This window comes from Myxine glutinosa, chromosome 7, assembly GCF_964187855.1.
Source record: "Myxine glutinosa chromosome 7, kmMyxGlut1.1, whole genome shotgun sequence".
Taxonomy (NCBI): Eukaryota; Metazoa; Chordata; class Myxini; order Myxiniformes; family Myxinidae; genus Myxine; species Myxine glutinosa.
The window spans coordinates 69,179,151-69,467,508 of NC_136267.1; the positions used below are offsets into that span (position 1 = coordinate 69,179,151).

Sequence of the window (288,358 nt, forward strand, 5' to 3'; positions counted from 1 at the left end):
GCCATAACGACCCTTCCTATTCAGCTGCCCGCTCCGCCTAGTGGAGCCCGGCCGCGGCCGTTCCAAGCGAGGCACAGCGTGGATCGCGTACGGCGGTTCTTTCGAAACCGCCGTGGTTCGGATCCCCGCTGGTCCTCGCGGCACGCGAAGCTGCCCGACGCGCACCGAGGGCCTGATTCGGCTATAAGTCGTTCTAACCTCTAGCCTGGTTACCGTCAACGCTTCACCTGGATTCTTACAAGCATACGCTACCCCTTTCTTGCTCATACATGCAGCTGTTCCCATTCTCCTCGTACCTTTCCTTACACACCTCGGTACACTCATTCCGCTCGCCGACTTGGTCACACACCTGACCACCGAACACTTTGGCACACATTCGTTGGTCGCACACCTCACCAACACACCTCTTCGCACCCCCTCCTCGGGCACTTCCTCTGTGACAATCACAGGTGTGCTCTCATTCGCACACGCACGTGCCTCACCACCAACTCAAATGTGCCTTCCCACACACGCTCTACCATTCCAGGTGTGCATCCTTCCATTCCAGGTGTACATCATCGCTCACCTGTCATAACCAACTCACGCTCCGTTTCACTCTCACTACTCTCACCTCCATTCTTGACCGCGCACTCACCCTTACTCTCGACAGCACACTCTTTCCTCATGCACCTGTCCGTTACACACCTTTCTCGCGCACACCCTCCCGTTACATCCTCTGTAACACTCACCACAGGCGTACACTTCCTCGTTACATCCTCTGTAACACTCACCACAGGTGTACACTCTCTCGTTACATCCTCTGTAACACTCACCACAGGTGTACACTCTCTCGTTACTTCCTCCGTAACACTCACCACACCGCGCTTCCATGTACCCCCTCGCACACGCGCTTCGACCAACTCACTCTTGACGGCACACTCACTCCTCGGCGTGCACTTTTTCCTCACACACCCCATGGTCGGACATTCTCGCACACCTCTTTTTTCGCACACCTGACCTGTCACACACTTCACCAACGGCCTTTCACGAACACCCGGATCCAAACCAATCCCCAAGCCGACTGAAGCTTTCCTCACATCATATACATTGCCACTCACCTCCGTACTTCGTCTCCGCACCTCCTTTGCCACCTGCAAACTCTTTATTTGGTTAGTGAGCATCACATTATGAGTTGAGCACCGACCTTGCACATATTCCATTACCTCCTCCTGGATTTCTCTCTTAGTTTCTGTCCGTCCCTTCTTAATTTCACTCACCTCTTCTTCCACTTCCTCTAGTTTTTGTTTAACCTCTTTTATTTCTCGGTGCGTCTCCTCAAGTTCGTCCTCTAGGGCTACCGTGACCGTCTCTATGTGCATCCTCACCTGCCGATCCTTTGTCTCCATTATCTCTGTCACCTCGTCCACCCTCATTGTCAGTTCCTCCCGTACCATCTGACATTGCCTCTGTGTCGCTATTAATTCGTTTTTAATTTCTTTTTGTGTCGCCTTTAACCCTCCGAGTACTGCAGTGTTCCTTTGAACCTGCTCCACTAACTTAGTTTGTCCCTCTGTCAGCTGTTCCACCTCCTCCGTCAGATCTTCTATTCCCCCTTGTAACTTAGCCGTATTATTTCTCACCTCTTTCTCCATACGCTTCTCCCCTCGCTTTACCTCCTCGCTTAGCCCCGAAACCTCCTCACTTACCCCTCGTCGTATTTCTTCCATCTCTTTTGTAGATGCCACCCTCATCTGTCCCAATTCATCCCTCTGAGCATCCAGTTTGGTTTCTACCCCGATTTTCACCTCCTCTATCTGCTCTCCCATTTGTTTGATTTCTCGGGCGGATTGCTCCCCTATCTCCCGCAATTTGCCTTCCATCCTATTTTCTAACCCCATTAACCCATTTTTCACTCCTTCTATCTGATTCTCCTGGGCAGCCATTCTATTTTCCACCCCCATTAACCCATGTTTCACCCCTTCTATCCCATTGTCTAACCCCTCAAAATTTTTGTCTACCTTCTCACCGGTACCCCTCGCTTCGTCCCTCATTACCCCCATTTGGCCCTCTAATCGCTCACTATCAGCCCTCATACTGTTTTTCAAACCTCCAATTTGGTCTCCCATTTGTCCCATAAGGGCCCCCATCATTCTGTTTTTCCATTTCTTCATTATTCTTGTCCATAAGGGCCTTCATTTGTATAAAAAAAAGGTTCAAATCCACCAACGGCGCTGCTACGGTCGCGGCAAAATTTGGTGCCGCTACACCCACGTGCGTGAGGACGCCACTTTGCGCGTCTGATACTTCCGCAACCACATTGCTATTTTTCTCCTCCTCCCTATCCTCCACATACATTTCCCCGAGGTCCTGGGTCGATTCCACCCTGTCTATCTCTCCCACCGACATCCGATCGCCTTGATTGTCCATGGCGCGATCTCAAAATTCGGGTTTTGCTTTATAAAACAAAATAAATTTCGGCAGCTTGTAATTTTGAGCGCGTTAAGCGCGCTTCGGGTCCGATTTCGGGTCCGATCTCCCTCCTCGACACCAATTGTTACTCTAATAGTACAATTGGTGTTCCAAAATTTGGGCCTAACAAATTTAGTCCCAGGTCCGAATCCAACTCCTCGACACCAATTGTTACAGACGCGGGTTTTAGATGTTATATTGACCGAGCGGTGGTGTATTTAACCGCGTCCGAACAGTTACTCCCCGATTAAAACCCGATTCCACCCGACGTTGACCAGATCGCCCCACAGATATTCAATCGGGAAATCTCTAAAGCGACCGAAAGAGAATGAAAAAGAAGAATAAGAAGAATACGGAGGAAGAACAGATTTTATTATACACACACAAGCAATGGATGGAAGAAGCAGTAACACAGCGAATCGTTAACTTACACTATTCATTTTTACTTAGCCCCAAGACAACGAGTAGGACAGGACGTTCACACTTACACAGGGGATATTGCAGGCAGGTAGGGCTTGAGATGGATTGCTTGAGAGGGAGGCAAGGTCGGGCGGCCGCAGTTCGCAATTCCTCGCGGTTTTGGCGGGAAACCCTCCGTCGTGTATCCGCTGCGGTAGACGTCACGCGCTGGTCCGGCACACCTGCTCCTCTTCTTGGGGTGGAGCCGTCTCCCTCCTTTCAGCGCGTCTCTCCAAAGCTGGTTTCCTTGCCGAGTACCTCTCCTCTTTGGCTTGGAGCGTTTCGCATCTCACCGCTTCTCTTGGTGCAGCCTCGCTGCTCATCTCCCAGGGTCATCTCCTAAAGCAGTCCCTTACAGTCGCTTTTATCACCTCGGGCGAAATCAAGCCGCCGGCTCCGAGGGTACGCCTACCGGGTCGCTCACCGCGGTGTTGATTGGCTGTTAGGGCTGGTTCACTCCTTCCCTCTTATGACGAGGTGGAGACACGCCTTTCTTCCCCAAACCTACCTCGTGGCCAATGGTGGTTTGAAGAAAACCGCCCAAATTGCGGAAGGCAATTGGAAGGGAGGTTTTGGGGAAATTGGAAGGGCCTACGCTTATTTTGTTTGATACAATGCAAAGTCAATCTAGTGGGAAACACATATTTAGCCTACATGGAATAAGGAAATACACTATTTAAAAGATATATCGTGACCTGCGTGTAAGTTTCATGGAATTAACTAGGAGGCCGACTGCGACCATTATTTACATTAACAGGGTGTTACCGTACCTTTTGTAACGTTCACATTGTAACGTTTTCACATTCGTTACACTTCCTCCAAAATTGTTACACTTCTCAAAAACCGTTACACTTCTCAAATTCGTTACACACTTCTCAAAATCGTTACAATATATATATATATATATATATATATATATATATATATATATATATATATATATATACATATATATATATATATATATATATATATACAGCATATATATGTTTTTTCTCCCCCCCCTTTTTTAAGGCCATTTTCCCTGCTAGAGCAGGGGTTAGCCTTGCGGGCCCCATGGCAATCATCATGGTGAAGCGCGGTGCTACGCGCGCTACTTCCTTGCCAAGGAGGAAGCGGACAACGCGGTAAGTCAAAAGAGTCTTTATTGAAAGAGCCCTACTGTAGCACTGGAGTGCTCCTGGCTGCGCACCCGGTGTATATCCCGAGGCCACGCCTACCCCTCGGGCATGGCCGCCGCCCACTTGGTGAGCGGAATGATGCCATCGCGCCAGTGAGCTTTCGTGTCCGCCACATGCGCCCCCCCCAGAATTTCCGCGCACCTGGAGGGCCAGTTTGCGGGGCAAACGGATGACCCGGCCGAAGCGCCCTCTGGCGACTGGCGGCGTCCGGGGTGCAGGGATGCCAGCTGGGATGCCTCCGGCTGCACCCGGGATGGGTGCAGGACCGGGGGGCGCCGTGCCGGCAGGGCTGGGCGGTGCCAGGGGTCCACCCGCAAGGGGGCGGCCCCGACGCGGGGGCTGAGCCACCGGCGGTGGGTGGTCCACGTCGAGGTGGGCCGGCTTGAGGCGATCCACTGAGACGCGGTCGGGAGTACCGCCGATGACCAAGGTGAAATGTTTCACCCCGGTCTCCAGCACGCGGAGAGGCCCGTCGTACGGGGGCCGCAGTGGTGTCCGGTGGGCGTCGTGCCGGACGAAGACGTACTCCGCGGTGCGAAGCTCCGGGGCGACGTGTGTAGGTGGGTGCCCGTGGTGCGCCGTCGGCACCGGGGCGAACTTCCGGGCGGTCTCCTGCAACGCGGAGCGCTCCTGCGCCGCGGACCATGGTGCCCGGCACCCGCAGCGGTTGTCCGAAGACCAACTCCACCGCGGATGTGCGCAGGTCGTCCTTGGGCGCCGTCCGGAGGCACAGCAGGACCCAGGGGAGCCTGTCGACCCAGCCGCCGTCGCTGAGGGTGGCTCGGAGCGCGGCCTTCAACGAGCGCGGCTCGGAGCGCGGTAGAACCGCTCGCACAGGCCTTTGGCCTGGGGGTGGTAGGCCGTGGTTCGGTGCAGCTGGACCCCGAGCCCCCGCGCGACTGCCCCCCAGAGCTCCGAGGTGAACTGGGGGCCGCGGTCGGACGAGATGTCCGAGGGGGCGCCGAACCGGGCGACCCAGGTGGCGATGAACACCTGCGCGACGTCCGCCGCCGTCGTCGCCGCCAAAGGCACGACCTCCGGGCACCGGGTGGTGCGGTCCACCATTGTGAGGACATGGGTGAAACCCCGCGAGGGGGGCAGAGGTCCCACCAGGTTCACGTGAACGTGGTAGAACCTACGTTCCGGCACCGTAAACGGGGCCAATGGGGCCTGGGTGTGTCGGTGCACCTTCACGCGCTGGCACGCGAGGCACGTGCTGGTCCAGCAGCGGACGGCCTTCTGGAGGCCATGCCAGACAAACTTGTCGGCGACCAACCTCTGGGAGGCCTTCGTGCCCGGGTGGGACAGGCCGTGGATGGCATCAAAAACCCGGCGCTGCCAGCCCGCGGGCACGATGGGGCGAGGCCGCCCGAGGGAGACGTCGCACAAGAGGGCCGCACCGTCGAACGGCACCTCGGTGACGCGGAGGCCCGTGACGGCGGTCCGCAAGGCCTGGATGCCGGGGTCGGCGGACTGGTCCGCCGCAATCCGGGCATAGTTGATGCCGAGGTGGACTGCGTGGGCGACGGACCGGGAAAGGCCATCAGCCACCGGGTTGTCCTTCCCCGCGACGTGCCGGATGTCCGTCGTATATTCAGACACGGCCGAGAGGTGACGCTGCTGCCGGGCCGACCACGGCTCGGTGACCTTGCCCATCGCGAAGACCAGTGGCTTGTGGTCGACGAAGGCCGTGAACGCACGGCCCTCGAGCAGATGGCGGAAGTGCCTGACCGCCAGGTGAAGCCCGAGCAACTCGCGGTCGAAGGTACTGTACCGGCGTTCGTGCGGGCGAAGCTGCCGGCTGAAAAACGCCAGCGGTTTCCAAGCGCCACGCACCCATTGCTCGTGCACTACGCCCACTGCGTAGTCCGACGCGTCGGTGGTGAGGGCGATCGGTGCCTCGGGCGTCGGGTGCGCGAGCATGGTGGCGTTAACCAGGGCGAGCTTTGCGCCCGCGAACGCCGTGTCCATCTGCTCGGTCCAGGTAACGTCACCTTTGCCCGGCTTCCCTCGGAGGGCCTTGTGCAGGGGGCGCAGGAGCTGGGCGATGCGGGGCAGGAACCGATGGTAAAAGTTTACCATGCCCAGGAACTCCTGGAGCACCTTGATCGTGCGGGGGTGCGGAAACCCCTTCACCGTCTCCACCTTGGCCGGTAGGGGGACGGCCCCGCTGCGTGGTGACGCGGTGCCCCAAAAAGTCGATGTCGGCGACGCCCAACCGGCACTTGGCGGGGTTCACGATGAGGCCATGCTGGCCCAGGCGTTCGAAGAGCGTGCGGAGATGGTGGAGGTGCTCTTCGCGGGACGCGCTGGCAACGAGGATGTCGTCCAGGTAGACGTACACGAAATCCAAGTCACGCAAGATGCTGTCCATTATTTGCTGGAACGCCTGAGCCGCATTTTTCAACCCGAAGGGCATCCGAAGAAATTCGAAAAGTCCGAATGGCGTGATGACGGCCGTCTTCGGGATGTCCTCCGGCCTGACGGGGACCTGATGGTAGCCACGTATGAGGTCCACCTTCGAAAAGAAGGACATGCCCGCCAACCGGGCGGAGAAGTCCTGAATGTGGGGGACGGTGTAGCGGTCGGGGGTGGTGGCGTCGTTGAGGCGCCGGTAGTCTCCGCACGGTCGCCATCCCCCGCCGGGCTTTGGCACGATGTGGAGCGGCGACGCCCAAGCACTCTCGGAGCGTCGCACGATGCCGAGCCGCTCCAGCGTAGCGAACTCCGCTTTAGCTACCGCGAGCTTCATCGGTTCGAGGCGGCGTGCCCGGGCGTAGACCGGTGGCCCGGCGGTGGGGATGTGATGTTCCACCCCGTGCTTGACGGCCCCCGCCGAGAAGGTGGGCCGCGTGAGGGCTGGGAAGCTGGCGAGGAGGCGGGCGAACTCGTCCGCCGCCGGAAGCGTACAGATCGACCTCGCCGGCACCGAACCTTTCAGCAAGCCGCTCGGTGAGCCACTCGGGGAGCTGCTCGACGAGCTCGGCAGCGCGCAAGCGAGCGTGCTGAACGTTTCAGCCTGGATAAGGCGTCTGTGCTTGACGTCGACCAACAGCCCGTTAGCACACAGGAAGTCCGCGCCGAGCAATGCCATGGGCACGTCGGCAGTGACGAACGACCACCGGAAAACTTGCCCTCCGAACCGCAGGGAGAGGCAACGTTTTCCGTATGTGCGTATGGACGTACCGTTGGCGGCAAGCAGCGCGGGGCCCCGGCCCGCGGTGTGCTTGTCTGATGTACCGGCGGGGATGACGCTCATCCTGCGCTCCTGTGTCGCACAGGTAATGGCGCCCGGACAAGGTGTCCTTGATGAACAGTAGGCTGTTTGACCGGCCGGCGCTCATGGACGCTATCGAGCGCCGGCCCGGGAGTTTCCCGACTTGCCGAATGAGCAGGGCGGGCGACACTGCCGAGCCTCGTGGCCGAACTGGGCGTGGAAAAAACACCAGGTTAGCAGCGGAGGCGGCTGGGACCGCAGAGGCCGCGGTTTTCGCCGCGGCGGCGGTGGTGGGCGGGGCGTGGCGGCGGCCGCGAGGTGTGCATCAGCATCAGCCACGAGGTGTGCATCAGCCTCGGGATGCGCGACGGCCGCGCCAAAACTCGCCTGTGTGTCCAAAGCCGCGAAGAACTTGTCGGCCTCGGCAGCGAGAGCTCGGAGTTCCGTTATCGCGGAACCGGCCAACGCGAGGCGTACTCGTGCCGGCAGCTGGCGTCGAAATAGCGCTAGGAATAGAAAATCCGGGGTTTCGCCGCCCAGCAGCGACATCATATGGTCCATTCGGACCGACGGTCGCGTGTCACCGAGCTCGGGGAGGTCCAGGAGGCGGTCGGCCCGTGCGTCCACCGTGAGGCCGAACGTATCGAGGAGGAGACGCTTGATCGCCTCGTACCTGCCGTCGGCCGGTGGGTTCCTCAGGACAGACACGATGCGGGCGGCCGTGCCGGGCCCGAGGGAGGCGACCACGTGGCAGTACATGGTCTCGTCCACCGTGATGCCTCGAAGTCGGAACTGGGCTTCTGCCTGCAGGAACCATACTTCAGCCTGAGCCTCCCAGAACTCGGGGAGTTTGATCGTAACCGCGTTGGTTGCCATTGCGATGGCGTATTCGGTTGGTCAGCGACGGCTGATCCAACGTCGAGGTCACCAATGAAGCGCGGTGCTACGCGCGCTACTTGCTTGCCAAGGAGGAAGCGGACAATGCGGTAAGTCAAAAGAGTCTTTATTGAAAGAGCCCTACTGTAGCACTGGAGTGCTCCGGGCTGCGCGACCGGTGTATATCCCGAGGCCACGCCTACCCCTCGGGCGTGGCCGCCGCCCACTTGGTGCGCGGAATGATGCCATCACGCCAGTGAGCTTTCGTGTCCGCCACAATGGTTTCCTTTTTGAGGCAATGTTTTTATGGCCGGATGCCCTTCCTGACGCCAACTCTTTAGTCGCCTCTTACGACACGCAGGGACACGGTGTACCTATTCCAAACCGGGGCACACACCGGCATATATATTTATGTATACTGTATATAAATTTGACCAGCCCTCTATCCCGACCACCTCTGGAAATTAATTAATGGTAATTACACACGCATGCACCAACGAACAATAAAGACCTCTGTGTGTAATACAACAGATAGCTACTCTATGAAGGAAGGTTTTGTGGTGTGGAGCTCGATGACAGCCCTACAATAGATTCTTGAATTGTGGAAAAGTGGTCTCGTAGTGCAGAGGTGGACGACTTGGACAGAAATTATCGGCCGAATGACTTTTACAATTATTGTGCCGTAATTTTCTCAGTCATATAGTGCTTGTTATTATCCCGATCTCCATAGTTTGTAAGTTTGACATTGTTTGTCTCTATCATGTGTGGTTTTTATTCCGTTGTCGAGTATTAACAAGACTATTCATGAATATCTGACACACTTTAATTTTAGTGAAGTATATAGATCAGCGTAGATCTTAGCAATTCGATCTGTTGCAATTATCCTGTGATTGTCCAGTGGCTTTTACATTTCTGGATGTATTACCTGAATTGACGCTACATCTCCGGAAATATAGTCAACGTTGTCAGTGTGGTTTTTATACGGAGTACAGACTACAGTGCGCTCCACGCCGTGGCGGAAGCCGGAAGGCGGAAGGACATCGTGTACAGTGCATTTACCGGTGAGACTGAGAGAACAAAAATAATGAAGAGACTTCTTCACAAAAGCGTCGTATTAATCATATAATAAATAAATATAGACATCGCTGTAGTTTATTTCCGTTTGTACTTCCTTCGCAGCATCGTTGTAAAAGTTCCATTAAACCGTTTCTCCGCAATCAGAGACGTATTCAGGACAAGGATGTGCGGTCTGCTTAAACTTTGACACGTGACATGAGGTGGCCCTGTGATGACCCAACGTGTCTGTGCCATAATCTACACAACATTAACTTAATATGTCAACTTACTCTTTCTTATTCTTACAAACGACATCTAATTATACATGCAGGCAGGGAATATAGCCAGAGCACCGGAACACAATAACCTGCCCTTTTCGAGGGTACCTGTCCTTGACATCTTTATATACAACCTATTAAAATGTAGATGGGACAACCGGTTTGATGTCCTCAACAGAAGGATGTCGTGCTCCCAGATGCAGCCCCCGCCCCTCCTGTCAACACTGCATTGGAGACGGGTTGTGGTCTTGTGGACCCACTGTTTGGAGGGGTTATGGGTTTAAGTGTTGAGACCTCTATGAAGAATGGAGCCCAGCTGATGATCCAGGCAGTTGGAAAACAGGTCTCGAACACAAATGACCGAAGGTCTTAATACTTTAGGTGTACAACTATTTTAGCCTTTATTGTTCAATTATAATGATTATATAGTTGTTGTGAGGAACAGTTTTATGGGAAGGGAACAGTGTGTATTGTTTGTGACCCGTGTCCACATACGCTAACTCTTTATTGTTTGTTGTTCTCTATTCAGCAACTTAACAGGATCTGCACAAAACAGACTGTGATGCGAGCCAAGGCGGCTTGCTTTGCGTGCACTATGGTAAGCAAACCCTTTGTTGCATACAATATATCTCAGGCTCCTGTCTTCATCTTTGTCTGTTTGAAAACAGTTGTATTTCAGATATGGAAAAAACTTTTCTCTTTATTTTACAGTCATTCATGTTGGAAAAACAAAACTTGTACCACAATCCCATAAACTGCTTTACAACTTGATGATAACTTGATTATCATAGAGAACATTATTATATAGATATATTGTTGCGGGAGTCACGCCAGCCAATCTGATTTGACGTCCCGAGCCAGATTAAGGGCCTATTTGCTCCTGTACCTAGCTCAATTTTGAATGCCCATGGACAATCGGGCAGCGTGCCGGACTTCTCTCCACACCAAGGACCCAAAATGGAGATGCGAGCGGACTCCTCGCCCAGCAGGAGAGTACATTTAATTGAGCCTTTAATAGTTGGCCAGCCAAGGGACGTAAAAAAAACTTTTGATGGCATGGCTTGTTAAAAGCAGTCATCCATGCTTAATCAACTCTACATGTGATGGGGATAAAGATGTGACCAGATGACATTCTCAGTTTTGACCTTAAAGGTCATTTTTTAGGTCATAAAGGTCACGTGAGGTCAAATAAGTAATATCTGGTTTTTGCAATGTATTTGGGACGAAAACAATTGAGGCCCCAAACGAGGAGAGATTCATAGGCCATTGTACTGGGCTTTTTTCAATCAATTTGCATAATTATAGATACAAAGCATCATGGGAAAATTCAACATGGCTGCCAATTGAGGTATTAAAAAAGTCGCTCTAAAGTAGAGTAATGCAGTGTTTTTTTCTCTAACTTCTATACCATTCAATATTTTAATATGAAACTTCACAACTCTATAGCTCAACACCTGCTTCCATTTCAAATCTGATCTGCATAAGAATCTATGCAAAGGATCATGGGAAATTTAAAGGGCAACAATATAGCATCCTCAGAGATCGTGTTTGTGTTGTTAGTGGTCATTGTCGGTAATACAGAATAGCCATACAGAATATGGCATTCTAATGTTGATCCTTTGGTCAATCGTAATAATAGGTCATTCTAAGAGTCTTTTTGGGATCTTTATGTGTCTGTATGGCAACTGACAGAACAAAAAGACGAAACATCGTTATCACATAGCTGGTCATATCAGATACAAGTTACATTGTCATATTTGCAAATCATCGGGCATATATTTCAATTATTCTAATATTTTTCTGGGAGATCCACATGTTGATGGATTCCCACAAATCTTAAAGCATCGTAGTGAAGGAGCTGCGCTCCAACGCGAGTCGAAAGAATTGACGCGACCAAAGACGGAATTCGTCCGAGTTGCTTTATTGAAACAAAACAGCTCAGGTATTCTGACAAGCCCGTTTATCGGGCAGCAATATATATACACATTTATGCCGGGGCGTTTGCCTGGGAAAACCGAGACCGGGCATGCCCGGGTGTCAAGGGCGAGTCCTGGAAAGGCGAGTCTGGACATGCCCGGGCGTCCTGGACGCGGCCTGGCAAGTCGAGGCTGGGCGTGCCCGAGCGCTCTGGGCGAGCCCTGGAAAGGCGAGAGCGGGCATGCCCGGGAAAGACGAGACCAGGCGTGCCCGGGAGGTTCGGGCGTGCCCGGGAACAGCGAGTCCGGGCATGCCCAGGAGAGGCGCGTCTGGGCCCGTCCGGACGAGCCCGGCATGGCGATCGCGCCCTGGCCGCGTCCTGGCAGGTGCAAGGCAATTGTGTACATTCAGCGGGAACCGCTACAGTAGCATATCTGATTGCCAGAAATAGTGCTTTAACTACAGAATTAAATAATGTAGCTAGAGAAACAAGAATCATCACTCCGTCCCGTCCTCCATCCCTGATATCTCTTCTGAGATCAACTATCGAACTAGAGAATTTACACGAGTCAATCTATTGTCCTGCAGGGTTGCTACAGTCCTCTGCATCACAACCACAAGCAGGAGTGCATCTCAAGTTTTTCATGAAGCAACTACACCTTGCAGAGCCACATTTCGCCTTGCAACCACACGTGATAAATTCCAGACATGCATCTGGTACAGAAGGAAGTCTCTTCCATACAACTTGAAGGGCACCATCGTCAGCTGCTGTCCATGCCTCTGTGCTAACAGGGTCCTGGATCTCCATTAATTCCTTGTCGGCCTGTAGCCAGATTTTCGCCTGGTGATTAACTCTAGTGATATGAAGATATAGAGCATCCTTGGTCGGTGGAAGTTTCTCCAGGTCTTTCTTGCCCTTTGTGAAGAGATTGTATCTAACTTTATCAATGTCCTCCTCGCCAGCTGAACCATACAGCTGGCAGACAAACTTCTCGGTTTCAGTATCTGCCCCACCACGACCGACACCGCTCAGAAGACCAGGCTCTCTTTGAAATAGTTCCCAGCAGGTCTTCTTTCCATATCCAATGAAGGAGGAGGTCGTATCGCAACCTGTCAATGCATGAAATCTGATGATGTTATCTTTCACATTTCGTGGCAAGTTATTGGCGATGAGATGTACTGGGTAGCACTGTCTGCTCTTGGCTGTACCTGAAACCATCCATACCTCTGCGGCCTGATCAGCAAGGAAATGTAGCAGCATCACAAGAACATCGGTATCTTCATAGAAAGTCTTCCTCCTTGATTGGTATTTCAAAGGAACATCTGAACCAGCTTCCTTACATATGCACTCATATCTGCGCCATACATCCATCATGTCATACACATGGCCACGAGACAATCCTGTAATCAACTCGCAACACAAAGTGCCCATACTCTCATCGTGCTCGAGACCTGATGCAGAAGCAACGTGTTTCTGCTTGTTTTGCCTGTCAAACGCTACCCAACATCGGAGGTGATAACAACCCTCAGCTGCTATCAAATCATTGATACCTGCCAGTCTTACGCTCATAACTGGGTCATTCTGGGCCATTTCAATGATACATTCAGATTTCCTCATTGTTGTGACTCTATGGGCCTTCTCGTCATCAGCCTTCTGACAAAACATACATGCTTTCCAGTTAATTGGCGCTTGAGAACTACATCTCTGGATGGGTTCAGTATGTGATGAAGTTGCAGCAACAGGAAGGTTAACAGGACTAACATGCGATTCAAGTCGTTTTTTAAGCCTGGTGATCTGGCTCTCGGACGTAAATGTACTGTAACATGCCTTGCGCCATTTCACTTCTGCAAGAAAATTTGCTTCTGACACAATATCCAATCTATCTAGCACATCTAGATTGTTTGTATCATTATGTTTTCTTCTCTGTGAAGCAACAATGAGAGTTCGGCGTTTTCCTTCGATAGACGCTGTCCGCAGATCGACAGATGTTGCTGTACATTCCTGGCAGAAGAAACAACGTGTGTAGTGCGATTGATTCTGGCTTTTGCGCTTAATCACAGCTACTGGATCCATAATCCTGATCTCTGTTCTGACGAGAAGCTAGTGAAATCTGCAACGAGAAGAGAAAATATCATTGTAAAGACGCTTCCACAAGAACATGTACACAACATTCAATGTTATATAGTAAAACAGAGCAACACAAATCTGTGGCAACACTGTGTGGCCACAACTTTGAATTTCCCATGATCCTTTTCTCGCACGGTCAGGCAAATAGTCTTCTGAATAGCCCAATAGTGTAAGCTACATACTTGATAAGTTTAATGTTCTTGGTTTGGGGAGTTTATGGGTTACAGAAAGACATGGTGTACATTACTCTACACAAGAGACAGGTTTGGCAGCCATTTTGTGGACGCCATATTGAATTTTCCCATGATGCTTTTTACCTATGTGTATGCAAATGACCTTAAAATAAGCCCAATACAATGCGCTATCTAGTGCCAAAGTTTGAACACGCAGGTATATTCCATTCATGAGTTATTGCAAAATTTAGATACATTGTCCTTATATGACCCCACGTGACCTTTGTGACCTCAGAAATGACCTTAAAAGTCAAACTTGAGAATGTCATCCGGGCACTTTCTAATCCCCACGCCATGCAGAGCAGATTGAACATGGATGACTGCTTTTAACACGCCATGCCATCAAAACTTTTTCTAGCGCTCTTTTAGCTAGGTGGCTGGTCCACTATAAAGGACATTCATGCCAACTAGGCACAATCCATCCTGTGGACGCCAGCAACTCGGAACGGCTGTGAGGAGCTCAACGATTAACTGAAACGCAACTCAACTACCACTAGGCACTCAACTCTGGGCACCCTTTTTATGAGCTCAGTCCGACGCCACGCCCAGTGACGTCAACCAGCGTCGCCTGGTCAGCGCTGACTGGTGGAGGTAGCATCCTAACAGCCGCTTCATGCTGCCAGAATGTTCCCGTTGCTGGAATTACGCCTACACACGCGCCTTTCTCAGCCCACATGGCTGCTATTCTTCAAAAGTACACAAAGGACAGATTTACAGTGGTTTTACACATTAAGTGAAGCAGATTTAGACGCAAACTTTGGGAGGGGAGACGACATGCTTTCTATGCAATAATGAACACCAAGTCTTATTACAGGAAGTGTTACCTCACTCTTCTGCTAAAAAGTTCACGAAGGGAAATAACTATTCTAAGCTACACATTTTTCACCCCATGCAACAACATTCTTGTCGTACTAAATTATAAATACCTATTGATCATTCTAATTTTCCATTGGCCTATTTGGCTTTTCAGTGACCTTTGCTTATATGAAGAGTACATACATCGCAAATGAGAAGGCAAATTGAATAATCACCTCTGCCACCGAAGATGGATGAAGGTTATGTTTTCACCCCTGTTTATCTGTCTGTTTGCCTATCTGTGAGCAGGCTGTCTGTCAGTTTGCCTCTCCGTGAGCTGTCTGTCTGTCAGTTTGCCTCTCCGTGAGCTGTCTGTCTGCCTTTTTGCCTATCTGTGAGCAGGCTGTCTGTCAGTTTGCCTATCTGTGAGCAGGCTGTCGGTCTGTTTTCCTCTCTGTGAGCAGGCTGTCTGTCTGTTTGCCTCTCTATGAGCAGGCTGTTTGCCTCTCTGTGAGCAGGCTGTTTTTCAGTTTGCCTCTCTGTGAGCAGGCTGTCTGTCAGTTTGCCTCTCTGTGAGGAGGCTGTGTGTCAGTTTGCCTCTCTGTGAGCAGGCTGTCTGTCTGTTTGCCTTGCTGTGAGCAGGCTGTCTGTTTGCCTCGTTGTGAGCAGGCTGTTTGTCTGTTTGCCTCTCTGTGAGCAGGCTGGTTTGTCTTTTTGCCTCTCTGTGAGCAGGATGTCTCAAAAAGTTATGGACGAATTCGGATGAAACTTGGTGGATAGTTTGGGTGCGTGACTTGATTTTGTGAAGATCTGGATCTGGATACTCGAAATTTTTAATTTTGAATAGTATTTCTTCACCATTGAGATATTGGGCGAAAAACGATACATCGCACGATATCTCAAAAAGATGTGGCATTATGACATGTGGAATTATATGGGTGGATTAGGACAACACTTGTTGGATGAGTTGGGTAGGTGACAGGAACAAGTCGATTAGATTTTGGTTAAGGTCTGGAAGCAGATCCTGCCTATCAGTGGGAGAGAAAACATAAACTGTTCAGCATGTGGTATGCGCTTTATCGAGTGCCGTTCTAGTTGGGTACTGTATTGCAAAATGGTGGTCAGATGTATGTCTGCAGAAATCCAGGAGAGTGTTCTAATAATCATCTCATAATCCAGCAAATGCATACATAACTGGACTCAATCATGAGTTCGGCCTTCGTCATTATTGAGGCGCAGCTGTTCCACTGATGCCTCTGTAGGTCTGTACAAAGATCTAGGGCAATGACACACAATGGCTTACTATTTTCGTGGCATCATTAATGTCCACCACTTTGCCTCTCTGTCTCTCTGTCTCTCTGTTTTGCCAAAAAAGGCCAACCCCCGCCAGCGGGGAAAAATGGCCTCTAAAGGTGGTTCTCATTAATGTCCACCACTGAATGCAGTCTTTTGTTGGTCTCCAATAAGAGCCTGACTGTTTTTATTTATGTGCAGTACCTTTGAGCCTATGAAAGTAATAACGATGCAATGCAAAATGACACTCTGGTTGTCATATATCTCTGCTCAGTATGTAATAGTCTGTTGGATGTCACTCTTTTGCAGTGTCAACTGAGAAGAGGGTTCTGCTACCCTTTTCCAACATATTCCAAGCAATACTACAGCATAAAAACAGGTAACAAGCTTAAAATCGAATTGCTAAGCTTAACTTTCCATTTGAAAAGCTTAACGCCTCATAAATTGTATTTGTTTTGGTTAATAGTGTTTTCAGGCTTCATTATGGGTTTTTCGAATGTGGGTCTTTGGACCCCCATTTACCAAAAAGGTGGCCTCATCAGTCCAGACTTTTGATGACCAGTCTGGTCTACGAATTCAGAAACACTGTGGGAATCAAGGGTGTTTTAGACTACAGTATCAAAAAACATTTATTGGTAATTTTACTGTTTTCATTTTTATACTTAATATTCAAATAGAAAAACCATAGGGAACATTTATGCACCAATATTGATACTTTGACTTCATAGTTTCATATGAAATGAAATAGCTGGAACAACTCCTTTTGTTCATTGGCATGCCCCTCTCCCTCCACCCCCCCCCCCCCCCCAAGTTTCCATGGTGACATCAAATCGACCATTTCATCAAGAGTAAAATTAACAATCTTAATCATAGCTCGGGTCATTCGGATGAAAATTGATGATATTAGAAGTTTGACCTTGAGTTGACCTTTTGACCCTAAATATAGTTGGTCTCCCAATTCAGTGACTCAATATGCAAATGTTGTTCAACTTTCACGGCAATCGGATGAAAAATGACGATTTTAGGAATTGGGCCTGAAGATGACCTTTGACCTCAAAATCAATAGGCTTTTCAGTTGTGGTGACTTCTACAACTTAGTGAAGTTTCATGACGATCGGTTTAGAATTGTGATCTTTAGGTGATTGACAGACAAACAAACAGACAAACAGACAGAATAACAAAGGTGACTAACCAATATACTTGAAAAGTCTTTGATTTTGCAAGTAAATGACCCAGAGCTGCTCACATTCTACAAGGCATATGTGTCCATAGCTCATTTCAGGACATCTCGACGCTTTTCTTTGGCTTTTCTCCTGTTTATGGAACCACCTTCTGGAGACTGTTCTGCCTTTTACCTTCAGGACTTCAAGCAGTTGGTGCATAACCTTGTCATGCCACTCCTACCACCAATCCTTACCTACAATCATTATTATGCTCACTCACCCTTCCTAACCCAACCCTCTACGGTCCTACCTTGGAGGTTGTAGTCTCTCCTTCTTTCTCTTCACCTGTTCGTTCATTCTCTGGCTCATTGTGTACATGAGTAATATCATTACCATATTGTCAGTGCATACCATTCATAACTTGTATGGTGTGTACCATGGTTAGAATACGTACACCGTATCCCTGCGTGTCGTAAGAGGCGACTAAGAGGGTTGACGTCAGGAAGGGCATCCGGCCATAAAAACATTGCCTCAAAAAGAGAACCATGACAATTACAACTACATATGGGCAGGGTACAGCCCGAAGTGGAGATCGGTTTCTGAGGTTTGGGACATGGAATGTAGGGACAATGACAGGGAGATCAGGAGAAGTGGTGGAAGTATTGATCAGAAGAAGAGTGGACATATGTTGTGTGCAAGAGACGAGATGGAAGGGAAGTGGTGTGAGAATGGTGAAGGGTAGGCAGGGACAGAAATACAAGTTTGTGTGGCAAGGGTGCCTGGAGGGCGTGAATGGTGTTGGTGTCCTGTTTTCTGAGGAGTTTGTAGACAGTGTGGTGAGTGTGACTATAGTGAGTGAAAGGTTGATGATGGTGAAAATGATGATTGGAAAGCTCTTGGTGAACGTCATCTCGGGATATGCTCCGCAGGTTGGTCAGAGCGATGAAGAGAAGGACAAGTTCTGGTGTGCGATAGAGAAGCTGATGGAAAACGTGAAAGATGAGGAAGTTGTTGGGCATTGCCTCAAAATTTAGGAGGAGACCTAAATGGACATGTGGGAAGGAGTATGGACGGTTTTGAGGGAGTTCATGGGGGTTACGGATATGGTGTGAGAAATGGAGAAGGTGAAAGGATTTTGGAGTTTGCTGATGGAGCTGATTTGTTGATTTGTAATACTCAGTTCCAGAAAGGGGATAATAAGCTTGTTACATACACATCAGGTGGGTCGACGACAACCGTTGACTACCTGATGGTGCGTAGGCGAGATAGGGGGCACCTCCAGGACACAAAGGTGATCCCGGGGGAGGAGGCTGTTTCACAGCACCACTTGGTTGTCTGTGACATAAGGGTGTGAGGAGAGGTGTGAGGTGAGGAGAGCTTGGCGGGTGAAGTACCAACCGAGAATGAAGGTGTGGAGGTTGAAAGAGGTGACAGTAAGGGAGGCATTAAAAGAGAGGCTGAGTAGGGTAGAGGATGATGTGGTTGAGCTTGAACGTGGTTGGATGTCAATGAAAGATAGTCTGTTGGTAGCCATTGGTGAGGTATGTGGATGGACAAAAGGACCACCGAGGCACTCAGAAACATGGTGGTGGGATGATGAAGTTGGAAAGAGGATTGACGAGAAGAGGAAGAAGTTCAAGGAGTGGCAGAAGGCGAAGGGTACGGGAGCAGAAAAAGCAGAGCATGAAAGTTATAAGGCTGCAAAGAAAGAGGTAGCAAAAGCGCAGGAGGCATGTAGGAAAATGTTCTGAGAACGCTTGGATTCGGAAGAGGGTCAGAGAGCGGTATTCAGGATTGCAAAGCAGATAGCGAAAGAGAGGTGTGATGTGATGGGGGTGAGTTGCTTGAAGGATGAAGTGGGACAAATCGTTGTGGACCCAGATGGAATTAAAGGAAGATGGAAAAGATATATGGAAATGCTGTTGAATACAGAGAATGAATGGGATGGCAACATAGAGATTAACCCAGTTTTAGGACCGGCAGAGAAGATAACTGAGAAGGAAGTTGAGGAAGCGATAAAAGCAATGAAGAGTAGAAAAGCGGGAGGGCCGACGGGAGTTGTGGGAGATATGTTGAAGGCAGCAGGAAGTTGGGGTGTGAAGAGAATGGCAGAGTTCTGTAATCTGGTGGTGAAAGAAGGTCGCATTCCAGTGGATTGGGAACTGAGTACCCTCGTCTCTCTATACAATGGGAAAGGTGACCCTCTGGAGTGTGGCTCGTACCGAGCGATAAAGTTATTGGAGCATGGAATGAAGGTATTGGAAAGGGTGTTGGAGAGGAGGATAAGGAAGAAGGTGAAGATCGACGAAATGCAGTTTGGATTTATGCCAGGAAGAGGAACGACAGACACGCTCTTTATTGTGAGGCAGTTGTAGGAGAAGTGCATGGAGAAGAGGAAGAAGTTGTTTCTTGGGTTTGTTGAGCTGGAGAAAGCATTCGATAGGGTTCCACGCGAAGTATTGACATGGGCATTGAGGAAGTTAGAAGTGGAAGAATGGTTGATCAGAGTTGTGATGGCAATGTACAAAAGAGCGCGCACGCCGCACAGCTGTAAGGACAAAGGACGGGAACAGTGGTGAGTTTGAGGTGAAGGTGGGAGTGCATCAGGGGTCGGTACTAAGTCCACTACGATTTGTAGCTGTGATGGAGGTGCTGGCTCAGAACGTAAAGGAGGGTTTACCGTGGGAGTTGTTGTATGCAGATGATCTGGTGTTGATTGCGGAAAGTATGGATGGACTGAAGGAAAAGATGATCAAGTGGAAGGAATGTATGGAGACAAAAGGTCTGAAGGTGAATATAGGAAAGACGAAGGTGATGGCAAGTGGTGAGGTGGAAAGAACTGGGAAGTGGCCATGTGCTGTGTGCAGGAAGGGTGTCGGAGTGAACTCCATTCAATGTACAATGTGCGCTGAGTGGGTTCATCAAAAATGTAGTGGTCTGGGAGGGTCATTAACCAGTGTGGCAGCTACATTAAAATGTAAGGTGTGCACAGAGGGAGCTGCAGATGAAGGAAATGTTGAGTTGGATCTTGGAGACGGCGTGAAGCTGGAAGGTGTGAAAACATTTTGCTACCTCGGAGACATGCTGAATGGAGAAGGTGGATCAGACTCGGCAACGGTTGCGAGAGTGAGATGTGCATGGAAGAAGTTTCGGGGACTGAGTAGCGTGCTGATGAGGAGGGGAGTGTTGTTGAAGCTGAAGGGAAAGGTGTATGCTGCATGTGTGAGAAGTGTTATGATTTACGGGAGCGAGACATGGGTCATGAATGTAGAGCAGCAACGAAGGCTGGAAAGGGTCTAAATGCGAATGGTTCGGTGGATGCTCGGAGTATCGTTGAGAGAGAGGAAGACAAATGATGAATTGCGAAAGATGATGGGAATAGAGCCTGTGATTGATGCTGTGAAGAGGAACAGGTTGAGATGGTTTGGTCATGTGTTGAGGAAGGATGAAAGTGACTGGTTGAGAAGAGTGATGGAAATGAATGTAGAAGGAAGTAGAGGACAGGGAAGACCGAGGAAGACTTGGCTAAAGATGGTGGAAGAAGAAATGCGGGCAAGGGGGTTAACAAGGAGAAATGCAGAAAATAGGGCAAAATGGAGAAGATTGTCATGGGGACCGCAAGGCTAACCCCCGCTCTAGCAGGGAAAATGGCCTTAAAATGCATGTTGTTGTTGTTGTATACCATTCATAACTTGATCTTCCAGGAGCCTCAATATTGCAGGGAAATAAAAAGGAGTCACCAGTCAGACAAACTTTATCCGAGGCGTTGCTTTTGTAAAGACTACAGAATCATCAAACAGCATTGCTATAGTTGTCCTCGCCAGGGGAGAGGGTATTGCATTTGAGGCCGTTTGTTACTTGGCAGTTTTTTTTGACAAGTATGTTGATCACTCCGGTTTATGTGTTTGTTACTTGCAAAATCGAAGATTTTTGAAGTATATTGGTCGGTTCCATTTGTTATTCTGTCTATTTTCTTTGTCTGTTTCTTTGTCTGTTTCTTTGTCTGTTTCTTTGTCTGTTTCTTTGTCTGTTTCTTTGTCTGTTTCTTTGTCTGTTTCTTTGTCTGTTTCTTTGTCTGTTTCTTTGTCTGTTTCTTTGTCTGTTTCGTTGTCTGTTTCGTTTTCTGTTTCTTTGTCTGTTTCTTTGTCTGTTTCTTTGTCTGTTTCTTTGTCTCTTTCTTTGTCTCTTTCTTTGTCTCTTTCTTTGTCTCTTTCTTTGTCTCTTTCTTTGTCTCTTTCTTTGGCTCTTTCTTTGTCTCTTTCTTTGTCTGTTTCTTTGTCTGTTTCTTTGTCTGTTTCTTTATCTGTTTCCTTGTCTGTTTGTCACCTTTCTACAGGTCACAATTCCAAACAGATTATCACGAAACTTCACCAAGTTGTAGAGGTCGTCACAATTGAGAAGCCAATTGATTTTGAGGTCAAAGGTCATCTGGAGGTCAAATTTGTAAAATCGCCATTTTAAATCCGATTGACTCGAAAGTTGAACAGCATTTGCACATTGTCACTAAATTGAAAAACCAACTATTTGAGAGGTCAAAAGGTCAAAGGTCAACTCAAGGTCAAACTTCAAAAATCATGAATTTTCATCTGAAAACCCATCAATTTTCATCCCATTGAGTTGAAAAGTGAACAGCATTTGTGTATTGCCTCACTGAATTGGGAAACCAACTATTTTTAAGGTCAAAAGGTCAAAGGTCAACTCAAGGTCGAACTTCGAAAATCATCATTTTTCATCTGAAAAATCGTCACTTTTCATCCTATTGACCCGAGCTTTGATCAAGATCGTCAATTTTAATCTTGATGAAATGGACAATTTGCTGTATCAATGGAAATCTTTGGGGGGGGAGGGGGATTTTGCAAGTATTGTGCTCTGCATGACGTCTTCTTGTTTGTGTGTTTGTTTGTCTGTCCGCTCACTTATACTTGCTTACAGGTCACAATTTTAAACCCATCTTCAAAAAACCACCAAATGGAAGAGTTCGTGGTACGACAAAATCCTATGTATTTTTAAGGTCAAAAGGTTAACAAAAGGGCAAAAGGTTAACTTCGGTCAAAAGGTTTACATAGGTCAACCACTTTTTTTCAAATTTCTAAAATCTTCAATTTTCATCCGATTGACTTGAAATTTGAATAGGATTTTCATATCAGCTAACTAAATTCAACCACCAACTATTTTGGAGATCAACATGGGCCAAAATGTCAACATAGGCCAAAAGGTCAACCACTTTTTTAATATTTCTAAAATCCTCAATTTTCATTCGATTGACTTCAAATTTGAATAGGCTTTACATATCGGTGAAATGAATTCAACCACCAACTATTTTTGAGATCAACATAGGCAAAAAGGTCAACATAGGCCAAAGGTCAACCACTTTTTTTCAAATTTCTAAAATCCTCAATTTTCATCCGATTGACTTCAAATTTGAATAGGATTAACATATCAGCTAACTGAATTCAACCACCAACTATTTTGGAGATCAACATGGCATACGCCAAAAGGTCAACAAAGGCCAAAAGGTCAACAACCTTTTCAAATTTCTAAAATCCTCAATTTTCATCCGATTGACTTGAAATTGGAATCGGATTAACATATCAGCTAACTGAATTCAACCACCAACTATTTTGCAGATCAACATAGGTCAAAAGGTCAACATAGGCCTAAAAGTTCAACATAGGCCAAAAGGTCAACATCGGCCAAAAGGTCAACAACCCTTTCAAATTTCTAAAATCCTCAATTTTCATCCAATTGACTTGAAATTTCAATAGCATTTTCATATCAGCGAACTGAGTTCAACCACCAACTATTTTGGAGGTCAACATAGGTCAAAAATGTCAACATAGGCCAAAAGGTCAACCACCTTTTTTTGAATTTCTAAAATCCTCAATTTTCATCCAATTGACTTGAAATCTGAATAGGATTTGCATATTAGCTTACTGAATTCAACCCCCAACTATTTTTGAGGTCAACATAGGCCAAAAGGTCAACATAGGCCAGATTTCTAAAATCCTCAATTTTTATCCGATTACCTTTAAATTTGAATAGGAATTTCATATCTGCTATCTGAATTCAATCACCAACTATTTTTGAGATCAAAATATGCCAAAAGGTAAATATAGGCCTAAGGTCAACCACTTTTCCCACATTTCTAAAAGCCTCAATTTTCATCCGATTGACTTGAAATCTGAATATGATTTGCATATCAGCTTACTGAAACCAACCACCAACTACAGACTTGGCATTTAATATGGAATATTTTTTTTGTGGGGGTGAACTTACTTTTCAAGATGTCTTAGAACCAAAAGTTCATCGTAATTATGTTGAAATTATTCTAGATTTTGTTAATGTGACCTTTAAAAGAAACAAAAACCACATTTGACATTTCGAAACAAATAAATTGATCCTTGAAAGTGATGTAAACTGATATCGAACTCAATTCATGGACAGTACTGTGTTAAACTTCTGTACGTTTTCCAGAAGTATCTCTTTATTTTGAACATTAGGCAAAAAAAATTTCTCACAAAAACAAAAGTTAAATTACGACTGGGATTACGGATAGTAAAATTACAGTTCAGTACTTCGTGTAACCCCCACGAGCATTCAGGAGAGCACGTACACGTTGAGGCATGCTGTTCACGAGATTTGCCAAGGTTTGGACAGGAATCGCTTGCCATGCAGTGACAATAGCCTGCTGCAATTCACGCACAGAGGTCGGCTGCTGGTCCAAGTGGTCGATTTGACGCGTTAATTCTGCCCACAAGTTCTCTATCGGATTCATATCCGGGGACATGGCAGGCCACTCCATATGCTCTACACCACGGTCAGCAAGAAAGTATTGGATCATGCGAGCACGATGAGGCCATGTATTGTCATCTTGGAAGACAAAGTTTCCTCGAAAGGCTGCACGAGCAAATGGAAGCAAGGTTTCTTCCAGAATGGCCCTGTACTTGAACTGGTTCGGGTTTCCATTCAGAACAACCAGGTGTTTTGCCCCCTGCATGAAAAGCAGCCCAAACGGTCACCCCACCACCTCCAGCTTGGACTCTTGGCACTATAAATCTTTGTTGTAGGCTTCATGCACTTGTCTGCACACTCGGACGTGGCCATCTTGACGATAGACCAGAAATCTGGACTCGTCACTGAAGATCACGTGATTCCAGTGTCCTGGCTGCCATTGACGGTGCTCTCGGGCCCACTGCAATCGGCGCTGGCGGTGTTGTCTGGTCAGGCGTGGCTTTCTCAGGGGACGCCTGGCATGATAGCCTGCTTGAACCAGTCGTTGGTTGACTAGCCTTCTGGATACAGGCACATTTGTCAGTTGCTGCCACTCAGCCCTAAGCCGATTAGCTGACTTGGTACGGCCATTGCGGACTAACCGGTGCAGCTGGCGATCATCACTCCTTGTGGTTCTGCCGGGACGTCCTGGCCTTGGTGTTGGAGTAGGGACACCCCTCTGAGCATTTTGTTTCAGGATCTTTGACACCTGATGTTGAGTGATGCCATACTGCCAAGCCATATCACGCTGTTTCATGCTGTAATTTCGTAAAGCCACCACTCCATGACAAACAGCATTGTCGAGTTGACGGACCATCTCCAGAGGAAGCTGCAATAACTTTTGGAGACGTTCAACAGTTGTTTTCCACTAATACAGAACGCAACAACCCTTGTATACCCGACTGTGAAGCCAATCATCAAGGGCACCTGTCCGTACATTTTGCCACGCCACCTGTGATATAATCCTGTTGTTGACTTCTTGCTGCGACAGACAATCAGTGACATGGTTCTTTTAACAAATAAATCACCAAAGTGTAAAAGAAACTCACCAGATTGATATACTGAGTTAAGAAAGTAAACCCAAGTCAAGAAAAAAAATATATTCCATATGAAATGCCAAGTCTGTATTTTTGAAGTCAACATAGGCCAAATTTCTAAAATTGACAATTTTCATCCGATTAACTTAATTTGAAGAAGATTTGCATTTATGGTCACATGATTCAACCACCAATTATTTGTGACGTCAAATGGATGCTCAACCGAGTGCCATGCTACTTTGTTCTCCTTTGCCGAGTGTTGCTCTATGAGTGATATTTCACTTGTCTGTTTGTCTGTCCACACAGAATAAATATGATTTTCTCTGCAACCGTTGGTCCAATTGACAGGAAATTTTCACCATTGGTGCACCTCTACCTGTAGAATATTTTAATGATAATTATGACGTCATAGGTCACGTGTTACGGGCGCCATATTGGAAAAAAACAGAAAACTTTGCACCTCTATCTCCGAAAGCGCTGCATGAAAAAAAATTAGACATGGCTCATTGAAAATAATTCTCCATGGGGTATAACATATGTTAATGATGCTGTCATAGGTGCCTCCATTATGATGACATAATTTGACAAGTACAAAACTTCATCCGATCAAGATGAAGTTCCTTGAGCGTCATCTCGGGATAAATCGGTGGAGAAAACAAAATGATGATGGTCATGTCGTTCGGCCTTAAAACCACTAAAAACACGTCCTAGTGAGGGTCTGCAATCTCTGATTGCTCTTTCTTGTTTAATTTATGGCAATGAAGAATGTGCAATTGTGACTTATGAAGCCCTACAGGCCTACACTATAACCATAATCATCAAAATTGTGACCACTGCAAACTGCCGAGCGCAGAATGCAAAATCACAACAAACTCAAAGGTTTTTATTTTGCTCCAAAAGCGGCAAAAGGATATATCTATTTGCATAAGAAAGCATTTTTTATCTTCTTTTACCGTAATTTGTACCATTGTGAAACATTGCATCAATGATATTGTGAGTTTCATACTTGACAAATGATGGCATTGTTTTCCAGCTTTCTGAGATATTTGTTCAAAAATTATTTTTCTTTCCTTGCAGGGAAGATCAAATCAATTCGCCACCTGCCAAACCTCGACATATCCAGGTCATGCACTTACTGAACTCTGGTAGCCAAGTCAACTTGTAACCTGTCTCTCTTCTATGCCTTGTCTGGTTCTATTATAGCATTATAGCTCATTTTCAACATATCATTTTCATTATTTCAACATAGCATTATGGCTCATTTTCTGTGTTGCAAGAGCCCCAGTTGCCTGTTGCTTTGGTCTAAGCCTAATGATGGGTATTCTGCCTGGTTTTCTTCACTGTGCTCTAAGTAGGTTTGCATAAGTGACTCCAGCATGTTTCTGACAATGCAGAGAAAATGCTCCAATAGTTGAGAGACTAAGTGCGTTTGTCTCTCAGCAGGATCCGCAACATTGGTATAATGGCACACATCGATGCTGGGAAAACTACCACTACAGAGCGTATGTTGTACAACGCTGGGTACACGAGGTCAATGGGAGGTACGTAAGAAGATTTTCAAAATTAAAGATTGGCAGTTTGTTGAAATTGACAGTTTTATTCAGGTATTTGAACATCCACTTATATTGGAATATTGGTTCACGAGTTATCAAACAGAGTGACCAATATATTCGTCATGGGTGTGTGTCTGTCTGTGTGTCTGTGTGTCTGCAGCATAACTACCCGATGATGTCATCCGATCTTAATGAAACTTGGGTGGGAGGTTGATATCATGATCTAGTTGTGTCCTGCCTAGAGTGGGCGTATTGCGCCCATTGTGGGCGGAGCGACGCCCGAAAAAGATGTCTTTTTATGGGGTAATCGAGTTCAAGCTACATCTTCTCCGAGGGAGTTGGTGGAATCTGACAGGGGCTTCGGTATTTGGTTAGGCCAATGTCATGTGTCTAGCCCCACGGAGCTCGATTTTTCATTTTCACCCCAAGGTAAAGCTCTCAAGGTCACAAAATTTAGAAAAGTCGATTTTTGATGGTTTTATTACATTGTTCGCTTCCTGATAGGGTGAAATGTCGTACATGATCTTATATTATCACATACATCATGAAATACAAGTTTTCCAACAAATTTCAGAATCTTCGACCTTTGACCTTTGAAGGTCACAAAGCTCAAAGTTTCAAAGTTGTCGGAATCGAACCGAATTTTCGGTATTGTTTGTCTAACTAACCCCATAACTGATTATACATTACATTATTTTCTATCTCATTTCAAGGTCAGTAACCTTCGTTTTGACATTTCCGGGCCTGGCCTGTCCAGGCCTGTTTCGGTTATAGTCCGTCCTTCGTCATTGAATACCGCTCGCTCGTGAACCATTGTCGTCTCCTGACTTGTTTTATTTTAAACTTATGGTTGTTCAATTTGAATGGAAGTTTTACAGGCCTGATATGCTTGTTTTTTTAATGCTACTTTGTTATTTTTACATTAATTGAGTGAATTGATTGAGCCAACCTCATAGTAAACAAGAGAGTTCATAGAACACGTTACCCCATGCAGTGTTCAATTATATACTTAAATTTCAATAAATTAATGATTTTAAAGAGAGTTTAAAAAAATAATCCAGAAGTGTAGTGCCATTGTAGTATTATACATTACCATATTTAACATGTCCAAGTACTACAAAACTGGAGGGTTTTAAAAGTGCAAAGAACACGATTTGTGTTCTACAGCGTTCAAATATGTAATTCAATTTAAATAAAACAAAGATTGTTAAAGTCATATAAATATATAGATTCCGGAATTTACTGCCGGTTTACCACCGATGACTTAGTGTCTATTGCACCACCCTATCTAACACGTTGCATTCGTTCTTCTTGCCCATTTATGTCCTTTTTGATGTCCTAAATAACAAGTTTCCTGTTTCGAATGATTGTCAATTTTGTTTCACTGCCAGAAAGGCAGACAGAGTAAATGAATTATCTCACTCCTCTGTGTGTATGTGCGATCGGGACGAATTCTGAGACAAAGTACTGTAAAACGGTAGTTTTTTCCGATTTGTGTTCAAAATATAACATTCAATGAAAATAAATTGCTCCTTGATCATTAACTGATGTTTATAGACCAGCGGACGGACGGGCATGCACCAATTGTTTCACAACTCTTTTCGTGTCGTGTGCACAGGGAAATGATATTTCATCTTTCAATGAAATTTCAAAATTTCAATGAAACCCTGGTGTTGGGCTAGCGGCTAGGGTGCCGGCTTAGGATCCAAGGATCCTGGGTTCGAATCCCGGTCGATTGCTGAATTAACGCCAGGGGGTTGACTCAGCCTGTCATCCTTCCGAGGTCGGCTAATTGAGTACCAGTTCACTGGTAATTCCCTGTTTGTCGTTAAAGGCGGCAAAAAGGGTTGGCGTCAGGAAGGGCATCCGGCCGTAAAACATTGCTTCAAAAAGCGGACTGAAAAACAACAACAACCACGGTTCCCGAAAAAGGCCAACCCCCGCTTTGCGGGGAAAAATGGCCTCTAAAGGTGGTTATTTTTATTATTATATAATGAAATCTCGTATTTCACCTTTACTGGCTTAAAAAGAGCGATTTCTGTTGCAGAAAGGCAATCGATATGTATGGTTCTACATTCTTCTTCCCACTCAACTTCCTCCTCACTCTGCCCAATTCCTTCCTTTGTGAATGAATGTCTTTTTTAATCAGTCTTATACTTGTGTGGTCTTCTTTTGTGCAGATGTGGACGATGGTGACACGGTAACAGATTTCATGGCTCAGGAACGAGAGAGAGGCATCACTATACAATCGGCTGCTGTTACGTTTCATTGGCATGATCATCGTATCAACCTCATCGACACCCCAGGTTTGACATCGACAAAACATCTGCTGTTGTTTTTATGCGTTCACTGATGAAGTTGCCGGAGGCATTATGTTTTTGGGTTGTCTGTCTGTCCGTCGGTGCGTCCGTGATAGGATTTCTTTGCTACGATAACTTAAGAACGGCTGAAGAGATATAAGTCAAACTTGATAGAAGTCTGTATAATGATGTAAAGATAAACAATTAGATTTGGGCATCAAGAGGTCAAAGTTAAGAGGTCATGTCAGATAAAAATGTGATACTTGAGAACAGCTGAAGGGATTTGAATCACGTTTTCATGATACAAGTATGTATAATGATGCAATAATGTGAGCGGAGGCATATCGGTCAACGTCATGATGTCATGACATCGAAGAGTGGTGTTCTATTTTATTTTTTTTGCACTAAGAACGTGTACTAGTCAGTGGGTTGGCATGGCATTATATGTATTGATACTGCTTTAATATTTGCCAAATATATTGTTACGGACCGCGGATAAGATGTTGTTTTGCCGAGCGGATGGCACCGCGGCCGAACAGTTACCCCGACTAACCCGATTCCTGGACGTTGGCCGAAATCGCGCCACAGGTATTCAATTTGGAAACCTCTAAAGTGACCGAACGAGAATGAAGAAGAAGAAGGAGTACGGAGGAATAACAGGATTTATTAGTTATTTACACAAGCCAAAGCAAAGAGAGCAGTCAAGGTTATATTCAGAAAATGGAAGGAGCAGAAACACAGTGAAATCATTCGCTTACCTATACAAGCTTAATTAATAAACCCCAGGACAACGTTAAAGACAGACTGATGATCACACTTACACGGGGAAATGCAGGCAGGAAGGAATGGCTTGGAGATGGGTGGCTTTTCGAGGCAAGGAAGGTTCAGCGGGTACTGGGCACGGTCGGGCCAGAAGGCACCGCCGTCAAGAAGCCGAGCCGCGGTCGTTGGTCCCAAACTGCGCGGGCGAAGTTCCTTTCTCCATACTGCTGCCTCGCGCGCTCCTTGCGTTGCCTCGGTCGGTTTTTCCTGCAGCGCGGCACGTCTCACGGCGGCTTGGTCACACCTGCTCATCTCCAGCGCATCTCCTGGACTCAGAACTCATCCCTCCTCTCAGCTCATCTGCTTGGGGAGCGTCCCGCGGCGGGTTATATAGGCCCCGCCCTTCACCCTTTTGCGAACCTCCCCCAAGCGTTCTCTCTCCGCCCTCTCAAGCCAAACCCCTCGTTCTGGGTTGGATGAGCGGGGCCGACCTACTCCTCCCCCTCTATGACGAGGTGGAGACCCGCCTTTCTTCCTCGTCGTTACCTCGTGCGTAATGGAGTCAAATGCAGCAAACTGGACGGCAGATGAAAATGCAGCAAACTGGACGGCAGATGAAAATGCAGCAAACTGGACGGCAGATGAAAATGCAGCAAAGTGCTTAAAGAGCCAATTGCAGCAAAGCGGCAAACCCGGCACTTGGAAGCCGACATGGGGCGTCGGAGGGCCTACTCTTATTTAATTCGGTGCAGCAAACTGGACGGCAGATGAAAATGCAGCAAACTGGACGGCAGATGAAAATGCAGCAAACTGGACGGCAGATGAAAATGCAGCAAAGTGCTTAAAGAGCCAATTGCAGCAAAGCGGCAAACCCGGCACTTGGAAGCCGCCATGGGGCGTCGGAGGGCCTACTCTTATTTAATTCGGTGCAAAGAAGAAGAAGGAGTACGGAGGAATAACAGGATTTATTAGTTATTTACACAAGCCAAAGCAAAATAGAGCAGTCAAGGTTATATTCAGAAAATGGAAGGAGCAGAAACACAGTGAAATCATTCGCTTACCTATACAAGCTTAATTAATAAACCCCAGGACAACGTTAAAGACAGACGGACGATCACACTTACACGGGGAAATGCAGGCAGGAAGGAATGGCTTGGAGATGGGTGGCTTTTCGAGGCAAGGAAGGTTCAGCGGGTACTGGGCACGGTCGGGCTAGAAGGCACCGCCGTCAAGAAGCCGAGCCGCGGTCGTTGGTCCCAAACTGCGCGGGCGAAGTTCCTTTCTCCATACTGCTGCCTCGCGCGCTCCTTGCGTTGCCTCGGTCGGTTTTTCCTGCAGCGCGGCACGTCTCACGGCGGCTTGGTCACACCTGCTCATCTCCAGCGCATCTCCTGGACTCAGAACTCATCCCTCCTCTCAGCTCATCTGCTTGGGGAGCGTCCCGTGGCGGGTTATATAGGCCCCGCCCTTCACCCTTTTGCGAACCTCCCCCAAGCGTTCTCTCTCCGCCCTCTCAAGCCAAACCCCTCGTTCTGGGTTGGATGAGCGGGGCCGACCTACTCCTCCCCCTCTATGACGAGGTGGAGACCTGCCTTTCTTCCTCGTCGTTACCTCGTGCGTAATGGAGTCAAATGCAGCAAACTGGACGGCAGATGAAAATGCAGCAAACTGGACGGCAGATGAAAATGCAGCAAACTGGACGGCAGATGAAAATGCAGCAAAGTGCTTAAAGAGCCAATTGCAGCAAAGCGGCAAACCCGGCACTTGGAAGCCGCCATGGGGCGTCGGAGGGCCTACTCTTATTTAATTCGGTGCAATGAAGAGCCAAACTAGTGGGAAACACATCCTTAGCCTACAGAGAATAAGGGACTAACTATTTAAAAGGATATATCGTGTCCTGTGTGTAGGTTTATGGAATTAACTAAGAGGACGAGCTTCGACCTTTCTTTACATTACGAGGGTCAGTTACACACAACAAAACCACACTTCTCACATTCGTTACACTTTCTCAAAATCGTTACACTTCTCAAAATCGTTACACTTCTCAAATTCGTTACAATATAATTGGTTGCATTTGCTATGCACAATCCAAATTGTTCTGAAGGTATTGGAGTGAGGATTGGCCACACATATTGATCATATATCAGGTTGGTCAAGCAGATGTACCCTCTTCTTAAAGGTAATTAGTGAACTAGATGGTTTTTTTAAATTGATAAACTGATAATGACATCATATTTCACTTTAGAATATCTCTTCCTTTCCACAACCTTAGAATGCAAAAGCTTTATGCTGTTGCTTTCACTTTAATTTAAGCCGACAGCATATTGGATGTCAATCTTGTGTCCTTACCACTTGACCACAATTCATCAATGTACGTGCCATCGTTTGGATCGACGCTAAGCTGGGTGTCCCATCGGCTAGCATTATTTGTTGGATGTTAAACATCTCACGGTGTCTTTCGTGAAGAGGAGGCGAGTTATTGCCAGCAACCCTGGCCAAATTCCAAAATGTTGCTTGAATGTACAGGGCAGTCCAGCCCTTTCTCAGGAATGATGCAACCAGCATGCTTAACTCCAAATTGACCCCTGAGCAAATATGGATTTGCAAGGAACAACTTGGCCAGCACCACTAATTTTTTAGTTATTAAAACTCATCTCCAAAAAGGATGGCTTCTTGAAACTCCTTTTTCAGAGCTTTAATGAGGAAACTAAACTCAAACTTAAAAAATATCACACCCATGTCTGAAGTTTGGGATTTTTAATATGAAATAGGCAAAGCCTAGAAACAAACAAAACCGATTGGAATTTCCCTTTAGAACACTTTAGAATTACCCATTAGAATCCTTAAGAACCCATTATATTTACCCTTTAGAACCGTTTATAATTAAACATGGTAGGTTATAAAGGTTTTTATTCTTCATCTTTGATAGATGGACGGACATAGTCAAATATTGAAGTGGCTTCAACACTTAAAAAAGAGAATTACTCTGATTATTACTGTATCATATATGTTTCACTGCTGCACATCCATTTAGAAAACAGAATTCACCATCAAGTTCAAAATGCAACTTCTTGAATTTTCCAGTAATTTCTGTGAAATGAGCCATGTCTTGCCTTTGTTGGTTTGTGATTGGCTGTAAAACGCACCTGTCATTTCACTGGCTCTATGTATTTTTTTAAATTATGCCCTTTAAATATAGGTCATGTTGATTTCACAATGGAGGTGGAGCGATCTCTTCGTGTTCTGGATGGAGCCGTGACCATCTTTGATGCTTCTGCCGGTGTTGAGGTTTGTTGCAATGACAGTGGTGTTCATTTTGAGCAAGAGCTGTGGTTTTGGCTTAGTTTGTTCTGCATAGCTTGCCTAAAGACCTTTTTAAACATTTTTTCAAATCACAATCTGTCATTTGTTTGTTTTTTATCTTGCCAAAACGAAGTTTTTGCAAGATGTATTAGTCAGCTTGTATGTTTGTTTGTTTTTTTGTTTGTGGTTAATCATTTTTTTTTCACGTTTAGATCACTCTGTAGACCACAGTTATTATTGGAAACTCCTGTAACTTCGCATATCAGAGTCCTATAGAGATACCCTTCAGCACACAAAATTTTGAAGGTCAAGGTCAAAGGTCAAGGTCACTTTGTGGTCAATCATGGAGGTCGACGAAACACTAATTTTTTGAGTAACTTTGATCGGATCGTCTCCAAACTTCATGGGAATCTAGTATATGGTCCGGCGCTCAGCTGATTAGTTTTTGGTGGCGATCGGCCTTGACCTTCATGGTTAGCGCTGGAGGTCGAAAATTATTGACCCCAAGGTCAAATTTTGAAATCGTAGGTACCATATCGAGTAATACCTCATATGAATGCCCTTGATGAGTGCTTCCCAGATCTGTAAACAGTTTGACGCTATGACGTCATTTGATGACGTCATGACGAAAAAACGGAATTTTCACATTTTGGCAAGATACGGTTCACCCTGTGGGTGACATATGTTCATTTTTTTTTTCATTTCTGCACAGCGTACTGGCAATGGCTTTCATAAAATGTAGTTTTTTTTGTTTTGTTTTTTCATTTTTATCTTGCCAAAACGAAGTTTTTGCAAGATGTATTAGTCAGCTTGTATGTTTGTTTGTTTGTTTTTTTGTTTGTGGTTAATCATTTTTTTTTCACGTTTAGATCACTCTGTAGACCACAGTTATTATTGGAAACTCCTGTAACTTCGCATATCAGAGTCCTATAGAGATACCCTTCAGCACACAAAATTTTGAAGGTCAAGGTCAAAGGTCAAGGTCACTTTGTGGTCAATCATGGAGGTCGACGAAACACTAATTTTTTGAGTAACTTTGATCGGATCGTCTCCAAACTTCATGGGAATCTAGTATATGGTCCGGCGCTCAGCTGATTAGTTTTTGGTGGCGATCGGCCTTGACCTTCATGGTTAGCGCTGGAGGTCGAAAATTATTGACCCCAAGGTCAAATTTTGAAATCGTAGGTACCATATCGAGTAATACCTCATATGAATGCCCTTGATGAGTGCTTCCCAGATCTGTAAACAGTTTGACGCTATGACGTCATTTGATGACGTCATGACGAAAAAACGGAATTTTCACATTTTGGCAAGATACGGTTCACCCTGTGGGTGACATATGTTCATTCTTTTTTCAATTCAAATCGACTTTTCCGCTGGCACAATCCGACAATGGCCTTCATAAAGACTCTCTTTCCATTGTACTGTAGGCTGCATTGCTATCTGGGCCATAACCTTTTTTACTATTTGATCTTTTGTCATCAAATTTTCAACAAAGCCTTATTATGAGAATATTGAGAAGGCAAATTAATAATTTGGTCAAAAGGTCAAAAGGTCAACATCACAAAATCGTCAATTTTCATCTAATTGACCTGAAATTTAAAAGATTTGCACATTGGCTCACTCAATATTGGTTCGCCAATCAAAAGCTAGACTCCGATTGTTTTTGTTTGTTTTTTAGATCGAACCATCAATCTTTTTTCTTTTTTGCTGTTTCCGTCATGTTTAGCTACGAAAGAAGTCCAAATACAAAGCAGACGCGGACAGGCTTTGCATTTTCCGATGCTTTCTAGTTGCATCTGTATTAGTGATCATCCAGGCAAGATGATGGTATAGGACATTAGGCGATAGGGTCATTAGGCTGATTCATATGAGATCTCCAATTCTGTTGAGGAATTGTGCTTAGACTGGTGTGAGTTTTGCCCTATAATGCTTTCATCAGGGTTTGCTGTGTGTCGTCATGTCATTGATCTTTACCTCTGCCACCGAAGATGGACGGAGGATATGCTTTCACCCCTGTCTGTATAATTGTATGGGAACAGGATATCTCAAAAAGTTGTGGACGGATTATGACAAGATTTGGTGGACAGGTTGGGTGTGTGACTAGAATGAATTGATTCGGTTTTGGAGAAGATATGGATCTGTATATGGGAATTTATAAGTGACTCTTCACCATTGAGAGAAGGGGTAAAAAACGATATATAGCATGATATTTAAAAATGTTGTGGACGGATTATGACAAAACCTACTGGATGAGTTGGGTAGGTGACAAGAAGAAGCTGATTAGATTTTGGTGTGACAAGGACGAATGGTCTGGATGCAGATCAGACCTATCAGTGGGATACAAAACAAACTATTCAGCCTGGTGGAAGCATGCACTCTACCGAGTGCCATTCTAGTTTCTCTGTGTGCCTTGGCCATCTCTTTCACCTCAACCCGGGTTCCGGTCTGAAGAGGACGCAGGCGTCACATGCTCGCCGCTTCTTCGACTGGACCACTGTCTGTGGCTTGCTTTTTTGGTGGTCGTGCGGATTTTTTGGCCATTGAGTCTGCCCTCCGCATAGTCCCGGCTCTGCTCCCTGCTTCGCCTACCCGGCTCCTTCGTCTGCTCGCTGTTTCCTTGGGCACGCTCTCGTGGGTTGTGTCCTTCGCAGCGGTTTTCCCGCCGTGATCTTGATTTGTAGCGGCGGCGGTTGATTGCCGCTGCATTTCCCACTTTGCCGTGATCAACCTTGGCCTCGTGATCATCTCTTTGCTCCTGTCTGCCCTCTGCTTGGTCCCGACTCTGCTCCTGGCTTCACCTACCTGGCTCCTTCGTTTCCTTGGGCCTGCTCCTGTGGGTTGGGACCATTGTTTCACCTCCTCAACCTTGGCCCCGTCTCGTCTCTCCGCTCCTGCCTGGCATGGCTCTGCGGTACGCCGCCGCAAGGCTCCTTCTGCTCAATACCCGCTCCACCCCATCATGCATCTCTGCCATCAAATCAAATGGACTCCTCCGACGACCCAGGTACATTCACCGTGGCTCCGGTCGTAAGTTTGTATATGTACAATCAGGTCACTCCATCCCCGTCCTCTGGTCGGCTCAGCGCACTCCCACTCATCGTCCCAGCACACCTGGTCACGGCAACGCACAAAATCGCACCTCCTGCCTGCGAACCCTGGCTAAATCACCTGAATTCATCCCTGCTGTTCAAAACAACATCAAGCTCACCCTGTTCAACACCCGGTCCCTCAACAACAAATGCCTCGTCCTCAACGACTACATCCTGGATAACAAACTGGACTTTCTCTGTCTCACCGAAACCTGGCAACAACCTCTGGACTACTACACGCTCAACCTCACCACACCCAATGGATATTCCTACGTCAATAAACCACGCTCGGAGGGCCGAGGTGGTGGAATTGCCGTTATCCACCGTCAAGACATCAGGACCAGCCTCATCCCCATCGCCTCATCCTCATCCTTTGAACACCTGGCTTTTAAACTCTCTGGTCGCACGCAGTCAGTCATGGCTGTCGTCTACCGCCCTCCCAAACCACACCCATTATTCCTGTCTGACCTCTCCTACTTTCTGACCCAGCTATGTTCCCTCTCCCCTCAATCCTCCTCCTTGGTGATTTCAATATCCACATGGACTCCACTGACTCCACAATAACCACTGACTTCACTGATTTACTCACCTGCTTTAACCTCACTCAACATGTCAACTTTCCTACGCATATCCGTGGTCACATTTTGGACCTTGTCTGCTCCACTGGATTAATTTTGCACCATCTCTCTGGCTCCGACCTCACCCTCTCTGACCACTTAGCCATCACTATGACCATCAACATCCCCACCCCAACACCAAGACATTATCGCACTATCGACTTCCGTAAGCTAAACGCTCTTTCACCTACCTCATTCTCATCCACCCTCTCTGAAAAAATGTCCACTTCTCCCTTCATTGACCTCCACACCCCTTCCGACCTCACTGACTACTACAACCACACTCTCTCCTCCTGCCTTGACCAGCTTGCGCCTGTAAAAACCAAAACAGTTTCTTTCACCCATTCTGCTCCCTGGTTTACCCCTGAACTCCGCCTGATGAAAACTCGTGCTCGCCAACTTGAAAGACTCCGCAATAAAACAGGTCTCACAGTTCACTCCCAAGCCTACAAGGACCACCTACAACACTACAAAGATGCCCTCTCCCACGCCCGCTCCGCCTACTACTCTCAAATTATCCACTCTGGCTCCGGGAACCCAAAAGCACTCTTCTCGACAATAAACAAACTCCTCCGCCCCCTGGACACCACCACCCAGTCATTCACAGTAGACAACTGCATCTCCTTCCTTTCTTTCTTCCAACGCAAAATTGACAATATCTACAACAGCTTGACCACCGCCGCACCCGCTCCCCCTCCAACCACCTGCCCCCCCTTATCCTGCCTTCCCCTGTCTCAGTTCTCCCCGGTCTCCCCTACTGACCTCTCTGAACTCCTCATAGGAATGAAAACTGCCACCTGCACTCTTGACCCCATCCCCTCCAGCTTTGTCAAGGCCTCCCTCCCTGCTCTCTCTCCACTTATCATTGCAACAATAAACTCCTCCCTGTCTACAGGCATCGTCCCACCATCCCTCAAAATTGCTGCTGTTACCCCCATTCTAAAAAAACCAGGTCTAAACCCTGACACCCTAAATAACTTCAGACCCATCTCCAACCTACCCTTTCTGTCAAAAGTTTTGGAACGCGCTGTAGCCGCTCAACTCAAACATCACCTCTCTGCCAATAACCTGTATGAAACATTCCAATCCGGATTCCGCTCCAACCACAGTACTGAAACTGCTCTCCTCAAAATCACCAACGACCTTCTCCTCTCCTCTGACGCTGGCATCCTCAACATTCTCGTCCTCCTCGACCTCAGCGCTGCCTTTGACACCATCGATCACACCATCCTCCTCACCCGACTTGAATCCACCTTTAACGTTACCGGCACTGCCCTCTCTTGGATTAAATCATACCTCTCTGACAGACGCCAGTTCATCTCCATCAATAACTGCAAATCCCCCACTGCTCCCCTCCCCCAAGGTGTCCCCCAAGGTTCAGTTATTGGCCCCCTCCTCTTCATCCTTTACCTGTCCCCCCTCGGTCACTTAATCCGCCGTCATGGTCTCCAATTCCACTGCTTCGCCGATGACATCCAGCTTTTCATCTCCACCAAGTCCGTCTCCACCGACACCCACTCTATCCTGACAAACTGCATCTCTGAAATAAAATCCTGGCTTCAAATCAACTTCCTCAAACTTAACTGTGATAAATCTGAAATAATCATCATTGGCCCAAAAACGCTCACAAAATCCACCCATAAATTTGCCCTCAACATCGACGGTATCCCAGTATCCACCTCCCCTCTCATCCGGAATCTTGGCGTCATCTTTGACCAAACCCTCTCCTTCGACAAATACACTAAACAGATCACAAAGACAGCCTTCTTTCACCTGAAAAACATCGCCCGTCTCCGCTCATCCCTCTCCTCCACGGCTGCAGAAACCCTCATCCACGCCTTCATCACCTCCCGTCTGGACTACTGCAATAGCCTCCTCTATGGTTCACCCTCAACAATCACCAATAAACTCCAATACATTCAGAACTCCGCTGCCCGTCTACTCACCCATTCCCGGACCCGTGACCACATCACCCCCGTCCTTTACAAGCTTCACTGGCTCCCCATCTCCCAGAGAATCCAGTACAAAATCCTCCTCTTGACCTACAAAGCCCTCCATAACCTGGCCCCATCCTACCTGGCTGACCTCCTCTCCAGACACACTCCCACCCGCAACCTCCGCTCTGCTGGTACCAACCTCCTGACCCCCCCCCCCCATCCAGACCAAATTCAGATCCTGGGGGGACAGGGCCTTCTCCATCGCTGCTCCCACCCTCTGGAACTCACTACCTCACACCATCAGAGACTCCTCCTCACTCACCACATTCAAAACATCACTAAAGACCCACCTGTTCAGCACTGCATTCAACATTCAACCCACAGCATTTAACCCCTGACTATCTCTTCTTCTTCTCCCTCCTTTTGCTTTAAATATTTCCCTATTGATTCTTGTCTTTTTGCAATTGTTGTTTTCATGTTTTGTTATGCATTATGTTTTGCACTCTGTCAAAGCGCCTTTGGGCTTCATGAAAAGCGCTATACAAAATAAATGAATTATTATTATTATAATAACCCTTAGGTGTTTTGCCAGAGTATGTGAATCACCCTGAACCATCAGAATGGTATTCCTAGATGTCTCATCCTCACTGCCGTCAGACTCTGTCTTCCACTCAGATTTGTCTACTTGTTTCTGTAACCTATCTGCAAGGGCACACATTTCACTCACTGTTATGTCGGCTGAGCACACCAAGCTGGCCTTTACCCTCTGACACACTATCTGGATAGCTGAACTGTTACGTGGTCCTCCCGGTGACTACCTGGTCTCGGTGACCCCCGGACCGTGAGAGGAACTCCGCCAGAAAGATTTATTATGTATGCGCTTTCGTAACGCAATCAATATGAATTCCACCCAAGAAAAACCCCACACCAAGGATCCGGAATAATCAAGGATATATTCCCCGAGCAATCAACCATCAACAATCAGCAATCAATAGTACAAAGATGTAAACTCATCTACATTAACTCTAAGATGGCCATCTTATACATTCCTCACGTGAGCCCCACTCCCGACTCCCTCCGTGGTCAATGTCTCTCACAATGTCTCCGTACTCCTGTAGTTCGATCTCCGCACGTGGGCGGTTGAACGGACCCTTCCTGACGTGCTTTCACCGGGCACGTCCCGTACCGGGAACAACGGCTGCAGCGCGCACCTCCTGGCCAAGCAAAGCGGGTAATGTAAAGCAGGCAAAGCAACACGCGGCTTGCCCAGCGCGCGCGGCCCAAGGTGCGACCCGTACGCGGCCTTGTAGACGGCGAGGCGAACTGTGCCAGCTGTTTGGTTCCGTGCACGAACCCACAGTGACGTGACGTGTCAAAGGGTAGTTACACGTCCCGGTAACTCCTCTCGCCAGATGGGCTTTGAAACGCCGATTCTCTTACGTTGCTCAATCGATACCGCTCGCGTCCGAGCTTGGCGAGGAAGAAAAAGAATCGTCGCGTCTCCAGGACCTCGTGTCTTTTCTTCTTCCGTTTCCGGTCTCCTTTTCCTCAGAAGGGCTCCTGACCCTTTAATCACAACAACCTTTAATCGACTACACATTGATAAGCAAAGCCCGGAATAGTAATTCACATACATTCACATAAATATGTAACACTCCCCCCCTTCAAGAAAGAAAGTTTGAACCCAGCGAAAACTTTCTTTGCCGGCCAACTTGGATAAACAAACCAGATAACTCCCCCCCCCCCCTCCCCCCCAACTCATCAGTTCCCCCCGGGCACAGTCATCACTTAAAAATAAAGCAACAAAATTTCACACGATCCCCTAGATTAATTCCCTCTGGACCAAGCGTCAACCACTTCTAGTTTCTCTTGAATGACGGTTAAGAGGTGGTGACCAAAGCCCCCAAATTTAAACCTCTCTATAGCACTTTTTCGGGAGGCCCAGCGGAATATTCCCTACATGGACGCCTTAAGGAATGTGGAGTTCACGGTTAGTCCGGGGAGGAAAGTTCATTACATGGACGCCTTTAAGAACGTGGAGTTCACGGTTAGTCCGTGCAGGAAAGTTCACTACCTGGACGCCTTTAAGAACGTGGCGTTCACGGTTAGTCCGTGTAGGAGCCCCGGCTCGGCGGCTCCCCCGTATATAGTGCTTCAACTTCTCCAGACTCCTAACCGTTACGGTGGGACCCCTTGTCCCAGCCGTTACCTGACTGGCGGTCTCTTTCTCGGCCAGTGCTCTGACATTCATTCTTTCGGGAGGTGCCGTAACTCTGGGAGCCTCCATAGTAATATCGGCTGCTGCCAACCCCAAAACTACTGCCAAGTTGTCCTCTTCTGTAGACCTCTCGACGCCTACGAAAGGCCTTCCCTACTGTTATGGTCCGACCCTCCAAATCCTTACCATTCCAATTCTTCTCTGCCTCCCTGGCGTCTCTTGTGCTTGCAAACGTGACAAAGCCGAACCCTCTTGACCGTTGCGTTTCCCTGTCTTTTACCACCCGCACTTCCACCAGCGGCCCATATCTGTTGAAGACAGAGGTCAGAACTTCTTCCTCTGTGTTGAAGTTCAGTCCCCCTACAAATAACTTGGAACTTTTGTCGCCATCCCGAGCTGGTGGGGTGTTATTTTCCCTGCTGTGCTCTTTACCAACCCTCGGGTTACCATAAATTTGCCCCCCGGCCAAATCATTCCCGATAATCACAGATACTCCCTCTACAGGAAGCGTGGCTTGTAAACCGACGGTGACCGGTCCTGACACCAAATCGGATTCCAAATGGATGACATGAAGTGGGGCACTAACACAGCCACCGATCCCTTGTAATCGAACACTATCACCAGTTGCGGTACTCTTTGACAATGGCAAAATGCCTTCAAGCATTAAGGATTGATGGGCTCCTGTGTCCCTCAAAACCCTAACCGGTCTTGGGTTAGTCAAGTCTCCCTTGAGTGAGACCAACCCCTCATAAATAAATGGTTGGTAACTCTTCTGTGGGCGATTTCTTACGTTTGCCATCGCATTCGGAGTGGTACGAGTCGGACTCCGCTCTGGGTCTTCCCTTTTCATGAGGTAACAACTGGACATCAAGTGTCCAGGTTTCTTGCAAAAAGCGCAAGTAGGCCCGGAGGAAAAACTCGTGGTCTGCCTCGGCCCCCCCGAAAAATAAGTTTGTCTTGGGCCCGCAGCCCTCTGATTTCGAACAGGTGGGGTATCCGCGTTGTCCCCATAATCCTCTCGAGGCCGCCGCCATGTATTGTCGTTCTCCGCACCTGCTGTTCCACACCTCCCCTGCGGCGATCTAGGCGAGGAGTTAGGTTCGTGGACCCCTATCCGGTGTGTTAAGGCATAATCATCTGCCATGGTGGCTGCGTCCCACAACTTCGGTACTTTCTTTTCCTGCAGGTACACTTTGATGTCCTCGTGGACACACTGTTGAAATTCCTCCACCAGGATCAAGTCACGCAATGTTTCAAAGTCTTTCCCGACTCCTTTTGACTCACACCACCGATCAAACATGTTTTCTTTCACTCTGGCAAACTCCACATGGGTCTCACTCTCCCTCTTCCTGGCATTCCTGATTTTTTGCCGGTAAGCTTCCGGAACCAACTCATAGGCTTTGAGGATGTGCTTCTTCAATACCTCATAATCTGCACATTGGTCCATTGGTAGCGCCGAATAAATCTCTTGAGCTTTTCCCACCAGCACACTTTGCACTAGTATGGTCCAGGCCTCCTCCGGCCAGTTTAACTGTCGAGCCACTTTCTCAAAGTGTGGAAAAAATTTAGCGACTTCCTTTTCACTGAAGGGTGGAACCAGCCTCACATGTCTGCCCACATCCCAGGTGTTCTGGCTAGGTGTCGACCCCGTCAGCAAGGGTGGTCCCTCTCCCCGTTCTCTCATTAACTCCAGCTCCTTGAATTTAATTTCTTGCTGAAGCTCCATGTCACGTTCCTTTAATTCCCTTTCCGCTTTTCTCTCCTCTGCTTTGAGGTCCCTTGCAGCTCTCCTCTCCTCTGCTTTTCTTCCTTCTAACCTTTCCTGGAGTTCTCGTTCCACTCTCCTTTCCTCTGCTAGTTTCTCTTCTCTCCTCTCTTCTGCTTTCCTTTCTTCTTCTGCTCTTTCCTTTTCTGCTTTCCTTTCTTCTTCTGCTCTTTCCTTTTCTGCTTTCCTTTCTTCTTCTGCTAACCTTTCCTGGAGTTCTCGTTCCACTCTCCTTTCCTCTGCTAGTTTCTCTTCTCTCCTCTCTTCTGCTTTCCTTTCCTCTTCTTTTAACCTTTCCTGGAGTTCTCGTTCCCCTCTCCTTTCCTCTGCTTGTTTCTCTTCTCTCCTCTCTTCTGCTTTCCTTTCCTCTTCTTTTAACCTTTCCTGGAGTTCTCGTTCCACTCTCCTTTCCTCTGCTTGTTTCTCTTCTCTCCTCTCTTCTGCTTTCCTTTCTTCTTCTGCTCTTTCCTTTTCTGCTTTCCTTTCTTCTTCTTTGATCCGTTCCTGGCTCCGTAATTGCAACTCCAGTTTCCGGAGCTCAACGTCTTCTGGTTCTTCGGGTAGCCACTGCCAGGCTAACTCGTCCCATGTTCCTAATCCCACCATAGACTGTATCACCGTGGTCTGCAACTCTGCCTTCCTCAAATTAGTTCGGACCTCCAAGTTAAAATGTTTGGCCAATTTCAAGAGGTCCGACTTTAGTAACGCTCGGAACTGTGCCTCACTCGGGGTTACCGCAAAGTTCTGTGCCACAAACGCCATGGTGCCTATTGTTAACACCTGTTAACCTTCACCCAAGACTTTACCCCAATTTCCCCAAAAATTTACCAATTAATACTTAGATAATAAATTTTAATTAATAAAAATATTATTTTATTATTTTATACAATTTTAGATCCCGGACGGGCCCCCAATTCTGTTACGTGGTCCTCCCGGTGACTACCTGGTCTCGGTGACCCCCGGACCGTGAGAGGAACTCCGCCAGAAAGATTTATTATGTATGCGCTTTCGTAACGCAATCAATATGAATTCCAACCAAGAAAAAACCCCACACCAAGGATCCGGAATAATCAAGGATATATTCCCCGAGCAATCAACCATCAACAATCAGCAATCAATAGTACAAAGATGTAAACTCATCTACATTAACTCTAAGATGGCCATCTTATACATTCCTCACGTGAGCCCCACTCCCGACTCCCTCCGTGGTCAATGTCTCTCACAATGTCTCCGTACTCCTGTAGTTCGATCTCCGCACGTGGGCGGTTGAACGGACCCTTCCTGACGTGCTTTCACCGGGCACGTCCCTTACCGGGAACAACGGCTGCAGCGCGCACCTCCTGGCCAAGCAAAGCGGGTAATGTAAAGCAGGCAAAGCAACACGCGGCTTGCCCAGCGCGCGCGGCCCAAGGTGCGACCCGTACGCGGCCTTGTAGACGGCGAGGCGAACTGTGCCAGCTGCTTGGTTCCGTGCACGAACCCACAGTGACGTGACGTGTCAAAGGGTAGTTACACGTCCCGGTAACTCCTCTCGCCAGACGGGCTTTGAAACGCCGATTCTCTTACGTTGCTCAATCGATACCGCTCGCGTCCGAGCTTGGCGAGGAAGAAAAAGAATCGTCGCGTCTCCAGGACCTCGTGTCTTTTCTTCTTCCGTTTCCGGTCTCCTTTTCCTCAGAAGGGCTCCTGACCCTTTAATCACAACAACCTTTAATTGACTACACATTGATAAGCAAAGCCCGGAATAGTAATTCACATACATTCACATAAATATGTAACATAAATATAGCGCTATACAAAATAAATGAATTATTATTATTATTATAACCCTTAGGTGTTTTGCCAGAGTATGTGAATCACCCTGAACCATCAGAATGGTATTCCTAGATGTCTCATCCTCACTGCAGTCAGACTCTGTCTTCCACTCAGATTTGTCTACTTGTTTCTGTAACCTATCTGCAAGGGCACACATTTCACTCACTGTTATGTCTGCTGAGCACACCAAGCTGGCCTTTACCCTCTGACACACTATCTGGATAGCTGAACCATTATGGTCCAACAGTCTCTTGCAAAGTATATAACTTCTATGATATTGCATTCACAATACCTTCCCGTTTCAGAATTTATCCGCATCTGTCACACAGTTGAATTATGTAAATGCTGACCGGTCTTTGAGTAAGGTGCCTGGTACTTCTGATTTGAGTTGTCCAAAGGCCTTGTCAAACTAATCCGTAACATGGATAATTGACTGACGAACATCACTTTGGATCCTTTCTGTTCATGAAACTGTCCATACATGACTTGTGATAGCCAAAATCTGCAGCAGTTATGCCAATTGCAATATTTTAAGTCCTTGAATTTTCACCAATATTGCTTTATCTTGTAGTATTTTTCCAATATATAGCTTCTTCTTTTTTTCTTCTTTTTTCTTTTTGGTTCACGAGTTATCAAACAGAGTGACCACTATATTCGTCATGGGTGTGTGTCTGTGTGTCTGTCTGTCCGCAGCATAACTACCCAATGATATCATCCAATCTTGATGAAACTTGGGGGGGGGGGGGGGGGAGGTTGATAGCATGATCTAGTTGTGGGCGTATTGCGCCCATTGTGGGCGGGCCCACGCCCGAAAAAGATGTCTTTTTAGGGGGTAATCGAGTTAAAGCTGCATCTTCTCCGAGGGAGTTGGTGGAATCTGACAGGGGTTTCGGTATTTGGTTAGGCCAATGTCATGTGTCTAGCCCCACGGAGCTCGATTTTTCATTTTCGCCCCAAGGTCGAGGTCACAAAGTCACGAAATTTAGAAAAGTCGATTTTTGATGGTTTTATTACATTGGTCGCTTCCTGATAGGGTGAAATGTGATACATGATCTTATATTATCACACACATCATGAAATACAAGTTTCCAACAAATTTCAGAATCTTCGCTTTGACCTTTGAAGGTCAGAAAGGTCAAAGTTTCAAAGTTGTCGGAATTGAACCGAATTTTCGGTATTGTGTGGCTAACTGACCTCATAACTGATTATACATTATTTTCTATCTCATTTCAAGGTCAGTAACTTTCGTTTTGACATTTCTGGGCCTGGCCTGTCCGGCCTGTTTAGGTTATTTTTTTTTTTTTTTTTTTTTTTTTTTTTTGTATACAAGATCGAGGCTCGTGAAAGAGCGAAAATTAATCACACAGAAAGACAAACAGACACATAAAACAAATAACATCGGGAGCGGTAGACAAGATGGGGAGAGAGGGGGAAGGACACAAACACAACATTTGAGAGCAGGGACCGAGAGACATGGAGACATCGAGAGATCTGTGGGAGGGAGAGGGCTTTGGGGGGGAGGCATGTGAAGGGGGGAGGCATGTGAAGGGGGGGAGGCATGTGAAGGGGGGGGGGGTGGGAGAGGTATAAACATATGGACACTGCCAGGATTTCCAGGAAATAAGTTGGAATTTCAAACAAGGTGGATCTGGGGTGAATTAGTGGGGGTAGAAAAGATCAAGGTTATGGATGGGGGAAGATAAGAGATGGTGGTGAACAGCTGTTTTAAAGACCTGGAGGGAGGAGAGGGATTGAAGGGAGTGTGGGAGTTTGTTCCACAGGCGGGAGAAAAGAGGAATGAAAGAGTGAAGGTGAGCAGAGAGCCGAGATTTCGGCAGTTTAACCATCAGAGGGTTGCTGGCAGATCTTGTGCGACCTGTAGGAATATTTGGGGGACAGAGCACGGAGAGAGCTGGGGGAGCAAGGCCGGAGAGGAGTTGGTAGAAGACAGAAAGACCACCTACCTGCCTGCGGTGAGTGAGTGAAAGGCCCTCAGAGATAGCTTCATCGCGGGAGATTCCAATGATTTTGAAAGCTTTGGATTCAACAGCGTGAAGCCGAGCCAGGTGTGAGGCAGGAGCACCAGCCCATAGGGGAGAACAGTATTCCATTGAGCTGCGGATGAAAGCCTTGTATGTGGTGAGGAGCTCAGGTGTGCCGAGGAAGGACTTCGCACGACGGAGGATGCCCAGTCGGCGACTGGCTTTGGAGGCCAGCTTGGAAATGTGGTTTTCCCAAGAAAGATCATGGCAGATAGTGAGACCCAAAAGCTTGAGTGACAGAACTTCTTGGAGAGGATTGTTGAGAAAGTAGATGGGAGGGTTGTCCAGTCGATCTTTTCGGAGAGACATAGTAAGAGAGTGAGATTTGGCAGGATTGAAAGACATGTTCCACTTGTTTGACCAGTCTGTGATTTTGTCCAGGTCTTCAGAGAGTGAGGAGGCTGCAGACTGCCTATCTGAGGGAAGAGGAATGGAGCGGCAGAGAGTGGAGTCATCAGCAAAGAGATAGAGAGGATTTTCCAGAGAGTCAGAGAGATCATTGATAAAGACCAGAAAAAGCTCCAGGTTATAATCCGTCCTTTGTCATTGAATACCGCGCGCTCGTGAACCATGTCGTCTCCTGACTTGTGTCTCTTATTATTATGTCTTATTATGTCTCTGCTCAGTTGTCACAATAATCTGTTGCTGTACGCCCTTTGAATCACTTTCTTTGTTGCATATGAAGGAACATCACTTTAAGTATACTACTGATGATCTGTTGTGTTTATCAGACGATCTGCTGTCACTGACTGAAGCCATTTATTCTTCATGGGTTTTTAACCATTTAGATTCCTGCTTTTCCACTTCTGTTTTGTGAGTATAACTACTTTTGCACGTACTATGGCACTTCGTTTTCTTAGCCAGGAAGTCCTCTACCTTGAACAGAAGTCCACAGCCTCTCATATACTTCATCATGCCTTGATTATTCTAAGGCATTTACAAAGGTGGTCACCCCCCTCCTGGTCAGATTATTGAGCTCATCAGAAGAATGAGTCTGACATATGATGCGCAAAGTGAAGATTCTTTTCTGGGGCGATTATAAAAGCATGATCCATTTCCATCATAGTTCTGCATATACAATGCATTCAGAAAGTATTCAGACCCCTTCACTTTTTTCACATTTTGTTATGTTGCAGCCTTATGCTGAAATCGTTTAAATTCATTTTTTCCCTCATCAATCTGCACTCAATACCCCATAATGACAAAGAGAAAACAGGATTTTAGAAAGTTTTGCAAATTTATTAAAAAGAAAAAACTGAAATATCACATTTATGTAAGTATTCAGACCCTTTGCTATGACACTTGAAATTTAGCTCAGGTGCCTCCCATTTCTCTTGATCATCTTTGAGATGTTTCTACATCTTGATTGGAGTCCACCTGTGGTAAATTCAATTGATTGGACATGATTTGGAAAGGCACACACCTGTCTATACAAGGTCTCACAGCTGACAATGCATATCAGAACAAAAACCAAGCCATGAGGTCGAAGGAACTGCCTGCAGAGCTCAGACAGGATTGTGTCGAGGCACAGATCTGGGGAAGCCCCCAAAAATAATTCTGCTGCATTGAAGGTTCCCAAGAGCACAGTGGCCTCCATAATTCTTAAATGGAAGAAGTTTGGAACAACAAGGACTCTTCCTTGAGCTGGCCGGAAGCCTCTCCTCAGTGAAAGACACTTGAAAGCCCACATTGTTTCTCACAGTCTGAGAGTCCTTTAGGTGCTTTTTTGCAAGCTCCAAGTGGGCTTTCATGTCTCTTTCACTGAGGAGAGGCTTCCGTCTGGCCACTCTGCCATAAAGCCCAGATCCGTGGAGTGTTGCAGTGATGGTTGTCCTTCTGGAAGTTTCTCCCATCTCCACACAGGATCTCTGGAGCACAGCCAGAGTGACCATCGGGTTCTTGGTCACCTCTCTTACCGAGGCCCTTCTCCCCCGATTGCTCAGTTTGGCCAGGCGGCCAGCTCTAGGAAGAGTCCTGGTTGTTCCAAACTTCTTCCATTTAAGAATTATGGAGGCCACTGTGCTTTTGGGAACCTTCAATGCATCAGAAATTTTTTGTAGGCTTCCCCAGATCTGTGCCTCGACACAATCCTGTCTCTGAGCTCTGCAGGCAGTTCCTTCGACCTCATGGCTTGGTTTTTGCTCTGATATGCATTGTCAGTTGTGAGATCTTATATAGACAGGTGTGTGCCTTTCCAAATCATGTCCAATCAATTGAATTTACCACAGGTGGACTCAAAGCAAGGTGTAGAAACATCTCAAAGATGATCAAGAGAAATGGGAGGCACTTGAGCTAAATTTCAAGTGTCATAGCAAAGGGTATGAATACTTATGTTAATGTGATATTTCAGTTTTTTATTTTTAATTAATTTGCAAAACTTTCTAAAATCCTGTTTTCTCTTTGTCATTATGGGGTATTGAGTGTAGATTGATGAGGGAAAAAATGAATTTAAACGATTTCAGCATAAGGCTGCAACATAACAAAATGTGAAAAAAGTGAAGGAGTCTGAATACTTTCTGAATGCACTGATGAGTGACGAATTGCACTACAAATAGCTACTGTGGTATTATTGGTTTGATTGATGTCCCTTCACCACCAGTCTCCAGTATCTCTTCACCTAAAAAAGAAAGAAAACCACGCATAAGATAAACGGTTTGGATTGTAAAATCATTCATTATTACAGCAGCATTGAGTACATTTACCAGACAGAATGAATTTATCAGGATATTATTTTAAAGATTTACAGAGGGTTGTATAATCCAACAAAGCCACATCACCAAGTGATTTATATACCCTGAATATGTCCTGTCGACTAATTTCCAGCAGTAAAAACATTTGGCACAATTGTGAAGAAGAAAACAAATGATTAAAATTAGGTATTATTAGTAGAGTACTGTTGTTCCTGAACATTTTGGCATGTTGATTACTCCAATTTGGCAAGCAGTTATAAAATGACAGTTATTTGAAGAACCAAACTGTCCATGTCGAATTTTGCAATTTAAGACATCAGGCACTGGTGCATAGCTGTTACTAAAGTGCTCCTGACTGACTATTGACAAATCCAACATTGCATTTCTTATTCATGGATGAATCTGTGAATGAGAAATTCTCGGCTTGAGGTTGTGGGAGCAAAGGCCTTCAAGATTGTTGGAATCTCCCACGATGACGTTGAGTCGATGAGTCCATAACTTTGCCATTTCAGACAGGTGTGGTGACACCAAACTTTACAGTTGGCACTATGCATTCGGGCAGGTAGCATTCTCCTGGCATCTGCCAAATCCAGATTTGTCCGTCAGACTGCCAGATGGTGAAGTGCGATTTATCGCTCCAGATAATGTGTTTCCACTGCTCCAGAGTCCAATGGTGGCGAGCTTTACACCACTCCAACCAACGCTTGGCATTGCGCATGGTGATCTTAGGCTTGTGTGCGGCTGATTGGCAATGGAAACCGATTTCATGAAGGTCCCGACAAACAGTTGTTGTGTCGACGTTGCTTCCAGAGGCAGTTTGGAACTCGGTAGTGAGTGTTGCAACCGAGGACAAACGATTTTTATGCGCTTCAGCACCCGGTGGTCCCGTTCTGTGAGCTTGTGTGGCCTACCACTTCACGGCTGAGCTGTTGTTGCTCCGAGACGTTTCTACTTCACAATAACAGCACTTACAGTTGACCGGGGCAGCTCTCGCAGGACAGAAATTTGACGAACTGACTTGTTGGAAAGGTGGCATCCTATGACAGTGCCACGTTGAAAGTCACTGAGCTCTTCAGTACGGCCCATTCTACTGCCAATGTTTGTCTATGGAGATTGCATGGCTGTGTGCTTGATTATATATACCTGTCAGCAATGTGTTTGGCTGAAATACCCGAATCCACTAATTAAAAGGGGGTGTCCGCATACTTTTTGTCATGTAGTGTATATATGTATATATAAACTCAACATCAAAATAAACTCATCAAATCTTTAGAAAGACACTCATTGAAATCCTCCACACAAAAATGAAAAATATTTGAACACAGGTAAAGTTCAGCTATCTTTACTAAACACATGTCAATAAACAAGAGGTTGCCTCAATCACAAAAAAGCAAAAAGCATGAACATCACAATGGGTGGTGCAAAACAAGTCACAGCACTGCAACACAAAGGCACGCACCTGAATATAGTCAAAACAAAATGACACAGGAATGGACACAACACTCCGAACAGGAAAGGACAGAATGACAGCAGTCCTCAATATCGTGTGTGTCCTCCCTGAGCTGTGATGCAGGCTGTACACCTTTGATGCATGCTCTGTACCAGGTGTCTGATGCAGTCCTGGGGAAGTCCGTCCCACTCATCCTGCAAGCCTTGAATGAGCATTTGCCGATTGCCAGCCGTTGATCTCCTCGATGCAAGACGTCGACCAAGCTCATCCCATAAATGCTCAATGGGATTGAGGTCAGGGGAATAAGGCATACAAGGCATCACTTCAACACCCTGTTCCTGGAGGAAGTTGGTGGTCAGGCGAGCAGCATGGGGTCGAGCATTGTCCTGCTGGAAAACTGCGATGTCAGGATGAGCCTGGAGAAATGGAAGCAGATGAGGTCTCAAAACATCATTGACATAACGCTGACTAGTGAGATTGCTTTCGATGACGACCAGAGTTCAGAGGTGTCCTGAAACGGGTGGAAATGCCGGCCCATACCGTCACACTGGGTCCTCCCCAACGATTGATCTGGCGAATACAGCATGATGCATACCTTTCCCCACCTCTGCGCCATACCCGTTGATGCCCATCAGCAGCATGGAGGCAAAATCTGGACTCATCGCTGAAAAAGACTGCACTCCACTGTTGCTGTGTCCAGCGAAGATGCTGCAGACACCATCTTAGTCTGTTCCGCCGATGCACTGCGTTCAACACTAGACCTCTGCAAGGACGTCTTGCCACCAGGCCCCGACTTCTCAAGCGACTCCGCACAGTAGCAACCTGCGGTTGTTGTGGCAACCTTTTGTCAGTGCAGCTGTTTGCGTCGCAGGGCGGAAACGATCACGAAGATGCTGCAGCACAATCCAGCGGTCTTGGTTTGGGGTGGTTACCAGTGGTCTTCCTCTTCGTGGACCATCATTCATAGTTCCAGTTTCACCGTAACGCCTGGCCAGGTTAGAAATTGCCGGCTGTGAGCAACCAAGACGTTAGGCAATTATTCGCTGACTTACACCAGCCTCATGCATCTCAATTGCCCTTAAATGTTGTTCAGATGTCAGGCATGGCATCTGAATTTTCTTGTTGTTTTCCCTGTCAGAAGCCTCTAGAGGCTAGAGTGACTATATACAGCAGTAAATTAATATCTTACCACGAGAACTGAAGGATTTCATTATGAGGGTCATTATTTAAAGGGAAAGATCCCTATACAGAACCACACTCAAGCATGCCATTGTTGATCAACCAGGTGATTGAAATGAAGTTCCCGTTACATAATCAGCCATTACAATTGAAGAAACGTGATTGTAAAGCTGCACATTTAAAAAAAATGAAAGTGATAAGTTTCTTTTGATGTTCAGTATATATAATATACATACACACACACACACACACACACACACACACACACACACACACACACACACACACACACACACACAGAGTCGGCGTGTGAGAAAACGATCCCGTAATCTGTGTCGATCGCTGAAATGGACATGTTGATGGATTGTTGGTTGATTTAATGGTTGACGAAATGGATGGTTGCCTACGCGGCGTTGTTGGTTCGCTTAAGATTTTTTTTTGGTTTATTTAACTTTGTCAGGTAAAATGCATCTCGCTGTACGAGATCGGTGACGATGATAGATATACGCATGTCACTTTTCGAGATCAGTGTCGGTGATAGATATACGCATCTCGCTATGCCGTATACGAGATCGGGGCCGGTGTGTGTTACTGTGTGTGTGTGTTACTGTGTTTGTGTGTGTTAGTGTGTGTTAGTGTGTGTGTGTGTGTGTGTGTGTGTGTGTGTGTGTGTGTGTGTGTCTTACTGTGTGTGTGTGTTGTGTGTGTGTGTCTGTGTGTGTTCCTGTACTCTGAGGCAAAATGCTGTCGTGTGCTGCCGACGGGTGCGCAAATAGTGACGAATGAGGACAAACAAAGGCAGGAGTGACTTTCCATTGGTAAGGCTTCAAACACTGTTACTGTGTGTGTTACTGTGTGAGTGTGTTACTATGTGTGTTACCATGTGTGTGTGTGTTACCATGTGTGTGTTACCATGTGTGTGTGTGTGTTACTGTGTGCGTGTGTGTTACTATGTGCGTGTGTGTTACTATGTGCGTGTGTGTTACTGTGTGTGTGTGTTACTGAAACTGAACGAAACTGTCAGCTTAAGGAGCAAAAGAATGTCATTGTCTTGCACTAATGGTTTATTAAATTGCAGAAGCATAGCCTGGTACTTTGTAAGCAGTTTGTGAGTGTAACTTTCATGGGATAGGGTGTCACTCCACTGCATCAGAGTTCACTGGACCTGCGATCTATTTTTAAAATTCGCTCTAGATCATGGACCCAGATTGCGTATATCATATTCCTGTCAGGAAGCGTTGCATGGTTACCTGGCAACACCGGGTAATTTTGCGAGTAAATAAATAGCATATCCTCCAGAGCGCGACATTGCCATGGTGGGGCACCTTCAGCCTTCAGCGCCCGGCAATGCCGCCATGCAGCACATGGAGACGGAATTGAGGAGCAGTGTACAATAATTGATTGATTAATTGATTGATTGTGTAATTAAAATGAATAATAATCTAAAAATAATTAATTTCTTAATCAATTGGCTAATAGCATATCTGCACCACCACTGTTTCATCCGAATGTGTAACTTTTTTGGAAATTAATTAATTAAGTCATCAAATAATTAAATAAATAATTGATTAATCAATAAATCAGTAAATCAAAAATACCATTTACAGACAAATCACTTGGATATTGTCAAGTCCAAATATCAGTTTCCTAGCTCAAAATGTGCCTGAGATATTGCCCAGATGAGAAAGAAAATAAATGAGTACTTCATAAATCGATAATAATTAAGTAATCAATCAATTAATTGATTAATCAAAAAATAAAGAAAACCATTTTTGCCAAAGAACGTGCTCACTATTGTGCCCAAAGTTCAGCTTCCTAGCTCAAAGGATGGCTGAGATATCGCCCGGACAAACAAACAAACAAGAAAACAAATGGAGTGAAAACCGAGTACTCCCTTTTAGCACACGTCATCGCCGGGCCCCCTTCGGTGCCTGACGATGACGTCATGCAGCACCTGGAGATGGAATAGGAAAGGAGCGGTGTACAAAAACACCAGCATCGAACCAGATTGTGCTCCATAGTCCAATCCACAGCAAAATGGAGAATCCCCATTTTTTTTATTTGACACGATTCCAATGAATGTCTTTATCGATCCCAAGAAACAAATGGAGATGGATGATTTAACAACAAATAATGGACCTCGCTAGTTGTTCATAGTTGTTGTTTTTTCCGAACAAATGGTAAAATCCCTTTTTCTCTCTTTCTCTCTCTCCCTCTCTCTCCCTCTCTCCCCCTACCCCTCTCTCTTTAATGTGGTTAAAAGCATTATTTCTATGCTCTTGAGTTGGTGTATATCAACCATTGGTTTAATTGAGAATACTGAAAGTTTGCAGTTTTTGTGAGCTTTAGCTTAGTCTGGTTAACATTAAATTTAAAGCATTGCTTTGAATTATCAGTTTTGAAAGCAGATACCTGTAGTAGTTTTGTTTTGCCTTGTACATCTGCTGCTTCCCATCAGGCACAGACACTGACAGTATGGAGACAGGCAGACAACTATGATATTCCACGGATATGTTTCCTCAACAAAATGGACAAGCCAACTGCGAGGTAAGCAGCTTTATATAATGTAACGCGTGGATTTACTTACTATACTTATCTTTTGCGTGGATTTAACTTTTGTGCTTTTCGCTCTCAAGTCATTTCTGCGAAAGTTAAGTCCAGTGAATAAATATTCCTTGTTGTATCCATTTAAATGGAGACAGTAATCACACTTGATTGGCGAAAGTTACACATCGCAAATACCGCAAAATAAAAAACCCCACAAAAAAAACAGCAAAAAAGAAAAACAACTGTGAAAGATGATTCCCATGAATAATAAGTACTGTAGTGTCAGCCCCTGCGGTTAACACCGCCGGGTGAGGAATAACCGAAACGGTCCTTAATTTCCAAGGCGCGTAACCAAAACTGGCGGTTGGTCCGTCGTGCGCAGGTGAAGGGGCGAGGTGCCTACCTGGGCAAAGCACACGGGTTAATTCCCGAAACCCACAACGAATAAACACACACGACACAGCAAATGAAAGTACCACGGTAATGAATTTAATGAAATAAAGCATGGAAAAATAAAGGTTGATGTAAAATATATCCTATTTTGAGACGTCTCCATTGAGTCACAAATTCAGCACACGGGGAAAAGATAATAAAAATAAAAGATTTTCTTTTATTCGGCTGGTACTCAGCTCTGGTCCAAAATGTGCCTGGGAGCTTGATAGTTGCGGCAGTCTGTGCAGGCACCCCCGTGGAAAAAGCTCCAACAAATGGCGCCGAAACCGCGCAGGCGTGAGCAAGCAGCCAACCAGCCCTTCCTCGCTTCCACCGCCAATCAAGAGGCGGCTCTCTGCTCCCCCGAAAAGCACTGAGTCAAACAACTCCCGCTCCTCCAACTTTGCAAAGGTTCACAGAGTTTCAAAAAGTTCTCGAGACACGAGAAAGTTTGCAGACCGAGATAGCGACCACCCGAGCGACCACCCGAGCTGAAAGCCAGACCGAGATAGAGCTCATAAGACTCTTCTTCTCCCTTTTTGGACCTTCTCGCTCTGACGTCACGCCGTCCAATCACCCGAGCTCCATTGGATTACCCTATCTCTACGACCAATGACGAACTTTGGGGTGTGGCCTTCTGGCTTTTCTTGGTGTGAGCGTCATTAAGGCGTAGCTACTCGCCGATCGGCAATGTCCGGCACTGTCGGCGGTGATGGTGATTTAGTGGACGTTTTGTTGTTGTTGTTGTTGTTGTTGTTGTTGTTGTAAAAGACGTGAGTTTTATGGCCAGCCTTGTTGCAATTTGTAAAAACGTAAGAAAAGGTCACAGGGGGCAATCACATACTGGGAGAAACTAGCCTAAAACCTTACCTAGTTAACAAAACACCACCCCCCGTGTGGTGACATGTAAACAACCTTAAAGCTCCAGTTTCCCTGCTCAAATACATCGAGATGTCTCCTACTCGTACACGGTCCATGCTATACCTATACAATCCCATCTCCACAATGGCATTTCATCCCCTACCCCCACAAACATAATAGTACTTTACAGTATGACCCATATACTAGTAATTCCTTTAATTGATATGAAAGAAACTTTACTGTTGTAGAATGTTACTTGTGCTGTCTGTAACATTAAAGTATGAACTTGCAGTTTCGAATTGTCTGTGGAAAACATCAAAGAAAAACTGGACGTAAAGCCCATAATTTTACAGGTAAGGAATTGTCTAATGGAAATATTTTGTACATACTACTCCATCAGCAACCAATGTCTGACAGGATTTCAAAAAATACATGGGCTAAGGTTCATAGTAGAACTGACATGCACACACAAACACAAACGAGACAAATGCTTAACGCAGCCACTGAGCTTGGGGGAAGTGCCGTCACCACCGTCACTTCCTGGGATACTCTGGATTCCAACGGGATTATAACAACAATGGCGTTGCTTTTTTCACCGTACTCAGCAGGGCATTTCCTCAATAGGAAATTCCTCCCCATGGATGCCAATCGATGGGGATTGTCTGTGCTCTATCCTTTTCAAGCAAAGAAGCAGCACGTACCATTTTTAAAGTCTTTGGAATGACTTGGACCAGTCCAAACCGGATGGGTGTTTTTTAGGAGACACCATCTCCTTACTGGAGGATGGAGCAGAGGTAGCACAATTACCTTTGAGATGTGTAGTCTGGGTTCAAATCTCGGCCCGAGTATAAACTGCTGGATTAGTGCTTCACAGAGAGGGAGTTGCATCACAAATTGTGCCGTCCTTCAAATGCATGTTAATCTGGATGCCACATCCCCTAGCATTAGTTGGTGGACATTATAGATCCCACAGTCATTCTCATAATAGGTGAGTTATCTCCTTCACCCTGCAACTTTTCCCATGGCTGACCTCTCCCCCTTCCCAAGAAAGTGGGATTAATTGTGGCCCTTAAAGAACATGATGAGGAAGTAGTAGTGGTAGTATTAGTAGTAGTGGTGGTAGTAGTAGTAGTAGCAGTAGTTGTTTAGACTCCATTATCAGTGTGTTCATTACCCTGCGCTCGCGAAGCGAAAAGCGGGGTTAAGCATTCGGGTGCGTACGTGTGCCGTATGTGTGCCGTGTCTGCATTTTTAAAATTCATTTTCTCGGCAACCGTTGGTCCGATTGACACGAAATTTTACCATAGGAGTGCCTCTGCCTGTAGAAATATTTTATTCCTAATTATGATGTCAAAGATCACGTGGTATGGACGCCATCTTGGAAAACCGTTACATCTCTATATCTCCCAAACCGCTCCATGGAAAAAATGGAAACGTGGCTCATTGTCAACGGGAATAAGATATGTTGATGATGATTATGACTTAATGACTTATGATTATGACTTTGATAAATATGATAAATAAATTTGATAAATATGATTATGATAAATGATTATGACTTTATGACTTAATCATTATGACTTATGACAATCATTATGACTTAATTATGACTTTGAAGGAGCTCGGGCTCCCACGTCGATCGGAAGAATGGACGCGACAAAAAGCTGGAATTCGTCCGAGTTGCTTTATTCAAACAAAACACTCAGGTACTCTGAAAAGCCCGTTTATCGGGCAGCAATATATATACACACATTATCCCGGAGCGTTTGCCCAGGAAAGGCGAGAGGGGGCGTGGCCGAGCGTCCTGGCTGTGGCCTGGCAAGTTGAGGGCGAGCCTGCCTGGGCATGCCCGGGCGTCCCGACCGAGGCCTGGCAAGTTGAGCGCGGGCCTGCCCGGGCGTCCTGGACGAGCCCGGCATGGTGATCGCTCCGCGTCCTTGATAGGTGCAAGGCGATTGTGAAAACCCAGCGGTAGCCGCTACACACGTCCCCCCAGAATCGACTTGCACCGGCAGGGTCAATTTGAGGGGGGTCCTGATGACCCGGCCGAAGTGACCCCTGGCGGGTCGTGGGGGGGGGGGGGTCCGTTGTGGTGGTGGGCGGTCGAGTAGGGGGCACCGTGGATGGGGGGCGGCCTCGCCGCGGCGGAAGGGCCACCCGTGGTGGTTGGTCGACGTCCACGTGCGCCGGCTTGAGGCGGTCCACCGCAATCCGGTCCGACCTGCCGCCGATGTCGATGACGAACGACTTGTCGTCCCGTCGCAGGACCCGGAAGGGCCCGTCGTACGGCGGCCGGAGTGGCCCCCGATGTGCGTCGTGACACACAAAAACATACTCCGCTGTGCGAAGTGCTGGGGGGATGTAGGACTGGGGGTCACCGTGGTGGGATGTTGGCACGGGGGCAAACCGTCGGGCGGCCTCCTGGAGGTCCGAGCGCTGGTGAGCTGCGGACCAGGGACTGGTAGCGTCGGGCACGAATTCGCCCGGGACGCGTAGCGCTTGGCCGTAGACAAGCTCGGTGGTGGATGCCTGGAGGTCCTCCTTGGGGGCCGTGCGGAGGCCCAAAATGACCCACGGCAGCCGGTCGGCCCAACCGCCGTCTTGAAGGCCGGCCATGAGCGCGGCCTTCATGGAGCGGTGGAATCGCTCGCACAACCCGTTTGCTTGGGGGTGGTAGGCCGTAGTACGGTGGAGCTTGACCCCCAGGTTGCGGGCGACCGCGCCCCACAGCTCAGAGGTGAACTGTGGTCCGCGGTCTGACGAGATGTCCGCCGGTGCACCGAAGCGGGCGACCCAGATGGCGATGAAACCCTGCGCCACGTCGGCGGTGGTGGTGGAGACGAGGGGAACGGCCTCCGGCCACCTGGTGGTCCTGTCCACCATGGTGAGCAGGTCTGTGAACCCCCGTGATGGGGGGAGGGGGCCCACCAGATCCACGTTGACGTGGTCGAAACGTCGTTCGGGCATGGTGAAAGGTGCCAGCGGGGCCTGGGTGTGTCGGTGGACCTTGGCCTGTTGGCAGGCTGTGCAGGTGCTGGTCCAATCGCGGACGTCCCGACGAAGGCCGTGCCAGACGAATCGCGCCGACACCAGCTTCTGGGAAGCTTTCCGGCCCGGGTGGGAAAGGCCGTGGAGGGAGGCGAAGATGCGGCGTTGCCAGGTGACGGGCACGATGGGGCGAGGCTGGCCTTGGGAGACGTCGCAGAGCAGGACAGTGTCCGCGAAGGGGATGTCGGCCAGGCGGAGGCCCGTGTCCGCCGCCCGGAGGGCTTGCACCGTGGTGTCGGTGGTTTGGTCCGCCGCCATAAGCGCGAAGTCCATGCCCATGTGGACCGCGTTCGCGCTGGCCCGGGAAAGACAGTCAGCCACGGCGTTGTTTTTGCCGGCGACGTGCCGGATGTCCGTGGTAAACTCCGACACGGCGGAGAGGTGGTGCTGTTGGCGGGCCGACCACGGCTCCGTGACCTTGGCCATTGCGTAAACCAACGGCTTGTGGTCGACGAACGCCGTGAAAGGTCGGCCCTCCAGGAGGTGGCGGAAATGGAGGACGGCCAGGTGTAGACCGAGGAGCTCACGGTCAAACATGCTGTATTTGAGCTCGTTCGGCCGGAGCTGCCGGCTGAAAAAAGCGAGTGGCTGCCAAACCCCGTTCACCCATTGCTCATGTACGGTGCCCACCGCGTAGTCGGAGGCATCCGTGGTGAGGGCGATGGGAGCGTTTAGCACCGGGTGAGCGAGCAGTGTTGCGTCGGCGAGGGCCCGCTTTGAGCTTTGGAAGGCCGCGTCCATTGCTGTGGACCAGGCGATGTCGTGCTTGGCCGGCTTGCCCCGGAGGGCTTCGTAGAGGGGCTGCATGAGTTGAGCAGCGCGGGGCACGAAGCGGTGATAAAAATTCACCATTCCCAGGATTTCCTACAGGGCCTTTATGGTGCGGGGACGCGGGAACGTGGTGATGGCCTCCACCTTGGTTGGCAGCGGCACGGCCCCGTTCTTGGTGATGTGGTGGCCCAAAAAATCAACGGCCGTCATGCCGAAGTGGCATTTGGCCGGGTTGACGATGAGGCCGTGCTCGCTGAGGCGCCCGAACAGTGTTCGGAGGTGGAGGAGGTGCTCGGCCCGGGACGTGCTGGCGACGAGGATGTCGTCCAGGTAAACGAAAAGGAACGGCAGGTCACGCAGCACGCCGTCCATCAAGCGCTGGAACGCCTGAGCCGCGTTCTTGAGACCGAACGGCATCCGTAAGAATTCGAATAAGCCGAACGGCGTGATGACTGCCGTTTTAGGGACGTCGGCCGCCCTGACAGGTACCTGGTGATATCCCCGTATGAGATCAATTTTCGAAAAAATGACCCGTCCCGCCAGACGGGCGGAGAAGTCTTGGATGTGCGGGATCGGATACCTGTCGGGGGTGGTAGCGTCGTTAAGGCGGCGGTAGTCGCCACATGGGCGCCAGCCACCCCCTGGCTTTGGGACGATGTGTAGTGGCGAAGCCCACGCGCTATCGGAGTGCCGCACGATGCCGAGGTGTTCTAAAGCGTCGAACTCGGCTTTGGCCACGGCGAGCTTGGCTGGGTCGAGGCGGCGGGCTCTGGCGTAGACCGGCGGGCCCGTGGTTGGTATGTGGTGCTCAATCCCATGCCGTACTGCGACGGCTGAAAACGTCGGCCGCGTGAGGGCCGGGAACTCCGTGAGCAGGCGAGCAAACTCGTTCGCCGCCGGGAGGGCGCATGCCAGCTCGGTCGGCGCGGAGCTGCTCAATGTGCATACCAGGGAGCTGAAGGTTTCGGCGTTGATTAAACGACGCCGTTGGACGTCCACCAGCACTACGTGTGCGCAGAGGAAGTCGGCGCCTAGCAGAGCCATGGGCACGTTTGCGGTTACAAACGTCCAAGCAAAGCGTTGGCCGCCGAAGCAGAGGGTGACGTTGCGCGGGCCGAAGGTGCGGATGGCCGATCCGTTGGCCGCAACCAAGGAGGGGCCGCAAACCGCGGACTGCCTGTCCTGGTCAGAGGCGGGTATGACGCTCAGTTGGGCGCCGGTGTCGCACAGGAAGCGCCGTCCGGACGCTTTATCCGTGATGAACAGTAAGTTGCCCGTGTGGCCGGCGCTCATGGCTGGTAATGAACGCCGGCCCGGCCGTTTCCCGGCCTGCCGAAGGTGCATGGGGGTCGGCATGTCCGGGCCTTCTGTCCGAACCTGGCATGATAGTAACACCACGCTTGGTCAGGTGGAGGCCCCGGTCGTCGTGCTGGAGGTGGTCGGCTCGGTGTAGCGGCCGCCAATTGCGTTGGCAGTTCGGTCGTCGACCGTGCCGGGTGCTTGGGCGCCATGGGTGTTGCGTCGAACGGCGGTGGGCCCCAGGTCGCTGCTGCGATGCGCTGGCCTGCGGCGGAGATCTTGTCGGCTTCCCTGGCAAGGGCACGGGGATCCGTGATCGTCGTGGTTGCCAGGGCGAGGCGTACCGGGCTGAACAGCTCCTGGAACAGGAATGCTGGAGAGTGCTCGCCGAGCAGTGAAAGCATGTAGTCCATTCGCTCGGAAGGGCGCGTGTCGCCGAGCTCGGGCAGGTCGAGCAGGCGCCGTGCGCGTTCCGCCGATGGGAGGGCGAAAGCGTCGAGGAGGAGCTTTTTAATCGCGCCGTATTTGTCAGCGGCTGGCGGGCTCTCGAGGAGGCTCAGCGCGCGGGCCGCGGTGGCTGAACCGAGCGCTGCTACCACATGGTGGAAGCGGGTGTCGTCGGCCGTGATGCCTCGCAGGGCGAACAGGGAGTCCGCCTGTGCGAACCAAACCGCCGCGTGAGCCTCCCAGAAGGTAGGCAGTTTAAGGGCCACTGCCGTGTCCATGTCGGTAGGTCACCAATGAAGGAGCTCGGGCTCCCACGTCGATCGGAAGAATGGACGCGACGAAAAGCTGGAATTCGTCCGAGTTGCTATATTCAAACAAAACACTCAGGTACTCTGAAAAGCCCGTTTATCGGGCAGCAATATATATACACACATTATCCCGGAGCGTTTGCCCAGGAAAGGCGAGAGGGGGCGTGGCCGAGCGTCCTGGCTGCGGCCTGGCAAGTTGAGGGCGAGCGCATGCCCGGGCGTCCCGACCGAGGCCTGGCAAGTTGAGCGCAGGCCTGCCCAGGCATCCTGGACGAGCCCGGCATGGTGATCGCTCCGCGTCCTTGATAGGTGCAAGGCGATTGTGAAAACCCAGCGGTAGCCGCTACAACTTCATAATTCGACAAGTACAACGCTTGATCTGATCAGTGTGAAAAAATTTAAATTCCTCTGCAACTGTTAGTCGGAATTTTGTGTATAAATTGGCACGAAATTTTCAGAATATGAACGCGTCCTGTGGCATTTTAAAAATGATAATTATGACGTCATAGGTCACGTGGTACAGGCGCCATCGTGGAAAAATCGAAAAAAAGTTGCACCTGTATATCTCCGAAACAGCTCCATGGAAAAAATTGAAACATGGCTCATTGTCAAGTACTCGCTTGGGGAATAAGATATGTTAATGATGATGTCATCTGCACCTTAATTATGATGCCATAATTCGACAAATACAATGCTTGATTCGATCAGTATGAATTTTTTTCTCTGCAATTCTTGGTCCGATTGACACGAATTTTTCACCATAGAAGCGCCTCCTCCTTTAGAATATTTTAATGATAATCATGACGTCATAGGTCATTTGTTACAGGCACCATCTTGGAAAAACCTAAAAACGTTGCACCTCTATATCTCCAAAACCGCTCTGGAAAAAATTTAACCTTGGCTCATTGTAAATAACTCCATATGGGGTATAGGTGTTGTTAATGATGACGTCATTGGTGCCATAATTATGACATCGTAATTCGACAGGGACAACGCTTAGTCTGATCAGTTTGAAATTGATTGTGCATGATCTATGCAACAATTATATGGGAGAATATAAATTTATGATGTTATCGCTCACGTGGTCTGGCAGCCATACTGAATCAAAAAAAAAAAGTCATCGTCTTGCACTTGAAAAAACAGAAGAGTTGGCTCACACCAAGTTGACTGTGCAGGGCAAGTATTCTAGAAATACCATCTAGTTGATTATTGATTTGATTACTAATAAAAAATGCACTATCAATTGTGCTTCATAATAATTGCTTGGTTTGATTTGACTTTATAATGATGCATATTTGTCATGTTGATTTTCTTTCTCATCCTGTCTAACTTGTTTCATCCACATTTTCTTCAGTACTTTTTTGTGTAGTTCAAAGATAATGGAAGAGGCTGTATTTCCTGAGGCACTAATTTGTAAACTCCTCTTTGCCTCGGACTCAAAATATTTGAAAACTTATCATACTTCTTTAATGTTCAAATAGGCATGTTATAGCACAACCAATGTTCAGCAGGAGATTTTCACTGCATCTCATTAAAAACCACCTTTAGAGGCCATTTTTCCCCGCAAGCGGGGGTTGGCCTTTTTCGGGAACTGTGGTTGTTGTTGTTTTTCGGTCCCCTTTTTGAAGCAATGTTTTACGGCCGGATGCCCTTCCTGACGCCAACCCTTTTTGCCGCCTTTTACAACAAGCAGGGAATTACCAGTGAACTGGTACTCAATTTGCCGACCTCGGAAGGATGACAGGCTGAGTCAACCCCCCTGGCGTTAATTCACCGATTGACCGGGATTCGAACCCAGGATCCTAGGATCCTAAGCCGGCACCCTAGCCGCTAGCCCAACACCAGGGATCTGCATCTCATTAACATGATAATTTCTACATTGCTGTGCAAACGTCTCAGACACATTCAGGATTGACAATATATGAACATTAGGAACATTAACAATTTTCTCAAAGTCTTCCATAGTGTTTTCTACTATGACAACAATGTTGACTGTTAATACAACTTAGTTTGGGTGAGAAGAAACCGAGCTTGTCACTTAACAATTTTTAATTCACATTGATCAGAATCTTTAAAAACTTGTGATCACAATTCAAAGTAAACTATACATGAGCAGCTAATAAGAAGTGTTGTAGTGGCTATTCTATCACATTAACCAATCAAATCTAATTGATGACTCGTTGTCACGTTTTCTCATCATTAGTATCAGGTGTTCCTCTCTACACATCCATAAAGCTAATAGCCCACTTCTCTTACTGCAGAATACATATCTATCAGGATAAACTGTGAGCTTAAAACAAAATTGCTAAAATTTCAGTGAAAGATTGCCATATCATTGTGTTTCTACTTAAAGAAGGAAAAACAATGAGTGAAATAAGTCGCATCACTCGAATTTCAAGGTGTGGTACCTGAAGCACAGTCAACAATTACAGAGACACATCCTCTGTAATTGATAAACTCAGGAATGGAAGACCCAAAAAGCTGCCTAACAAGGATGAGCAATACTTTAAGAAATATCCTTCAGAAATGCACAGCCCTCCGTATTCGCAAGGCTGAAAATCTATGGTACAGGTATCCTTCGATTTATGAAAGTGTAGCGTTCCTGTAGAATGGAATGTAAACCGAAAAAACAAATCAAAAAAAGGTTTCTTCTTTTAAAGGTAAAAAAATAGGGGATGTGTTCCTGACCAAAAAATTCTGCCCTCCCTAACATTTGATTTCATTATAACACAAGGAAAATACTGTTACAAACAAGAAAGAGCAATCGGAGATTGCAGACCCTCGCCAGGACGTATTTTCAGTGGTTTTTAAGGCTTTTGTGTTAAAACAAATATAGTGGCCGAACCACGTGACCAATGACATCGTTGTTTTTTTTCTCCACCAATTTATCCCTAGATGATGCTCAATAAATTTAATCTTGATCGGATGACGTTTTGTACTTGTCGAATTATGACATCATAATGGAGGCACCTATGACATCATCATTAACATATGTTATTCCACATGGAGAGGTCTTTACAATGAGCCATGTATCAATTTTTTCTATGCAGCACTTTCAGAGATATAGAGGTGCAAAGTTTTTTGGTTTTTCCAAAATGGCGGTCATACCACGTGACGTATGACGTCATAATTAACATAAAAAATTATACAGGTGGAGTTGCACCTATGGTGAAAATATCCTGTCAATCGGACCAACAGTTGCAGAGAAAATCATATTTATTCTGTGCGGACAAACAAACAGACAAACAAACAAACAAACGGACTCAAATGCAATACCCTCTCCTCTGGCGAGGGTAATAATACAAACCAAAACCAGAAATAAAAGACACCTGCATTATTAAATCCTACTTAATGCTAAATAAATATGAAATCCTTAACCTTATCAATGTGTATGTACTCACCACGAACGGGCAATGATGGCGGCGAGTTTCTCGCCCTTTTCATTTCGTTTTATTATGTCCACCTACATGTCCAGCGTTATAGCCTGGTGGGAACATTTCACTGGGGCAGCAGTTAAACGCAATTGAGCAAGGCCTATTGCCAGATATCTTGAGGGATGAGCAAGATTACGACTGATTTTTAAATGACGGAGCACTTCACATCGAGTGGGACAAGATGGCAAACAGAGGTAGACTGCTGCTTAGTGCTGTGTGAAATGAGTCACACACATGTACGACAACTGAACGCGTGACTGCGTACAGTGTATACATGGATGTGACGTGGCTCAATAAAGGAGTGAAGTGCTGTTGAAAATTTCATACATAGTGCTTCACTGTACTGTGCAGTATTTTAATTTAGCTTTAGTAAAAATGCAAATGCAAATAAAAAAACATGCCGTAAAAAGTCAGTTTTGTTACAGTGAAAAAAAATGGAAACCGAGCGATCGTAAATCGAAGGATACCTGTGCAGTATATTGAGTGTACCAAGGTACAAACAAATTTTAATCCACTCTGCTATGCCCAGTGGCGTAAGACTTATCGGTCCAAACTTCATCTTCCTGCAAGATAATGATTCCAAAACACTCAGCTGGAATAATGAAAAAGTATTTGCAAAAGAAAGAGGAAGATGACGTCCTTCAATGCATGGGATGGCCCCCCATAGCCCAGATCTCAATATTATGGACGCTATATTAGACTATTTGGACAAAGTAAAAAAGTATCCCAAATACTTGGAAAAAGCATGGAACACCATTCCACAAGAGTTTAGAAGAAAATTATTTTAATGTCCCAAGAAGAATTCCAATGGTTTTGTGGGAGGAGCGTGGAGATACACGCTATTAGTTTAGGGTATATTGTGTGTAAATTTTGTTCTTTGAATATGATTTCCTTTTTCATGAAGGTGTATTTGCATTGAACACAAAGTTTTAGTTTCCTCATGCATCAGAATATGAAAATGCAAAATGTCTAAGCCTTTTGCACAGCAGAATACATTAATATATTTATACATGTAATGAAATGTGGAAGAAGACAAAAAGTGCAAAATGTCCTTGGGGTCCATATAGGGTTATACACCCTGTGTGCTTGTTATAATGTTTCCCTTATTGGTCACTGTTTCTGCATGAATGCAAAGTATCTCACTGAAAAGTTTGAATTTTTATGTAGCTTCCTGTTCATTCTTCTTTTAAGACCTTAATTTAAATTCAAGCTTATTTATGAAGTTAAAATGTTGGTCGTATCTTTACCAACTTAATTTTTGTCATCATTTGGAACTGCCAGGCTGCCTTTACCATCGTGTAGCTGCAGCTAAAATGCCTTTTCGACCTCCCTGCAGCTGCCGATAGGAACCGGAAAAGAGTTCCGTGGTGTGGTTGACCTAGTATCGATGGATGTACTCACCTGGCGAGGGAATGATGGTAGTGTGTATGAACACCAAGATGCCAATGCGGAAATTGTTGGTGATCTGTGGGCAGAGGTACAGAAGGCTCGATCAGCATTAGTGGAACAGGTTTGCTTGCATCCTATCTCATCTCTTCATTCATTTATTTCTTCATTCATTTATAGTGCGCTTGCGGATCAGTTTCTTATTACTAATATTTAATCATCCCCATGCTCATTGAAAAAAATCGCACCTGTGTCTGAAGGAAGCAGTTCATTTTGGCATTTTAAAAATGAAATAGACAAAGCCAAGAAACAAACGAAACCCTTTAAAATTACCCTTTATAACCCCTCAGAATTACCCTTTAGAACCCATGAGAATTACCATTTAGAACCCATTATAATTACCCTTTAGAATCCTTTAGAAATACCCTTTAGAAAAACCCTTTAGAATCACACTTTAGAACCCATTAGAAATACCCTTTAGTGAGAACCCTTTAGAATTCCCCTTTAGAATCATGTAGAATTACCCTTCAGAATTACCCTTTAGAATTACGCTTCAGAATTACACTTTAGAACCCATTAGAAATGCCCTTTAGTTGTAACCCATTAAAATTACCCTTTTTGAATCCGCTAGAATTACACTTTAGAACCCTTTATAATCAAACACGGTGGCTTAGAAATGTTGGTTCACGAGTTATCAAGTGACCACTATATTTGTCATGTGTGGGCGTCTGTCTGTGTGTGTGTCTGTCTGTCCGCAGCATAACTACCTGATGATATCATCCGATCTTTATGAAACTTGGGTGGGAGGTTGATATCATGATCTAGTTGTGTCCTGCATAGAGTGGGCGTATTGCGTCCATTGTGGGCGCTGCCACGTTCGAAAAATGTCTTTTTAGGGGGTAATCGATTTCAAGCTACATCTTCTCTGAGGGGTTTGGTGGAATCTGACAGGGATTTCAATATTTGGTTAGGCCAATGTCATGCGTCTAGCCCTACGGAGCTCGAATTTTCATTTTCGCCCCAAGGTCAAGGTCACAAGGTCACGAAATTTAGAAAAGTCGATTTTTGATGGTTTTATTACATTGTTCGCTTCCTGATGGGATGAAATGTCATACATGATCTTATATTATCACATACATAATGAAATACAAGTTTTCCAACAAATTTTTGAATCCTCGACCTTTGACCTTTGAAGGTCACAAAGGTCAAAGTTTCAAAGTTGTAGGAATCGAACCGAATTTTCAGTATTGTGTAGCTAACTAACCTCATAACTGATTATACATTATTTTCTATGCCTTTTCAAGGTCAGTAGCCTTCGTTTTGACATTTCAAGGTCACAAAGGTCAAATTTTCAAAGTTGTCGGAATCGAACCAAATTTTCGGTATTGTTTAGCTAACTAGTCTCATAACTGATAATACATTCCTATTTATATATTTTCAATGTTGGTTTTGACATTTGTCATTGAATACCGCTCGCTCGTGAACCATCGTCGTCTCCTGACTTGTTCTTCTTAATTTTTGACGGATGGATGGATGTATGGAAGGACATAGCCAAATATTGAGGCGGCTCACCGCTTAAAAACGGAGGGATACTCTACTCGGCTCCGTTTGTCTGCCCTGTCCTGTCTGTCCGTCATGCTATTTCCTGAACGTTTGTGCAGAAATTCACCATTCATAATTAAACTTTGTATATGCAATCAACAACGGAGGACGCATGAAATATGTAACGATGTTTTGGATTTGACTTCCGGTTCATGCCCCAAGGGGGTGGGAACGAGGGATCACAGGGGTCATAACGGGGAAAATAAATTTTGACTTAAAATTTGATATTGGGTCATTCCTAGTGGAATTCTTTGCCATCTTTCACTTTGCTTTATGTATCAGGCGTGGGGATTTGCGGTGGCGCGTCAGCGACTTCACTCTAGTTTATGGTTACTGATGATAGAGGTTGAGGCATGTCCACAATGTCAATGAATTAATTTTGGAACTACCAACACCTTTTCATTTATAAACCGTTTGGGCATAGGAATCTTTATATGCTATAAAAAAAATGATGCTTGTATTCAAGTCGTACATTTTTTATTTAAGTTGTGATCGTAGTGTTAGCCTCCCTTTTTGAAATCCTTTCGACAAACTATCACTGAGTTTTATGGTCTATTCATTTGTGTGCAGCACACGGTTGCTGGTTTGCATCATTGCTTTGAGTGTGGTAGTATCGCTGATACAGTGCTCCCTGTTGAAAAGTGAAAGAATTTTGAATTTGATCAGGATGCAGGTGATAGATAACTCGCATTCTCTTCATGACGAAAATCGTGGGATCTTTACCCCACACTCTCACCCCCACTCCCCATTCTCTCCCCAGCAACTAATGCTAGTAGATGGGACGTCCAGTTTAACTTCCATCCAGGGACGGCACACAAAATAATGAATTGCCTTGGATTTGGAACACCAGGATGACTGTTTGTAGCTGGGTTGGGATTTGGACCCAGGCTTAACTACTCAAAGGTGGGTATGTATACCTCTCGGCTGCCCTGTCAGACCAGTTTGAAGGTTATCATAGTTGATTTGGCAGCTATCATTTCAATCAATCAATTTTTATTTTATGTTTGCAGGTGTATCGTGTGTCTAAGTTTGTCTTTAGTATCTTGTGACTTCTCTTTACAATGTTTGTTCCCCCTACCTCCTTGTACCTTTGTCCTTTCTCCTTCAACAGCTCCCTTGGTGGGTCTTGCTCATCACCTCTGCACAACCACAAAATGTCCAAAATAAAATACAATATACAAGAAACAAATGAAAATTTATTTGTAATGGTTATCTACTGTACCATATGGCAGTTAGCTTCTTATTACCTCCGCCACCAAGGGTGGATGGAGGTTATCTTTTCACCCCTGTCTGTGTGTTTGTCTGTGAACAAGATATCCCAAAAAGTTGTGGATGGATTCGGATGAAATTTGGCAGAGATGTAGTGTATGTGACAAGGACGAAATGATTAGATTTTGGTGAAAATCCGGATTCGGATCCGGCTACTAGAATTTGTTATGTGATTCTTCTGGAGATAGGGCCAAAAACGATACATAACAGGATGTCTCAAAAAGTTGTGGAGGGATGATTTTGATGAAATCTGATTCTGTATTGTGATTTCCTGGTCTACTCTGGGATACAAAACGTAAACTGTTCACCTGGCGGAGGTATGCTCTCGACTGAGTTTAATGTCTGTGTTGAAGATTGTTTTTTCTCGTCATTACTAACATGTTTGTGTCTGATGTGCATCAAGTTTGCAGGCTGCAGTGTTTGCCAGAAGAATTCCCTTCCACTGCATATACACGTCCTCGGCTTTTCTTGTATTAGCACAAGTGTGAACTACTAATCACAGTCTCGTTTACCTTTCTTCTGATTGCATCGTGCCTCTTGTGTTGTTTCTCTCTTCTGGACTTTATTCAGTTCTGACAGTGCTATTCTATATATTCCAGCTTGCTGACATGGATGATGGATTTGCTGAACAAGTCCTAGCAGGTCATGGAGACAAATTAGCTGATGTTTCACCAGACAAAGTGAGGTTTGTTGCCTGCAAGTACTTTGGTCCCATCACAAAATATTTTTACACTGACATGTAGAACAATAACATCATGAGCCATTTAGAAAAAAAGATATATGACATGGGATTTAAACTGACGACTTCCAGAACCAGAAGCTGATATCTGACCAAAGTAAGGTTTGGAGGAAAGACAAGCAATTCATCTTTGGACAGTTGTTTCTAAACTGATGTGATGTCTATTGAAGTCGTTGGTAGATATCAGCCTTTGGAATATTAAGATTTTGTCGGGCAGGACTCAATTTTCAGAGTAATATCAGATACCAGCCTCTGGCTCTCAGACATTCAATTGCTTTTACCAGTGAACGACTGTTCTCGTAGAGGGATTTTGAACTATAGTTTTTTACTCAGGCCTATCAATGAATCTCTTCCGAATGGGCAATAACAACTCTTATTAAGGTAAATGTTTCTTTCATTCCTGTTGTTTTTTACTGGGTCAGGGAAAGGAAGAGAAGGAATTGTGTTTTGAGGAAAGAGGCAGCCTTATTGCTTTGTAATCTTAACAACGTTGAATGTATGAGGGTTTATGGCTTTAATATTTTTAGCTCTGTCACTGAAGGTGGACGGAGGTTATGTTTCACCTGTTTATCTGTCTGTCTGTCTGTTACTTTTGCTGGAGGCATTATGTTTTTGGGTTGTCCGTCCGTCCGTCCGTCTGTACGGGCTAAACCTCGTTTTTCTCAGCAACCATATGTCCGATTGAGACGAAACTTTCAGGGTAGGAGTGACACCCATGCAGAATGTTTTTATGATGATTGTGACGTCATAGGTCATGTGGCATGGCAGTCATCTTGGATTAAAAGCTAATAATGAAAACATTTCTCGGAAACCGCTGAATGGAAAAATTTGAAACTTAGTACATTGTCAAGTACTCCCAATGGGGAACAAAAGCTTGATAATGATGACATCATAGGTGAAGTGGTACACCAGCCAAAAATGTTCCAATCGAATTCCTTATCCTAAAAATCTGAAATTGCATGCACATGCTCTATGACCCATTTGTATTGAAATATTAAATTTATTTCATCATAGGTCACATGGTTTGGCAGACATATTGGATTGAAGGAAAATATTAAATCATTATATCTCTGAAACCGTTCACCCTATCGATGTGAAATTTTACAAACAAGTTCCATAATGGTGTTAAAGTCATGCAGATTTGGTCTTTCATTGTATACTGCCCCTTTAGGTAATGCCTCGTGGTCAATCGTAATGCTCATTGGAAAAACTGAAAGCGTGCTGGGCTTCAATTGGGAGGCCCAAATGAAAAGGTAAAATATCATAAATTGAAGGCTTTTAAAAATTTTAAACGATTCATTTAAACATCCGTTAAATTATATCACATGCAAATCATCAAAATCTAAACAATATCTTTAGAATTTCAATAAAAGCCACATCACTGTTCATATCGGTAAATATTATTCCATCGTGTTTCAAATCGTAATCGCGATCTGTTAGCGTATACACCGCCCAAATAGCTATGTGGAATTCTCTCATGTAGAGATTAAACGTTGTTTGAACTTTGGCAGAGGTCATTATTTGCTTTTAATGTTGTTTATATACGAATGATGTTTATATTGGTTTTGGGTCGTCCTTTCCACATATCTCGTGGGATTGTGAGTTGGAGAGATGGCTGTGATGGCGGGGACGGGGATGGAATTCTCTCAAGCAGGGATTCAACCTGTGTCCTTATAAAAGGTCTTTGTCCGAGGTCACCGAGTCCGATCGGTGCAGCTGTGCAGCGATCGGTGCAGCTGTGCAGGGATTGGTGCAGCCGTTTGTGCGGCACCTGGGAAAACAACGTCGTCACAATGAAAACATCGTCACAATGAACGTTATGCGAACGCGAATGTTATGCGGGAGTCCAAACCTGAGAATGCTGGAGACCAAAGCTGAAATTGGAAAAATTAAATAGCCTATTTTACTCCTGATGGCAGGGAGGGGGTTGGAATTCTCTCAAGCAGGGATTCAACCCGAGTCCTTATGAAAGGTCTTTGTCCGAGGTCACCGAGTCCGATCGGTGCAGCTGTGCAGCGGTTTGTGCGGCACCCGGGAAAATAACATCGTCGCAATGAAAACATCGTCACAATGAACGTTATGCGAACGCGAATGTTATGCGGGAGTCCAAACCTGAGAATGCTGGAGACCAAAGCTGGATTTGGGAAAACTAAATAGTGTTACGTGCTCCTCCCCAAACCCCGGTCACGGTGTACTTCCGAGCCCCGAGAGGAGTCACGGCAGAAAAATGTGTTATTCTGTATGTCAAAGATCAATGGTGAAACCACACCAATTGTTACCAACCAACAAGTATTGTATTAAGATCACACAAGAATAACAGTACAGCAACAATAGTAATCAATTGTACAACCAATATATATTTCCTATGATGGTACCATCAAGTTCGTACAATATAACTCACTGTGCTCGAAGTGAGCAAAAAGAAGAACATTCCCAATGTCTCTTTCCCGGCTTCAAGCCAAAGTTGATTCCGGTTTCAAGCCGAAGTCGATCCCGGCTTCAAGCCAAAGTCGATCCGCTCCAGCGATCGTCAGAACGATGTCTAATCGAGACCAGAATCGTGTTCGGATGACGGTCACAGCCACACGGCCAAAGCTGCACCAACGCGGCCTCAAGGCGACTGGGAAATCCAAAGGCGCCCTCCAGGCGACTGGGAAATCACACCCTCTGGTATGGATGTTTCACGGTTCACAGTCGGCGAACCTCAGATTTACCTTCAAAATCCGCGTTGCACACATACACACACACACACACACACCAGATAAACGTCTGAATGCGGTGAGAACGGCTGAAGCGAAGCAAAGAAACCTTGCTCGACGCACAAAGCGCGCGAGTCAAAATGGCCGACGGCCCGTACTAGAGACGTAACGGCACGACGAGGATTCTCTACGGAATCAATCGCAAAACATGACACGCAGGTGAATCTGTCACAGCGATAACAACTCTGTCACAGGAATCCCTTTCCTGGGAAACCCAAAGTTCACTCGTGACTCTTGCTCGCCAATGTTCGCTCCAGACCGCAAAGCAACTATGCTTCTTGTCCGACTCTCCTCGCTCCGCCCTCTTTTCCCTCTTCCTCTTCTTCGTCGTCGTCCAGCTCCCGATCCGGTTTCCGGTTTCTTTTAACACTAACTTTTTCACCTTTTGAATACAGTTAATACACAATAAACCTTTTGCAAACAATAATAGTACATGGAATCAAAAATGTTTACAGTGGATGAAAACAACAACGGAAGTGACGAATCCGTAACACTTCCCCCCCTCAAGAAAGAAAGTTTGAACATCGTGAAAACTTTCTTTGCAGGCAAAAACTCTTTTAACAAACAAAAGTAAAAGTCACACCCAAATCATTAATTCCTGTGAGCAGCGATAATCAATATTTCCCAAAATAAAGCAACAAAACTTCCAAACAACCTACAGAAATTTCCAAAGTTAGTTCACTCTGGACAAAGCATCAGCAATGACATTGTCCCTGCCCTTTACATGCTCAATTTCCAAGTTGAACTCCTGCAAAACCAAACTCCATCTCATCAACCTCTGGTTTTTATTTTTCATTTTTTGAATGAAGGTTAAGGGGTTGTGATCAAAAATCCAAAGCAAAACAAATCTATAGCACTTTTTAAAGGAGGCCGAGCTGAGAGCCAGGTTTCATGGTGATTGGGTGGGGAGGCCTGGAAGTATTCCCTGCATGGACGCATTTAGGAACGTGGAGTTCACGGGTTAATCCATGTAGGAATCTTGGCTCGGCTGCTCCTGAGCACTCAGTGCTTCCAACTCTTCTCTTGATCATAAAAATCATAATCACAGTTGTAGAGTCGGGTGCGGTAGTCACGTGAGTAACGGTCCTCATCTCGGCTACCACCGTAATAGTCATCCCGTCGAGAGTTGCCAAAACTGCGCTGCTGCTGCTGGGAGCCTCAGTAGTAATGACGCCTGCGGCCGCCACCAAAACTACTACTCCCACCCCGGGAGCTATAGCCACCCCTGAAACTACCTCCACGTTTTCCTCCTCTGTAGCCCCCTCGACGCCCATGGCCTGCCTTCTCTACTGATATGGTCCGACCATCCAAATCCTTGCCATTCAAATCCTTTTCTGCATCTCTGGTGTCCTTTGTGTTTTCAAACGTGACAAAGCCAAACCCTCTCGACTTTTGTGCCTCCCTGTCTTTTATCAGTCGCACTTCCAAGAGTGGTCCATATTTGTCAAAGATAGAGTCCAGAACATCTTCACTTGTGTCAAAGTTCAGTCCACCTACAAAGAGCTTGCCCACATTGCCTCCATCCATGACTTGTGTGTGCTGACACTGAGCTTCAGGGTACTTGACAAGACGTGCCTGTGCAAAGCGTGACATCAGTACCTTCTCCTTCTCTTCAGAGCGCTTCCTACCCATAGCACGAGTCACGGCACAGGATGGAAATATACCCGGAATCTCCTGCTCCAACTGTGCGGTGTTATTTTCCATATTAGGCTTTTCAACAAACATCGGATTACCAGAAACTCAACCACCGGCCAAATCATTCCCGATACCAAAAGAGATTCCCTTTACAGGAAGAGTGGCTTGTAAACCTACGGTGACCGGTCCTGACACCAAATCAGACTTCAAATGGATGACATGAAGTGGAGCTTTAACATAGCCACCAACCCTCTCTAACAGAACACTAACACCAGTTGACGTCTTCTCTGACAATGGCAAAATGCCTTCAAGCATCAAAGATTGATGTGCTCCTGTGTCTCTCAATACCCTAACAGGTCTCTGGTTAGTCAAGTCTCCATCCAGTGACACAAACCCCTCTGAAATAAAAGGTTTGTAACCCTCTTGAACAAGGTCGTTCTGTGATGTCGTTACTTTGGCATGAGAACCTTCACAAGGCACTGTCCTCCAAGGACGATTTCTCGCATTAGCCAATGCATTCGGAGTTGTACTAGTCTGACTCCGCTCCTGATTTTTCCTTTTCAGGGCGTAACATTGGGACATCAAATGCCCAGGTTTCTTGCAAAAAGCGCAAGTTGGCCCAGAGGAAAAAGTCGTGGTCTGCCTCGGGCCCCCCGGAAGATAAGTCTGTCTTGGAACTGTAGTCTTCTGATCCCTAAAAGTCGCGGTATCAGATTTGTCCTCGTAGTCATCTCTCGGCCGCCTCCATGAATATTTGTTCTCCGAACCTGATTTACCATAACTCCCCTGGCTAACTCTCGGCGGGAAGTTAGGTTTGTGGAACCCCATCCTGTGTGTCAAGGCATAGTCATCTGCCACGGTTGCTGCCTCATACAACTCTGGTACTTTCTTTTCATCCAGATGCACTTTAATGTCCACTGGACACTGTTTGAATTCCTCCACCAAGATCAATTGTCGCAACAGTTTGAAGTCTTTCCCAATCCCCTACGAATCACACCACCGATCAAACATGGTTTCCTTCATTCTGGCAAACTCCACATGGGTCTCACTCTCCCTCTTCCTGACATTCCTTAATTTTTGCCGGGAAGCTTCAGGGACCAATTCATAGGCTTTGAGAATGGTTTTCGTCACCATCTCATAATCTGCACATTGGTCAATCGGTAAAGCCGAATAGATATCTTGAGCTTTACCCACCAAAACACTTTGCACTAACATAGTCCAGGACCCCACAGGCCATTTTAGCATTTGAGCCACTTTCTCAAAGTGTAAAAAAAACTTGGCTACCTCTTTTTCATTGAAGGGTGGAACCAGCCTCACATGCCTCCCAACATCCCAAGTGGTCTGACTAGTTGTCAAACTAGCCGGCATGGATACTACTTCTCTCCGTTCTCCCATTATATCCAGCTCCTTGAGTTTAAGTTCCTTCTGATACTCCATGTCACGTTCCTTTAACTCCCTTTCGGCTCTCCTTTCCTCTGCTCTTTCCTCTGCTCTTCTTTCTTCTTCAGCTCTCCTTTTCTCTGCTCTTCTTTCTTCTTCAGCTCTCCTTTCCTCTGCTCTTCTCTCCGAGTTCTCGTTCCTGTTCTGCTCTTCTGTCCTCGAGTTCCTTTTCAGCTCTCCTTTCCTCTGCTCTTCTTTCCTTGAGTTCTCGTTCCTGTTCTGCTCTTTCCTTTTCTGCTTTCCTTTCCTCTGCTTTTAACCTTTCCTGGCTCTGCAGTTGCATCTCCATTTTCCGGAGCTCCACATTTACTTTTTCCTCAGGTAACCAATCCAAGGCTACCTCTTTCCATGTTCCTTGTCCCACCAGAGATTCTACCACCAATGTCTGCATCTCTGCTTTCTTCATATTAACTCGGACCTCCAAGTTAAAATATTTGGCCAATATCAAGAGTTCCGATCTTTTTAACGCTTGAAACTGTGCCTCATAAGGGGAAGCCGCAAACTTTTCTGCGTCAAACACCATGGTGACTATTAGTTAGCACCTGCTAACCTTCACACAAAAAATATCAAATCTTTTGAAAAATTTGGGAATGTTAGAAAAATTCCAAATTTGGGAATTTTGGGAATGTTAGGGAATTCTATCCCGGACGAGTTTTAGGAATTTTGTCAGCAAAGACGAACCCCCAATTTCAATTTGGGCCAATCCCGGACGAGCCCCCAATTTCTGTTACGTGCTCCTCCCCAAACCCCGGTCACGGTGTACCTCCGAGCCCTGAGAGGAGTCACGGCAGAAAAATGTGTTATTCTGTATGTCAAAGATCAATGGTGAAACCACACCAATTGTTACCAACCAACAAGTATTGTATTAAGATCACACAAGAATAACAGTACAACAACAATAGTAATCAATTGTACAACCAATATATATTTTCTATGATGGTACCATCAGGTTTGTACAATATAACTCACTGTGCTCCAAGTGAGTGAAAAGAAGAACATTCCCAATGTCTTTTTCCCGGCTTCAAGCCAAAGTTGATTCCGGTTTCAAGCCGAAGTCGATCCCGGCTTCAAGCCAAAGTCGATCCGCTCCAGCGATTGTCAGAACGATGTCTAATCGAGACCAGAATCCCGTTCGGATGACGGTCACAGCCACACGGCCAAAGCTGCACCAAGGCGCCCTCAAAGCGACTGGGAAATCCAAAGGTGCCCTCCAGGCGACTGGGAAATCACACCCTCGGGTATGGACGTTTCACGGCTCACAGTCGGCGAACCTCTGATTTACCTTCAAAATCCACGTTGCACACACACACACCAGATAAACGTCTGAATGCGGTGAGAACGGCTGAAGCGAAGCAAAGAAACCTTGCTCGACGCACAAAGCGCGTGAGTCAAAATGGCCGACGGCCCTGACTCGAGACATAACGGCACGACGAGGATTCTCTTCGGAATCAATCGCAAAACCTGACACGCAGGTGAATCTGTCACAGCGATAACAACTCTGTCGCAGGAATCCCTTTCCTGGGAAACCCAAAGTTCACTCGTGACTCTTGCTCGCCAATTTTCGCTCCAGACCGCAAAGCAACTATGCTTCTTGTCCGACTCCACTCGCTCCGCCTTCTTTTCCCGCTTCCTCTTCTTCGTCGTCGTCCGGATCCCGATCCGGTTTCCGGTTTCTTTTAACACTAACTTTTTCACCTTTTGAAAACAGTTCATACACAATAAACCTTTTGCAAACAATAATAGTATGTGGAATCAAAAATGTTTACAGTGGATGAAAACCACAACAACGGAAGTGACAAATCCGTAACAATAGCCTATTTTACTCCTGGAGATCCCAGGATTACCCACCCAAAATATCATTGCGTTCGGTTCAGCAGTTTTTACGGTACCTTCGAACGGACGGACAGACAGACAGACAGACAGAGAGACGGACGGACATTTGGTGAATTATAGTAAGATATCATCTAACAGCACTGTTGCATATAGTTTGAAAATGATGATGTGTTACGGATCCGTCACTTCCGCCTTTGTTGTTATTATATACTTGTAGGATTTTTAGTGTCAGGTAATTTTGTTGTTAAGATTTTTTGTATGAAATGGAGATGACTTTAGTAAAAGGTAAAAATAAATGTTTGTGGAGGAAAAAGAAAAATGCGGCAAAGAACCGGAAGGTGGAGGGAGATGAGGAGAACGGCCATGATGGAGATACAGCCGTGAATCGTGTCGAGGCTGCGAGCGGACTTTTTTGACATTGGTCGTGAATGAGTTGAGGCTTTCCGTGAATGGGATTGCCCGCGACATCGTCATATATTGTGAGTGCAATTAAACCTGTGTCTCAGGTTTTATCACCAAGTGTGAGTCATCGTTGGAGAAATCAAGCGCCTCCATTATGGGCCTATACGCCATTTTGTCCTCAAAGAAGAAGAGGCTGTCTGCTTGGTGCATCTTGTTTTGCCGTTGGGATTTCCATATCGACCTCATCGTGTTGATTGCCGTTGGTTTACCTAGCGGCTCAATTCCCATATTGACCTCTCACCTCGTAACTCCTCATCCACAGTCGTGCCAATACTTGCCTATTGATTTGCCGTTCTGCACGTCCTCGATCTCCAACCAGCGTGGGGATCCGTGCATGGACTTTGGGGAATGTTACATTCCAATCACGGTTGGCGTATCGTGAGTTCATTGCTTTTGAGAGCATTGGGGAATGATGGTACCATCATATGTATTGTTCATTTGATGCAAGTGACATTTTCATTGTACTTTCTTTAATAGTGTTATTATTGTGTATGTGAGTTTTTAATACAATTACTTGTTTTGTTCTACAATTGCATTGGTGTGGTTTTACAATGGTTTATTAGAAAACGCAAAATAACAGATCTTTCTGCCGTGTTCCCGCTCCAGACTCTGAGGTGCACCGTAACCGGGGTTTGGGGAGGTAATACGTAACAGATGTCATAGGTCACGTGGTTTGGCAGCCATCTTGGGTAGAGAAACGAACCATGTCTACCCGATCAACACGAAACTTCACAAACGTGATCCCCTACCCATACATATGCAGAGTGATGGCATCTACCCGTTGTGGGACTATGCAGAGGCATATTGGCGACACAGTCGCATTGTTCTAGTTTGACAATTGTGTTGATCACTTTGGTTTAATTGTTTGTCTGTCCGCTCGCCTATAATTGCCTGCAGGTCACAATTTTAAACCGATCTTCAGGAAACATCACCAAATGGTACACTTGGTGGTCCGAAAGAAGCATATTTATTTTTGAGGTCAACATAGGCCAAAGGTAAACAACTTTGTCAAATTAAAAAAATCCTCAATTTTCATACAATTGACATGAAATTTGAAGAGGATTTGCATATCAGATCACGGAATTCAACCACCAACTATGTTTCAGGTCATCATCAGCCAAAAGTTCACCATAGGTCGTAGTTTCTAAAATTGTCATTTTTCATCTAATTGACTTGAAATTTGAACAGGATGTTCATATCAGCTCACTGAATCCAACCACCAATTATTTTTTCGGTCAACATAGGCCAAAAGGTCAATATAGGCCAACTTGCTAAAATTATCAATTTTCATCCATTTCACTTGAAATTTAGAGAGGATTTGCAACTTTGGTCATTGAATTCAACAACCAATTATTTTTGAGGTCAACATATGCCAAAATGTCAACCTAGACCAAATTTCTAAAATTCTCAATTTTCAGCCGATTGACTTGAAACTTGTTTGAACATAATTTTCACATCAACTCACTTATCAACTTGAGAAGGAGGATTTTCCACATCAACTGAATTCCAACCACCAATTTTTTTGAGGTCTAAAGGTCAACATAGGCATCATTTCTAAAATTGAGAGATAGGGCCAAAACCTATATAAGTTATGTCATAATATGTCAATAAAATAACCCGGTGTGTACCCTGGTTAGAATAGGTACACCGTATCCCTGCATGTCATAAGAGGCGACAAAGAGGGTTGGCGTCAGGAAGGGCATCCGGCCATAAAAAACATTGCGTCAAAAAAAGAGAACCATGACAATCACAACTACATATGGGCAGGGTACAGCCTGAAGTGGAGATCGGTTTCTGAGGTTTGGGACATGGAATGTAGGGACAATGACAGGGAGATCAGGAGAAGTGGTGGAAGTATTGGTCAGAAGAAGAGTGGACATATGTTGTGTGCAAGAGACGAGACGGAAGGGAAATGGTGTGAGAATGGTGAAGGGCAGGCAGGGACAGAAATACAAGTTTGTGTGGCAAGGGTGCCCGGAGGGCGTGAATGGTGTTGGTGCCCTGTTTTCTGAAGAGTTTGTAGACAGTGTGGTGAGTGTGACTAGAGTGAGTGATAGGTTGATGATGGTGAAAATGATGATTGGAAAGCTCTTGGAGAACGTCATCTCGGGATATGTTCCGCAGGTTGGTCGGAGCGATGAAGAGAAGGACAAGTTCTGGTGTGCGATAGAGAAGCTGATGGAAAACGTGAAAGATGAGGTAGTTGTTGTGGTAGGAGGAGACCTAAATGGACATGTGGGAAGGCGTATGGACGGTTTTGAGGGAGTTCATGGGGGTTATGGATATGGTGTGAGAAATGGAGAAGGTGAAAGGATTTTGGAGTTTGCTGATGGAGCTGATTTGTTGATTTGTAACACTCAGTTCCAGAAAGGGGATAAGCTTGTTACATGCACGTCAGGTGGGTCGACGACAACCGCTGACTACCTGATGGTGCGTAGGCGAGATAGGGGGCACCTCCGGGACACAAAGGTGATCCCGGGGGAGGAGGCTGTTTCACAGCACCACTTGGTTGTCTGCGACATAAGGGTGAAAGGTGCGAGGAGAGCTCGGCGGGTGAAGTACCAACCGAGAATGAAGGTGTGGAGGTTGGAAGAGGTGACAGTAAGGGAGGCATTAAAAGAGAGGCTGAGTACGGTAGAGGATGATGTGGTTGAGCTTGAACGTGGTTGGATGTCAATGAAAGATAGTGTGTTGGGAGCCGTTGGTGAGGTATGTGGATGGGCAAAAGGACCACCGAGGCACTCGGAAACATGGTGGTGGGATGATGAAGTTGGAAAGAGGATTGACGAGAAGAGGAAGAAGTTCAAGGAGTGGCAGAAGGCGAAGGGTACGGGAGCAGAAAAAGCAGAGCATGAAAGTTGTAAGGCTGCAAAGAAAGAGGTAGCAAAGGCGCAGGAGGCATGTAGGAAAATGTTCGGAGAACGCTTGGATTTGGAAGAGGGTCAGAGAGCGGTATTCAGGATTGCAAAGCAGATAGCGAAAGAGAGGTGTGATGTGATGGGGGTGAGTTGCTTGAAGGATGAAGTGGGACAAATCGTTGTGGACCCAGATGGAATTAAAGGAAGATGGAAAAGATATATGGAAATGCTGTTGAATACAGAGAATGAATGGGATGGCAACATAGAGAGTAACCCAGTTTTAGGACCGGCAGAGAAGATAACTGAGAAGGAAGTTGAGGAAGCGATAAAAGCAATGAAGAGTAGAAAAGCGGGAGGGCCGACCGGAGTTGTGGGAGATATGTTGAAGGCAGCAGGAAGTTGGGGTGTGAAGAGAATGACAGAGATCTGTAATCTAGTGGTGAAAGAAGGCCGCATTCCAGTGGATTGGGAACTGAGTACCCTCGTCCCTCTATACAAGGGGAAAGGTGACCTTCTGGAGTGTGGCTCCTACCGAGCGATAAAGTTATTGGAGCATGGAATGAAGGTATTGGAAAGGGTGTTGGAGAGAAGGATAAGGAAGAAGGTGAAGATCGACGAAATGCAGTTTGGATTTATGCCAGGAAGAGGAACGACAGATGCGCTCTTTATTGTGAGGCAGTTGCAGGAGAAGTACATGGAGAAGAGGAAGAAGTTGTTTCTTGGGTTTGTTGATCTGGAGAAAGCATTCGATAGGGTTCCACGCAAAGTATTGACATGGGCATTGAGGAAGTTAGAAGTGGATGAATGGTTGATCAGAGTAGTGATGGCAATGTACAAAAGAGCGTGCACAGCTGTAAGGACGAAGGACGGGAACAGTGGTGAGTTTGAGGTGAAGGTGGGAGTGCATCAGGGGTCGGTACTAAGTCCACTACTATTTGTAGCTGTGATGGAGGTGCTGGCTCAGAACGTAAAGGAGGGTTTACCATGGGAGTTGTCTGCAGATGATCTGGTGTTGATTGCGGAAAGTATGGATGGACTGAAGGAAAAGATGAACAAGTGGAAGGAATGTATGGAGACAAAAGGTCTGAAGGTGAATATAGGAAAGACGAAGGTGATGGCAAGTGGTAAAGCATGTGGTGAGGTGGAAAGAACTGGGAAGTGGCCATGTGATGTTTGCAGGAAGGGTGTCGGAGTGAACTCCATTCAATGTATAATGTGCGCTGAGTGGGTTCATCAAAAATGTTGTGGTCTGAGAGGTCATTAACCAGTGTGCTAGCTACATTCAAATGTAAGGTGTGCACAGAGGGAGCTGAAGATCGGGGAAATGTTGAGTTGGATCTTGGAGACGGCGTGAAGCTGGAAGGTGTGAAAACATTTTGCTACCTCGGAGACATGCTGAATGGAGAAGGTGGATCAGACACGGCAACGGTTGCTAGAGTGAGATGTGCATGGAAGAAGTTTCGGGAACTGAGTGGCGTGCTGATGAGGAGGGGAGTGTCATTGAAGCTGAAGGGAAAGGTGTATGCTGCATGTGTGAGAAGTGTTATGATTTATGGGAGCAAGACATGGGTCATGAATGTAGAGCAGCAACGAAGGCTGGAAAGGGTGGAAATGCGAATGGTTCGGTGGATGTGCGGAGTATCGTTGAGAGAGAGGAAGACAAATGATGAATTGCGAAAGATGATGGGAATAGAGCCTGTGATTGATGCTGTGAAGAGGAACAGGTTGAGATGGTTTGGTCATGTGTTGAGGAAGGATGAAAGTGACTGGTTGAGAGGAGTGATGGAAATGAATGTAGAAGGAAGTAGAGGACGGGGAAGACCGAGAAAGACTTGGCTAAAGATGGTCGAAGAAGAAATGCGGGCAAGGGGGTTAACAAGGGGAGATGCAGAAAATAGGGCAAAATGGAGAAGATTGTCATGGGGACCGCAAGGCTAACCCCCGCTCTAGCAGGGAAAATGGCCTTAAAATGCATGTTGTGTTGTTGTATAATATGTCAAAAATTTGTGGATGAGTTATGACAAAACTAGGTGGATTTGTGTTGTTTAGGTGAAGAGAACAAGCTGATTCGATTTTGGTTCAGATCCGGCCTATTAATGGGATACAAAACATGAACTGTTCAGCTTTGTGGAGGTATGCGCTCTAGAAAGTGCTGTTCTACTTTGTTCTGTTTTGCCAAGTGTCATTCTGAGTGATTTTTCTTTTGTGTGTTTTGTTTGTTTGCCTGTGAGCAGGATATCTCAAAAAGTTATGGATGGATTCGGCCAACATTTTATGGACATGTTTGGTATGTAACAAGGACAAATTGAGTAGATGTTGGTGAATATCTGGATCCAGATACGGATACTGGTCACTAAAAGTGAATCACTAAAAGTGATTCTTCACGATTGAGATATAGGGCCAAAAACTATACATATCATCCTGTCTCAAAACGTTGCGGACGGATTATGACAAAACTAGGTGGATCATTTGGGTAGGTGACAAGAACAGGCCAGTATGATTTTGGTTAAGATGCAGGTGCAGATCCGGCCTATCGGTGGGATACAAAACGTAAACTGTTCAGGCTGGCGGATGTATGCGCTCTATGGAGTGTTGTTCTATTTTCTGCTGTGACAGTTAGACAGACTTTTAGTTTCATAGCAGTTCTGTACCCAAGCTCAAGGTTAACTCAAGAATTAACTCGCTGCACTGGTGTGTTTCGTATAGTATAATAATTTCCTTATTTGCAAAAATACTTTTTTGGGGGGGTTTTAGGCATGAAATCGCCAGCAACAGATAGGACAGCAAATATTTATAGACAATGAAATCCACTCACCTGATTCAAGATTTCAGACTTTTGCTTCAGAGTGGCATGTTCATGCTGGTACCATAATGTGGAAACAGGAGGTGCAGGCCCTTTGCATGAAGTACATCATGAGCATGTGCAGGCACACCTCGTGCGCATGCTGGAGTCTGAAGCCTTGGCCTAGTATCAGGAGTGCTTATGTCTTCTTTATTTATTAGACATCCTACAGACGTAAATGAACACTCATGCTCTCTGTGCACGTTGCACATCACGTGCAGCAACGTTCACCTCCTTGTGCCTTGTATTTATTGTTATTTGAAAAAAAAAAAACGCTTCTGTACATCACCCTTGAGGCTCAGCTTGCAAGCCACAGTCTACAATTCCAAAAGAAGAAACATAATTACTCTTTTACGTAAAATGGTTTTCGAGTTTGTTTTCTCCTCAAAAATAGACTGTAGTGAACACATTTGTGTTGAAAGATTTGCCTTGAAAACCTACCCTTATGAAGGAAGACATCTGCACACATAACAAACACGCAAACGGACATTGTGTTTTATAGGATAGATGTTATGCTGAGTTTTGTTTGGGTTTTTTCTGCCTTTGTCCAGCCACCGATTTGTAGACATTCTTTATTCTTGCACTTGGTTGGTCTGCTAGTCAAAGCTTCTCTCTTCCTGGCCCTAGCTGCGTGCAGCCGTGCGAAAAGTTACACTTGCCAGAGCAGGAGTCCCGTTGCTTTGCGGCAGTTCCCTGAAGAATTGTGGTGTGCAGCCACTACTCGACGCAGTTGTTGACTTCTTACCTGCACCTAACGAACGACAGCACAACTTTTTGTGAGTTAAGACTGGAAGAGATTTGTAGCATGCTGGTTAAATTCTCCAACATGTACTGGTATATATACATATATATCCCTTTGATGAAATAATACATTGAGTGTAACGCAGCCGCAATATGCCTAGCAGAGGGATAGGGTAGTGTCTGACATAATATGTAATCGGCTGCAAAAGGGAAGAGTTTTTTTTTTCCAGAGAATTGAACAGGTCATTTATCTATATGAGGAACATGACTGGGCCCAAAACACTAGATTAGAATCCATAATCTGTAGGATGTTAGTCATGTTCTCATGGATAGGTACCCTTGTTATGTTGGATGGTTCCTTTGCTCAAAAGGTCTTCACAGTTTTCCTTGTTTATTGACCAACTCATGGGTTTTACAGGCAGTGGTATGGAAATGACCCTGTGGCACTGGCGTTCAAGGTTTGCCATGATCAACAAAGAGGACCTCTCGTGTTCCTGCGCTTGTATGGTGGTGCATTGTCCGCACATTCTTCAATCTTCAACGTTTCACGCAATTGCACGTAAGCTTCTCAACCCCATATAATTAATAAATATTGTATTGTCAAATACATGATGTATGCATTTATACGGTAAAATATGTGAACACCCAAAGTAGCTTTTTTAATGGCTCAAATTAAATGTATAATAACAAAGCCAGTTCACTTTTGGACTATGCATGTTTGTATGTATGAACAGACCATCAATGGACTACTTTCACCCCATTTATTGGACAGCTGGACTGACTCCATCCACAATTGTAACCAGAAAAAAAATATGTCCGCCATTTTGTAAAGGTGACAGTACAGAAAGGCCTCTGGTGACAGCCCATAAGCCAGTGCAATTGGAACGATCTGAGCTATACGTATGACCATGATGTATTATACATGCAAATAAGCAGTGGGTATATTTTTGCTTCATGTACATAACCCGCGTTATTATATATTTTTGGGAGCAATTAAGGCAGCGATCTGTTGCCTATACATCACCCAGATAAACGAATGAACAATTTGTATAATAAATGAAGGTTTTTGTATGTAATTTTGGTTTTAGCCTGAGCTTACGTGGTTGATTAGTGTGAAAATACAGAAGGGTCACCTGTCATAAGCATTATGCATGTTTTTACTTTATGCACAATGCCTTCAGAAAGTATTCACACCCCTTGACTTTTTTCACATTTTGTTGTGTTACAACCTGAATTTAAAATGGATTAAATTGAGATTTTTGTGTCACTGCTCTACACATAATACCCTTCAAGATGTTTTTTTTTTACAAATTAATGAAAAAGGAAAAGCTAAAATGTCTCGAGTCAATAAGTGTTCAACCCCTTTACTGTGCCACTCCAAATTGAGTTCAGGTGCATCCAATTTTTTTTGATCATCCTTGAGATGTTTCTACAACTTGATTGGAGTCCACCTGTGGCCAATTCAATTGATTGAAACACACATTTCTGTATAAGGTCCCACAGTTGACTCGTCCGACCAAACTGAGAAACGAAGCAAGAATGACCTTGGTTATGGAAGTGACCAAGAACCGAATGACCACTCCAAGATAATGACAGAATTACTTGGCTGAGAGGGGATAACCTGCAGGAAGGACAACGGTCTCTGCAGAACTTCATAAATCTAGGCTTTATGGGAGAGTTGCCAGACGAAGCCACTCTTTATAAAAAGGCACATGACACCATGCCTGGAGTTTGCAAACAGGCAAGTGAAACACTGAGAGCATGAAACAAATATTTTGTGGTCTGATGAGACTAAAATTGAACTCTTTGACCTGAATGCAAAGCGCTATGTCTGGCGGAAACTGAGCACAGCTCATCACCCATCTAACACCATCTCTTCCGTGAAGCATGGTGGTGGCAGCATCATGCTATGGGGATGTTTTTCAGTGGCAGGAACTGGGAGACTTAAAAGGATAGAGAGAACAATTAATGCAGCCAAATACAGGCAAATGCTTGAGTAGAACCTGCTTCAGAATGCAAAAGACCTTCAAGTGCAGCGAAGATTTATTTTCCATCAGGGAAATGACTCCAAGCATACAGCCAAAGCAACACTGGAATGGCTTCAGAACAAGAATGTGAATGTCCTTGATTGGCCCAGCCAAAGCCTAGACCTGAATCCCATTGAGAATCTGTGGAAAGACTTGAAGTTTGCCGTTCATCGACGCTCCCTATCCAACTTGATAAGCTTGAGCAAAACCTGCAAGGAAGAAAGGGAGAAACTCCCCAAATCCAGATATGCAAAGCTGAAATACCCATGAATATTGAAGCTGTAATCGCTGCCATTGGAGCTTTTATGAAATATTGACGCATGGGGTTGAATACTTGTGTAAACTAGAACGCCACTCAGTAGAGCGCATACTCCCACCGTGGGTCAAGTTGGAATAGTACGATTTCACAAAAGTTTGAGGGAGTAGTTCAGTGACAACACAAGACAAGACAACACAAGACAGACACTGCACAGATATATATTTAGAATATATAGAAGATAATGTTTAAAAAAACAAGGCAATTTCACTTACATTTTCGGATTCAGCGTTCAATTCTATATAAGTGAGTGTATTTTGAGGCATGTGTGACTTCAAATAAAATTGTAAGCCAGGAAAACGTTCGTTTCATTCCTTAGGGATACAACATGTAAAACTGGTCCAAACGTCAAAACAGAACTCGCTCATTTTAAAAGTCGTACAAGCTAATGCGACCACTCATTCTTCTGGGAAGAATCCCGTGCACATGCTTGTCACACTTATAACTCACCTCAGTCTTTATAAGTTCATCAAATACTGACACCGCGATTGGCATTCCCTGAAGTAAATCAAGTGTTAATATCTCTTCTGAGGTAAAAATAAACAAAAAAAACAACAGTTAAAGCATTATACGTATCAAACGATACATTTTATGAAACGGGGAAACCGAATACACACTTTGGTGGTTTTAAAATGACAGAATATGTCTTTATTAGAAAGAGAAAAAAAGAACCTTGAAGACGACGCTGTTAACAAAATACACCGCTCTAACGCATAACCACGAGTTTAAACTACATTTACAACAAATATGAAAACTATTTTCATATCACAATGTTAAATATAGAATATATAGAAGATAATGTTAAAAAAAAATGAGCCCTATCTTCCAATGGTAAACAATCCTTCAAAAACTTCCTGGATCCGGAATAATATCCTGAGCTTCACCAAAAACGAATCAATTCTTCCTTATCCCAAGGGCAATCATCCCACCAACTTTCATCCAAATCCGTTCAGAACTTTTCCAGATATCTTGTTCACAAACACACAAACACACACACACACACACACACGGACACGATCGAATGCATTACTCCCTGGCGGGAGTAATTAGATATTTCTGCATTTAACTTTCAATAAATTTGTAAAAAAATTCTAAGAACATGTTTTCACTTTGTCATTATGGGGTACATTCTGTAGATCTGTGAAGGCACTGTATGTAAGCCGGGTTGCTTTTATTTTGAGAATTGATAAAAGCAGCGATCTAGTGTCCATACACCACAAAATTAAGGGATGAGCAATATCGGTTTCAGCCCAAGTTTTCAAGGCTGAATCATGTGAAAATACAGAAGGGTCGCCCATCATTTGCATCAGGCATGTTTTCGCTTGATCCGAGTAACGTCACATTTCACAGTAATAGAGTTTGTACGATGTAACCTCTCCTCAGCCTCTCCTCAGTGAAAGACACATGAAAGCCCGCTTGAAGTTTGCAAAAAAGCACCCGAAGGACTCTCAGACTGTGAGAAACAAGATTATGTGGTCTGATGAAACCGAGATTGAACTGTTTGGCTTCCGTCTGGCCACCCTGCCATAAAGCCCAGATCGGTGGAGTGTTGCAGTGATGGTTGTCCTTCTGGAAGTTTCTCCCATCTCCACAGAGGATCTCTGGCGCTCAGCCAGAGTGACCATCAGGTTCTTGGTCACCTCTCTTACCAAGGCCCTTCTCCCCCGATTGCTCAGTTTGGCCGGGCGGCCAGCTCTCGGAAGAGTCCTGGTTGTTCCAAACTTCTTCCATTTAAGAATTATGGAGGCCACTGTGCTCTTGGGAACCTTCAATGCAGCAGGGATTTTTTTGTAGGCTTCCCCAGATCTGTGCCTCGACACAATCCTGTCTCTGAGCTCTGCAGGCAGTTCCTTCGACCTCATGGCTTGGTTTTTGCTATGATATGCATTGTCAGCTGTGAGACCTTATATAGACAGGTGTGTGCCTTTCCAAATCATGTGCAATCAATGGAATTTACCACAGGTGGACTCCAATCAAGGTGTAGAAACATCTCAAAGATGATCAAGAGTAATGGGAGGCACCTGAGCTAAATTTCAAGTGTCATAGCAAAGGGTATGAATACTTATGTAAATGTGATATTTCAGTTTTTTCTTTTTGATAAATTTGCAAAACTTTCTCATAACCTGTTTTCTCTTTGTCATTATGGGGTATTGAGTGCAGATTGATGAGGGAAAAAATGAATTTAAACGATTTCAGTATAAGGCTGCAACATAACAAAATGTGAAAAAAGTGAAGGGGTCTGAATACTTTCTGAATGCACTGTGTGCGTGTGTGTGTGTGTGTGTGTGTGTGTGTGTGTGTGTGTGTGTGTGTGTGTGTGTGTGTGTGTGTGTGTGTGTGTGTGTGTGTGTGTGTGTGTGTATGTGTATATAATTTTATATTGTGGATTGAAAACCAAATTATAAAGTGTGTTGAGTGTTTTTCATTTGGTGATTACTCCATGTATATTTACAGCACACCATGATAGCTAGCCCGCAGTGTGCCAATCCAAATGATTCACAATAATTTTCGTCACATTTATTCCCAAGCTCCAACACTTTTATTTTGTACTTCACCTATTTCATTATGATGTTCCAGGGAGAGATTGAGCCGTTTGCTGTTGGGATTCGCTGACCAGCACGTTGAGATCCCGCAAGTGACGGCCGGAAATATCGCTATCGCTGTTGGTTTGAAGAAGGTGAGTCTCCATAAGCCCTAAAAAAATCCAAATGAAGATCATTTGCTGCACATTCTGTCCTGTTTCATTGCACTGTCCTTTTGTATCACTCTCTATTCCTTGAATGTGTTGAAAGTTGCTTTTTTTTTCTTCTTTTTTTTCAGAAGTGATACAAGGGTCATTCATGGTGGTGCTTGTACATCTCTTGCATGCAGGGCAATACACATGAGGAGACATTCGTGTGATTTAATATTAATTACAGGGATATTATTAGATGAGAGACAAATCAACAAAGTATATGGGATTTGAATCTGGGATCCCAGCGTCATGAGTAATGTGCTCAGGTGGTAATGCCAAACAAAACCAGGCAATGCAGACATGAAGGGCGCGGGAGAGCGAGCCGAGAAAGCTCGTCCCTAGCGTCCGTCACCCCCCATGTCACCTACCCTACCCTTGCCCTTACCCGTATTTACACAATTTACTGAGGAGTCCTCAGCATACGAATGTGGCCAACGAGTGTGTGAAGAGGTAATTTGAGAAAATAGATAAATGTAACAACATCAGAGAAGGCAAAGCAATGAAGGGGCAATTAAAGGGGAAAAGGTTTGAAACAGCAACAATCAAGGGGGATTGAAAGGAAGCTGTAAGTATGAGGAATTTCGGATGGCAATTGAGGTCAGACATTCTGTCATATTTGCGTATGTGATAGGTAGATAGCCCCAAGTAGATAGTTCTGTAATTCTCATTCTGAGCCTCCAATGGGAAACAACTGTGAGTACTGAAACAAAATGATCTTGAGAGTTCATAGAACATGATTGCCCACACTGTGTTTAAGTACAGTATATACTTCAATTTTAATAAAGTAAGGGTTTTCAAAGATCGTTAAAAAGTGTAGAAGCTTAGTGCAACTCAAGTAGACTTGTACATCACCCTTGTACACTTATAAGATGATGTTGAGTTGCAGTTGAGGAGATGGCAGCTTTATTGGTAACCATAGAACGCAGCATCAATCAGCATTGAACGTAGCCACATCAGGGTGGCATCTTCTTCACCCTGATAGTGTACTCTCTCACATGCCATGCCCCATCATGCTATATGTCAATATATACAGTCATGTGAAAAAGTAAGTACACCCCATGTAAAGTTTTGACTTTTTCAACATATTTCAAAATACAGCTATTTGATCTTCATTTCAACAATATTGATAGATAAAGGTGATATAATATAACAAATACCATGACACATTTACATTTTGTTGTCCATTGTATAATTTAAATAAACATAAATGCAAATTTTGCATGTGGAAAAAGTAAGTACACCCTTGGCTCTAATAGGTGGTATTGCCCCCTTTGGCAGAAACAACCTCAAGTAGGGGTTTCTTATAACTGTCTACCAGTCTCTAACATCGACTGGGAGAAATTTTTGCCCACTCCTCCATGCAGAATTCTTTCAGCTGTGCGATGTTTGAGGGGTTTCTTGCATGCACAGCTCGTTTCAAATCCCCCCACAACATCTCGATGGGATTTCGATCCGGGCTTTGACTTGGCCATTCCAGAACCCTCCAATTCTTTCTTTTCAGCCATTCCTTGGTGGATTTACTGGTATGTTTAGGGTCGTTTTCATGTTGCAAGGTCCACCTTCGGTTGAGCTTCAACATTCTGACAGATGGCCTCACATTATCCTCAAGCACCCTCTGGTACAATGAAGAATTCATAGTGGATTATATGATGGTGAGCTGCCCAGGCCCTGATGCAGCAAAGCTGCCCCAAACCATAATATTTCCACCACCATGCTTTACAGTTGGTATCAGGTTCTTGTGGTCAAATGCTGTCTTTGGTTTTCGCCAAACATGTCTTCTGGTACTGTGGCCAAATAGCTCTACCTTTGACTCATCTGTCCAGAGCACATTGTTCCAGAGGTGCTGGGGCTTGCCTACGTGTTCATTGGCAAACTTTAGTCTTGCCCTGATGTTCTTTCTGGACAGCAAAAGTTTCCTCCTGGCACGCCTCCCATGTAGATCAAATTTGTGCAGCCTCTTTCTAATGGTAGACTCGTGCACTTTGACATCAACAGTGGCAAGAGCTACCTGTAGGTCCCGTGATGACATTCTGGGGTTCTTAGAGACTTCTTTCAGCATCTTTCGGTCTGCTCTCGGGCTGAACTTGCTGGGGCGGCCAGGCCTGAACAAGTTGGCAGTTGTTTGGAATCATCTCCACTTGTCGATGATCTTCCCATCAGTCGAATGATTGATTTCAAATTGTTTGGAGATCTTTTTAAATCCCTTCCCAGACTCGTAGGCATCTATAACCTTCTTTCTGACGGCCTCAGAGAGCTCTTTTGATCTGGGCATGGTGATGCCGCACACTTCAACAACAAAGAGCAAACCAAACTAAATGTCTGAGGTTTAATTAAGACAGGTTCCTCCAAGATCCTCTCTAATGATGTTCTAAGCATTTGCACCTGAGCTGGTGCACCTGATTCTAATTTTAGGTATTTGAAGTAGTGATAAATGTAGGGGTGTACTTACTTTTTCCACATGCGAAATTTGCATTTATGTTTATTTAAATTATACAATGGACGACAAAATGTAAATGTTTCATGATATTTGTTATATTATGTCACCTTTATCTATCAATATTGTTGAAATGAAGATCATATTGCTGTATGTTGAAATATGTTGAAAAAGTCAAAACTTTACATGGGGTGTACTTACTTTTTCACATGACTGTATATATATATATATATATATATATATATATATATATATATATATATATATATATATGTATATTGTTACATGCTCCTGCCCGACCCGCTGGTCACGGTGTACCTCCGAGCCCCGAGAGGAGTCACGGCAGAAAAATGTGTTATTCTGTATGTCAAAGATCAAGGGAGAAGCCACCCCAATTGTTACTCACAAACAAATATTGTATTAAGATCACACAAGAATAACAGTACAACAATAATAGTATTCAAAAGTACAATCAATATGTCCTATGATGGTACCATCAGTTTTGTAATATGTAACTCACTGTGCTCCAAGTGAGTGAAACACGAACATTCCCCAATGTCTCTTATTCCCAGCTTCGAGACGAAATTGATTCGCTCCAGCGATCGCCAGAACGAGGTCCAATCGAGACCAGAATCCCGTGCGGATGGCAAATACAGTCACACAGCCGAAGCTGCACAAAGGCGCCCTCAAGGCACCTGGGAAATCCAAAGGCGCCCTACAGGCAACTGAGAGATCACACCCTCGGGTATCGATTAATTAACCTTCAAAAAGCCACGTCACACACACGCCCCAGATCGACGTCTGAATGCGGTGGAGATGGTCGAAAAGAGACGAAACTGCGTGCGAAGCACAAGTCCTGTGCGAGTCAAAATGGCCGACGGCCTGGTCTCGTGGCGCACGGCACGGCGATGATTCTCTCCTGAATCGATCGCAAAACCTGACACGCAGGTTGACCGGTCACAGCGATGACAACTCTGTCGTAGGAATCCCTTTCCCGGAAACCCGAAAGTTCGCTAGTGACTCTGGCTCGCCAACGTTCGCTCCAGACCAAGCAGCCGCTATGCTTCTTGTCCGACCTCTCTTGCTCCGCCCTCTTTTCTCTCTTCGTCCTCCGGTTCCCGATCCAGTTTCCTGTTTCTTTTAACATCAACGTTTTTACCTTTTGAAAACAGCTCATGGACAATAAACCTTTTGAAAGCAATAATAGTATATGGAATCAGAAATATTTACAGTGGATGCAAACCACCACAACGGAAGTGATGAAGCCATAACTATAACTACATATATACAGACTTGGCATTTAATATGGAATATTTTTTTTGTGCGGGTGAACTTACTTTTCAAGTTGACTTAGAACCAAAAGTTCATTGGAATTATGTTGAAATTATTCTAGATTTTGTTAATGTGACCTTTAAAAGAAACAAAAACCACATTTGACATTTCAAAGCAAATAAATTGATCCTTGAAAGTGATGTAAACTAATATCGAACTCAATTCACGGACAGTACAGTGTTAAACTTCTGTACGTTTTCCAGAAGTATTTCTTTATTTTGCACATTAGCCAAAAAATTTTTTAACAAAAACAAAAGTTAAATTACAACTGGGATTACGGACGGTAAAATTACAGTTCAGTACTTCGTGTAACCCCCACGAGCATTCAGAAGAGCACGTACACGTTGAGGCATGCTGTTCACGAGATTTGCCAAGGTTTGGACAGGAATCGCTTGCCATGCAGTGACAATAGCCTGCTGCAATTCACGCACAGAGGCAGGCTGCTGATCCAAGTTGTCGATTTGACGCGTTAATTCTGCCCACAAGTTCTCTATCGGATTCATATCCGAGGACATGGCAGGCCACTCCATATGCTCTACACCAGTACACCACAGTCAGCAAGAAAGTGTTGGATCATGCGAGCACGATGAGGCCATGCATTGTCATCTTGGAAGACAAATTTCCTCGAAAGGCTACACGAGCCAGACCAGAAATCAAGACTCGTCACTGAAGATCACGTGATTCCAGTGTCCTGGCTGCCATTGACGGTGCTCTCTGGCCCACTGCAATCGGCGCTGGCAGTGTTGTCTTGTCAGGCGTGGCTTTCTCAAGGGATGCCTGGCACGATAGCCTGCATGAACCATTCGTTGGTTGACTAGCCTTCTGGATACAGGCACATTTGTCAGTTGCTGCCACTCAGCCCTAAGCCGATTAGCTGACTTGGTACGGCCATTGCGGACTAACCGGTGCAGCTGCCGATCATCCCTCCTTGTGGTTCTGCGGGGACGTCCTGGCCTCGATATTGGAGGAGGGACACCCCTCTGAGCATTTCGTTTCGGGATCTTTGACACCTGACCTTAAGTGATGCCATACTGCCAAGCAATAGCACACTGTTTCATGCCGGAATTTCGTAAAGCCACCACTCCATGACAAACAGCATTGTCGAGTTGACGGACCATCTCCAGAGGAAGCGGCAATAACTTTTGTAGACGTGCAGCTGCAGCAGTTGTTTTCCACTAATACAGAACGCAACAACCCTCATATACCCGATTGTGAAGCCAATCATCAAATGTACCTGTCAGTACATTTTGTCACGCCACCTGTGATATAATCCTGTTATTGACTTCTTGCTGCGACAGACAATCAGTGACATGGTTCCTTTAACAAAGTAATCACCGAAGCGTAAAAGAAACTCACCAGATTGATATTCTGATTTCAGAAAGGACACCCAAGTCAAAAAAAAAAAAATATTCCATATTAAATGCCAAGTCTGTATATATATATTGTTACGTGGTCCTCCCGGTGACTACCTGGTCTCGGTGACCCCCCGGACTGTGAGAGGAACCCCGCCAGAAAGATATATGATTTATACGCTTTCGTAATGCAATCAATATGAATTCCAGTCAATAAGAAACCCCACACCAAGGATCCGGATTAATCAATAATATATTCCCAATCAATCAACAATATTACTAAGATGGCCATCTCATATATTTCCCCCCTTGACCCCACTCACTGCACCCTCAATGGTCACTGTCCCTCACAATGTCTCTGGGCCCCTCCAGACCAAGGGGAAGGTCGACTTCTCCGCACACGGGCGGTTGAACGGACCCCTGGCTGACGTGCTCCAAACGTGCACGTCCCGTACCGGGAACGGCTGCTGCAGCGGACACCTCCTCGGGACGCCACCGGGGTCGGAGCCCGTGATCGCGGCCTCTGGGCTGTGAACGGCTCGCAAAGCGCGCGAGGCCTAAGGTGCGACCCGTACACGCACTCGTAGGCGTCGAGGCGAACCGTGCCGGACGCTTGGTTCCTTCCAGGAACCCACGGCAACCTGACACGTAACAGGCAATCACCCCGCGCAGGTAACTCCTCTCGCCAGACGGGCTTTTCAAACGCAGCGTTCCAAAGCAGATAAAGATCGACTCGGCTCGCGTCGGAGCTGGTCGAGGATCAAGATGGCCGCTTCTCTCCCGACCTTGTCTTTTTTCTTCCTCCGGTTCACCATCCCGTTTCCGGTCTCCTGTTATCAGGAGCGCTTCTAACCATTTAACCACAACAACCTTTAATAGAATAAACATTAATAAGCAATGACCTGAATAGTAATTCACATAAATCCGGAATCCGTAACACTCCCCCCCCTTCAAGAAAGAAAGTTTGAACCCAGCGAAAACTTTCTTTGCAGGCCAACTTTGATAAACAAACAAGATAACTCACACCCCAAATCATCAGTTCCCCTGGGCACAATTATCACATCTCAAAAAACAAAGCAACAAAATTTCACAAAACCCCCAGAGATTCCAAAGGTAACTCATTCTGGACCAAGCGTCAACACTTCTAGTTTCTCTTGAATGCCGGTTAAGGGTTGGTGACCAAAACCCCAAAGTTAAACAACTCGATAGCACTTTTTCGGGAGGCCAAGCTGAGTATACACTACATGGACGCCTTAAGGAATGTGGAGTTCACGGTTAGTCCGGGGAGGAAAGTTCATTACATGGACGCCTTTAAGAACGTGGACTTCACGGTTAATCCGTGCAGGAAAGTTCACTACCTGGACGCCTTTAAGAACGTGGAGTTCGCGGTTAGTCCGTGTAGGAGCCCAGGCGCGGCGGCTCCGCCGTATATAGTGCTTCAACTTCTCCGGACTCCTAACAGTTACGGTGGGACCACTTGACCCAGTAGTCACCTGACTGGCGGTCTCCGTCTCGGCCAGTGCTCTGACAATCATTCTTTCGGGGGATGCCGTAACTCTGGGAGCCTCCATCATAATATCGGCTGCTGCCAACACCAAAACTACCGCCAAGGTGTCCTCTTCTGTAGACCTCTCGACGCCTACGAAATGCCTTCCCTACTGTTATGGTCTGACCCTCCAAATCCTTACCATTCCAATTCTTCTCTGCCTCTCTGGCGTCTTTTGTGGTTGCAAACGTGACAAAGCCGAACCCTCTTGACTGTTGCGTTTCCCTGTCTTTTATCAACCGCATTTCCACCAGCGGCCCATATCTGTTGAAGACAGAGGTCAGAACTTCTTCCTCTGTTTCGAAGTTCAGTCCCCCTACAAATAACTTGGTACTTTTGTCGCCCTCCCGAGCTGGTGTGGTGTTATTTTCCCTGCTGGGCTCTTTACCAACCCTCGGGTTACCATAAACTTGACCCCCGGCCAAATCACTCCCGATAACCACAGATACTCCCTCTACAGGAAGCGTGGCTTGTAAACCGACGGTGACCGGTCCTGACACCAAATCGGATTCCAAATGGATGACATGAAGTGGGGCACTAACACAGCCACCGATCCCTTGTAACCGAACACTATCACCAGTTGCTGTACTCTTTGACAATGGCAAAATGCCTTCAAGCATTAAGGATTGATGGGCTCCTGTGTCCCTCAATACCCTAACAGGTCTTGGGTTAGTCAAGTCTCCCTCTAGTGAGACAAACCCCTCATAAATAAATGGTTGGTAACTCTTCTGTGGGCGATTTCTTACGTTTGCCATCGCATTCGGAGTTGTACTAGTCGGACTCCGCTCTGGGTTGTCCCTTTTCATGAGGTAACAACTGGACATCAAGTGTCCAGGTTTTTTGCAAAAGGCGTAAGTAGGCCCGGAGGAAAAACTCGTGGTCTGCCTTGGGGCCCCCCGGGAAATAAGTTTGTCTTGGGCCCGTAGCCCCCTGATTTCGAACAGTTGGGGTATCAGAGTTGTCCCCATAATCCTCTCGAGGCTGCCGCCATGTATTGTCGTTCTCCGCACCGGGTGTTCCATAACTCCCCTGCTGAAGTCTAGGCAAGGAGTTAGGTTTGTGGACCCCTATCCGGTGTGTTAAGGCATAATCATCTGCCATGATGGCTGCGTCCCACAACTTTGGTACTTTCTGTTCCTGCAGGTACACTTTGATGTCCTCGTGGACACACTGTTGAAATTCCTCCACCAGGATCAAGTCACGCAATGCTTCGAAGTCTTTCCCGACTCCTTTTGACTCACACCACCGATCAAACATGTTTTCTTTCACTCTGGCAAACTCCACATGGGTCTCACTCTCCCTCTTCCTGGCATTCCTGAATTTTTGCCGGTAAGCTTCAGGAACCAACTCATAGGCTTTGAGAATGTGCTTCTTCAAAACCTCATAATCTGCACATTGGTCCATTGGTAGCGCCGAATAAATATCTTGAGCTTTACCCACCAGCACACTTTGCACTAGTATGGTCCAGGCCTCCTCCGGCCAGTTTAACTGTCGAGCCACTTTCTCAAAGTGTGGAAAAAATTTAGCGACTTCCTTTTCACTGAAGGGTGGAACCAGCCTCACATGTCTGCCCACATCCCAGGTGTTCTGGCTAGTTGTCGGCCCAGTCAGCAAGGGTGGTACCTCTCCCCGTTCTCTCATTAACTCCAGCTCCTTGAATTTAATTTCCTGCTGAAGTGTCATGTCACGTTCCTTTAATTCCCTTTCGGCTTTTCTCTCCTCTGCTTCGAGTTCCCTTGCAGCTCTCCTCTCCTCTGCTTTTCTCCCTTCTAACCTTTCCTGGAGTTCTTGTTCCACTCTCCTTTCCTCTGCTTGTTTCTCTTCTCTCCTCTCTTCTGCTTTCCTTTCTTCTTCTGATCTTTCCTTTTCTGCTTTCCTTTCTTCTTCTGATCTTTCCTTTGCTGCTTTCCTTTCTTCTTCTGATCTTTCCTTTTCTGCTTTCCTTTCTTCTTCTTTGATCCGTTCCTGGCTCCGCAATTGCAACTCCAGTTTACGGAGCTCAACGTCTTCTGGTTCTTCGGGTAGCCACTCCCAGGCTAACTCGTCCCATGTTCCTAATCCCACCATAGACTGTATTACCGTGGTCTGCAACTCTGCCTTCCTCAAATTAGTTCGGACCTCCAAGTTAAAATGTTTGGCCAATTTCAAGAGGTCCGATTTTAGTAACGCTCGGAACTGTGCCTCACTCGGGGTTACCGCAAAGTTCTGTGCCACAAACGCCATGGTGACTATCGTTAACACCTGTTAACCTTCACCCAAGACTTTACCACAATTTCCCAAAAATTTACCAATTAATACTTAATTAATAAATTTTAATTAATAAAAATATTATTTTATTATTTTATACAATTTTATATCCCGGAATTCAATTGGACGAGCCCCCAATTCTGTTACGTGGTCCTCCCGGTGACTACCTGGTCTCGGTGACCCCCCGGACCGTGAGAGGAACCCCGCCAGAAAGATATATGATTTATACGCTTTCGTAACGCAATCAATATGAATTCCAGTCAATAAGAAACCCCACACCAAGGATCCGGATTAATCAATAATATATTCCCAATCAATCAACAACAATCAGCAATCAATCAACAATATTACTAAGATGGCCATCTCATATATTTCCCCCCTTGACCCCATTCACTGCACCCTCAATGGTCACTGTCCCTCACAATGTCTCTGGGCCCCTCCAGACCAAGGGGAAGGTTGACTTCTCCGCACAGGGGCGGTTGAACGGACCCCTGGCTGACGTGCTCCAAACGTGCACGTCCCGTACCGGGAACGGCTGCTGCAGCGGACACCTCCTCGGGACGCCACCGGGGTCGGAGCCTGTGATCGCGGCCTCTGGGCTGTGAACGGCTCGCAAAGCGCGCGAGGCCAAAGGTGCGACCCGTACACGCACTCGTAGGCGTCGAGGCGAACCGTGCTGGACGCTTGGTTCCTTCCAGGAACCCACGGCAACCTGACACGTAACAGGCAATCACCCCGCGCAGGTAACTCCTCTCGCCAGACGGGCTTTTCAAACGCAGCGTTCCAAAGCAGATAAAGATCGACTCGACTCGCGTCGGAGCTGGTCGAGGATCAAGATGGCCGCTTCTCTCCCGACCTTGGCTTTTTTCTTCTTCCGGTTCACCATCCCGTTTCCGGTCTCCTGTTATCAGGAGCGCTTCTAACCATTTAACCACAACAACCTTTAATAGAATAAACATTAATAAGCAATGACCTGAATAGTAATTCACATAAATCCGGAATCCGTAACAATATATATATATATATATATATATATATATATATATATATATATATATATATATATATATATATTGTTGCGGATATGGGATTTGGCCTCCATCCATATCCGCTTGTAAATATTCCCCTATTTCCCCAATACTTCCCAACTATCCCCAATCCCCCATTCCCTAGTCCCATTTTCTGTAAACAACACTCTGTAGACCCGACCTCCCCCTTTTTCCCCCATTAAATGTCGCATCCAGGTCCACCGCCTCTCACGTAGACAACTATAGGACATCTTGCTAGTTATTCTTAGTCTATGTCAGTTAAGGACTCGTTTCCATTAATTCTGACTCTTCGTTGCACCAGAATGTGATTGTATGGCACCGTTAGAAAGTTTAGGACCTCCCAATACCTCCCCGCAGCTCTTCCTCATGGTACAACAACAACAACAACAACAGCGGCGGCGGCGCGGGGAGTGTGCGTCCTCACTCCGGCTTGGTTAGCCGCCATTGAACATGTGCTCCGACGGGGTTACCACGCAGGGGCTCGCTGTCAGCTCCTCGTCAAGGGCGGAGCCCTGTAACCCCCGCACCCAATAGAAGCGGCGGACCGATTCCATCTGGGGCGGAGCTAACGAGCCGAGGGCGTGTCACTCCCCGCTGGGCATGCGCAGGGAGAGGGAGGTGACGTCAGATGCGCCTCAGCTTGGAGAGAAAAGGACGCCACCTCCGAGCGCGACAATAGCTCCCCGCATCTCTGGACCGGACCGGGTCGATTCTGCCCCTGAGCCAAGGTGCACCTTGTGCTATCGACTGCCTGCCCTTCCTTGCCATCAATCCCTGTGTAAGTCAGTCTTGTCCCGTTTGTCTGTGGTCTGTCGGGGATAAGATAAGACTGTGTCTAAGTGCCCATCTTTCTGTGCTTTACCTCTTACCGTGTAATCTACCCGTTTCTGCATCACCAATATTATATCCTCCTCCGGAGGTCTTGAGAACTGTACCCCTTGTGTCGTTGCATTTATCCCAGCCGTTGTGTCCTTTCCTTCATTGATTTAGCATAGCGCGACTTGGTCAACGTCGAGTGGAATCGGGCGGGATAGGGTTCTAATCGGGGAGTAACTGTGCGGACGCGGTAATACCAAACCGCTCGGTAAACTAACATCTAAAACCGCGTCTGTAACAATTGGTGTCGAGGAGTGAGATCGGACCCGAAGCGCGCTTCACGCGCTCGAAATTATTAACGGCGAAATTTGATTTTGTTTTACAAAAAAATAAAAACCCGAATTTTGAAAGTCGCGCTATGGCGGATCAAGACGGCTGGGTTCCGGTAGAGGAGAGTGAGGCAGGGTCGATCCAGGACCAAATTGAGGGACATGAGGAGAGCGAAGCAGTGAGGGTGGCAGGGTCGCAAAATCGCGTCCTCGCGCACGAGGTTACGGGCGCGCAAAATGGCGCCTTGCACATGGCCACGGCGACCGCGCCCGCGACCATAGTAGCGCCACTGGTAGATTTGGACCTTTTTAAATACAAATGAAGGCCCTTATGGCCCAGAATAGTGAGCAAATGAGGGCTGATAGTGAGCGATTGGGTGAGCGATTGGAGGGCCAAATGGGGGTAATGAGGGACGAAGCGAGTGCTCAGAGTGAGCAATTGGGGGTAATGAGGGACGAAGCGAGGGGTACCGGTGAGGGATTAGACAAGAAATTAGAGGGGTTAGACAATGGGATAGAAGGGGTGAAACATGGGTTAATGGGGGTGGAAAATAGAATGGCTGCCCAGGAGAATCAGATAGAGGGAGTGAAAAATGGGTTAGAGGGGTTAGAAAACAGTATGGAAGGCAAATTGAGGGACATGAGGGACCAAGCGGAAAGGGAAGTTAAAAAAATGGGGCAGCAGATAGAGGGGGTCAGAATGGGGGTAGAAACTAAATTGGATGCTCACAGGGAGGAAATGGAGCAGATGAGGGTGGCATCTGGGCAGGAGATGCAAGTGATGGGAGAAGAGATCAGAAGAGGTGTGAGTGAGGAGGTCGGAGGAGTGCGCGAGGAGGTGAGGCACTGTAAGGAGCACATGGAGAAGGAGGTGAGAAAGGGGACTGTAAAGTTACAAGGGGGCATAGAGGACCTGACGCAGGAGGTGGAACAGCTGACGGTGGGACAGACGGAGTTAGTGGAGCAGGTACAAAGGAACACTGCGGTACTAGGAGGGTTAAAAGCGACACAGAAAGAACTAAAAGACGACTTGATAGCGACGAAGAGGGAATGTCAGATGGTACGTGAGGGACTGACAACGAGGTTGGACGAGGTGACAGAGGTAATGGAGACGAAGGACCGGCAGGTGAGGACGCACATGGAGACGGTCAAGGTAGCCTTAGAGGACGAGCTTGAGGAGACGTACCGGGAAATAAAAGAGGTGAAGCAGAAATTAGAAGAAGTGGAAGAAGGGGTGAGCGAAATTAAGAAGCGACGGAGAGGGGATAAGAAAGAGATAAAAGAGGAGATAAAAGAATTGGTCCAAAGTCTGTGTTCGGATCGTGATGATGTGCTCATTAACCGGATGAGGGATTCGCAGGTGATGGAGGAGAAGCGAAGAGGAAGAGGACCCGGTGTAAGTGGTGACCAATATGGTCGTGCGTATGATGCGCCAGGTGATTTAATGAGCTTGGGGGTCGAGATGGACCCGGGTGTTCGTGAGAGGCCGTTGGTGAAGTGTGCGACAGGTCTGGTGTGCGAAAAAGGAGGTGTGCGAGAAAGTCCGACTCTGGGGTGTGTGAGGAAAAAGTGTGTGCCAAGGAGTGAGGGTGCTGGCGAGAGTGAGTCGGTCGTAGCGCGTGTGCGAGGGAGCACATGGAAGCGCGTAGTGAGGAGTGTTACGGAGGGTGTAAAGGGAGAATGCACGCCTGTGGTGAGTGTTACAGAGGATGTAACGGGAGAGGGTGTGCGAGAAAGATGTGTGACGGACAGGTGCATGGGGAAAGAGTGCGCTGTCAAGAGTAAGGGTGAGTGCGCTGTCAAGAGTGGAGGTGAGAGTAGTACGAGTGACACGGAGCGTGAGTTGGTGGTGACAGGTGAGAAAGGAAGCACACCTGGAATGGTAGAGCGTGTGTGGGAATGCACGCTGGAATTGGTAGTGAGGCACGTGGTTGGGTGTGCGAGTGAGGGCACACCTGTGATTGTCACAGAGGAGGTGACCGAGGAGGGGGCGCGAAGAGGTGTGTTGGTGAGGTGTGCGACCAACGAATGTGTGCCAAAGTGTGAGGAAGTGAAAGTGAAATGTGGTGGTCAGGTGGTCAGGTGTGTGACCAAGGCTGTGAGTGGAATGAGTGTACCTGGGGGTGTAAGGAAAGGTACGAGGAGCATGGGAAAGGCTGGAGGTATGAGCAAGCAAGGGGTAGCGTATGCTTGTGAGCATGCAGGTGAAGCATCGACGGTAACCGGGTTAGAGGTTAGAACGACTTATAGCCGAATCGGGCCCTCGGTGCGTGCCGGGCCTCGCTTTGAACGGCCGCGTCCGTGCTCCACTAGGCGGAGCGGGCAGCCCGATAGGAAGGGTCGTCATGGCGACCACTTTTTGTTGAGGCATTCCGGCAGGTCGAGATCGGGCCATGGGATGGCTCCGTGCCGAGATGGTGCGTGGGATCTCGGCCCGGGTAAACCTCCTTCCCTGCACCGAATGCGGGACGTATCCAGCCGCTGGCACCAAACAACCCGCATTCATTGCTCGGCTTTACGAAGCCGGGCTTTGGACAGGAATTGGCGCACCGAGAGGCATTAGTGAGTAGACTGTGTGATGAGGTTAGTGTTTTGGACCCAAAATTAGAGAAAAACAAAATTTGATGATTGGCAAAGGATTGGCAGTAATGATTGGCAGATGATGAGTAGTGATTGGCAAATTTTTGATTTGTTGAAATTTGATGTGCAAAATTGGTAGTGGGAGATGCCCGATGTGGTGGGATGGCAACTCTGTCATCCCTCACAAAAGTGGGGGGCAAATGCGCTGTAGTTTATGGGGTGTATGGCAGTGAAAACTAGCCCGGGTGGGTTAGGATATTGATAGGGCCCTAGAAGATGACATTAGGTGACGTTAAGGTTAGTTAGTGACTGATACCTGCAGTGGGGACGCAGGTAGATTAGTGTGGATTATAATGACGAGGGAGCGCAATAGTTTAAAGGGACGACTGGGAAGCGCAAGTTTCAGAGGGGAGTAGTTAGATGAGATGATGCTGTGTGAGAACTGGACAGGTGTGTGGAGCAGTGTATGAGTAGTGAGTGTTGTGGATCAGCGCGAATGCGCTTGGGGAGAGAAGGGTGCAGGTGGCACCAGGTGTGAGAGCACAGGTGTGCAAGTACAGGTGTGTGGAATACATGGAGCAGAGAATGAGTGGTGTGGAGAGAGTTGGAGTAAGTGGTTCGGAGTGGTGTGCATGGTGCGAAGGTGTGGATGGGGGAAGAGTGGACCCCTTTCACGAGTACCCGGGGCGGGTAGTGTAAGTGTTAGGTAGAGGGTATAGGTAAATTGTGGTTGGATATTGGCATTTGTGGTGCGGTTGCAGAATGGTATTGTGGATGGGTGCATTAGTGTTGTGGAAATGGCTGGGTGTGTAGCCTGTTAGTGTGTGTAGTTGGTTTGGGCACTCCACCACTGTGAGGATGTCGGCCAGGTGAGGCCGCAGGTGGGCTCTGGGAGCCGTTAGTGTCAGTGGGTGCCTGAGGATCCCGGGTGTGGATCGGGCAGCCCGTGCCAGAGAGGGCACTGAGGGGGTGAGAGTGCGAGAGGGCCTTCCCCAGTTAGTTAGGTTAGGGTGAGGAGCAGGTAAGCTCGGGTGGCACCTACAGTGGTGGAGGTGTGCAGGTGGGTAGACCTGCTGGGAGAGCTACACGTCACAGCCCAGAAATTGTGCGAGGGCACCGAGAGATGAATCGGGGGAGTGAGACCCCAAATTGAGAGGCACCACAGTTTGGTCAATGGGAATTGGTTTTTAGAACCCATAGTGTAAGTTGGCCAATGGATTGGCAGGGAAAGACCCCGGGTAATGTAAAGTTGTTAAAGTCATTTAGGAAATAGTTAGGATTGATGAACCTGTCGCACCATACGCAGCCACTTACCTGAGGTGATGATGATGACTCCACACCTGTGTTTCCTTTGTTCTGTGTTGCAGGAAATAAGAATTGCTGTTTGGATTTGTGAGACGCATCACGACGTGGATAAGACATTGGGGTGATTCCATCTCTCCCTCCTTAGGAGGGACTGATGTTGAGTTGGAGATGGCAAATTTTGATGGGAGTTGGAAATGGCAAATTTGATTGGTTAGGAGGGAGAGAAGACGAATTTGGTTTATGGGAGGAACGGGGAAGACAGTAGGGACGTTTGTTGATTTGTAAAGTAGGTGTTTATGGGTAGTGTTGTGTTTTGTGGATACAGTAAGGGGTAAGGGAGGGGCAATGCAGGTTAGCTGGTGGGGGGGGGGGGGGGCGTACGGTAGGAACGTACCTGTCTCACCTGGTTCCCATGTGCCCCCAGTGTGCATTACCTTATATTGCGTGCACTTTTGCGCCCTTACCACCTTACTCACTTGTCCTCTTCTTTTGTCTCCCACCTCCGAGGATCTGGCTTTGGGGCAGAGAGAGAGGAGAGAGAGGTGCTGGCTCCGCAGTTGTGGGCCTGTACTTTCGCTGCTTGCTGCCTGGATCGATACACCATATGGACCGCAATTTTTGTGGCCGCCCACCATGGACCGCAGTTCTTTTGCGGGCAAGCACCACCCGTTGATGGACCTCTGGGTCAACGTGGCACCTATGCCATAGAGGTGAACCACTATAGTTGGCCCCCTGGCGGCCACAATTTAGAAATGGACGCGGTTGGCGCCTTTCTTTATTTTTTAAGGAAGCCAGAAGGCCAAGTGCTTCAAGAAGGCAAGACCAGCGGCAGAACATCGGCCGGCTGCGACACCACCGGTGAATATGAACACTTTATTGGTGCACCGGATGGTGCTGACTGTACATAATGGGGTGGTGCTTTTGGTGCTTGGATGGGGTGCTCTGCACATTATTAAAGGCCGTAAGGCCACAGAGCACTCGTGGGTTGGTGTATCGATGCTGGCATGCGTGCTCTCTCTATGCATAACATCTGCATGTGTTCCTCCAAAAACAGGTCCTGGATCGTAGTGTAAATATCAGTGTAGTCTTGTATAAATGATGCTCCCTACCGGCTGTATGTTTAGTTTGAGGATTCTTTCTGCGATTCGGTTATCCTGTGGGTGTGGTTCTGTGAGGAGAAGGGTGCAACGTCGCAGGGGGACATATTTACTCATTTGTGAACATCTGTAAAACTGTCGCACTCAGGGTTGAGTTAATAGTAGAGGGAACTACATCTGAGTGCCACACTAACGTAGGTAAAAATTTATCGGGTCGGAACGCCCCGAGGTAGAGAAGGGTGCAATGTTGCGGATATGGGATTTGGCCTCCATCCATATCCGCTTGTAAATATTCCCCTATTTCCCCAATACTTCCCAACTATCCCCAATCCCCCATTCCCTAGTCCCATTTTCTGTAAACAACACTCTGTAGACCCGACCTCCCCCTTTTTCCCCCATTAAATGTCGCATCCAGGTCCACCGCCTCTCACGTAGACAACTATAGGACATCTTGCTAGTTATTCTTAGTCTATGTCAGTTAAGGACTCGTTTCCATTAATTCTGACTCTTCGTTGCACCAGAATGTGATTGTATGGCACCGTTAGAAAGTTTAGGACCTCCCAATACCTCCCCGCAGCTCTTCCTCATGGTACAACAACAACAACAACAACAGCGGCGGCGGCGCGGGCAGTGTGCGTCCTCACTCCGGCTTGGTTAGCCGCCATTGAACATGTGCTCCGACGGGGTTACCACGCAGGGGCTCGCTGTCAGCTCCTCGTCAAGGGCGGAGCCCGGTAACCCCCGCACCCAATAGAAGCGGCGGACCGATTCCATCTGGGGCGGAGCTAACGAGCCGAGGGCGTGTCACTCCCCGCTGGGCATGCGCAGGGAGAGGGAGGTGACGTCAGATGCGCCTCAGCTTGGAGAGAAAAGGACGCCACCTCCGAGCGCAACAATAGCTCCCCGCATCTCTGGACCGGACCGGGTCGATTCTGCCCCTGAGCCAAGGTGCACCTTGTGCTATCGACTGCCTGCCCTTCCTTGCCATCAATCCCTGTGTAAGTCAGTCTTGTCCCGTTTGTCTGTGGTCTGTCGGGGATAAGATAAGACTGTGTCTAAGTGCCCATCTTTCTGTGCTTTACCTCTTACCGTGTAATCTACCCGTTTCTGCATCACCAATATTATATCCTCCTCCGGAGGTCTTGAGAACTGTACCCCTTGTGTCGTTGCATTTATCCCAGCCGTTGTGTCCTTTCCTTCATTGATTTAGCATAGCGCGACTTGGTCAACGTCGAGTGGAATCGGGCGGGATAGGGTTCTAATCGGGGAGTAACTGTGCGGACGCGGTAATACCAAACCGCTCGGTAAACTAACATCTAAAACCGCGTCTGTAACAATATATATATATATATATATATATATATATATATATATATATATATATCATGGTTCTTGGAAGTATTATGAAGGCGATTTGTGTTGTACAGTGTTCAAGTGTATAATTAAATTTAAACAACTGCTTAAAGATGTTAAAACGCGTATAACTTCATTAATTGTTCCGGGTTCTACCAACGTTTTACCCAGTGTCTATTACGTCACCCAATCTAACATGTTACATTAGATATTCATGCCTGTTGTTTGTGTCTGTCCTTAAAAACAGTAAGTTTCCTGTTTGGAATTATTTTCAATTTTGTTTAAATTCCATGCAGGCAGAAATAGTAAAACAAGAATGACCGCAATGTGGTCACAACCTGCAATAAAATCCGGTAATGGGCCGATTGGGTAACGCTCATTTAAGTCACTCTTAAAAGATGAATAGCGTGATTAGGAAACACATTTAATGCGCTATTAAAACATTCAACCCGACACCTCGAACCATGTCAGCCTCCACCATTGTTATATCATAACGAGCTGATTCGTCACACAGTTACGGATTGCTTAACCCCAATATGGGGCAATTCAAAAATTATGTAATACTATTTTTTAGTAATTAGCGTAACGTCATGCTTGATTACTGTGCGTTCTGACGTACCGTACGTTCTGACGTACCATACGTTCTGATGTACCATGTGTTCTGACATGGTACGTAACAATCTGTAACAAATACAGATTCATTCAAAGTACACCACCGCCATGCCAAATAAACATATATCCTCCAGCACGGCATTGCCGTGGTGCCCGGCGATGCCGCCATGCAGCTCATTGAGACTGCATTGGGAGGGAGAGGTGTACAATAACTGATTGATTAATTGCATAATTAAAATCAATAAACAATGATCATAAAATATTTTCTTAATCAATTGGCTAATAGCATACCTAAACCACCAGTGCTTCATCTGAATCTGTAACTTTTTGAAAATTAATTAAGTCACTAATCTAAAAAAATTAAATAATGAATTGATTAATCAATAAATAATTAATCGATTAATTGATTAATAAATAAATTTAAAATATACGTTATATCCACATCACTTGGTCACTGTTGTGTCCAAATATCAGCTTCCTAGCTCAAAAGGTGCCTGAGATATTGCCCAGATGAGAAAGAAAATAAATGAATGATTAATAATGAACATAAATAAATAATAATCATAAAATATTTAAACAATTAATCAATTGTCTAATCGAATACCTCAACCACCACCGTTTCATCTGCATCTGTATCTTTTAAAAATTAAGTCGTTAATTGATTTATCAATAAATCAAAAATAGCCTTTATATCCACATCACTTGGTCATTGCCGTGTCCAAATATCAGCTTACTAGCTCAAAAGGTGTCTGAGATAATGCCCAGAAGAGAAAGGAAATGAATAAGTACTTAATCGATAATAATTAAGTAACTCATCAATTAATTGATTAATCAAAAAACAAAAAATACTGTTTTTGCCAAAGCACTTACTGCCGAAATTTCAGCTCCCTTGCTCAAAGGATGGCTGAGATATCGCCACGACAAAACAAACAAACAAGAAAGAAAGAAAGAAAACAAACAAACAAGAAAGAAACCGGGTTGAAAACCGAGTACTCCCTTTCAGCGCGTGTCATGCAGCACCTGGAGATGGCATAGGAAAGGAGCAGTGTAAAAAATCACTCCGAGAGCGACACTTGTCAAGATCAAACAAAGTATAAGAGCACTAGTAGAGCATACTTTTGACCTCAAAAATAATTGGTGGTTGAATTCAGTGACCTGATATGCAAATCGTCTTCAAATTTTAAGTTAATTGGATGAAAATTGACAATTTTAGAAATATGGCCTATGTTGACCTTTTGGCCTATGTTGATCTAAAAAATAGTTGGTGGTTGAATTCAGTTAGCTGATGTGAAAATCCTATTCAAATCTCAAGTCAATCGGATGAAAATTGAGAATTTTAGAAATTTGGAAAAAGTGGTTGACCTTAGGCCTATGTTGACCTTTCAGCCTATATTGACCTCAAAAATAGTTGGTGGTTGAATTCAGTTAGCTGATGTGAAAATCCTATTCAAATTTCAAGTCAATCGGATGAAAATTTAGGATTTTAGAAATTTGAAGAAAAGTGGTGGACCGTAGGCCTATGTTGACCTTTTGGTCTATGGTGATCTCAAAAATAGTTGGTGGTTGAATTCAGCTCGCTGATATGAAAATCCCATTCAAATTTCAAATCAATCAGATGAAAATTGAGGATTTTAGAAATTTGAAGAAAAATGGTTGACGTTTTGACCTCAAATATATAGGATTTTGTCCGACCACAAACTCTACCATTTGATGAAGCTTCGTGAAGATCGGTTTAAAATTGTGACCTGTAGGCAAGTATAAGTGAGCGGACAAACACACAAACCGGAGTGATCAACATACTTTTCCCCCAAAAAATTTTTTTGCCAAGTAACAAGAAAACAACCAGAGTGAAAACTGAGTGCTCCCTTTCAGCGCACGTCATCGCTGGGCCCTGTAGTGCCTGGAGATGGAGTAAGAAAGGTGCGGTGTACAATAAGCAGAGGCCTCCAGGCATAATGTGTTAGCCCACCAGAAAACCAAGATGGCGGGCCATATCATTTTGCCCCGGTGCTATGGTGGGTGGAGTCAGGCAAAATATGTCGGTGTGCTGTAGCTGGCCGACCAAAGGGTTCACATTTCAAAAATCGACCCTCATAAAAATCATAAACTGACGATCATAAACTGATAAGACAGAGCGTCATGAACCAATTATTGCTCAATCCATATTTTCACTTTGCGTGCATGGGATAATGAAAATACATAACCCTGCACGTTTCGATGGCTGTTATGGAAAAAAAGCTCACCAGAGTCAAAATAACGCTTTCTGACTCTGAATAATGAGTTAATTCATCTCCAGCACATCGAGGCTTTGCGATAATGTGAAAATAGTTTCAGGAAACCTTAGTTCCTCACTCACAAATCCATCTGATATTTGGCTTTTTATGTACTAAATGTGTTCCTTTTTGAGGAGCGAACAATCATGGTAGTATGCCATGGTTGTCCACATTGTGCATTGGAATCAAACTTATTATACCTGAAACGTTAAATTTACCTTTTTAATCCTCACTTAAATGCAGGAATTTGGAATTTAGCCATCACATAAATACAAGGACCTTCAATGTTGGAGGAAGCCTTTATTGGCCCATCTAGCATGTGCAATCGTACCAACGTCCTTGTTACTCCCCCATCCCTACTACTTCCAGATACCTATGCAACTCGATTTGAAAACCATCCACTCACTCCACTGTCACTCTCCTTGCAGAGACCATTCTATGCATTCACTAATCTGAATTGAAGACACCTGCTTTATTATACCATCCTAACTCTCGTCTTATTTACCCTTAACCCTAAAATGACTGGGCTTTTTCGGAGGCTTAAAAGACTGGGGGGAGGGAGGGGGGGGCAGAATGACCCCCTAAGATCTCGTCTATAGAATGTTTGATCGTTACCAAATATGGCATGCACATAGTACTCGATATAACAAATTTGTTTTTTTTATTATAAATATGCACAAACTTGGTATAAAAATAAGCGCAAGACTCGAATAAAAAAGAAGGCATGAAACGACGCAGTATAATCTTGAGTGGTTGTGAAGAATGAATGAATGAATGAATGGAGTCCCCCCCCCCCCCCACCCCCCCCCTAGTCTTTTTAGGGTTAAACTGTGCACCTTTGTCCTGTCAGTATCCATTCTGCTGAAACATTATTCTGTGCTTATTTTATCAATACCCTTAATCATCTTAAACATCTCTATCAGATCCCTTCGTAATCGTCTCCTTTCTAATGTAAAAAGTTCTGTCTCTTTCAGCCGCTCATTATAGCTTAGTCTAGCTGGGCCCAGGATCGATCTAGTTGGTCTACGCTGTACTCTCTGTGTGGTGACTAAAATAAGAGCTTACTCTTTTTGAAAGTCAAAAATGAAAACTTCGACCAAAAGAATATCTCCAAAAAAATACAAAACACAACATACTCTGAAACAAACAAGCCTTACCTATGAAGAACCAGGAGAGGATATTTGTTGTAAATTTAAATTTGGCCATAAGGAATGAAAGCAACTCGAAGGTGAGTGAAGGGAAGGTCTCTGGGATATTGACATACTCAGTCATGTTCGCAATCAACAGACTAATGATGCTGATTTACTAATGTGGACAAGTTATGTACATTTTTTTCAGCTCCCATAATCCTTCAATTTTCTCCATAGCCTTGAGTACAGATTGATGTTCAGTGGATTATGTTGAAAGTTTGAAGATCATGTCTGCATCTTCATTCACGTCTGTATTAAATTTAACGTTCAAATGTATTTGTTTGGAGATTTTTCTCGAAGAATGTAAATTGTATGCTGTACTACATTTACCTTTATTGGGAAGAGAGATACTTCTGAGTATTCGCTAGGTTTTTAAGTGGGTTGCTGGTTGAATTGCTTAAATCAAGATCCAAATGCAAATATCCAAAGCAATCAAATAAATATGTATTTTTGAAACGATTCTATTTGTATTCTTTCTTTCAATGCCAACTCTATTATTCTAAAATTAATTCAAATGCCAAAGTATTCATCTGCATTAGGACATGTTTTGATAGTATATGTCTGTGGTGGTTGTTACCTCCATCACCGAAGGTGGATGGAGGTTATATTTTCACCGCTGTCTGTTTGTCTGTCTGTTCGTCTATGAACAAGATATCTCAAAAAGTGGTGGACGGATTCAAACGAAATTTGGCAGAGAGGTGGCGTATGTGACAAGGACGAAATTGTTAGATTTTGGTGAAGATCCGGATCCGGATCCGGCTAGTAGAAGTTTTTAAGTGATTCTTCACCATTGGGAGATAGGGCGAAAAACGATACATAGCAGTTCTCAGGCATAGGCATACATAGCAGTTCTAACAAAGTTCTCAGGCAAGAAGGAGGAGGTCCTGTCAAGAGATATCAATAAACAGAGACTGATCGGGATGATAAGTGATGAACTGAGAGAAAGGTATTGCACTGTGGTGAATGCACCTGGAGATGCTGACGTCGATATAGTAAAGGCTGCAGTGGAGGCATCTCTTCTACACACCACTACACTGATTGGAGAAGATACTGATCTCCTTGTCTTACTGATAGGCCGGATCTCAGTGGATACACTTCTCAAAGTGTTATGGACGGTTTTGGACGAGACTTGGTGGACAGGTTGTGTGTGTGACAAGGACGAATCATTTTGATGTTGGTCAAGATATGAATATGGATTCGTATACGATAATTATTTAATTATTACGTGATTCTTCGCCATTGAGAGATAGAGTGAAAAGCGATATATAACATGATATTAAAAAAAGTTATGGACGAATTATGACTAAACTTTGTGGACGAGTTGGTTAGGTGACGAGAACAAGCCGATTAGATTTAGGTTCAGGTCCGAATCCAGATCCGGCCTATCAGTGTGATACAAAACAAACTGTTTAGCCTGGCGGAGGTATGCACTCTACCGAGTGCCCTTCTAGTTGTGATTGTTTTTCATTTTCAAGCCGATGATAATTTTACCATTCTTGGTTGTAATATCTATTCTTGTAATATCTATTGTATATCATAATAATAATGATGGTCCATGTTCGTCAGACTGTGACAGGAGATACACTTGTGGCATCAAAAAAATCTGCAATAGCTGCTTCACAGAGGACACGTGAGGCCAATACTCCACCAAATGAAGGGTCCCATGAAGCAGGTGATATTGAGGTCATTCTGCCTGTCCTCGCTGGGGTGGATGTACCAGAACCCGTATTCTTTTGCACAGTTGAGCCTCCATCAGCTGCCAAGCAAAAGAGTGAGAAATGTTGTGAAATATAATGCCATTAGTTTGCATTGCAATATCCAATTGAACAAGTATCTGATATACGAAGTCTCTCGCTTTTTTTTTTTTTTTTGGTATACAGAATTGAGGCTCGTGTAAGAGCTCGCACATTAAACATGAAAACATGCACATACACATAAAACATACAATGAAGGGAGGGGGAGGGAGAGGAAACAACAGTGAAGGGCTGTGATGGTTCTGCAATGTTGTGGGGCGCATTTTCCTGGCATGGTTTGGGTGCAGTCATCCCTTAGAAGGCAATGTAAATGCCAATCTCTACTTAAGGTTCCTGAGTGATCATCTTCACCCCCACGTAGCAGCATATCTTTCCTGCCGGAGGGCTGTCTTCCAGGATGACAATGCCCCCATCCACAGAACATGTATGGTCGCCCAATAGTTTGATGAGCATGACACTGATGGTATCCATATGTCATGGCCTTCTCCGTCACTAGATCTGAACCCAATACAGCATTTATGGGATATTTTGGAATGATGCCAGAGACAGCGTTTTCCATCTCCATCAAACAGGTGTGAGTTGATTGACTTTCTCGTGGAAGAATAGTGCCGCATCCCTCCTGCAGAATTCCAGACGCTGGTGGACTCTATGCCACAGCGCATACAGGCCTTACTGACCGCACATGGTGGCCCAATGCCATATTAAATGACATTACATTGTGTTTCCATTTTTATGGCCACTACCTGTACTTTCCCTCCATTATATACAAGATGATTGCCATGAAAGCAATTGTGCATGCTCATTAAATGTAAAGTTTATTACAAACAAACTTGCTATTCATCGCATAAATCCTTATGGTACTTCGTGTTGATTTTATCAAAAGCAGCACAATTTTCACATCAAATCATGCATGCAGACACTTGGTGCGGACTTTTCCTATCCTTCGCTATCTTGATAGCACTGATGACCTCCAAAGTGTTATCCGGGGTGTACATCAGTAATGAAAAAAAACATTCCGTGCACATGCAGGATTTTAGTGAACGTGTCTTGCATTAGAATTCTCGGTGATCAAACATGATGAAATAAATCATGCCTCACACGCTTTAAGTTTGTGCTGCTCCCTTCTGATACCTCACCAGATTTGGATCACGCATTGGCTTGCCTGCAGAGGGAGGACCCAAGTCTTAAAGTTCATTTAGACCCCGAGTCTGGACAAGTAAGTCGTCTATTTGAACGAATGTGTTTGGGCATCGGGAATGATTACGGGACTTGTCTGGCCTGCTCCCACCCATCTACTTGCAGTATAGTTTTTCTTCTCCATTATTTTGACCTTTTGAGTCCAGACAGGTGTTTGAAGTTAAAGTGACGTTTGAGTTTGAATAATATGCTGAACACCGACTATATAAAACCTACCATACAAAATCTGTAAACATCTCTTTTGTTTTTCATTCTGGTTTTGTTTAGCATCCTGCAGGCCATTATTTTGCTTGTCACACAGTTCACACTTCCTCACACTCTATAACTGTTTTCCCCTTCTCCATTTAAAGCAGCACATTCTGTCTGCACTAATTAATTATTTACAATGCAGCAAATGGCAAAAGCACAGTGAGACGCGACGTGATTCCGTGAGATTTTTTAAAATCATCTTGCAGAATGCAGACTTGTGTCTGAATGCAGACACAAACGTTAAACTTTAACAATGTGAGAATGAATGCCTCCCGTCGTTCCTTCCATGAACATAGTGATTATGTTATAATGGTTTGCATTTTAAAGTTTGTGTTTACAAATATGTGGGTGGGGGAGAGGAGGGAGGCATATGTCAGGGAACTATAGAAACAGCTTTACACAAAGTTCCAGCATTTTAAAGAAAGATGACTCTTTTTTTGCAAATGTGGAATGAATATCTCCTCTTGCTTATGTACGCTAGTGTCGATCTGTGATGGCGGACAGGTAGAAAAATGGATGGGATCAACAGAATGTAGATCATGGTATGCGTCACTTTGCTTCCCAACGTGGTCAGCATACCTCGATCAACATCCTGTTGATTCAATCCATCCATCCTTATTGAACTGCTTTTACATTCTTGTTGAAGGTATTGTGGATGCTTCTTTGTAATTGACGATGATGATTACATGATAGTTTTGCGGTACTCTGATTATATCAATGAAACAAAACTTTGTGAACCAAAGTCTTACAGGCAATGCTTGTCTCCAACTGCACCAATACCGCTTGATGTTCACAGACAGTTCTTTCTGGGATGGGAGAGCTACATATCGAGATCATCCAAGATCGCATTCGCCGAGAATACGGTATCGAGGCATACCTTGGCCCGCTTCAAGTGGCCTATAGGGAAACTACCACGAGACCTGGATGCACTACTGGTGAGCAACATATTGTTGCGGGTCGCGGACAAGATGTTATTTTGACCGAGCGGTGGTGTATTACCGCGACCTAACAGTTCCCCCGATTCTTCCCCAACTCACCCGATTCACCCCAAACTTTGGCCGTATCGCACCGCAGCTGCCCAATCTGGAAAACTCTAAAACGACCGAATGCAAAGAGGAAAAGGAATAAGACGAGAAGACGGACAGAAGAGTAATTGGATTTATTATTTACACATATAAGTAGGAAGCAAGCAGTCACGTTTATTTACAACACATAAGACGCAGGTGACACAGTGCAATCTTTAGCTTATACAGACTTAATTACCTACCCAGGACAGAACAAACGAAGACGACTCACACGGGGAATGATGACAGGAATTGGCTGGAAGGAGAGGAAAGTCCACTGGGTCCGGCAGCACGATCCGCACGTTGGGCAGCCGCCGTTCCTTCGCGGCCCTGCTCCGAACTGCCGTCCAGGTCCCTAAGCGGTTGGCGAGCGTTGTTGCTGCTGCTGCCGTAGACGCTGCCGCTCGCGAGCAAGGTGACGAATAGCAGGCTTGGTGCTTCCTTGAATGATCTCTGCTTGTTGAACCTCACAACTCGGCTCTTTCTTGGACCCTCTCTCTTCTCAGCTCATCTGCCTTGGACCTCCTCTCGTCTCAACGGCTTGGACTCCCTCTCGTCTGCCTGTAAAAGCTCATCTGCCTTGGGAAACGCCCTGCCGTGGGTTATATAGGCCCCGCCCCTCAACCTTTGCGAACCTCCCCGATAGCTCTTCCTCCGCCCTCCCTAGCCAAACCCCTGGCTCATGGTTGGTCGAGTGGGGCTGGCTCACTCCTCCCCTCTATGACGAGGTGGAGACACGCCTTTCTTCTCCGACCCTGCCTCGTGGTCAATGGCGGTTATTGGAGGGGAGGTAATTGCCAATCGACGAAAAGGGGGAATGGAGGTTTTGGGAATGGGAATGAAGGGAATCTATCTCTTTCACTGGTGCAATGGAGTATTTCAATTAATGGGAGACACAGCCTTACCCTAAAACACAGAATAAGATATAACTATCGAACAGGGGTATTCTATTATTGGCTGACGTGTATGCTTGTGGACTAATTATGGGACGCCCTTTTGACCTTTACACAGCTCCGGAGGCAGGAGGCGCAGACTCGAGAAATATTCATCACCAATTTACCACAATACAACACAATCAAAAAAAAATACAGTCCTCATATCCGCAACAATATTGTTTGTATACACAAAGAATTAAGTTAAGCACCCCCCCCCCCCCCGTTTTTTTACAACTTCGCACATTACAAGTTTGTTGTCGTCAAAACAGTGTAATATACCCATGTTATTGCTATATTTTCTGGAGAAGTGATATTATGGTCACATAAAAACATAACAATCATGCCGTTTTCAATATTTTATTCTGAATAATTTAAGGTGAAATTTTTTGGGAATTTTAGGCATATTTTCACCTCAATTTAAGTATGGAGCTATAGGTCCATCACGGACAGTGTGGATGACGTTTATGTTTTCTAACGTACAGTCATTGTTCTGAGAAGACGTCTAGCGATCTTTGCGTCAATAACGTGTGTAGGACCCACGTGATCGGATCACTGACTCAACCCTACGTCTCATAGACCCTGTAAGCCGTCGTATGCGTTGCTGTGGCAGGTTGTTCCATTCCCGATGTAATGCACGTTCGGGACATGTTGGGACGACAAATTGCGAAGATGGTCCCTCCAATAGCCAATCTGGATGAATTGGAACGTGCATTACATCGGGAATGGAACAACCTGCCACAGCAACGCATACGACGGCTTACAGGGTCTATGAGACGTAGGGTTGAGTCAGTGATCCGATCACGTGGGTCCTACACACGTTATTGACGCAAAGATCGCTAGAGGTCTTCTCAGAACAATGACTGTACGTTAGAAAACATAAACGTCATCCACACTGTCCGTGATGGACCTATAGCTCCATACTTAAATTGAGGTGAAAATATGCCTAAAATTCCCAAAAAATTTCACCTTAAATTATTCAGAATAAAATATTGAAAACGGCATGATTGTTATGTTTTTATGTGACCATAATATCACTTCTCCAGAAAATATAGCAATAACATGGGTATATTACACTGTTTTGACGACAACAAACTTGTAATGTGCGAGGTTGTAAAAAAACGGGGGGGGTGCTTAACTTAATTCTTTGTGTATACTTTAGGTGCATTGTTGGCTTGTTCCTGAGCACACTTGACTGGCATCACAGTGGTTGTGGGTTCAAATCCAGATGAAGGATTTGATTATTATTTGAGTTGATGAAGTATGAGGGATTTGGATTACAAGCTTCACTGAGCCCATTTAGTTGCAGAAGGAATGCCACGCCACTACTGAATTGTCGGTAAAAAACCCAGTTAGCTCATTAACGCTCTTCCCCCTGGAAACATCTGCTTGCCTTACCTGGTCTGGTCTACATGTGATGCATGTACACTCATTATGGTTGACTCTAATTCCCTTCGCTCGTTAAGGGAGGTCCTTCTGAATGACTGTGCACCTTCTACCATTTTTCTGTAGTTACAACTCTCATATAACTCCAGAAATGCAATGATGGCTGAGAAACTCTCCAGAAGAAGGGGACTCATCATCTGCATTAATAGGTTTTCCAGATGTGCCAGACTTTAGTCATGAAGAAGATTTCTGTTTTTTTGCCTTTCTTAAACAGACACCATGATCGTAGATATTACACGAGTAGAGTTGGTTGTTTGTGGATGATCTCTTATGATCAGCTTAGTTTAAGATCTACTTGTAAAAAGTAGAGTTATATATTTTTTGTATACATAGTCGAGGATCGTGGAAGAGCTAGAACACTGAATGGATCAGGACACAACATAACAAAATGGACAGCAGGAGAAGGGGGACACACATGGATGATGTCACATAAATGGTCAGGATATGAAGGAAACAAGGGAAGAGACTTGTATGAGATGTATCATTGAGTGCAGGGGCAGGGGGATGAGGGAGTTGTCCTCATGTAATAGTCCCTCAAAATAATTTGCTACATGATGACGTCATTGACTTCCAGATTGGGAAAATAGAGTTGAATACGTCGAGAAAAAAAACATCATATATATATATATATATATATATATATGTATATATATAATATATATATATATGTATATATATTATATATATATATATATATATATATATATATATATATATATATATATATATATATATATATATATATATATATATATATATATATATATATATATATGTATATATATATATTGTTACGGTCCGCGGATTGGATGTTATTTACCGAGCGGAGGTAACCGCGGCCGAACAGTTGTTCCCCGTTTCTTCCCGACTCACCCGATTCACCCAGACGTTGGCCAAATCACGCTATGCCAAATCAATGATAGAAAGGACACGACGACTGGGAAAGATGAAACGACGCAAGGGGGGTACAGTTCTCAAGACCTCCGGAGGAGGGTATAATTACAGTGGTGGAGAAAAGGGGGTAGATTACAAGGCAGAGTGAGGTAAAGACACAGAAGAGATGGGCACTTAAATACAGTCTTATCTATTCCCCGACAGACCACGGACAAACGGACAAGGTAGACTCACACGGGGATTGATGGCAGGAATGGACAGGTAGATCGAGGCACAAGGTGCACCTTGGCTCGGGGACAGGATAAGCACAGTCCAAAGATGCAGGGAGGTCTCACAGCGATCGGAGGTGGTCTTGCTTGCTCCAAGCTCAGCGCGCATCTCTGCCGTCACCTCTCTCTCACTGCGCATGCTCAGCGGGGAGTGACACGCCCTCGGCTGGTTGGTTCCGCCCCAACTGGGGCCGGTCCGCCGCTTCCATTGGGTGCGGGGGTTACCGGGCTCCGCCCTTGACGAGGAGCCGACAGGGAGCCCCTGTTTGGTAACCCCGTCGAGCACATGTCCGATGGCGGCTCGTTGGGAAGGCCTGGTGTCCTCCCACCACTCCTACCAAGCCGGAGTGAGGACGCGCACTCCCTGCGCTCGTTGTTGTTGTTGTTGTTGTTGAAGAGAGCTGTGAGGAAGAGCTGCGGGGAGGTATTGGGAGGTCCTAAACTTCCTAACGGTGCCATACAATCACATTCTGGTGCAACGAAGGGTCAGAATTAATGGAAACGAATCCTTAACTGACATAGACTAAGAATAACTAGCAAGATGTCCTATCGTTGTCTACCTGAGATGCGGTGGACCTGGGCGCGACATTTAATGGGGGAAATAGGGGGAGGTCGGGTCTACAGAGTGTTGTTTACAGAAAATGGGACTAGGGAATGGGGGATTGGGGAGAGTTGGGAAGTATTGAGGAAATAGGGGAATATTTACAAGCGGATATGGATGGATGCAAATCCCATATCCGCAACAATATGTTTGTAGAATTCTCTTCGAGTTTTACCAGTCACGTTCTTTCCTCCCTCTCATCTAAGGTGGACATTGCCATCACATGCTGTCCCCTATTCCTGCTCGTGATCTTTTATATTTTCAATGTGACGCTTCTCTTCAGCCAATCGTCACTTCTTTCAACATTTTGCCTGTTTGTCAGCATTTCCTGCCTGCTCACATTGGTTTTGTAAACTGTACTTATCCCCTCTGATCCATAGGCTTGTCTGTATGGCCCCACTTGTGCTCGCTATGTGTTCTTTGCCTGTATCTCCATCCCTTGTTCACCTTTTCCCCTATTCTCATTGTCTGTATGTTGACCTCTTGTCCTCTGCTTTCTTGCTCTTCCATGTATGCTTCCTTGACCTCTCTATGAAAAAAAGGATCTCTCTGAAAATCTCTATGAAATGTTGGAATTGGAAAAATACAATATTTGTGAAATTAATATTCTTTCTACTTTTATTTTATAACGTGATTTTAAAACAGTATATCCATTGTGTTACACCTCGATTATTTAATCATAACACCACGGTGAATGTTACACAGTTTCTCTGGAGCGTCACCAGGCTGAAATGCTGCACTCCGTGTCTGTGGAGCTTTTTATTCAACCACAGCCCGGTGCTGGTCCCGTTTGTATCTCGTGGGCTCCCAGCGAAGGTCCCGTGCCGAGGCCAGAAATTATGGAGTCAGTGCAGAGTGGCATTGAGAGCGGTGCTTCACAAGGTGACATTGTAGTCATTACATACATTGTAGTCTCAACTACATTGTAGTCTCAACAAACATATGATATTTGTACAATTTGACATTTGTTTATTGTTGGTCTTCAGATGTTCATTGCATTGTAAAAGCTCCATTGTTTGTTGTGTGAATTCATAGAGTTAAACATACAAGTTGAAGGTACTGACATTGGAATATATTTACTAAGTGTTTTAGCCAGAGTAAAAAGGATTACAGTTGGGTGTGGTAAATGAGCAGCCATTTTGAATGTTTCGAAGGTTCTTCTTCATGTTTCAGAAGGAATTACAGAGAGTTAGAGATGGTCAGAAAGTTTGATCAATATTAATTGAACTCGAGAAGCTAAAAATGGTGAAGGGTAAAGGTGCAGGGACAGTGGCACTAGATGAGAGGTCATAAAAACCTTAATGATACAAGGCTGTCTTCGGTGAGAGAATGGTGGGCCGTTCCCATCAATATTTTGATGGAGAATACCAATGATGATCAGAGCTTTTGCCACTACACAAGTGAAAAGGCAAATGCAAAGGACCTGTCACATAAAGAGAAAGATTTCATTTCACTTAAATGGACAAATATCTTGTCGGCTGTGAGAGGTGGAGGACCGAGTCTGCACCAAGCACCAAGATATACTTGGGCAAGTCATGTGTGGTGTTGAAGTCAAAGTGCTTCAGGGACTGAACCTGCTCCATAGATTGGTCACTAATGCTCCAAATATTTAGCCGAGAATTAATGGATTAATTTGAGGTGTACACTTAACTAGGTGGTGGTAGCTTCGTCATGAGGACACTGGAGTGGAATCCCAAATGTTTTGGTTTCAAATCGGACTGATGGCTGCAGTATTAACGAAAACGGCACTCAGTAGAGAGCAAACGGCCCTCTGCCAGGCTGAACAGTTTGTTTTGTATCCGCTCATAGGCCGGATCTGGATATAGATCCGGACCTGAACCAAAATCGAATTGGCTTGTTCTTGTCAACTAACCAACTCATCCACCTATGATTGTCATAGCCCATCCACAACCTTTTGGAATATCATGTTATATATTGTTTTCGTCCCATCTCTCAATGATGAAGTATCAATAAAAATAAATTATCGTATCCAGATCTAGATCTTCACCAATATTTAATCGATTCTTCCTCGTCACAAAGCCAAAATGACCACCAAATTTTGTCCGAGTCTGTTCTCAACTTTTTGAGATATCCTGTAAACACACAATCAAACAAGTTAAAAATCACTCATAGAGCGACACTTGGCAAAATAGAACAAAGTAGAATAGCACTCGGTAGAGCATCCTTTTGAAAATTTAGGATTTTAGAAATTTGAAAAAAGTGGTTGACCTTTTGGCCTATGTTGATCTCAAAAATAGTTGGTGGTTGAATTCAGTTAGCTGATATGAAAATCCTATTCAAATTTCAAATCAATCGGATGAAAATTGAGGATTTTAGAAATTTGAAAAAAGTGGTTGACCTGACCTTAAGCCTATGTTGACCTCTTGGCAGACAAACACACACACACACACACACACACACACACACACACACACACACACACACACACACACAAACAAACACACAAACCGGAGTGATCAACATACTTGTCAAAAAAAAATTGCCAAGTAACAAACAGACAGACAGATGGCGGTAATGATTTGGATTGTAAGCTTCTGGAACCAAAGTCGGTCTCAGAGGAATCACCTTGTCATTGTCAGATTCTCAGTAAAAGCCTAGCTGGCTCATTAATGACCTTTGGGAATGAGGTAAACTGCCTGCCATGCCTGGATTGGTTGAGATGTGGTGCCTGTGTTTATTTGGTGTAAGCACCATGTTATAAATAAAAGTTAGTGGCACTAGGGATTAAATTTTCTAATTTCTGGAAATATTGTTACGTTTTTAGGGGGTAGACCATGATTACCTTAGATCCAGGTGGAATTGTATAGGTAATGTGCTCCGACTGTCGTGAAGAAGATGAAACCCCTTGTACATAAGTAGGAAATTTGTTTAGACCGGATGTCGTGTAAGCGCGTATCTTCGTTCCCATCACGAGGGGTGGGGTTATGTTAATTAGTTCGGGATTATGGGTAATTAATCCCCTGTATGTATTGGCCTCTTATTTTTCCTCTGTTCCTTATAATAATAATAATAATTCATTTATTTTGTATAGCGCTTTTCCAGAAGCCCAAAGGCGCTTTGACAGAGTGGAAAACATAATGCATAACAATACATGAAAACAACAATTGCAAAAAGACAAGAATCAAGAAAACAAACAGCAGCGATATACGGCATATATATAAGACAAGAATCAAAAAGACAAGACAAGAATCAATAGGGAAATATTTAAAGCAAAAGGAGGGAGAAGGAGAAGAGATAGTCAGGGGTTAAATGCTGTGGGTTGAATGTTGAATGCAGCGTTGAACAGGTGGGTCTTTAGTGATGTTTTGAATGTGGTGAGTGAGGAGGAGTCTCTGATGGTGTGAGGTAGTGAGTTCCAGAGGGTGGGAGCAGCGATGGAGAAGGCCCTGTCCCCCCAGGATCTGAATTTGGTCCGGATGGAGGGGGTCAGGAGGTTGGTACCAGCAGAGCGGAGGTTGCGGGTGGGAGTGTGTCTGGAGAGGAGGTCAGCCAGGTAGGATGGGGCCAGGTTATGGAGGGCTTTGTATGTCAAGAGGAGGATTTTGTACTGGATTCTCTGGGGGATGGGGAGCCAGTGAAGCTTGTAAAGGACGGGGGTGATGTGGTCACGGGTCCGGGAATGAGTGAGTAGACGGGCAGCGGAGTTCTGAATGTATTGGAGTTTATTGGTGATTTTTGAGGGTGAACCATAGAGGAGGCTATTGCAGTAGTCCAGACGGGAGGTGATGAAGGCGTGGATGAGGGTTTCTGCAGCCGTGGAGGAGAGGGATGAGCGGAGACGGGCAATGTTTTTCAGGTGAAAGAAGGCTGACTTTGTGATCTGTTTAGTGTATTTGTCGAAGGAAAGGGTTTGGTCAAAGATGACGCCAAGATTCCGGATGTGAGGGGAGGTGGATACTGGGATACCGTCGATGTTGAGGGCAAAGTTATGCGTGGATTTTGTGAGCGTTTTTGGGCCAATGATGATTATTTCAGATTTATCACAGTTAAGCTTGAGGAAGTTGATTTGAAGCCAGGATTTTATTTCAGTGATGCAGTTTGTCAGGATAGAGTGGGTGTCGGTGGAGACAGACTTGGTGGAGATGAAAAGCTGGATGTCATCGGCGAAGCAGTGGAATTGGAGACCATGACGGCGGATTAAGTGACCGAGCGGGGACAGGTAAAGGATGAAGAGGAGGGGGCCAAGAACTGAACCTTGGGGGACACCTTGGGGGAGGGGAGCAGTGGGGGATTTGCAGTTATTGATGGAGATGAACTGGCATCTGTCAGAGAGGTATGATTTAATCCAAGAGAGGGCAGTGCCGGTGACGTTAAAGGTGGATTCAAGTCGGGTGAGGAGGATAGTGTGATCGATGGTGTCAAAGGCAGCGCTGAGGTCGAGGAGGACGAGAATGTTGAGGTTGCCAGCGTCAGAGGAGAGGAGAAGGTCGTTGGTGATTTTGAGGAGAGCAGTTTCAGTACTGTGGTTGGAGCGGAATCCGGATTGGAATGTTTCATACAAGTTATTGGCAGAGAGATGATGTTTGAGTTGAGTGGCTACAGCGCGTTCCAAAACTTTTGACAGAAAGGGTAGGTTGGAGATGGGTCTGAAGTTGTTTAGGGTGTCAGGGTTTAGACCAGGTTTTTTTAGAATGGGGGTAACAGCAGCAATTTTGAGGGAAGGTGGGACGATGCCTGTAGACAGGGAGGAGTTTATTGTTGCAATGATAAGTGGAGAGAGAGCAGGGAGGGAGGCTTTGACAAAGCTGGAGGGGATGGGGTCAAGAGTGCAGGTGGCAGTTTTCATTCCTATGAGGAGTTCAGAGAGGTCAGTAGGAGAGATTGGGGAGAACCGAGACAGGGGATGGCAGGACAAGGGGGGGCAGGTGGTTGGAGGGGGAGCGGGTGCGGTGGTGGTCAAGCTGTTGTAGATGTTGTCAATTTTGCGTTGGAAGAAAGAGAGGAAGGAGATGCAGTTGTCTACTGTGAATGACTGGGTGGTGGTGTTCAGGGGGCGGAGGAGTTTGTTTATTGTCGAGAAGAGTGCTTTTGGGTTTCCGGAGCCAGAGTGGATAATTTGAGAGTAGTAGGCAGAGCGGGCGCGGGAGAGGGCATCTTTGTAGTGTTGTATGTGGTCCTTGTAGGCTTGGGAGTGAACTGTGAGACCCGTTTTATTGCGGAGTCTTTCAAGTTGGCGAGCACGAGTTTTCATCAGGTGGAGTTCAGGGGTAAACCAGGGAGCAGAATGGGTGAAAGAAACTGTTTTGGTTTTTACAGGCGCAAGCTGGTCAAGGCAGGAGGAGAGAGTGTGGTTGTAGTAGTCAGTGAGGTCGGAAGGGGTGTGGAGGTCAATGAAGGGAGAAGTGGACATTTTTTCAGAGAGGGTGGATGAGAATGAGGTAGGTGAAAGAGCGTTTAGCTTACGGAAGTTGATTGTGCGATAATGCCTTGGTGTTGGGGCGGGGATGTTGATGGTCAGAGTGATGGCTAAGTGGTCAGAGAGGGTGAGGTCGGAGCCATAGAGATGGTGCAAATTTAATCCAGTGGAGCAGACAAGGTCCAAAATGTGACCACGGATATGGGTAGGAAAGTCGACATGTTGAGTGAGGTTAAAGCAGGTGAGTAAATCAGTGAAGTCAGTGGTTATTGTGGAGTCAGTGGAGTCCATGTGGATATTGAAATCACCAAGGAGGAGGATTGAGGGGGAGAGGGAACATAGCTGGGTCAGAAAGTAGGAGAAGTCAGACAGGAATGATGGGTGTGGTTTGGGAGGGCGGTAGACGACAGCCATGACTGACTGCGTGTGACCAGAGAGTTTTAAAGCCAGGTGTTCAAATGATGGAGCAGATGAGATGGAGATGAGGTTGGTCTTGATGTCTTGACGGTGGATAACGGCAATTCCACCACCTCGGCCCTCCGAGCGTGGTTTATTGACGTAGGAATATCCACTGGGTGTGGTGAGGTTGAGTGTGTAGTAGTCCAGAGGTTGTTGCCAGGTTTCGGTGAGACAGAGAAAGTCCAGTTTGTTATCCAGGATGTATTCGTTCAGGATGAGGCATTTATTGTTGAGGGACCGGGTGTTGAACAGGGTGAGCTTGATGTTGTTTTGAACAGCAGGGATGAATTCAGGTGATTTAGCCAGGGTTCGTAGGCAAGAGGTGCGATCGTGTGGGTTGCTGTGACCAGGTGCGCTGGGACGAAGAGTGAGAGTGCGCTGAGCCGACCAGAGGACGGGGATGGAGTGACCTGATAGTGATTGCAAATAAACAAACTTGCGACCGGAGCCACGGTGAATGTACCTGGGTCGTCGGAGGAGTCCATTTGATTTGATGGCAGAGATGCATGATGGGGTGGAGCGGGTATTGAGCAGAAGAAGCCTTGCGGCGGAGTACTTCAGAGCCATGCCAGGCAGGAGCGAAGGGACGAGTACGAGGCCAAGGTCGAGGAGGCAAAGCGGCAAACGCAGCGGCAAACGACTGCAGCCGCTAATCAAGACCACAGCGGCAAACAAGGCCACAAGGCCACCGGCAAACAAGGCCACGGACACAAACAACGGGAGCGGGCCTTTCGAATTCCGTATTCCGTACCATCAAAAGCAGATTCCGTTATCCAGCCGGAGAACACGCGGCACGTGCGGGTGTGAAAAGGCAGGACAGGTGTGAGATGTCAGGTCAGAAAGGTAGAAACAGACCCTGTACATCCATCCAGTCGGAGAAGCGGCGGATATGCAACGCCAGCGTGTACAGGTTCCAGCGTTCACACTTCTGTTGGTGCAGGAAACCACTTTTGCACTTGTATTAGTGTGGAAAAAACACTTTTTGCACTTGTGATAGTGTTGAAAAACCACTTTGCGCACTTGTGTTAGTGTTGAAAAACCACTTTTCGCACCCTGTACATCCATCCCTGTACATCCATCCCTAGAAACAGACCCTGTACATCCATCCAGTCGGAGAAGCGGCGGATATGCAACGCCAGCGTGTACAGGTTCCAGCGTTCACACTTCTGTTGGTGCAGGAAACCACTTTTGCACTTGTATTAGTGTGGAAAAAACACTTTTTGCACTTGTGATAGTGTTGAAAAACCACTTTGCGCACTTGTGTTTCTCTGGTCACACGCAGTCAGTCATGGCTGTCGTCTACCGCCCTCCCAAACCACACCCATCATTCCTGTCTGACTTCTCCTACTTTCTGACCCAGCTATGTTCCCTCTCCCCCTCAATCCTCCTCCTTGGTTTAAACCTCGCTTATGACACCAGCAGCACACACACACACACAAAACCAGGCAATGGCGCATTATAACACTAAATAAAAGCGACCAGAACTGGGACATTCAACTACCGATGGTTCCGCAGCCGTCACATCGCAACAAAAGCAGGCAGGGCCGTAAGGCCATGCCCCGAAGAAGTGATTTGTCCGGAATTGATTGGCACAAGGACTGCTAAGATGGGACAAGGGGATTGGTGGAGCAGGCATGGATGACGTCAGCCTCGAGTATAAAAGAGCGCTCTCCCCGACATTTTCTCTCTCGTCTCTTGGCTGTCTCTCATCTTCTGGCTTTGGTGGTGAGCGGTGACGATATCGTATCTCGTTCTGCTTCTGGATTTCACGGCGAACGGTCGGAGTTCATAGCGCTCTTGAGTGAGGGACATTCATTGAGAACGATCACGGTTTTATATATCTCTCTGCTTCGGGACTCCATAGCGAACGGTCACATATAGGCTCTCGGCATCTGGAGTTCATAAAGAACAGTCACACATACGGTGCCTCTTGAGCTGGACTTGGAGGTGTTGGTTGAAGGCGGACGCATTTGCGTGCTTTCTTGACGCGGGGTTCCGATTGAAGACACGCCTGCATTTCTTTTCCTTGGCGTGTCGGTGTTGGTGAACAAGATCGACGGGGGCGAGTGGAACGTGTGCAGCCTGCTGACTTCGTGTTCGGCGGCGAGAGAAGTGGACTGCACAGCGAGGCCTAGTTCCCGCTCGCGGCAGTGCAGCCTGTGGTTCCCTCGCAAGGTCGTGGAGGCCTGTGACACTCCGGGACGATTCCTGACGAGATTTAAGAGCTGCACAGAGGTAGGTGCCTAGTTGAGAGCCACACACATCCAGTTATTTTTCCCTTTGTGTGTATACGGGTCTGTGTGGGGACATCCCATTTAGGATATTAGTTTTATCGTGCATTTTCTTGTTTGCTGGCATTTATTTTCATTAAACCTGTTTATTTGTTGCAATTTGAATTCTGTGTCGGTTGAGTTAATTGTCGCAGTTGTGAAGATGGCCGGTGGACCCGTGAAGGTAAGCGCTCGTAGCTTTTTTGCCCCCCCCCCCCCCCCCCCACTCTTTCCCCTGCGCGTATAACAAAGGTCCACCATTGGATTGAATGCCTTGGAGTTAAAGCTCGTTTGGTCATCCGTGTCGCCCTGCGGTGTTCACTACAGGGCAGACACACAACAATATTATCAATGACCAAGTGCGCTCATTTAAGTTTGAACTAAAATAAAGTAAACAATGAACTTGGAAAAAAGTTAATGATGATGTAAGTGTTAGAAGTGCAAAAGAAATGCCGGCAGTATGAACCTGCATGTAAAACTCCATCAAAACCATGGCATGTACATAACATGTACACTATTGAGAGTGATCAGGTTCATCAATGGACTTTCCCACAGCCCTTCCCTATCCTCGCGTGCTGTTTGCAGGTCCCATTTTGGGCTACCCTGTTCAGGACGTACATGTGTGTGTGCAGTCCATTACAGTGAACCCGAGCACCTCTCTTGCTATCTTGTCTGCCTGCACTGTGCAGTGTCTACACAAGGTCAAGTATTGAACTCTTTGGCTGCTCGAAAACCCACCCATTTGATTCGCAAAAGGCTGCACTTTTCTGCAAAATCTAGTTTATGCAAAATTGTTTGACCGGGCAATCGATAAATGATAAAAGCATGATCCGATAAAAGGACAAAAATAAAATAAAAATCTTAAGACTGGAGGAAAGAAATATGGAAAAGCTTTGATTGTACTCGTATTTTCTTCAATATTCCTCGAAAGATGAAGGGAGATGTGTACATATTTGTGTGCTGTTGAAGAGGAGTATAAGAGGATGGGTACATTAGTTGTGTATGTAAGAAAATAATAAACCTATGTTTATTTCTATGCGGGCAATGCGACTGTATTTCCCACTAAAGAAGAATGTTTTACGTGCCTGTAAATGTGTGTGTCTCCGTGTTCTGTAGGCCTTGCTGGAGACAGGTGGGCAGATCCTTGAGCCTTTAATGATGTTGGAAATATTGGTACCTGAAGAACACTTGAGTTTTGTGCTTGCTGACCTGGCCCAGCGCCGCGGATCCGTTTTAAGCATCCATGCCCGAAGATATGGCCAGGTCGTCTCTGCGAGCGTCCCACTCGCTGACATGATGGTGATTATCCTATGAGAGCTTGAGAATAAGGATTTGTAAAATTATTTTGTCTGCCTGCACTGTGCAGTGTCTACATAAGGTGCATAGAGCTCTTGTAGAATGATTTAGTATTATTGGTTTAGTCTGGTTCAGCAGCGGCTTTGTCTTCCCACCTGCAGGGTTACTCCACCACTTTGCGGACGCTGACTTCAGGAACTGCATCCTTCTCTCTGGAGCCATCAGGCTATAAATCTATGAGCCCTTTGGAGCAGCGGAAACTTATTCAAGAGCGTAAAGGTCCTTAGGTCTGCATTTGTTTTTGTTTGTGTATCTCTGTTTTACTGGATTTCCTTTAATGCTGATGTAAACATTTGTCAGTTAATTTATATCCCATGCTGGCTCCAAGTGCTAGTCATTTGTATTCAGCTCTTGGTGTTTGTAGATGTCTGATAAAATTCTGATTGGAAAGAACTACCAACTTATCTTTTGGTTTTCAACTGACATGTTTCCAGTTTATGTGCACATTGGTAGCCCACGTACGAGACTGGGGCTATCGATGGCGTTGCCTGTTTTGCAGTGAAAAATATACTTTTCTTGTCCAAAATTACCACCATGGTTGGATATAATTTAGAAATTTCTGTTTGATACTGAACTTGTGTGCATAGACTGCAGCTATTGCTTTTAATAAAGTCCTTTGAGACGATTGTTTCACGTTAATTTGTTGCAGTAGGCTCAGCCAGCGGGCAGCAGCGTACCATCCTCATGAGACCTCACATACCCAGTGCATTCTTGCAACGCAGAAATCGTTTCACTTTAAGTGGTTCTAATGGCCTGTGAGTAAAATAATTAGAAAGTTGAGCAATTGTTTGCAAGGACACTTTACTCAACTTGAAGCTTGATGATAGGACAATAAGCAATTTTTAAAGACATTGCCTGCAGTATTTTCTGTTACTTTTCATAGATTTTTCAACGGGCTGTGTACCTATTAGGTATGCAAAATTGGTGGACTTGTGGAACTTCTGACCACCCTTACTCAGTCTCAAAGTTTGTTTCTCCTATATATTCCTTTTCACTGTCTTCCATTTACTCCTTTTCTCTTCTAAACCTCCTTTTGCTTTTCTTCAGCTTCCTTCCCAACTCTCATTTCATCCTTCCTGTCTATCTTAAACTCTTTTTCTCCTTCTTTTTTTTTGCATTTGTGACACATTGTTCCCCTCCCCATCCTTTCCCCCCCTCCACCCACCTTGTGCATGTGATATGTACATGTCCCCTAACTAGTAGTGCTTCGTGTGTGCTTGTGTTGTGCACACACACCTGTGCTAGTTTTGTAGTCATTGTAATAAACTGATAAATGATTTGTAATGCAATTACAGCTTGCATGTTTTTAATTTTTCACCTTGCATCTCCCCTATCCCATCTCCCACCCACTTGCATCTCCCACCCACTCCCCTATCCCATCTAAAAAAGTAATTTTTGCTTTTTTTATTTTAAGGAATTGCAATGAGCTTTCATGGACTTATTTTGTTAACGTAATCATAATTCATCAAACACAAATATACCTTGTATGTAACTATTACAACATTGAAATCACATGTCAGAACTAGAATGGCACTCAGTAGAGAGCATACCTCCGCCTGGTTGGCCATTCACTCAATGGTGAAGAATCACTTTAAAAAAAAAAAAAAAATTCTCATATCCGAATCCATATTCAGATCTTCACCAAAATTGAATCTATTCTTCCTTGTCACAAACAATGTCACACGCATTGAACTCCACTCAATGTACAATGTGGGCTGAGTGGGTTCATCAAAAATGTAGTGGTCTGAGAGGGTCATTAACCAGTGTGGCAGCTACATTCAAATGTAAGGTGTGCACAGAGAGAGCTGCAGATGGAGGAAATGTTGAGTTGGATCTTGGAGACGGCGTGAAGCTGGAAGGTGTGAAAACATTTTGCTACCTCGGAGACATGCTGAATGGGGAAGGTGGATCAGACTCTGCAATGGTTGCTCGAGTGAGATGTGCGTGGAATAAGTTTCGGGAACTGAGTGGCGTGCTGATGAGGAGGGGAGTGTCGTTGAAGCTGAAGGGAAAGGTGTATGCTGCATGTGTGAGAAGTGTTGTGATTTATGGGAGCGAGACATGGGTAATGAACGTAGAGCAGCAACGAAGGTTGGAAAGGGTGGAAATGCGAATGGTTCGATGGATGTGCGGAGTATCGTTGAGAGAGAGGAAGACAAATGATGAATTGCAAAAAATGATGGGAATAGAGCCTGTGATTGATGCTGTGAAGAGGAACAGGTTGAGATGGTTTGGTCATGTGTTGAGGAAGGATGAGAGTGACTGGTTGAGAAGAGTGATGGAAATGAATGTAGAAGGAAGTAGATGACGGGGAAGACCGAGAAAGACTTGGCTGAAGATGGTGGAAGAAGAAATGCGGGCAAGGGGGTTAACAAGGAGAGATGCAGAAAATAGGGCAAAACGGAGATTGTCATGGGGACCGCAAGGCTAAACCCCGCTCTAGCAGGGAAAATGGCCTTAAAATGCGTGTTGTTGTGTTGTTGTTGTCTTCCTTGTCACACACACAACTTATCCACCAAGTTTCGTCCAAATCCGTCCACAACTTTTTGAGATATCCTGCTATGTATCGTTTTTGGCCCAATCCCCCAATGGTGAAGAATCACTTTAAAAATTCTAGTAGCCGGAACTAAATCCGGATCTTCACCAAATCTAATCATTTCGTCGGTGTCACATATGCTACATCTCTGCCAAATTTCGTCTGAATCCGTCCACAACCTTTTGAGATATTTTGTTCACAAACGGACAGACAGGCAGGAGTGAAAACATACCTTTGGTGGCAGAGGTAATAATCCAGAGAAGGCAAATATTGATCGCACAAACCCTGGTATAAAAGATAATCTTTTGTGGAGGTCAAGATAAAGTCGATTGGGTCAGTAAATGAATTGGTTAGATTGCCATTTGGTTGTGGTGCTTTCAATTTGCCCCCTTGGTGACAGCATCACCGTACCCTCCTGGTCATGGGGGCCATCTATGGGTCTCGGCCTTGTGGCCTGGCTGTGCCGTGCCATTAAGAGCCATGCAAGAGATCAAAGCCTCGGGGGTCTCAGTGCCTGAGAGGGGGCCATTCAGCCATGCACGGGTCAGTCAGTGAGGCAATTACTCTGCAGGGTGGAAGAGACAGGAATGCTTGGAGTTTTGCATCGACTATGATGGGGGAGGGAAAGTGGACTTTAAGGAGAGGCGTTTGGCAAGAGGCTACGTGCAAGAAGATGACATTGTAACAAGAGAGCGTTTGTCTTGGCTCATCTGCCAAGAGTGACGTCTCTGCAGGGGATTGTCCTCACACTGCTTGAGTTTCATTCTTGTGGAGCTCCATGTTTGGTAGGTTTTCCCTTTTAGTATCCTTGAGTCAAGAATATTTTGGCAGGCCCATAGATAATCTTTTATTTTGATAAATGAAAGAGTTATATAGATGTCCCACCCACACCCCTATCCTAGCTTGAATTTTGAATAAAATTGCATAATACAATCTTTGTCCTTAAAATCAGTATCAAAACTGTGGATTTTAACCACAATCCAAACTATTGCTCTGCCTCGATAATAAAGAGGGCCTGTGCCATGTAGCAAAGTACCATTATATGTGTATTTTGGTTCTTAACACGTTCACCAACTTTCACATTCATAAGCAATAGCAATCATATATCTTTTCGATTAACCAAATCTTCACCATACAGTTCATGTTCGGTATGCTTTCCCTGTTAAAACAAAGGTGAGCAAATGGTGGGGCTTTTCCTGTACAGTCGTGGCCAAAAATATTGGCACCCTTGCACTTTTTTCAAATAACTCAAAATTTTCTCAAAAATAAGTTGAAATTTATAAAAGTATTTGGTCTCCACAATTCTTTATTTCACTGTTAATATGACAGAACCTTTGTTTTTGATTCAGAACTTAACATATCCTTTTAAATCAGGAAATAAATAGAAATGGCATTGATAAAATTATTCAAACCCGAGGCTTAATATTTGGTAGCACAGCTAAGTTGGACAAAATAACTGCAGTCAAGCCCTTCTTATAGCCATGAATGAGCTTCCTACACCTTTCTACTGGCAGTTTGGCCCACTCCTCTTGTGCAAACTGCTCTAGTTCTCCCAGATTTGAAGGGTGCCTTCTCCCAACTGCTGATTTCAGATCTCCTCTTATTAATTACTCGCTCTCATGCACAGATTTATCCCATCTCGTCTTCATTTGTCATACCCTTCCTCCCATCCATGGTACATGGCATCTTGTGGTGAGGCAGTTGCCCTGAAACAACTTCCCTTCGCCTCCTGGAAGGCAAATCCAATGGAAGGCAATCTCATTTCCTTTCACAAAGCCCGAAACAAGTGTGTTTCTGGTGTTAGTTCCCCCTCCATCCCCTCCCTTACCTCAAACGGCTACACAGCTGACTCCGCACGATGCCAAACTCCGACTCCGCACTGTCTCCCTTGACATATCACGTGCCTTTGATACGGTCTGGCACCCCGCTCTGCTCACCAAACTCTCCTATGGTATCCATGGAAATCTCCACGCATGGCTTGCAGACTTCCTCTCTGGTCGTAGTCAACGTGTGGCCCTGAATGGATTTCTCTCATCTCCCCCCTCCTGTTCAGGCTGGAGTTCCCTAAGGCATTGTTCTGGGCCCTGTGCTTTTTATGGTCTTCATCAATGGTCTCTCCGACTCTCTGGAAAATCCTCTCTATCTCTTTGCTGATGACTCTACTCTCTGTCGCTCCATTCTTCATCCCTCAGATCGGCAGTCTGCAGCCTCCTCACCCTCTGCAGACCTGGACAAAATCACAGACTGGTCAAACAAGTGGAACATGTCTTTCAATCCTGACAAATCTCACACTCTCACGATGTCTCTCTGAAAACACTGACTGGACAACCCTCCCATCTACTTTCTCAACAATCCTCTCCAAGAAGTTCTGTCACTCATGCTTTTGGGTATCACTATCTGCCATGATCTTTCCTGGGAAAACCACATTTCCAAGCTGGCCTCCAAAGCCAGTCGCCGACTGGGCATCCTCCGTCGTGCGAAGTCCTTCCTTGGCACACCTGAGCTCCTCACCACATACAAGGCTTTCATCTGCAGCTCAATGGAATACTGGTCTCCCCTCTGGGCCGGTGCTCTTGCCTCACACCTAGATCGGCTTCACCCTGTTGAAACCAAAGCTTTCAGAATCATTGGAATCTCCCACGATGAAGCTAAATCCGAGGGCCTTTCACTCGCTCACCGCAGGCAGGTTGGTGGTCTTTCTGTCTTCTACCGACTCCTCTCCGGCCTAGCTCCCCCAACTCTGTCTGTGCTCTGTCCCCCAAATATTCCTACAGGTCACACAAGATCTGCCAGCAACCCTCTTATGGTGAAACTGCCAAAATTAAGACTCTCTGCTCACCTTCACTCTTTAATTCCTCTTTTCTCCTGCCTCTGGAGCAAACTCCCTCACTCTCTTCAATCCCACTCCTCCCTCCATGTCTTTAAAACAGCTGTTCACCACCATCTCTTATCTTCCTCCATCCAAAACCTCGATCTTTTCTACCCCCGTTAATTCACCCCAGATCCACTTTTTTTAAATACCGACTTCTTTCCTGGAAGTCCTAGCAGTGTCCATGTGTTTTATACCTCTCCCACCCCCCCAACCCCATTCCCATGCCCCCTCCCCCCAAGCCCTCTCCCTCCCACAGATATCCCGATATCCCTGTTCTCTACTGTTGTACTTGTGTGCTTCCCTCTCTCTCGCCATCTTGTCTCCCGCTCCCTTTATTATATGTTTTATGTGTCAGTTTGTTTTTATGTGATTAGTGTTAGCTCTTACACAAGCCTCGATCTTTTATACAACAACAACAACAACAAACAAAACAAAACACACCTTCCTATACAATATCCCACAGTTGACAGTGCATGTCAGAGCATAAAATCTACCATGAGTTCCAAGGATCTGTTCTTAAAACTCAGAGATAGAATTGTGAGGAGGCATAGATCTGGGGAAGGGTATAAAACAATTTCTGGAGTGTTGAAAGTTCCCAAGAGCACAGTGAGCTCCATAATTTGAGAATGGAACTACCTAGACTCTTCCTAATGCTTGCTGTCCGATCAAATTGAGCGACCGAGCAAGAAGGACCTTGGTCTGGGAGGTCACCAAGAACCCAATAGCCACTCTGACAGACCTACAGAGTTCATTGTCTGAGAAGGGAGAACCTGCCGGAAGGACAATAGTCTCTGCAGCACTTCACAAATCTCAGCTTTAGGGAGAGTGACCAGATGGAAGCCACTCCTGAGAAAAAGGTACATGACAGCACGCCGGGAGTTTGTAAAAATGCACGTGGAAGACTGAAAGAATGAGGCAAAAGATTCTGTGGTCTGATGAGACAAAATTGAACTCTTTTGCCTGAATGCAAAGCACTACATCTTGGGGAAACCAAGCAAAGCTCATCAGTCATCACCCATCTAACACCATCCCCACTGTGAAGCATGGTGATGGCAGCATCATGCTATGGGGATGCTGTTTAGCAGCAGGGATTGGGAGACTTGTAAGGTTAGAGGGAACAATGAATGGAGCCAAATACAGGCAAATCCTGGAGGAGAGCCTGCTTCAGAGAGCAAAAGACCTTGGATTGTGGCAACGATTTACGTTCCAAGAATACAATCACCCCACGCCTACCGCCAAATCAACACTGGAATGGCTTCAGAACAAGAACGTAAAAGTCCTTGAGTGGCCCAGCCAAAGCCCAGACTTGAATCCTATTGATTAATCTGTGGAAAGACCTGAAGATTGCTGTTCACCGACGCCCCCCATCTAACTTTTTTTTAAATGGGATTTTGCCCACCACAAAGCCTACACGGCCACTTGAGGTGGGGGCTACGCAAATGAAAGAAAAGACTTGACAGAGCTTTAGCAAATTGGCAAGGAAGAATGGGAGTAACTCCCCAAATCCAGATGTGCAAAGCTGATACAGACATACCCAAGAAGACTCGAAGCTATGATCACTGCCAAAGGAGCTTCTACAAAGTATTGACCCATGGGGTTGAATACTTATGTAAATGAGATGTTTATGTCTTTTATTTTAATTAATTTCTAAAAAATTCTGAAAAATAAATTCCACCTTGACATTATCTGGTGTTATGTGTAGATTAGTGACAAAACAATTCAGGCTGTAACAACAAAATGTGAAAAAGTCAAGGGGTGTGAATACTTTCTGAAGGCACTGTATGTATACAGTGCGTATCAAAAAAAAGGTAATCCGAATTCAAGGGGTTAATATGCAATGGTTATTTAGTTTGACAATTTACACGTGGCTTACCAATTATGAGATCCTCAGCTTTCCATTGATGCCTTTCATGCATTATTGCTGTCACACATTTGAAAATGACAAGTTCAAATCGCATTTTTACAAGTTTGGCTAATCTGGCAAGTTTGGCAATAAAACTGTTTGGCAAGACAGTTTTAAATGGACGCATTACTTGTCGACTGCCAAGTTGATTATGTAAAATTGTTAAGCTGGTCTGGTAATCCTCGGTTGCGTCATCCTTTGTTTAAGATGGGTATTTAAGATGGGCCTACAGTGTATGGGTTTAGAAACAGTCTGAGTCATTGAAAAGATGTTTCAACTTACGACTGAACAGCGGACCTTCGTGGTTACAACCTTTCACCAAACTGGAAGTTTGCAGCGAATTCATGATGCGTTCAGGGAACGTTTCCCAGAACGGGAGCCTCCAGCAGCCAAAACCATCTGGGCGAATGTTAGAAAATACCAAGAGCATGGCACTAGCCTCAACCGGAACAAGGAGAATTCTGGTAGGAGGCGCACTGGGCGATCGGAAATGAACATTGCAGCAGTAATGCAGCAAGTTTTCGAGCATCCTAGGGATACCAGCGCAAGACGAAATGGGACGGGATTGCCTTCGGCAACATTCAACCGAATCACAAAACTGGACCTCCACCAACATCCATATCGGATTCACATCCGGCATAAACTTACGCCAGGGGATTTTGTCAGGAGGCTGGTGCTTGCCGGATGGTTGATAGCACGTTGCGAAGCAGATGTCAATTTCCTGAGGTATCTCGTTATCGGCGACGAAGCTGCTTTCGCCATGGACGGCAAGGCCAATACCCATAATGTTCTTGAATATGCACCAGCAGGACAACCCCCAGAATTTAATTTTGACACCAACATGAATCGACAAAAGTGGACTGTTTGGTTGGGACTTTGTGGAAGTGGTCAGGTGATCGGACCATTTTTCTTTCAAAGGAATGTCAATGGTAACAGGTATCTGCAGATGATCAATGATGAAGTTTTGCCGCAGCTGGAGGAGAACTTTGAGTGACAGGTTCGTAGTGTCTTCAGATATCTCTGGTGGGCCCAAAACGGCGCCACAGCACATCGTCTTATCGCTGTCCGAGATCGACTGAGGGAACTCTTTGGAGACCGAGTCATCGCCCTCAACCATGCAGTGGAATGGCCGCCAAGATCACCTGACCTCACACGATATGATTATTTCCTTTGGTGGCATTTAAAGAACAAGGTGTTCGTAACTTCTCCCCGTGATCTTGACGAATTGCAGGGCCGTATTCGACATGAAGTGGATGCTTTGCGCAATGACCCGGCTATGGTGAGACGAGCAGTTCAGGGCATGCTCCGCCACTGTGAGCTTTGTGTTGAAAGGGGAGGTGGACATGTTGAAGGTGTGGGTGCATAAAGGCCAATCATTCCTGAGAAAAGTTCACATCTGACGTTCATTTTGCACCAATTATCCTGACTTGCATCGATTAGCCAAACTTGTAAAAATGCGATTTGAACTGGTCATTTTCAATGAACATGTACTCGGTCATGTGTGACAGCAATGATGCATGGAAGGTATCAATGGAAAGCTGAGGATCTCCTCATAATTGGTAAACCACATGTAAATTGTCAAAATAAATAACCTTTGCATATTAACCCCTTGAATTCGGATTACCTTTTTTTTGATACGCGCTGTATATACGGTACATACACATACATGCCAGCACCCTGATAGTACTGTATGGGAGTATATATGGTACAGTATTATGTTTTGCTTGAAAATGTCATACACTATTGGAAAAGGCTTTAGTTTTAGTGATAAGGAAGTATCTGATTATTAACAGCTGAGTGCACAGATTGTGATGGTGTGGAATATGCCAATTCAGCACATGATTCATCATTCCTCTCACGGTGCACAAGGAATGTATCTGTAATGGCAAGCCGGGCCTTGCTCCCTTTCCAGCAGAGTAAAGACTTTCTCCCTTGGGTCTGGTCTTGGTGTCAAGATTAATGCTCCGTCAACCTCAATGGCAATTTTCATGGCTCGTCTCCTGTGAGGATTGAGAAGAGCTGTAACAAGATGTATAGATGGGGCTTATTTTAATTGTGTTTAGTAAAATAGTTTTGTCTCAAAATTTGCAGATATACATTTGTAAATCTCGAATATTGAACTTGTTCGGTACATTAATGCTTTTAAGGTTGAAACATTTCCATTGAAATTCATTATTTTGAGGCATTCTGGTGTGCACCATACATTGGAAGTGACATTAAGCTGGCTATCCTATTACATCAACGCTGAAAATTAAATAACAATTTTGCAGGTGTAAGCCTTTAAAGCTGCTGCGGCTAAATAAATTACCTTTTACAGATTCTCACTATGCATAAAACGCCCTTAACCTTAAGGAAAGAATTCCCTAAAGGTACACTGTAATTCCTTGGCTAAGGATTTCCTTAAGTGCTGTTGCATTAACAACCCTTAAAGACTAGGATTCCCTTAAAGTGAAGGAAATCCTTAGGAGCTATTGCTGTGCTATATGAACCAATCAGATTTGAGATAGGAAGAGCCTTCGAAAGCAAGAAGCCCTAATGAACACGTGTTTTTAAATGACGATTGGCATATGTTGCATGGATACAAGCAAGTCTCTCGCCGACGGAACGTGCCCACTTATGTTAACAAAATGGCCGCCAATTCAAATCAGAATTTCCCAGTGAGCGAGTCTTAAGACTCCATGACTACATTTACTTCCTGACTAGGATGTACCAGCATGTCAGGTGAATCTTTTGGGACTGCCACTGGTAACATGTAGGCAGTGAGTTCTACCTGCCACATGGCTGGGTTGTCCGTAACTATACCGACACCCTGCCAGGACTGTGACACAAATGCTGTGACACCCTGCCAGGACTAAAAACAACACCTGACAAAGGGTGGATGAGGAGTCAATGGCCATCCAGTACGGAGATGGTGTCTCCTAAAAAACACCCAATGTGGGTGTGAAACTTTCTTTTTCTACCTGGCCGAGTTATCCCCTCCTGCACAGTGGTCCTGTGAAGATTTTTCCTTATTTATTTATTTAATACAAGGCCTAGGCTTGTTTCAGGAATAGGTTTCGCCAATGTTTTATGTTTCCGCTGACGAAGTTGCCGGAGGCATTATGTTTTTGGGTTGTCCATCCGTGTGTCTGTCCGTGATAGGTTTTTGTTACTGCGATAACTTAAGAACGGCTGAACAGATTTTGACCAAACTTTGTATAAATATATATTATGATGCAAAGGTGAACTATTTAGATTATGGAGACAAGAGGTCTCAGGTAAAAGTTTGTAATAGGTCTGGAGTGAAATCTGAAAAAACAACATCAGCGATTCTTATAACCAAGTGTATTGATGTAAGCAAGGCCGTTCTCCACATTCTGAAGTGTCATCTTGGTTCACACCTCCATAGGATAGGGTGTTTTTTCCAATGACAAAATGCCTCAATTTTATTCCCATTTGTCATAATTTCTCATTATTGTGATTGTAAACAAACAAAACAAGCAGATTTCATGATTGTGACTGCAATTTCCCCTCCCCTCTCTCTCCCCCTCCTGTCTTCCACCACCTTCTCTCTCTCTCTCTCTCTCTCTCTCTCTCTCCCTCTCTCCCTCTCTCCCTCTCTCTTTCCCTTGCTCCCACTCCCCTCCTCTCACCACCCCTCCTTCTCGGAATGTACAGTATAGCGACATATGGTGAGGCTTTGCTCTCCCCCCCCCCCACCCATTTCTCCCTTTCCTCTGCCCCCCCCCCTCTCTCTCTCTCTCTCTTTCTCTCCATCCCTTTCCCCTTCCCCTCCCCCTCCACTTGTTGTGCCGTGTGACGAGTGTAATGTGCAGGGAGTGAATAATGTGGGAAGCTAGTTTGATAGACAGGCACCGCATGGAAAAGGCAAACCAGGTCCAGCAAGCGTCGCTGGCCGACCTCTTAGTGCACATGTACCTGAGGGAGGTGATGGTGGTGCCGGCCGGCCTAACCATTCCGTATTTATTTACTCCCCCTTTAATCCTATGGGTGCTCTGGAGGAGCAGAAACCTCTCCATGTCAATCATTTCCTCAGTTTCTTTTCAATGTTGGCTATCTTAGGAAGCTTATTGAGAATAATCGATTTTAAAATGTACTGTAAAAATTGAAATGTGCTGTAAAGTGTGTTGAAAAAACCCCCCAAAAAACTGCTTATAGTTTTGAAAATATATTATTTAAATTGCAAAAACATTTTCTTTGGCATTTTAACCTTGAAAACGGTTTGTTCCAAAGAATTTATATACTTCATACCAGTACTCATTTGAGAATACTTCATGACATTTGCAAATGAATATGAATGATGAATGATCGTTTGTTTTTTTTAAGGCCATTTTTCCCCTAGAGTGAGGGTTGGCCTTGCTGGCCCCATGACCTCATGGGGCCCTGTTTTGAGGCAATGTTTTTATGGCCGGATGCCCTTCCTGACGCCAACCCTTAGTCGCCTCTTACGATGCACAGGGATATGTTGTACCTATTCTAAACGCAGGGATATGTTGTACCTATTCTAAATCGGGGTACACACCGGATCATTCATCCCAGCAAGCTGGTACTCAATTTGCCGACCTCGGAAGGATGGCAGGCTGAGTCAACCACCCTGGTGTTAATTCAGCGATTGACCGGGATTCAAACTCAGGATCCTAGGATCCCAAGCCAGCGCCCTAACCGCTAAGCCAACACCAGGCTTATTTGCAAATGCTGTCTAGGATTTAAAGTGCAAACAAGTCCTCGTTGAATATATATATATATATATACACATAATTTCAAAACACACCTGGTCACAAGTGTGCCTCACTGACCGGGTCCTCAGTCGAGGTCCTCAGCATCATCCCGTTTCGGCCCTTCAACCTCGATATGGTCAGCTAAGGTGGGCCAGCAGGGGCACATACACCGCCACATGCAGCAACTACACCTGGATGCGTACATACCCCCCACCCCCAGCCAGTGCAAACACAGACGACAACAACAAAATCGCCTCCACTTCCAGAATCCACAGCACCAAACAAGTAAACATGGTGGAACACTCAAACACCCACCTTTATACCCTTCACCACTCACCAACAAAACACACCACATCATTCATACACACACACACACACACACACACACACACACACACACACACAGACACACACACACACAACACCAACCAACCACCTACACTTAGAACATACACCACTCAACATACAAAAACACACACCCTCACCCACCCACTCACTCACTCACATACTCAAAATAAGAAATAATAATAGTAAAAAAAAAACACACAACCAACCAACCACCTACCCTTACCAACATGCACGACTCATGCAAAACCATACCCACTCATGACCCACTCCTGCAACACACACACACCCACACACACACCATTCATACATCTCCATTTCTCTTCCGTAACCTCAACCTACACCATTCGACGTGCCTCCATAAACTTCCTCCATATCCAAAGTGAGCCTTCAAGGCAACCTGGGCCACCTTGTCACACATCCTCCTTCTCTCTGTCCCACACACTCCAAGCCGAGCAAGAAATGCAGAAAAGGAATTGCCAACATACCCTCTACACCCCACCTCAAATGGCTGACACGAAACGCGCCAACCCTTCTCCCGGCACTCTGCCTCCAGCTCACTGTACTTTCCTCTCTTCCTCTCGTGCACCTCCTCCATGTTCTCTTCCCAAGGTACAGACAATTCCCCTAAGATGACCTGTCTTGTTGCAGATGACCTGTCTTGTCTTGTTTGGGGTCTTCAGGGTATTTTGGGTCATCAGGGTGTTTTGGGTCTTCAGGGTCTTTCGGGTCTTCGGGGTCTTTTGGGTCTTCCAGGTCTTTTGGGTATTCGGGGTGTTTTGGGTCTTCGGGGTATTTTGGGTATTCGGGGTCTTTGGGGTGTTTTGTGTCTTTGGGGTCTATTTTGGTCTTTAGGGTCTATTTGGGTCTTCCAGGTGTTTTGGGTCTTTGGGGTCTTCAGGGTATTTTGGGTCTTTAAGGGTCTTTGTGGTGTTCAGGTTGTTTTGGGTATTCAAGGTGTTTTGTGTCTTCAGGGTCTTTTGGGTCTTTGGGATCTTTTGGGTCTTCGGGTTTTTTTGGTTCTTCTGGGTCTTTGGGGTATTTTGGGTCTTCGGTGTTGTAGCGACCCATGGGTCCCCCAAAGCTCGAGACCAGCAACATAATCTCCTTGCCCCAGCCGGTGACGTAACCGGCGGACAAACCGTGGCGCCGAGGTTATAATTGCTTACACCTGTCGGTCACATGACCACCAAAGCGTGCCTCGCCTGAGAGGCGTGGCTTTGGTTCTGACGTATGCTTTTTGGCTTGGATTATATGTATGCGAACCCGATAAACGGGCTTTCAGAGTTCCCGAGTTGATTATACATTAAACATCTTCTCGGACGAGTTTGTGTCTTGTCCGTCACTTCGTCCGTCTCAAGCAGGAGCACTGCTCCTTCACTGGTGACCCCGAGTTTACGACACGCAATGGACACGGCAGTGTCCCTCAAATTGCCCACTTTCTGGGAAGCACATGCCGCCGTCTGGTTCGCTCAGGCGGACTCCCAGTTCGCCCTGCGTGGCATTACGGAAGACACCACTAAATACCATTACGTGGTCGCCACGCTCGGCTCCGTGACCGCCGCCCGCTGCCTGAGCCTCCTTCAGCGCCCGCCCGCTGACGGCAAGTACGACGCCATCAAGGCACTTCTTCTGGGCGCTTTCGCCCTCTCCCCGGCTGAACGCGCACGACGCCTGCTCGACCTTCCTGAGCTCGGCGATACGCGCCTGTCCGAACGTATGGACTACATGCTCGCGTTGCTTGGCGAGCACCCCTCGGATTTCCTTTTCCGAGAGCTTTTTCTCCACCAGCTCCCGGCCCAGGTACGGGTCGCCCTGGCAAGCACGACCATCGCGAACCCCCGCGACCTCGCCAGGGAGGCCGACAAGATCTATTCAGCAAGCCAGCTCGTCGGAGCGGCGAGCCAGCTCGTCGGGGTGGCTGCCGGGCGCCCGCGGCGCAGTTTCCCGCCCACCCGTCCGACGCCCGCGATGCAGCTTCCTTCCCGGAGGCCGCCGCGCCGGCGCGACTGGCAGCGGCGACGCCGCATCGCCCGGTCCCGACGCGTCGACCGGAGCCCCCGCCAGACCCGGCCTGGTGTTATTTCCACGCTAGATTCGGGCGGCGGGCCCGATCATGTCGACCCCCGTGCACGTTCAGCAAGTCGGGAAACGGTCGGGCCGGCGCTCACTACCAGCCATGAGCGCCGGCCGTTCCGGAAGCCTGCTATTCATCGCGGACCAAGCATCGGGGCGGCGTTTTCTCTGCGACACCGGCGCTCAGCTGAGCGTCATTCCCGCTTCGGCGGAGGACAGGCGGGCCGTGATTTGCGGCCCCTCCTTAATCGCGGCCAACGGCTCCGCCATCCGCACCTTCGGCCCACGCACCGTCGCCCTCTGCTTCGGCAGCCAGCTCTTTCGCTGGGAGTTCGTGACAGCGGACGTCCCCATGGCTTTGCTCGGTGCCGATTTCCTTTGCCCCCATCGGCTGCTGGTCGACGCTAAACGCCGGCGTCTCATCAATGCCAAAACTTTCAGCTCGCTGGCGTGCGCCTTGAGCCATTCCGCGCCCACTGAGCTTTCCTGCCTCCTCCCGTTGGCAGACGACTTCGCGCGTCTCCTCGTGGAGTTCCCGGCCCTCACGCGACCGACGTTTTCGGCCGTCGCGGTGCGTCACGGCATCGAGCATCATATTCCCACTACGGGCCCGCCGGTGTACGCCCGAGCTCGCCATCTCGACCCAGCCAAACTCGCCATCGCCAAGGCCGAGTTCACCGCGCTGGAGCGCCTCGGCATCGTGCGGCGCTCCGACAGCGCCTGGGCCTCGCCACTGCACATCGTCCCGAAGCCGGGGGGCGGATGGCGGCCATGCGGCGACTACCGCCGCCTCAACGACGCCACTACCCCCGACAGGTACCCCGTCCCGCACATCCAGGATTTTTCCGCCCAGTTGGCGGGGCGAACCATTTTTTCAAAAGTGGACCTGATTCGGGGGTACCACCAGGTGCCCGTCCGCCCGGCCGACATCCCGAAGACGGCCGTTATTACACCCTTCGGCCTCTTCGAATTCCTCCGGATGCCCTTCGGCCTCAAAAACGCGGCACAGGCGTTCCAGCGCCTGATGGACGGCGTGCTGCGCGACTTGCCGTTCCTCTTTACCTACCTGGACGACATCCTCGTCGCCAGCACGTCCAGAGCCGAGCACCTCCTCCACCTCCGGACGCTGTTCGGCCGCCTCAGCGAGCACGGCTTGATCGTCAACCCGGCCAAATGTCACTTTGGTGCGGCGACGATCGACTTTTGGGCCACCGCATCACCCGGAACGGCGCCGTGCCGCTACCGGCCAAAGTCGAGGCCATCGCCGCTTTCCCGCGCCCCCGCTCCGTCAAGGCGCTGCAGGAGTTCCTCGGGATGGTGAACCTTTATCACCGCTTCGTGCCCCGAGCTGCGCAACTCATGCGGCCCTTGTACACCGCCCTCCGCGGCCAGCCGGCGAAGCGCGACGTCGTCTGGTCCACGGACGTGGACGCTGCTTTCACCGGCGCGAAACGGGCCCTCGCCAACGCCACGCTGCTGGCCCACCCGGTACCCCATGCTCCCATCGCCCTCACCACGGATGCCTCCGACTACGCCGTGGGCGCGGTTCATGAACAATGGGTAAACGGGGCCTGGCAGCTGCTCGGGTTCTTCAACCAGCAACTCCTGCCCAACGAGTTGAAGTACAGCACTTTCGACTGCGAGCTCCTCGGGCTATACCTGGCCGTCCGCCATTTTCGCCACCTCCTGGAGGGCCACCCGTTCATGGCCTTTGTCGACCACAAGCCATTGACTTTCGCCATGGCCAAGGTCACGGAGCCGTGGTCGGCCCGCCAGCAGCCCCACCTCTCCGCAGTGTCGGAATACACCACGGACATCCGGCACGTCGCCGGAAAGGACAACGCCGTGGCCGACTGCCTTTCTCGAGCCGGCGCCAACGCCGTCCACCTCGGCGTCGATTTTGCCCTGATGGCGACGGACCAGGCCACCGACGGCACGGTGCAGGCGCTCCGGGTGGCGGACACGGGCCTCCGTTTGGCTGACGTCCCCTTCGCGGACACGGTCCTGCTTTGTGACGTCTCCCAAGGCCGACCTCGCCCCGTTGTGCCGGTCACCTGGCGGCGTCGCATTTTTGCTTCGCTCCACCGCCTCTCTCACCCGGGCCGGAAGGCGTCCCAGAGGCTGGTGTCGGCACGTTTCGTCTGGCACGGGTTGCGACGGGACGTCCGCGACTGGGCCAACGCCTGCACACAACACTGCACCCCCCGCCCGGCCACCCGCCACCACACCGGACCCCCCCCCCCCCCCCCCCACGACCAGCCAGGGGTCGTTTCGGTCGGGTCATCCGGACCCCCCTCAGGTTGACCTTCCTGGACCAAGTCGATTCTGGGGGGGCGTGTGTAGCGACCCATGGGTCCCCCAAAGCTCGAGACCAGCAACATAATCTCCTTGCCCCAGCCGGTGACGTAACCGGTGGACAAACCGTGGCGCCGAGGTTATAATTGCTTACACCTGTCGGTCACATGACCACCAAAGCGTGCCTCGCCTGAGAGGCGTGGCTTTGGTTCTGACGTATGCTTTTTGGCTTGGATTATATGTATGCGAACCCGATAAACGGGCTTTCAGAGTTCCCGAGTTGATTATACATTAAACATCTTCTCGGGCGAGTTTGTGTCTTGTCTGTCACTTCGTCCGTCTCAAGCAGGAGCACTGCTCCTTCACTGTCTTCAGGGTTTTTGGGTGTTAAGGGTCTTTTGGTTCCTCTGGGTCTTTTGGTTCCTCTGGGTCTTTTTGGGTCTTCAGGGTCTTCGTAACACTGATTCATATTCAAAGGGACGAATCTGCCCAGTTTTGATCTCCCATGCAAGGACAAAACATCCGATATCAACGATCATTCACAAAGACAATAAGCAAACATACGAATTATGCCAAGCTATAGAATGCCTGCCCCCATTTCACTCGTCCATTATTCCTTCAGTACATAATTTCCCATACATGCTTCAAACTCTTCTGGTTTATTCCAACATGATCCACCCGAAGGATCCCCTACGGATACCTTGTATGACTTGCATCTCTCCTTCGAGTTGATCAACTTGCACACTTTACTCACACACATTCAAACCTGCTCAGGTTTGTTCATCTTGTTTTTGTACAACCTTCACAGGTTTTAATATGTGAGTCTGGTGCACTCATCGACCCACTCATCGGTAATAGAGACTGGTGGTGTGTAAATCAAGTTATCAGCTCGGGTATTTCAATAGCTGAACACTTTGTGAAGGACCTCATATGTTAATGCTATATCTACTCGAGTGCACCACACTCTCGGTTATCCTTCCAGTCCAGGAGTTCATTCCTCTTTTCTCTCACCTCTGGAACAAACTCCCTCACTCTCTTCAATCCCACCCCTCCCTCCCGGTCTTTAAAACAGCTGTTCACCACCATCTCTTATCTTCCCCCATCCAAAACCATGATCTTTTCTTCCCCTGTTAATTCACCCCAAATCCACTTTCTGAAATTCCGACTTCTTTCCTGGAAGTCCTAGCTGTGTCCATGTTTTTTTTACCTCTCCCCCCCCCCCCCTTCCCACGCCTCCTCTCCCCAAGCCCTCTCCCTCCCACAGATCTCTCGATGTCCCTGCTCTCAAATGTTGTACTTGTGTGCTTCCCCTCTCTCTCCCCATCTTGTCTCCCGCTCCCTTTATTTTGTCTTATGTGTCCGTTTTGTTTTTTTTGGCATCAATGTTAGCTCTTACACGATCCTCGATCTTGTATACAAAAAAAGAAAAAGATGAAATGATATCATATGTTTATTGCCTCTATGAAAACTTGCAGCCATGATTTGGACACACTCCCCACCCTTTTATTTTTTATTTTTTACGCTTGGTCCTTTTCTTTGCAGATGTGATTTTGGCTCAACGTTTCTGGCAAGCAATGTTTTATACGAGTTTAAATAAGCACACGCTCTCCAACACCTTTGTGTAAATCTGAGGATCCACAGTCAGCCCGTGTTTACTTGTGTTGTCACATAGCCAGTGTTCAGAAGTAATCTTCCAAACAAATTTATGTTGTGTTTACGTAGAGACGCAAGAGTCATGTAGCTAGCTGGCCTTTCAGGAAACATTCGTAAGAGTTTGAAAATTGTGTTTGAATTCCAGTGATTTATTTGGTTTATTGCATCTCTCAGCTGTGCTGGAAATGTTAACCTTGTTTCCAAGCAGCTCATTGGGTAAATGACTCACTGATCGAAGCCAAAATAAAGAATACATTGCAAGCAAGCTTCATGCTACAGGAGATGTGGAATGAACAATCGTAGCTTGGCTACCATTGTACAAGCTTAATGGGCCTCAGGCTATGATCGTGGAATAACTTGATTCCATTTGAATGTTTTGTTTTGAACACTGCAGAACACAAAGCGGAGCATGACATTGCAGTTTAGCAGTACTTTGGCTCTTAATTAGGCAAATTCGACTAAAATCTCATCGTGATCGCGCATGCGCAGAGAGGAGTATGGTAATTGCTTTACTCGGTCTGCTTGCTTGGCAGCCAAACAAAATTGAAAGTCATTCCATGCAGGAAACTTAGTTTTTAAGGACGTCATAAAGGACACAAACAAGGGGCACAAAACGAATTGAAAGTGTTAAATAAGGTGGTGTAAAAGACGGCACATCAATGGTGGTAAACTCCCCCCAAAAAATTGTTTTATATTGTTACGGATTTGGGGGTCGGCTCTCCCCTTATCAAGGGGGGGTTAATCCCCTTGTCTTTTTAAGCTGGCCGTCCCGAGTCCTGGAAGCTACAACGCTCCTCCCGGTCGGTCTTGGGTAGGGTGATTGGTAAATTTGGGTCCCAAATACCTAATTACCAACACCGACCGCGAGCAGGGAAATAACTCCCGCTCGAACCACGGATAAGATGGAAATTGCCGAGCGGTTAGCAATCCGCGGCCCGGGCCATTAACCAAGAGACTAAACCCGATTATAGCGGTTCCGAAATCGTGCCACAGGTACTCAATGGAAAGAAAGGACGGAGGCGATCGGATTAGGGAAAAACCAAGAAATAACAAGGTGATTTTTTTTTTTTTTTTTTTTTTGTATACAATATCGAGGCTCGTGAAAGAGCGAACATTAATCACACAGAAAGACAAACCGACACATAAAACATATAACATAGGGAGCGGTAGACAAGATGGGGAGAGAGGGGGAAGGACACAAACACAACATTTGAGAGCAGGGACCGAGAGACATGGAGACATCGAGAGATCTGAGAGAGGGCGAGGGCTTTGGGGGGGGGGGGGCGTGGGAAGGGGGCAGTGGGAGAGGTATAAAACATATGGACACTGCCAGGACTTCCAGGAAAGAAGTTGGAATTTCAAACAAGGTGGATCTGGGGTGAATTAGCGGGGGTAGAAAAGATCAAGGTTTTGGATGGGGGAAGATAAGAGATGGTGGTGAACAGCTGTTTTAAAGACCTGGAGGGAGGAGTGGGATTGAAGGGAGTGAGGGAGTTTGTTCCAGAGGCGGGAGAAAAGAGGAATGAAAGAGTGAAGGTGAGCGGAGAGCCGAGATTTCGGCAGTTTAACCATCAGAGGGTTGCTGGCAGATCTTGTGCGACCTGTAGGAATATTTGGGGGACAGACCACAGAGAGAGCTGGGGGTGCAAGGCCGGAGAGGAGTCGGTAGAAGACAGAAAGACCACCTACCTTCCTGCGGTGAGTGAGTGAAAGGCCCTCAGAGATAGCTTCATCGCGGGAGATTCCAATAATTCTGAAAGCTTTGGTTTCAACAGCGTGAAGCCGAGCTAGGTGTGAGGCAGGAGCACCGGCCCATAGGGGAGAACAGTATTCCATTGAGCTACGGATGAAAGCCTTGTATGTGGTGAGGAGCTCAGGTGTGCCGAGGAAGGACTTCGCACGACGGAGGATGCCCAGTCGGCGACTGGCTTTGGAGGCCAGCTTGGAAATGTGGTTTTCCCAAGAAAGATCATGGCAGATAGTGAGACCCAAAATCTTGAGCGACAGAACTTCTTGGAGAATATTGTTGAGAAAGTAGATGGGAGGGTTGTCCAGTCGATCTTTTCGGAGAGACATAGTAAGAGTGTGAGATTTGTCAGGATTGAAAGACATGTTCCACTTGTTTGACCAGTCTGTGATTTTGTCCAGGTCTTCAGAGAGTGAGGAGGCAGCAGACTGCCGATCTGAGGGAAGAGGAATGGAGCGGCAGAGAGTGGAGTCATCAGCAAAGAGATAGAGAGGATTTTCGAGAGAGTCAGAGAGATCATTGATGAAGACCAGAAAAAGCACGGGGCCCAGAACACTGCCTTGGGGAACTCCAGCCTGAACAGGAAGAGGAGATGAGAGAAACCCATTCAGGGCCACACGTTGACGACGACTAGAGAGGAAGTCCGCCAGCCATGCGTGGAGATTTCCATGGATACCAAAGGAGGAGAGTTTGGTGAGCAGAGCGGGGTGCCAGACCGTGTCGAAGGCACGTGATATGTCGAGGGAGACAGCTCTAATTTCCTGTTTGGCATTGAGGACCTCCATCCATTGTTGAGACAGCAGAAGCAGCATGTCCAGAGTAGAGTGACCTGGTCTGAAACCAAATTGATGATCAGAGATCAAGCCATTGGAGAAGAGGAAAGATTTCATATCAGAAGCAATGATGGATTCCATGACTTTGCTGATAATTGGGAGAAGGCTGATTGGTCTGTAGTTGCTAGGATCTGTTTTTGCACCTTTTTTGTGCAAAGCGGTGATGTTGGCTGATTTCCAAGCAGATGGCAGTTGACCTTGAGCAAAAGAGAGGGTGAAGAGAACAGCGAGAGGGTGAGATAGAGCAGCAGAGCAGGATTTTAGGACCCGTGGGCTGATGCCGTCGGGTCCAGTTGCAGAATCAGAGTCGAGGGTTGACAGAAACTTTTCCACCTTGTCAGGAGGAAAGGACACGGAGTCCAGGAGCAGCAGGGTACGACTGGGTATGGTGGGTACAGAGAGGGATGGGTTTGGGACACAAGATTTAGAGGCAAACACAGAGTTGAGGCATTCAGCTTTTTCACGTGCGGAGTCAGCTGTATAGCCGTTTGAGGTAAGGGAGGGGATGGAGGGGGAACAAACACCAGAAACGGATTTGACCAGACGCCACCAGGATTTGGAAGAGGGAGACAGATAAGAGAGTTCGGTCTTGAGAACGGAGAGATATTGTTTCCTGGCTCTCCTGAGGGTGGACACACACTTGTTTCGGGCTTTGTGAAAGGAAATGAGATTTCCTTCCGTTGGATTTGCTTTCCAGGAGACGAAGGCAAGTTGTTTCTGGGCAACAGCCTCACCACAAGATTCCGTGTACCATGGACGGGAGGAAGGGTATGACAACTGAAGACGAGATGGGATAAATCTGTGCATGAGAGAGAGCAATTTACTTTGGAAGAATTCCCAGGATGAGTTGATGTCAGAGGTGGTAGAGATGGGAGACCAGTCCAGATGATTGATGGCTGCTTGAAGACCGTGCCAGTTGGCCTGAGTGAAATGCCAGACTCGTCGACGCTGAGCAGGCTCCCTGAGGATGGTCAGAGAGATGTCCACTTTAACAAGGACATGATCAGATGATCCGATCGGAGCAGAAGAAGAGCAGCAGACATTTTCAGGGAAGTTAGTCATAACCAAGTCCAGAAGAGAAGATGTTCCGTTGACTGAGATCCGGGTCGGGAAATTGACAGATTGTGTCAGTCCCAGTGAGTCGCAGAAGTCCTTTGCTGAGGAGCCATGGCTGGTGAGAGAGGTACCCACACCCAGCCAACTGGCATGATGACAGTTGAAATCACCACATATGAGGAAGAGAGAGTTGGGATGAGTAGATAGAAGTTGGTCCATATCATCAGACAGCGAGATGTAGATGGAGTCATCACTGTTTGGTGGACGGTACAACACACATATGAACAAGAGGTGGGAGCGAAGGGGAAGCCGTAGCCAGAGGTATTCCTGGGGGTGAGGTGGAGAGAGTGCAGTGCAGGGCGAGTGAGGAAGAGAGTTTTTGATAAAGATAGCAACCCCGCCTCCAGGACGAGGCTCAGGTCTATCATACCGGAGGAGGGAGTAGCCCGGGAGAGATACTATGGAATCAGAGACATCATAAAGGAGGAAAGTTTCTGTTAAGCAGATCACGTCTGGTTTGACAGAAGCAACCTGTATGGAGAGATCAGTTAAGTTTGAACGAAGGCCCCGGATGTTTGAGGTCCATACCGTTAATGAAGAGGAAGGGGGAGCATCAGATACAGAACAGGGGGGAGGAGGGGTAGGGTAAGATGTGGAAGAGGTGGAAGAGGTAGGGGCGGGACACAGATTTATTTACAATCAAGAAGAAGAGGAAACGAAAGGAATGTACAAGAAAGGAGAAGGAGAAGGACACAGGGCAGGCTTACCTATACAGTCTTAACTTAACGACCCCAGGACAAACAGACACACTCACACGGGATGGTAGCTGGTAGGGGAGGAAGGTCCAAGCAGATGTCCAGGCTTCTCGTCCGGTGCCGACTCGTGCCGTGGTGGTGAGGGAAGCGGGCCGGCAGCGCGTCGTTGTCATTGACCGTGAGCGGACCTTACAGATATCGGGGGAACTGGGATGCGGCGTACGTAATACGTATTTTGTGCCAACGCTCTCTCTCTCTCTCTCCCGAACAATGTTCTTATCAAAGGCAGTTCGTATCAAAGGGCAGTTCGTATCAAAGGCAGTTCGTATCAAACGAGCTCCCCCACGCAGTTCCTCAAGTCCCCAAGTCCGTGGTAATCGAGCTCTCTCCGCGCAGTTCCTATACAATAAGCAGTCCGTGGCGCAGTCCTTCGCGCAGTCCTATACAATCAGCAGTCCGTGGCGCAGTCTTTCGCGCAGTCCGTGGCGCAGTCCTTTACAATAAGCAGTCCATGGCGCAGTCCTTCAAAGGGCTTGGCGCGTGCGCTTATATAATGCGCTCACAGATCAATGCGCGCTTCATCAAATCACGCCCGCCAGTGAGCTCACCTCAGCCCTGGTTGGTTGGCGAGGGCTCACCGGCTCCGCCCTTGATGGTGAGTTGACGTGGCCACACCTCGTTCTTGTGTCCCGCCCCCTTTTTCCTCGGCCTGAGACCGCATGTTCAATGGCGCTTGGGGCGAGCGCTAAGGCGTCGACGAAGGCTCAATGCAGCGAACGCTGCTAACCAAACCACGTGACAATTTGGGGAGAGACAAGCCCCAAATGTAGGGCGCATTATGGCGTAGCTTGGAGAGAGCGGCTGCAAAATAAGAAAGGGCCTACTCCTTATTTGATTGATGCAACATAGATTCAACTATTGGGAACACGGCCTTGTCTGGCACATAATAAGGAAATAACTAAAGTTCCTATGGTGGCCTACGTGTTGCATATGGACTAATTAAGGGTGCGACCTTTAACCTTTTAATAATGGAATATTTACAAGAATTATATACAAAGTGAGGGTTCTAAAACCGCAACAATATATTTTTTTTTTTTACTACAGCTTTTAAAACCTTTATTTTATTTCAATTGAATTATATACTTGAACATTGTAGGACACAAATCGCTTTGTTGTTACTTTCAAATAAACCTTGAGCTTAGGATTACTTAGTTAAAATATTACGCCATTTCAACCAATCAAATGTGCCGCTCGCTCTCTCAGCATTGGGGAATATCGAGATTCATCTAAAATGAATCTTATGTTTTCTCAAGACTGAGTGGGGTAATGTGTTCCATGAACTCTCCAGTTATATTGTAGAAACTTGCACCGGTACCCGCCCTACGGGTGGGGCTTCAATTGGGAGGCCCAAATGAAAAGGCAAAATATCAGAAATTGAAGGCTTTTATTTTATTTTAAACGATTTATATAAACATCCGTTAAATCATATCACACGGAAATCATCAAAATCTAAACAGTACATGGCACCCATTTTGAAAAAGATTGAATTATGTAAAACGGAAGCGGCCGCCACACGTCTTTCTCAGTCGCAAGTTTATGTGTGAAGAGTGCGCGCCAAGTCTGTAACACGGAAGCGGCCGCTACACCTGTTTCTCAGTCGCTTTGCACACGCTGCCATGTTACTTCGGAGCTGCACATTTATATAGGAAGAGTTCTTCAGGAGTCGATCTACTCTCTCCTGGTACATAGAATTTTAACAAAAGCCACATCACTGTTCATGTCGGTAAATATTATTCCATCGTGTTTGGAAAAACTGGAAAATTGAAAAACCTGGAAAAAAATATAGCCTATTTTACTCCAGGGGGTCCTTGGATTACCCACCCAAAATATCGTTGCGATCGGTTCAGCCGTTTTTGCGGTGCCTTCGAACGGACAGACAGACGGACATTTGGTGAATTATAGTAAGATTACGTGTAAGTTTCCACTCACGTGTGGTCATTGCTGGCAATCCTCCGTCTCTGTTACGCACGACGAACATGGCGAAACGGGAGTAAAGATGGATGTTTCACCGAGTTGCAGGCAATGCTCCCCAGCTGTTCGAAGGTCTCGATGGGTAATCCCACCCGTCGTGAAATGTTTTTTTTTGTTTTTTTTCAGGAGACAAAAATACCAATGCTTTCGGCGTGACCAGAGCGGTGGTTAAACAAAATGAATATTCCACCAGCAAAAAGCGATCTAAAATGGCAGAAGAAAAATAAATAACTCCGGGAAGTAGAAAAGTTTGTCGGGTTGTCTTGAACAGCGAGCGGGTGATGAAGTAGCAATCTGCTGATAGTCCCAAGGGAAACCAAAGAACAGTGAAGTACAGTATTTACTCGCTCCACGTTATCGTGCCTTTTAGCTCCAAACCCCTCAAGAGAAGAAAGACCGCATTAAAAAAACGCCTCTTCTTCACCCTTGTGCTTCCTCTTTGTGTTCTCAGAGTTGATTGGTTGTTCCTGGTTTAAATGAAAGAGCCTGATAAGCAACTTTTACCAGTAAAAAGGTTACACGATATCATGGTACTGAAGGAGCTGGGGCTCCCACGTCGATCGGAAGAATGGACGCGACAAAAAAGCTGGAATTCATCCAAGTTGCTTTATTCAAACCAAACACTCAGGCACTCTGAAAAGCCCGTTTATCGGGCAGCAATATATATACATATTATCCCGGAGCGTTTGCCCAGGAAAGGCGAGAGGGGGCGTGGCCCAGCGTCCTGGCTGCGGCCTGGCAAGTTGAGGGCGAGCCTGCCCGGGCGTCCTGGACGAGCCCGGCATGGTGATCGCTCCGCGTCCTTGATAGGTGCAAGGCGATTGTGAAAACCCAGCGGTAGCCGCTACACACGTCCCCCCAGAATCGACTTGCACCGGCAGGGTCAATTTGAGGGGGGTCCTGATGACCCGGCCAAAGCGACCCCTGGCGGGTCGTGGGAGGGGGTCCGGTGTGGTGGTGGGCGGTCGAGTGGGGGGCACCGTGGACGGGGGGCGGCCTCGCCACGGCTGAAGGGCCACCCGTGGTGGGTGGTCGACGTCCACGTGCGCCGGCTTGAGGCGGTCCACCGCAATCCGGTCCGACCTGCCGCCGATGTCGATGACGAACGACTTGTCGTCCCGTCGCAGCACCCGGAAGGGCCCGTCGTACGGCGGCCGGAGTGGCCCCCGATGTGCGTCGTGACGCACAAAAACATACTCCGCTGTGCGAAGTGCTGGGGGGACGTAGGACTGGGGGTCACCGTGGTGGGATGTTGGCACGGGGGCAAACCGTCGGGCGGCCTCCTGGAGGTCCGAGCGCTGGTGAGCTGCGGACCAGGGACTGGTAGCGTCGGGCACGAATTCGCCCGGGACGCGTAGCGCCTGGCCATAGACAAGCTCGGCGGTGGATGCCTGGAGGTCCTCCTTGGGGGCCGTGCGGAGGCCCAAAAGGACCCACGGCAGCCGGTCGGCCCAACCGCCGTCTTGAAGGCCGGCCATGAGCGCGGCCTTCATGGAGCGGTGGAATCGCTCGCACAACCCGTTTGCTTGGGGGTGGTAGGCCGTAGTACGGTGGAGCTTGACCCCCAGGTTGCGGGCGACCGCGCCCCACAGCTCGGAGGTGAACTGTGGTCCGCGGTCTGACGAGATGTCCGCCGGTGCGCCGAAGCGGGCGACCCAGGTGGTGATGAAAGCCTGCGCCACGTCGGCGGTGGTGGTGGAGATGAGGGGAACGGCCTCCGGCCACCTGGTGGTCCTGTCCACCATGGTGAGCAGCTGTGTGAACCCCCGTGACGGGGGGAGGGGGCCCACCAGATCCACGTTGACGTGGTCGAAACGTCGTTCGGGCACGGTGAAAGGTGCCAGTGGGGCCTGGGTGTGTCGGTGGACCTTGGCCCGTTGGCAGGCCGTGCAGGTGCTGGTCCAATCGCGGACGTCCCGACGAAGGCCGTGCCAGACGAATCGCGCCGACACCAGCTTCTGGGAAGCTTTCCGGCCCGGGTGGGAAAGGCCGTGGAGGGAGGCGAAGATGCGGCGTTGCCAGGTGACGGGCACGATGGGGCGAGGCTGGCCTTGGGAGACGTCGCAGAGCAGGACAGTGTCCGCGAAGGGGATGTCGGCCAGGCGGAGGCCCGTGTCCGCCGCCCGGAGGGCTTGCACCGTGGTGTCGGTGGTTTGGTCCGCCGCCATAAGCGCAAAGTCCACGCCCAGGTGGACCGCGTTCGCGCTGGCCCGGGAAAGACAGTCGGCCACGGCGTTGTTTTTGCCGGCGACGTGCCGGATGTCCGTGGTAAACTCCGACACGGCAGAGAGGTGGCGCTGTTGGCGGGCCGACCACGGCTCCGTGACCTTGGCCATGGCGTAAACCAACGGCTTGTGGTCGACGAACGCCATGAAAGGTCGGCCCTCCAGGAGGTGGCGGAAATGGCGGACGGCCAGGTGTAGACCGAGGAGCTCCCGGTCAAACGTGCTGTATTTGAGCTCGTTCGGCCGGAGCTGCCGGCTGAAAAAAGCGAGTGGCTGCCAAACCCCGTTCACCCATTGCTCATGTACGGCACCCACTGCGTAGTCGGAGGCATCCGTGGTGAGGGCGATGGGAGCGTTGAGCACCGGGTGAGCGAGCAGTGTTGCGTCGGCGAGGGCCCGCTTTGAGCTTTGGAAGGCCGCATCCATTGCTGCGGACCAGGCGATGTCGTGCTTGGCCGGCTTGCCCCGGAGGGCTTCGTAGAGGGGCCGCATGAGTTGAGCAGCGCGGGGCACGAAGCGGTGATAAAAATTCACCATTCCCAGGAATTCCTGCAGGGCCTTTATGGTGCGGGGACGCGGGAACGTGGTGATGGCCTCGACCTTGGTTGGCAGCGGCACGGCCCCGTTCTTGGTGATGTGGTGGCCCAAAAAATCAACGGCCATCGTGCCGAAGTGGCATTTGGCCGGGTTGACGATGAGGCCGTGCTCGCTGAGGCGCCCGAACAGTGTTCGGAGGTGGAGGAGGTGCTCGGCCCGGGACGTGCTGGCGACGAGGATGTCGTCCAGGTAAACGAAAAGGAACGGCAGGTCACGCAGCACGCCGTCCATCAAGCGCTGGAACGCCTGAGCCGCGTTCTTGAGACCAAACGGCATCCGCAAGAATTCGAATAAGCCGAACGGCGTGATGACTGCCGTTTTAGGGACGTCGGCCGCCCTGACAGGTACCTGGTGATATCCCCGTATGAGATCAATTTTCGAAAAAATGACCCGTCCCGCCAGACGGGCGGAGAAGTCTTGGATATGCGGGATCGGGTACCTGTCGGGGGTGGTAGCGTCATTGAGACGGCGGTAGTCGCCACACGGGCGCCATCCACCCCCCGGCTTTGGCACGATGTGCAGTGGCGAGGCCCACGCGCTATCGGAGCGCCGCACGATGCCGAGGTGCTCCAACGCGTCGAATTCGGCCTTCGCCACGGCGAGCTTGGCTGGGTCGAGGCGGCGGGCCCTGGCGTAGCCCGGCGGGCCCGTGGTTGGTATGTGGTGCTCGATCCCATGCCGTACTGCAACGGCCGAAAACGTCGGCCGCGTGAGGGCCGGGAACTCCGTGAGCAGGCGAGCAAACTCGTTCGCCGCCGGGACGGCGCATGCCAGCTCGGTCGGCGCGGAGCTGCTCAATGTGCATACCAGGGAGCTGAAGGTTTCGGCGTTGATTAAACGACGCCGTTGGACGTCCACCAGCAGTCCGTGTGCGCAGAGGAAGTCGGCGCCTAGCAGAGCCATGGGCACGTTTGCGGTTACAAACGTCCAAGCAAAGCGTTGGCCGCCGAAGCAGAGGGTGACGTTGCGCGGGCCGAAGGTGTGGATGGTCGATCCGTTGGCCGCAACCAAGGAGGGGCCGCAAACCGCGGATTGCCTGTCCTGGTCAGAGGCGGGTATGACGCTCAGTTGGGCGCCGGTTTCGCACAGGAAGCGCCGTCCGGACGCTTTATCCGTGATGAACAGTAAGTTGCCCGTGTGGCCGGCGCTCATGGCTGGTAATGAACGCCGGCCCGGCCGTTTCCCGGCCTGCCGAAGGTGCACGGGGGTCGGCATGTCCGGGCCTTCTGTCCGAACCTGGCATGATAGTAACACCACGCTTGGTCAGGTGGAGGCCCCGGTCGTCGTGCTGGAGGTGGTCGGCTCGGTGTAGCGGCCGCCAATTGCGTCGGCAGTTCGGTCGTCGACCGTGCCGGGTGCTCGGGTGCCATGGGTGTTGCGTCGGACGGCGGTGGGTCCCATGTCGCCGCTGCGATGCGCTGACCTGCGGCGGAGATCTTGTCGGCTTCTCTGGCAAGAGCCCGGGGATCTGTAATCGTCGTGCTAGCCAGGGCGAGGCGTACCTGGTTAGGCAGCTGACGGAGGAACAGCTCCCGGAACAGGAATGCCGGAGAGTGCTCGCCGAGCAGTGAAAGCATGTAGTCCATTCGCTCGGAAGGGCGCGTGTCGCCGAGCTCGGGCAGGTCGAGCAGGCACCGTGCGCGTTCCGCCGATGGGAGGGCGAAAGCGTCGAGGAGAAGCTTCTTAATCGCGCCGTATTTGTCAGCGGCTGGCGGGCTCTCGAGGAGGCTCAGGGCGCGGGCCGCGGTGGCCGAACCGAGCGCTGCTACCACATGGTGGAAGCGGGTGTCGTCGGCCGTGATGCCTCGCAGGGCGAACAGGGAATCCGCCTGTGCGAACCAAACCACCGCGTGAGCCTCCCAGAAGGTAGGCAGTTTAAGGGCGACTGCCGTGTCCATGTCGGTAGGTCACCAATGAAGGAGCTGGGGCTCCCACGTCGATCAGAAGAATGGACGCGACAAAAAAGCTGGAATTCATCCGAGTTGCTTTATTCAAACCAAACACTCAGGCACTCTGAAAAGCCCGTTTATCGGGCAGCAATATATATACATATTATCCCGGAGCGTTTGCCCAGGAAAGGCGAGAGGGGGCGTGGCCCAGCGTCCTGGCTGCGGCCTGGCAAGTTGAGGGCGAGCCTGCCCGGGCATGCCCGGGCGTCCCGACCGAGGCCTGGCAAGTTGAGCGCGGGCCTGCCCGGGCGTCCTGGACGAGCCCGGCATGGTGATCGCTCCGCGTCCTTGATAGGTGCAAGGCGATTGTGAAAACCCAGCGGTAGCCGCTACAGTACGATGCAAGTTGGAATCGTACAGTCTTACCTTTCACCAAAAAACGATACGTCCCATGAACCTTGCGAAGCTGGGACATTTGGGTGCAATCCTTGGCATGTTTACCTTGCTTTGGTCAGTGCTTGATCGAGTTGCCCGTCAAGCTTTATGCTTGGAGCTGGAAGTAGGGGTCGTTAATTTTTTTAGGGTTGAATAAGGGCACCATATATATGAGGCATGATGTCTCAAGTACACAAGATATACAAATAACTTTGGCGCAGGAGGACGCCATTCGGCTCATCAGGCGTGTGCATTTCACCAACCCAAGGATCATCGCCCATCCACACACAAGCCAATATCCCCATATACCTCTATCTTCAATGCATCCAGGTACCTATCTAAATCACATTTAAACTTATCCACCCCTCCACTGCCATTACCTTTCCAGCAAGACCATTATATGCGTTATTTCACTCTTTGACTGAAAGGCCCCTGTCTTAAAACTGTCCTAACTCTCGTGTTATTTACCCTCAAGTTATGACGCCTGGTCCTAACACTATATCCATTCCTGAAAAACTCCACTTCACCTATCTTGTCCACACGCTTCATTGTTTTAGAGATTTCTGTCAGATCCGAATGGCCTCCTTTCCGATGTATAAAAAGTCTTTTCTCCTTCAGCCACTCTTCATAGCTGAGTCTAGCTCGGCCCGGAATCAATTTAGTAGCCCTACACTGAATCTGCTCTATGGCAGCTATGTCTTTCCTCAGAAGTAATGACCAAAACTGAACACAATATTCTTGATGAGGCCTCACTAAATTCCTATATATTGTTAACACTACTTACTTAGATTTGTGATTTATCCCTCTATGAATACAACCTAAAACACTGTTACCTTTACCTGTAGCTGCCTGGCATTGTCCGGTCTGCTTACCCCACATATCTATTACCACCCTCAGATTATTTTCCTGCATGACATGCTCCAAGATTGCCCCTTGCATCATGTAATCCCCATTTTCATTATTTTTACCCATCACCAGAACCTTACATTTCTTTATATTCAACTGCATCTGCCAATCTTTTGCCCAATCTACTAAAGGTAGAAATATAATGGATGGATAAATATGTACTGTTTAGTAAAATAATCTTCAGTTGACAGGTTTTCTTCATTCTTGGCCAGAAGACTCTCAAGGTTTCCTGGTCCACTCAGTTTCTGCACAGCCTATATTTGAATATTGTCGTGTGACTACCCTTGGTGAACACCTTCGGGGAGCACGGATGACCAAACGAGCTGTTACTCCGAGGCATTCAGTTCAAATGGCGGAGAATACGCGTGGAGAAGCAAGAGGGAGGGGGTGAACCCGGAGCCTTATCTGAACGGCTTCCACTCAATGTCTCCACACCTGAAAAAAATAACTCAAACGCAAACGGATTTAAAATGTACAAAAATAACATATTTATTTAAATAAATTCTGGTACAAAGAAAATGCACAATAAACTAAATTCCTAAATTGGGACGTCCCCACCACAGACTTGAAAACAGACGAAGGGGAAGGATAACTGAAAATAAATGTTTTTTTTTGTTGTTTTGTTTTTGTAAACAAGATCGAGGCTCGTGAAAGAGCAAACATTAATCACACAAAAAGTCAAACCGACACATAAAAAACAAAATAAGGGGAGTGGTAGACAAGATTGGGAGAGAGGGGGAAGGACACAAACACAACATTTGAGAGCAGGGACATCGAGAAAAATGTGGCAGGGAGAGGGCTTAGGGGGGAAGTGGGAGAGGTATAAAACATATGGACACTGCAAGGACTTCCAGGAAAGAAGTTGGAATTTCAAAAAAGTGTATCTGGGGTGAATTAGCGGGGGGTAGAAAAGATCAAGGAAAGAGTGAAGGTGAGCAGGGAGCCTAGATTTTGGCAGTTTAACCATAGGAGGGTTGCTGGCAGATCTTGTGCAACCTGTAGGAATATTTGGGGGACAGAGCACATAGAGAGCTGGGGGAGCAAGGCCGGAGAGGAGTCGGTAGAAGACAGGAAGACCACCAACCTGCCTGTTGTGAGTGAGTGAAAGGCCCTCGGAGTTAGCTTCATCGCAGGAGATTCCAATGATTCTGAAAGCTTTGGTTTCAACAGCGTGAAGCCGAGCTAGGTGTGAGGCAGGAGCACCGGCCCAGAGGGGGGAACAATATTCCATTGAGCTGCGGGTGAAAGCCTTGTATGTGGTGAGGAGCTCAGGTGTGCCAAGGAAGGACTTCGCATGACGGAGGATGCCCAGTCTGCGACTGGCTTTGGAGGCCAGCTTGGAAGTGTGGTTTTCCCAAGAAAGATCATAGCATATAGTGAGATCCAAAAGCTTGAGCGACAGAACTGCTTGGAGAGGATTGTTGAGAAAGTAGATGGGAGAGTTTTCCAGTCAGTCTTTTCGGAGAGACATAGTAAGCATGTGAGATTTGTCAGGATTGAAAGACATGTTCCACTTGTTTGACCAGTCTGTGATATTGTCCAGGTCTGCAGAGAGTGAGAAGGCTGCAGACTGCCGATCTGAGGGATGAGTAATGGAGCGGCAGAGAGTGGAGTCATCAGCAAAGAGATAGAGAGGATTTTCCAGAGAGTCGGAGAGATCATTAATGAAAACCAGAAAAAGCACAGGGCCCAGAACACTACCTTGGGGAACTCCAGCCAGAACAGGAAGGGGAGATGAGAGAAATCCATTCAGGGCCACACGTTGATGACGACCAGAGAAGAAGTCCGCAAGCCATGCGTGGAGATTTCCATGGATACCATAGGAGGAGAGTTTGGTGTGCAGAGCGGGGTGCCAGACCGTATCGAAGGCACGTGATATGTCAAGGGAGACAGCTCTGATTTCCTGGTTGGCATTGAGGACCTCCATCCATTGTTGAGACAGCAGAAGCAACATGTCCAGAGTAGAATGACCTGGTCTGAATCCAAATTGATGATCAGAGATCAAGCCATTGGAGAAGAGGAAGGATTTGATATCGAAAGCAATGTTGGATTCCTTGAATTTGCTGATAATTGGGAGCAGGCTGATTGGTCTGTAGTTGCAAGGATCTATTTTTGCACCTTTTTGTGTAAAGTGGGAATGTTTGCTGATTTCCAAGATGCTGGCAGATGACCTTGAGCAAAAGAGAGGGTGAAAAGAACAGAGAGAGGGTGAGATAGAGCGGCAGAGCAGGATTTTAGGACCCGTGGGCTGATGCCGCCTGGTCCTGTTGCAGAATCAGAGTCGAGGTTTGACAAAAACTTCTCCACCTTGACAGGAGAGAAGGACACAGAGTCCAGGAGCAGTTGGGTTCGACTGGGTAAGGTGGGAACAGAGAAAGATGGGTTTGGGACATAAGATTTTGAGGCAAACACAGAGTTGAGGCATTCGGCTTTGTCATGTGCAGTGTCAACTGTGTAGCCATTTGAGGTAAGGCAGGGGATGGAGGGGGAACAAGTTTATTGGTGTGTGGTTATTTAGTGGCACTTAGCTCCAGATTGGCTCATGCCTTGGCGGGAACTGCACGTTCGTTGGCGGGAACTGCACATTCGTTGGTGGGAACCAGGCCTCACTGTGTCGTGCACACTCCAGGTCTCGTCGTGCTGCAGTGAGCCAGCAGCGCTCGTCCACTCATCGCTCTTGCTTGGAAAGCCACGGCTCTTTCTCCTCACGGCCACCAGCAAGATCTCCAAACACGGCCGTTCACTATCTCTACCTCGAGGTCGAGGCGAGAAAAAGCGCAAGAGGGAATCGCGACTGTTCCTATCGTCTTCAGAACGACAAGGCACACGAGAGGGAAATGTCGGTCTGAGCGAGGAGCCAAGGAGCCAAGGAGAAGAGAGAAAAATGTCCACTAGAGAGAAAAAGCCAAGAAGAAGAGAAAAATGTCTGCTAGCACGTTCTTTTATCACCCGTCATCTGGGGTGCTTCGCCAATCAGCGAGTCGCTTCCTACCAGCCCTTCCCTGCTCCTATCAGCAAGTCCCATCTTACCCCGGGCTTGTGCCAATCAACACCCCGACCAATCACTGCCCTTCTGGGCGTGGCCTCACAGATCTTTCGTCCTATGTGCTTTCAAAGTTGGGGTAATTAGCACTAGTGCTTCATGCATGGTTTCCAGTGGTTTTATTCTTAATTAGCATAGTTTATGGGCGATTTCAGCTCGTGCCTATGGGACATATATGCCAAAATGGACATATGGTGCCAAAAGGGACATAGGAATAAAGTACAGAGGTAACGACATAGAGGGGATAAATTACCCATAATCCCTGAGCTAATTAACAAACCCCACTCCTCGTAATGGGGATGAAGATACACCTTGCACGACATCCGGGCTAAACAGATTCCATACTTATTACATGGTGGTTCTTCTTCTTCATCGCGACATATGGAGCATGCTAATTTATGCACTCTACCTGGTCTATGATATCCCTAACCCCTACAAACGTAACAATATTTTGCTATTGTTGTAACTCTACCATATTGCAGTCACCTTACTGCAATCTAAGAGGTAGATATCTCAATCAGCTTGCTTTACATGCACAACTCAGGTCTGAAGTATTTGAGTCAGAGACTTGGACTCAAATCGAACTCCAGGTGCATATTATACACCTTCTGACTCGACCTGATTTTTTTTTTTTTTTTTTTTTTTTTGTATACAAGATCGAGGCTCGTGAAAGAGCGAACATTAATCACACAGAAAGACAAACAGACACATAAAACAAATAACATCGGGAGCGGCAGACAAGATGGGGAGAGAGGGGGAAAGACACAAACACAACATTTGAGAGCAGGGACCGAGAGACATGGAGACATCGAGAGATCTGTGGGAGGGAGAGGGCTTTGGGGGGGAGGCATGTGAAGGGGGGGGGGGGTGGGGGGTGGGAGAGGTATAAACATATGGACACTGCCAGGATTTCCAGGAAAGAAGTTGGTATTTCAAACAAGGTGGATCTGGGGTGAATTAGTGGGGGTAGAAAAGATCAAGGTTTTGGATGGGGGAAGATAAGAGATGGTGGTGAACAGCTGTTTTAAAGACCTGGAGGGAGGAGAGGGATTGAAGGGAGTGTGGGAGTTTGTTCCAGAGGCGGGAGAAAAGAGGAATGAAAGAGTGAAGGTGAGCAGAGAGCCGAGATTTCGGCAGTTTAACCATCAGAGGGTTGCTGGCAGATCTTGTGCGACCTGTAGGAATATTTGGGGGACAGAGCATTTGGATTTTGGATTTTGGATTTTGAAGACTTGATCGGACCTGGGACTGCGACTTGATCGAGTAATTTTCCACACTTTTGAAATTTAATCATACACAGTATAAACAATAAGGGCACTCGGTAAAGAGCGTATGAAGGGCACTCGGTAACATCCTTGCGCCAGGATGAACAGTTTACGTTTTGTATCCCACTGATACGCCGGATGTGGAACCGGACCAGAACCAAACTCTTATCGGCTTGTTCTTGTCACCAATCGGACTCGTACTCCAAGTTTTGTCATAATCCATCCACAACTTTTTGAGATATTGTGCTTTGCACCGTTTTTGGGCCAATTTCTCAATTTTGATGAATCACTAAAAGATAAATTTTAAAAACTCTTATCTGGATTCAGTTTCTGGATCTTCACCAAAATCGAATCGATTTGGCCTCGTCACACACACAACCTGTCCACCAAGTTTCATCCGAATCCGTCCAGAACTTTTTGAGATATGTTGTTCACAGACAGACAGACAAGGTTGAAAACATAACCTCCTCCACTTCGGTGTCAAGTTGGGGAACAAGAGTTAATTTAAAATTGTGACCTGAGGCTCGAACTCTCTTCTCAACTTCAAGTCTGACAAAACCACAACGAACTCCACAGTAAAGCTTTGAGTTTAAAATAAGCACATCTATTTTATGCAGATATTTGGCAATCAGGAAAGAGTGATATTATATAGGGTGTAAAGTACAGTATTGACATTTGTGAATGGATTGTAACAGATAGATATGGCACATACAGACAAAGAAGCGGTTAAAAATATGTTGTGTAAAAATGGAAATAACTGTTGGGAAGAATTCCATTGGGCTGATGTGGGAAGATGCCTGCACAAGCAGAAATGAAGGTTACCGAAATGTCTCGACCTATTTCAGTAACAAGGATTCGAATAATGTCTGTGTGTCACCTGCTGAGCATGGAGGAGCTAATGGGTGAGAGAGGAGACGGTGTGTGAAGCCAGGTGAGATGCATTGGAAGACTAAAAGGTCACTAACCTCTCTGCCGTCTAAAAAAAAAGAACTTAATTCTGGCTTTAATGATTGGAACAACTTTTATATCCTTTGGCTTTTCGAAGGTATAATGAAAGGGCAGGTAGGTCGAAAAAGTGCCAGCACGCAGTGATTACCGTGTTTTCCACTGCAGTTTCGAAGTGCTGTGGAGTTCTAGTGTTGCGAGGAGTCTCATGGAAGAATTTGGCAGGGTGGAAAAATGTTTAAATGCCATGTCACTTTCGATGCCACTTTAGCTATGTGGTTTCCCAAGGCAACTTGTGGCTGATAGTGACACCAGAAAGTTCCATACTGAGTGTACAATTCGCTAATTAATCCTAAATACCACTTTAGGATATCGCTTCCTGAGGGAGAACTGGCAATAGGGTAGCCTGGAGGTATCGACACTCCAGAAACGAGCTTTCCTGCTTGCTGTGTTCTAATCTCGGCCCAGCTATAAACTGTCGTCCTGCTGTTCTGTATGTATGGCTGGGTGTCCTGCCTTACCGGCATTACTTGGTAGAGGTGAAAGATCCCATGCTGTTATTCGGGAAGACTCGGCCAAGTGTGTGTTTCATTATCAACTAGAACAGCACTCGGTAGAGCACATACAGTCACGTGAAAAAGTAAGTACACCCATGTAAAGTTTTGACTTTTTCAACATATTTCAACATACAGCTATTTGATCTTCATTTCAACAATATTGATAGATAAAGGTGATATAATATAACAAATATCATGAATCATTTACATTTTGTAGTCCATTGTATAATTCAAATAAACATAAATGCAAATTTCGCATGTGGAAAAAGTAAGTACACCCTTGGCTCTGATAGGTGGTATTGCCCCCTTTGGCAGAAACAACCTCAAGTAGGCGTTTCTTATAACTGTCTACCAGTCTCTGACATCGACTGGGAGAAATTTTTGTCCACTCCTCCATGCAGAATTATTTCAGCTGTGCGATGTTTGAGGGGTTTCTTGCATGCACAACTCGTTTCAAATCCCCCCACAACATCTCGATGGGATTTAGATCCGGGCTTTGACTTGGCCATTCCAGAACCCTCCATTTCTTTCTTCTCAGCCATTCCTTGGTGGATTTACTGGTATGTTTAGGGTCATTGTCATGTTGCAAGGTCCACCTTCGGTTGAGCTTCAACTTTCCGACAGATGGCCTCACTTTATCCTCAAGCACCCTCTGGTACAATGAAGAATTCATAGTGGATTCTATGATGGTGAGCTGCCCAGGCCCTGATGCAGCAAAGCTGCCCCAAACCATATTATTTCCACCACCAATCTTTCCAGTTGGTATCAGGTTCTTGTGGTCAAATGTTGTCTTTGGTTTTCGCCAAACATGTCTTCTGGTATTGTGTCCAAATAGCTCTACCTTTGACTCATCTGTCCAGAGCACATTGTTCCAGAAGTGCTGGTCTTTGCCTCAGTGTTCATTGGCAAACTTTAGTCTAACCCTGATGTTCTTTCTGGACAGCAAAGGTTTCCTCCTGGCACACCTCCCATGTAGATCAAATTTGTGCAGCCTCTTTCTAATGGTAAACTCGTGCACTTTGACATCAACAGTGGCAAGAGCTACCTGTAGGTCCCGTGATGACATTCTGGGGGTTCTTTCAGACATCTTTCAGCATCTCGCGGTCCGCTCTCGGGCTGAACATGCTGGGGCGGCCTGGCCTGAACAAGTTGGCAGTTGCTTGGAATCTTCTCCACTTGTAGATGATCTTCCGGACAGTTGAATGGTTGATTTCAAATTGTTTGGAGATCTTTTTAAATCCCTTCCCAGACTCGTAGGCATCTATAACCTTCTTTCTGAAGGCCTCAGAGAACTCTTTTGACCTCGGCATGATGACGCCGTACACTTCAACAATAAAGAGCAAACCAAACTAAATGTCTGAGGTTTAAATAAGACAGGTTCCTCCAAAATCCTCTCTAACGATGTTATAATCATTTGCACCTGAGCTGGTGCACCTGATTCTAATTTTAGGAATTTGAAGTAGTGATAAATGTAGGGGTGTACTTACTTTTTCCACATGCGAAATTTGCATTTGTTTATTTAATTTGTACAATGGACTACAAAATGTAAATGTTTCATGATATTTGTTATATTATATCACCTTTACCTATCAATATTGTTGAAATGAAGATCAAATAGCTGTATGTTGAAATATGTTGAAAAAGTCAAAACTTTACATGGGGTGTACTTACTTTTTTACGTGACTGTATATATATTAGGGTGGTTCCGAAAAATGAAGTTGAAGATTTTATTGCAACCACCTTGCCATTTCTTTACATAGTCTGAAAGAAGTTAGAATACAAAATTTGGTATAGATTGGACAACGTTTAGAGGTGCCACAAAGCCATTGCAGATTGAGCTCACAACAGTATACAGTACACGATAGTGTATTTGTTATTTAATGTTAATACAAACGATGCATCAAATTAACCACTTTTGTTCGACTAAAAAATCTTTATAGCAATGCCTAAAATGTGTCTGTGACAACGAAACTTTTTCTCTCATAACTGACCACAGCAGGGGCCTATTCAGATCTTATTCGAGTTCTTTCAACCCAGCAACAACAGTCTTTTTCTTTGCATCAGGGAAGTTCTTTCGGGGGTTGGCCACCACTTGAAGAAGGCATTGCCTTTGCTCTTCATCTTTCGTGAGGAAATGAATGTAGTCTTGAATGAGAGCAACACCTCTCTCAGCTGTGTCATTTAATACTCTCAACTGTGTTGCTTTCTTTTGTCCCTCACAGTAGCCATCATCAGAATGTCACAATGACGGTGCCAAGGACAAGAAATCGGTGGACAAATTCAGAGATTTGAAGAAATGCATTGTCCTTGCTGAAACAAAGTCTGCCATGTCACTTTCTTCAATTTCCTCCATTGTCAAGCTGGCTTTGATGGTGCGACTGCCTTGTTCAGGCTTTTCCAGGTTATTGACCATCCGTTGCTTTGTTTCTTCATCAATACCATCATCGAAGAACGCAAAACCCACGACTTCTTCACTCAAGTACCAAAGGTGGTTGAGGAATTTTCTGCACGTCACCTTGGAGACACTATTGTTGACGGAGGTATAAGCTTTCAGCTTTTTCAAGAAGGCCAGGTCATTGGCTGGTGCTGAAATGGCTACCGGTGCCTCAAACCAGGCTCTGAAGTATGCCAAGACTGAACATCACGACTTCTGCAAGCCCGTTCTTTTCCCATGCTGTCAGTTTGAACTGTGACCGAAACATCCAAATCTTAAAAGAATAAAGGACTTTGGCCATATACCTATGGCTCTGTGGAAAGCTGCCTTCTGCATGTTCAAAGCTACCTTCTGAAGTCCTTTCCACCGTACAAACAACTTTTCTAATCTTTATCTTGCATGTATTTCTTTGCACGTTGTGATCCGGCCTTTCTCCCAGAAGGGAAGACACATCTTGATTACTTTTTTGCAACTTTCCTTGACAGTTATTTTTTCATTCTTGTGGAGATAAAAGAACACATTGAGGACTTCCCTAGCAGAAGGAAGCTTTCTTCCACGCAGTTCCTCAGAAGTGGGACCAATCAACCACACTTCATTGTCCTTTCTGGTTTTGGGCTTCACACCACCAGTACCCGTACCACTTTTACTAGCCATCTGAATAAAAGAAATGTTATAAAAACATTATTATTAATTTATTTATAGAGCACAATGCAATTTCATTTTTATGTGCTATGTACAATAGTAATCATATACTGGAATACTGGTATGTATTTGGCACAACTTTCATCACAGTTGTCAAATATGAATAAAATAGTTGCTGGATGCATTCCACAATGATGGAGCCACCACAGGGAATGCTCTGTCACCGTATGTTTTGTTTGTGCGAGGTCGGATCTGCAGCAGATCATTGAGACCTCTTAGGCTGGGGGCGAGAAAATCAGTCATGAATGTACAATGGGGCGGACTCTGCGTTTAGTCCTTTGTACACTAATACCAGTAGTTTGAAGATCACTCATTGATGCACAGGTAGCCAGTGAAGGTTTGCTAACACAGGAATAATATGATTATGGCCAGGTGCTCACTGCGCAGATGTGCATGGTGTATATGGTGTTTACTATGTTTACTCACTGCATAGTGCGTATGTGTCACCTTATTGTCCTTAATCCATAGTGTGCTATGATTCACCCATCTGGGGAACCTTCTATTGTCCTTTATTCCCCTCCTGTCTGTCGTTTTTTCACGTCACTTGCTTGTTCCCTCAGGAATTGGAGCTGTTTTGGGGTTTCGAGAAGTTCTTCACATTGGTCTACCCCGGGACCAATCTCACCTTACTAGTGGCCAATTGTGGCACCTCTAAATATTAACCAATTTTACTGATATTTTGTATGTTAACTTCTTTAAGTCTATGTAAAAAAATGGCAGGGTGGTCATAATGTTTTTTATGAATTTAATTTTTCCCATTCAATTTGGGGACCCCCCCAAATATATATACTGTATATATATATAGGAGGGAGGGGGGATGGGGGGAGGGGGGAGGGGTGGGGGGGCGAGGGGGGAGGGGGATGGGGTAGGGGGGAGGGGAGAAGGGGAGGGGGAGGGGAGGGGTGGAAGGGGGGAGGGAAGGGGAGGGCCAGGTCAACAATGATGTTGCAGTTCTCATGGGTCGGAGAGCAGCAGCAACAAACGCGACATCGTCCTGCATCTTCGCAACAGCACGAAGCGGATTTTGGAGACTCACCGATCCTGTGACGCCCTCCAGTACCGGCGTTGCCGGGCGGGGGAAGGGAGACCCGTACATTCCCAACCCGTACATTCGCCCTCTCGACTCAAGCTCCTACTCGGACAAAAGCCTCGCACAAATTACACCGTGAAGGCCCAATGGCCATGTCTATGCCACAAATCAAGTACGTGAGGCGAGTCGGGCGCACTGAATTGAAAATATATAGAACGCTCATACTCCGTGAAAAGTGAAACCGCCGTGTCGCCATCTTGGTTAGCACGACTCGACCAACTCACTTCGCGGATCTCGTTTGTTTTGAACGATGTGAATTACGTGCGAACGCGTAACTGTGAGTTTATGGCGGGCAAGGAGCATCACGTGATCGCTCTGAGCGAATCAGCGCGCTGCTCTGCCATCTGATCAGATTCCGTGTATAGATATTCCTCGCTGAAATGCGACTGCGGTAAATATGAATAAAAAATATGGATCTCGTAAAGATGAAAGAAAAAAAAACCAATGTGGTGTGAATGGCAATGTTCCTCACTGAAATGTGAAAAAACGCAATCGCTTTTCGCTCTGAAATACGTGCGAGACGCGTAACTGAGTTAATGGCGGCAAGGAACATCACGTGATCGCTCTGAGCGAATCAGCGCGCTGCTCTGCCACCGGTCAGATTCCGTGCATAATATTCCTCGCTGAAGATGCGCTGAGGTAAAAATAAGGTGTTTAAAAAATATTATGAAATTTTTTTTTTTTAGTTCGGCCATGTTTTCCCAGGCTCTGCCAGCGCAATGGTCTATGCTCGCAAAGTATCAAGCACGTGAGCCTCTCCGTTTAGGAGTCTATCGGTAACATTACACACACACAAACTGTGTTTTACTATCTATACTAGGGCGTGCCCGTACGTGGGGTGCAAAAAAACAGATGCGTGCAAACAACAACAACAAAAAAAAACTTTGAAGACCACGTGGCAGTAGACGACCCGACAGAACCCCCCCCCCCCCCTCTATTTACATGAAATGGTTTGGTTCATTCGCAAAGCCAAAGCGAACGGCTTTTGCGAGTACGGTAGAACCCCCCCCCCCGCCCTCCTCTATTTACATGAAATGGTTTGGTCCATTCGCAAAGCCAAAGCGGAACGGCTTGCGAGTACGGTGACCATATCTTGGGAACCACTTGTCCGATTAATTTCAAACCTTGAAAAGGCACATCCTCGGGTCCCCAGCAATATACCTGGCAAGTTTCAAGTATATCGGACCCGTGGTTGTCGAGAAACAGCGGTCACAGACAAACACACAGACACACAGAGATTACTGGAATTATAGATAGACTAGGACGTGCCCGTACGTGGGTGCCCGTTCCTTGCCAAAAAAAAAAAAAAAAAAAAATTTGTGTAGGGGTGTGTGTGTGTAAACATCCGAGGGCGTGCCCGTACGTGGGTGCAAAAAAACATGCGTGCTAGAACAACAACAACAAAAAAAAACTTTGAAACCACGTGGCAGTAACGACCCACAGAACCCCCCCCCCCCTCTATTTACATGAATGGTTTGGTCCATTCGCAACGACCACAGAACCCCCCCCCTCTATTTACATGAAATGGTTTGGTTCATTCGCAAAGCCAAAGCGAACGGCGAACGGCCTAAATCGCCATAGCTCGGTAACTACTTCTCCGATTAATATGAAACCTTGAAAAGGCACATCCTCGGGGTCCCCAGCAATATACCTGGCAAGTTTCAAGTATATCGGACCTGTGGTTGTCGAGAACAGCGGTCACAGACAAACACACAGACACACAGACATTCACACAGAGATTACTGGAATTATAGATAGATACAGACTTGGCATTTAATATGGAATATATATATTTTTCTTGACTTAGGTTTACTTTCTGAACTCAGTATATCAATCTGGTGAGTTTCTTTTACGCTTCGGTGATTTCTTTATTAAAAGAACCATGTCACTGATTGTCTGTCGCAGCAAGAAGTCAATAACAGGATTATATCAAAGGTGGCGTGACAAAATGTACGGACAGGTACGTTGACGATTGGCTTCACAATCGGGTATATAAGAGTTGTTGCGTTCTGTATTAGTGGAAAACAACTGCTGCATGTCTACAAAGGTTATTGCGGCTTCCTCTGGAGATGGTCCGTCAACTCAACAATGCTCTTTGTCATAGAGTGGTGGCTTTACGAAATTCCGGCATGAAACAGCGTGCTATTGCTCGGCGGTATGGCCTCACTCAAGGTCAGGTGTCAAAGATCCTGAAACGAAATGCTCAGCAGGGTGTCCTTACTCCAATACCGAGGCCAGGATGTCCCCGCAGAACCACAAGGAGGGATGATCGCAAAGCTCGCACCGGTTAGTCCGCAATGGCCGTACCAAGTCAGCTAATCGGCTTTGGGCTGAGTGGCAGCAACTGACAAATGTGCCTGTATCCAGAAGGCTAGTCAACCAACGACTGGTTCAAGCAGGCTATCATGCCAGGCATCCCCTGAGAAAGCCATGCCTGACCAGACAACACTGCCAGTGCCGATTGCAGGGGGCCAGAGAGCACCGTCAATGGCAGCCAGGACACTGGAATCACGTGATCTTCAGTGACGAGTCTAGATTTCTGGTCTATCGTCAAGATGGCCGCATCCGAGTGCGCAGACTTTGAAGGGGAGGAGTTGGGGAGCATGAAGAAGAGCATGAAGACCGCAGCATGAAGCCTACAACGAAGATTGTGTAGTGCCAAGAGTCCAAGCTGGAGGTGGTGGGGTGACGTTTGGGCTGCTTTTTCATGCAGGTGGAAAAAACTGACCTGGTTGTTCTGAATGGAAACCTGAACAGTTCAAGTACAGGGTCATTCTGGAAGAAACATTGCTTCCATTTGCTCGTGCAGCCTTTCGAGGAAACTTTGTCTTCCAAGATGACGATGCATGGCCTCATCAAGCTCGCATGATCCAACACTTTCTTGCTGACCATGGTGTGGAGCATATGGAGTGGCCTGCCATGTCCCCGGATATGAATCCGATAGAGAACTTGTGGGCAGAAATTAACGTGTCAAATCGACAACTTGGACCAGCAGCCTGCTCTGTGCGTGAATTGCAGCAGGCTATTGTAACGGCATGGCAGGCGATTCCTGTCCAAACCTTGGCCAATCTCGTGAACAGCATGCCTCAATGTGTACGTGCTCTCCTAATGCTCGTGGGGGTTACACGAAGTACTGAACTGTAATTTTACTGTCCGTAATCCCAGTCATATTTAACTTTTGTTTTTGTGAAAAAAAAAATTTGGCTAATGTGCAAAACAAAGAAATACTTCTGGAAAACGTACAGAAGTTTAACACAGTACTGTCCGTGAATTGAGTTCAATATCAGTTTACATCACTTTCAAGGATCAATTTATTTGCTTCGAAATGTCAAATGTGGTTTTTCGTTTCTTTTAAAGGTCACCATTAACAAAATATAGAATAATTTCAACATAATTCCAATGAACTTTTGGTTCTAAGTCAACTTGAAAAGTAAGTTCACCCCCACAAAAAAAAATATTCCAAATTAAATGCCAAGTCTGTATATATACATACATATATATATATATATATATATATATATATATATATATATATATATATATATATATATATATATATATATATATATATATATATATGTATATATATATATATACGTATATATATATATATATATATATATATATGTATATATATATATATATATATATATATATATATATTTGTCAGGGATCTCGCGAGATCTTGTCGGGGCGGGTCACGGTTTTTCGAAGCTGTCCACGATCTTCACGCACGCTCGAAGTTAAAAAATTGTTCACAATTGTATTTTTGTCGAAACTGTATTTATCTTACGTGTGTGTACCTATAGTGTGTCCCTCGGGAGATTCTCGATGATAATCTTTCATACCTGTATAAAATAGTCAAGTATTTCGTGCCGTGCGGCCGAGTTGTTGACGGAGGCATAAGAGGCTTGGTACTCTCCGGGCATCCAAAGTGAAGTTTTTTTCCATTCGTGTGTTAGTCAAATTTCAACTCGTTATTTTATCGTCTATGCGTTATTGTTTGTTTATAGTTAGTTTTCGTTTGAATTTCCTGTAACTCGTAATTAATTAATCGTGTTCTGTTTGCTCCGCGTGTGCGGCCTTGTACCCTGAGGCTACCCCCATCAGTGGTTGTTAACTTAAGTTCCCTACTTTGTGTTTTGCTTGGTTCTTAGATTTTCCCTTCTCCCCCGAACATCTATTTGTATAACGTTTGAAATACCCCCCTCCTCTCCCCCCACCAAAAAAAAAAACCAAAAACATTTATTTCCTTTTCTCCACGTGTGCCGTTTCCGGTGCTTCTGTCCATGTGCGCTGCCTCGCCCCGCCCCCATTATCTCCTTGCCTTACACCTTTTGCCCTGTTCACGTGACTCGTGGTTGTCCCTCTCGACTCCCTCTCCCCGTTGGTATTTTGTGAATATAAGGTTGTTCTTCACGGTTCTGTTTAAATATTATTTAAATATGTTTAAACTTTCCCCTGCAGTATTTTATTCAGTGGTATATTACAACATGCTGTTTTTCTTCCTATTTAAAAGGCTTTTTTGTCCCCCGTCGCACCGCGGAGCGAAAGGGGGACTATGGTTGTCCCCTCCGTCCGTGTGTGCATCCGTGCGTGCGGGCATGCGTGCGTAAGCGAAGGACCGAATTCTAATTTGGTGTGTGGGTGCAACCCACGTCAAAATCCAAGATGGCTGCCGCCATGTATGTCTGATGCCATGTATGTCTGAAAATTGTGAGCGGAATATCTTGAAAAATAAGCGAAGTACCAACTTCTAATCTGGTGTGTGGGTGTATCTAGGCATAAGGAAGAACGCTATTGAAAATTGGGTCGCCACGTCAAAATCCAAGATGGCCGCCGCCATGTATGTCTGAACATTGTGAGCGGAATATCTTGAAAAATAAGCGAAGTACCAACTTCTAATCTGGTGTGTGGGTGTATCTCGGCATAAGGAAGAACGCTATTGAAAATTGGGTCGCCACGTCAAAATACAATATGGCCGCCACCATATATATGTCTGAACCTTGTGAGCGAAATATCTTGAAAAGTAAACGAACTACTAACTTCTAATCTGGTGTGTGGGTGTATCTAGGCATAAGGAAGAAAGCTATTGAAAATTGGGTCGCCACGTCAAAATCCAATATGGCCACCACCATATATATGTCTGAATCTTGTGAGCGAAATATCTTGAAAAATAAACGAACTACTAACTTCTAATCTTATGTGTGGGTGTATCTACGCATAAGAGAGAACGCCATTGAAAATTGGGTCGCCACGTCAAAATCCAAGATGTCCGCCTTGCGTCTTCCACTTTGTCAACTCACATCACTTCACCGACGGGGGACCTAGGCGTAACGCTTGTTCAATTTCCTCTCCAACTCATTCCACTTCCAAAAAAAAAAATTCAATCTCTTATACTTCTCCCTCACTACATGTTCTAAATTCACATTCATTCCATCCCTCCTCCATCGTTCTTAAATGGATCGCTAACTTGAAAATCACAATAAATCCAATTTGTTATCAATGTTCGTCTTTCATTAATCATCCACTTTCTAAACTCCCCCCTTTCCCCTCCCCTCCAAATCCCCCCTTGCCCCTCCACTCCTAAACTCCCCCCTTGCCCCTCCCCTCCTAAACTCCCCCCCAACTCCTCCCCTTCAAATCTCCCCCCATACCATTCCTCTCCAATTCTCCCTCCTCCACACTCCTCCTCAAAGCCGCCTCCTCCCCACTTTGTCTCCCTTCTATCTCATACCTCCACCTCCCCCAACCTTCTACTTTCCTCTGCCCTCCTCAAACATCCCCTCACTGTGCCTCATCCCATCACCATCAAACCTTTCGTCCTCCTCATCCTTCCCTTTCTTGTAACTCTTCTGTAATCTCTGACACACTATCAACTGCTCTCCCTACCTCTCCCTCTCATCCTTCATCTTACCCTACCCCTTCCCTCCCCTGTCCTGCACCCAATGCTCCCCCTCTCTCTTCATTAACGGTGTGGACCTCAAACATCTGGGGCCTTCGCTCAAACCTGACTGATCTCTCCATAAAGGTTGCTTCTGACAATCCAGACTTGATCTGCTTAACAGAAACTTTCGTCCTTCAAGATGTCTCTGATTCCTTAATATCTCTTCCTGGTTACTCGCTCCTCCGGTATGAAAGACCTGAGCCTCGTCCTTGTGGTGGGGTTGCTATCTTTATCAAAAACTCTCTTCCTCACTCTCCTTGCACTGCCCTCTCTCGACCTCACCCCCAGGAGTACCTCTGGCTAAGGCTTCCAATCCGCTCCCACCTTTTGTTCATATGTGTTCTGTACCGTCCTCCAAACAGTGATGACTCCATTTACATTTCGCTGTCTGACAACATGGACCAACTTCTATCCACTCATCCCAACTCTCTCTTCCTCATATGTGGCGACTTCAACTGTCATCATGCCAGCTGGCTGGGTGTGGGTTCCTCTCTCACCAGTCATGGCACCTCAGCAAAGGACTTCTGTGACTCACTGGGATTGACACAATCTGTCAATTTCCCGACCCGGATCTCAGTCAATGGAGTATCTTCTCTTTTACACTTGGTTATGACAAACTTCCCTGCAAATGTCTGCTGCTCTTCTTCTGCTCCAATCGGTTCTTCTGTTCATGTGCTTGTTAAAGTGGACAAATCTCTGGCCATTCTCAGAGAGCCTCCTCAGCGTCGGCGAGTCTGGCATTTCACTCAGGCCGACTGGCACGGTCTTCAAGCAGCCATCAATCATCTGGACTGGTCTCCCATCTCTACTGCCTCTGACATCAATTCTTCCTGGGAATTCTTCCAAAGCAAACTGCTCTCTCTCTCATGCACAGACTTATCCCATCTCGTCTTCAGTTGTCTTACCCTTCCTCGCGTCCATGGTACACTGAATCTTGTGGTGAGGCAGTTGCCCTGAAACAACTTGCCTTTGCCTCTTGGAAGGCTAATCCAACTGAAGGCAATCTCAGTTCCTTCCACCAAGCTCAGAACAAGTGTGTGTCTACCCTCAGGAGTGCCAGGAAGCACTATCTCTCCACACTCAAGAATGAACTCTTAAACCTGTCCCCTTCCTCGAAATCCTGGTGGCATCTGGTCAAATCCCAATGTGTTCCCAATGTGATTTCTCGCATTGGCCAATGCATTCGGAGTTGTACTAGACTGACTCCGCTCCTGATTTTTCCTTTTCAGGGCATAACATTGGGTGTATTAGTGTTCTTTTACAGGGGGTTGGTGGCTATGTTAATGCTCCACTTCATGTCATCCATTTGAAGTCTGATTTGGTGTCAGGACCGGTCACCGTAGGTATACAAGCCACTCTTCCTGTAGAGGGAATCTCTTTTATTATCGGGAATGATTTGGCCGGTGGTCGAGTTTCTGGTAATCCAATGTTGGTTGAAAAGCCCAGTATGGAAAATAACACCGTACAGTTAGAGCAGGAGATTCCGGGTATCTTTCCATCCTGTGCAGTGACTCGTGCTATGGGTAGGAAGCGCTCTGAAGAGAAGGAGAAGGAAGGCGATGTGGATTTGGGTTCCTTAGAGGTATTGGAGGAAAATTCTGAAAGTGGTAATAGGAAAGGGAGTGACATCAAGGAAATTGAGGAAAAGGTGGCATCTGGAACCAAAGAGCAAATGGAGTGTCCGTCGGAGACATCTGGGAACGAGGTTGAGCAAACGGTGCTGGTCCGAAAGAGACTTTTTGAAGAACAACACGGAGATTCGGAGATCCGGAGTGTAATTGGTAAAGCCGTTGCAGAGGAAGAGGCTATGAAGATACCTGTTGGCTACTTCATGAAAGGGGAAATACTCATGAGAAAATGGAGACCACCGGAGGTGCCAGCAAACGATGAGTGGAAAGTTCATGACCAAATTGTGGTGCCACCGCCGTACCGGAAGGAGATATTGAGTTTGGCGCATGAGACACCTTTGGCCAGGCACCTTGGAGTGAACAAGACCTGTGAAAGAATATTGGTACATTTTTTCTGACCAGTATTGCGACGTGGTGTGGCGGAGTCCTGCAAATCTTGCCATTCTTGCCAGCTGGTGGGAAAACCTAATCAGAAAGTCCCATCCGCACCTATAAAACCCATTCCAGCTTTTGAAGAGCCATTCAGCCGTGTCATTATTGACTGTGTAGGCCCTTTACCTAAAACTAAGGCTGGACATCAGTATTTGTGAGGGGAGGGAGTAAGGGGAGCGGGAGGGGGAAGGGGAGGGGGAGGGAAGGGGGGAGGGGAGGATGGGGATGGCCAGTCAACAATGACGTTGCAGTTCTCATGGGAGGAGAGCAGCACAACAATTGCGACATCGTCCTGCATCTTCGCAACAACAGCACGAAGTGGATTTTGGAGACTCACCGATCCTGTGACGCCCTCCAGTACCGGCGTTGCCGGGTGGGGGAAGGGAGACCCATACATTCCCAACCCGTACATTCGCTCTCTCGACTCAAGCTCACTCGGACAAAAGCCTCGCACAAATTACACCGTGAAGGCCCAATGGCCATGTCTATGCCACAAATCAAGTACGTGAGCGAGTCTGGCTCACTGAATTGAAAATATATAGAACGCTCATACTCCGTGAAAAGTGTAGCCGCTGTGTCGCCATCTTGGTTAACACGACTCAATAACTCGCTTCGCGGATCTCGTTTGTTTTGAACGTGTCCCAGATTTTAAAAGCGAGACAACTGTTAAAATGCCATTTTGTGCGGCAATAAACTGCTCCAATCGGTTACGGAAGGGTTGTGGAAAGACGTTTCACAGCTGTTTCAAAGACGTTTAATTCATATCGCACAAAATCGACACAAAAAACGATCGCACAAAAGGTGAAAAAACGCAATCGCTTTTCGCTCTGAATTACGTGCAAACGCGTGATGGAAATCACCATCGCCCAGCATTGAGTGTCAACCAAGATGGCGCCCGGTAGCTGCATCTCCACCTATGTGGTGTGACTGGCAATGGTCATTCTATATATTTTCCGTTCAGTGGTCTGGCAGCGAGGATGGAACATCACGTGATCCCTCTAAGCGAATCAGCGAGCTGCTCTGGCACCGGCTGAGATTCCGTGTATAATGTTCCTCACTGAAATGCGCTGAGGTAAATATGAATAAAAAATATGGATCTCGTCAAATATTTTTCGGTATGCCATGTCCTTCCCAGGCTCAATGGCCATGTCTATGCCAAATATCAAGCACGTGAGCCTCTCCGTTTAGGAGTGTATCGGTAACACACACACACATACACACACACACACACACACACACACACACACACACACAAACTGTGTTTTATTTATATAGATTGAGTGTAGATTGATGAGGGAAAAAATGAATTTGAACGATTTCAGCATAAGGCTGCAACATAACAAAATGTGAAAAAAGTGAAGGGGTCTGAATACTTTCTGAATGCACTGTATAGCGTATACTCCATGGTGCCTGTTCTGTTCAAATAAATGCAAAGCACACCCCTAAAGAGGGTTCATCATGTTCCTCTCCACTGCACTCAGCAGGGATGCTTGATGGAACAGTCACGTGAGCCTTCCTCTGCATCTCATAATACGATCGGCCCAGTCTGGAGACGACTAATTTGGAGCAGTGTTGTCATTGTGATCATCATTGATATTCAGCTAAGTGGAAAACTGGAACCATCAGGAATAGTTTTGTTACCTTACAACTGAAGACCTCAATCATATACTTTGGGTCACTATGGAACGTTTCTCTCTCCATATTGCACCTTGTAATGATTCATTGTGTGAACAAATATTTGTGATACTGGAAAGGAAGAGAAGGGAAATAGTAAAATCAGAGGAACGGGTATATGGTATGTTGCGAGGGCTGACGAGTCACGTTAGAATCCTGCCATATTTGTATCTGTAATCAATAGATGGCCTCTTTTGGCAAGCTCTGCTGTTTCATCGAAATAATTCAGCTGGTCCAATGAGCAAAACCACTTGGTTGTTGGTCCATCTTCCTCTCCATGCGGGCTAATCAATTACAGCTTGCTTTTTCAAACATTGGAACAGGCAATTGCACTTCAAGTGAAAAAACAACCTTCAAGTGAATTACTCGTGAGTTCTTGGTCTGAACCAGCGGCAGCTTATAAAGATTAATTGCAAATTGAGGGTATGGAACAGAAATGTTAAATATGCCAAAATGATGGAACTGCCCCGCCACTCCAACTTTTTCCTCCTCTCATTCCTTCATACCTCCAACCGAAATTTCCTTCTTCTGTCGAAACTCCCCAAGCCTCCTTTATAAAGCTTTTATTGTCCTACATAATGCATACAACGTCAGAATATTACGTGACCACAAAAGTGGCCTGTTTGACATTCAAAAAACGGGTCTCGTTCAAATCTGATAATTCTACCATGATCATGATATCATGATAATATCTGGCATGATATTTCCCGGGAAAGCCACATTTCCAAGCTGGCCTCAAAAGGCAGTCGCCGACTGGGCATCCTCCATCGTGCAAAGTCCTTCCTTGGCACTGCTGAGCAACTCACCACTAACACAGCTTTCATCCACTGCTCTCTCCTCTGGGCTGGTGCTCCTACCTCACACCAAGATCGGCTTCACGCTGTAGAAAAAAAGGCTTTTAGAATCATTGGAATCTCCCACGATGTAGCACTGCAGTCAGGTTGGTGGTCTTTCTATCTTCTACCGACTCCTCTCTGGCCTTGCACCCCTGCTCTGTCTGTGCTCTGTCTCCCAAATATTTCTGCAAGACACACAAGGTCTGCCAGTACCTCTCTTCTGCTAAAACTGCCAAAATCAAGACTCACTCACTCGGACGGGACCAATGAATGGAGGTCCACCATGCGACGATCGCCTGTAGTTGATTTATGACTTGCAAAATCTAAGATTTTTCAAGTATATTGGTCAGTTGCGTTTGTCATTCTGTCTGTCTGTCTGTCTGTTTGTCTGTTACTTGTGAAAAATCGAGGATTTTTCAAGCATATTGATTGGTCTTGTGCGTTATTACTTGGCAAAAAAAAGAAGTTTTTTTGACAAGTATGTTGATCACTCCGGTTTGTGTGTATTTGTCTGTCCACTCACTTATTTTACTGGCCTACAGGTCACAATTTTAAACCGATCTTCACCAAACTTCACGAAATGGTAATTGGTAGAGTTTGTGGTCCGATAAAATCCTATATATTTTTGAAGCCAAAAGGCCAACCAATTTTTTCCAATTTCTAAAATCCCCAATTTTCTTCCAATTGACTTGAAATTTGAATCGGATTTGAATATAAGCTAACTAAATTCAAACACCAACTATTTTGGAGATCAACATAGGCCAAAAGGTCAACAACCATTTCAAATTTCTAATATCCTCAATTTTCATCCGATTGACTTGGAATTTGAATGGGATTTTCATATCAGCGAACTGAATTCAACCACCGACTATTTTTGAGATCAAAATAGGCCAAAGGTCAGCCACTTTTTTCAAATTTCTAAAATCCTCAATTTTCAACCGATTTACTTGAAATTTGAATACGATTTATATATCAGCTAACTGAATTCAACCACCAACTATTTTGGAGATCAACATAGGCCAAAAGGTCAACATAGGCCAAAAGGTCACCAACCTTTTCAAATTTCTAAAATCCTCAATTTTCATCCGATTGGCTTGAAATTTGAATCGGATTTTCATCTCAGCTAATTGAATTCAACCACCAACTATTTTTGAGATCAGCATAGGCCAAAACGTCAACATAGGCCAAAGGTAAACAACAATTTAGAATTTCTAAAATCCTCAATTTTCATCAGATTGACTTGAAATTTGAATGGGATTAACATATCAGCGAACTGAATTCAACCACCAACTATTTTTGAGATCAAAATAGGTCACAAGGTCAACATAGGCCAAAGGTCAATCACTTTTTTTCAAATATCTAAGATCCCCAATTTTCTTCCGATTGACTTGAAATTTGAATCGGATTAACATATAAGCTACCTAAATTCAAACACCAACTATTTTGGAGATCAACATAGGCCAAAGGTCAACCACTTTTTTCAAATTTCTAGAATCGTCAATTTTCAACCGATGTACTTGAAATTTGAATGGGATTAACATATCAGCGAACTGAATTCAACCACCGACTATTTTTGAGATCAAAATAGGTCACAAGGTCAACATAGGCCAAAGGTCAATCACTTTTTTTCAAATATCTAAAATCCTCAATTTTCATCCGATTGACTTTAAATTTGAAAAGGATTTTCATCTCAGCTTAGTGAAACCAATCACCCACTATTTTTGAGGTAAACATAGGCCAAGTTTCTAAAATTGTCAATTTTCATCCAATTAACTTAAAATTTGAAGACGCTATGCACATCTGGTCACTGAATTCAACCCCCAACTATTTTTGAGATCAACATAGGCCAAAAGGTCAACGTCGGCCTGATTTCTAAAATTGACAATTTTCATCCGATGAACTTAATTTGAAGAAGATTTGCATATCAGGTCTCATAATTCAACCACCAATTATTTGTGAAGTCAAAAGGATGCTCTACCGAGTGCAATTCTACCTTTTTTTTCTTTTGCCAAGTGTCGCTCTATGAGTGATTTTTCATTATTCTATCTGTCTGTTTGTCACCGGCCTACAGGTCACAATTCTAACCTATTGTCATGAAATGTCACCAAGTTGTAGAGGTCCTCACAATTGAGAAGCCTATTGATTTTGATGTCAAAGGTCATCTGGAGGTTGGATTTCTAAAATCGCCATTTTTAATCCGATGTAATTTAAAATTGAACAGCATTTGCACATTGAGTCACTAAATAGGGAAACCAACTATCAAAAGGTCAACTCTAGGTCAAACTTCCAAAATCATCAATTTTAATCTGAAAAATCATCAATTTTCATCCGATTGACTTCGGGATTGAACAGCATTTGCATAGCGCCTCACATAATTGGGAAGCAACTATTTTTTGAGGTTAAAAGGTCAAAGGTCAACTCAAGGTGAAACTTCTAAAATCATCAATTTTCATTTTAAAAATCGTCAGTTTTCATCCTATTAACCGGACTTTTGATCGAGATCGTCAATTTAAATCTGGATGAAATGGACTATTTGATGGATCAATGGCATCCTTTTTGGGGTGTGGGGGTCAGAAGGGGGTGGATTTTGCAAGTATCGTGCTCTGCATGACGTCTTCTTTTTTGCTTGTTTGTCACTCGCTTACAGGTCACAGTTCTAAACTGTTCATCATGGAACTTCACCAAGTTGTAGAGGTCGTCACAATCGAGAAGCCTATTGATTTTGAGGTCTAAGGTCAAAGGTCATCTGGAGGTCGAATTTCTAAAATCACCAATTTTCATCTGATTGACTTGAAAATTGAACGGCATTTGTATATTGAGTCACTAAATTGAGAAACCAAATATTTTTGAGTTCAAAAGGTCAAAGGTCAACTCAAGGTCAAACTTCCAAAATCATCAATTTTCATCTGAAAAATCATCAATTTTCCTCGTATTTACTTGAAAATTTAACAGCATTTGCATGGTGCCTCACTGAATTGGGAAACCAACTATTTTAAAGGTCAAAGGTAAACTCAAGGTCAAACTTCTAAAATCATCAATTTTCATTTGAAAAATCGTCACTTTTCATTCTATTGACCCGACCTTTGATCAAGATCTTCAGTTTTAATCTTGATGAAATGCACAATTTGATGGATCAATGGCAACCTTTTTTGTGGGGGGTGGGAGGGGATTTTGGGATTTTGCATTTGGATTTTGCATTTGCATTTGTTTTGGGAGTGGATTTTGCATTTGCATTTGTTTTGGGAGTGGATTTTGCATTTGTTTTCTTGTTTGTTTATTGATTTATTTGGTGGTCACTCACTCACTCATCCTTATCGTCCCAATGGGACATAAGGCTGCCATTATTTAGTGGTACTTGTGGGGTTTTTTTCACAAGGCAGGTGTATATGTCTAATGCTGTAGTAGGGTGTGATGTGGTTTACCACTCGCTGCTTTTTGCTGTGGCCACTGGATAGCTCTACGAGCGAAAAGAGGGCCGAGTGTGTAAGCCCTTCATTCCGGTACATCTTTACCCTTGCCAAGACTTTCAGACTACCTCCTCGTTGTGCACCATGGTAACAGTGCTCTAACAACAAAACGATGATGATTAATCATCTCGAGGTAAATAATCTCGATATGTTTAATGCCCATCATCACAGCATGTATCAGTATGTTCAAGGCGGTCTTCTTGGCCCGGCTCGCGAGCCCGTCGCTTGAAGGATACCGAGCGTGTCCGACCAATCCAGTATTATTTAATTATCGGCTGTTTGTGAACAGGATATCTCAAAACGTTGTAGACGGATTCGGACGAAATTTGGTGGAGAGGTTGCATATGTGACAACGACAAATTGATTATATTTTGGTGAAGATCTGGATCTGGATTTGAGACTTTTGAGTGACAGGTGATTATAAGTGATCATTGAGTGACAGGGCAAAACACAGTATATACAGTGCCTTCATAAAGTATTCACACCCTTTGACTTTTTCACATTTTGTTGTGTTACAGCCTGAATTTAAAATGGATTAGATTGAGATTTTGGTCACTGATCTACACAGAATACCCCATAATGTGAAAGTGGAGTTTTTCATTTTAGAATTTCTTACAAAAAAAAAAAAATACACAAATATCTAATTTACAAAATTATTTTAACCCATGAGTCAATCCACCATATAAGAGAGCCATTTGTCTGTCTGTGTGTGCGTGTGTGTGTCGGCATTTTTCTCAGAGATGGCTGAGCAGATGATCTTCGTCAAACTTTCAGAGTTTTTCAGAGTTCAGACAAAACGTTCATCAGTGAGTGTTTGGCAAAAAAAAAAAAAAAAAAAATTTAAGCAAAGTTCTTTTTTTTTTCTTTCTTTTTTTTTTATCGCTCTATAGTGCCTAAACCTTTTTTTATTAATGACAGTTATATAAAGTACACATTCGCATAAATAAATATAAAACAATTACCAGACATTTGAACACAAATAATCAAACTATTCTGGAAGATGTCGAAGTTGGTAGTAGGACTTCTTCTTCCTGATCGGCATCACATTTAACTCAGAAACGTGATGAACGGCACATTCACCAGCATATATTCAACGAACCCTCACCCCTCCCTCTCCTGCCTCCTCCACCGCGCCCCCCTCCCCTCCCCCCTTCGCCCAGGTACTCCTGCTAATAGAATGTAAGTATGACCCAAGCTTGTTGGGTCAAATGTTGCGTGTCCATATAGTGTCCATGTGATGCATTGAAATTTACTCTCGTTATTAAAGAATGATAAAGATTCGTCAAATATGTCGTGCTTTGGAAGATTAGGATTGAGAAAAGTTGAAAACGAGATATTTATGTGGAAATTGGAATTTTAGGTAGGGAAATAGTTCCTTCCCCCCTTTCTCCCTCCGCACCACCCCACCATGACCCATATGCACACCCGACTAAGTCCCTTTGTTCAGTGCTATATTGAAAATTTCTCAATCAAAATTGTCCGATATACCATCAGGCAGAAAATCCAACGGTGTGGATGTTTATGAACCTGAACACGTAACTCACAAGTCTTCCATCTTTTGAAAGTGTCACACACGGATTACCCAGCAACGTGTTTCCTCCAATGTTGTAAAGTGAAAATGAAGAGAGCATCTGGGTTTATTAATTTTTAAAACCCTAATCCTCTTTCACTATAACTCAGCCAGGGTTTCCCTATTTGGTATTCCTATCTCAGCCTCGAGCTTCAGATGGTATAATGATGCAACGGCCATGATATCAGCCTGAAAGCAAGTTATTTTTTTGCAATACCATACCAAGATGTTGTAGAACCTTCACTTCACATTGAACATAATGCGTCCTCCGTACGACTTCCTTAATACCACAGTTATATTTAAAGTTCCAAACCTGCCAGGATTATTGTTTCCCAAATGTCCTTAATCAGTGGCATGGAACTTCCCTGAATATCTCTAGAAAATTGAGGCTAACACACAAGATAGATATGTCATTGCATAAGCAATAAAAAATAAATGCTGAACAACTATGGTCTTTTCTCTGAAGCTGTGGATGGAGCACTAAGAATGAAGAGTTGTACTTAGCGAGACCTTTAGTACGACATACGAGCTGCTGCGGAAATGGAGCCATGATAGTTAGTGTTCCTCTTCCTATTCCTCTTCCACTGCCGAATGCACCCCGCAATCATCTGCTTCTTAACTGGTGTCTGAGCCAAGTCTTGCAACTGTCCTAACTTGCCTCGCATTTCCTCTAATAGGGCTTAATTGAGATGTTGAGCCAAGCTGGATCACAGCCCATGATTATGTGTGCTTGGAGCTGCATGCAATTACCGTGCTTCCTAGTGCATGAACGAAACTGCTTTCCTTAGATTGATTTTTGGCATTTTCGCTGTGGCTCCATCGGTTTCGAAGGCCCAACACCATAGCATCATGATGGTGGTCACGTACCATCTCCTATCCAATCCACGTACCATCTCGCTGCCGAAAGCAGTCCACACACTAGGTTGTTTGTGAGTGCCTTACCAAGTGGAGTCAGTGCAGGAATTTGGAATTTGGGTGCTTGATGATAACTCTCCTATTCCTCACGAAAGGCACCGTGGGATATTTAATGTCCGCCAAGTTGTGCTCGCAGACGGTACATTCAGATTGACGTCTATCTGAGAGATGGCGGACCTTGTGATGCAATGCTCTCTCTGTGAAGCCCCAATCCCCAATTTAAGTTGGGCTCCAAAGCCAGTTGCCGACTGGGCATCCTCCATCGTGCGAAGTCCTTCCTTGGCACACCTGAGTCCCTCACTACATACAAGGCTTTCATCCGCAGCTCAATGGAATACTGCTCTCCCCTCTGGGCTGGTGCTCCTGCCTCACACCTAGCTCGGCTTCACGCTGTTGAAACCAAAGCATTCAGAATCATTGGAATCTCCTGCGATGAAGCTGATTCTGAGGGCCTTTCTCTCACTCACCGCAGGAAGGTTGGTGGTCTTTCTGTCTTCTACCGACTCCTCTCCGGCCTTGCTCCTCCAGCTCTATCTGTGCTCTGTCCCCCATATATTCCTACAGGTCGCACAAGATCTGCTAGCAAACCCTCTTCTGGTGAAATTGCCAAAATCAAGACTCTCTGCTCACCTTCACTCCTTCATTCTTCTTTACTCCCGCCTCTGGAACAAACTCCCTCACTCTCTTCAATCCCACTCCTCCCTCCATGTCTTTGAAACAGCTGTTCACCACCATCTCATGTCTTCCCCCATCCAAAACCTTGATCTTTTCCACCCTCGCTAATTCACCCCAGAACCACTTTTTTTGAAATCCCAACTTCTTTCTTTCCTGGAAGTTCTAGCAATGTCCATGTGTTTTATACCTCTCCCACCCCCCGCCCCCTAATCCCCTCCCCATGCCTCCTCCCCCCAAGCACTCGCCCTCCCACAGATCTTCCGATGTCCCTGTTCTCTGCTGTTGTACTTGTGTGCTTCCCTCTCTCTCCCCCTTCTTGTCTCCCGCTCCCTTTATTGTATGTTTTGTGTGTCCGTGGGTTTTTTTTGTGATTGATGTTAGCTCTTACACGAGCCTCGATGTTGTATACAAAAAAAAAAAAATCTCAGTTTTATAGTCGGGTTGACAATCGAACCCAGAGCAGACGCCCCGAAGGATATTTTATTGTTGAGTTTATAAACAAAACAAGAGGTAAACAATTCAACATGGCCTACAGAAATATTGGAACTAACACATTCCACCTCTCACTGCACTTATTGATTAATTAGCGACTTCCATCAGCTACATAATAAATCTCACACATATTGATCTCTGGAATGCTTCACGTTAACGATTAATATACTGGAGCGGCTGAATATGACAACATCCCATTAGTGCCTGTAGATACAAAGATACCTTCCTCAATGCTAAAATGCAACAAACCTTCCAAAGACCCAATCGAACATCATTGAGGTTGTCAAAGTGAGGTATGATGGGGTATTCCTTTTTTGTCCAAAGGGGCTGTCTGTAAATCACAAAGCTCGACGTCAAAGAAAAGTCTGGCTTCAGATGCTGAAGTTGCATCACTCTGGCCAATGCAGAAACGGTGCCCTCAATCCCAAGAGATCATCCCCATCTTTATCTCGGAAACAGCCATTAGGAAGACACAGCTGACGTTTTCTGAAAGATCCAGGTAAGGGTAACATTACCCTTTACCAATACCCATATTAGTACCCTGGTTGCAAGACCACCTCAACAGAGACACAATCTGTCAAGCAATGATAATTGCTGCTTCCGACATATCACGGATCATGTCTACAGGCTTCCTCTCAGCTAGACCTTGTTCCAGCCCTTTAACACTCAATGGATGGAAACACGTGACCTTTATTGATGTATTCTAACCGCTGTCGGAAACAAGGGGCAGTTGACATTTCAGGAATTAACCCTTCATCCCTCTTTTGCTTCCATGAAGAGTTAATGCCCAAAACGTCAGCTTCTCATTGCTTCTTATGACAGTTAGCATGCGCACCTCAATCAACTTTCTGTTGATTTCATCCATCGTTCTACCTGTCTGCCGAAGCAGATCGACACTAGCCTTGACCAGCAAGACTCGTTCTCCATACTCATTTAACACTTAGTTTACTGTACTCAGTTCCCCTCTTTCCCCCCTCTAATCCGGCCTGTATTATAAAAGAGTACAGCCTTGTGAACGGAAATACTAAAGAACGAACACAAGCACACACACCTCCATCAACACCTGACAAACTAACCTAACAAGAATACAAGAAGAAACTTGAGAAAAGAGGAAACAAAACTACAAAGCTACATCCACTATTAACCCTCCACTCCCATCCCCTCTTCCCCCATCTGCTTCCCCCCACACAAAAAAAAGGTGCAGTGAAGTAGCAATGACAAATACCATGTGACCAGCCCTTTCCTCAGATTTGAGGATATAAACCCATTTCAGCCAGATTCTGCGTTCGCCACCCAGGAATTTAAATATGCCTCTCTGAAGGCTCAATGCCCGACACAACAATAAAGGAAACACATCGGCTATTGCAGCCATGATTGGTAAAAAAAAAGGCTTTATGTTAAACAGAGACAAATAATTTCTGTTACATTCCTCAAACCTGGTCAAACTTTTTCAACTCATTCCCCCCAAGTGTGGTTTGTACTGAAGCGCCCTCTAGTCCAAATCCCTAAAACCATAATTTCTTCAAAAACTACATAATTCCCCCTCAATCATGAGTGCCAAAATCCTGAGCCCAAGACCAGTTGTTGGAATTTTGTTTTATTGATTCTAAGATCATTCGCCTTGCCAAAGGCAACAAATAACTGTTTCATAAGTCAAAAAGAGGGCTCATCTCCAGAAAACGCATGCGGTCGTACACGTACACCAAACACTTTAAGTGATGGCCTGCCACTGCGAGAAGCATAAAACTCCATCTGCTTTCGAATTCCTGAATCCAATCCTGTAGGGGGTCCATAGGAATACCAAACTACAGTGGAGACAAGGCCAAACCTCGCCATACTCCATCAACAATGAAAAAAGGCCAGACACATGTCCATTGCCAAAAACATAGGAGCGTCCGTCTGCCTACAAAATCCTAACAGCATGCATCGAGTCTACCGGAACACCCACACAGCTCACTGCTTACCACATGGCAGTCAAACACCTTGGCCAAATCAAACTTCAAAAATGCCAAAGACCGGCAGTGCAGCCGACACAAAATCAAAGCATCCCAGACGAGGCCCGGCTCGCACAGTCAGCAACCCGACTGACCTACCTTGTGCGAACACACCTGTTAGGCACACAAGATACTCCTGACTAACAGGAAAGAATCTGGACAGAATCATTCTTGCTCGAGGTTAAATCAGAATTTATCTATTTTATCACCTGCCAAATCTTCATGTCCTTTTGAGAACAATATGATTGTTCCTTGGTACATAAATGATGGCAAGTTTCCCTCTCTCGACCTTAATTAAACCCTTCAAAAAGAGGTTTATGAAATAGCTTCCAAATTATCGAGAAGACCTCGACAGGGAGACCATCTGGACCGGATACACATCCCTTTTGAGAGGATTTAAGGGCAGAACTAACTATTGCACAATAAGGACTCCTTTCAACTCAGGTGCAACAGAATTAGATGCTGTCGGAGCTCTGATGTGACTCTCCGCCATACCAATAGTAGTAGATGGCGCAAACATGTGGGAGTATGAGAGGTGGAACATGTCAAACTACTTGTGGACTGTCAATGAGTACAACCATTTAATCGTGCAGCCTGGCTACATGGCCATTGGACTCTCAATCTCTGGAAACCCGCATTGAAAGAAGATATGTTTATCTTTAATTTAAACTAACAAAGGTACCCGGCTTTGCAGGGCAACACCTGGTCCCTCATCCCACCTCTTTCCCTCCCTCATTCCACTCCTCCCCTGCCTCCTCTCACACCACTCCCTCCCTCCTCCTACCTCCCATCCCACCCACACTCCCTCCTACCTCCCACACTACACCTTCCCCTCCCTCCTCCCAGCCCGTCCCCTGACAGGTGGTGGCTCGTGTGTTTATAACTTATGAATTGTGAGAAAATGTCTGTTTAAAACCCCTAGTAAGGTGTATTATGGTTAAAAAAAAAGAAGTGATCATATAAGGCTTTGCCGTGAATATCCACTTTTATATAGTCTCATTCATTCACTTTTATATAGAAGATAACATCACTCCAAGCTTCAAATAAAATAACATCATAAATGAAAGCAGTGAAACAATTCAAACCCAGGCTAGACAGCTTAGAGCGAGTGTGCGTACCTCTTGGCCATCCTGCTGTAGTGTGGGGATTCATTGCTTTGTAGCCACTGAAACATTTTTCAATTCTCTCTTGAACTCACAGTTCACTTGTCCCATTGCTCTACTCATTCAAATCCTCTAATTTACTTTGCCTTCCTAACTCCGGGGATGTCCCTACTGAGAATCGAGCCGCAGTCACTACACCCACTGCTCACGCCAAGCTTTCAACTGCTTAATTTTTTTCGTTACACTCAATGTAGTTACACTTTGGGGAAAACAGTACAAAAACAGAACAACAGAAAAAGTTAAGTTTAATGCTTTGGCAATTTCACATTTTCTTGTGTAAATATGGAGAAGGAGGGAGCACAGCCTTGCTTATTGCTCACAAGATATATGCTTAGTTATAAGAATCAGTAATTTCTTTAAATTTTCAGATTTAACTCCAGGTTTCGACACTTATTTAGTCCACCAGCTCCAATCCTCAAATCTGAAGACAGATTTCGATTATATACTTTAATTAGTCCGTGAGGGGTCATCATGGTTCGAAGACAAGGCATTTTTTACGAGGCTGAAGCAAAATGGCAGATTTCAATGGGCCTGCGAGACCCCTGTGAGGTGAACACGGACTGACCAAGGATAAAACCTGTTTTTGTTTTGATTTTTAAAAGCCGTTAATTAATTATCTTCAAAAGGGTGCAAAGATATATTATATTTTCAAAAGGGGTGCAAACTTTGCTGATGACTCTACCCTCTGCCGTGACATCTCTCATCCTTCTGAAAGACAGGAAGCAGCCTCTTCCCTCTGTTCAGACCTTGACAAAATCACCAACTGGTCAAACACTTGGAATATGTCTTTTAACCCTGAGAAATCCCACACTTACTCTCTCTCTCTCTCTCTCTCTCTCTCTCTCTCTCTCTCTCTCTCTGTCTCTGTCTCTGTCTCTGTCTCTCTGTCTCTCTCACTGTCTCTCTCACTGTCTCTCTCACTGTCTCTCTCACTGTCTCTCTCACTGTCTATCTCACTGTCTCTCTCACTGTCTCTCTCACTGTCTCTCTCTCTCTCTGTCTCTCTCTCTGTCTCTCTCTCTGTCTCTCTCTGTCTCTCTCTCACCAAAAGGACTGTACTGCAAACCCTCCCATCTACTTCTCAACAACTTTCTCGAAGAAGTTCAGTCACTCTTGGGTCTCACTCTCAGCCATGATCTCTCTTGGGCAAGCCACATTTCAAAGTTGGCTTCCAAAGCCAGATGCCGACTGGGCATCATCCATCGTGCAAAGTACTTCCTTGGTACACCTGAACTCATATCCACCTACAAGGCTTTCATATACTTCTTGATGGAGTACTGCTCTCCCCTTTGGGCTGGTGCCCCTGCCTTACATCTTTATCAGCTTAACCCCATGGAAACCAAAGCCTCCAAGATCATTGAAATCTCTCACGATGAAGTTGAGTCGATGGGACTATCACTTTGCCATCGACGACAAGTTAAGTGGTCACTCTGTTTTCTTCCTCCTCCTCCTTTCTGGACTTTCATCCTCTGCTCTCTCCATGCTTTGTCCCCTAATCCCCAAGTATCTGCAGAACTCAGGAGGTCCACCAGAAACCCCCTCCAAGTGAAACTCCCAAAATCTCGAATCACTGCTCGCCTCCACTTATTTGTTCCTATTTTTTCCGCCTGTAGATTCTTCCCTCAAGGTCTTCAAGTTTGCCACCATCTCAGGTCATCCCCAATCCCAAACCATCATGGTATTTTCTACCCCCATTAACAAACAACCTTCTCCTTACCCACTCCACCCACCCCCACACCTCAAGCGCAGCTCCTTCCAAATGTGCAGTTTTTCCTTCCCGAGAGTTTGATTCTGTATCCGTTTTGTCCACCCACCCCATGTGTCCTCATATACTCCTCATCCCTCCCCACTCCGATTATTCAATCCAAGCCTCCCTCCATTTTGTCCTTCACCCTGCTGTTGGTGTTTTCCCCCTCTCTTTACTATTCCTTTTGTTATGTCGCATCCTGATCGGATCAGTGTTCTAGCTCTTCCACGAGCCTTGACTTTGAAAACAAAAAAAATTGGATTTTAAGTGTCCTCATTTGGAGACTGTATGCCAGAAATATGTCAATGTGCTGCTTTAGCCCAGTTTACCCTGACCTCTTTATCATCTATCTGGAAAGCTCCAGTGAATCAGGCTGCATTTGAACAGAACACTGATCACACCCATATTCTGCTACATGTCCGAGCTGTTAGTTACAATTAACAGTTAATTACATGAACGGGACACCTGCTCATGACCTGTCTGACATTCACTTCGTTTCGATTCGCGCTTTCCGTGAAGACACTCATGGCATATGAAGAGTTAAATATTCCACGATTTCATTGAGGTAATGAATAAATATGTAATCACAATAAAACAATTTGCCCTTTTGCTTTGAAGAACGGGAATAAAGGAGAAGGGGAGGGTATTATGTCTGTTTAAGGACTTTCGGTGGTGAGGGGACTTGTAGACAGATTTCATCTTACGGCCGCCATGTTGGTGCTCACTGCAATGCATAGCCAAAGACGCCTCGGAGCTGTCATATTCACAATCACTATGCACTCCCGATACATATTCCCTTCATTCTCAAAATACCAAAACGACAGTTAAAAGGATTTTGTGCTGATCGATGTTACGAGCTTTGTGAAGTTCGAACTCAGCGATTGAGACAGCGATCTGTTAACTTATGCACCACCCAGATAGCTACAGTCGTGGCCAAAAATATTGGCACCCTTGCACTCTTTTCAAATAACACACCATTTCTTCCAGAAAATTGTTGAAATTAAAAACTATTTTGGTATCCACATATGTATTTCTTTGGTTTGTAGTGGAACAAAACAAAAAAAGATGAAAAAATTACTACATTTTAGCTTATTCCACACAGAAATCCTAAAATGGCCCGGACAATATTATTGGAACCTTTCAGAAGTTGTTAGAAATAATTAGATTTCGAGCAGGTGATTCTCCTTCACTTTGGAATTGAACTCACCTGTGGTGAGTTGCAGATGCCTGCAATATAAAGATCACTCATTCAACCAGTTTGAACAGAGAAAATGAGTCATTCTGCTGTTTTGTGTCACTGTGTGTACAGCAATGAGCATGGAGAAAAGAAAGAAAACCAGAGAATTGTCTGAGGAGGTCAGACACAAGATTGTAGCCAAGCATGGACAATCTCAAGGCTACAAGTCCATCTCTACAGACCTTGATGTTCCTTCGTTCACCGTACGCAATGTTACCAGGAAGTTTAAGGCCCATTGCACTGTAGCCAACCTCCCTGGACATTGACGCAAGAGAAAACTTGATCGAAGACTACAGCGAGGGATTGTTCAAATGGTGGAGAAAGCACCTCAATCAACTGCCAAACAGATTCAAGCTGACCTTCAGACACAAGGTACGACAGTTTCAACTTGCACCATCCGTCACCAACTCAATGAAAGGGGATTCTGTGGTAGGAGACCCAGGATGCCCCACTGCTAAGAAAGTCTGACTGGAGTTTGGCAAAACACACCTGAACAAACCAAAATCCTTCTGGGAGAATGTCCTGTGGACAGATGAGACCAAATTATTACTTTTTGGTAAAGCACATCACATCATCCCTATGTTTACAGAAAACAAAATGAAGCCTTCAAAGAAAAGAACCCCTTTCCTACAGTCAAATATGGAGGAGGTTCAGTGATGTTTTGGGGTTGCTGTGCTGCCTCTGGCACTGGGTGCCTTGTATGCGTGCATGGCATCATGAAATCAGGAGATTACCAAGGCATTATGGAGCGCAATATTCAACCCCATGTCAGAAAGCTGGGTCTCCGTCGAAGGTCATGGGTCTTGCAGCAGAACAATGACCCCAAACACACTTCAAAAAGGACCCAGGAATGGTTCAAGACAAAACACTGGACTGTTCTGAAGTGGAAGCAATGAGTCCAGATCTAAATCCCATTGAACACCTGTGGGGAGATCTGAAAACAGCAGTTGGGAGAAGGCACACTTCAAATCTGGGAGAACTGGAGCAGTTTGCACAATAAGAGTGGGCCAAACTGCCAGTAGAGGTGTTGGAAGCTCATTCATGGCTATTGGAAGCGCTTGACTACAGTTATTTTGTCCAAAGGCCGTGCGTGCTACCAAATATTAAGTCTGGTGTGTCAATAATTTTGTCAATGCCATTTCTTTTTATTTTCTGATTTAAAAAGATATATTAAGTTCTGAATCAAAAACAAAGGTTCTGTAATATTAACAGTGAAATAAAGAATTGTGGAGACCAAATACTTTTATAAATTTCAACTTATTTTGGAGAAAATTTTGAGTTATTTGAAAAAAGTGCAAGGGTGCCAATATTTTTGGCCACGACTGTATGTGGCATTCTCAAGCAGAGATTAACCCATGTCGTTTAAAATTTGATCGCGGCCATTATTTACTTTAACAATGAGTGTATGCATCTGGAATAAGATAATTGTTTCATGTCGTTTATTGTCACCTATCCTTTCCGCATATCTCGTGGAATTGTGAGTTGGACAGGCGACCGTCATTGGACGGATGGGGGTTTGAAGACTTTAAGTGGGGAGGGGATTTGTATTCTCTCAAGCAGGGCTTAAACTCATGTCATAAAACATCTTTGTCCGAGGTTATGCTTTAATTTTGATGATGTGCATATATGCCGAAGGAAGATCATTTGTTTTGTGTCATTTATTGTCACATATCTTTTTTGCATATCTTGTGGGATTTTGAGTTGCATAGGTGACTGTGATGGACCATGACCAGCTCACGGTCACATATCTTTTCTGTATATATTGCAGGATTGTGCGTTATACAGGCGACCGTGACAGGTGAGGAGGTTGTTTGAAGGCTTGGAGTGGGCAGATGATTGACTTTTTAGGGTTGGGACGGGGAGGGTGATGACTTAGGGTTGGGAGGCGGAGGTTGAGGGCTTGGGTTTTGTGAGGGGGGCGGGAATTGAGGGCTTCAAGTCACATTTTACATTACTTGGAATTTCCACAGGTCCCTGCTAGTGGAACAAACAATGCAAATGAATGAACAAACATTGAACAAACAATGTTACTTCCACCAGATTTTTCAACTGAATATTCCGGCCTCCAGTATTGACTGAGCTCCTCCACAACAGTTTCACCATCTATGCCACCACCCAAGTAGTGATGCATCGATCACACAATTTTCAGACCACTCTACTGCCTGAAAGGTCCAACAGGTGGTCCATGCACAAGATGGAAAGAAACCTTGACTTCATCTCTGCAGCGCATCAGTTTGACTCAGGATGAAGCAATATGAGTGGCACAAGACAGGCTAACCAAGAGATCCCTCATTACTGCTGCTGTGGTTATGTTGCTGTAGCTACACGCCATGTGATTGATTTCCTGTTACCTCACTAACAAACCACCTGGGAATTCCTCTCCTGTGCTCTATAAAGGTGAACAATCTTGAACATAGGTCAGTTGTTGCTCACATCATTTCTTTTGCCAATTTATTTTGTCTGTGTAACAGGCTAACTCCCGCTCTAGCAGGGAAAATGGCCTTAAAATGCATGTTGTTGTTGTTGTTGTTGTTGTTGTTGTGTAACAGGACAACCGTTTGGTTTTGTAATTCTGAAAATACGATTGTAACTATTTTATTAGAGATCTTAGAACGCAATTGCAATCCAAAAAAGGAGGATTTATTTTAAAATACGAATTTCGTTTGTGATGCCGCTCATACACTGAAATAAGCATTCTACAAACCCCATTCACAGGCAATTGTTCGTAAAACTATGATGAGAAACTGGAGCCAATCCCAGGCATTTTCCAAGGAAATTACAAACACTTTGACATCATTTTCTTGTGCTTTAAATTCCATTGCTTTGAATATTAAAGTTTAAAATACACTGAAAGTGTTTCCTTTGGGAAGCGGACAACTCTACATAACATCATTCAATCTGACTTGAGGAGTCATCAAATGTGCAGAAATCCATCAAAGGTGCAGTATTGTGATAAGAGCCTGGTGTTGGCTTAACTGGCGTGGCCTGAGATTTTAGGGTCCTGAGTTAAAGCCCCTGTCATTCTGTTGAATTAACACCAGCTGGGTTGAGTCAGTCAGCCTGTCATCCTTCTGAGGTCGACAAAATGAGTACCAGAATGAGGTCATTTCAGATCAGGCCAGTCTTTGGGACAGCCACCGGTAACATGTAACCCAGTGCTACTTGCCGCATGGTCGGGACTTCGGCAACTAAACTGACACCTCTCATTGGCTTTTCTAGTGGGGAGGATGACTCATCATGACTGTGACACCCTGCCGGGACTAAAAACCACCTGGCAAAGGTTGGATGAGCCCTAGTGGGGAGCCAACAGCCATCCAGTAAGGAGATGGTGTTGACCAAAACCCCCCATTTGGTTTTGACCGGTACAAGTCATACCAAAGACTTTAAAATGGTACGTGTTGCTTCGTTTCCTGAAAAGGAGAGACCACGGACAATCCCCATCGGTTGGCATCATTGTGGAGGAGGAAATGCACCGCTAAGTACGCCATTGTTATGACGTCACTGTTACCCAGTGTATCCCGGGAAGTGACGTTAGTGACAGCACTTCCACCATGCTCAGTGGCTGTGTTAGGGTGCCTTCACATACACGGATTATTCTTACGAGTCCTTACGGATCGCCAACTCGTAGTCAATCGCAAGCATCCGTAAATAACGGAAGATGATTTTTGACATGTCAAAAGTTGTTGCGAGTTGTGACGAGTTATCTACGGATACCAGCGAGTTATTTACGGATGCTTGTGATTGACTACGAGTTGGCGATCCGTAAGGACTCGTAAGAATAATCCGTGTATGTGAAGGTTGCATTAACTGTTTGTCTCGTCAGTATGTCCTTGTGTGTATGTATGTATGTGTGTTTGTGTGTGTGTGTGTGTGTGTGTGTGTGTGTGTGTGTGTGTGTGTGTGTGTGTGTGTCAGCTGCATTACGAACGTTGTATTACGGTCATGGATGACAAAAAAAAAGCCATTTGAGTATCATGTGTCAGAGTGGTGACCCGTCCAGGATTGTGCCCGATAGCCTAAAAACTGCTTCGGCAGCCCTATGTACACTACTTGGCCAAAAGTATGCAGACACCCCTACTAATTAGTGAATTCGGCTGTTTCAGTCACACGCATTGCTGACAGGTATATATAATAATCAATCACGCAGCCATGCAATCTCCATAGACAAACATTGGCAGGAGAATGGGCCGTACTGAAGATCTCAGTGACTTTCAACGTGGCACCATCATTGGATGCCATCTTTCCAACAAGCCAGTTTGTCAAATTTCTGCCCTGCTCGGGCTGCCCCAGTCGACTGTAAGTGCTGTTATTTTGAAGTGGAAACGTCTAGGAGCAACAACAGCTCAGCCGTGAAGTGGTAGGCCACACAAGCTCATAGAACAGGACCGCCGAGTGCTGAAGCATGAAGCGTGTAATAATCCTCTGTCATCTGTTGCAACACTCACTACCGAGTTCCAAACTGCCTCTGAAAGCAAGGTCAGCACAACAACTGTTCGTTGGGAGCTTCATGAAATAGATTTCCATGGCCGAGCAGCCGTACACAAGCCTAAGATCACCATGCGCAATGCCAAGCGTCGGCTGGAGTGGTGTAAAGCTCGCCACCATTAGACTCTGGAGCAGTGGAAACACGTTCTCTGGAGTGACGAATCAGGCTTCCAAGCTGGCAGTCCGACTGTCGAATTTGGGTTTGGCGGATGCCAGGAGAACATTACCTGCCCGAATGCACAGTGCCAACTGTAAAGTTTGGTGGAGGAGGAATAAAGGTATGGGGCTGATTTTCATGGTTTGGGCTAGGCCGCTTAGTTCCAGTGAAGGGAAATCTTAACGCTACAGCATACAATGACATTCTAGACGATTGTGTGCTTCCAACTTTGTGGCAACAGTTTGGGGAAGGCCCTTTCCTGTTTCAGCACGAAAATACCCCCGTGCACAAAGCAAAGTCCATACAAAAATGGTTTGTCGAGATTGGTGTGGAAGAACTTGACTGGCCTGCACAGAGCCCTGACCTCAACCCCATCAAACACCTTTGGGATGAATTGGAACACCGACTGCGAGCCAGGCCGAGTTGCCCAACCTCAGTGCCTGACCTCACTAATGATCTTATGGCTGAAAGGAAGCAAATCCCCACAGCAATATTCCAACATCTAGTGGAAAGCTTTCTCAGAGGAGTGGAGGTCGTTATAGCAGCAAAGGGGGGGGGGGGGGGGGGACCAACTCCATATTAATGTCCATGCTTTTGGAACGAGATGTTCGACGAGCACATACGTGTGTGATGTTCAAGTGTCCACATACTTTTGGCCATGTAGTGTATCTGAAGATGCAAAATGAGTGGTTTGGTTTTGGATTGTGATAAGCATGAATGGGATGATCACTGCTTTTGGTAATTCACATGTGATCAGGTAGTAGAACATTCTTGTTCTGATTATATGGTGATGTGGGTGTTTCCATTTATTTTGCAGGTGAATATCATATTGTTGCGGATATGGGATTTACATCCATCCATATCCGCTTGTAAATATTCCCCTATTTCCTCCATCCTTCCCAACTATCCCCAATCCCCCATTCCCTAGTCCCATTTTCTGTAAACAACACTCTGTAGACCCGACCTCCCCCTATTTCCCCCATTAAATGTCGCATCCAGGTCCACCGCATCTCACGTAGACAACTATAGGACATCTTGCTAGTTATTCTTAGTCTATGTCAGTTAAGGACTCGTTTCCATTAATTCTGACTCTTCGTTGCACCAGAATGTGATTGTATGGCACCGTTAGGAAGTTTAGGACCTCCCAATACCTCCCCGCAGCTCTTCCTCATGGTACAACAACAACAACAACAACAACAACAACAACGGCGGCGGTGCGGGGAGTGTGCGTCCTCACTCCGGCTTGGTTGGTAGGGGGTGTTGGGAGTGCACCATGCCTTTCCAACGAGCCGCCATCGAGCATGTGCTCGACGGGGTTACCAGGTAGGGGCTCGCTGTCAGCTCCTCGTCAAGGGCGGAGCCCGGTAACCCCCGCACCCAATAGAAGCGGCGGACCGATCCCATCTGGGGCGGAGCCAACGAGCCGAGGGCGTGTCACTCCCCGTTGAGCATGCGCAGGAAGAGGGAGGTGACGTCAGATGCGCGCAGAGCTGAAGGAGAAAGGACGCACCCTCCGAGCGCTGAGAGACCTCCCAAAGACTGAGCTGTGTCCTGTCCCTGAGCCAAGGTGCACCTTGTGCTATCGACTGCCTGTCCTTCCCTGCCATCAATCCCTGTGTAAGTCAGTCTTGTTCCGTTTGTCTGTGGTCTGTCTGGGATAGATAAGATTGTGTCTAAGTGCCTATCTCTTCTGTGCTTTACCTCATACCTTGTAATCTACCCCTTTTCTCCACCACCAATTATATCCTCCTCCGGAGGTCTTGAGAACTGAACCCCTTGTGTCGTTTCATTTATCCCAGTCGTTGTGTCCTTTCCAAATCATTGATTTAGCATAGCGCGACTTGGTCAACGTCGGGTGGAATCGGGTGAGTTGGGGAAGAATCGGGGGAATTGTTAGGTCGCGGCAATACCACCGCTCGGTAAATAACATCTAATCCGCGATCCGTAACAACTGGTGTCGAGGAGTGAGATCGGACCCGAAGCACGCTTAACGCGCTCAAAATTACAAGTAACCGAAATTTGTTTTGTTTTAAAATAAAAAACCAGAATTTTGAAAGTCGCGCTATGGCGGATCAAGACGGCTGGGTTCCGGTAGAGGAGAGTGAGGCAGGGTCGATCCAGGACCAAATTGAGGGACAAGAGGAGAGCGAAGCAGTGAGGGTGGCAGGTTCGCAAAATGGCGTCCTCGCGCACGAGGTTGCGGGCGCGCAAAATGGCGCCTCGCACATGGCTACGGCGGCCGCACCCGCTGCACAAGTGGGAGGGATGGCCCAAATGCAGGCCCTCATGGAGCAATTTATGGTACAAATGCAGGCGTCCCTCAACCTGCAGAAGGACGATATGAGGGCTAATAGTGAGCAAATGAGGGCTGATAGTGAGCGATTGGGTGAGCGATTGGAGGGCCAAATGGGGGTGATGGGGAACCGGATGGATGCTCAGGGTGAGCGATTGGAGGGCCAAATGGGGGTAATGAGGGACGAAGCGAGGGGTACCGGTGAGGGGTTAGAACAAAGGATGGGGGCCCAGATCGGAGGGTTAGGGAGTAGAATAGAGGGATTAGACAATAGATTAGGGGAAATACAGGAGGAGTTAATGGGGGTAGAAAACAGAATGGCCGCTCAAGAGAATCAAATGGAAGGGATGCAAAAGGGGTTAGAGGGGTTAGAAAACAGTATGGAAGGCAAATTGAGGGACATGAGGGACCAAGCGGAAAGGGAAGTTTAAAAAATGGGGCAGCAGATAGAGGGGGTCAGAATGGGGGTAGAAACTAAATTGGATGCTCACACGGAGGAAATGGAGCAGATGAGGGTGGCATCTGGGCAGGAGATGCAAGTGATGGGAGAGGAGATCAGAAGAGGTGTGAGTGAGGAGGTCGGAGGAGTGCGCGAGGAGGTGAGGCACTGTAAGGAGCGCATGGAGAAGGAGGTGAGAAAGGGGACTGTAAAATTGCAAGGTGGTATAGAGGAGTTGACGCTGGAAGTGGAACAGCTGACGGAGGGACAAAAAGAACTAACGGAGCAGGTTCAAAGGAACACTGCGGTACTAGGAGGGTTAAAAGCGACACAAAACGACATAAAAAATGACTTGATAGCGACACAGAGGCAATGTCAGATGGTATGTGAGGGACTGACAACGAGGTTGGACGAGGTGTCAGAGGTAATGGAGACGAAGGACCGGCAGGTGAGGACGCACATGGAAACGGTCAAGGTAGCCTTAGAGGACGAACTTGAGGAGACGCACCGGGAAATAAAAGAGGTGAAGCAGAAATTAGAAGAAGTGGAAGAAGGGGTGAGCGAAATTAAGAAGCGACGGAGAGAGGATAAGAAAGAGATAAAGGAGGAAGTAAAAGAATTGGTCCAAAGTCTGTGTTTGGATCGTGATGATGTGCTCATTAACCGGATGAGGGATTCGCAGGTGATGGAGGAGAAGCGAAGAGAAAGAGGACCCGGTGTAAGTGGTGACCAATATGGTCGTGCGTATGATGCGCCAGGTGATTTAATAAGCTTGGGGGTCGAGATGGACCCGGGTGTTGGTGAGAGGCCGTTGGTGAAGTGTGCGACAGGTCTGGTGTGTGAAAAAGGAGGTGTGCGAGGAAAGTCCGACTCTGGGGTGTGTGAGGAAAAAGTGCGTGCCAAGGAGTGAGGGTGCTGTCGAGAGTGAGTCGGTCGTAGCGCGTGTGCGAGGGAGCACATGGAAGCGCGTAGTGAGGAGTGTTACGGAGGATGTAAAGGGAGAATGCATGCCTGTGGTGAGTGTTACAGAGGATGTAACGGGAGAGTGTGCGCGAGAAAGATGTGTGACGGACAGGTGCATGGGGAAAGAGTGCGCTGTCGAGAGTAAGGGTGAGTGCGCGACCGAGAGTGGAGGTGAGAGTAGTGAGAGTGACACGGAGCGTGAGTTGGTTGTGACAGGTGAGCGAGGATGTACACCTGGAATGGAAGGATGCACACCTGGAATGGTCGAGCGTGTGTGGGAATGCACACTTGAGTTGGTCGTGAGGCACGTGGTTGGGTGTGCGAGTGAAAGCACACCTGTGATTGTCACAGAGGAGGTGACCGAGGAAGGGGCGCGAAGAGGTGTGTTGGTGAGGTGTGCGAGCGACGAATGTGTGCCAAGGTGTTCGGTGGTCAGGTGTGTGACCAAGTCTGTGAGCGGAATGAGTGTACCGAGGTGTGTAAGGAAAGGTCCGAGGAGCATGGGAACAGCTGGAGGTATGAGCAAGAAAGGGGTAGCGTATGCATGTAAGCATGCAGGTGAGGCATCGACGGTAACCGGGTTAGCGGTTAGAGCGACTTTTAGCCGAATCGGGCCCTCGGTGCGTGCCGGGCTTCGCGTGCCGCGAGAACCAGCGGGGATCCGAGCCACGGCGGGTTCGAAAGGACCGCCGTACACGATCCACGCTGTGCCTCGCTTGGAACGGCCGCGTCCCGGCTCCACTAGGCGGAGCGGGCAGCCCGATAGGAAGGGTCGTCATGGCGACCACTTTTTATTGAGACGTTCCGGCAGGTCGAGATCGGGCAATTGGATGGCTCCGCGCCGAGGTGGTGCGTGGGATCTCGGCACGGGTAAGCCCCCGTCCCTGCACCGAGTGCCGGACGCATCCAGCCGCTGGCACAAAACAACCCGCATTCATTGCTCGGCTGTACGAAGCCGAGCTTTAGAAGGGAATTGGCGCACCGAGAGGATCTAATAAGTAGACGGGTGATGAGGTTAGTGTTTTGGACCCAAAATTAGAAAAAAAACAAAATTTGATGATTGGCAAAGGATTGGCAGTAATGATTGGCAGATGATGAGTAGTGATTGGCAAATTTTTGATTTGTTGAAATTTGATGTGCAAAATTGGTAGTGGGAGATGCCCGATGTGGTGGGATGGCAACTCTGTCATCCCTCACAACCGGGGGGGCAAAGGAGCACTAGTTTATGGGGTGTATGGCAGTGAAAACTAGCCCGGGTGGGTTAGGATATCGTGTGTAGGGATCTAGCGAAGATGACATTAGGTGACGTTAAGGTTAGTTAGTGACAAGGATACCTGTAGTGGGGACGCAGGTAGAGTAGATTGGATGATAATGACGTGGGAGCGCAATAGTTTAAAGGGACGACTGGGAAGCGCAAGTTTCAGAGGGGAGTAGTTAGATGAGATGATGCTGTGTGTTTGAGGATTGAACAGGTGTGATTGCACAGGTGTGCAACTGAACAGGCAGATGATGCAGTGTGAATGGAAGTGCTGGTGAGCAGCTTCAAATGAGGCATCGGTGAGGCAATGCTCCGAGGTGTGTGTGAGTGTACAAGTGATGAATGAGAGAGCATTGCGGATGAGTGTCATGGTGAGTAGTGAGTGTTGTGGATCAGCGCGACTGCGCTTCGGGGAGAGAAGGGTGCAGGCGGCACCAAGTATGAGAGCACAGGTGTGCAAGTGCAGGTGTGTGGAAGATATGGAGCGGAGAATGAGTGGTGTGGAGAGAGTTGGAGTAAGTGGTACGGAGTGGTGTGCATGGTGCGAAGGTGTGGATGGGGGAAGAGTGGACCCCTTTCACGAGTACCCGGGGCGGGTAGTGTAAGTGTTAGGTAGCGGGTATAGGTAAATTGTGGTTGGATATTGGCATTTGTGGTGCGGTTGCAGAATGGTATTGTGGATGGGTGCATTGGTGTGGTGAAATTGGCTGGTCGTGTGGCCTGTTAGTATGAGTGTGAATGGTTGGGCACTCCGCCACTGTTAGATGTCGGCCAGGTGAGGCCGCAGGTGGGCTCTGGGAGCCGTTAGTGTCAGTGGGTGCCTGAGGATCCCGGGTGTGGATCGGGCAGCCCGTGCCAGAGAGGACACTGAGGGGGTGAGAGTGCGAGAGGGCCTTCCCCAGTTAGTTAGGTTAGGGTGAGGAGCAGGTGAGCTCGGTAGGCAACAACAGTGGTGGAGGTGTGCAGGTGGGCGGACCAACTGGGAGCGTCACACGACCCAGCCACCGAAATTGTGCGGGGGCACCGAGTGATGAATCGGGGGAGTGAGACCCCAACTTGAGAAGCACCACAGTTTGGTCAATGGGAATTGGTTTTTAGAACCCATAGTGTAAGTTGGCCAATGGATTGGCAGGGAAAGACCCCGGGTAATGTAAAGTTGTTAAAGTCATTTAGGAAATAGTTAGGATTGATGAACCTGTCGCACCATACGCAGCCACTTACCTGAGGTGGTGATGATGACTCCACACCTGTGTTTTCTTTGTTTTGTGTTGCAGGAAAGGAGAATTGCTGTGTGGATTTGTGAGACGCATCACGACGTGGATGAGACATTGGGGTGATTCCATCTCTCCCTCCTTAGGAGGGACTGATGATGAATTGGTGATGGCAAATTTTGATGTTGAGTTGGAGATGGCAAATTTTTATGAGAGTTGGAAATGGCAAATTTGATTGGTTAGGAGGGAGAGAAGACGAATTTGGTTTATGGGAGGAACGGGGAAGACAGTAGGGACGTTTGTTGATGTGTAAAGTAGATGTTTATGGGTAGTGTTGTGTTTTGTGGATACAGTAAGGGGTAAGGGAGGGGCAATGTAGGTTACCTGGTGGGGGGGGGGGGCGTACGGTAGGAACGTACCTGTCTCACCTGGTTCCCATGTGCCCCCAGTGTGCATTACCTTACATTGCGTGCACTTTTGCGCCCTTACCACCTTACTCACTTGTCTTCTTTTTGTCTCCCACCTCCGAGGATCTGGCTTTGGAGCAGAGAGAGAGGAGAGAGAGGTGCTGGCTCCGCAGTTGTGGGCCTGTACTTCCGCTGCTTGCTGCCTGGATCGATACACCATATGGACCGCATTTTTGTGGCCGCCCACCATGGACTGCAGTTCTTTTGCGGGCAAGCACCACCTGTTGATGGACCTCTGGGTCAACGTGGCACCTATGCCATACAGGTGAACCACTTATAGTTGGCCCCCCTGACGGCCACAATTCAGAAATGGACGCGGTTGGCGCCTTTCTTTATTTTTAAAGAAGCCAGAAGGCCAAGTGCACTCCAGGAAGGCAAGACCAGCGGCAGAACATCGGCCGGCTGCGACACCACTGGTGACTATGAACACTTTATTGGTGCACCGGATGCTGCTGACTGTGTGTATGGGGTGGTGCTTTTGGTGCTTGGACGGGGTGCTCTGCACATTATTAAAGGCCGTAGGGCCACAGGGCACTCGTGGGTTGGTGTATCGATGCTGGCATGCATGCTCTCTCTATGCATAACATCTGCATGTGTTCCTCCAAAAACAGGTCCTGGATCGTAGTGTAAATATCAGTGTAGTCTTGTGTAAATAATGCTCCCTACCGGCTGTATGTTTAGTTTGAGGATTCTTTCCGCGATTCGGTTATCCTGTGGGTGTGTTTCTGTGAGGAGAAGGGTGCAACGTCGCAGGGGGACATATTTACTCATTTGTGAACATCTGTAAAACTGTCGCACTCAGGGTTGAGTTAATAGTAGAGGGAACTACATCTGAGTGCCACACTAAAGTAGGTAAAAATTTATCGGGTCGGGACGCCCCGAGGTAGAGAAGGGTGCAATGTTGCGGATATGGGATTTACATCCATCCATATCCGCTTGTAAATATTCCCCTATTTCCTCCATCCTTCCCAACTATCCCCAATCCCCCATTCCCTAGTCCCATTTTCTGTAAACAACACTCTGTAGACCCGACCTCCCCCTATTTCCCCCATTAAATGTCGCATCCAGGTCCACCGCATCTCACGTAGACAACTATAGGACATCTTGCTAGTTATTCTTAGTCTATGTCAGTTAAGGACTCGTTTCCATTAATTCTGACTCTTCGTTGCACCAGAATGTGATTGTATGGCACCGTTAGGAAGTTTAGGACCTCCCAATACCTCCCCGCAGCTCTTCCTCATGGTACAACAACAACAACAACAACAACAACAACAACGGCGGCGGCACGGGGAGTGTGCGTCCTCACTCCGGCTTGGTTGGTAGGGGGTGTTGGGAGTGCACCATGCCTTTCCAACGAGCCGCCATCGAGCATGTGCTCGACGGGGTTACCAGGTAGGGGCTCGCTGTCAGCTCCTCGTCAAGGGCGGAGCCCGGTAACCCCCGCACCCAATAGAAGCGGCGGACCGATCCCATCTGGGGCGGAGCCAACGAGCCGAGGGCGTGTCACTCCCCGCTGAGCATGCGCAGGAAGAGGGAGGTGACGTCAGATGCGCGCAGAGCTGAAGGAGAAAGGACGCACCCTCCGAGCGCCGAGAGACCTCCCAAAGACTGAGCTGTGTCCTGTCCCTGAGCCAAGGTGCACCTTGTGCTATCGACTGCCTGTCCTTCCCTGCCATCAATCCCTGTGTAAGTCAGTCTTGTTCCGTTTGTCTGTGGTCTGTCTGGGCTGGATAAGATTGTGTCTAAGTGCCTATCTCTTCTGTGCTTTACCTCATACCTTGTAATCTACCCCTTTTCTCCACCACCAATTATATCCTCCTCCGGAGGTCTTGAGAACTGAACCCCTGGTGTCGTTTCATTTATCCCAGTCGTTGTGTCCTTTCCAAATCATTGATTTAGCATAGCGCGACTTGGTCAACGTCGGGTGGAATCGGGTGAGTTGGGGAAGAATCGGGGGAATTGTTAGGTCGTGGCAATACCACCGCTCGGTAAATAACATCTAATCCGCGATCCGTAACAATATGATAGACACTCAACTGTGAGTTGAACTTTGTGAGGAAAGTATTGGGTGAAGTACCAGCGACTTTCAGCAAATTTCTAAAGTCGTTCAATTGGTAACAACTTCAAGTTGGTTCAAATATCTTCCTTCAGCAGTGGTACCTGCTTACCGCGATTAAATCAACAGGTCGTTGATTGAGGTATGCTAAGTGCCGTGGGAAGCAAGGAGAAGCTGATGTTTAAGGTGTTAACTCAGAACAAAAGATAGGATTCATTCCTATTTTTCCCTCTTCTGGAACAAACTCCCCCACTCTCTTCAATCCCACTCCTCCCTCCAGGTCTTTAAAACAGCTGTTCACCACCATCTCTTATCTTCCCCCATCCAAAACCTTGATCTTTTCTACCCCCATTAATTCACCCCAAACCCAACTTCTTCAAATTCCGTTTTCTTTCCTGAAATCCTTGTAGTGTCCATCTTGTTTATCCCGTGTACTCCGCCACAGCCCTCTCTCTTCCACAGATCTCCCGATGTCACTGTTCCCTCCTGTTGTTGTACGTCCCTCTCTCTCCCCCTCTTGTCTCCTGCTCCATTTATTATATGTTCTATGCACTAGCTCCTATACGATCCTAGACTAAGTTTGCTATAGATATATATATATATATATATATATATATATATATATATATATATATATATATATACATACATATATATATATACATACATATATATATATATATATATATATATATATAATGTAGATTGTTTTTTAAGCATTATACAACAACAACATGCATTTTAAGGCCATTTTCCCTGCTAGAGCAGGGGTTAGCCTTGCGGTCCCCATGACAATCTTCTCCATTTTGCCCTATTTTCTGCATCGCTCCTTGTTAACCCCCTTGCCCGCATTTCTTCTTCCACCATCTTTAGCCAAGTCTTTCTCGGTCTTCCCCGTCCTCTACTTCCTTCTACATTAATTTCCATCACTCTTCTCAACCAGTCAATTTCATCCTTCCTCAAATCATGACCAAACCATCTCAGACTGTTTCTCTTCACAGCATCAATCACAGGCAATATTACCATCATCTTTCGCAATTCATCATTTGTCTTCCTCTCTCTCAACGATACTCCGCACATCCATCGAACCATTCGCATTTCCACCCTTTCCAGCCTTCGTTGCTGCTCTACGTTCATTACCCATGTCTCGCTCCCATAAATCATAACACTTCTCACACATGCAGCATACACCTTTCCCTTCAGCTTCAGCGACACTCTCCTCCTCATCAGCACGCCACTCAGTTCCCGAAACTTCTTCCATGCACATCTCACTCTAGCAACCGTTGCCGAGTCTGATCCACCTTCTCCATTCAGCATGTCTCCGAGGTAGCAAAATGTTTTCACACCTTCCAGCTTCACGCCGTCTCCAAGATCCAACTCAACATTTCCCCCATCTTCAGCTCCCTCTGTGCACACCTTACATTTGAATGTCGCTGCCACACTGGTAAATGACCCTCTCAGACCACTACATTTTTGATGAACCCACTCAGCGCACATTGTACATTGAATGGAGTTCACTCCGACACCCTTCCTGCACACAGCACACGGCCACTTCCCAGTTCTTTCCACCTCACCACATGCTTTACCACTTGCCATCACCTTCGTCTTTCCGATATTCACCTTCAGACCTTTTGTCTCCATACATTCCTTCCACTTGTTCATCTTTTCCTTCAGTCCATCCATACTTTCCGGAATCAACACCAGATCATCTGCACACAACAACTCCCACGGTAAACCTTCCTTTACGTTCTGAGCCAGCACCTCCATCACAGCTACAAATAGTAGTGGACTTAGTACCGACCCCTGATGCACTCCCACCTTCACCTGCTTTTTAAGCATTATACGAGGTATCGAAATGTCCATGATACCTGATGCAAATCTTCGAAGTATGGAGAGCAGGGAGGGAGAGGAAGACAGTAATAAGCAGTTGGTGGAATGGAATTTTCCATATGTTTTGTATATTTTAGATGTAAATAGTGACTTGAGAATTTTCTTTTTAAAGATGATTTCTTTACAACACTTAATAGAAGTTCAATTTCATCATTCATTGTACCATCAATAGCCTGGTGTTGGCTTAGCGGTTAGGGTACCGCCTTGGGATCCTGGGATCCTGGGTTCTGAATCCCGGTCGATCGCTGAATCAACACGGTCCTCAGCCTGTCATCCTTCCGAGGTCGGCAAATTGTGTACCAGTTCACTGGTAATTCCCTGTGTGTCGCAAGAGTCAACTAACAGGATTGGCGGCAGGAAGGGCATCCGGCCATAAAACTGCTTCAACAAGGGGACCATGGTGCCCGAAAAAGGCCAACCCCTGCTCTGCGAGGAAAAATGGCCTCTAAAGGTGGTTCTTATTGTACCATCAATAAGAGCAAGAGCATTAAATAAAATCATCAATAATAATAACAATTAATGTCTTAAAAGAGGGTTATCTCTTTCTGAATATTTGCTCGTCACAGCAAATATTCCCAACTTTAATATCCTCAACTTAGACAAAGTTCCTCAGGTTTTGTAAAGTCGCAGAAACACAGTGTGAGCCTCAGGCTAGGCTAAATGTCATTTCTACCTTAACACCTATCTGCAGTTTGACAAACTTTATAAAAAGCTAATTATCATCGCACTTTCTCTTTCATTCCTGGAATACCTTGGCAGACAATTTTTCCTTTTACAGCCAATTAACGAACACTTCATAACAAGTAAAGATACATTCAAAGTACACCACCCCCATGCCAAATAATTAAATATACCGCAGTGCAGGTCATAGAGAGTGCATTGGGAGGGAGAGGTGTACAATAATTGATTGATTAATTGCATAATTAAAATCAATAAAAGATTATCATAAAATATTTTCTTAATCAATTGGCTAATAGCATAACTAAACCACTAGTACTTCATCCGAAGATGTATCTTTCAGAAATGTAATTAATACGTCATTAATAAATAAATAAATTAATTGATTTATCAATAAATAATTAATCGATTAAATGATTAATAAATAAATCAAAAATATCCTTTATAGCCACATCACCTGGTCACTGTCATGTCCAAATATTAGCTTCCTAGCTCAAAAGGTGCCTGAGATATTGCCCAGATGAGAAAGAAAATAAATGAATGATTATACAACATGCATTTTAAGGCCATTTTCCCTGCAAGAGCGGGGGTTAGCCTTGCGGTCCCCATGACAATCGTCTCCATTTTGGCCTATTTTCTGCATCTCTCCTTGTTAACCCCCTTGCCCGCATTTCTTCTTCCACCATCTTTAGCCAAGTCTTTCTCGGTCTTCCCCGTCCTCTACTTCCTTCTACATTCATTTCCATCACTCTTCTCAACCAGTCAATTTCATCCTTCCTCAAATCATGACCAAACCATCTCAGACTGTTTCTCTTCACAGCATCCATCACAATGAATGATTAATAATGAAAATAAATAAATAATAATCAAAAAAATTTAAATAGTTAATCAATTGGCTCATAGAATACATAAACCACCACCATTTCATCCGAATCTGTAACTTAAAAAAATTAATTGATTAAGTCATTCATCCAATAATTAAATAATTAATCGATTAATTAATTAATCAATAAATAAAAAATACCCTTTACAGCCAAATCACTTGGTCATTGTCATGTCCAAATATTAGCTTCCGAGCTCAAAAGGTGCCTGAGATATTGCCCAGATGAGAAAGAAAATAAATAGATAATTAATAATGAAAATAAATCAATAATAATCACAAAAAATAAATAATCAATTCGCTAATAGAACACATAAACCACCACCATTTCATCCGAATCTGTAACTAAAAAAAAAAATTAGTCATTAATCAAATAATTAATCGATTAATTGATTAATCAATAAATGAAAAATAGCCTTTGCAGCCAAATCACTTGGTCATTGGCATGTCGAAATATCAGCTTCCTAACTCAAAAGGTGCCTGAGATATTGCCGAGAAGAGAAAAGAAATGTATAAGTACTTAATTAATCGCTAATAATTAAATAACTCATCAATTAATTGATTAATCAAAAAACAAAAAAATACCGTTTTTGACAAAGTACTTGTTCACTATTGTGCCGAAATTTCAGTTTCCTAGCTTGAAGGATGGCTGAGATATCACCCGGACAAACAAACAAAGAAGAATACGTCATGCGGAGCACGATACTTGCAAAATCCGCCCCCACCCCCAAGAAAAAAAATTCCATTGATACAGCAAATTGTCCATTTCATGAAGATTAAAATTGACAATCTTGATCAAAGCTTGGGTCAATAGGAAGAAAAGTGACGATTTTTCAGATGAAAAATGATGACTTTGGAAGGTTTACCTTGAGTTGACCTTTGACTTTTTGACCTCAAAAATAGTTAGTTTCCCTATTTAGTGACTCAATGTGTAAATGCTGTTCAATTTTCAAGTCAATCGGATGAAAATTGAGGATTTTTGAAACTTGGCCTATGTTGACCTTTTGGCCTATGCTGACCTCCAAAATAATTGGTGGTTGAATTCAGTGACCAAATATGGAAGTCCTCTTCAAATTTCAAGTCAATTGGATGAAAATTGAGGATTTTAGAAATTTGGCCTATGTTGACCTTTTGGCCTATGTTGACCTCAAAAATACTTGGTGGTTGAATTCAGTGACCAGATATGCAAGTCCTCTTCAAATTTCAAGTCAATTGGATGAAAATTGAGGATTTTAGAAATTTGGCCTATGTTGACCTTTTGGCCTATGTTGACCTCAAAAATACTTGGCAGTTGAATTCAGTGACCAGATATGCACGTCGTCTTCAAATTTCAAGTCAATTAATTGAGGATTTTAGAAATTTGGCCTATGTTGACCTTTTGGCCTATGTTTACCTCAAAATACTGCGTGATTGAATTCAATGAACAGATATGCAAGTCCTCTTCAAATTTCAAGTCAATTGGATGAAAATTGAGGATTTTAGAAATTTGGCCTATGTTGACCTTTTGGCCTATGTTTACCTCAATAATACTTGGTGGTTGAATTCAGTGACCAGATATGCAAGTGGTCTTCAAATTTCAAGTCAATCGGATGAAAATTGAGGATTTTAGAAATTTGGCAAAGTTGGTGACCTTTGGCCTATGTTGACTTTTTGAGATTTTGACCCCAAAAACAATAGACTTCTTGCTTTTGACCAACTGTACCATTTCGTGAAGTTTCGTGAAGATCGGTTGAAAATTGTGACCTGTAGGCCGGTGACAAACAAACAGACAGAGAGACAGACAGACAGACAGACAGACAGACAGACAGACAGACAGACAGAACCACAAAAGCAACCGACCAATATACTTGAAAAATCTTCGATTTTGCAAGTAACAAGAAAGAAAACAATCAGAGTGAAAACTGAGTACGCCCTTTTAGCGTGCGTCACTGCCGAGCCCCCTTCGGTGCCCAGCAATGACGTTATGCAGCGCCTGGAGATGGCATAGGGAAGGTGCGGTGTGCAACAACCAGAGTGAAAACTGAGTACTCCCTTTCAGCGTGCGTCATTGCCGAGCCCCCTTCGGTGCCCGGCAATGACGATTTGCAGCGCCTGGAGATGGCATAGGAAAGGAGCGGTGTACAATAATGGACCTACTGTATATTGCTCATGCCATTTATTACCGACCACCCCTTTCTCACCTGAGAGCCTTTGTTGAATATCCACGTTGAGTAGGAAAATGAAAAAAGTTGGAATTGAACCTCCTGCTGTCTCAAAACCTTTATTCTCCTCTTACCTTTCCCATTTCAAGCTCTACAAAGACACCATAACAGCATTATAATTAGATGTTTCTGATGTATATTTTATTTCTGGAGGTACTGAGGTCGTTATATTGAATGGGCAATTCGGAAAAAAGATTCATCGGTCATTTTTCCATCCATAGAAACGCTGATCATTGGCAGCAATCACTGCCTTTCTTTTGTTGTGTCGAATGCAAAGTGCTTTTGTAGCTTCACTCAAAATCCATCTCACTTCTCCTGTTTATTGGAGCTTTGACAGTGAGCCAAAAATACTTTCACAGAGTGAACACTGTAATTATGTATTTAAAAAAAAACTTATTTATTCCATTGCTTTTGTCCCTTCAGACAGCATTTGCTGGTGGGTGTTGAATACCCTCGAATGTCTTTCTAAAGGATTGGGCCATTGTGTCCTGGGCTGGTACTCAGGCTAAATTCCTGCGGTGTCTGACATTATTTTTTTCGTATTCCAATTTGAAGCAGTTGAACTTCTTGCCAAACATGTGTTGTTACATTCCCCTGTTCAGGTTATGCGTATAGAGCGTATGATGGACTAACAAGTTAGTTTGGGAAGTTTGTATATACAGAGTGTTTATACAGTCCTTGTGCAACCATGAACTTTAACAATGCTGGTGATAGAAGCTCAATGTAAATGGCATATGGAAGCATAATTCACAAAGTGTTTACATGATAGAGTTCAAATTTCTAGGCTTCGACGTCACTGTCACCTTTCGTAATACGTCGTTCGATCCGATTTTCCAACTTGTTGAAACCATTGTGGAGTTGCTGCTGAAAAGTATAATTTCCTGAAATTTGCATTTGTGATCCTCGTCTTAAGTTCATCCGAAGAACGTTGTTTTGATGAGTAAACGAAACAATTTCAACACAGCTCCATAAATGATGTAGTCCAACGGAGACGGGTCAGGTGAACGACGTTGCCAACGTCTGCCGATCCACTTGTTTGTCACACATTCCAAGCATAGTGGCAGGGAGTGGCAGGGAGGGAGCACCATCTTGCTGGAAGAAGGTGCAATCTGAAAAATTTCATAGTCGTAGTTCAGGGATAGGTTCTGCAGTATTTTTTTTTTTTTGCATACAGAATCGAGGCTCATGGAAGAGCGAACACATCAAACTTGAAAACATGCACAGATACATAAAACATACAATGAAGGGAGCGCGAGACAAGAGGGGGAAAGGGAGGCAAGCACACAACCACAACAACAGTGGAGAACAAGGACGTCGGTAGATCTGTGGAAGGGAGAGGACTGGGGGAGGAGGGAGGAGTACGCGGTATAAAACAAATGAACACTACTAGGAATTTCAGGAAAGAAGTTGGAGATTGAAAGAGGCGGATTTGGGGTATTTTAAGGGGGGTAGAAAAGATCAAGGTTTTGGATGGGGGAGGATAAGAGATGGTGGTGAACAGCTGTTTTAAAGACCTGGAGGGAGGAGTGGGATTGAAGAGAGTGAGGGAGCTTGTTCCGGAGGCGGGAGAAAAGAGGAATGAAGGTGAGCAGAGAGCCTAGACTTTGGCAGTTTCACCAGAAGAGGGTTGCTGGCAGATCTTGTGCGTCCTGCAGGAATATTTGGGGGACGGAGCACAGACAGAGCAGGGGGAGCAAGGCCGGAGAGGAACGTTCACTATTGACTGTTGTTTCTTCAAAAAGAAAGGACCAATGATGCGTGACTTCCTGAGAGCGCGCTGAACATTGATTTTTGGTGACTATCTTTCATGTTGGCAGACTTCCGGTCCCCACAATGGGGGGTAATTATGGCGGTTTACTTTGCCACTGATGTGGAATATGTTGCCTCATCAAAAATCAGTAACTGGTTAAGAAACTTAGGAGAATTGTGAATTTAACCACAAGAACCCATCGCCAACAACATGAACATTGGCAAAGTGTTATGAGTTATGCTTTCCTATGCTATTTACAGTTTGCTTCTACAATGTGTATGGTACATCAAAAGTTATTAACGTTTGAAGTTGCACAATGGCCTCATAAACATCCTGTATTATACTGAGATTGGCATGAGTGAGCCGTACTGGGCTCGAGCGACCAACAGTGTAGCTTTCAAAGGGTATTTGGTCAGTCACCAATCATCTTGGGCCTTTCTTAAGGCATCGTCACATTTTGGTCATGACATTATTACATGATGTTGGCTATCTAGACTCATACAGACCATCTATGTACTTGTGGATGCCTCGGACATGACATCATTATAAGGCAAGCTGTAACAGCACTGTGGATTTGCTGTAGCCCATGGTCTCGCTTTTCATCCTCCCCAATGATATATAATCAGCACTGTGTAACCTGTGCTGGAAAGGATGATGCTTATAAACAGGTGCAAACATCTATTTATTCCATCTCAATGACTTGCTGTTGATGTACATGTTTCTATATCTGCCAAAAGATACATTAGCTTTGCTATTTGCCACCTTGGCCACTCTGGGAATGGAGAGTGTGGCATTTTCTCAAATGTTCAGTGCTTATTTGAATATTTTCATGCCATGTCGGCTCGGTTTCCTTCAGCACTTGTTTTGCTTGTTCCTTTTTGGTCATTATTCTGCACAAAAGTATTCTCAACAGATGCTTTCGCGTACCCTTTCCATGCGCTCACCAATGCCCCAATGGCAGGTCATTTGTTTCCCGCCTCTCACTCACCCTCCGACAGGCTCTCCATGGTCAAACGGCTGCTTGGCTGTGGAAGTTTCACAGTAAAGGGAGGATTGGGTTTCTTGTGAAGAGGAGCCGGGAGGTGTGGGATGAGGGGGCTCCGACAACTGAGAATATGAGCCAAAGGACAACTTGTCCAAATCTCTCTCTTAACTTGTAAACATGTCTTTGTTTATGGCTCATTGCTTGCTTTACTGATATTAAACCCATGTCGGGTGGGTTTAATATCATGGGAACAACGAACCGAACAACAGGGGACTCATTTGTGACACCACAAACATAACATTGTGTTCAAATATTCATTCCTTTGTGTTGGTTGTGAAAATAATATTGTTCCCCTCCACTTCCCGCCCACCCTCCACTCTACCCCTAAGTATCTGGTGGCTTTTCCCCCTTTCCAATGGGTAAGGCTCATAATAAAGAACAACCACTGATTGGGGTTGTGGGAATAGAAGTAACAAAAAAAACCCTACATATTCACTCGAAAAACACAATTGCTACATTTAGAAGCTGAGAAATACAACCTGCGAAAGACATTGGACACCCTTTCCATTTGTGGATTTAACGCCATAAATAAAATAAACATTGCCTGTGCACCATCAATAATGTCAACTTGCAAATACCAACCATCGCTTCGCTGACAGGATTACAAAGTGAGGGGGGGCTGGGGAGAGTAAAAAGAGAGAAAGGGGTGGGAGAGAGAGGGATGGGAAAGAGAGGGGTGGGAGTAGGAGAGGGAGAGATAGAGAGGGGAGGGGATGAGGAGGGGGGAAGGAAGAGAGTGGAGGAGGGAGTGAGGAGTTGGGGAAATGAGGAGGGGGCGAGGAAGGGGGAGCCAGGAAAGTAATGGGCCAGGGGGAGAGTGAGAAATGGAGCAAGGGTGGGAGAGTGAGGAAAAGTGGGAGAGAGAAGTGTTAGAGGAGAGTGCTGCACTTTATTAGGCGGGGGGAGAGCAGAGGGGACAGAAACAGGTGGGGGGAAGCAAAGAGAGAGAAAGGTGAGGAGGGAGAGGGAGTACTTGTAGCATTATGATGTCATAATGAAGGCACTGATGATATCATCATCAACATTTATTTTATTCCACATGGGGAGTTCTTGACAATGTACCAAATTTCAGTTTTTCCATGTAGCAGTTTCAGAGGTTATTGAGATGCAAATTTTTTCGGTCCCAAAATGGCGCCCGTACCACATGACCTATGACGTCATAATGATCATTTTAAAATCCTACAGGAGGAAGTGCTCCTTTGGTGAAAATTCAGTGGCAATCCCTCAGGCGATTGCAGAGAAAATTAATTTAAAAGAAAATAAATGTCCAAAAACGGCAGAATAACAATAAAGATAAAACATCACCCACAGGGTGAACCGTATCTTGCCAGGGTTTCGTTGACCTCCATGATTGACCGCAAAGTGACCTTGACCTTTGACCTTGACCTTAATCATTTCGTATGGTGAATAGTATGTCTTCATGACCAACGCACATGAAATATTGAAAGATTTTGATGAGAACTGAGGAAATAATTTTTTCATGAAAATTCCGTTTTTTCGTCATGACGTCATCAAATGACGTCATAGCGTCAAACGGTTTACAGATCTGGGAAGCACTCATCAAGGGCATTCATATGAGGTATTACTCGATATGGTACCTACGATTTCAACATTTGACCTTGGGGTCAATAATTTTCGACCTCCAGCGCTAACCATGAAGGTCAAGGCCGATCGCCACCAAAAACTAATCAGCTGAGCGCCGGACCATATACTAGATTCCCATGAAGTTTGGAGACGATCCGATCAAAGTTACTCAAAAAATAAGGGTTTCAACATTTGACCTTGGGGTCAATAATTTTCGACCTCCAGCGCTAACCATGAAGGTCAAGGCCTATCGCCACCAAAAACTAATCAGCTGAGCGCCGGACCATATACTAGATTCCCATGAAGTTTGGAGACGATCCGATCAAAGTTACTCAAAAAATAAGGGTTTCGTCGACCTCCATGATTGACCACAAAGTGACCTTGACCTTTGACCTTGACCTTCAAAATTTTGTGTGCTGAAGGGTATCTCTATAGGACTCTGATATGCGAAGTTACATGCGAAGATATGCGAAGATATGGTACCTACGATTTCAACATTTGACCTTGGGGTCAATAATTTTCGACCTCCAGCACTAACCATGAAGGTCAAGGCCGATCGCCACCAAAAACTAATCAGCTGAGCGCCGGACCATATACTAGATTCCCATGAAGTTTGGAGACGATCCGATCAAAGTTACTCAAAAAATAAGGGTTTCAACATTTGACCTTGGGGTCAATAATTTTCGACCTCCAGCGCTAACCATGAAGGTCAAGGCCGATCGCCACCAAAAACTAATCAGCTGAGCGCCGGACCATATACTAGATTCCCATGAAGTTTGGAGACGATCCGATCAAAGTTACTCAAAAAATAAGGGTTTCGTCGACCTCCATGATTGACCACAAAGTGACCTTGACCTTTGACCTTGACCTTCAAAATTTTGTGTGCTGAAGGGTATCTCTATAGGACTCTGATATGCGAAGTTACATGCGAAGATATGGTACCTACGATTTCAACATTTGACCTTGGGGTCAATAATTTTCGACCTCCAGCGCTAACCATGAAGGTCAAGGCCGATCGCCACCAAAAACTAATCAGCTGAGCGCCGGACCATATACTAGATTCCCATGAAGTTTGGAGACTATCCGATCAAAGTTACTCAAAAAATAAGGGTTTCAACATTTGACCTTGGGGTCAATAATTTTCGACCTCCAGCGCTAACCATGAAGGTCAAGGCCGATCGCCACCAAAAACTAATCAGCTGAGCGCCGGACCATATACTAGATTCCCATGAAGTTTGGAGACGATCCGATCAAAGTTACTCAAAAAATAAGGGTTTCGTCCACCTCCATGATTGACCACAAAGTGACCTTGACCTTTGACCTTGACCTTCAAAATTTTGTGTGCTGAAGGGTATCTCTATAGGACTCTGATATGCGAAGTTACAGGAGTTTCCAATAATAACTGTGGTCTACAGAGTGATCTAAACGTGGAAAAAAAATGATTAACCACAAACAAAAAAACAAAAAAACAAAAAAACAAAAAAACAAACAAAAAAACAAACATACAAGCTGACTAATACATCTTGCAAAAACTTCGTTTTGGCAAGATAAAAACTAGATGGGCCACCTACGACAGGCCACTTTATAACTGCAAGCTTTATAACCAGGTACCAATCTGCCTCGCTTTGATCCAACCCCGCTTTGATCGGACACGTGTGTGAACCATGATGTCCTCTTTATATAACTGAATTCAGAATTAGATTTGAAATATTGTAAAAAAAATAAAATTGGGGTCTTTTGGGTTCCTGGGGTCTTTTTTTTTTTTTTTGAGTCCTCAGGATCTTTTGATTCATGGGGCCTTTTGAGTCCTCAGGGTCTTTCAAGTCCTCGGGGTATTTTGGGTCATTGGGGTTTTTGGGTCCTCAGATCTTTTGTGTCTTCAGGGAATTTTGGATCCTTGGGAACTTTTGCGTCTTTTTATTCTTCGCCAGCTTTTGGGTCTTTTGGGTCCTCAGGGTGTTTTGGGTCTTAAGGGTCTTGGTGGTCTTAAGGGTCTTGGGGGTCTCAAATGGATAATAGAAATATAGTCACACGCTGGAGAAGGTAAAATTGTAAGGTTCCTCTTATTCTGCAAATAGTGAAAAAATTCTGGTTACCAGACCATGCAACTGATCACGTTGAAATGTTTAACATCTTTTCCTCTTGACGACTAGATCCAACTTGTAAAGTTTGACGTGAATAGCTTTGGTGGTTTAAGAGAAATTATTATTTCTTTATTTATTTTCCATTGATCTAACATGGCTGCCAGACCATGTGACCTATGATTTATTCGTGAACACCCAGGTATCGCCAAGATTTGGGGAAAAGATGTGTAAAGTTTCAAATCTGTCCAGCCGTTCTGGAGTTGCTTTTTAATGGTTTTAGATTCAATTCAATATGGCTGCCAGAGCATGTGACCAATGATTTTTTTCATAATCACACTATATTCCCCAAGTCCAGTAGATCATGTGCATGAAGTTTTGCATCGATCTGGTCAGCCGTTCTGGAGATGATTTTTAAATATTTTATGTTCAATCCAACATGGCTGCCAAATGACGTGATGTATGACGTCACATATTTACATTCTCTAATATTGTTGCATAGATCATGCTCAAGAAATTTCAAACTGATCAGATAAAGCATTGTACTTGTCGAATTATGACGTCATATTGAAAGCACCAATTGCGTCATGGTTAACAGCACATATTCTCCATGCGGAGTTCTTTACAATGAGCCATGTTTCAATTTTTTCCCATGGAGCGATTTCAGAGATACAGAGGTCCAAAGTTTTCCAGGTTTTCCAAGATGGCACCCGTACCACGTGACCTATGACGTCATAATAATAACTAAGAATTCTACGTGAGTAGACGCATATTTTGGTGAAAATTTCGCGTCAATCAGACCAACGATTGCCGAGAAAATGAATTTAAAAGTGAATAAACCTGCGAAAAGCCAAACGGAATAATAATAAAATAATCTGAACAAAAACAATAGGTATCCCATTCTGGAAAGATTGTATTCCTAAATATAGAATAAACATAAGAAAAACAAAAGGGATCCACAGCCTGACAGGCATGTGGTACCCTAATTAAGTAGTTCCTCGATCACACACTGACGTCTCGACAGACAGGGTGAACCAATTGCTTAACCCCGCTTTGCACTGGGTACGCGCGCGGTAATAATCAGTTGTCAGAGTGGACACTTACATCACCACAATTTCATCCCTCCTTGCTATCGCTAAAGCAACCATTGAGAACTTCATCACAAAACTTCAGCCAACACGAACCCTGATCATCGATGGTCAACACGAACCTCAAAATGGAAATTATGCAACAGACTCTAAGATGGCAAAGTTATTCAGAGAAATATTAAACTGATGTGACAACTTTTGGGGAAGCCTGGTGAGATAACCTAGAACAATGGACACTCATCTCTGAGCTGTCTAGCCTAGATTTGATTCTTGAGTCTTGACCCAGCTATAAACTGTTATCCTGGTGTTTTACAACAGGACAGTTCGTTAAGGTGTGTGCCGTCCTTCGGATGGACGTTAAACTGACGTCTCTTCTGTATTAAGCATTAGTTCGTGGATATTAAAGATCCAATGGTGTCCTCTGCGAAGCGTCAGTGAGCTTTCGCCCTAACTTTAACCTAACCCTAACTTTAACCTAACCCTAACCCTAACCCTAACTTTAACCCAACCCTAACCCTAACTTTAACCTAACCCTAACCCGAACCCTAACTTTAACCTAACCCTAACCCTAACCCTAACCCTAACCCTAACCCTAACCCTAACCCTACCCCAACGTAAACACCCTGAACAAATCCCAAATTCCTGCTCTAGCCTACAGGGGGCACTTTATCAGCGGCGGAGCTGTGCCCACACAAAATAATGTTGATACAAAATGCCATTGACAATGTGCAGCCAATGTGCTGATACAAAAAAAAATAGGAAAACATTTTGGTAGAACTTGGGATGTTCGGCAAGCAACAGTACAGTTGAATGTACCATTGATTCCATAGACTCCAATGGATGAGCAGCTGCACAAATGCCTTCCATTTGTGGTCCACACACTGCATCAAATGGTGTGGCACTAGGAATGAGGATCCTGGGACATCAAAACGTGGAAACACGTTTTGTGTAACGCGCAGGTGCACATTGCTCAAGCCTGATGTCAGTGGGAAGTATCCAAACAGAAATTATGAGCTTAACAACAATGACCATGAAATCTGTAAGAATTAGGAGTGCCCTGTGTAAGGAATGGCTGACAATTCTACTTACCTATGAAATATAACTGGTAGCAGATGTTCGAGTCAAGGTCCAGGCTGTGAATAAATTGTAGGGAGGCCCTACAAGGTGTTAAAATGTGTGCACACCCAGACTCATTTTGTATTTTCAATAAAACGGTGTCCCTTGACTTTTGGTAGGATAGTGTACATTACAAGGTAGATTAAGTGAACCAAAGAATGAAATCTACGAAGAATGCAATTAATTTTGAAGGCGCTCGAGGTTATTGTTTGATGGTCAATTTGAAGAGACTATCGAAAGATTGGATGGATTTTGAATGGGTCTTTGATGAGGTCAATGTAGAGAGGAGAATGTAGGTGTGGGCATTAATTACCTAGGGTAATTAGGCATAAAGATGTTGAGATAGATATGTTCGACCTGGCAGAATTAGGAAGAGATGTAAAGGGCTTACTGACACCATCTTGAGGGCAATTAATATGGTGAGAAATTTGTGTGAATACAAATGTGAGTGTTTTCAAACTTTTCAAATAATGAGATAATTTGATTTCTATTGAGCCATTCATACAACTGCTGGCCATTTTCTAAACTTCTGGGTGGTAATATGATGATTATGATGTAATAGAGTGGCTTGAGCCATGTCTGTGTCTGTGTGGTTACATGAATATCGTTTCGTCTTTCTTGGCTCATTGGCACATATAAATGTTGTTTTAAGGCCTGGGATGGAGCCTGATTCCCCAATGTTACTTTTGTCTCTACGTGTCGAGAAGTATTATTTTAATGCTGCTTGTAGTATTGAATTGTGACGGACGCAACTAGTTATTGATGTCACACTTAACATTATATGGGGTTGAAGCACATGTTTTTGAACAGTGAAAGTGATCTTTTCTGCCCTGTCCTTATATCCTTACTTGGAGACTTTTTTTGATATTATCGTGTGACGACCCTTGGTGATCACCTTAGGGTAGCACGGATAGCTAAATAAGCTTTACTCCGAGGCACTCGGTTCAAAATGTGGCGGAGTTAATACACGTGGGAGGGGGTGGGGGAGGAGGAGGAGGATGCTGAAGAGCACTTACCTACACGGATCCTACCGGCAGTCATCAAACCTGCAAGAAACATAACTCAAACGAAAACGGATTTAAAATGTACAAAAATAACAGTTTGATTCAAAGAAATGCCGGTACAAAATAAAACACAGAGAAACTAAATTTCATATATGGAGCACTCCCGCAACAGACCCAAACACGGACACAGGGAAAGATAACGATATATAAAATAACTGTGTGTGGTTATTTCGTGCACTTAGCTCTGATCACTGGTGGGGGGTCTCGTCAAGAATCGTTGGCCCTGAGAGCACAGTCCGGACCCAGCTCTGTTCTTGGTGGGAAGAAAGCCGCAGTCCACTCATTCGCGCGCTGCTAGGCCTCACCGAGCATCCTCTCACTCCTGGCCTCATGAAGCGCGAAGCGAGCAGGAGTTGTCACGCAACTCCTCGTTCCCAGCCCTTGGTTCGCAACTTGGCCTCCTCACAATCCCCAGCAAGGTCTCGGCACACTGTCGCCCGCACCGAGGTCCAGAACGTGAAGAAAAAGGGGGGGGGGGGGGGGGGAATTGTCAGCACACAACTGTCTCCACCAAAGTCCGGACCCATGAGAGAAAATGTCTTCCACGCTAGTATTTTGTCCGCACCTCTCTGACGTCATCCGTCCTCTTCACCAATCAGCCAGTCCCATCTTTTCAATCCTCTCTGTCACTCAATGCCCCAACCAATCACGGCTCTCTAGGACGTGGCCTTCGGCCTGCCTGTCCTTGTGGTGATGTAGCGGCTACAGTGCCAGCGGTATTGCCCATGCCTGGCTTCCGGTGGTTTTATTATGAATTAGTGAAGTTAATGGGTGATCTTAACTAGTGTCTAATGCGGTGCCATAAGGGACATAGGGATAAATTACAGAGGGAACAACATACAAGGAATTAATTAACATAAACCCTGAACTAAATAACATGCCCCGCCCCTCCCCCCCCCCCTACCACCCCCCTTCCTCTGTGATGAGGACGAACTTACAAGCTTAATCCGAACACACGGTCTAAACAAGTACTTATTACATCAATGTTTCTCCACGACATTCGGAGCACTTACCTATGCAAATCTACCTGGATTAAAGTAATCACTGCCTTCCCCCTACAAATGTAAAAATATACATGGTCGAGGCTTGTGGAAGGGATAGAGCAGAATATAAGGGAACAGAATGGAAAGGAGGAAACACCAACAGCAGAGTTGACATGAGAGTGAGATCCAGGGGAGGGGAAGACGGACACATGGGGGTGAACAAACTGCACACTAGCTGAATTAAACACAGCAGGAATAGGAAAGGGAAGGCAACAGAAAAGGAACAAACCAACAAGAAAGATGTCATGCAGAGCACGATACTTGCCTCCGCACCCTCCCCATCTCCCAAATAAAGTTAACATGGATATATCAAATTGAGCATTGCGTTAAGATTAAAATTGACAATCTTAATCAAAGCTCAGATCAATCGGATTCAAATTGATTATTTTTCAGATTAAAATTGATGATATTAGAAACTTGACCTTGAGTTGACCTTTGACTTTTTGACCTCAAAATAGTTGGTTTCCCAATTCCGTGATGCACCATGTAATTGCTGTTTAATTTTCAAGTTAATAGGATGAAAAATGACAATTTTAGAAATTCGACCAAAATGACCTTTGACCTCAAATTCAATAGGCTTCTTCCTTTTGACCAACTTTACCATCTGGTGAAGTTTCATGAAGATCAGTTTAAAATTGTGATCTGTAGGTGATTGACAGACAGACAGACAGAATAACGCACAAGAATATTTTCAATATACTTGAAAAATATTCGATTTCGCAAGTAATGAACAACAAAACAAATGGAAAGAGGTGCCAGAAGGGAACAAAATCACAATAACCTGGAAAAAAGAGTCCTTGTGAATGGGGTCATTTGTGAGATAAGGGATCATGAGTATGGATGGGGTGACCTGAGAAAATGGTGAACAGATGTATTGAAGCCCTGGTGGAAAGAATGGTACTGAACAGACAAGAGAAATTGGTTCCACAGGTGAAGGAAAAGAGGAGGAAATAAGAGGAGATGAACAGTGACCCTGGATTTTGGGAGTTTAACAAGAAGAGGGTTACTCGCAGACCGTGTGTGCCCTGCATCCTGGGAATTCTTCCAAAGTAAATTGCTCTCTCTCATGAACAGATTTATCCCATCTCGTCTTCAGTTGTCATACCCTTCCTCCCGTCCATGGTACACGGATTCTTGTGGTGAGGCAGTTGCCCAGAAACAACTTGCCTTCGCCTCCTGGAAAGCAAATCCAACGGAAGGAAATCTCATATCCTTTCACAAAGCCCGAAACAAGTGTGTGTCCACCCTCAGGAGAGCCAGGAAACAATATCTCTCCACTCTCAAGACCGAACTCTCTTATCTGTCTCCCTCTTCCAAATCCTGGTGGCATCTGGTCAAATCCGTTTCTGGTGTTTGTTCCCCCTCCATCCCCTCGCTTACCTCAAACGGCTACACAGCTGTCTCCACACATGAAAAAGCTGAATGCCTCAACTCTGCGTTTGCCTCTTAATCTTGTGTCCCAAACCCATCCCTCTCTGTACCCACCGTACCCATTCATACCTAGCTGTTCCTGGACTCTGTGTCCTTTCCTCCCGACAAGGTGGAAAAGTTTCTGTCAACCATCGACTCTGATTCTGCAACTGGACCTGACGGCATCAGCCCACGGGTCCTAAAATCCTGCTCCGCCGCTCTTTCACTTCCTCTCTCTGTTCTCTTCACCCTCTCTTTTGCTCAACGTCATCTGCCATCACCTTGGAAATCAGCCAACATCACCGCTTTACACAAAAAATGTGCAAAAACAGATCCTTGCAATGACAGACCAATCAGCCTTCTCGCAATTATCAGCAAAGTCATGGAATCCATCATTGCTTCGGATATCAAATCTTTCCTCTTCTCAAACGGCTTGACCTCTTATCATCAATATGGTTTCAGACCAGGTCACTCTACTCTGGACATGCTGCTTCTGCTGTCTCAACAATGGATGGAGGTCCTCAATGCCAAACAGGAAATTAGATCTGTCTCCCTTGACATATCACGTGCCTTCGATACAGTCTAGCGCACCGCTCTGCTCACCAAACTCTCCTCCTATGATATCCATGGAAATCTCCACGCTTGGCTTGCGGACTTCCTCTCTAGTCGTAGCCAAAGTGTGGCCCTGAATGGGTTTCTCTCATAACCCCTTCCTGTTCAGGCTAGAGTTCCCCAAGGCAGTGTTCTGGGCCCTGTGCTTTTTCTGGTCTTCATCAATGATCTCTCTGACTCTCTTGAAAAATCCTCTCTATCTCTTTGCTGATGACTCCACTCTCTGCCCCTCCATTCCTCATCCCTCAGATCGGCAGTCTGCAGCCTCCTCACTCTCTGCAGACCTGGACAAAATCACAGACTGGTCAAACAAGTGGAACATGTCTTTCAATCCTGACAAATCTCACACTCTTACTTTGTCTCTCCGAAAAGACCGACTGGACAACCCTCCCATCTACTTTCTGAACAATACTCTCCAAGAAGTTCTTCACTTAAGCTTTTGGGTCTCACTATCTGCCATTATCTTTCCTGGGAAAACCACATTTCAAATCTGGCCTCTAAAGCCAGTCGCCGACTGGGCATCCTCCATTATGCGAAGTCCTTCCTTGGCACACCTGAGCTCCTCACCACATACAAGGCTTTCATCCCCAGCTCAATGGAATACTGTTCTTCCATCTGGGCCAGTGCTCCTGCCTCAAACCTAGCTCGGCTTCATGCTGTTGAAACCAAAGCATTCAGAATCGTTGGAATCTACTGCGATGAAGCTAACTCTGAGGGCCTTTCACTTACTCACCACAGGCAGGTTGGTGGGCTTTCTGTCTTCTATCGACTCCTCTCCGGCCTTGCTCCCCCAGCTCTCTCTGGGCTCTGTCCCCCAAATATTCCTGCAGGTCGCAGAAGATCTTTCTGCAACCCTCTTATGGTTAAATTGCCAAAATCAAGACTCTCTGCTCAACTTCACTCCTTCATTCCTCTTTTCTCCTGCCTCTGGAACAAAGGCCCTCACTCTCTTCAATCCCACTCCTCCCTCCAGGTCTTTAAAACAGCTGTTCACCACCATCTCTTATCTTCCCCCATCCAAAACCTTGATATTTTCTACCCCCGCTAATTTCACCCCAGATTCACTTTTTTGAACGACCAACTTCCTTCCTGGAAGTCCTTGCAGTGTCCTTGTGTTTTATACTTCTCCCACCCCTCCCCTCCTTCCCACGCCTCCTCCCCACAAGCCCTCCCACAGATCTCCCGATGTCCCTGCTCTCAAATGTTGTGTTTGTGTGCTTCCCCTTCTCTCCCCATCTTGTCTACCGCTACCCTTATTATATGTTTTTGTGTGTCTGTTTGATTTCTCTTTGTGTGATAAATGTTAGCTCTTTCACGAGCCTCGATCCTGTATTTTTAAAAAACAAGTACAAAAAGTTTTCATTAAAACAAAAGCCGCGTCGATGTTGCACAATGCCTAGATGCAGCTGTGCCTATAACGTCGATGTTATAGGCACAGGACATTCCTATTGATTCGATTATTGATGTTATTTTTGTGCAAAGTGAAAATATATCTCGGCAATTTCCCGTGTGTGACGACGAATTTTTAATATATCTCGGCATTTTCCCATCTGTTATTTCAGGCGGTGTATGACTGACCATGCCGCGATTTAAAAAAATATATATCTCGGCAATTTCTCGTGTGTAGCGACACGTGAACGAAGCTATGCTCCTCTCTCCACATTATTGTGACGACGTATAAATTAAATATTTCATCGTGACGATTGTCATCAAATGGGCGAATTTTTAATATATCTCGGCATTTTCCCGTCTGTTATTTCAGGCGGTGTATGACTGACCTTTCCGTGATTGTAAAAAAATATATCTCGGCAATTTCTCGTGTGTAGCGACACGTGAACGAAGCTATGCTCCTCTCTCCACATTATTGTGACGACGTATAAATTAAATATTTCATCGTGACGATTGTCATCAAATGGGCGAATTTTTAATATATCTCGGCATTTTCCCGTCTGTTATTTCAGGCGGTGTATGACTGACCATGCCGTGATTGTAAAAAAATATATCTCGGCAATTTCCCGTGTGTGGCGACACGTGAACGAAGCTATGCTCCTCTCTCCACATTATTGTGACGACGTATAAATTAAATATTTCATCGTGACGATTGTCATCAAATGGACGAATTTTTAATATATCTCTGCATTTTCCCGTCTGTTATTTCGGGCGGTGTATGACTGACCATGCCGCGATTTAAACAAAATATATCGCAATGGACTTGAAGTTACAGGCCTTTGAGAATTCATTTCGTTCTATAAAGGGCAACTTTCATCGGATTTTCTTCCCGTTTTTTTTCAACCGAGTCTAAAACTATGTTAGCGACTGTGAAAAATGAAATGATATATCGAATTTGATTTGAAATAAAACTGTGTGAGAGAGGAAGACACCACGGGCCTACAAAACAGGCCTCAAAGCTATGCGAGTTAATAAAATGGTGGATATTTGTTTATATGAAGCCTCTCCCAAAATGGGTGGAGCTATGGTTCCCAGAATGGGTGGAGCTTTGAGGTTTTGTCTTCTCTGCAAGAACAAGAACAAGAAGAAGAAGAACAAGAAGAAGAACAACAACAGCAGAGGGCACTCTATTAGCAGCGTCCGCGACACGGCTAAAAATCATCCTTTTCATGAGACAGTGAGTGTGTGGGAATTGTCAGGATTGAAAGAGAGCACTTTTGGAGGGTTTCATGGTGTATGTGAATTTAAGTAATCCAAGGCATTAAATCTACATGCAATTGTCAAAAAGAGTGTCACTTGTTTACTCAATTGAAAAACGACATCAGTTAGATATTACCCAATATGTTGATTGCTTTCCTTTGTAGCAACAGGGTCGTATTAGTAGCATATTCCATTTATATTATGCAAATCAGAGCAAACTTTGACTATAGCGTGCTCCAAAAAGACAACAAATTTGGTTGTTAGTATATTTGGAACTCCAAATGATACAATGATACCCTTTGGTTTATATAATACTCATAAGGTTTTGTGCACACCATCGATACACTTCAATGTGAACTCCGTTTGTTGTGTGCAGGACGTCAAGGTGGTTCACAAGTTATTGCCATGTTCGGCTCATTATGTTTGTGTCCACCAGTGCGCATGCAGCTGTGATCCGAGAACGAGGATCCTCCAGGTTTTCCACCTTGGTGTTGTAGACAACATCTTTGAAAAACCCCCACAGAATAAAAATCCAGGAGGGTTATGTCTGGTGATTGTGTGGGCCAGGCGGTTGGTCTGTCTTGGCCAATCCAGCGACCTGGAAATTTTTCATTCAGGTAGGCTCGAATGACTAAGGCCCTATGAGGAAGAGCGCTGTCCTGTTGAGAAATGATATCAGGTTGCAGGTCTTCAATCTGTGGGAAGGTGAATCATTACAACATGCCCATGTAAATTGTTGAGGTCACTGTACCCTCCACAAAGAAAAACGGACCCACCAAGCAGTCATGGAGTAGGCCACACCACACATTGACCTTTGGACTGTCGCATATTGTTCAATGACCACGTGGGGGTTTAAGAGCCCCAGATCCTCACATTGTGCCGGTTGACCTTCCCTGATACATGAAAGCAAGCTTTGTCTGTGAACATGAGCTTCTTCATGTAATCTTCGTCATCCACTATGCAACTGAGCAATTCCAAAGGAAACGCCTTGCGTTTAGGTCTGTCATTTGGTTTGAATTCCTGCAGAATCTGCACATTATATGAATAAAGCTTCAGTCTTTTATGTAAAATCCTGTGCACAGTGGTGGTTGGTAGTCCCAGTTCTCTGGATGCGCATCAGATTGATTTTCTGAGACCTTGTTGAAATGATTCACGCACTCGTTCAATGTCTGCTGCATTTGTGCTTGGTCGACTGGTATGTTTCTGTTTCTGATAACTTTCAATCGCATTAAACCTCTTATACCACTCTCCGATACAAGTCCGTGATGGCGGAATCCTTCCATACCTTGCATGGAAATTACGCTGAACTTGCGTGTTGGATCTCGTCTCGATGAACCATTCGCCGTGCTGAGCTTTCTCCTGTGGAGTCGCCATTTTCTTTTATATTAAACCACTAGACCTGAAAATAAAGAAAACTTTATCAGTTTCTGTATCATTTAAACAAAGGTTATCATTGTATCAGTTGTGGTACTAAATATATTGTTACAGACGCGGTTTTGGATGTTAGTTTACCGAGCGGTTTGGTATGACCGCGTCTGCACAGTTTACCCGATTCCACTCGAACGTTGGCCGAATCGCGCTACGCTAGATCAATGAAGGAAAGGACACAACGGCTGGGTTAAATGACACGACACCAGGGGTACAGTTCTCAAGACCTCCGGAGGAGGTTATAATATTGGTTTGCAGAACGTTTAGATTACACGCACAAGAGGTACAGCATAGAAAGGTGGGCACTTAAACACGGTCTTATCTTAGCCCTGACAGACCACAGATAAACGGGACAAGACTGACTCACACAGGGATTGATGGCAAGGAAGGGCAGAATCGATGGCTCAAGGTGCACCTTGGCTCAGGGACAGGATCCACACGGTCCGGTCCAGATATGCGGGGAGGTATCGTCGCGCTGGAGGTGGCGTCTGTTTCTCCTCAAGCTGGGGGCGCATCTGACGTCACCTCCGGTAAGTGGCTGCGTATATCCAGCGGGGAGTGACACGCCCTCGGCTCGTTAGCTCCGCCCCAGATGGAATCGGCCCGCCGCTTCTTATTGGGTGCGGGGGGTTACCGGGCTCCGCCCTTGACGAGGAGCTGACAGTCAGCCCCTGTGTGGTAACCCCGTCGGAGCACATGGGCAATGGCGGCTAACCAAGCCGGAGTGAGGACGCACACTCCCCGCGCCGCCGCCGCGCCGCCCCCGCTGTTGTTGTAGTTGTTGTTGTTGTTGTAGTTTCATGAGGAAGAGATGCGGGGAGGTATTGGGAGGTCCTAAACTCACTACTGGTGCCATACAATCACATTCTGGTGCAACGAAGAGTCAGAATTAATGGAAACGAGTCCTTAACTGACATAGACTAAGAATAACTAGCAAGATGTCCTATAGTTGTCTACGTGAGATGCGGTGAACCTGGGCACGACATTTAATGGGGGAAAAAGGAGAAGGTCGGTTCTACAGAGTGTTGTTTACAGACAATGGGAGTAGGGAATGGGGGATTGGGGATAGTTGGGGAGTATTGGGGAAATAGGGGAATATTTACAAGCGGATATGGATGGAGGCCAAATCCCATATCCGCAACATTGCACCCTTCTCTACCTCGGGGCGTCCCGACCCGATAAATTTTTACCTACTTTAGTGTGGCACTCAGATGTAGTTCCCTCTACTATTAACTCTACCCTGAGTGCGACAGTTTTACAGATGTTCACAAATGAGTAAATATGTCCCCCTGCGACGTTGCACCCTTCTCCTCACAGAAACACACCCACAGGATAACCGAATCGCGGAAAGAATCCTCAAACTAAACATACAGCCGGTAGGGAGCATTATTTACACAAGACTACACTGATATTTACACTACGATCCAGGACCTGTTTTTGGAGGAACACATGCAGATGTTATGCATAGAGAGAGCACGCATGCCAGCATCGATACACCAACCCACGAGTGCTCCGTGGCCCTACGGCCTTTAATAATGTGCAGAGCACCCCATCCAAGCACCAAAAGCACCACCCCATAACACAGTCAGCACCATCCGGTGCACCAATAAAGTGTTTATAGTCACCGGTGGTGTCGCAGCCGGCCGATGTTCTGCCGCTGGTCTTGCCTTCTTGAAGCACTTGGCCTTCTAGCTTCCTTAAAAAATAAAGAAAGGCGCCAACCGCATCCATTTCTATATTGTGGCCATCAGGGGGCCAACTATTAGTGGTTCACCTGTCTGGCATAGGTGCCACGTTGACCCATAGGTCCATCAACGGGTGGTGCTTGCCCGCAAAAGAACTGCGGTCCATGGTGGGCGGCCACAAACATTGCGGTCCATATGGTGTATCGATCCAGGCAGCAAGCAGCGAAAGTGCAGGCCCACAACTGCGGAGCCAGCACCTCTCTCTCCTCTCTCTCTGCCCCAAAGCCAGATCCTCGGAGGTGGGAGACAAAAGAAGAAGACAAGTGAGTAAGGTGGTAAGGGCGCAAAAGTGCACGCAATACAAGGTGATGCACACTGGGGGCACATGGGAACCAGGTGAGACAGGTACGTTCCTACCATACGCCCCCCCCCCCCCCACCAGGTAACCTACATTGCCCCTCCCTTACCCCTTACTGTATCCACAAAACACAACACTACCCATAAACATCTACTTTACAAATCAACAAACGTCCCTACTGTCTTCCCCGTTCCTCCCATAAACCAAATTCGTCTTCTCTCCCTCCTAACCAATCAAATTTGCCATTTCCAACTCTCATCACAATTTGCCATCTCCAACTCAACAGCAAAATTTGCCATCACCAATTCATCATCAGTCCCTCCTAAGGAGGGAGAGATGGAATCACCCCAATGTCTCATCCACGTCGTGATGCGTCTCACCAATCCACACAGCAATTCTCATTTCCTGCACACAGAACAAAGAAAACACAGGTGTGGAGTCATCATCATCACCTCAGGTAAGTGGCTGCGTATGGTGCGACAGGTTCATCAATCCTAACTATTTCCTAAATGACTTTAACAACTTTACATTACCCGGGGTCTTTCTCCTGCCAAACCATTGGCCCTCTTACACTATGGGTTCTAAAAACCAATTCCCATTGACCAAACTGTGGTGCTTTTCAATTTGGGGTCTCACTCCCCCGATTCATCTCCCGGTGCCCTCGCACAATTTCTGGGCCGCGACGTGTAGCTCTCCCCGCAGGTCTACCCACCTGCACACCTCCACCACTGCAGTTGCCTCCGAGCTTACCTGCTCCTTACCCTAACCTAACTACCTGGGGAAGGCCCTCTGGCGCTCTCCCCACTCGGTGCCCTCTCTGGCACTGGGCTACCCGGGTCCGTCCTCCGGATCCTCGGGCCCCACTGACACTAACGGCTCCCAGAGCCCACCTGCGGCCTCACCTGGCCGACATCCTCACAGTGGTGGAGTGCCCAACCAACTACACACACTAACAGGCTACACGCCCAGCCATTTCCACAACACTAATGCACCCATCCGCAATACCATTCTGCAACCGCACCACAAATGCCAATATCCAACCACAATTTACCTATACCCTCTACCTAACACTTACACTACCCGCCCCGGGTACTCGTGAAAGGGGTCCACTCTTCCCCCATCCACACCTTCGCGCCATGCACACCACTCCGTACCACTTACTCCATGTACTCCACACACCTGTACTCGCACACCTGTGCTCTCACACTTGGTGCCACCTGCACCCTTCTCTCCCCAAGCGCATTCGCGCTGATCCACAACACTCACTACTCCACACTGCTCCACACACCTGTCCAGTTCTCACACAGCATCATCTCATCTAACTACTCCCCTCTGAAACTTGCGCTTCCCAGTCGTCCCTTTAAACTATTGCGCTCCCTCGTCATTATAACCCACACTAAACTACCTGCGTCCCCACTACAGGTATCAGTCACTAACTAACCTTAACGTTGCCTAATGTCATCTTCTAGGGCCCTAACAATCTATCCTAACCCACCCGGGCTAGTTTTCACTGCCATACACCCCATAATCTATTGCGCATTTGCCCCACATGGGAAGGGTGGCAGGGATGCCACCCTTACCCACCAGGCCCATCGCTCACTACCAATTTTGCACATCAAATTTCATCAAATCAAAAATTTGCCAATCACTGCTCATCATCTGCCAATCATTACTGCCAATCCTTTGCCAATCAAATTTTGTTTTTCTCTAATTTTGGGTCCAAAACACTAACCTCATCACCCAGTCTACTCACTAATGCCTCTCGGTGCGCCAATTCCTGTCCAAAGCCCGGCTTCGTACAGCCAAGCCATGAATGCGGGTTGTTTTGGGCCAGCGGCTGGATACGTCCCGCACTCGGGGCAGGGACGGGGGCTTACCCGGGCCGAGATCCCACGCACCATCTCGGCACGGAGCCATCCCATGGCCCGATCTCGACCTGCCGGAATGCCTCAACAAAAAGTGGTCGCCATGACGACCCTTCCTATCCAGCTGCCCGCTCCGCCTAGTGGAGCACGGACGCGGCCGTTCAAAGCGAGGCCCAGCACGCACCGAGGGCCCGCTTCGGCTATAAGTCGTTCTAAACTCTACCCCGGTTACCGTCGATGCTTCACCTGCATGGTTACAAGCATACGCTACCCCTTTCTTGCTCATACCTTTCCTTACACACCCAGGTACCCTCATTCCGCTCACCGACTTGGTCACACACCTGACCACCGAACACCTTGGCACACATTCGTCGCTCGCACACCTCACCAACACACCTCTTCGCGCCCCCTCCTCGGTCACCTCCTCTGTGACAATCACAGGTGTGCTCTCACTCGCACACCCAACCACGTGCCTCACTACCAATTCCAGCGTGCATTCCCACTCACGCTCTACCATTCCAGGTGTGCATCCTCGCTCACCTGTCACAACCAACTCACGCTCCTTGTCACTCTCACTACTCTCACCACCACTCTTGACAACGCACTCACCCTTACTCCCGACAGCGCACTCTTTCCTCATGCACCTGTCCGTTACACACCTTTCCCGCGCACACTCTCCCGTTACACCCTCTGTAACACTCACCACAGGTGGACACTCTTCCTTACTTTTGACAGCGCACTCTTTCCCCATGCACCTGTCCGTCACACACCTTTCTCGCGCACACTCTTGCGCACACTCTCCCGTCACACCCTCTGTAACACTTACCACACCGCGCCTCCATGTGCTCCCTCGCACACGCGCTACGACCGACTCACTCTCGCCAGCACCCTCACTCCTTGGCACGCACTTTTTCCTCACACACCCCAGAGTCGGACTTTCTCGCACACCTCCTTTTTCGCACACCAGACCTGTCGCACACTTCACCAATGGCCTCTCACGAACACCCGGGTCCATCTCGACCCCCAAGCTTCTTAAATCACCTGGCGCATCATACGCACGACCATATTGGTCACCACTTACACCGGGTCCTCTTTCTCTTCGCTTCTCCTCCATCACCTGCGAATCCCTCATCCGGTTAATGAGCACATCATCACGATCCAAACACAGACTTTGGACCAATTCTTTTACCTCCTCTTTTATCTCTTTCTTATCCTCTCTCCGTCGCTTCTTAATTTCGCTCACCCCTTCTTCCACTTCTTCTAATTTCTGCTTCACCTCTTTTATGTCCCGGTACGTCTCCTCAAGCTCGTCCTCTAAGGCTACCTTGACCGTTTCCATGTGCGTCCTCACCTGCCGGTCCTTCGTCTCCATTACCTCTATCACCTCGTCCAACCTCGTTGTCAGTCCCTCACGTACCATCTGACATTCCCTCTTCGTCGCTATCAAGTCATCTTTTAGTTCTTTCTGTGTCGCTTTTAACCCTCCTAATACCGCAGTGTTCCTTTGAACCTGCTCCGTTAGTCCTTTTTGTCCCTCCGTCAGCTGTTCCACCTCCTGCGTCAGGTCCTCTATGCCCCCTTGTAACTTTACAGTCCCCTTTCTCACCTCCTTCTCCATGTGCTCCTTACAGTGCCTCACCTCCTCGCGCACTCCTCCGACCTCCTCACTCACTCCTCTTCTGATCTCTTCTCCCATCACTTGCATCTCCTGCCCAGATGCCACCCTCATCTGCTCCATTTCCTCCCTGTGAGCATCCAGTTTGGTTTCTACCCCCATTCTAACCCCCTCTATCTGCTGCCCCATTTGTTTAACTTCCCTTTCCGCTTGGTCCCTCATGTCCCTCAATTTGCCTTCCATTCTGTTTTCTAACCCCTCTAACCCATTTCTCACTCCCTCTATCTGATTCTCCTGGGCAGCCATTCTATTTTCTACCCCCGTTAACCCCTCCTGTATTTCCCCTAATCTATCGTCTAATTTCCCAAATTTCTTGTCTAATCCCTTAAAATTACTGTCTAATCCCTTAAAATTATTGTCTAATCCCTCACTGGTACCCCTCGCTTCGTCCCTCATTACCCCCATTTGGCCCTCCAATCGCTCACCCTGAGCATCCATCCGGTTCCCCATTACCCCTAATTGCTCACTCTGCAGTTTGAGGGACGCCTGCATTTGCGCCATAAATTGCTCCATGAGGGCCTGCATTTGGGCCATCCCTCCCACTTGTGCAGCGGGTGCGGCCGCCGTAGCTATGTGCGAGGCGCCATTTTGCGCGCCCGCAACCTCGTGCGCGACGACGCCATTTTGCGACCCTGCTACCCTCACTGCTTCGCTCTCCTCATGTCCCTCATTTTGGTCCTGGATCGACCCTGCCTCACTCTCCTGTACCGGAACCCAGCCGTCTTGGTCTGCCATAGCGCGACTTTCAAAATTCGGGTTTTTATTTTTTTTTGTAAAACACAATCAAATTTCGCCGTTATAATTTCGAGCGCGTGAAACGCGCTCCGGATCGAATCCCACTTCCCGACACCAAATGTTACAGACGCGGTTTTGGATGTTAGTTTACCGAGCGGTTTGGTATGACCGCGTCTGCACAGTTTACCCGATTCCACTCGAACGTTGGCCGAATCGCCCTACGCTAGATCAATGAAGGAAAGGACACAATGGCTGGGTTAAATGACACGACACCAGGGGTACAGTTCTCAAGACCTCCGGAGGAGGTTATAATATTGGTTTGCAGAACGTTTAGATTACACGCACAAGAGGTACAGCATAGAAAGGTGGGCACTTAAACACGGTCTTATCTTAGCCCCGACAGACCACAGATAAACGGGACAAGACTGACTCACACAGGGATTGATGGCAAGGAAGGGCAGAATCGATGGCTCAAGGTGCACCTTGGCTCAGGGACAGGATCCACACGGTCCGGTCCAGATATGCGGGGAGGTATCGTCGCGCTGGAGGTGGCGTCTGTTTCTCCTCAAGCTGGGGGCGCATCTGACGTCACCTCCGGTAAGTGGCTGCGTATATCCAGCGGGGAGTGACACGCCCTCGGCTCGTTAGCTCCGCCCCAGATGGAATCGGCCCGCCGCTTCTTATTGGGTGCGGGGGGTTACCGGGCTCCGCCCTTGACGAGGAGCTGACAGTCAGCCCCTGTGTGGTAACCCCGTCGGAGCACATGGGCAATGGCGGCTAACCAAGCCGGAGTGAGGACGCACACTCCCCGCGCCGCCGCCGCGCCGCCCCCGCTGTTGTTGTAGTTGTTGTTGTTGTTGTAGTTTCATGAGGAAGAGATGCGGGGAGGTATTGGGAGGTCCTAAACTCACTACTGGTGCCATACAATCACATTCTGGTGCAACGAAGAGTCAGAATTAATGGAAACGAGTCCTTAACTGACATAGACTAAGAATAACTAGCAAGATGTCCTATAGTTGTCTACGTGAGATGCGGTGAACCTGGGCACGACATTTAATGGGGAAAAAAGGGGCAGGTCGGTTCTACAGAGTGTTGTTTACAGACAATGGGAGTAGGGAATGGGGGATTGGGGATAGTTGGGGAGTATTGGGGAAATAGGGGAATATTTACAAGCGGATATGGATGGAGGCCAAATCCCATATCCGCAACATTGCACCCTTCTCTACCTCGGGGCGTCCCGACCCGATAAATTTTTACCTACTTTAGTGTGGCACTCAGATGTAGTTCCCTCTACTATTAACTCTACCCTGAGTGCGACAGTTTTACAGATGTTCACAAATGAGTAAATATGTCCCCCTGCGACGTTGCACCCTTCTCCTCACAGAAACACACCCACAGGATAACCGAATCGCGGAAAGAATCCTCAAACTAAACATACAGCCGGTAGGGAGCATTATTTACACAAGACTACACTGATATTTACACTACGATCCAGGACCTGTTTTTGGAGGAACACATGCAGATGTTATGCATAGAGAGAGCACGCATGCCAGCATCGATACACCAACCCACGAGTGCTCCGTGGCCCTACGGCCTTTAATAATGTGCAGAGCACCCCATCCAAGCACCAAAAGCACCACCCCATAACACAGTCAGCACCATCCGGTGCACCAATAAAGTGTTTATAGTCACCGGTGGTGTCGCAGCCGGCCGATGTTCTGCCGCTGGTCTTGCCTTCTTGAAGCACTTGGCCTTCTAGCTTCCTTAAAAAATAAAGAAAGGCGCCAACCGCATCCATTTCTATATTGTGGCCATCAGGGGGCCAACTATTAGTGGTTCACCTGTCTGGCATAGGTGCCACGTTGACCCATAGGTCCATCAACGGGTGGTGCTTGCCCGCAAAAGAACTGCGGTCCATGGTGGGCGGCCACAAACATTGCGGTCCATATGGTGTATCGATCCAGGCAGCAAGCAGCGAAAGTGCAGGCCCACAACTGCGGAGCCAGCACCTCTCTCTCCTCTCTCTCTGCCCCAAAGCCAGATCCTCGGAGGTGGGAGACAAAAGAAGAAGACAAGTGAGTAAGGTGGTAAGGGCGCAAAAGTGCACGCAATACAAGGTGATGCACACTGGGGGCACATGGGAACCAGGTGAGACAGGTACGTTCCTACCGTACGCCCTCCCCCCCCCCACCAGGTAACCTACATTGCCCCTCCCTTACCCCTTACTGTATCCACAAAACACAACACTACCCATAAACATCTACTTTACAAATCAACAAACGTCCCTACTGTCTTCCCCGTTCCTCCCATAAACCAAATTCGTCTTCTCTCCCTCCTAACCAATCAAATTTGCCATTTCCAACTCTCATCACAATTTGCCATCTCCAACTCAACAGCAAAATTTGCCATCACCAATTCATCATCAGTCCCTCCTAAGGAGGGAGAGATGGAATCACCCCAATGTCTCATCCACGTCGTGATGCGTCTCACCAATCCACACAGCAATTCTCATTTCCTGCACACAGAACAAAGAAAACACAGGTGTGGAGTCATCATCATCACCTCAGGTAAGTGGCTGCGTATGGTGCGACAGGTTCATCAATCCTAACTATTTCCTAAATGACTTTAACAACTTTACATTACCCGGGGTCTTTCTCCTGCCAAACCATTGGCCCTCTTACACTATGGGTTCTAAAAACCAATTCCCATTGACCAAACTGTGGTGCTTTTCAATTTGGGGTCTCACTCCCCCGATTCATCTCCCGGTGCCCTCGCACAATTTCTGGGCCGCGACGTGTAGCTCTCCCCGCAGGTCTACCCACCTGCACACCTCCACCACTGCAGTTGCCTCCGAGCTTACCTGCTCCTTACCCTAACCTAACTACCTGGGGAAGGCCCTCTGGCGCTCTCCCCACTCGGTACCCTCTCTGGCACTGGGCTACCCGGGTCCGTCCTCCGGATCCTCGGGCCCCACTGACACTAACGGCTCCCAGAGCCCACCTGCGGCCTCACCTGGCCGACATCCTCACAGTGGTGGAGTGCCCAACCAACTACACACACTAACAGGCTACACGCCCAGCCATTTCCACAACACTAATGCACCCATCCGCAATACCATTCTGCAACCGCACCACAAATGCCAATATCCAACCACAATTTACCTATACCCTCTACCTAACACTTACACTACCCGCCCCGGGTACTCGTGAAAGGGGTCCACTCTTCCCCCATCCACACCTTCGCGCCATGCACACCACTCCGTACCACTTACTCCATGTACTCCACACACCTGTACTCGCACACCTGTGCTCTCACACTTGGTGCCACCTGCACCCTTCTCTCCCCAAGCGCATTCGCGCTGATCCACAACACTCACTACTCCACACTGCTCCACACACCTGTCCAGTTCTCACACAGCATCATCTCATCTAACTACTCCCCTCTGAAACTTGCGCTTCCCAGTCGTCCCTTTAAACTATTGCGCTCCCTCGTCATTATAACCCACACTAAACTACCTGCGTCCCCACTACAGGTATCAGTCACTAACTAACCTTAACGTTGCCTAATGTCATCTTCTAGGGCCCTAACAATCTATCCTAACCCACCCGGGCTAGTTTTCACTGCCATACACCCCATAATCTATTGCGCATTTGCCCCACATGGGAAGGGTGGCAGGGATGCCACCCTTACCCACCAGGCCCATCGCTCACTACCAATTTTGCACATCAAATTTCATCAAATCAAAAATTTGCCAATCACTGCTCATCATCTGCCAATCATTACTGCCAATCCTTTGCCAATCAAATTTTGTTTTTCTCTAATTTTGGGTCCAAAACACTAACCTCATCACCCAGTCTACTCACTAATGCCTCTCGGTGCGCCAATTCCTGTCCAAAGCCCGGCTTCGTACAGCCAAGCCATGAATGCGGGTTGTTTTGGGCCAGCGGCTAGATACGTCCCGCACTCGGGGCAGGGACGGGGGCTTACCCGGGCCGAGATCCCACGCACCATCTCGGCACGGAGCCATCCCATGGCCCGATCTCGACCTGCCGGAATGCCTCAACAAAAAGTGGTCGCCATGACGACCCTTCCTATCCAGCTGCCCGCTCCGCCTAGTGGAGCACGGACGCGGCCGTTCAAAGCGAGGCCCAGCACGCACCGAGGGCCCGCTTCGGCTATAAGTCGTTCTAAACTCTACCCCGGTTACCGTCGATGCTTCACCTGCATGGTTACAAGCATACGCTACCCCTTTCTTGCTCATACCTTTCCTTACACACCCAGGTACCCTCATTCCGCTCACCGACTTGGTCACACACCTGACCACCGAACACCTTGGCACACATTCGTCGCTCGCACACCTCACCAACACACCTCTTCGCGCCCCCTCCTCGGTCACCTCCTCTGTGACAATCACAGGTGTGCTCTCACTCGCACACCCAACCACGTGCCTCACTACCAATTCCAGCGTGCATTCCCACTCATGCTCTACCATTCCAGGTGTGCATCCTCGCTCACCTGTCACAACCAACTCACGCTCCTTGTCACTCTCACTACTCTCACCACCACTCTTGACAACGCACTCACCCTTACTCCCGACAGCGCACTCTTTCCTCATGCACCTGTCCGTTACACACCTTTCCCGCGCACACTCTCCCGTTACACCCTCTGTAACACTCACCACAGGTGGACACTCTTCCTTACTTTTGACAGCGCACTCTTTCCCCATGCACCTGTCCGTCACACACCTTTCTCGCGCACACTCTTGCGCACACTCTCCCGTCACACCCTCTGTAACACTTACCACACCGCGCCTCCATGTGCTCCCTCGCACACGCGCTACGACCGACTCACTCTCGCCAGCACCCTCACTCCTTGGCACGCACTTTTTCCTCACACACCCCAGAGTCGGACTTTCTCGCACACCTCCTTTTTCGCACACCAGACCTGTCGCACACTTCACCAATGGCCTCTCACGAACACCCGGGTCCATCTCGACCCCCAAGCTTCTTAAATCACCTGGCGCATCATACGCACGACCATATTGGTCACCACTTACACCGGGTCCTCTTTCTCTTCGCTTCTCCTCCATCACCTGCGAATCCCTCATCCGGTTAATGAGCACATCATCACGATCCAAACACAGACTTTGGACCAATTCTTTTACCTCCTCTTTTATCTCTTTCTTATCCTCTCTCCGTCGCTTCTTAATTTCGCTCACCCCTTCTTCCACTTCTTCTAATTTCTGCTTCACCTCTTTTATGTCCCGGTACGTCTCCTCAAGCTCGTCCTCTAAGGCTACCTTGACCGTTTCCATGTGCGTCCTCACCTGCCGGTCCTTCGTCTCCATTACCTCTATCACCTCGTCCAACCTCGTTGTCAGTCCCTCACGTACCATCTGACATTCCCTCTTCGTCGCTATCAAGTCATCTTTTAGTTCTTTCTGTGTCGCTTTTAACCCTCCTAATACCGCAGTGTTCCTTTGAACCTGCTCCGTTAGTCCTTTTTGTCCCTCCGTCAGCTGTTCCACCTCCTGCGTCAGGTCCTCTATGCCCCCTTGTAACTTTACAGTCCCCTTTCTCACCTCCTTCTCCATGTGCTCCTTACAGTGCCTCACCTCCTCGCGCACTCCTCCGACCTCCTCACTCACTCCTCTTCTGATCTCTTCTCCCATCACTTGCATCTCCTGCCCAGATGCCACCCTCATCTGCTCCATTTCCTCCCTGTGAGCATCCAGTTTGGTTTCTACCCCCATTCTAACCCCCTCTATCTGCTGCCCCATTTGTTTAACTTCCCTTTCCGCTTGGTCCCTCATGTCCCTCAATTTGCCTTCCATTCTGTTTTCTAACCCCTCTAACCCATTTCTCACTCCCTCTATCTGATTCTCCTGGGCAGCCATTCTATTTTCTACCCCCGTTAACCCCTCCTGTATTTCCCCTAATCTATCGTCTAATTTCCCAAATTTCTTGTCTAATCCCTTAAAATTACTGTCTAATCCCTTAAAATTATTGTCTAATCCCTCACTGGTACCCCTCGCTTCGTCCCTCATTACCCCCATTTGGCCCTCCAATCGCTCACCCTGAGCATCCATCCGGTTCCCCATTACCCCTAATTGCTCACTCTGCAGTTTGAGGGACGCCTGCATTTGCGCCATAAATTGCTCCATGAGGGCCTGCATTTGGGCCATCCCTCCCACTTGTGCAGCGGGTGCGGCCGCCGTAGCTATGTGCGAGGCGCCATTTTGCGCGCCCGCAACCTCGTGCGCGACGACGCCATTTTGCGACCCTGCTACCCTCACTGCTTCGCTCTCCTCATGTCCCTCATTTTGGTCCTGGATCGACCCTGCCTCACTCTCCTGTACCGGAACCCAGCCGTCTTGGTCTGCCATAGCGCGACTTTCAAAATTCGGGTTTTTATTTTTTTTTGTAAAACACAATCAAATTTCGCCGTTATAATTTCGAGCGCGTGAAACGCGCTCCGGATCGAATCCCACTTCCCGACACCAAATGTTACAGACGCGGTTTTGGATGTTAGTTTACCGAGCGGTTTGGTATGACCGCGTCTGCACAGTTTACCCGATTCCACTCGAACGTTGGCCGAATCGCCCTACGCTAGATCAATGAAGGAAAGGACACAATGGCTGGGTTAAATGACACGACACCAGGGGTACAGTTCTCAAGACCTCCGGAGGAGGTTATAATATTGGTTTGCAGAACGTTTAGATTACACGCACAAGAGGTACAGCATAGAAAGGTGGGCACTTAAACACGGTCTTATCTTAGCCCTGACAGACCACAGATAAACGGGACAAGACTGACTCACACAGGGATTGATGGCAAGGAAGGGCAGAATCGATGGCTCAAGGTGCACCTTGGCTCAGGGACAGGATCCACACGGTCCGGTCCAGATATGCGGGGAGGTATCGTCGCGCTGGAGGTGGCGTCTGTTTCTCCTCAAGCTGGGGGCGCATCTGACGTCACCTCCGGTAAGTGGCTGCGTATATCCAGCGGGGAGTGACACGCCCTCGGCTCGTTAGCTCCGCCCCAGATGGAATCGGCCCGCCGCTTCTTATTGGGTGCGGGGGGTTACCGGGCTCCGCCCTTGACGAGGAGCTGACAGTCAGCCCCTGTGTGGTAACCCCGTCGGAGCACATGGGCAATGGCGGCTAACCAAGCCGGAGTGAGGATGCACACTCCCCGCGCCGCCGCCGCGCCGCCCCCGCTGTTGTTGTAGTTGTTGTTGTTGTTGTAGTTTCATGAGGAAGAGATGTGGGGAGGTATTGGGAGGTCCTAAACTCACTACTGGTGCCATACAATCACATTCTGGTGCAACGAAGAGTCAGAATTAATGGAAACGAGTCCTTAACTGACATAGACTAAGAATAACTAGCAAGATGTCCTATAGTTGTCTACGTGAGATGCGGTGAACCTGGGCACGACATTTAATGGGGAAAAAAGGGGAAGGTCGGTTCTACAGAGTGTTGTTTACAGACAATGGGACTAGGGAATGGGGGATTGGGGATAGTTGGGGAGTATTGGGGAAATAGGGGAATATTTACAAGCGGATATGGATGGAGGCCAAATCCCATATCCGCAACAATATTAACAACCAAAGTTGTCTGGGTATTTTTGGAACACTCTGTATATCAAGCTTTATTTTCCGTTTTTATGTACTTTTTTCTATGCCATAAATAATAAGGTTTAGTTAATTATTTTCGATTTAGTCACAAGCCATGTAAACCACAAATGAAGCAACTTAATTTTGACATTTTTGATCCAATTTGAGATCTCTGTTTGAATGTTGTTCTTGTTCATAAAAAAAATTGACACTTCCCCTTACCATGAATTAAAATGAACTTTATTGATACATTCAAATGTACTTAGATACTTATCTTGGGTTCCCAACTGACACACTACATTGGCTCAACATTGCCCACACTGTTGGGCAGCATTGAAAGCCAATTTTGGTCCGACGCGGACTTACACCCAACGTTGGCCGATCGTCATCAGTATGATCCACAAGACCAACCGTCCGGATCATTTTATCTCAGAGAAAATATCAAACCAATGTTGGCATAATCTGCATTTGACCCACAGCAACAATGTCAATCCAAGACCAATCTGTTGGTCGAACTTAGCCGTGTCACCTGGTTGTGATGGTGACACATGGTGTAAAGTTTGCACATGTTGTGCCCTCAATCAGACTGACAAACTAGGCCTCCTCTGACCTCCTACAGCACCTTCTGCCCTTCTGTTAGTCGTTTTGCTCCATGAGCCTCGACCTCTGTAAAAAACGAAACAAAACAAAATCAGACTAGAGCACTGCCTTTAATTTTTTTTAAATTTCTTCACTTTAATTTTCTAAAAGTTTTTTTTCAATTTTTCCCCTCCCATAGGCATATGTAATAAATAGATTTGACTGAGCACTGCACTTGCTGTCAATGTCAGCACAACCTTAATTAATGGGCTGGAGAATCATAAATGAATTGTGCTTGTGATGCTGAAGTCGGTGAAGGTTGTGATGACATCCAGCATGGCTGATCAGGACGCAACTGCTGACAAATCATTTTGAAGGGATTTTTGGTAATAAATGGACGTCTACACTCTGCAGTACAGAGATATGTAAATCCAATGATAATTGTATTATTCATACCCAATTACGTTCCCAAAATTACAATAACACTCTATAACAATATGTACTTTGTGCTCTGACTTTGAAAGAATCCTGTATAATTGTTAGCAGTAAAAGGATGATACTTTGCCTCTCCCCCTCCCACTCCCCTGCTTGTGGTTGGGAAAACCGAAAAAGTAATTAAGAAGATGATGACAGCATTGATTTCATTGTTTTGTGCTTTTAACGGTTTTTTTTCATTGTTTCTGTAATGAAAAAGAAGTGTAAATTAAATAGATGCAGTTAATGACTAAGCCTTGAAGTTCAGCAATTAATTTCAAGGAAATGATAAGATATGAAGTGCATTGACTATATTTTTACATCCGCCACCGAAGGTGGATGGTTATGTTTTCACTCGTGTTTGTTTGTTAGTTGCGAAATCGAAGATTTCTCAAGTATATTGGTCAGTCGTGTGCGTTATTCTGTCTGTCTGTCTGTCTGTGTATTTGCTTGTCTGTTTTATGTCAATATCGGCTTGTCCGATCTTCACGAAACTTCACGAAATGGTAGAGCTTGGCATAAGCATGAAACCTACTTATTTTGAGGTCAAAAGGTCAAAAGGTTAACATAGGCCAAAGGTCAACAACTTTGTCAAATGTCTAAAATCATCAATTTTCATCCAATTGACTTGTACGTTGGTAGAGGATTTGTGTATCGGGTCTGCAAATTTAACTACAAATTATTTTTGAGGTCAACATAGGCCAAAAGGTCAACATAGTCTAAAGGTCAAAAAACTTAGGTGCGATTTCGAAAATCATCAATTTTCATCCGATTGACTTAAATTTGAACAGGATTTGCATATCAGGTCACTCAATTCAACTGCCAATTATTTTTGAGGTCTAAAGGTCAAAAGGTCAACAGACGAAATTTATTAAATTGTCAATTTTTATCCGATTTACTTGAAATTTGAAGAGGATTTGCATGTCAGGTCACTGAATTTAACATACCAGTTATTTTTGAGGTCAACATAGGCCAAGGAGTCAACATAGGCCAAAGGTCAACAACTTATTTTAGGGATTTTGCAAGTATCAGGCTTTGCACAATGTCTTTCTTGCTTGTTTTGTGCACAGGATATCTCAAAAAGTTTTGGACGGATTTCGCGAAAATTTGGTGGAGAGTTTATGTGACACGGGTGAAATAGTTAGATTTTGGTGAAGATCCGGATCCAGATTTCGTCCAAAGAAAGGTGAAGATTTTGGTGAAGACCCAATAATTTTTAAAGTGATTCTTTGCCATTCAGATATAGGGCAAAAAACTATATCTAGCACGATATCTCAAAACGTTGTGGTGAATTCGAACGAAACTTGGTGGAAAGGTTGGGTATGTGACAAGGACGAATCAATTCGATTTTGGTAAAGATTCGAATCCGGAACCAGATTAAAGATTTTTTAAAGTTATCTTAACCATTGAGTGAAAGTGCCATACACGACATATAGCATAATATTTCAAAAAGCTGTAGATGACTTTTAACAAAACTAGGTGGATGAATTGGTTTGGTGACAAGAACAAGCCGGTTAGATTTTGGTTCAAGTCCGAGTTCAGTTCTGGCCTATCAGTGGGATGCAAAACATAAACTGTTCAGCGCCTGGCAGAGGTATGCTCTCTACCGAACGTCGTTCTAGTGTCTGTATAGATAGAAATGGACCCAAACCTATACCATGTCCTGTTACCCAACTTTTTGTTGCACAGTGCAGCACCAGGTGTAAACGAACATCTTGCCCAAAAGACTGAAAACTGAGATGTGACCGGAGTGAGAATATGCGAAGAGAGTCAGAAGAAAAGCATGTTCTTCCCCAAGCAGCATAAAATGGACGCATGGAATTCCAAGGAGATGGAGGAGACCATAAAACAACTTCGAATAACACTTGCAAGGAGTCTCTGGTGAAAGGTTATAAAAGACCTGTTGCTACAGCTCCCCAAAGTTGACACCAAGAATGCCTGAAACTTTGCAGTCAAGAGATCCTAAAGGTGGCAGATGATCATCAGGAGCTCTCGTCCAAGGAAAGGAAGTCCATTTCATTCAACATCAACTGAATGCTTTGTTTAAAGTGGGAAAATTCTCGTAATTAAGAAATCGTTTGGTGCATCTCTGATTCAGTGAGTTACAGGAGAAGTCAGTTTGTAATTATAAGAAACGAAAGAGTGAGACATAAGTAATTTGAGAGAACTGTCCTTTAGCCAAAGTGTGATCACAGAGAAAATAGCAACGACTGGTATTGACAAAACGTCTTTCAACAATTATAACTTAATTTCTCCATCTATTCATTCGAGAACATTTTAAATCTTTTAACTGAACCCCCCACCCCTCTGCTCTCCCCCATTATTTTCCTACCTCTCTATTAGGTCATTCTGGTACTCCTTTCACGTGAAGTAGAATGTGTCGCCATATTTTTACCTGTGACACGACGCAGGTCTATAAGAGGTTGTTGTTGTTGTTGTTGTTGCTGTTGTTGTTCGGGTTCTTGTTGGTGGTCGATTTTTTTAATGTGCACCCTTTGGTCGGACAACTGCCGGACCACACCCACATCTGTCGCTTGACTCCACCCACCATAGCACTGAGACAAAATTATATGGCTGCCATCTTAGTTTTCTGGTGGGCCTAACACATTAGACCTGGAGGCATCTGCTGATTATACACTGCCCACGTTTGTTGCTTCAGATTTACATTGGCTTTGTTTGGGTTCAGTGTTATTCACTATGTTGAATAAAATAAATGTAATCATGTGTTGAATAATAAATAGTAAGGTTTAATCAAGCGTGTCAGAACGCATGGTATGTCAGAACGCACTGTAATGAAGTGTTACATTACATCGTCAAGCGTTACGTTACGTTATGCAAATTACCAAAAAAAATAGCGTTATGTAATTTTTGAACAGCCCCATATCGGGGTTAAGCAATCCGTGACTGTGTGACAAATCAGCTCATTCTGATATAACCGTGGGGAGGATGATATGGATTGGAGGGGTCGAGTTAATTATTTAATAGTACATTAAGGGTGTGTTTCCCAATTGGCCCTTTACTGGATTTTGTCACAGGTTGTTACCAGTGCCGTCATTCTTGTTATAAACTGGAAATGAGAAGGAAACCTGCAGCAAACCAAAGCATCAGGAGAGACCTCCATGGGACATTACATGCATCACAAACCAAAAGAGACAGTCACGTACATTTATACAGGTTGAGGGTTATACAAACACAGCTCTGAAACATGATATCAGGAATGAAAGGGATGGGGGTAAGTTTACCAAAAAGGTGAGTGTATTCATACAGACATACATATATACAGACTTGGCATTTAATATGGAATTTTTTTTTTTCTTGACTTGGGTTTACTTTCTGAACTCAGTATATCAATCTGGTGAGGTTCTTTTACACTTTGGTGATTTATTTATTAAAAGAACCATGTCACTGATTGTCTGTCGCAGCAAGAAGTCAACAACAGGATTATATCACAGGTGGCATGACAAAATGTACGGACAGGTGCATTTGATGATTGGCTTCACAGTCGGGTATACAAGGGTTGTTGCGTTCTGTATTAGTGGAAAACAACTGCTGCACGTCTCCAAAAGTTATTGCCGCTTCCTCTGGAGATGGTCCGTCAACTCGACAATGCTGTTTGTCATGGAGTGGTGGCTTTACGAAATTACGGCATGAAACAGCGTGCTATTGCTCGGCAGTATGGCATCACTCAAGGTCAGGTGTCAAAGATCCTGAAACGAAATGCTCAGAGGGATGTCCCTACTCCAATACCGAGGCCAGGACGTCCCCGCAGAACCACAAGGAGGGATGATCACCAGCTGCACCGGGTAGTCTGCAATGGCCATACCAAGTCAGCTAATCGGCTTAGGGCTGAGTGGCAGCAACTGACGAATGTGCCTGTATCCAGAAGGCTAGTCAACCAATGACTGGTTCAAGCAGGCTATCGTGCCAGGCGTCCCCTGAGAAAGCCAGGCCTGACCAGACACCACCACCAGCGCCGATTGCAGTGGGCCAGAGAGCACCGTCAATGGCAGCCAGGACACTGGAATCACGTGATCTTCAGTGACGAGTCTAGATTTCTGGTCTATCGTCAAGGTGGCCGCATCCGAGTGCGCAGACAAGTGCATGAAGCCTACAACAAAGATTGTATAGTGCCAAGAGTCCAAGCTGGAGGTGGTGGGGTGACCGTTTGGGCTGCTTTTCATGCAGGGGGCAAAACTGACCTGGTTGTTCTGAATGAAAACCTGAACCAGTTCAAGTACAGGGCCATTCTGCAAGAAACATTGCTTCCATTTGCTCATGCAGCCTTTCGAGGAAACTTTGTCTTCCAAGATGACAATGCACGGACTCATCGTGCTCGCATGATCCAACACTTTCTTGCTGACCGTGGTGTAGAGCATATGGAGTGGCCTGCCATGTCCCCGGATATGAATCCGATAGAGAACTTGGGGGCAGAATTAACGCGTCAAATCGACCACTTGGACCAGCAGCCGACCTCTGTGCGTGAATTGCAGCAGGCTATTGTCACTGCATGGCAAGCGATTCCTGTCCAAACCTTGGCAAATCTCGTGAACAGCATGCCTCAACGTGTACGTGGTCTCCTGAATGCTCGTGGGGGTTACACGAAGTAGTGAACTGTAATTTTACTGTCCGTAATCCCAGTCGTAATTTAACTTTTGTTTTTGTTAAAAAAATTTTGGCGAATGTGCAAAATAAAGAGATACTTCTGGAAAACGTACAGAAGTTTAACACAGTACTGTCCATGAATTGAGTTCGATATCAGTTTACATCACTTTCAAGGATCAATTTATTTGCTTCGAAATGTCAAATGTGGTTTTTGTTTCTTTTAAAGGTCACATTAACAAAATCTAGAATAATTTCAACATAATTCCAATTAACTTTTGGTTCTAAGACATCTTGAAAAGTAAGTTCACCCCCACAAAAAAAATATTCCATATTAAAAGCCAAGTCTGTATATATATGTTGTTGCGGTTTTGTGTTTTTATAATAAAGGTTAATTTCCCCTCCTAGTTTAGTTACACTACAACATGTAGCCTCGTTTAAAGCTCAGTTATTTCTTAGTAAATGTAAGCGTAGACCTTTCCTGTGTGTAGTTTTGCGTTGAGTAGAATAATGAGAATTAGGTCCTTTACGATGCCTCCATGCTTTTGGTTTTGGCGCTAAATACCACGAGGCTGGCCTGAATAAGTCGATCAAGGGCGAAGGAAGGCGGAGTGGGAGTGACCGATAAGCACGAGCCGCCAATCAGGGCTCGAGGGGAGTGAATTACCACTGCGGCAAAGGGCGGAGTTTGGAACATTCGATGCGGGCTAGGGCGGGGCCAATATAACCCTGTGCCTGGAGCCCCCACCTCAGTGATGAGAGTCGGTTCGGAGCGCCAAGTTATGAGAAGGGAGGCAGACGAGTTATGAGGCAAGCCCATGCGAGAGTGAAAGCGCTGAGTTGCAAGTTATGAGCCGGGATCCTCTGCTGAGTTACGAGTTGTGAGAAGACGCGCGTGAGATCTGAGGTTTAAATAAGACAGGTTCCTCCAACATCCTCTACAACAATGTTGTAATCATTTGCACCCGAGCTGGTGCACCTGATTCTAATTTTAGGTGTTTGAAGTAGTGCTAAATGTCGGGGTGGACTTACTTTTTCCACATGCGAAATTTGCATTTATGTTTATTTAAATTATACAATGGACTTCAAAATGTAAATGTTTCATGATATTTGTTATATTATATCACCTTTATCTATCAATATTGTTGAAATGAAGATCAAATAGCTGTATGTTGAAATATGTTGAAAAAGTCAAAACTTTACATGGGGTGTACTTACTTTTTCACATGACTGTATATACTAGCTTGGTGAGGCGAGCGCAGCGAGCTGAGGAACGGGCTTATTTTAGCTCATGTTACGTGGTCCCCTCGGTGACTACCTGGTCTCGGTGACCCCCGGACCGTGAGAGGACCTTCGCCAGAAAGTAGTATTATATAGATGCGCTTTCGCAACGCAATCCCTATGAATTCCACCCACGAGACACTGATGTTCAAGAATATATTTCCCAATGGTACTGATACCATACAATTTCCAATGACACAACCACGGAGATTTTCCCCGAGCAATCAACAATACACCACCATCAACAATATTTCAATGACAATCAATTCCCTATGAATAAGATGGCCATCTTATATACGTGTGTCCCGGTGAGTACTCACGACACCCTTATGGTCTCGGTCCCGCACAATGTCTCTGGGCCCCTCCTGACCAAGATGATAGTCGGCGTCGCCGCACTCGGGCGGTTGAACGAACTCCGGGTGGACGTCTCCACCGGGCAGGTATCGTACCAGGCCCCGCGGCTGCAGCCTCTCGTGGCTACGCGAAGCGGGTGCGGTAAAGCAAGCCAAAAGCCCCACGCCACTTGCCAGGCGTGCTAGGCCCCAACCTGCGACTCGTACGCGTCTTTTTAGACGGGGCCGCGAACGGTACCAGACGCGGGGTCGATGCACGGCCCCACGTCAACTTGACGTCTCCACCGGGTCGGTATCGTACCAGGCCCCGCACTCCTCTCGCCAGACGGGCCTTGGAACGCCGCTTTGTCACGCAGCGCAAGGTCGAGGCCACCTTTCGTCCGAGCGGGGCGAGGAAGAACAAGAAGAATACTCGTCCTTTTTTCCTCGTGTCGTTTTCTCTTCCGTTTTCGGTCACTTCCGTTTCCGGCCACTGGTTCAGAAGGGCTCCTGACCCTCCAATCACAACAACCCTTAATATACTACACACGGATAAGCAAAGATCTGAATATTAATTCACATAGATATGTAACACTCCCCCCCTTCAAGAAAGAAAGTTTGACCCCAGCGAAAACTTTCGTTGCCGGCCAACTTGGATAAATAAACCAGATAACTCAACCCCCAAATCCTCAGTTCCCCTGGGCAACAATTATCCCAACTCAAAAATAAAGCAACAAACTCTCACAAAACCCCCAGATTACTCCCTCTGGACTAAACACCAGCAACGACATTGTCCCTGCCAAATCAAACTCCCTCTCATGACCCTCTGACTTTGACCGTCAGCTTCTTGTGAATGAAGGTTAAGGGGTTGATCAAAGATCCAAAGTTACGCAACTCGATAGCACTTTTTCCGGGAGGCCAAGCCGAGTATTCACTACATGGATGCCTTTAGGAACGTGAAGTTCACGGTTAGTCCGTGCAGGAAAGTTCTCTACATGGGCGCCTTGAGGAACGTGGAGTTCACGGTTAGTCCGTGCATGAAAGTTCCCTATATGGACGCCTTTAGGAACGGCGTTCACGGTTAATCCGTGTAGGAATCTTGGCTCAGCGGCTCCGCCGCATTCAGTGCTTCAACTTCTCAGAACTTCCCTAATAATTATGGTGGGACCCCTTGTCCCTGTAGTCCCACGAATAGCGGTCTCCTTCTCGGCCACTACTTTGCCAATCCTTCCTTCGGGAGCTGCCGTAACTCAGGGAGCCTCCATAATAATATTGATTGCGGCCACCACCAAAACTACCGCCCAGTTGTCCTCTCCTGTAGACCTCTCGACGCCTACGAAATGCCTTCCCTACTGTTATGGTCCGACCCTCCAAATCCTTGCCATTCCAATTCTTCTCTGCCTCTCTGGCGTCTTTGGTGCTGGCAAACGTGACAAAGCCGAACCCTCTGGACTGTTGCGTTTCCCAGTCTCTTACCAACCGCACGTCCACCAGCGGCCCATATCTGTTGAAGACAGAGGTCAGAACTTCTTCCTCTGTTTTGAAGTTCAGTCCCCCTACAAATAACTTGGCACTTTTGTCACCATCCCGAGCTGGTGTGGTCTTATTTTCCCTGCTGGGCTCTTGACCAACCCTCAGGTTTCCATAAACTTGACCCCCGGCCAAATCATTCCCGATAACCACAGATACACCCTCTACAGGAAGCGTGGCTTGTAAACCGACGGTGACCGGTCCTGACACCAAATCGGACTCCAAATGGATGACATGAAGGGGAGCACTAACACCGCCCCCAATCCCCTGTAAACGAACACTATCCCCCGTTGCCGTCTCCTCGGACCATGGCAAAATGCCTTCAAGCATTAAAGATTGATGTGCCCCTGTGTCCCTCAATATCCTAACCGGTTTCCGGTTAGTCGAGGCTCCATCCCGTGACACAAACCCCTCTGAAATAAATGGTTGGTAACCCATTTGATGGCGATTTCTTACGCTAGCCATCGCATTCGGAGTGGTAATAGTCGGACTCCGCTCTGGGTTGTCCCTTTTCATGAGGTAACAACTGGACATCAAGTGTCCAGGTTTCTTGCAAAACGCGCAAGTAGGCCCGGAGGAAAAACTCGTGGTCTGCCTCGGGCCCCCTGAAAAATAAGTTGGTCGTGGGCCCACAGCCCTCTGACTTCGAACAGGTGGGGTATCCGCGTTGTCCCCCTCATCCTCTCGAGGCCGCCGCCATGTATTGTCGTTCTCCACACCTGCTGTTCCCCACCTCCCCTGCGGAGATCTAGGCGAGGAGGTAGGTTCATGGACCCCTATTCGGTGGGTTAAGGCATAATCATCTGCCATGGTGGCTGCGTCCCACAACTTTGGTACTTTCTTTTCCTGCAGGTACACTTTGATGTCCTCGTGGACACACTGCTGAAATTCCTCCACCAGGATCAAGTCCCGCAATGTTTCGAAGTCTTTCCCGACTCCTTTTGACTCACACCACCGATCAAACATGTTTTCTTTCACTCTGGCAAACTCCACATGGGTCTCACTCTCCCTCTTCCTGGCATTCCTGAATTTTTGCCTGTAAGCTTCCGGAACCAACTCATAGGCTTTGAGGATGTGCTTCTTCAGTACCACATAATCTGCACATTGGTCCATCGGTAGCGCCGAATAAATTTCCTGAGCTTTCCCCACCAGCACACTTTGCACGAGTATGGTCCAGGCCTCCTCCGGCCAATTTAATTGTCGAGCCACTTTCTCAAAGTGTGGAAAAAATTTCGCGACTTCCTTTTCACTGAACGGTGGAACCAGCCTCACATGTCTGCCCACATCCCAGGTTCTCTGGTTAGGTGTCGACCCCGTCAGCAAGGGTGGTGCCTCTCCCCGTTCTCTCCTTACCTCCAGCTCCTTGAATTTGATTTCTTGCTGAAGCTCCATGTCACGTTCCTTTAATTCCCTTTCCGCTTTTCTCTCCTCTGCTTTTCTCCCTTCTAACCTTTCCTGGAGTTCTCGTTCCACTCTCCTTTCCTCTGCTTGTTTCTCTTCTCTCCTCTCTTCTGCTTTCCTTTCTTCTTCTGCTAACCTTTCCTGGAGTTCTCGTTCCACTCTCCTTTCCTCTGCTTGTTTCTTTTCTCTCCTCTCTTCTGCTTTCCTTTCTTCTTCTGCTCTTTCCTTTTCTGCTTTCCTTTCTTCTTCTTTTAACCTTTCCTGGAGTTCTCGTTCCACTCTCCTTTCCTCTGCTTGTTTCTCTTCCCTCCTCTCTTCTGCTTTCCTTTCTTCTTCTTTGATCCGTTCCTGGCTCCGTAACTGCAACTCCAGTTTCCGGAGCTCCACGTCTTCTGGTTCTTCGGGTAGCCACTCCCAGGCTAACTCGTCCCATGTTCCTAATCCCACCATAGATTGTATCACCGTGGCCTGCAACTCTGCCTTCCTCAAATTAGTTCGGACCTCCAAGTTAAAATGTTTGGCCAATTTCAAGAGGTCCGACTTTAGCAACGCTCGGAACTGTGCCTCACTCGGGGTTACCCCAAAGTTCTGTGCCACAAACGCCATGGTGCCTATCGTTAACACCTGTTAACCTTCACCCAAGACTTTACCCCAATTTCTCAAAAAAATTTCCAATTAATAATTAATTAATAGATTTTAATTAATAAAAATTCTTATTTTATTATTTTATACAATTTTAAATCCCGGACGAGCCCCCAATTCTGTTACGTGGTCCCCTCGGTGACTACCTGGTCTCGGTGACCCCCGGACCGTGAGAGGACCTTCGCCAGAAAGTAGTATTATATAGATGCGCTTTCGCAACGCAATCCCTATGAATTCCACCCACGAGACACTGATGTTCAAGAATATATTTCCCAATGGTACTGATACCATACAATTTCCAATGACACAACCACGGAGATTTTCCCCGAGCAATCAACAATACACCACCATCAACAATATTTCAATGACAATCAATTCCCTATGAATAAGATGGCCATCTTATATACGTGTGTCCCGGTGAGTACTCACGACACCCTTATGGTCTCGGTCCCGCACAATGTCTCTGGGCCCCTCCTGACCAAGATGATAGTCGGCGTCGCCGCACTCGGGCGGTTGAACGAACTCCGGGTGGACGTCTCCACCGGGCAAGTATCGTACCAGGCCCCGCGGCTGCAGCCTCTCGTGGCTACGCGAAGCGGGTGCGGTAAAGCAAGCCAAAAGCCCCACGCCACTTGCCAGGCGTGCTAGGCCCCAACCTGCGACTCGTACGCGTCTTTTTAGACGGGGCCGCGAACGGTACCAGACGCGGGGTCGATGCACGGCCCCACGTCAACTTGACATCTCCACCGGGTCGGTATCGTACCAGGCCCCGCACTCCTCTCGCCAGACGGGCTTCGGAACGCCGCTTTGTCACGCAGCGCAAGGTCGAGGCCACCTTTCGTCCGAGCGGGGCGAGGAAGAACAAGAAGAATACTCGTCCTTTTTTCCTCGTGTCGTTTTCTCTTCCGTTTTCGGTCACTTCCGTTTCCGGCCACTGGTTCAGAAGGGCTCCTGACCCTCCAATCACAACAACCCTTAATATACTACACACGGATAAGCAAAGATCTGAATATTAATTCACATAGATATGTAACACTCAGAATAATGACTGTACCTGAGTTGCTGTGTTGTCATGATTTACACCAATCATAATACAAACAATTATTTTGCACAAATGTACTTGTTGTGTTTGTGATATTACATTTTTATAGGCAATTTAGGTTGAAGATTTAGGTTGAATGTTTTTTCTTTTCAAGAAAGAATCCCTCAGCACACACATAGGGGAGGGGTAGGTGCAGACTGGAAGTTTGGGACGATTACACCTCACCACCACGTAATTCAAAACACTTCACCACCACGTAATTCAAAACACTTCACCACCACGTAATTCAAAACACCTCACCACCACGTAATTCAAAACACTTCACCACCACGTAATTCAAAACACCTCACCACCAAGTAATTCAAAACACCTCACCACCAGGTAATTCAAAACACCTCACCACCAAGTAATTCAAAACACATCACCACCAAGTAATTCAAAACACCTCACAGCCATAAAACACGTTATAAAAACACCTCACCACCACGAAATTAAAAACACCTCACCACCACGAAATTGAAAACACCTCACAGCCATAAAACACTTAATAAAACACGTCACCACCATTAAATTAAAAACACCTCACAGCCATAAAACACGTAATAAAAACACCTCACAGACACGAAATAAAAAACACCTCACCACCACGTCATTTAAAAACACCTCACCACCACCTAATTCAAAACACCTCATCACCAACTAATTCAAAACACCTCACCACCCCATAATTCAAAACACCTCACCACCACATAATTATAAATACCTCACCACCACGTAATTCAAAACACCTCACCACCACGTAATTCAAAACACCTCACCACTACGTAATTCAAAACACCTCACCACCATGTGATTTAAAAACACCTCACCACCACGTCATTTAAAAACATCTCCCCACCACATAATTCAAAATACCTCACCACCACGTGATTCAAAACCACCACAACGTTATTAAAAACACTTCACAACCACGGAAACAAAAGTTTTAGGGAGTCGTTAAGTGACAACACAGACACTGCCCAGATGTGTAGATATATAGATAAATGACTGTACCCGAGTTGCCGTTTTGTCATGGTTAAAACCAATCATAATTCAAACAATTATTTTGCACAAGTGTATTTGTAATATACGTGATATCACATTTTATAAACAATTGAAGTTGAAAAAAAAAAATTCCCGAAAACATTTCCCCCCCGCAAAATAAAAAAAGGAAAATTTTTCAAAAAAAATACCCATAGGACATACCGACGGGAGAGATATGTGCATACCAGAAGTTTGGTACGACTTCACAAAATTTTGAGAAAGTAGTTCAGTGACAAGACAAGACAACACAACACAGACACTGCACAGATATATACAGTCACGTGAAAAAGTAAGTACACCCCATGTAAAGTTTTGACTTTTTCAACATATTTCAACATACAGCTATTTGATCTTCATTTCAACAATATTGATAGATAAAGGTGATATAATATAACAAATATCATGAAACATTTACATTTTGTAGTCCATTGTATAATTTAAATAAACATAAATGCAAATTTCGCATGTGGAAAAAGTAAGTACACCCTTGGCTCCAATATGTGGTATTGCCCCCTTTGGCAGAAACAACCACAAGTAGGCCTTTCTTATAACTGTCTACCAGTCTCTGACATCGACTGGGAGAAATTTTTGCCCACTCCTCCATGCAGAATTCTTTCAGCTCTGTGATGTTTGAGGGGTTTCTTGCATGCACAGCTCGTTTCAAGTCCCCCCACAACATCTCGATGGGATTTAGATCCGAGCTTTGGCTTGGCCATTCCAGAACCTTCCATGTCTTTCTTTTCAGCCATTCCTTGGTGGATTTACTGGTATGTTTAGGGTCATTGTCATGTTGCAAGGCCCACCTTCGGTTGAGCTTCAACTTTCCGACAGATGGCCTCACATTATCCTCAAGCACCCTCTGGTACAATGAAGAATTCATAGTGGATTATATGATGGTGAGCTGCCCAGGCCCTGATGCAGCAAAGCTGCCCCAAACCATAATATTTCCACTACCATGCTTTACAGTTGGTATCAGGTTCTTGTGGTCAAATGCTGTCTTTGGTTTTCGCCAAGCATGTCTTCTGGTACTGTGGCCAAATAGCTCTACCTTTGACTCATCTGTCCAGAGCACATTGTTACAGAAGTGCTGGTCTTTGCCAAGGTGTTCATTGGCAAACTTTAGTCTTGCCCTGATGTTCTTTCTGGACAGCAACGGTTTCCTCCTGGCACACCTCCCATGTAGATCAAATTTGTGCAGCCTCTTTCTAATGGTGGACTCGTGCACTTTGACATCAACAGTGGCAAGAGGTACCTGTAGGTCCCGTGATGACATTCTGGGGTTCTTAGATAATTCTTTCAGCATCTTGCGGTCTGCTCTCGGGCTGAACTTGCTGGGGCGGCCTGGCCTGAACAAGTTGGCAGTTGTTTGGAATCTTCTCCACTTGTAGATGATCTTCCGGACAGTCGAATGATTGATTTCAAATTGTTTGGAGATCTTTTTAAATCCCTTCCCAGACTCGTAGGCATCTATAACCTTCTTTCTGAAGGCCTCAGAGAGCTCTTTTGATCTCGGCATGGTGATGCCGCACACTTCAACAACAAAGAGCAAACCAAACTAAATGTCTGAGGTTTAAATAAGACAGGTTCCTCCAAGATCCTCTCTAACGATGTTCTAATCATTTGCATCTGAGGTGGTTCACCTGATTCTAATTTTAGGTATTTGAAGTAGTGATAAATGTAGGGGTGTACTTACTTTTTCCACATGCGAAATTTGCATTTATGTTTATTTAAATTATACAATGGACTACAAAATGTAAATGTTTCATGATATTTGTTATATTATATCACCGTTATCTATCAATATTGTTAAAATGAATATCAAATATCTGTATGTTGAAATATGTTGAAAAAGTCAAAAGTATGCATGGGGTGTACTTACTTTTTCACGTGACTGTACATATATATATGTATACATATAATGTTTTTTGTTTTTTTTGTAGAAACCTATCATTTCCAGATGTCATCGAGTGAGTTTTGACTGAGTAAGTTAATTTATCTGAAGTCCTTACACAGATGTCTTAATAAGTTATTTCTTGCTAAGTGAGTAACTTCGTGGCTTTGTTTAGAGGCGATAATTAAGTTACATGTTCAATGTTTTGTAACAAAATCATCTCTGCTTAAAATTGGATACTTCTTCGGAGCTTAAGCAGACCAAGCTTTCCATAAATGCAACAACGACAGCAGTAAAATAGCCAAGTCTTTCGGCTCTAAGGTGTACATTTCACAAGATTTACGAGGTTGTCACATAAAATGTTCAAAGTGAGGTTGTTCATTTAGTTTAACCTGTCATTGTCATTTACATTTTTTGTAAGAGGCATTTTGAGTTTATTAGGGGGATGATTGGGTCTTTTCCTCCCAACTGCTTGTTGCCAGCCCAATTTGCCAGGAGTATTGAAGAGTCCACCAAGAAATCTGGACTGTACCACATTTAGAACATGAGTCATGGCAAGCTGATTGCCTCCTCCTTGAGGATGATAGCTGGGTTTTGTTGACAGTACAACTGCCACATGATAATTATGAAATTAGCTCATGTTCCAGAAGGTTCACATGCAAGTCCATCTTACTGCTGCCTGAGCTTGATTTGAACCTACAACCTTGGCCTGGGATGTCAGTGCATCGATCTCATCATTCGGCTGACATAGCTACATCTATCTATAATTCCAGTAATCTCTGTGTGTATGTTTGTATGTTTGTATGTTTGTATGTATGTATGTATGTATGTTTGTCTGTGACCGCTGTTTCGCGACAACTACCGGTCCGATATACTTGCAACTTGCCAGGTATATTGCTGGGGACCCGAGGATGTGCCTTTTCAAGGTTTCATATTAATCGGACAAGTAGTTAGCGAGCTATGGCGATTTCTTTACCAAACTCCGCAAGCCGTTCGCTTTGGACCAAACCATTGCATGTAAATAGAGGGGGGGGGGATTGTCACCGTACTCGCAAGCCGTTCGCTTTGGACCAAACCATTTCATGTAAATAGAGGGGGGGGATTGTCACCGTACTCGCAAGCCGTTCGCTTTGGACCAAACCATTTCATGTAAATAGAGGGGGGGGGGGGGGGGGGATTGTCACCGTACTCGCAAGCCGTTCGCTTTGGACCAAACCATTTCATGTAAATAGAGGGGTGGGATATAATTTTAGATATAGATATAGTACGGGCATGCCCTAGTAATTATAAAGTGACTAGCAGAAGTACCCGGCATTGCCGGGTGGGGGAGGGGAGGGGAACGGGGGGGGGGGGGGGGGGGCGAGCCCCTTGGCAAAGCGAGCGATTTTTTTTTTCATAGCGTTCACAGCGTCATAGCGTCATAGCGATTTTTTTTTCATAGCGTCATAGCGTCATAGCGTTCATAGCGTTCATAGCGTCATAGCGTTTCATAGCGTCATAGCGATTTTTTTTCATAGCGTCATAGCGTTCATATCGTTCATAGCGTCATAGCGTTTCATAGCGTCATAGCGATTTTTTTTTTCATAGCGTCATAGCGTCATAGCGTCATAGCGTTTACAGCGTCATAGCGTTTCATAGCGTCATAGCGATTTTTTTTTCATAGCGTCATAGCGTTCATAGCGTTCATAGCGTCATAGCGTTTCATAGCGTCATAGCGATTTTTTTTTCATAGCGTCATAGCGTTCATATCGTTCATAGCGTCATAGCGTTTCATAGCGTCATAGCGATTTTTTTTCATAGCGTCATAGCGTTCATATCGTTCATAGCGTCATAGCGATTTTTTTTTTCATAGCGTCATGGCGTCATAGCGTCATAGCGGTCATAGCGTCATAGCGTTCATAGCGTCATCACGTGATCGCTCTGAGCGAATCAGCGCCCACCTGCTCTGATTCCGTTGATTCCGTGCGCTGAAATGCGCTGAGGTAAATATGAATAAAAAATATGGATCGTCAAATATTTTGAGTTCGGCCATGTTCGTCCCAGGCTCAATGGCCATGTCTATGTCAAATATCAAGCACATGAGCCTCTCCGTTTAGGAGTCTATCGGTAACATTACACACACACACACACACACACACACACACACACACACACACACACACACACACACACAAACTGTGTTTTATATATATAGATTCTTTTCGTGATTCTTCACAATTTGGAGATAGGACCAAAAACGATATACAGTATCGCACGATATTTCAAAACGTTGTGGAAGGATTATGTCAAAACTTGGTGGATGAGTTAGGTAGATGAGTAGAACAAGTCAATTCGATTTTGTTTCATGTGCAAATCCAGATCCAGGCTCTCAGTGGTATACAAAACGGAAATTCTTCAGCCTGGTGGAGGTATAACTCCGGAAACAACAGAGACCTTATGGGTCCACCGAATGCTGTTCTCGTTTTGGTTTTGTTGTTTTATTTCCCACCTGTCCAATGGGATGACACATGGCCACATACAGAGAAAAGACAGAAGATTATAACAGGATGAGACTACCCACAAAAAAATAAAGAGAAGATTTTCCATGAAGTACATGAAGGTGTAGTGACTTCTAGTTTTACATGCATCATTTTCTACATGAACAGACGGTGCAGGCAGAATCAATTCACCAAGCTTGTTCCTCACAAACTGACGTACTCCTAGTGGGCGTTGTTTAAAACCAGGAACAACCAATGATCTCTGAGTACGTGAGGAAGGCACGAGGGTGAAGAAGAAGAAGAGGCTGTTTTACACGGACTTTGGACTCTTGAGGAGTTTTGAGCTGAAAGGACACGATTACGTGGAGCGGATAAATACTGTATGTACTTCACTGTTCTTTGGTTTCCCTTGGGACTATCAGCAGAGTGCTACTTCTTCACCACCCGCTTACTGTCCACGACAACCCGACAAATTTTTCTACTTTTCGTGGTTAGTTTTTTTCTCTCCCGCCATTTTAGATCGCTTTTTGCCGTTGGAATATTAATTTTGTTTTAACCACCGCTCTGGTCACTCCGAAGCATTGGTATTTTCGTCTCCTGAAAATCAACATTTCACGACGGGGTTGTCCACCAAGACCAGCTTCTGGGGAGCATTGGCTGCATCTCGGTAGAATATCCACCTTTATTCCGTTTCGCCATGTTCGTCGAGCGTAACGGAGACCGAGGATTACCAGGAGGCATCTAACCAACGTATGACCACACACACTTGAGTATAAATTCACGCACACATCATTTCTCCAAAAGTTTTTGAGAAAATGATAAACCTGATGATGCTGCGCGCATGCGCAAGATTGGAGGTCACGTCTCTTCAAAGCTGTCCATGCGCGCACGCTTTCGAAGTTAAGCAACTTTTAACAATTGTGTTTTTGTCGAAACTGTTTCTTTCTTTCGGTGTGTGTAACTATTGGTGTGTCTTTAATAGTATTCCTGGTGTTGGTTTTTCATACCTGTGTACAGAATCGTCGGTTAGTTCGTGTCGTGTATTCTGAGGCCTAGTGTAGTACTAGTAGGCTACCGTGTCTGACCGTGGCTTGAGGCTTTGTTTCTGTCTCAGCGGTTTCTTCGATTGCGCTCGCAATTACTTTCGGTCTCTATTTTTCACGTTTCACGTTCGGTCTCTGTTTTCATCTCAACTCAAAAAAAAAAAAAAATCCCTTCTCTGTTCTTATCCGTTGTTCGTTCTTATTTGTTCGTTCGTTCTTCGACCACGTTTTTCGTGATCACGTGTTCACGTCGTTAAAAAATGTTTCAACTGTCCCCTGAAGAACTGTATTCTGTCATATACTACAACACCTTTTTCTTCTTCTCCTATAAAAGGATGCTTTCGACTTGCTCACCAAATCTATTCATTCCAAAAAAAAATTCCATCTCTTACAGCTACAGTGCCTCTTTCATTCATTCCCTAAACTCTCCAGAACTCCACCCATCCTTCAGCGTCCTCAAACGTATTTTTGACTCGAAGGTCTCAAGAAACTCATTTTGCAATAAATGTTCGTTTCCCATTTATCGTACATTTTTCAAAATCCAATCTCACCCCTCCCCTCCAAATCTTCCCCATCACCCCTTCCCTCCAAAACTTCCCCATCACCCCTCCCCTTCAAAACTTCCCCATCACCCCTCCCCTCCAAATCCACCCCCTTTCCCCTCCCCTCCAAATCTTCCCCATCACCCATCTCTTTCAAATATTCCCTGTTGCCCCTCCCCTCCAAATATTCCCCATCACCCATCCCTTTCAAATCTTCCCCCTTGCCCCTCCCCTCCAAATCTTCCCCATCACCCCTCCCCTCCAAATCTTCCCCATCACCCCTCCCCTCAAAAACGTCCCCATCACCACTCCCGTCTAAAGCTACCCCCTAGCCCCTCCCCTCCAAATCATCCCCATCACCCATCTCTTTCAAATCTTCCCCCTTGCCCCTCCCCTCCAAATCTTCCCCATCACCCATCCCTTTCAGATCTCCCCCCTTGCCCCTTCCCTCCTAAAGTCCCCCCACACCCCTCCCCTCTGAGACTCTCCATCACTCCTCCCCTCCTAGACTCCCCTCTCACCCCTCCTCCTCAAAGCATCCTCCCTGCTTCTTTCCCCTTCCAACTTTCACCTTCATCTTCCTCAACCTTCTGCCTCACTCTTCCCCCTCCTCAAATAACACCTCACTGCGCCTCACCCAATCACCATCAAACCTTTTGTCCGCCCCATTCTTCCCTTTCTCCAAGCTATTCTGAAATCTCTGACACCTTCAACAGCTCTCCCTACCTCTTCCTCCTCTTCCACAGCTTACCCTACCGCTCCCCCCCCCCCCATTCTGTATCCGATGCTCCCCCTTCCTCTTCTTTAACAGTATGGACCTCAAACATCCGGGGCCTTCGCTCAAACTTGACTGATCTCTCCATACAGGTTGCTTCTGACAAACCAGACATGATCTGCTTAACAGAAACTTTCCTCCTTCATGATGTCTCTGATTCCCTGGTATCTCTCCCAGGTTACTCCCTCCTCCGGTATGATAGACCTGAGCCTCGTCCTGGAGGGGGGGGGGGGGGTTGCTATCTTTATAAAAAACTCTCTTCCTCACTCGCCCTGCACTGCCCTCTCTCCACCTCACCCCCAGGAATACCTTTGGCTACAGCTTCCCCTTCACTCCCACCTTTTGTTCATATGTGTGTTGTACCGTCCACCAAACAGTGATGACTCCATCTACATCTCGCTGTCTGATAATATGGACCAACTTCTATCTACCCATCCCAACTCTCTCTTCCTCATATGTGGTGATTTCAATTGTCACCATGCCAGTTGGCTGGGTGTGGGTACCTCTCTCACCAGCCATGGCTCTTCAGCAAAGGACTTCTGTGACTCACTGGGACTGACACAATCTGTCAATTTCCCGACCCGGATCTCAGTCAACGGAGCATCTTCTCTTCTGGACTTGGTTATGACTAACTTCCCTGAAAATGTCTGCTGCTCTTCTTCTGCTACAATCGGCTCATCTGATCATGTGCTTGTTAAAGTGGACATCTCTCTGACCATTCTCAGAGAGCCTCCTCAGCGTCGACGAGTCTGGCATTTCACTCAGGCCAACTGGCACGGTCTTCAAGCAGCCATCAATCATCTGGACTGGTCTCCCATCTCTACCGCCTCTGACATCAACTCATCCTGGGAATTCTTCCAAAGTAAATTGCTCTCTCTCATGCACAGATTTATCCCATCTCGTCTTCAGTTGTCATACCCTTCCTCCCATCCATGGTACACGGAATCTTGTGGTGAGGCTATTGCCCAGAAACAACTTGCTTTCGTCTCTTGGAAAGCAAATCCAACGGAAGGAAATCTCATTTCCTTCCACAAAGCCCAAAACAAGTGTGTGTCCACCCTCAGGAGAGCCAGGAAACAATATCTCTCCATTCTCAGGACAGAACTCTCTTATCTGTCTCCCTCTTCCAAATCCTGGTGGCGTCTGGTCAAATCTGTTTCTGGTGTTTGTTTCCCCTCCATCCCCTCCCTCACCTCAAACGGCCACACGGCTGACTCCGCAAGTGAAAAAGCTGAATGCCTCAACTCTGTGTTTTCCTCTAAATCTTGTGTCCAAAACCCATCCCCCCCTGTACCCACCGTACCCAGTCGTACCCAGCTGCTCCTGGACTCTGTGTCCTTTCCTCCTGACAAGGTGGAAAAGTTTCTGTCAACCCTCGACTCTGATTCTGCAACTGGACCTGACGGCATCAGCCCACGGGTCCTAAAATCCTGTTCTTCCGCTCTTTCACTCCCTCTCTCTGTTCTCTTCACCCTCTCTTTTGCTCAAGGTCATCTGCCATCTGCTTGGAAATCTGCCAACATAACCGCTTTGCACAAAAAAGGTGCAAAAACAGATCCCAGCAACTACAGACCAATCAGCCTTCTCCCAATTATCAGCAAAGTCATGGAATCCATCATTGCTTCAGATATGAAATCTTTCCTCTTCTCCAATGGCTTGATCTCTGATCATCAATTTGGTTTCAGACCTGGTCACTCTACTCTGGTTCTGCTTTCTGCTTTCTCAACAATGGATGGAGGTCCTCAATGCCAAACAGGAAATTAGAGCTGTCTCCCTTGACATATCACGTGCCTTCGATACGGTCTGGCACCCCGCTCTGCTCACCAAACTCTCCTCTTTTGGTATCCATGGAAATCTCCACGCATGGCTGGCGGACTTCCTCTCTAGTCGTAGTCAACATGTGGCCCTGAATGGGTTTCTCTCATCTCCTCTTCCTGTTCAGGCTGGAGTTCCCCAAGGCAGTGTTCTGGGCCCTGTGCTTTTTCTGGTCTTCCTCAATGATCTCTCTGACTCTCTTGAAAATCCTCTCTATCTTTTTGCTGATGACTCTACTCTCTGTCGCTCCATTCTTCATCCCTCAGATTGGCAGTCTGCAGCCTCCTCACTCTCTGCAGACCTGGACAAAATCACAGACTGGGCAAACAAGTGGAACATGTCTTTCAATCCTGACAAATCTCACACTCTTATGATGTCTCTCCGAAAAGACCGACTGGACATCCCTCTCATCCACTTTCTGAATAATCCTCTCCAATAAGTTCTGTCACTCAAGCTTTTGAGTCTCACTATCTGCCATGATCTTTCCTGGGAAAACCACATTTCAAATCTGGCCTCCAAAGCCAGTCGCCGACTGGGCATCCTCCGTCGTGCGAAGTCCTTCCTTGGCACACCTGAGCTCCTCACCACATACAAGGCTTTCATCCGCAACTCAATGGAATATTGCTCTCCCCTCTGTGCTGGTGCTCCTGCCTCACACCTAGCTCGTCTTCACGCTGTTGAAACCAAAGCATTCAGAATCATTGGAATCTCCCGCGATGAAGCTATCTCCAAGGGCCTCTCACTCACTCACCGCAGGCAGGTTGGTGGTATTTCCATCTTCTACCGACTCCTCTGTGGCCTTGCCCCCCCAGCTCTCTCTGGACTCTGTCCCGCAAATATTCCTACAGGTCGCACAAGATCTGCCTGCAACCCTCTTATGGTTAAACTGCCAAAATCAAGACTCTCTGCTCACCTTCACCCCTTCATTCCTCTTTTCTCCCGCCTCTGGAACAAACTCCCTCACTCTCTTCAATCCCACTCCACCCTCCAGGTCTTTAAAACAGCTGTTCACCACCATCTCTTCTCTTCCCCCATCCAAAACCTTGATCTTTTCTACCCCCGCTAATTTCACCCCAATGCCACTTTTTTGAAATACCAACTTCTGTCCTGGAAGTCCTTGGTGTCCTTGTGTTTTATACTTCCCCCCCCCCCCCCCTTCCCACGCCTCCTCCCCCCAAGCCCTCTCCCTCCCACACATGTCCCTGCTCGCAAATGTTGCGTGCTCTCAAGTGTTTGTGTGCTTCCCCTTCTCTCCCCATCTTGTCTTCCGCTCCCTCTTTATATATATTTTGTTTGTCTGGTTGATTTGTTTGTGAAGTAAATGTCAGCTCTTTCACGAGCCTCGATTCAGTATACAAAAAAAAAAAAAAAAAAAAAAAAAACTCCAAACTGAAACCGCTATTTCTGGTGATTCAAAGGTTAGAAATGAATGCAGACTCCAAAGCAAATGAAGGGCTACATTTGCTAACATGCTCGTGTTATTGGCTTTCGGGTGCACTAACTAATGTCGGCAGATGGGACACCCAGTTTAACGTCCATCCGAGTGACGGTGCACACATTGATGAAACGCCTGCCTGTGAAACACCGGATCGGATCTTCACCAAAATATAATCATTACCTTCTTGTCACATATCCAACCTCTCCACCAAATTTCGTACGAATCAGTTCACAACTTTTTGAGATATCCTGTTCACAGACAGACAGACAGATAGACAGGCGTGAAAACATAACCTGTGCCCACCTTTGTTGTGTGAAGTAACTAGAGAGTTCATAGACATTTTACCCTTAGCAGTCTTGGGAAAGAGCATATGGGAAGGTTCTTTTCAATTCTTGGTTTGCATTTTACATTAAACAAACAGCGGTAAATGCCACCATATTTCCTGAATGGCATGAATCCTGAATCTCACAGTTACTCTATCCTCAGGGCATGAGATGGCATGAATCCTGAATCTCACAGTTACTCTGTCCTCAGGGCATGAGATGGCATGAATACTGAATCTCACAGTTACTCTGTCCTCAGGGCATGAGATGGCATGAATACTGAATCTCACAGTTACTCTGTCCTCAGGGCATGAGATGGCATGAATCCTGAATCTCACAGTTACTGTCCTCAGGCCATGAGATGGCATGAATCCTGAATCTCACAGTTACTCTGCCTTCAGGGCATGAGACTGCATTAATCCTGAATCTCAGTTGCTCTGCCCTCAGGGCATGAGACAGCATGAATCCTGAATCTCACAGTTACTCTGTCCTCAGGGCATGAGATGGCATGAATCCTGAATCTCACAGTTACTCTGTCCTCAGGGCATGAGATGGCATGAATCCTGAATCTCACAGTTACTCCGCCCTCAGGGCATGAGATGGCATGAATCCTGAATCTCACAGTTACTCTGTCCTCAGGGCATGAGACGGTGTAAATGTTTTTCCAAGTCATGGCAAACGGGAGGTTTTTTTAAATGCCAAAAAGGCGATTTGTGGTTTACAGTGTTCAATTAGATGGTCAAATTGAAATAAAAATTTTTTTTTTTAAAGACTGTAGAGAAAATAACTTTTGTCGGAAATTTACCACCATTGTTGCACCGTCTTATACACCACCTTATTTAACACATTAAATCGTGGCTGTCTGTGTTCTTTATGATGTCTTAAAAACAGTAAATTCCCTGTTTGGAATGATTTTCAATTTTGTTTGATTGCCAGTCAGGCAGACAAACTAAAGCAATTATCTTACTCTGTGCGCATGCACGATAGGGGCGAGATTCCGTACAATTTGCCAAATTCAGTGTCAAAGTGCTGTTAAACTGCAGATTCGTGTTCCAATCCATGTTCCGATTCGTTTTCTAAGTGTTTTAAATGTAACAATCAGTTGAAATTCAGTAGTTCCCCGATCACAGATTAACGTCTGCAGAGAGACAGACAAAGTGAACCAACTACTTCACCCGACTATTCGCTTCGCGCACGTTTGGTAATATATACACACACACACACACACACACACACACACACACACACACACACACACACATATTGTTACGGACCGCGGATAAGGATGTTGTTTGCCTAGCGGATGGCACCGCGGCCGTACAGTTACCCCAACTAACCCGATTCCCGAACGTTGGCCGGATCGCGCCACAGATATTCAATAGGGAAAAGACAAAGGCGACACGGATGTGAAGAAGAAGAAGAAGACAAAAAAAAGGTTTGCAATACGAATAGAATTTATTTGCTATTTACAGGACCAAATAAACCAAGGAAGAAGGAAGGATAATAAAATAATTTACAGAAGATATTAGACACAGTGCAACGCTAGCTTATACAAACTTAATTAACCCAGGGACAGAACAAACAAAACAAACTCACGTACACCAGAAGGATGGAAAGGCAGGAGGTGGATGGCTGGAGGGAGAGGAAGGTCCAATGGTACTGCAGCACGATCGGTGCGTTTAACCGCCGCCGTTCCTTCACGGCCCTGCTCCGGAACTGCCGTCAAGGCCCCAATTTGCTGTCGTTGCTGCTGTGGCTGCAGCTGCTCTGTGGACGTCGCGTGCTTTGCCAGGACTCGTCTGGTCCAACCACACAACTGAACAACGTGCTTGCTTCTTGCCCAACTCTCTTGCTTGGTCCAACTTTGGCGAGCAAGGCGACGAATAGCAGGCTTTGTGCTTCCCTGGATGATCTTTTTTGCAGTACCTTGCGCGCGCGCTTTTTATAGCGCCTCCGGCGATCAAGCCGCCGGCCTTTTGGACACGCCCATCGGTGTGCTCACCTCGGCCCTGGTTGGTCGCGCGACCCTCTGGCTCCGCCCTTGATGATGACGGGCAGGCACGGCCTTCTTCCCCGACCCGAGCACATGTTCAATGGTGGTTTTGGAGGGGATGTAATTGCCAATCGAGGCTTGGCAATGATGAAAGGGGAAAGTGAAAGGAATCTACTCTATTTCACTTGGTGCAATGGAGTGTCCTCTTAATGGAAGACAAGGCCTTACCCTAATACACATAATAAAGATATAACTATCAACCAGGGGGAAATCTATGATTGGCTAACGTGTATGCTTTATGGAATTAACTACGGGAACGCCCTTTGACCTTTATACAACACTGGAGGCAGGAGGGTCCAGAATAAAGCAATATTGCACAACAATTTACTATACAATACAACACAATAAAAAAAACATAATCCTCATATCCGCAACACTGCACCCTCCTCCTCTTAGGCACGTCCCGGGCCTATAACTTTAACTTAGTGTGACACGTAGGTGTAGTTCCCTCTACTTTTAACCTGACCCTGAGTGCGACAGTTTTAAAACATAAATAAATATGTCCCGCTGCTCCATTGCACCCTACCTAACAGACTCACGCCCACAGCTAACCGAATTGCGGAATGGTCTTCAAACTATACACTGACGGTGGGGAGCATTATTTACAATGACTCTGCTTTTATTTACAAAACTAACCCAGGACCTGTGATTGTTCTTTTGGGGGGGAGAGACAGTCTGCTCTGCATCAATGCACCCTGAAAGCACCCAAAACGCACCAACACACCCTCAAGCACCAATCGGTGCACAGTCATCATTGTTCATCAAAATAAAAACAACAACCCCTAGCCCTGCAGGTGGTCTCTTGCTCTTCGGCTCCCTCTGCTGGCTATTATTATTTTCCTGGTGTTGTCATCTTCCTTTGCTGGCGGCCTATTTGCACTATTAAAATGCACCCAACGTGTCCATTTTTATTTTTTTTATTTATGGCCCACAGGGCCGACTAGTGTGGTTCACCTGTGGGGCATCGGTGCCCTGTGATCAAGGTCCGCCAGCAAGATTTCGGGCCTTCATGGCCGGTTCCAGCAGAGGGGCCATGCCCCAACCCATGGGGTCCATAAGTGGTGCTCGGCCACAGACATGTGGTCCATAATGTGGTGCATCGATGCAGACAGCTGGTTCTGGGAGTTCCGGGCGCACAATGGCGGACTCACGCACGCTCCCCTCGGCGCCCAGTGGCGCACAGGTCCTCATGTGGGAGACAAAGGGGGGGAGAGACAGATGAGCGAGGGGTAAGGTCACAAGGGTACACATCAATAAGGCAATGCAAGGCGAAGTGCGTACGGAGAGCGAAGTGAGAAAGCTCGTCCCTACCGTACGTCACCCCCCCTGTCACCTACTCTACCCTTGCCCTTACCCCATATTTACAACAATCTACACATTACAAATTCGTCGCTAATGTCACGTCTTCCCCATATTTCCCCTACACCAAATTCGTTCCCACAATCCCTCTAACCAAAATTTGCCATCACCCAATTCATCATTAATCCTCATAAGGAGGAAGAGATGGAACACAAAGCACAATGTCACACCCACGTCATGATGCGTCTCACAATCCAAACATCTGCACAAAATAATAAAACATGGCATGGTGTGGAGTTACGTCACCTCAGGTGAGTGGATGTAGATGGTGCGAGGAGACTTCAATCCTAACTATCCTCTAAATGACATTAACACACTTTACACTACCCGGGGTCTTTCCCTGCCAATCCATTGGCCAGCTTACATGATGGGTTCTAAAAATCAATTCCCATTGACCAAACTGTGGTGCTTCTCAATTTGGGGTCTCACTCCCCCGATGCAACTCCCTGTGCCCTTGCACAATTTCAGGACTGGGGCGTGTAGCTCTCCCAGCAGGTCTACCCACCTGCACACCTCCACCACTGCAGTTGCCACCCGAGCTTACCTAGCTCCTCACCCTAACCTATCTAACTGGGGAAGGCCCCTCCTGGCTCTGTCACCCCTTGGTGCCCTCTGGCACTGGGCTACCCGGGTCCGTCCTCCGGATCCTCGGGCCCCATCCACAACAACTCTACCGGCTCCCAGAGCCCACCTGCGGCCTCACCTGGCCGACATCCTCACAGTGGTGGAGTGCCCAAACCAACTACACACACTAACAGGCTACACGCCCAGCCATTTCCACAACACTAATGCACCCATCCAAACACCATTCTTTCACCCGCACCACAGATGCCAATATCCAACCACAATTTACCTATACCCTCTACCTAACACTTACACTACCCTCCCCGGGTATTCGTGATGGGGGTCCATCCTTCCCCCATTCACACCTTCGCACCATCCACTCCACTCCATAGTTTCCACCATACTCACTCCACGACCATCCATTCCAATACTCCATATATTCCACACTCCATGTATTCCACACTCCATGTATTTCACACAACCATTCTCCATACACCTGTTGTTGCACATCTGTGCAATCTTACCTGGTGCCACCTGCACCCTCCTTCCTTCCTGGACCATTTGGTCAGCACAATACTCATCACCATCACTCGCTCATTCACTGCTCCATACACCTGTTCAGTTGCACACCTGTGCAATCACACCTGTTCCTCACACATTTTTCACAATACACTTCTGAATACACCTCCAACACTCACACGGCATCATCTAATCTACCTGTTGCCCTGCTAACTTAGTGCTCCCCATCTTCCCTTTAAACTAAGCACATACCACGTCATTATCATCCACACTAACCTACCTGCGTCCCCACTACAGGTATCAGTCACTACCTGTGAAGCGAATCATCAAATGCACCTGTCCGTACATTTTGCCACGCCACCTGTGATATAATCCTGTTGTTGACTTCTTGCTGCGACAGACAATCAGTGACATGGTTCTTTTAACAAATAAATCACCAAAGTGTAAAAGAAACTCACCAGATTGATATACCGAGTTAAGAAAGTAAACCCAAGTCAAGAAAAAAAAAATTCCATATTAAATGCCAAGTCTGTAAATATATATATATATATATATATTCTAAATTCCAAATTCCAAATTGAATCATGGGTACACACTAAGCTACACCACCCAAGAGTCACTCATCAAATATTGCAACGTCATAACGTCATCTCAACGTCATATCATCTATCTATAATTCCAGTAATCTCTGTGTGTATGTATGTATGTATGTATGTATGTATGTATGTCTGTGACCGCTGTTTCTCGACAACTACCGGTCCGATATACTTGAAACTTGCCAGGTATATTGCTGGGGACCCGAGGATGTGCCTTTTCAAGGTTTCATATTAATCGGACAAGTAGTTACCGAGCTATGTCCAAAAAACGATTCAACCAATCAGAGAGCAGCGAGTTATCACGTGTGCCGAACGTGGCGAACAGACTCTGCCTCGGACGGCACATTTGAGAGCGTATTCATTTATTTCACGTTGGCAAACTATGTTGCCGCTATGTTGGCGTTAAACTATGTTTTAAAACTAATTAAAACTAATTTGCGATTCTTTCGCTTTCCTGCGCGTTTGTGCACGCTATGGCGATTTCTTTACCAAACTCCGCAAGCCGTTCGCTTTGGACCAAACCATTTCATGTAAATAGAGGGGGGGGATTGTCACCGTACTCGCAAGCCGTTCGCTTTGGACCAAACCATTTCATGTAAATAGAGGGGGGGGGGATATAATTTTAGATATAGATATAGTACGGGCATGCCCTAGTAACGATAAAAAGAGGTTGATTCATTTATTTTGAAATGTTATAAAAGCTAGATGAGCAATTACCAAGGATTCTCAATTTGAGGGTGATGAATCGACGCACATTTTATTTAATTTCATGTGCAGCATATTTTGCTGGACCTTTGCTGGACCCAGATCTAGAGACAGCAAGGGCAGTTAGGGGCAGGTTTTTCTGTTACTCAGCCATTTACCACCCAAACTTTGCAAGTTTGTTCAAAACTTGTTTTGAGTCTTGTGGTGTATCTTGCTTGCATTAAATTTCGATTGATTCTTTACAATATAAATTAAGCAACAAATGTTTTAAATTATTCATGGGATGGAACATTCAATGTCATTTACTTTACCACAGCTTGACTGATTTTTCAAAGTAAAAAAAACCAAAAAATTGCTTCGGCATTCTTAGGAAATTACCGACCAGTCACAAGAATATCCATTAGCAGTGACCACTGCTCAAACAAAACTGGTGAGCCCCTTCCTGCAACACATCCCCAGTGAATAACCACCGAGTGCGTGCCATTTGAATACTCTCTCATTAAATAACAAACTTACGTCTTGGTGTATCCATTTATGTTCAAATATTTGATGAACTTTTACATTTTTTTGACTTTTATTGTTGGATTAGGATATGGATGGCCCTTTCCAAAATCCAATATCTGCCTCTGCTTGGGCACTATTTGCGGAATGGTCAACCCTTTGCCTTGTCCCCATGACTTTTCCAGAATCCCAAATCTACCCTGATGGCAGTTCACCATATATCAGTTGATCCACTGTCTAATTGATTATAATTGATGATATTTCTCATATTGTTGCACTTTATTGTCTCCAATTACCAACTCATTCACCAATTCATCAATATGGGAAATGAGTCGTTCACATTCTCTTCTTTGTATGCAAGTCTATGCTTTGGTACTTTCCTCTGAGATCTACAAATTTCTTATTTCAATGGAGGTATAATGGAAGTGATTTGTGGGAGGCAGGGGCAGTGCTTGGTTTTGGGGACATTTGATAAACTCACTTGTAATTGATCACCTATATTTTTTGAAAAAACGTTTGATCAATTCAACTTGTATCACAACACAAAGCAATGACAATGAGTCTGCACTGGTTCCTGACTGGTTCCTGACTCATCCACATGTGCATGCCCATGCTTATTCCTGACTCGTCCACATTGATTGAAATCCCATTGTAACTTGAATGGCGCTACCACAATGCTGAAGCTGCTGAATTTTCCACCACAGCAAGTTGGCTGTGAAGAATTTGAATCTTCCGGAGATTTCGTTGGGCCTTACAGGCTGCTCGACTGCGCTGGAGGAAAGGGCCCATCAAGGCCTAGAGGGATCAACAATGAAGATTAACTACTGCAGTGGATTAAGCACTGGAATATCTGCACGCAGATACCATCTGGAGCGCTTCACAAGCACTTTTGCATGCTGGGCATGGCTCCAGAGAGAATCGAACACTTTTTTTTTCCAGTTTTTAATTCCAAGGTTCAAGATGAAGGTTGGAAGGCGGCTCCGTGAGTAATTGTTAATTTGCTGTATTTGGCCCATCATAAAAAATTAATCAGCTTTTGCTTCCTCCTGAGCTCTGCGCTGAGGCAGCATGATGGATCCTAATTAAGAAGTCGGATTTTTCACTGTGAGGCTCATGGATGCGATTGCACTGCCAAAATCTGTTGCGACATATTTGTAGTTGTACATACACGTGCATCCAAAGCTTTGACTGCAATAAAATAATTCAGTCTGCTCCCTTTTTCTCGCAGATGCGGTGGCTGGCAGCTGGTGGTGTCATTTCTGGAGGCACCGCCCAATGCTAGGGCTAGCGGGATGGTCTAGATGTATTCACGCTCATCTCCAAGGTGTCTAACCTCGGTTGAAATCTCGGCCTGAGCTATAAACTGTCATCCCAGTGTCTCACAGGCGGTGCGAGGCATCAATGTGTGTGCCATCCCTGCGTGGACGTTAAACCGGGCATCCCATCCACCGACATTATTTTGTGGATGTTAAAAGAGTAAGCGAGTGTCCTTCGCGAAGAGTAGGAGAGTTTTCGCCAGCCCCCTGGCCAAATTGTAAATTCTTGCACTAACCTACATAGGGTGTGCCATCAGTGACACAGCCGCGCCTTCAACCAATGATGATGCCCCGCAACCTTGTGCTGCATACAGAAGATATTCTGTGCACACTCATTCCAAGAGATTGTGAACTTGATGCTTGGTTATTCTCCCTGCCCTTCCATCAGGCAATACAGCCAGTTGGTCAACTTCTTTAGAAAATCCAGTGTTTGCTTAGATGGAGATACTTAAACAAGACTATTTGGCAGCTCGCTGTATTACACAACTCTATAAATCTCCTTCTGCTGACTAGTGAGCTTGAAAATCAACACCGTCTGAAATGTCAAAGGTGATAGCAGTCTGCAAGATATGAGTAGCTAATCAATTGCAGGGTGTTAAGATTTCAGGAGTTGCGCTCATCCAGCCAATGCTAATACCCACTGGGCTTACAGGTCACTTTGTGGGGCTTGCTGAACATAGGAGGCTCAGGGAATGTTTTAACACTGACCGGGCCACTAGTTCTCTGCGGAGATCGTAAATGCGTTTCATCCAGGTACGCTGAATCCTCTGGGACCGAGAGCTTCAAGAGCTTTTGAGGGAGGATCTCTGACATCACAATTCTCTCTGCAATGCTCAGCAACAATCCTGCTTACCAGTGGACATCTGAAAAAAAAAAGAGTCCATTAGACCATTGCTGAATATCCCAGGCAGCACTATGGCAGATGTTCGGACATCTCAGAAAGACAAACGGCTTGGAGTAATCTGAAAATGGATGCAATTACAATGTTATGATGCATTATGCAAGATTTAGAAGGTCATTTATTTTTGATGCAGTCACCAAGGTGGATTGCCTTGAAGGACGAACCTCTTGTGATATGTGGTCACAGATTGTTTTTAACTTGAACGCATCACATGAAATGGGACGGAGCAAGCGCACGAGCTCGGAAGATAATATGAAAATATTTTGGCTTCAATTATCCAGGCAATTTGTCTTGCATGTTCTTCGCTGATTTTCCTCAAATAAGGAGGCTTCTACAGGCAATTTTACAACAGACACTGATTCTGTCACTCAAACTAACAAATTATGAGGTAACATGTTTCACATACTACCTTCAGGTGTAGTTCTTTTTTCTTATAATGGTCGGATTCAAAAAGAAAATATCCAAGGATGATTTTTCACCCTCTTATCAACTCAGAGGGATGGGATCATGGGACCAGCAGAAAGATTGTTTAGATTGAAAAACTTTATCACATTGAATGGAAGAAGAAAATACAAGCTCAGAATCACAATATGCCAAATAACAAATTATTCGATTCATTTATGGAGACAATTAATTGTTCTTGGTAAAGTAGCTCTTCCATGAGCCTCGACTCTGTATACAAAAAGAGCTTGTCCTTTATTTTTTTTTGAATATGCTTTCTCCCAACTTCTTCTTTTGAATAAAGCCACGGACTAGAGGTGGCATCATTGGCTGAAGGTGCGGTTGTGCCGCTGAGGCAGTGCCCCTATTACCAGTAAGCAGGTACTCATTTGGCCGGCCTCGGAAGGTATGACAGGCTGGGTCAACCCACCTTGTGTTATTTAGTACACAAGAAAACAAACACGACATAACGACAATAACACCGAGGATTTTCGTGCTGCACTCTTCAAGGCGATTCACAGCAAAGAGACCGCAAGATATGAGAACTAGTGCATTTATAAGCATATCTAAGTGACAGCTCCACTCCAGCCAATCGGACCCCGGAACAGTGGTGACTGACTCAACCAATGGGTGTCCAGAACACCAATGACATCATGACTGAAGAACCAATCGGTGTCGCGGTTACTTAGACATGCTGATGAATGCACTAGTTATCATCTCTTGTGGACTCTTTGCTGTGAATCGCCTTGAAAAGTGCAGCACGAAAAGCGTCGGTGTTATTGTCATTATGTCGTCTTTGTTTTGTTGTCTACAAGTGAATAAAAAAATTGATGCTAAATTAAAAAGGCAATGTAGGGATGACAAACTACAGTCTAAAAAAGGTCCTAAACAAGATAGGGATGATGTTGGTTTAGAGAGTAGCATAGGTGGGCGCGATTCGGAAAATTTTAAGTCCGCTTACCGCTTATCCGCTCCGCCAGCCCGTGTAGTCCGATTCGCTTATCCGCTTCAGCGGCCGAAAATCTTAGTCCGCTTACCGCTTATCCGCTTCAATTCGATTTTTTAAAAGCGCTTCGACGTTTTTAAAGCGATTTTTGACGTTTCTAAAGGGAATTTAATGCTTTTTAAGCCTAAATAGCCATTTCTAACTACTACAAAGACAAACAAAGCTTTTAAGATCAAAAATATACATTTTTATTTAAATAAAATTTATTCAAAATTTATTGAAATAAAGTTTTCCACTCGACTCTACTCTACTCTACAGTTAATTTAAATATAATTTTAATATATGCAAGTTACATTAAAGAAAAATCAATTTGCCCGTCCTTTCTTTGACAAGAGAGTCTACTAGTCAACAGACTAGCACTAGCAGTCTGTTGACTAGTCCTCGTCTTCCTCCTCCACCTCGTGGGCCTTCTTGAGGATTTGGAGGTTGCCCTTCATGAAGACGAGGGCCTCGAAGTTCGGTGCAGCCAGGGCCGACCTCTTAGGCCTGAGGATGTCCGACCCGTAGCTGAACACGCCCTCGACCGAGGCAGAGCTCGGGAGCGGCGTGTTATGCCTGAGAAATAGAGTTACCCAAGCATCACGGAACTCGAGCGGGAAGAGATTGGGCGAGAGCTGTAACGTTTGGTTATTCAGACACAAACAAGTCAACAAGATGGCGGGCCAACGGACTGCCGTTTATTCGTCATGGTGTCGTGAACATGCCGTAAACCATGACGTGAACATAACGTCATGATGTAATGCGTTATGTTACAACCATGTCGTAAACCATGACGTGAACATAACGTTATGATATAATGCGTTATGTCGCAAGAGCCGAGTTGTTAGGGTTTCACTTATTATTCACTTAAATAAATATTCACAATTCTAGAGTAACGGCTCAGGCTAACAGCTGATTTGGCGAATCGCGATGCGCTTTAATTTTTCGGTAGTCCGCTTACGCTTATCCGCTTCGGTTTCCGGGGGTTGTTCCGATTCGCTTATCCGCTTCGAAAACGTTAGTCCGCTGCAGCGGATAAGCGGATAAGCGGACTTTCGAAGCGGACCGCCCACCTCTGGAGAGTAGCCAGCAGTATTGCCATCACATAACAATCCCTACATCACTGCCTCATTTACACTTCATCAATCATTGCTTCATGCTTCTACAAACATTCCACTGGTTACACCAGTACTTGATTACTCCTGTAGTGTAGCCACATAATGAGACTGTACAAATTAGCAGTCCGAGTGTAATGTTATAATATCAGTACATGATCATCAACTTCTTACAAACTGCATGGACATCTCTAATAACAGCATTCTATAATTTTCTCCATTTGTGATTGGTTACTCTAAATTGATAAAAAAAGAAAAGTAGGAAAGACAACTGAAGCTGCAAGAAGAGCCTGAAATTATACAGGAGCTTCTTATACTCATGCAGAAATGAAATAGAGGAGCTTCTAATACTTCTAGGTAGGCCTAGCCCTAGCCAATAGTCTGGAGGCAGTGATGCACGTGTATGTCTCGCCTCTCCCAGTGTTGATGGCTATCTTGGAACTCTTCTATGGCCCTGGCAACTTCTGGCCCGGCAATCATCCAACGCCGCAGGGCACTTGGGTTGTCAGTGAGGCCGACTGCTCCACCATCTCCTTTGATGCAGGCGTTATTCTGTTCATGCGCCTGGTCGATTGGGATCGAAGAGAACACCTTCTTCGTCTTCTGTACAGTGAAGTTGCCAGCCCTGAATTCTCTGGCTACATCTGGGTGCTTCATTGGGAGTGCAACCATGTCCCTCAGGTGAACAGGGACCCACCTGGCATAGTGTGTGTGGTCTAAGGCATGGAACCATGGGACCAGTTCCGTCAGGGCATCAAGGTATATCGTGAATGAAGCCTGCCGCAGAGAACGCACGTAGACCAGTACCAACATCTCTAGTTCCAGCACAATTGCCCAGTACTGAAAGTTGGGAATGTCTTCTCCTCTCTGATGACACCAGTCTTCAAACTCAGGCAGGTCTTCTGCATCATCAGCATATGTCATACAGTGGCGTTCATACGCACAGTGTTGCAGGATGTGCAGTGCCGCTGCAGTGATTTGATGAGCTCTTCTTGTGCGGGTGACGTGGGCAGCTCGCAGGAAGGAGTCGGCCGTCGCTGGCGTTGCAATCTCAGCTTGCAAATCTGCAAAATCTGCAAATCTTGCAAAAATCAAATCTCTGAATCTGAGATGGCCCAACATCCAGATCTTTTCATAATATGATAGTCTACTAGTGTGCCAAATTTGGTGCTTTCCTCACAAAATGCACAATTGTTATGCTGTAGCGGCTGCCGCTGGGGTTTCACAATCGCCTTGCACCTATCAAGGACGCGGAGCGATCACCATGCCGGGCTCGTCCAGGACGCCCGGGCAGGCCCGCGCTCAACTTGCCAGGCCTCGGTCGGGACGCCCGGGCATGCCCGGGCATGCCCGGGCAGGCTCGCCCTCAACTTGCCAGGCCGCAGCCAGGACGCTGGGCCACGCCCCCTGGCGCCGGGCCTGGGCAAACCCCCTGGGTTAATAGATATATATTGCTGACCGATAAACGGGTTTTCAGAGTGCCTGAGTGTTTGATTTCAATAAAGCAACTCAGATGAATTCCAGCTTTTTGTCGCGTCCATTCTTCTGATCGACGTGGGAGCCCCAGCTCCTTCATTGGTGACCTATCGACATGGACACGGCAGTCGCCCTTAAACTGCCTACCTTCTGGGAGGCTCACGCTGCGGTTTGGTTCGCACAGGCGGAGTCCCTGTTCGCCCTGCGAGGCATCACGGCCGACGACACCCGCTTCCACCATGTGGTAGCTGCGCTCGAGTCGGCTACCGCAGCCCGCGCCCTGAGCCTCCTCGAAAGCCCGCCAGCCGCTGACAAATACGGCGCGATTAAGCAGCTTCTCCTCGATGCTTTCGCCCTCCCATCGGCGGAACGCGCACGGCGCCTGCTCGAACTGCCTGAGCTCGGCGACACGCGCCCTTCCGAGCGAATGGACTACATGCTTTCACTGCTCGGCGAGCACTCTCCGGCATTCCTGTTCCGGGAGCTGTTCCTCCGTCAGCTGCCTAACCCGGTACGCCTCGCCCTGGCAAGCACGACGATCACAGATCCCCGGGCCCTTGCCAGAGAAGCCGACAAGATCTCCACTGCAGGACGGCGCATCGCAGCGGCGACATGGGACCCACCGCCCTCCGACGCAACAACCATGGCGCCCGAGCACCCGGCACGGTCGACGGCCGAACTGCCGACGCAATTGGCGGCCCCTCTACCGTGCCGACCACCTCCACCCGACCAAGCGTGGTGTTACTATCATGCCAGGTTCGGACAAAAGGCCCGGACATGCCGACCCCCGTGCACCTTCGGCAGGCCGGGAAACGGCCGGGCCGGCGTTCATTACCAGCCATGAGCGCCGGCCATACGGGCAACTTACTGTTCATCACGGATAAAGCGTCCGGACGGCGCTTCCTGTGCGACACCGGCGCCCAACTGAGCGTCATACCCGCCTCTGACCAGGACAGGCAATCCGCGGTTTGCGGCCCCTCCTTAGTTGCGGCCAACGGATCGACTATCCGCACCTTCGGCCCGCGCAACGTCACCCTCTGCTTCGGCGGCCAACGCTTTGCTTGGACGTTTGTAACCGCCAACGTGCCCGTGGCTCTGCTAGGCGCCGACTTCCTCTGCGCACACGGACTGCTGGTGGACGTCCAACGGCGTCGTTTAATCAACGCTGAAACCTTCAGCTCCCTGGTATGCACATTGAGCAGCTCCGCGCCTACCGAGCTGGCATGCACCGTCCCGGCGGCGAACGAGTTTGCTCGCCTGCTCACGGAGTTCCCGGCCCTCACGCGGCCGACGTTTTCGGCCGTCGCAGTACGGCATGGGATCGAGCACCACATACCAACCACGGGCCCGCCGGTCTACGCCAGGGCCCGCCGCCTCGACCCAGCCAAGCTCGCCGTAGCGAAGGCCGAATTCGACGCGTTGGAGCACCTCGGCATCGTGCGGCGCTCCGATAGCGCGTGGGCCTCGCCACTGCACATCGTGCCAAAGCCGGAGGGTGGATGGCGCCCGTGTGGCGACTACCGCCGTCTGAATGACGCTACCACCCCCGACAGGTACCCGATCCCGCATATCCAAGACTTCTCCGCCCGTCTGGCGGGACGGGTCATTTTTTCGAAAATTGATCTCATACGGGGATATCACCAGGTACCTGTCAGGGCGGCCGACGTCCCTAAAACGGCAGTCATCACGCCGTTCGGCTTATTCGAATTCTTGCGGATGCCGTTTGGTCTCAAGAACGCGGCTCAGGCGTTCCAGCGCTTGATGGACGGCGTGCTGCGTGACCTGCCGTTCCTTTTCGTTTACCTGGACGACATCCTCGTCGCCAGCACGTCCCGGGCCGAGCACCTCCTCCACCTCCGAACACTGTTCGAGCGCCTCAGCGAGCACGGCCTCATCGTCAACCCGGCCAAATGCCACTTCGGCACGACGGCCGTTGATTTTTTGGGCCACCACATCACCAAGAACGGGGCCGTGCCGCTGCCAACCAAGGTCGAGGCCATCACCACTTTCCCGCGTCCCCGCACCATAAAGGCCCTGCAGGAATTCCTGGGAATGGTGAATTTTTATCACCGCTTCGTGCCCCGCGCTGCTCACCTCATGCGGCCCCTCTACGAAGCCCTCCGGGGCAAGCCGGCCAAGCTCGACATCGTCTGGTCCGCCGCAATGGATGCGGCCTTCCAAAGCTCAAAGCGGGCCCTCGCCGACGCAACACTGCTCGCTCACCCGGTGCTCAACGCTCCCATCGCCCTCACCACGGATGCCTCCGACTACGCGGTGGGCGCCGTCCATGAGCAATGGGTGAACGGGGTTTGGCAGCCACTCGCTTTTTTCAGCCGGCAGCTCCGGCCGAACGAGCTCAAATACAGCACGTTTGACCGGGAGCTCCTCGGTCTACACCTGGCCGTCCGCCATTTCCGCCACCTCCTGGAGGGCCGACCTTTCACGGCGTTCGTCGACCACAAGCCGTTGATTTACGCCATGGCCAAGGTCACGGAGCCATGGTCGGCCCGCCAACAGCGCCACCTCTCCGCCGTGTCGGAGTTTACCACGGACATCCGGCACGTCGCCGGCAAAAACAACGCCGTGGCCGACTGTCTTTCCCGGGCCAGCGCGAACGCGGTCCACCTGGGCGTGGATTTTGCGCTTATGGCGGCGGACCAAACCACCGACACCACGGTGCAAGCCATCCGGGCGGCGGACACGGGCCTCCGCCTGGCCGACATCCCCTGTGCGGACACTGTCCTGCTCTGCGACGTCTCCCAAGGCCAGCCTCGCCCCATCGTGCCCGTCACCTGGCAACGCCGCATCTTCGCCTCCCTCCACGGCCTTTCCCACCCGGGCCGGAAAGCTTCCCAGAAGCTGGTGTCGGCGCGTTTCGTCTGGCACGGCCTTCGTCGGGACGTCCGCGATTGGACCAGCGCCTGCACGGCCTGCCAACGGGCCAAGGTCCACCGACACACCCAGGCCCCGCTGGCACCTTTCACCGTGCCCGAACGACGTTTCGACCACGTCAACGTGGAACTGGTGGGCCCCCTCCCCCCGTCACGGGGGTTCACACACCTGCTCACCATGGTGGACAGGACCACCAGGTGGCCGGAGGCCGTTCCCCTCGTCTCCACCACCACCGCCGACGTGGCGCAGGCTTTCATCGCCACCTGGGTCGCCCGCTTCGGCGCACCGGCGGACATCTCGTCAGACCGCGGACCACAGTTCACCTCCGAGCTGTGGGGTGCGGTCGCCCGCAACCTGGGGGTCAAGCTCCACCGTACTACGGCCTACCACCCCCAAGCAAACGGGTTGTGCGAGCGATTCCACCGCTCCATGAAGGCCGCGCTCATGGCCGGCCTTCAAGACGGCGGTTGGGCCGACCGGCTGCCGTGGGTCCTTTTGGGCCTTCGCACGGCCCCCAAGGAGGACCTCCAGGCATCCACCGCCGAGCTGGTCTATGGCCAGGTGCTACGCGTCCCGGGCGAATTCGTGCCCGACGCTACCAGTCCCTGGTCCGCAGCTCACCAGCGATCGGACCTCCAGGAGGCCGCCCGACGGTTTGCCCCCGTGCCGACATCCCACCACGGTGACCCCCAGTCCTACGTCCCGCCAGCACTCCGCACAGCGGAGTATGTTTTTGTGCGTCACGACGCACATCGGTGGCCACTCCAGCCGCCGTACGACGGGCCCTTCCGGGTGCTGCGACGGGACGACAAGTCGTTCGTCATCGACATCGGCGGCAGGTCGGACCGGATTGCAGTGGATCGCCTCAAGCCGGCGCACGTGGACGTCGACCACCCACCACGGGTGGCCCTTCCGCCGCGGCGAGGCCGCCCCCCGTCCACGGGGCCCCCCACTCGACCGCCCACCACCTCACCGGACCCCCTCCCACGACCCGCCAGGGGTCGCTTCGGCCGGGTCATCAGGACCCCCCTCAAGTTGACCCTGCCGGTGCAAGTCGATTCTGGGGGGACGTGTGTAGCGGCTGCCGCTGGGGTTTCACAATCGCCTTGCACCTATCAAGGACGCGGAGCGATCACCATGCCGGGCTCGTCCAGGACGCCCGGGCAGGCCCGCGCTCAACTTGCCAGGCCTCGGTCGGGACGCCCGGGCATGCCCGGGCATGCCCGGGCAGGCTCGCCCTCAACTTGCCAGGCCGCAGCCAGGACGCTGGGCCACGCCCCCTGGCGCCGGGCCTGGGCAAACCCCCTGGGTTAATAGATATATATTGCTGACCGATAAACGGGTTTTCAGAGTGCCTGAGTGTTTGATTTCAATAAAGCAACTCAGATGAATTCCAGCTTTTTGTCGCGTCCATTCTTCTGATCGACGTGGGAGCCCCAGCTCCTTCAATGCTATATTTAGCTTAGCTGCCGGACTATTGGTGAATGGGGGCACCTTCACCTCGGCCATCGCCATTCCACAGTATTCATCAAAAAAAAAAACCCCGATCGGCAAGCACAAGATCCCCTGGCATCAGTTTATTCATGAGGTCACTGTTTTCCGTTATCTCAGTGTCTGTTGCCCTTCCTCCCCAACACTTGCTTCGGAAGCATATTGAGCCCTGTGGTGTTATACCAATTAGAAACTTTACAGTTGAATGGTACTTGTAGTTGCTCCACACTTGTGCCCTTGCCAGTAAATCGGACGGCTGCTCTATAAACACTTCAGTGCAGTCAATAATAACTGCACATTACCTGAAAAATTTCCTGAACGATGATGGCATACTGAGACGTAGAGCATCACAACTGGGCCAGTGTATCAGCGACTGAGTCTTTACAAACATTACATTTTAGTAGTTGCCGAAGACGACAAGAAGAGCCCATTTCGTTGGGTACAAAGGTTGTTTATTGTACAGAAATCTCCAGCAACTGCTCGCGAACGGAAGTCGTAACGGCTTATAATAAAACCAAGAACCCTCTTCGGAGGGCGTGGCTCCAACAGCCGCGCGTGCGTCACGAGCACACAACCAAAAGCCCGTGTGCGTGGGTTAGACCAAACATATCGTATTGGTAACCGTCACATGCGGATAAGTTAACCGCGACATGTGAATAAGGTAACCGTGACATGTGAATAAGGTAACCACTACAACATCAAGAACGCGGTGGAAGTTTCGTGAAACAGTTGACTGGCTGACTCCGAATCGTTACGCCAGGTCCTCGTCAAAAATGTTCAATCGCAACTTCATGAGGAACATTAGCACTTGACGAAACTTTGTGAGTTTTTTACACGTTGGGAGAGCACATGATGTAAACGTGAAGAGTGGCAAAAAATTGCCCAAGAAGGAAGTCCCGTGTAAAATCGGAGTTTTGCATCGTTGTTCTGAAAGTGTTCTTCCTGCAGACCTGTTGCTCTTATCTTTTCTTCCAGGTCACACACTTGAGTTCTGAGGGCAATATTGTCCTTCTGTAGTTCCTCCAGGTTTTTTCCAGTGCACGAATGTCTCTGAAAGATAGTTCCGTTTGGGTTTCAGTCCCTCCAACAGGTGGAATCTGCTCATGAATGGGGCACTGCTCAGGATTTCCATTGTGTAGTTCTCGCAGTATTGCTGCAGTAGCAGTATTGCTTGCCCTCTGAGAGGGGGCACACTTCCATTTCTCAGGGTGTGTGACGTCATATGCATAAGGTCGATACTTGAGTAGATTCTCGCCAGACAAAATCAGATTCAGTCACTATAAATCATCAGAAAGACGTTAGTCAAACACTGTACACATGACACGCTTTCTTATCTGCGCATGCGCATAGCAAGGTTCAGGGTTGAGCGAGTAGGGAAACTAGGATCTTTATATTTAAGTATCAATTAATTGACCATTGCAGTCGATGCAGTATGCCAAAACAAAGATGAAACTGTTCTCCACGAAAGCTTCAATGATGCGCTGACGTAGCGAATCTGCCGCCGAGAACCCGTGACTGGAGGATTCGTTATCACGTGTCCCGTGTGCGGTGTATAGCACTGGTATCTCGCAATTTTTTTATTTATTTTATTTATGTAAATGAAAAACAAGGCATTTCCCGAGACATGATATTTCTGCTGATATTATTTGATTCCACATTCACATTATCACGCATAACGCCGACATGGAGGCAAATGTGTCTAGCGGGTCCGCCTCCGCCCTCATCAAGCTAATTGACAGTCACAGCGATGCCGAGCCCAGTCCTATTCTTTCACAAAGGAATGTAGTTTTCTGTACTTTTTGAGGAATCCTTTCAAACTACGAGAATTATAATACCAAAGGATGTTGCAGGAAGTAAAACTCTGTCGAATGGTAGCAGAATCATTGCCATTGATAGAGGCAGCTCGGAAATATGCCGTCTGAAGAAGAAGAAGATTATTATTATTATTATGAACCCGAAGATATATTCCCGGGTGTGACCGATCTCGTTTTTTTGCTTTAGCCTTGGTCTGGAGAACTGAAAAGTGATCCCTACCTCGACAATCAACCGAACAGACTAGGTAGGTCTCTCATATGTGGCCTAAGCGATTTTTTAAAGATAAATCCAACTTTAGTTTTGTATGTAGCAGATGGGACCGTCATTTTTTTCCGCACCATCCCTACATAGAGAGTAGACAACTCTTGTATGGTGCTGTTCTCTATTGCGTTCTCATCTTGTGTAATACTGCACATTGTTATTTGCATATTCTGTATCTATTATCTTATTCTAATATCTACCATCGCTTTCTTTGTCTTGCAGATTGATTGTTCATCGTTGTTGCTAATAAACCTGCATTCAATTGATACATTCTTGTTTATGAACAATCAACTCATCTGAAGATGCCTGCTGCAGTCTGCCCCTTCCCGAGCTGTGTCTACGTTACTGACAGCACTGACAATGCCGTTGCTGCTATCCAGCTCTCCATCCACGCCATGACCCACACGTCCATTGCACCAGCCAAACCGGACAAAGTCAGCCGTCCTCGTATCCAAACCGGCGGTACCAGCGAAGATTGGCAATATTTCACCAGAAGATGGGATGGTTACAAGGCAGCGACCCAGATAATCGGCAATGATGTTCGCGTTCAACTCCTTGAATGTTGTGATGATAACCTACGACGTGACCTCCACCGCAGCAACCCACGCATTGAAATCAAGGACGAGGCAGCTATACTACAAGCCATTCGGTCCCTTGCTGTCCGAGAGGAGAATACCATGGTGTCCCGCGTAAACCTCCACAACATGCGACAGGACCGAGAAGAACCAATTCGTACCTACGCAGCCCGTCTGGCTGGTCAAGCCGAGATCTGCAAGTTTTCTGTTGTATGCTCATGCAATCCCCCTACTGATGTCAACTACACCAAGGACATGGTTCGCGATGTCCTATGTCGGGGACTCGCCGATCAAGATATACAACAGGACATTCTCGGCGATCAAAATCAGAACATGAGCTTGGAGGAAGTTCTCATTTTCGTCGAGGCCAAGGAAGCAGGGAAACGTTCCCAGAATGCCTTGCTCGATAGTGAAGGCGCTCATGGCGCAAGCCAATACAAAAACTGGAAGAACAAAAGAGCCCTGATCACTACCGACAAGCAGGCGGCCATTTGTAGTTATTGCGGCAAAACTGGTCATGGCAAACAGCCGAACATCGACCAAAGGCGTCAATTCTGCAATGCCTACGGGAAAACATGCAGTAAATGCGCCACTCGCGGCCATTTTGCACATGTCTGCCGGGGAGGCACGAAAAAGGCGGACAACAAACCTACGGACAAATCAATGGATGCTCATGATGTGGATGAAAGCAGCCAGGTCCACGATCTCCTCTGCTCTGTCACGGAACGAGAAACGGCCATTTGGAAGCCGCAAATTAAAAGGGCCATGGCCACCTTGTCAACTCCACTACACCTCGACCATCATATATTTGACCACCTCTCTGGCTGGACCAAGAAGAAGTCTCAACCACAGCCGTACATAAAACTCATAGCACGGATCGATAAGGAATCTTATGACCATTTCGGCCAGCCACTGTCATCCCGACCAAAATCGGCCAGGCTCCAGGCCATGGCCGACACTGGCTGTCAAAGCTGCCTCACAGGACTTAATATTTTCCACAAACTCGGGCTGCGTAATGAAGACCTGTTACCTGTCAACCTGAAGATGAATGCTGTTAACAGTGGAAGGGTCCGGATTATCGGCGCCATGCTCCTACACCTGTCTGGTCGCACAGCCAATGGCGACATTATTGAAACCCGACAAATCTGCTACATCTCACCTGACACACGGAACATGTATCTCAGTCGTGAAGCATGCGTCGATCTAGGCCTCGTGTCTAGTAGCTTCCCAACCATTGGCGAATCCAACACAGTTGGTGCTGCAGTGGCAGCAGTTATCGATGCAAATTGTAACTGCCCGGTAAGATCGCTTCCCCCTACACTGCCTACATCTATCCCATTTCCGGCCACTGACGAGAACCGAGAGAGGCTGGAGAAATGGCTACTGGAGTACTACAAAAGCAGCACATTCAATGTCTGCGAACACCAGCCACTACCCCACATGGAAGGTCCGCCTCTCACACTGATGGTTGACCCCGAGGCAACACCAAAAGCGGTGCACACCCCAGTGCCTGTCCCCTTACACTGGCAGGCAGAAGTCAAGGCTGGTATCGATCGCGACATCAGGTTAGGGGTTCTGGAACCGGTGCCAATTGGTGAACCAGTGACATGGTGCAGCAGAATGGTCGTCTGTCCAAAGAAGGATGGGACCCCACGGAGGACAGTTGATCTGCAACCACTGAATGCGCACTGCACACGTGAGACCCACCACACCCAGTCACCCTTCCATCAAGCAATGGCGGTGCCACATAACACCAAAAAGACGGTAACAGACGCCTGGAATGGCTATCACAGCGTTCCAATCAGAGAATGTGACCGCCATCTGACAACGTTCATCACACCATGGGGCCGATACCGTTACTGCACCACTCCCCAAGGTTACATCGCTTCAGGTGATGGATACTCCAGACGATTTGACGAAATCGTATCGGACTTCAAAAACAAGTCCAAATGTATTGATGATACCATCATGTGGAGCGACACATTGGAAGAGAGCTTTTTTCAGACATGCAACTGGCTCGACCTGTGCGGCCGTAATGGGATTACGCAAAATCCGACGAAATTCCATTTTGGTCAGGACACGGTCGAATTCGCTGGATTCGAGATCACCATGGACAGTGTACGACCATGCCAAAGGTATCTCCAAGCGATACAGGACTTCCCCACACCAAAAACAATTACTGACATTCGCTCCTGGTTTGGGCTAGTCAATCAGGTAACATACTGCTTCAGCATGACCGAGAGGATGCGACCTTTTCGGGACCTCCTAAAACCATGCACCCCCTTCTACTGGGATGCAACACTACAATCCCTA

The 288,358-nt window shown here is 46.5% G+C and overlaps 1 protein-coding gene across 5 annotated transcripts; it reads left to right on the forward strand.

Moving 5' to 3' along the window:
• The first annotated feature begins 9,199 nt into the window (after positions 1–9,199).
• On the forward strand, positions 9,200–130,037 carry GFM2 (GTP dependent ribosome recycling factor mitochondrial 2). 5 transcript variants are annotated; one of them, XR_013624090.1, is made up of 22 exons: positions 9,200–9,242; positions 10,045–10,113; positions 16,191–16,260; positions 25,930–25,975; positions 26,296–26,393; positions 28,586–28,711; positions 32,667–32,755; positions 54,034–54,122; positions 55,708–55,768; positions 66,059–66,232; positions 69,579–69,659; positions 84,175–84,323; positions 84,707–84,847; positions 89,209–89,308; positions 112,447–112,651; positions 113,774–113,850; positions 114,877–115,015; positions 119,992–120,168; positions 127,175–127,357; positions 127,978–128,093; positions 128,509–128,691; positions 128,850–130,037. XR_013624090.1 is itself a non-coding variant. In XM_078781826.1 (22 exons), exons 2-21 carry the CDS (start codon positions 10,078–10,080, stop codon positions 128,973–128,975), a joined length of 2,283 nt encoding a protein of 760 aa, XP_078637952.1. In that variant the 5' UTR covers positions 9,200–9,242; positions 10,045–10,077; the 3' UTR covers positions 129,398–130,037. The 5 variants fall into 5 exon arrangements, 3 of the variants coding, with proteins under 3 accessions (XP_078637952.1, XP_078637953.1, XP_067978606.1); XM_078781826.1 differs by lacking the exon at positions 127,175–127,357 and having other exon boundaries at positions 128,850–128,975; positions 129,398–130,037; XM_078781827.1 differs by lacking the exon at positions 127,175–127,357 and having other exon boundaries at positions 112,447–112,552.
• The last annotated feature ends 158,321 nt before the right edge of the window (positions 130,038–288,358 follow it).

Bases quoted from the DNA above. Each gene is read 5' to 3' on its own strand.
- GFM2 (XM_078781826.1), top strand. From the start codon at position 10,078: ATGCGAGCCAAGGCGGCTTGCTTTGCGTGCACTATG. The intron at 84,848-89,208 runs GTAAGCTTCTCA...ATGATGTTCCAG, and splicing joins AACGTTTCACGCAATTGCAC to GGAGAGATTGAGCCGTTTGC. The intron at 89,309-112,446 runs GTGAGTCTCCAT...CATGTTCGTCAG, and splicing joins TCGCTGTTGGTTTGAAGAAG to ACTGTGACAGGAGATACACT.